Source organism: Aquarana catesbeiana, linkage group LG04 (genome assembly GCF_042186555.1).
Source record: "Aquarana catesbeiana isolate 2022-GZ linkage group LG04, ASM4218655v1, whole genome shotgun sequence".
In the NCBI taxonomy this organism is placed as follows: Eukaryota; Metazoa; Chordata; class Amphibia; order Anura; family Ranidae; genus Aquarana; species Aquarana catesbeiana.
Window position 1 is genome coordinate 287,931,773 of NC_133327.1, and position 288,358 is coordinate 288,220,130.

At 42.8% G+C, this 288,358-nt stretch overlaps 2 protein-coding genes across 3 annotated transcripts; both read right to left on the bottom strand.

Annotated features, from left to right (window-relative positions):
* Window positions 1-24,407: 24,407 nt before the first annotated feature.
* On the bottom strand, window positions 24,408-60,979 carry GCM1 (glial cells missing transcription factor 1). Of its 2 annotated transcripts, none has more exons than XM_073626671.1 (5): window positions 60,787-60,979; window positions 45,598-45,844; window positions 41,939-42,051; window positions 36,422-36,550; window positions 24,408-27,174 (listed from the first exon to the last, which is right to left on the bottom strand). In XM_073626671.1, the coding sequence occupies exons 1-5, from the start codon at window positions 60,856-60,858 to the stop codon at window positions 26,701-26,703; spliced, it is 1,035 nt and encodes a 344-aa protein (XP_073482772.1). In that variant the 5' UTR covers window positions 60,859-60,979; the 3' UTR covers window positions 24,408-26,700. The 2 variants fall into 2 exon arrangements, with proteins under 2 accessions (XP_073482772.1, XP_073482770.1); XM_073626669.1 differs by having other exon boundaries at window positions 41,939-42,054.
* Window positions 60,980-104,658: 43,679 nt separating this feature from the next.
* ELOVL5 (ELOVL fatty acid elongase 5) lies at window positions 104,659-226,563 on the bottom strand. Its single transcript, XM_073626672.1, is given in 9 exon segments — window positions 104,659-107,429; window positions 108,890-109,024; window positions 110,032-110,156; window positions 122,412-122,583; window positions 134,570-134,647; window positions 193,016-193,203; window positions 205,938-206,004; window positions 226,314-226,538; window positions 226,540-226,563. Coding segments are annotated over 9 exon segments (1,146 nt in total). The 3' UTR covers window positions 104,659-107,297.
* Window positions 226,564-288,358: the final 61,795 nt, after the last annotated feature.

A 288,358-nucleotide genomic window follows, 5' to 3' on the forward strand; every position in this document is an offset into this window, starting at 1 on the left:
CGGCGCAGTTACACATGGGCACTATTCGATAGCCGGGCACTTCTCGACAACACCAGGGCTTAGACACTCGGGACTATTGGCCCCACATTCGGGGCTCCAGCCTCAATAGCCCCACCTTAACGACGCCTATGCTAGCCACCATCCCCATATCTTATCAAACTGGGACGGGTTACCCCTATGTTGATATGTCAGACATTCATAGCGTAATGTTACGCCCATATGGGCTATCCACATCTCCAATGTAGGGGGGGACTGTGAAATCCATTACTGTGAGGTAAGCTTATGGGCTTGGAAGAGAGCTCTGAACACTGCCTCTCTGATGTAAGCATCCTGTATTATATAATACAGAATGCCTAATAGGCACGGTTAGGGTCTAAGAGTATAGACATTTTTACTTTACACGTCATGTACCTATGTAACTTCGGGCAACTCCACAATAGATGCTTTGATCAAAGATCATTTTGAACCTTTGGATTTGGCAGTTTAAAGGCTCCTCACGCTGAAGACTGCTCCTAGTGGAGGTGATTTTGGCTCACCTTATCTATCAGGGAGCCCTTCTTGTCAGTCTTTCCAGACCAAATTATACTAAAAACGGATCCAAGGTTTTTGCCAAGTGTTTCCTCCTATCATCACTCTCAAGACATTGCCCTTCCTACTTTCTAAATCCAAGGGGTGATAAGGCAGGGGCTTTTCACATCTTGCAAGCCCTGAGGTGTGTTTTGCATTATCTACAGATAACTGTGGACTTTAGGAAAACTGACTCTTTTCGTGTTGTTAGCAATTAGCATCGTGAAAGGCCAGGAAGCTTCAAAAAGTTTCATAGTCAGAAGGCTAAGAATGGCTATCAGAGAATCTTATGTTTGGATGGATCTGGAACCCCCAGCAGTGATTTATGCACACTCTACTAGAGCTTTGATGTTTACATGAGCATAAAGGGCTAATGCCACCCCGGAGCAGATTTGAAAGGCAGCTACTAGTTGATGCTAGACAAACTTCTTCTACCACTACAGATTGGACCTGTTGTCGACTAGAGACCAGTCTTTTGCAGAAAGTTTTTGCAGGTTGTGATCCCACCTAGATGGTAAATTCTGAACGGTAAATATCTTCTTAAGTGCTGGAAAATCTGAGTTAGACTTACCGGAAACTTATTTTCCAGTAGTCTTTCAGGACAGTAGCTATTGCCTGCCTGATTACTTTGGAGTGCCTTGTTGTTCTAGTATTTTTCAGCTTGGCCTGAGGTTCTCTTCTATAAGTGAGGATCTGTGTGGAGGAGCCTTCTTTTAAAGATTGAAGTTGTCAGTGTTTCCTGTAAAGAGTGGCTGGAGCTCCACTTGCCCAAATGCTGTCCTGAAAGATTTCTGGAAAACTAGATACCAGTAAGTCTAACTTGAATTTTTGTGCTTGAATTGTCAACAACAGGGATGTCTACCTGCTGGCCTGCATTGCGCATGCCAGAAAATTGGGTGAAATGTGCAGCGCTTATGTGATCATATAAACCATAACAAATAATATGAGTACAAAAAACGTGAATAATAAATAATGTGCTCAAAAATACTTAAAGCAGTCCTCTATTATGACATGTGATGTCTATAAACAGAGGAACTTGGACGTGTGATATCCAAAAAAGAAAAAAGTCAGTGACAAGCTTCAATCATGGGTGATGATAATCCTCAACCACATGTGGATATAATATAGTGACAGTCTTTAACTTCAAATATGTATGATGTAATAACAGTTAATAGTGGGTCCACCACCAAAGACACCAGAAGCTGCTTACCAGAGGGATTGAACTCAAATAGGTGTACACCTAGTGAGCCAATCAAGCTTTGTGGTATAATATACTAAGGGGATCAGATGCTCTATCCAGATATGACCTCCAGATGGACCTCCGAACAAGTGTAAGGTATGGATGGACTCAGTAGATATAGGCAGTCAGCCCCAAGAAAGAAAGAGGAAGGCATATAGTGTAACTCCGTATGGAAATTTTAATACATAAAAAGCAAAGGAAATACACTCATGTGTTTAGCAGTAAAATCAAGCGCTTGTATAAAAGAAGACAGTGGTCTCAGCATATCCTGCCGATGCGTTTCGACTTAGAAGTCACCATCTAAGTCGATGATGACTTCTAAGTTGAAACGCGCCGGTTTTTATTATTCACGTTTTTTGTACTCATATTATTTGTTATGGTTTATATGATCACATAAGCGCTGCACATTTCACCCAATTTGTCACTTTTGCAACTTTATCCACTGCTGTGCTGGCTGCTTTAGTTTTTTTTTTTTTTCTTTGAGACAGCACGGTATATATTTTTTTATAATTTACATGCCAGAAAATTGCCATTGAAATAATCTTTTAAAATTTCAGTTACTTAAAATCATTTTTTTATGTTTTTCATCTGTGTACTAATTTAAAAACAAATATATGTGTTTTAAAGGCTGGTAATATAATATATATATTTTTCCATTTACAGTGTATATTAGACCATACAAACTTCTCCCTGCTCATGAAGTAGTTTACAATCTAATGACCTCATCACACCCATATAATTATACACACACACTCAAGGCCAGTTTGACCAGATGTCAACTAGCCTACTTTAAGTTCTTGAAAACCAGAGCAACCCAGGTGGATTTTTCTTTTGAACTTTTTTGGACCTGTGTTTTTTTATGATGTACAGTACTGTGCAAAAGTATTAGGCAGGTGTGAAAAATGCTGTAATGTAAGAATGCTTTCAAAAATATATATTTTAATTGTTTATTTTTTTTATCAAGTTATAAAATGCAAATGAGAAAACAGAAGAAAAATCTAAATCAAATCAATATTTGGTGTGACTACTTTTTGGCTTCAAATCAGCATCAGTTCTTAGACTTGCACACTTTGTAAACTTGCATAAAGTCAGGGGTTTGTAGGATTAGAGTCAGGTATATGATTAACCAATTATACAAGCAGGTGCTAAAGATCAATGGAAACAGTTGTATGGGAAGCTTGTTTCATGTCTCAGGTCATACACCATGGCAAGACTGAACACAGTAACATAACACGGTAGTTAACCACTTCAGCCCTGGAAGATTTTACCCCCTTCCTGACCAAAGCACTTTTACAATTTGGCACTGCGTCAATTTAACTGACAATTGCATGGTCATGCAACGCTGTACACAAATAAAATTTGCATCCTTTTTTCCCACAAATAGAGCTATCTTTTGGTGGTATTTGATCACCTCTGCTTTTTTTATTTTTTGCGCTATAAACAAAAAAAGAGCGTCAATTTTGAAAGAAAAAACAATATGTTTTACTTTTTGCTATAATAAATATCCCTAAAAATGTTTTTAAAGAACAAATTTCTTCATTGGTTTAGGCCAATATATATTCTTCTACATATTTTTGGTAAAAAAATCGCAATAAGCTTATATTGATTGGTTTGAGCTAAAGTAATTTTTTTAATTTTTAATTTTTTTTACTAGTAATGGCAGTGATCTGCGATTTTTAGTGGTACTGCAACATTGCAGCGGACAGATCGGACACTTTTGACACATTTTTGGGACCATTGACATTTTTACAGCGATCAGTGCTATAAAAATGCACTGATTACTGTGTAAATGTCACTGGTAGAGAAGGGGTTGACACTAGGGGGCGATCAAGGGGTTAAATGTGTGTTCCCTGGGTGTGTTCTAATTGTATGGTGATAGGACTGACTGGGGGAGGAGACATATCGCTGTTCCTACTTACTAGGAACAAACAATATGTCTCCTCTCCCCTGACAGAACAGGGATTTGTGTGTTTACACACACAAATCCCCGTGCTGGCTCTCATTGCGGGTGGCCGGTGGCGATCGCGCCCTGCGGCCATGCACATCGGCTGCCCTGTCAAGCAGCAGGTGTGTGCGCGCACCTTCTGTGGCTCTTAAAGGGAACAATGTACCAATACACTGTTTCACCCAGGAGTTGCGGTTAAGCAACATTAGCAAGGATTCTCCCAGGCCAAGATTTCCAAGCAGACTGGGGTTCTTTTGAAGAAGCACAAAGAAACTGACAACTTTGAGGACACATCATGCTTACTTCCCTTTAACATTGGAAGATGTCCAGCAGTGCCATCAGCACAGGACTAGCTGAAACCAGTGGGAATCAGGTACACCCATCTACTAGAATATTCTGGCCAGAGGTTTTCATGGAATTATTGCAGTCAAAAAGCCATACTTTCAAAGTGGAAACAAGGCTAAGTAACTCAACTATGCATCAAAACATAGGAACTGGGGTGCAAAAAAATGGCAGCAGGTTCTCTGGACTGATTGTTTAAAATTAGTAGCAGCAGGCAGTTTATTGGAAGAAGGCTGGAGAGCTGTTCAATAATGAGTGGTCTGCAGGCAATAGTGAAGCACGTTGGAGGTTCCTGGCAAGTTTGGGGCTGCATTTCTACAAATGGAGTTGGAGATTTGGTCAAGATCAATGGTGTCCTCAGTGCTGAGAAATACAGGCAGATACTTATCCATCATGCCATACCATCAGGGAGGCACTTGATTGGCCCCAAATGTATTCTGCAGCAGGACAATGATCCCAAACACAGTCAAAATCATTAGGAACTATCTTCATTGTAAAGAAGAAAGGAGTCCTGTAAGTGATAGTTTGGGCCCCCACAGAGCCCCAATCTCAAATCATTGAGTCTGGGATTACATAAAGAGAAGGAAGTTTTGAGGCAGCCTTCGTCCACAGAAGATCTGTGGTTAGTTCTCCGAGATGTTTGGAACAACCTACCTGCATAGTTCCTTCAAGAACTGTGTGCAAGTGTACCTAGAATTTATGCTGTTTTGAAGGCAAAGCGTGGTCACACCAAATTCTGATCTTGATTTCTCCTATTCATTTACTTTTCATTATGTTAACTAATAAAAATAAACAATTAACACTTCCATTTCTGAAAGCATTCTTAATTTACAGCATTTTTTCACACCTACCTAAAACTTTTGCTCAGCAGTGTTACTCTACAGGCCAAAATTCTGACTCAGGGCCCATTCACACTGTTGTATTTCCATAATGCAGATTTCACCAAAATTCTGACTCAGGGCCCATTCACACTGTTGTATTTCCATAATGCAAATTACAGTAAATGTGTGTAAGAATAGTTAAACTGTGTATATAAATATGTATTTCATCTTGTATGCTTTTTCCACTGCAGCCCTTGGCCTTCTACTAAAGCCTAGTACACACGAGCTGAATGTCATCCGACATCGGCCGGTTCAATAAAATCCGGCCGACATTCGCCCCGTTTGTGTATGACAGCCAGTCTGACATAAACCAGGCACTCGGCCAGCTTCTGTCAGATGTGCATGCTGGAAAACCAGCAGCCAACTGGCTCCTGATCAGCGCTCTCAGCCAATGGCTGAGTGCACTGACCTGAGCGTTCTGGTGGGGGGTGGGGACAGTCCTTGTCACAGAACACAATAGCTCAGCAGGGGAGATCAGACCTAAGCTGTGAGGTTTTTTTTTACGTTCAGCTTTCTGGGTTGAACGAAAAAAAGCTAGTGGTATGTACTAGGCTTCATTCTTAAAACCCTGATAAGAAACAAAATACTACCAATTAATAAGAAAGGGTGCGGTCATACCATCTGCCTGCCAAACCCACACCATGTTTGCAGTCTCATGTAACAGAGATAAAAAACAAATTGTATGACCCCGAAAAGAACTGAGGTCAAAAGATAGCGGTTACTTAAAAAAAGACTGAGTATCACTCTTGATATGACTGATTTCTGATTGGGACTCTAAAACAAAGTTAATACTGCAGCTGCAGGAACAGATTCACAGGACTCAATCACTGTGTTTTAAAATGTCCGTTCAGTGAAAAATGTATTATTACATGTTATTTTATACATAGATAAGAAAGGGGTGGTGTGAGATGTTATTAAAAACTAACAAATAGCAATATGTTATTAAAAGCTAACAAATAGAAATATATTATTAAAAACTAGCGAATAGAACAATTGCAAAAGTAAAACCTTGAAAAGGGAGGGGGGAGTAGAGAGCGTTTAGTAGGAGAAGTGTCTGTGTGTTAGGTGAAGGTTACAGAACACATTTCAACAGTGAGAACAAAATGGATTCTCTTGTGCTTAAATGAACAGTACAATGAATGTCCATGTCATTTCCCCCCTTTTGTTTATTTGACACCATTCTTCTCCGCGTTACGTTCAGCCGATTGCTGGTAACTCCTGTTACATTGGCGCAGAGAGACGGCGTCCTGTTCAGCTCTCTCCTAGCTTTCTCACAATAATGGGTTCATCAGGGCTGGTGGTACATTTGTTGGTACAGCGGGTAGTCACACAGAGGCATAGCCTGATGAGGAAGTAAATAACAAACATGAGAAATAGGAACATCACAATGTAAGCGCCTAGTTTCTGTAACCATGTTGCTATGCCATATAAAAAATCACCAAAACCTCCTAAACCCTTAAAGGGGTTCCATCCATCTTTAGCAATATCTCTGGCCTTATTCTGTAGTTCTCTTATCTTAGCAAGATGCCCTTTAATAATGTCCTCATTATCAGAAATGTATATACAACAGTCAGTGTGAAATATCTTACACATCCCACCTTGAGCTGCAGTGAGATAATTTAGCGTTAATCTGTGCTCTAATACTACTTTTTTAAGCTGAGCCATTTCTTCATTTAATAAACCTATATCAGTGGTAGTAAGGTTAATAATCTCATCTACAATTCTAGTGTAATTATTTAGTCTTTTCATTGCTTCAATTCCCCATCCTGTCCAGGAAGGGAACCATGACCATGTCATGTCACCTTCAGTGAACAGCTCTCTTTTGAACACTAAAGGGTATTCTGGACTTTGATCTGGTCGCACTGTATCTTTGCGAACAGCCAAAGCAGGTACTAACTTCCCAATGTAACATGTACCTGTAACATTAGTAGGAAGCCAGGCGTAAGCTTTATTTCCACATATATAATATAACCCTCTACGTATGGACGGTATGCCTGCTCCTAAAAAACTGGAAGCAATAACATGGAATCTCAGGAAACCGATATTTTCACATATTGGAAACTGTAAGCAATTTGTACTATAAAGGGTTCTATTTAGTTCTGGATCTGGGATATAATAATATTGACCATAGTCTCCTCCATAAACTGTAATTTTTGCTCCGCTGCAATCTAATTTGCCCAACCGTGTACATTTAGTGTTAAACGGGCATGTAATGTTTAAACAAATCTGTGGAGTGTTTATCTGTTTCGAAACCATCAAAGTTACTGATCTGTGCTCATTAGCTGTGGAGACTATGTATGAGCCATTTATTCTGGTCCTGTTTAGATCAGTGAAATTGAGAGGCATTGCTATCATGGGTATTGTTCCTGTTTGGGGATGTAAGTGAGAACACACCCAGCAGTTACTAGCGTTGCTATGGGTTGCATACAATTTTAACATTTGGATGAAAGGGTTATTTTTCCATGTCTCAGTTCTCACAAACAACAAAAAGAAAAGAAACATTATCATCTTTTTTTCAAAGGATATCATCACTTCAGGATTTTCTTGCAGTGACTGGCGTGAATCCAGGTGGGCTTTCCTTCCAACTTGACAGCAGAACCGGTTGTCAAAAGCACCAAATGTGGTCCGTCAAATTTTGGTTCTAGTGGCTTTCTGACGTGTCGCTTGACCACCACCCAGTCACCTGGTTGGATTCTGTGAATACCTGAAACAGAATCTGGGTCGGGGATAGATTTATAAACACCTTCATGTATTTTATTCAATGTTCTTTGCAAAATCTGAACATATTCTAACAGATTAGAGTGAGAAGCCTGCAACTGTTGGGGAAAATATAGCCCTGTTTTGGGTGGCCCTCCAAATAAAATCTCATAGGGGGACAGCCCATGTGGTTGTTTAGGGGTAGTTCGTACAGAATATAGGGCTAATGGCAAAGCTTCCACCCATCCTTTTCCTGTATCTGCTTTAATTTTTGCACATCTGTTTTTCAAAATTCCATTAAGTCTCTCAACTTTACCACTACTTTGTGGATGATAAGGTGTATGGAAAGCTTGCTGTATGTGAAGTGCTTCCATTACCTCTTTCATTACTTCCCCAGTAAAATGGGTTCCTCTGTCACTCTCAATAGTTTCAGGAACTCCATATCTACAAACTATTTCATTCAAAATTTTCTTTGCTGTTGTTTTTGCATTTGCTTTGGCTACTGGCCAGCTCTCGGGCCAACCTGAAAACATGTCAACACACACTAAAGCAAACTCATAGGTGCCTATTCTGGGCATTTGAATGTAGTCTATTTGAATTCTTTGGAAAGGGAAATCTGGCTTTGGAGAATGCCTTTGGGGAACATGAACAGGCCTCCCTGCATTGTACAGAGCACAAGTGAGACATGAAGCACAAAACCTGGCTGCAAATGCACTAAATCCAGGTGCTATCCAATAGCAGTCAGTAAGTGCCACCATCGCGCCCTTAGCAAGATGACTGACGCCATGTGCCAGCTGTGCTAAAACTGGGTACAAACTCCTAGGTAGACACCACCTGTTGTCAGCGCTCCACAGGCCCTGCTGATTTTGGGTAGCATTACATTTGATCCACTTATCCTTCTCTTCATCAGGGGCCTGGTTCTGCAACTGAATTAGAGTTTCTACATCCCACTGCTCTTGATGAGGGGAATCTGTCCCCGCTACCTGGGCGACCCCTACAGTGGATGTGACTCCAAATGCCATAAGGGCAGCATGGGCGGCACAGTGGTGTAGTGGTAGCACTCTCACCTAGCAGTAAGAAGGGTCGCTGGTTCGAATCCCAACCACGACACTACCTGCCTGGAGTTTGCATGTTCTCCCTGTGCCTGCGTGGGTTTCCTCCGGGTACTCCGGTTTCCTCCCACACTCCAAAGACATGCTGGTAGGTTAATTGGATCCTGTCTAAATTGTCCCTAGTATGTATGAATGTCAGTTAGGGACCTTAGATTGTAAGCTCCTTGAGGGTAGGGACTGATGTGAATGTACAATGTATATGTAAAGCGCTGCGTAAATTGACGGCGCTATATAAGTACCTGAAATAAATAAATAAAAAAAAATCCTTTGCCGCTTGGTCCGCTAAAGCATTTCCTCTGGCTGTCATGTCACTTCCCCTTGCATGCCCTTTTACCTTCAAGATGGCAACTTCTGCTGGTTTCTGAAAGGCCTCAAATAGCCGCTCTATGAGTTTTGCATGTCTCACTGGCTTCCCTGCACTAGTCAGAAAGTGCCGTGCTTTCCAGATAGGCCCAAAATCGTGGGCTATTCCAAATGCATATCTGCTGTCAGTGTAAACATTTCCCCTTTTATTCTCTAGGAGATGACATGCTTTGACTACAGCATACAACTCCGCTTCCTGTGCTGACATCTGGGGTTTCAATGCTTCCTGATGTAAAATGGTGTCTGTAGTGGTTACAGCAAACCCTGTGTGTGGCTGACCATCGTCAGTGTAAAATCTGGAACCATCTCCAAATAAGTGTGTGTCACAATCTGATAAGGGCTCATCTTTTGCTGGTGTGACAGAGGCCCTTTATACCTCCATAAGAGCCATACAATCATGAGAAAAACTCTCAGGTTCTACATCAGTACCATTTGTTGCATCTTCCTCATCAATTATAGGAAGAAGAGTAGCCGGATTTAAAGTAACACATCGTTTGATTGTTAAATTCGATGGAGCAAAAAGAGCAGACTGGTACTTGTCAAATCTACTGGCAGACACATGTCTAGTATTTACTTGATTCATGATTTCCTGTACTGCATGTGGCACATACAGGATCAGAGCAGAATCTAGTACAAGCTCCGTTACTTTGTCTAGCAGCAAAATGCAGGCTGTTATGGCTCGCATACAACTGGGGGAGCCTTTGATGACAGGGTCTAATGAGGCTGATACATACATCACAGGCCTCTGTTTGTCTCCATGTAGCTGGATGAGTACACCTGCAGAAAATCCATTGACTTCATGACAGAACAACGAGAAAGTCTTAGTATAGTCAAAAAGTCCAATGGCGGGAGCTTCAGACAAAATTTTAATAAGCTCCTTCATCTGCAATTCATTGTCCCATGTGAGTTTGAAAGGGTTTCTAGTGGTAGCCTCATATAGAGGAGCCATAAGTTCTGATGCATTTGGAATCCAGTCCCTACAATATCCCACTAACCCCAGGAAGGCAGGTAGTTGCCGTACATTTCTTGGCTTTTCAAAGTTTTGTAGAGTTTTAACTCGATCTGGGGTTAGGTGACAGATTCCATGTGAAATGCAGTGACCCAGGAAGATCACTTTCTCTTGGCAGTATTGTAGCTTATCTTTGCTAACTTTGTTGTTACTGTTATAGAGAAACAGGAGAAGGCTTACTGTTTCTCTGCTACAAATGTCCTCTGTATCAGAACAAATAAGCAAATCGTCTATGTACTGAAGCAAAACTGTGTTTGGGTGTGAGGGGGACCATTGGTCCAATACTTGCTTTAACGCAGTATTATATTCAGAGGGGCTACTCACACAGCCTTGGGGCAATCTTGTCCATGCTAACTTTTGGGCATCATGGGTAAATGAAAAAAGGTGCCAGCAATCTGGGTGCAGGGGCACCGAAAAGAAAGCATTTGCAAGATCAATCACTGTAAAGCAGGTGCTGGAGGCAGGTATTCCACTTAGTAAAGTGCGGGGGTTGGGCACGATCGGGGTATCTGCCTCTATTATATTGTTAATGGCTCTCAAATCATGCACCATGCGATATGTCACCTGCCCACCCTTCTTGTCTGGCTTCTTTGCAATTGGGAACAGGGGTGTATTGACCTGGGACTTAATTGGTACAACAACCCCTGCTGCTTTCAGTTGAGTGATTTGATCCTTTATCCCCTCAGTCTGAGCAATACTCAGTGGGTACTGTTTAATCTGTGGGAGATGGGCTCCTGGTTTAATTTTTATCATGACTGGGGTGCAATCCAGCAGACCTACATCATATTTGCTGGTGGCCCATAATTCAGTGGGAATCACTTTCAATTCTGGTGGAAATGGCAGAGTGGAGTCTTGGATTAAAAATACTCCACAGGCAGAATTTAAAACTTCTCCTGATAGACTACTGACCACTTGGACTCCTGTAGGAGTGTAGTCTATGTTTGCTAAAATTTGGTTCAAAATGTCAGCTCCCAAAAGATTGGTAGGAACTGTGTCTGAAACTAACACTTTAGTGACAATTTCTGTTTGCTGTCCTAGCCTGAGTTTAAGTGGCTTGGACTCAACCAAATCAGTAGAGGTCCCGGTTAGGCCAACACCAGAGATAACATTTGTAGATAATAATCCTGGAGGTAAGTCCTCTATATTAAAAACACTTCGGCTTGCACCAGTATCAATTAAACAGGTTAATTCTGTTTCTCCTCCAGGATAGGGGAGTTCTTGTAAAAATACTTTTACTCTGGCCTCGGGACCATTGTCTCCCCTATTTAACATGATTGATACTGGCATGCCATTTTCCTATGCCTGATCCACTGCTTTTGGCAGAGAACTGGGATCAACATGAGGTGTCTCTAAGCTCTTTTCTAGTCTACGGTCAGGAAGATGGCAGAATTTGGCTATGTGTCCTTCCCCATCACAATTGTAGCATATAATTGGTCCCCGATTGCCATGATTTCTGAAATTGCCTTTGCCTCTTCCTTTTCCTCTCTGCTTCCCCATGTACATTACCTTGGGTTTGCTGTCTTTTTGGTTAATCCTGTTTTCTATGGACAACAGGATAGGCAGGACGTCTCGAATAGACATATTGCCTGCCTCAGGCCTTGCTGTGAACAACTTTTCTTTCAACTGGGGTATTAAACCATCAAGAAACCTTTGTTTCACCAGTTGTGTAGATGGACTTGCAGTTTCTCCCGCCTTCTCTTCCTCTATTTTAATGCCTGCTTCCTCAGCCATATCACTTAACCGCCTCCAATAAGCCCCTGCTGCTTCCTCTTTCCCTTGCTTAGCATTCATAAATTCAGCATGTCTGGTTTGTCCATATATTTGGGGCAATTTTTCCTTGAATTTCTCACAAACCTCCCGTCCACTAACCATCTTACCTAGATTTTTGACGTCTACACCACATTCTTTAAGTATATAGCCAGACATGTTGCTTCCCACTGCTTTAATAAGAAGCTGATGAATGTCAGTAGCAGAAGCCTCATACGCTTCCTGTGCAGCACTAAGTTTGTTTGCAAACCCTATTGGATTCTTTCTAGGATCTCCCAATCCCTCTAATATGGCTCTCATATCTTGGGGACTAAAAGGTACATGCCATTTAATTTGAGACTTACTGTCAACAGCATCACCTTCAAAAACTAATTGGGTTCTGACAGGATAAACTGCAACAGATTTCTCTATGCCAGGGGCAGAAGGGCTGGCATCTCCCTTCCTTCTCTCTTCATCTTGCTGCCACAATTTGGAAATTATGGTTTGCTCTGGAAGTTCAGACTCTATCTCTCTTTCTCTGGCCAAAGCCTTAAGTTCAGAAAGATCTAGGTTTGCATATGTGCCTTTTGATTTATGCCAATCATCTGTTTCTAGGATACGAGCCAAATCCCTCTTTGTAGGTTGATATGGGGCTGTTAAACCTCTGCTCTCTACTATATTGCATAGCTCATCTTTTGTGTGTTCCATGTAATCTAATTCTTTTGCTTTTGTGCGTGGACCCCTTAAAGCCAAACTGGCAGCCACATAAGGTGGGGGGTCCTCCTCTACAGAGTCTTCTGGCCAGACGTAGTAAATTTGGGCAGTACTTTTATTAAATATCTCCGTCAAGCCAGTTTGATTTGCTACTTTAGCTTCTGTCTCCCATGTGCAAGCTATTCTCCACGTTCCTTCACTGCACAGTAGTGGGCCATAATCGTGCAGAAAAGTTTGCCATACTTTTAAATCAAAAGTCCCTTCAGATTTTAAAGGTTTAGCTGTTCCCTTTGTCCATTCTACCCATTTATCTTGGGGCTCAGTATAGGCAGAACCGTACCTTCGGTTCATATATTCTCTAGCGCTCATCTTGCGCTGGGCATTTTCTGAAGGCCTCTCTCCCTTCATTCCCTTAATTAATTTAATGCCCATAATGACTGGCCAGTCTTCTGTCTTCTCTACTTTTGCCTATACCCTCTTGCCTCTAAAACAAATAGTAAAGCAAATCTGCAGATTTACAAGAATAGTCTCCACTTATCTATGTGGATAGAAGGGGTTTATGACAATAGACAAAACACTCATTAAGAGACCCTCCTCGTCTCTTCTCTTCTCTGTGAGTTTTATCTGACCCTACCATGCGCCTCTGACCCAGGTCGCCCACAAGGAGTCAACGCAGGGAACTGCAGAGGATTTTCCCTATCCACACACAGTCCAACCCGTGAAGGGGGACACAAACACATTCACACACACACACACGTTACCCAACCAGAAAGGTCCGAGAGTGGTCTGGTTTCCTTGAGAACCGACAGATAGGATACATAGGAAAAGGCAGAAATATAGCAAGCTTAAGGGCAGCTTACCTAGCCGGCATTTGAGGTCTGCGTTTCCCGATGATCCCAATCGAAGCGCGGTTCCTTCTGGAGACTCTGCCAAACTCCTGGCTGGCTCGCCAAGACTGATATGACTGATTTCTGATTGGGACTCTAAAACAAAGTTAATACTGCAGCTGCAGGAACAGATTCACAGGACTCAATCACTGTGTTTTAAAATGTCCGTTCCGTGAAAAATTTATTATTACATGTTATTTTATACATAGATAAGAAAGGGGTGGTGTGAGATGTTATTAAAAACTAACAAATAGCAATATGTTATTAAAAGCTAACAAATAGAAATATATTATTAAAAACTAGCGAATAGAACAATTGCAAAAGTAAAACCTTGAAAAGGGAGGGGGGAGTAGAGAGCGTTTAGTAGGAGAAGTGTCTGTGTGTTAGGTGAAGGTTACAGAACACATTTCAACAGTGAGAACAAAATGGATTCTCTTGTGCTTAAATGAACAGTACAATGAATGTCCATGTCACTCTCACAGACAAATTAGAAAAATGATGTGCAAATTTATTAAATATCATAGAGAAGTATACAAATATTAAACAGCCAAATAATGAAACCCTTCACCACATCATAATGTTAAGACAACGTTGTCTCGGTATAAACAGGCTAATAAGCATACATCAGTATAGCTCTCCTAGGGATAATTTCTCAGGGTAACATATCAATGTAAATTCTAAATAACGCAATAGGCTATATAAACAGCCAACCATCACTAAGGTACCCTTTGAAAATTAGCATATACCCAGATGAGCCTAGAATGGCTATACTCACTGGCATATATAGCGGAATAGCAAACATATAAAGCAAAAGTCCATGGCCAACATACAGTAAATTATTGCCACCTGAGCTGATAAAGTACATGATGTGAAAATAAATATACACTTAATTGCCATGGTGACAAATACTTTGATTGCCTCAATGGGACATATGAATAAGGCCGTTCCACATCAATAACCAGTTCATTGGCAAAATATAGTGGTAGAAATGGAAAATACTGAAGGCAAATCACACAGAGGCTGCAAAGAAACTGAAAGCTGTGGCTGCCAATTAGAAATCTTGGTATAACTCTATAGGAGAGGCTGGAAGAAGTGACCATCCGAGGTCTGTAGATATAATGTATAGCCACTTGGCATTTGCGATCCCAAATTCCTTGAGCTACATAACATCGGCAGTCCCACACTGTAGTTAGCAGCTTAATAGCAAGTAAAGCACCAATAGGTGTTGAAAGCTCATTACAATGCCATGGAAGTAGCTAAACAGATAATATAAGGAACTAGCCTGTCTAGTACTGCTTATAATTGTAATATTAATGTGATACCTACTTAAGCATGTTTATAAAAAAATACTCAAATGGTTATTTTGAAAGATATTGGGTGTATCTTTTGTGTCTGTTCTCTACTGCAGTATTTCTTATTAATTTGGAACCACTGATTAGTATTAGGATAGGAGTTACCTATCTATAAAATTTCCAAGACATGTACAGTGCCTTGAAAAAGTTTTCGTACCCTTTGAAATTTTCCACATTTTCTCGTGTTACAACCAAAAACGTAAATGTATTTTATTGGGATATTATGTGATAGACCAACACAAAGTGGCACATAATTGTGAAGTGGAAGGGAAATGATAAATGGTTATTAACATTTTTTACAAATAAATATCTGAAAAGTGTGGCACTTGTATTCAGCCCCCTTTACTCCGATACCCCTAACTAATATCTAATGGAACCAATTGCCTTCAGAAGTGACCTAGATAATAAACAGAGTCCACTTGTGTGTGATATAATCTCAGTATAAATACAGCTGTTCTATGAAGCCCTCAGAGGTTTGTTAGAGCACCTTAGTGAACAAACAGAATCATGAAGGCCAAGGAGCACACCAGACAGGTCAGGGATAAAGTTGTGGAGAAGTTTAAAGCAGGGCTAGGTTATAAAAAAATATCCCAAGCTTTGAACATTTCACGAAGCACTGTTCAATCCATCATCTGAGAATGGAAAGAGTATGACACAACTGCAAACCTACAAAGACATGGCTGTCCACCTAAACTGACAGGCCAGGCAAGGAGAGCATCATTCAGAGAAGCAGCCAAGAGGCCCATAGTAACGCTGGAGGAGCTGCAGAGAGTCACAGCTCAAGTGGGAGAATCTGTCCACAGGACAACTATTAGTTGTGCACTCCACAAACCTGGCCTTTATGGAAGAGTGGCAAGATGAAAGCCATTGTTGAAAGAAAGCCATAAGAAGTCCCCTTAGCAGTTTGCGAGAAGCCATGTGGGGGACACAGCAAACATGTGGAAGAAGGTGCTCTGGTCATATGAGACCAAAATTTAACTTTTTGGCCTAAAAGTAAAATGCTATGTGTGGTGGAAATATAGCACTGCACATCGCCCTGAACACACCATCCCCATCGTGAAACATGGTGGTGGCTGCATCATGTTGTGGGGATACTTTTCTTCAGCATGGACAGGGAAGCTGGTCAGAGTTGATGGGAAGATGAATGGCGCCAAATATAGGGCAATCTTACAAGAAAACCTGTTAGAGTCTCCAAAAGACTTGAGACTATGGCAGAGGTTCACCTTCCAGCAGGACAATGACCCTAAATATACAGTCAGAGCTACAATGGAATGGTTTAGATCAAAGCATGTTCGTGTGTTAGAATGGCCCAGTCAAAGTCCAGACCTAAATCCAGTTCAGAACCTGTGGCAAGACTTGAAAATTGCTGTTTACAGACATTCTTCATCCAATCTGACAGAGCTTGAGCTACTTTGCAAAGAAAAATGGGCAAAAATGTCACTCTCTAGATGTGCAAAGCTTGTAGAGACATCCCCAAAAAAGACTTGCAGCTGTAATTGCAGCAAAAGGTGGTTCTACAAAGTCTTGACTCAGGGGGGCTAAATACAAATGCACGCCACACTTTTCACATTTTTTTTTTTTAATTTGAAAACTATTTATCATTTACCTTACACTTCACAATTATGTGCCACTTTGTTTTGGTCTATCACATAAAATCCCAATAAAATACATTTACGTTTTTGGTTGTAACATGACAAAATGTGGGAAAAAAAGGGGTATGAAGACTTTTTCAAGGCACTGTACATTAGTGCATTGAAGCACCATTTACTTTCTTATTAATTTGGAACCACTAATGAGTATTAGGATAGGAGTTGCCTATCTTTAAAATTTCCAAGACACATACATTAGTGCATTGCAGCACCATTTACTTTCAATCAAACCTTAACACACTAAGGGAATTGCACATGTTGCAGCACATGGTAACGTATGGTGTGGTGCTCGGTTTTCCAAAAAATGCTACATGTCTATTTTTTGTGCATTTGGTGAATATCCAGCTCAAAAATATCATGTCTCATTTTTTGCCAGTGTCTTCAGCTCTGCTTAGAAATATTCTAACTATGTTTTTACATTCAAAAGAGTTTTATTGGTGGTAAACAAAGCCATATAACAAGCCAGACACCATACATGTAGTCATAGAAGGGTAGTACATTACAGGATACATAGAAAACAGTAGGACAAAGGAAACAACAGCTAATAATCTGAGTACAGTATATGAAAGTAAGTGAGCAAATCTATCTGGACCTGTACATCAACAGCTGCATCAAGTCAAAAAAAGTATCCAAAAAGATCAAAGCGCAGTAGTGAAGTATCTATTATAGTTACCAACAATTAAAATATGAGAGGGTACCCTGTATGCACAAAATGCTGGCAGGAGTATAAACATAAAATAAAATCCAAAAAAAAACAAGAAAAGAAACGAGAAATGAGCTTTAGAAAGAGTGCAAATGAGAAGTCAAAGAGAGGAAAAGAGAAGAAGAGATAAAAGGGAGACCCAGGAATCTCAGAAGACAGCACCATCTTGTATTTGTCATGGAGTGGAAAACAATAGGCTGCCCATGGTTCCCATGTTTGTTTAAATAAAGCTTGTTTATCACTTACCACACAGCAACCTTTTCATGAATCACGATCAAGGACATTTTATGCTTCCGACGATGAATGGATACAGAGGGTGTTTTCCATGACCCCGCAATGGGGATCTTGGCCGCCAGCTGTATAAAATAAACCAAACGCCACATAGGGCGCGGTAGTTCTACCGGGAGATCATAGAGTAAAGCTACATAAGTCTGCTGTGCGATTGCAAAAACTGCTATTTTACAAATCATGGAAAATACCCTAATCCAATAACTTCTGATCTGGGGACACTACCACCAGATGTGGAGCATGGTGCCCCATAAGGAACATGTCTAAAACAATCTGCTGATGTAGATGGGTACATCCTGGCTAGGCGAGTAGTGACCAAGTACCACCTCGTCAAAACTTTGATACCAAAGTGCATTTAGTGCATATAATACCACTATGAAGATTGGGATCTGGGCCTAAGGCTTCTTCATATATATCTATATGGACTACCTTTTATTTTATTTTAATTTATGCTGGTTTATTTAGTGTTGTTTTGATTTGCATATTTACGGTATACATTATTTATATGCTCTAATCACATATGTATGTATCAATCTTTTTTTTTTTGTTACTAGCGCTGCTACCTCTTTTATATTATATGGTTTTGTGTGTATCTCATATGTAGCGGCTGCTTTCTAATAGTTTTCTATTAATTGTTTGGAGGTTTTTTATGGAATTCTCCATTATTCATTTTTTGTGTCACGATTTGCACATTTTCATTTATTTACTATAGCGCGGTATTTTTCTATTTATTTACGATTGCAAAACCTGCTATTTTACAAATCATGGAAAATACCCTACTCCAATAACTTCGGATCTGGGGACACTACCACCAGATGTGGAGCATGGTGCCCCATAAGGAACATCTCTAAAACAATCTGCTGATGTAGATGGGTACATCCTGGCTAGGCGAGTAGTGACCAAGTACCACCTCGTCAAAACTTTGATACCAGCCTCTATCAAAGAGACGCTCAATATCCCCTTGTAAGAGACCTGAAGCCTGAAATACCATGTCTCTAGTTTCAGTGTAAAATCAAGATCCCTTTCCCAAGCCAGCATGTACGGATGTTTCAGAGGGGAGGTGAGCAAGGACGCATAGGCCATGGAGATACCACCCCTGGAGCCTTGATCTTTAGTACACCCCTGTTCATTAGCCATTAAGGATGGGGGCTTTGCTGAGGATGAGGGGGGCATCTGTAAATTGGCAGTACAATGAGACAAGGTGAGAGGGCCTCTATGCGTATAAAAGTGCCCTATACCGTATAGGCCCTTGTCCGTCCACCATTTAAAAGCTCCGATGTCCAGACCTAGAGGGAAAGCGGGATTATGAAACAGATGATCTAAGGGACTGAAGTCAGATACCAACCCAGGATTGTCACACACATGATCCAAAAGTGCAAATAAATGGGATACCGTAGGCGCCATAATGGAAAGTCTTTCTTTAGGAGGGCGCCACAATAAAAAGTCAATCTAACCATGTTTATGAAAGCCATTTTATTTTTTCCTTCAATCAAGATACTTGGTACAACGTAGGTATTTTCTTCTTCTTTAGTGTCTTTAATCAAGGCTTCCATTGTACTGCCTGAGCTAGTTTTACACAGCAGCTATCTGGATAAGCATATCTTCAGCAACAGGTTTGGAGGCCATACCTGGACCCCAATGAAGACTGAGGAGGTAACTTTGAGTGTTACCTTTGAGAACTGTGACCTTCACACTCTCTTCAGGTCCAGAGCTATTATTACTTTGTTTTTATATTAGTTTTAATCACAAAAGTGTCATTTTATAATGACATAGCTACTCTCAACTTTTAGCTTATCCCTAATGAAGTTTGCCTTCTAGGCTTGGACTAGTTATTCCTAGTCTACAGCCCGCTCAAGCCACAGATCCTGAAGCCAGAAGCCCCCTGTCATAGTTGCTCAACCTTCTCCATAAAGGTGTATCCCCACTTTTGCAAGTGGGGATGTATTTGTTCATTCTGCTGGGTTCCTTGGTAATTTACCTCCTCACACCTTGGAGCAGGCGCAGGTTTCCACCTGTAGCTTACACTCTGTACCGGTCAGTCAGGCATCTCCTTCAGCTGCCTTTCCTCACTCTTGTATTACCACTCCTACATTGGTAGGAGCCTGTTTTTGGGATATGTATTTCACTTAGATTTAAAGAATACTTGTACTTTCTCACAAAGTGCAATATCCTTTATGCCCCCCTCTGCTGATCTAATCGATCCCATCCTTCCTCTTTGCAGATGGATATTACTAAGATCTGATGCCTGCAATCTCCTGCGTTTATTGACATCCAGTGCTGTAAGTCCTTTCTCCCTTTCCCTGCCTACACAGTAGAGCCCATCCCATAGAAGTGTATGGAACTCGCCTTCTGGCAATAGTCTATGGGGCTGTACTGTACAGGGGCAACAAGGGAGAGAAGACTTGTGACAGGTGATGTCAACAGACACAGGGCACACAAGCATTGGATCTCAGTAAGTCTAGATCTGAGGAGGAACTGAAACTGACTCCTTGGCCGCTGGTACGCTGGGGTATCCCAATTATTGGCAAAGTTAAGTATTTGGAGTTCAGAAGGACTTTTTTTCCCCCCAACGCAGTCTCACATGAACCAGAAGACCTAACCCCTTCATGATAAATTCCATTCATCTTGTATATCCTGCACATTAAGTCCATATATTCTTAACTCAGTTTCATTACTGTTCTTCCACTGTATTACACTAGAATCTTATAGAGGAAGTTGAGTTCTATGCATGCACAGTAAAATAAATTTATGGATGATATGTTTGTTGAATATACACATATTGTTGAGGCAAGTCTGCTATATTCCAATATAGTCTGTTGTAATTTTGATTAGCCTTTTTTAAAGCGGGGGTTCACCCACACCGCCAAAAAAAAAAATATTAAAAGCCAGCAGCTACAAATACTGCAGCTGCTGACTTTTAATACATGGCCACTTACCTGTCCCAGGGTCCAGCGATGTCGGCAGGGGACGCCGAGAACCCGCTCGGTTCTCGGCAGCTGCCGCCGCCATCCTAGGTGAGGGAATCAGGAAGTGAAGCGTTGCGGCTTCACTTCCCGGTTCCCTACTGCGCATGCGCGAGTCGCGCTGCGCGTCCCAAATGGTCCCCGCTCTCTCCTGGGAGCTGTGTGTTCCCAGGAGACAGCGTGGTGGGGACGGGAAGAGGCGTAGACTCCCATGGGAGTCTATGCCGGAAGTGGGTGCAAATACCTGTCTTAGACAGGTATCTGCACCCCCCTCCCCCCTGAAAGGTGCCAAATGTGACACCGGAGGGGGGGAGGGTTCCGAAAAGCGGAAGTTTCATTTTTGTGTGTAACTCCGCTTTAAGCTGTGTAAGGGTTCCTGTGCACAGGCGTGTGTGCATTGTCCTTGTTCTCTCATTTGGGTGGTATTCCCCTTGGGGTACCGTGTAAGGTTTCCTTTGCACAGGCGTGTGTGCGTTGTCCTTGTTCTCCCATTCGGGTGATATTCCCCTTGGGGTACCACCTGGCAAACGTCGACTGCACACACATATGTGTATATATACGTTTTTTATATTTTCGCATACTTTTAATCGGTGCATTTATGTCCATGAGCAAATACATATATTTATGTATAATTTTCATTATTTGTTTTTAGTCAATGTTCACTTGGAAACTGGGCATATTATGTTATTTATTGCTAAACAAGTATTGGATGAAACATGCAGTTGGTTGGTGAGGCGATCATTTGCATGGACTCAGATTTATCAATAGTTTTCATTTCTCTTTTCCCGTCCCGGGGTTAATTTTAATTTGTTGATTACAACTGATCACCTCCACACCCATTCCTCCTTTCATGTGTGTGAAAGCCTTGATGGACCACACCTGAACACAATCTGTAAGGGATATGGTTGGTCAGGTGACCAGTAGATTATACGTATAAAAGACAGATTGGGGTCAGTGGTCCTATAGCTATGATTAAGCACCACTAACAGTGCGAAACGCGTCAGTTACCCACACTGTACCTGTGCCTCTGTTGGTGTATGGATCACGTTTTTAGAATAAAGGTGTTGTATTGGAGTGCGGTCGTCCATTTTCCTTTTTTCCACTAATTGCTTCTGCTGAGCCAGCACCCTTCATCTCCAAACTGCGAGGATGGTGTGTATGTGGGATCGTACCTCGAGCTGTAAATTCTTTGGATTTAATGTAAATGTTTGCTTTTATGTCCCTTTTAAGTGCAATTTTATTTTCTAGCAGGATATATGATGTCCTTAGTGGAACTAATGCAGTAGAGTCATCCTAGTAGGTTTATATGGCTTCTCTGCTAGAAAAATAATAATGTTGTGAAAATAATCCTACCCTTCCCTTCCCATCATAAAGTATGTGGTAGTTGTATGAAAATGAAACACATGTAGCACCCTCTACCTTAGGTAGGTAGGTGCTAGTATAGGTTTTTGTGTAAGCTGTCAGCGCAGGTAAATTTAAGCAGGCCTATTCTGTGAGCTAGGCCTGTTAGTTTTGATCTGGAGGCAGGGGAATCATTTAGTATAGCAGTAGGTGACGGACACAGACATCTCAAGTCTCCCGTGACTCACAGGATACTCACGCATTTGACGGCGGGCTCACGGACACCCTCAAATGCGGCACGATCTCCCGGCTGAGCTTGCGCTGCCACTCAGCCTGGAGCAGGGCCGGACTGGCCTATCGGGATACTGAGAAATTTCCCGGTAGGCCGCCTGCCCTGGGCCCGCTTTGAACTGTGGCTGCAGTGGCGCCCAGGGCCGATCCAAATGCAGAGTCCTCCTCTCCTCCCTCCATTTGTGTAATTACAAACAGCGGGTGTCTCCCACTGTCATGCAGCTGCAGTCTTAACTGCTTGGCGGCCGTCCACTGTAACAAAGCCCCGCCTCCTCATCCATGATAGACGGAACACTGATTCAATTTCCCAGAATTGTATCAGTGTTCAGTTGACAGTGTATCACGGATGAGGAGGCGGGGATTTGTTACAGTGGATGTCCACCAAACAGTTAAGACTGCAGCTGCATGACACAGCGGGAGACAACTGCTGTGTGTAATCAAGGTACTGGCGAGGCTGCAGATGGGCACTGATGAGGATACAGATGGGCACAGTGAGGCTGCATTGTTGGCACAGTGAGGCTGCAGATGGGCACTGAGGAGGATACAGATGGGCACAGTGAGGCTGCATTGTTGACACTAATGAGGCTGCAGATGGGCACAGTGAGGCTGCATTGATGGGCACTGACGAAGCTGCATTGTTGGCACAGTGAGGCTGCAGATGGGCACAGTGAGGCTGCAGTGTTCGCACTGATGAGGCTGCAAATGGGCACAGTAAGGCTGCATTGTTGGCACTGATGAGGCTGTAGATGGGCACAGTGAGGCTGCATTGTTGGCACTGATAAGGCTGCAGATGGGCACAGCGAGGCTGCATTGTTGCCACTGATGAGACTGCAGAAGGGCACAGTATTATTTTATTATAGTATTTTATTATGAATGGGGGGGGGTTGTCAGCACGGAGCGCGACCTCCCTGAAATGAGCTTGCCACCTCCCTGAAATTAGTTTTTGCAGGTTGGGATGTCTGCTAACATGTACTTCAGCTTTTGGGTGCCTCCTCTGTTTCCAGGGAGAATGTTCTGAAAAAGGGGCAGGGCAGAGAGCTGGAGTGACATGGGGTGCATGTGAGGAGCTCTGACCAATCCCCAACTAGGACTGGCAGGGGGCAGGCCTCCTACATATACCCATGGTCAGCCTGCTGGGGAGGAGACAGTTGGTCCGCACGTCCAGATTAAAGTCATTCAATAAGGATCTAGGGCAGGTGTCAGTGAGTGGAAAGCACAGTGGAAAGCTCTGGAAGAGACATGCCAGGGGAGCTAGATGTAGAGCCAGAGGGAGAGATAGTGGGAGTTTGTGTCAAATCGATGCAGCCATGAGGGCGGGCAGGATTTTCAAGTCGGACTTGCTGGGATCAGTAGTCCATCAAGTACATTTATTCTTCTCAAGTAAATTGGTTGCTACCACAAAGGGGTGCTGCAGGCCCCGGCCTACAAAGGGCCATCAAGTAAAGACACTGGGACTTATTCAGAGTGAGGCCTAGTCATGTTCTGATGGTGTAAAACTAATAATAACTTAAAGCGCATATACAGCATACAGTAATCAGAATTAATCAGGTTGGCCAGGCATATAGTCCATGGCTAAAGTGTTGGCAGCCCAGGGGTTAATAAGGGTCTGACAGTTCGGAGCGTGTAAAGTAGGTTACATGGCTAAAGTGTTGGCAGTCCAGGGGTTAATAAGGATCTGACAGTTCAGAGTATGTGGAGTGGGTTGGTGAAGCAGTGGATCTAGGAGGCGGCTGCTGTCCTCAGAGAGCTGGCTCTGTGGTATGCAAGAGAGGGTGAAGAAAGGAAGCGCCACCTGAGTGCAGCATTAGTAGGTACTTTTAATGACACAAAGTAAAAAAACACTTACAAGAAAGACATAATTAAAAAGGCTCATCTGTAGATAGGTAATCCTGGTGAGTTCCTCGGGCCCGAGAAGTACCTACTAATGCTGCACTCAGGTGGCTCTTCCTTTCTTCACCCTCTCATGTTCTGATGGTGTGACAGGATTACCAAAATTGGACAGTGAAGTAGTGTGCTGGAGGAAGTGAGCTGAAAGAAGTGTTCTGAGGTAAAAGCCTGTCAAATTTAGGGTTAGCCATCTTGTTCTTCTGAGAAGTGTGACGCAGTTACTTTTATTCTACAAAGTACAATTTATTCTCTGGGCATCCCATGTCCCTTTTCCCCAACCAAGTTGAATCCCCTAATAAAAACAGCAAAAACAAGCAGAAGACTGTTCATTGACTGAGAAGTGTATCTAATGGAGGTCTGGGAGCAGGGTGAAATGTGTGGATACTGTAACACGTAGCAACCCCACGGAGCCATCGCTACACACAGAAGGTGATTTTATATTTTTTTTATTTAAGATGTGCATTGTAAAGACACAAACAAAATTGCTTTTAGTCCATTACAGATGAAAAAAAAAACTGTACACAAAACTGATCACAATATATGGTAGCTTTTTACAAGATTACAGTACACAATCTAGCATTACTTGACTTTAGCAGTAGATGGAGCTATTATATTGTCTCCGGTTTCTCTAGACTGGATTAACTATGAAAAGAAAAGAACCACTGACAAAGTTGTGTTGCCTGTCCTCAGTGTGGTGGCAATATAGTGTTCAGAAAACATAGCCATTCCTTTCTTTTCATTTTACACATTTTTGGATATCACTTTAGGTAAATATTTTGAGCTTTTTTTCTTTAAATATATGTCCTGTGCAAAATGGCAATTATTGAAGGGTTAGTACAGTTGTTTAAATATCTTGTAAGGCATTGTCTCACCCGGACGATCCGTTTAGGTCCGCCTGTCAGTTTTTTTTACGCGGACCTGAATGGACGCTTCATAGACCTCTATGGAGCGTCAGATGTTAGTGGTGACATGTCCGTTGACATCCGACCCGCTCCGATCCGAAAAAGTGTGACAGAGGAAAAACCTACTTTTCCATCAGTCTGCGGATCGGGCCAGGTGTCTTCACCTGATCCCCCATAGGGGAGAGCGGCGCTCTGACAGGTCCGTCCCTGCACAGTGTGCAGAGATGGACCTGTCATCTGCCTGCTCAGCGGGGATCGACGGAGCGATCCCCCGCTGAGCAGAGCGGGCTCCGTACACGGACACGTCCGTGTGAAGGAGCCCTAAAGCTTATTTTATGAATCATGTGTTTTTCTATGTGATGGTCCATGACATTTCGCTTACAGTATTTTTTAAGCAGTATTAAACCCAAAAGCAAACATTTATTATATTGCAGCTTACCAATTGTTACATGTGATGGCTGCATTCATTTTCTTTTTTAGGCTTTCTTTCTTCCATATACTGTATATCTGGTGATCCAGCCAGTTAGTCTGTTGATTTTCACAAGCTCAAGCTCTCCAGTAGAATGTATCAGTTTACACGGATAAGACAAACCACTTAACACTGGCAGGGGTGATTAAAATTATCAGCTTTTATTTATTCATGCAAAACCTTTATCCCAAAAGGAAAAAAACCTGTTTGCTCTAATTGGTTATAAAGTGTGAGCTGGAGCTGGCGTTTGGCTTCAATTTGTTACTGACAATGCTCATACCTCCAGAGTTGTCTCTCGCTAATACAAGAGGTATGTTACTTACCAGATCAGCAGGTGAAAACAGAGGGAAAAAAGACAAAGAAAAGAAAACTGATACAGCCACCACATCTGTTGTGGAAATTTTTATTAATGTATGTTGTCAGATGTCCCCCAGTGTCTGTTTTGTAGTAATACTCTCATGCAAGGGTATTCGCACATACAGATGCTGGTGGAAGACCATTGGATGCGGAAACCTTCCCGTGGACACGGCAGATCTGTTTGCTCTTTTAAGGATGTTTATGCCTCACCAAGGGACTGGCCACTCCATGGCGATCGCATTTAAACTCCTAAGTAAGAAGATCTGCGTACTTGGGAACCATAGCATAACCATACAAAATTATCCCCCACTGAGCCATAATAGAGTATGGCTCGCATCATTGGTAGCAGTGGGAATGTGCACACGATCATGTTGGGAACCATGTGCTTGCTGCATGGTTTTGCATACGACCATTTGCACACGTCACTACTGCATTTCTATTTGAATATATACATGTGTGTGTGATTGGTTCTTTTGAATGAATACAAGTGTCTGATTGGTTGATTCTGAAGCCACCACACTCTTTTGTTATCCATGTGTTTAGTATAAATAAAGGCAGCCTGGCTATTTCTCTTCAGGATTATACTGAGCTCGAGGTGATACCAGCATCGGTGTTACTTGGAGAGATAAATGAGCTCGCTTTCCCGGCATTATATAAGAGGGCTGTTTTTGTGCTTTTAAGCGCAAAGAAATGATATGCTTATAGGGAGAAGCTTAGAATTTCCCTGACACATCTAATCACTAGTAAGCTGCGATATATTATTCAGATTCAGGATACTTTATTAATCCCAAAGGGAAATTATTAATTACATTTTAGTTTTGGGTTTAATACCATGTATCTATCACATCAAAGTGACAGAAAATAGTGTGTCTCACATTATGTCCTTTGTTAAAAGAATACCATTAATTTTACCATCTCCTAGTAGTTCAATGCTATAAAGGTGGAGACAGTTGATCTGTAAATCTGTGAAGGTAAGACTCTTCCTGAGATTGTTGCTATTCAGGTGATAGGTGATTATCTGCTATGGAATTTAAGGTGGCCACTCTGAGTTTGGATGGAAACTCCAAAACTTGCATTGGCTGGCTAGTGTGGGGATGATTTAAAGATGTCATATCCCAGCACAAATCATCAAGTGGTTGTTCCTTTTCAAAGAGAGAATTATTCCATGCTTGTTGGTCATCATCACTGTGTACATCAAAATCCATAGCAGAAGCAATCAGATCAGATTCATTGTAGTCCTCACTGTCATTGAGGCTGCCACTTCTAGTGTCTTTGCTCCAGCCCAGATTGTTTAATGTGTCAGTGAAATAGTTGTACGTGTTTGTTAGGGGCAAGCAGTTGTTCAGCATGTGCTCCGATAATGATTGGTCTATCTCCACATCCTTAAAGCCGTAGTAGGTTGGGCAAACCTCCTGATGAAAAGCTGCACTGGATAGGTTATCCTGGTTCTGTATTTTACCTGCAAGAGGCTAAGACAGAAGTGATGTTAAAAAATGTAAGAAAACCTTTTGGCTACATGTTACCTGTCTTGAATATACTGTATTTAGTAACTTAAGGCTGGGTTCACACTTATGTGAATTGGATGTGGCTTTCCTTGCATCCAATTTGCATAGCAGGAGATTGTGATCGGCTCTCTATGGAGCCGGTTCACACACCTCCACAGCTCTGGTGCGAATTGCACAGGAGTCCTGTGTGTCTTTTGGTCCATTTCAGGTTCGAATTCAGACCAAAATTCGGGCTGAAATCGGACCTGAAACGGTGAATGGAGATGCACCGGACTCCTGCTGTGAGCCGCTGCATGTTCTAGTGTGAACACAGCCTTACGTGTAACTAAAGGATTAACTTTTTTGTCATTTTGGCTAGATTAAGTGAGAGTTATAATTTTAGTCAGATTTTTTATTTTTTTGCCATCTGTGTCCTATAGGGAAGATTTCTTTTCACTTCCTGTCCCATTTCCAAAACAGGAAATGAGAGGGAATCCCAGAATGTCACCAAAGTCACCAGAATAAGTGTCCCCATTGGAAGATCTCCCTTTTACTGTTCTGGTGTCAACCCTAAATTTGGAATTTTCTTTTACGTTCACTTTTGATGATAATGGTACACCGGACAAATAGAGAGAGTGAATCTTCCTAATGGGGGCACAAACAGCAATAAAAACTGGCAAATGTTCTAATCCCTCTCCACTCCAAAGTTTTTAAAAAAGTTTTGCCTTTAGGTACATTTTAAGGAGGACAACCAAGGAGGAGTAGCATCAGATCTAATTTTATAACACTAGCATTGTAATAGCAATACAAACAATAGCTAATTTTGACAATCCAATAAAAGCTTGTTTGGAAAGTTTTCTTTTGTGTTGTGTTTCTTTTGTGTTGTGAGCAAATACAGTAGGAGCCCAGCAATGGTAGCTATCATTTCACTCCAGCAGAGAGACTCATACTTCTTAATGTAGCACAAGCGTGGTAAAGTCACCACCCTTGTAATCCATTGATAGTTCCTCCTGCTCCATAACTGGGGGACTGTACTTCTGTATGGACCTGAGCTGGGGGAAGAGTCTGTAAAAGACAGAACATTGCATCTGTGATCCACTTTCCCGGAGGGGCCACTGTAGATTACCCTTGCTAGTTTAGAGGTTGCCAGACACACACACAGTTTCATGTAAACCAACTACACAAGCTTAGTCTAGGGGCTGTCCCTTTATGGATTTACTGCAGAAAGCTTGAACAGGAGAGAAATTAAGGGTTCAGGATACTCAAAGACAATAGCAGAAATCAACAGGACAAATTTCCTACAGAATCCTTTTCAAACAGCCTTGACTGGAGGTAATAGGAAATGAACAGGTATTCTAGGTCTCTGTATGAAGCAGACCCAGTCCATCCAGTAATCCCTGACACTTAATTCCCTCTAGCACATGCACACCTGAAAGTTCAAAGCCAGGTCTTATTCACAATGTCCTGGGACAGCTGCTGTCACTGAGCTTTCACGTGACACTCTTCAGTGAGGGAGACAATTATCCTTCTCCAGACCAGACTTCAAAATGATGCCCTCCAGCAAAAATCCTTTTGGCATATCTTCTCCGCCGCCCTCAGCCTGCCTGCTGAGGCCCAGACAGCCACGCTAGTACACATGCTACATTCCTGGGGCAGCAGCCCCAGGATAAGAACAATCTGAGCACGTCTCCCAAACATTTACCACCTCCCCAGCCATCTTCTGGGTACACCCTTCCCAGGAATTGGCAGGGGTTTGATAAATATTCATATATCAGTGGTTGGCACAATTAATCTATTTTCTGGAAGCTTTTTCCAGAATCAGACAGGATCAACCACTGACCTTAAGGAAACCCAGACTAGACAAAAAAAAAGATAATTTCTTTACTGAGTACAGTGAAGCCAAACACTAACTTTAGCCTACCTTTTGGCAGGGTGTACTACACACTGAATGTGGTTTTAATGCTTTGCAGGCTCAAATTAAAAAAATAATATCAATGAAATTTTATCTACAGTATTTGCCTAACCATCCTTCATTTATTTCCAATACTTTGACACTATAATTCTGGTTCTAGAAAGAAATGCCCTTACCCATGTAAATGCCCTTACCTATTTTGGAGTAAGGGAGGGATATAATGTAACTCCTGTTATTTTTTTGCCATTCGTGTCCCATTTGGGGGATTTTCCTTCACTTCATGTCCCATAGCCCAACAGGAAATGATAGGAATCCCTCTAAAGTGAGGGAATCCCTAGTTGTCACCAGGGTCAGCAGAACTAGTATCCCCATTGGAAGACCCCCCCCTCTAACCCTATTATGGTGACAACCCGAAACTAGGGATTTCCTTTTATTCTCATTGATAATGGTACACAGAACAATAGTGATTCTGCATAACAGGGCCACAGACAGCAATAAATAAACTGACAGGTGTTCTAATCCTTCTCCACTCTATCCAAAAGCTAAAAAAAAAAGAACTTTTACCTTTAGTTATACTTTAAAAGAGATATTTTACACCCACTCCATTGAAGGTACAGGACACCTAGTCCTGTTGTGACAGAAAAGATCAGAGGAATCACTTTGTGAAATGCTGTAGAGCCAGTTGGCATGACTTCTTCATTAATTCAAGCACATTGTGATGAATGTGTTGCCGTGAATTGTAGGTAAAATGTGTTTTTGCCCAAGGCATGCAAGCTTGTGGAATGTTAAATGCGTAATATCCCACAAGAGGCGATTGCAAAATAATTAAGAGGCAACCTCACCACAGCTATAAATTCTGCTCGTGTCATTGAACAAAGATGTTACTTGTCATATCACGGTTCTTTATAATATGATGTACATGTGGTAACCCTGTAGAGCCCCAATATGTCATACACCCATAGTAGTGAAACATTTCTACAAGCACAAGTGTTGTGATTACCTTCTGAATATTTATCATCACTCTTTTCCTTTTTTTTGTGCTGTATGTGCAAAGTGTTAGGCTGCATTCACACTACAGCGTTTTTGAATCGCGGGCAGATCTGCCCGCGATTTCACAGTGCTGATGTGCAAATGACAAAACGCGGAACTCGCATTTGAGATGCCATTCATTTGAATGACACCTCAAATCGCGATGCGGGTCTGCCGCGATTGTCGCATGATAAAACATGCGGCAATCGCGGCACACATGTCGCCCAAAAATAGTTCAGGAGTAAACTTTGGTGCGACATGCGTCCCACCATGTGGGTTGCAGAGATTTCAGCACGCTTAATCGCGTGACAATTGCGGTAGACCGCACTGCGATTTGCGGGTGTGCCCTCAAAGTCTGTTGTTTGTATATTGTAAGGGTCCTCACCAGATCCCTTGGGCCAGAGCACCCCACCCCTCCGCCATTACCCCTTATTAGTGTCCACCTGTGTTATAGGAGGAGTCCTTCTAGTTCTCCCATAAAGAGGAGTTTGTCTTCCATGGTTGAGATGCAGGATCTTTCATTCTATGAATAGTGTGGGACCCACTGATAATGGGGTACTTTGACGCAGTAAGTGGGCTTAGCACTATATGGTCATATGGTGTGACCAAAATCCCCATATTTTTTAATATGTTCAGGTGTTTTAAATAGCCTTGCAGGATGTAATTGTAATTTTTGTATGTGTGCGCTGTAATCTATTTTATTCAAATCAATGGCATCTCAAATGCGAGTTCCGCGTTTTGTCATTCACACATCAGCGCTGTCAAATCGCGAGCAGATTTGCCTGCGATTCAAAACGCTGTAGTTAACTCCTTTCTAGAACATTACTCTGCAAACAAAATATTTTCTTCACCAGGAAAAGTGTCAAATCTTTATTTAAAGTGACACTAAAAAATATCCTTAGGCTGGTCATACATTTTGCAATTTTCTTGTACAACTTTCCTTTGGATTTACCAAAACCTTATAATAGGAGGTCAAACCTAAACACTTTAAACAGTCAAGCCCTTGTAAGACTACAAAGCTGAAGGTCAATCTAAATGAAATTAAACAAGAAAATTGTATAATTCATGGCCAATTATTTGTAATTCTCCAAAATATAATCCATGCACGTTCTCTACTTAAAGAGAAAGTAACCTCTGTGGGAAAAAAAATGTTTTCCCCTTCTCTGCAAGGTAAAGGCATAATGTGCTAGTATGCATTGCATATGTGACACGTCCCCGCTGCAGGCTGCATCCATCTTTGCCCATCTTCCTTCCAGGGCCACAGACTCTGGCTGTGTGACTGGCTGGAGCCGCGTGATGCCATTCCTGCGCATGTGTGAGGGAGCCGCCAGTCACAGCACTTGCTCCTGAAGAAACGGCACGGGCGGCCATTCTTTCAGAGCGCATGCGCCGATGACACCATTGGCACAGTCAGGGCCGTCTTTAACGCAGGGCAAAAGGGGCAGCTGCCCTGGGCCCAGTCATTGTTGTGGGGCCCAAAGAAGCTGCCCCAGAGCCCATGCTGCCATACTCGCCAACTCTCAGGAATTTTAGTAAATCCTCAAAAATCAGGGCAGCGGTTAGCACAGCACATCGCGAATTAACACTGTACCAGTGTTAGGCATTGCTGCCCACTCTCCGCATGGACTGCAATCTCCGCCCCTGTACCTCTCCCTACCTCGTTCCCCCGGATGTTTTGCAGGCACTCGGGAACCAAAGGAACATCTGTGAGGCGGAGCCTCCTGGCTATAGATGTTTGAGTGGGCGGAATAGACTAGAACCCGTCCTATGAGATCGCACCCGCCAGGATGTGGGTGGTGCAATAGCGAACTGAGAAGTGGGAACCGAGTCTCAAGCTAGTGTGTCCAGACTGAGGTAAACTAATCTAGCAGCATATCTTGGATTAGCTTGCAGGCACCTCTATGCTAAATCTGCCGATCCACTGCAGCTTAGCATAGAAGTGCTGCAGTGCTGACAAATGGGTAGATGGGTTTTTTTCATGTAGCACTGGGAGAAATTGGGCTCATTAATGATTGCCACTGCTTCAGGTTTTTACTGCCCCTGGTGTATGCCCTCCTGATCCCCCTGTCATGTGCCCTCCCCTCCCCAGTCTTCCCTCCTGACTCCCCTGGCATGTGCCCTCCCAGCCCATGTTCTGTGCCCTCCCACTCTTCCTTTCTGACTCCCCTGGTGTGTGCCCTTCAAGCCCCTGTACTGTGCCCTCCTGACCCCTGCACTGTGCCCTCCCACTCTTCCCTCCTGACCCCCCTGGCATGTGCCCTCCCAGCCTCTGTACCATGCTCTCCTGACCCCTGCACTGTGCTCTTCCAGCCCCTGTACTGTGCCCTCCTGACCCCTGCACTATGCCCTCCCACCCCCCACTCTTCCCTCCTGACCCCCCTGGTGTGTGCTCTCTCAGCCCCTGTACTGTGCCCTCCTGCCCCCATATTGTGCCCTTTTGACCCCTACATTGTGCCCTCCCACCACCCCATACACTTCCCTCCTGACTCCCCTGGTATGTGCTCTCCCAGCCCCAGTAATGTGCCCCCCCTCCATGGACTTCTGTGGACATGTTTCTGGTGTGTAAGTTTGGTACCTATTTTTGTTGTTTTTTTTTGTGTCTGCTGACATGTTTTTGGTGGGTATGTATGCTACTTATTGTTTCTGCAGGCATATGTTGTAAATACAGTAAATGGATGATAAAAAGATAAAAATGAATTGAAAGCTGTAACTTTCATCCACCAATCAGTGAGCGGTAATATTGTGTAGTAACCATTAGCAATCAATCAGTGAGCAATAATGATGATGCACAGTAACCTATAGCAACCAATCAGCAGTAATGATGTGCAGTTACCTCTAGCAACCAGTGAGCGGTAATGATGTGCTTTAATCTAGAGAAACCAATCAGTGAGCAGTAATAATGTTCAGAAACCTCTAGCAACCAAATCAGTGAGCAGTAAGGATGTGCAGTAACCTCTAGCAACCAATCAGTGAGCCTGGACCAGTTTTTGGGATGTAAGGGTGGGGAGTGAAATTGCATGAGGGGGTCCCAAGAAAATGTTTGCCCAGGGTCCAATCAATAATAAAGACAGTCCTGGGCACAGTATACAGTAAATAACTCCTAAACGACGAACGTTTAGGATATATTTACAGTACCTTTAGGTAAGCCTTATTTATAGGCTTACCAATAGGTACAAATACTGCAGGGAGGTTTACAACCTCTTTTATGGCCCTCTAATCTGTTTTTCATGAATTTTTTTTACTGTTTTTCTGCCTCCTTGTAATGTCCTCCTTACGCTCCAAACCTCTCCTCACCCTCTCACTAATGTTTTTTTAACCACTTCAATACCGGGCACTTATTCCCCCTTCCTACCCAGGCCTATATTCAGCTTTCAGCGCTGTCACACTTTGAACGACAATTGCGCGGTCATGGAACACTACTCAAACCAAATTTTCATAATTTTGTTCACACAAATAGAGCTTTCCTTCGGTGCTATTTGATCACCTCTGGGTTTTTTATTTTTTGCTAAATAAATGAAAAATAACTGAAAAATGTGAAAAAACAAGTTTTTCTTTGTTTCTGTTATAAAATGTAGCAAATTAAAAATGTTTCTTCATGAATTTAGGCCAAAATTATACTGCTACATTTCTTTGGTGAAAATAAAGTCAGTGTATATTATTTAGTCTGTAGGAAAGTTATACAGTCCACAAACTATGGTATATATCTAAAAATTGATCATTCCTGATGTACTGATGGCCTATCTTATTTCTTGAGGCCCAAAAAATGTCTGGACAGTACAAATATCCCCCTTATGACCCCTCTTTGGAAAGTAGGCAGTCCAAGGTATTTATTAAGAGGCATGGCAAGTTTTTTGAAGATGTCATTTTTTGTCATAAGTTTTTGGAAAAGTATAAAATTAAAAATTATTATTATTTTTTTTTTACTTACTGTCATCAGTGCAGTCATCATATAATGGGTGTGGCAGTGAAACAAAAAAAAAAAATTCCTACTTACACTGGGACCATGATGAATGAATTTAGCCATGCTTCTATAGGGAGTCAGATTACAGCAAAAAAGAAAAAAGGGATTCGGACAGTGGCGGCTGGTGTTCAATATTTAACCCCCCCCAGCGGGAGACGGAAATGAAGCCTTAGATCACCAGCACCGCCAACCACCCATTCCCAGCCCCCCCCCCCCCCCCAGCAGGAGACACGGGGGACCCCCCCCCCCCCCGTGGGAGACAGACATGAAGGCGGCACTCACCAGCACCACCAACACCCCCCCTTCCCTGGTGGGAGACGGATGGACAGACAGGAAGGCGGAGGGCCTCCTTACCTTAGGAGGCAGATGATGAGTCCACCAGATGACACTGTGATCTCCCCTCCTCCTCCCTCCACTGTCTGAGCCAGAGTGCTGGATGTGGCTGCCGCCCATGGAGACCTCACATTCCTTCCCCTCCCAGCCGACCAGGAAGTGGGTTCTGAGACTCCCTGGCCAATCGAGTCTCAGGACCCACGGCCGCTTCCTGATTGTTTGGGAGGAGAATCAGGAAAACAATAGCAAATATTAATTCACTATTGTCACACAAGTGGGTGGGCTCATCCTTTTTTTGAAGCCAATTAGAGCCTCGGGCTCTAATCATGTGCTTCAAAAAAAAAAAAACCACCGGAATCCATGCATCCCACGCCCTGCATGTAGATTAGGGGCCGGGCGCATGGATTAGGGGGGGGCCGCCACTGGATTTGGAGGAGACTGAGAGCAATAGAAGGGACTTTTTCGAGTTAAGAATACATACTTGAATAGAATTTTATTTTTTTAAACCTTTATAAAAAAAGTGTGCAAAAATATAGTGCAGGAAAGCTTTCTTTTATATGTGCCAGTTCTAAATGCATCAGGACAGGCGAATGGTGATCACAACACCTAAAATAATTCAACCAGCGAATCGCAATATACACACCCACTTCGGTAGTATGTTTGCACAATTAAACATGGGTAGCAAAAGGTGAATGCTCCACTGACCAAGGGTTTCAACAGGAAACCTTGCAGCATTTGTCTTTTGCTCTATGTTTTTTTTTTTTTTTTTAATAGAGTAATATAAGCTACATTTTACTGTATATTGTAGAATGAACCATTTGCAATCATGACAACTACACTAATGCCCTGTACACACGGTCGGACTTTCCGACGGAAAATGTGCGATGGAAGCTTGTTGTCGGAAATTCCGACCGTATGTAGGCTCCATCGGACTTTTTCCATCGGAATTTCCGACATACAAAGTTTGAGAGCTGGATCTAAAATTTTCCTACAACAAAATCCGTTTGCGTAAATTCCGATCGTGTGTACACAATTCCGACGCATAAAGTGCCATGCATGCTCAGAATCAAGCAGAAGAGCAGCACTGGCTGTTGAACTTAATTTTTCTTGGCTCATCGTACGTGTTGTACGTCACCGCGTTTTTGACGTTCGGAATTTCCAACCAACTTTATGTGACCATGTGTATGCGCGGCAAGTTTGAGCCAACATCCGTCGGAAAAAATCGGATGGATTTTGTTGTCGGAATGTCCGATCGTGTGTACAGAACATTACAGAAGCTGCCTGCATTTCCTACCTCCCTAGGTGTAAAGCAAGTATAGAGACCTTTAAAACCAGACACCAGTGGGTCCTCTTTTATTTTATTGAAAGCATTAAAGTGGTTGTAAACCTCAGAAATGAAATATGAACAAAGCATATCCTTCTATAGTGTTTACTTGTCTCAATTAAGAACACTAAGTGTCATTTCTGTCTGCTGCTTCATTCCTCTGCTATTAACATGAATCTCTTCTCACAAGTTTTCCTGACACCAAGAGAAAAAAGGTGACAGGAGGAATCTCCAGCTGATTGACAGCTTCAGCTCTCTTCCAGGAAGCTGTGTGAAGGGGGTGTGTCTCTTCCCTCCAACCAGGACTCAGAGCTCTCCTCACTAAGCTCTGCAGAGTGTTATATCAGCTCTTCACCCCATTTTTTTCTACTGCTCAGACAAGCTTTATAAATTCTAGACTTTGAACGGATGTAGAGAAGACTGTAAATAAACAGGTACAGCTTTTATAGGAGCATTTATTTTTATCTCTGTGTATCACCTGAGGCTAGTCACTTCACTGGGTATATGTAAGTGGAAAGATTATTTATGCAGTCACCTATAGCAGGCAATCAAATTTCAGCTTACTTCAGATAAGTCACTTAATAAATGATTGCTGATTGGTTTCAGTGGGTTACGGAACTTTACATATGTTGTGATTTGTACTTTTTTAAGCGACTTGTAATTCACACAGTACCTTAGAATTCTTGTTGCGTCTATATTTTGCAGAGGTGGATTTGATTGATATGCGCCTCTTATTCATTGACTTTCTGCTGTCTGATTCTAGCTTTGTTTCTGGTCTTGGGTGGTCATGCCCTCCCTTTGTCTTAAAAACAAAGAAAAATATGAGTGTAAAAATAAAGCAAAACATATAAAAACCATAATGATAAGCTTTATTACTAAGCTGGATCAGTTTTAAATGCTGGTATCTTAGACTGTGAGTATTCGGTGTCATTGCTCCCGGAGTGGGGTAGGTAAAGATGCTGCAGAACTGGTTCAGTTAGCCTTGGGGATCGATTTAAAAGAAATCTACAGTCACAAAATACACTTTTATTTTATAATGTCAGCATTATAATAGCAATACAAACAACATTTATATTCAACAATTTAATATTAGCTTACTTCCTGGATTCCTTGCACGCTTCTTCTCTGCTGTGTACTTTCCATTTCTAAAGACTACATACTTAAAGTATAAGTAAAGGTAAAAACGTTTTTTTTTTCAGTTTTGGATGGAGTGGAGAGGGATTAGAACCCCTGTCAGTTTTTATTGCTGTCTGTGCCCCTGTTAAGGAGATACGACCTCTCTGTTTGTCCTGCTTACCATTATCATTGAAGGTGAAAGTAAAAGAAAGTCCCAAATTTTGGGGTTGTCCCCAGAAAAGTAATAGAAACTAAATATTTTTCAATGGGGACACTAGTTCTGGTGAGCAAGGGGTCCCCAAGGAATTTTGCAGGGATTTTCTCTTACTTCCTGTTTGGATATGGTACAGGAAATCTCTGCAGTGGGACACATATGGCAAAAAATAAACTGACAGAGGTTATAACCCTCCATTACTTTATCCAAAATGAAAAAAAAAAAAAGGTTTTGCCCATAGTTCTACTTTAATTGCATGGTACCATGCTGCTTGCAAGCAGTGATTCCTGTGCCTCCTGGCACTCCTTCTCTCAGCACCTCTGAGAGTTCAGAAGGCAGACTCTGTGAAATGTGTGACACGGCACTTCCTACTCACAGGGCATTGTGAATATGTGACACAGAAATCAAGGAAGTAAATGTGTGGGGATCTTCACAAAGTTACAAACGTCAAGATCAATCAAATTATTAGGAGTAGGATGATTGCAATACGACATAGAAATGAATATGTGGTTCTACACTCTGAAGATAGGTACACTCTGATGTTTAGGTTAGGTTAGTTTAGCATTATGATTAGGGGATAGATATATTGTCTAACTGCCGGTGTTAATGTCAGGGTTAGAGTTTAGGAGTTTAAACGCTTGCCCTCCAGAAGGCTTTACCCCCTTCTTGACCAGACCATTTTTTTCTATTCAGTACTGTGCTACTTTAACTGGCAATTGCGCAGTCATGCAACACTACCCAAATTAAATTTATATATTTTTTCACATAAATAGAGCTTTCTTTTGGTAGTATTTGATCACCACTGGGTTTTTATTTTTTTTTATTATATAATTGAAAAAAGACCAGAAATTTTGAAGAAAAAACTTCTACTTTCTGTTATAAAAAAAAAAATCAAAGAAATCTAATTTCTTCATAAATTTAGACCAAAATGTATTCTGCTACATGTCTTTGGTAAAAAAAAAAAAAAATGGCAATAGATGTATAATAACTGGTTTATGCAAAAGTTGTAGCATCTAAAAACGATGGTATATACAGTACACTGGTATTTACGCAGCTATAGAGACTATACTGTAAGGGCGGTGATTAGCGACCTATAGTGCGACTGTGATAAGGTGGCAGGCAATATGGTGCTAACAGACACTATCTGGGAGGATCAATAACTGACAGTGACGTCGTTAGTGACACTAATACAGTGATCAGTGATAACTGTACACTGACACTATTAATGACACTGGCTGGGAAGGGGTTAACATCTAGGGGCAATCATGGGGTTAAAGGTGTGCCTAATAATGTGTAACGTGTGTATTATGTACTGCACTTACTTTCTGATCTGGCTGTTTTTTCTTCCTGCTTTGCAGGGAGAAGAAATAGCCGGATTGCTGTTCCTATGCACACAGAGTTCTGCGTTTTTGTAAACACAGAACTCTGTCTGTGATTGGACACAGTTGATTAGCTGATTTAAGCCCAAATCATTGGCTGAAATCTGCTGGCAAACTTGTGCTGTGTCCAATCTCGGAAACCCAGAAGACAAGCGGCGACATACAGGTACATTGTCCGGCTTGCCTGTGCCGCTAAAGTGTATGTATGTATAACCAAACATATTTAAAGTTTTGGTTACATCAGGGAAGGGTTTTATTTTTCGCTGTCTTTGTCCCAGAGTCACGAAGACAGGAAGTAAGAGGAATTCTTCTATTTCCCATTAGAAGATTTCTTTCGCACCTCTTGTTCTGGGGACAACTCTAAACTTTTGGATTTGCTCTCACTTTTTCTCTTGGTGACAATGGTAAACATGAGAAAAGGGTGACGAATCTTCCCAATGGGGACACAGACAGCAGTAGAAACATGACAGCTTGACTAACTCTTCCCCAATCTATCCAAAACTGAAAAGGTTTTTCCTAGAGATATGCCTTAAGTAGCAAGTTATATTCAAGAGGGGTGTTAAATGTTTAAAGCGTTTTAGGGGTACATTAACTATAATGGTCCAGGCTAGGTTTTATAGGGTGTTTGAGAATTAGAGCTTAACTTTGGGTAATGAAAATACAAAAACCACCAGATCTAAAAAATTGTAAAAATTGATAGATACATGAGGTGTTAGTATAACCTGGTTAAAAAATGTTTACCATTAGGCATACCTCCCAACTTTCTGAGATGGGAATGAGGGACACCTATTAGCAAAAGTATGCAGGCATAGGACACACCTCCTGCCACGCCCCCCATAAAAGGAGAATTGTACTAAAGAGAATGATTGGCTAAACCAAGGATCCCCAAACTACGGCCCTCCAGCTGTTGAGGAACTTCACATCCCATGAGGCATTGTAAAACTCTGACATTCACAGACATGACTAGGCATGATGGGAATTGTAGTTCCTGAACAACTGGAGGGCCATAGCTTGAAGACTCCTTGGCTAAACCCACAAGTGATTTTTTACCACTACTATTCCTTTATATTGGCTTTTGAAATTTACAAATGCAGCAATGTAAAACCCAAATGAAAAGTTTAGCACTCTGAAACACTTTTTGATAGATGAATAGTGCATTTTATATACAACTATATAGATCAGACCAGAATGAGGGACAAATGAGGAGGAATGAGGGACAGAGGGACATTCTTCAGAATGAGGGACAGTCCCTCCAAATCAGGGACAGTTGGCAGCTGAGGGAGGCAGTCCTGAAATACAGTAAATTATGTTTGTTTTCTTTACATTTTCTTCATTGTCTGGCCAGATTGGACACTTGATAAGAGGTAGGGTTAGAGGCTGTGTGGAGGATACTCCAAGCTCCTGGTAGACCAAGTAACATGTAACAGTTTTCCTTTTCTTTGCAGATTGTTGCAGAGAAAGTGGAAATAGTGGCATGTCAATGCAATCAAGTATTGTTAATGAGAAAAAGGGTGGATAAAATAACACATTATTCCTGTAAGTTTATACAGCCCAGGCTATTCCTGTAATGTAGGTCCATTACACTTAATAGACCTGTAAGATATTCTGCCCAAATCATTATATCAAAATATTGTAATTGCAATACATTTTAACAGTGTTTATTTGCATTGTTAATATCAGAATTATTAAAGTCATACTAAACTCTCTTTTTTTCAGCAGCTGATTTATTCACCAAGTATACTGCTTGTTTATCTTTTAGTTTTTGCCCATGTTCCAGTTTCAACTGGTGCCTTGATCTCTGCCCCAGGTTTCCTGTTTTAATGTGGCACCTTTCTCTTGTAGTTCCTATAGAGTAGGGATATGCAATTAGCGAACCTCCAGCTGTTGCAAAACTACAAGTCCCATCATGCCTCTGCCTCTGGGTGTCATGCTTGTGGCTGTCAGAGTCTTGCTGTGCCTCATGGGACTTGTAGTTCTGCAACAGCTGGAGGTCCGCTAATTCCATATCCCTGCTATAGAGTTACCCTTGCATGCAGGGTCTAGTGTTGTTTCTCCCTACACTGTGTGCATCAATAGAAACACGCAGCCCCATAGCCTAAGATGGCAAGGCACTCATCTGCTCCTCCCTCATCTCTTCCCCACATTAATGGCATAGCTCCCAACTTTCCCTGATTTTAAGTGACTGTCCCTTTTTTGGAACAAAGTCCCTCTGTCCCTCTTTCCTCCGCATTTGTCCTTCATTTTGGTCTGATCTGTTTAGTTGTATATAAAATGCACTATTTTTCTATCAAAAAGTGTTTCCCAGTGCTAAACCTTTCACCCAGTTTCTAAATTGCTGCATTTGTAAACTCCAAAACCAAATACAAAGGAATAGTAGTGCTAAAAAAAAACACTTGTGGATTTAACCAATCATTTTTTTTGTACAATTCTCCTTTAAGGGGGGCATGGCGGGGGGGTGTCCTATGCCTGCATACTTTTGCTAAGAGGTGTCTCTCATTCCCATCTATAAAAAGTTGGGAGGTATGTCTAAAGGACTGACCAGTGACTGCAGTATCCACTGTTAACTCTTTCCTGTGAAGACCAGAAGTTAAGGGAAGCAACACAGAGAGAGCAGGAGCAGCACTGAAAGTTGTATACTGCAAGTGCTCGTCACTTTACCCATTTAAAGTGACTCAGTCACCAATGGTCACTTGTATATAAATACATACCTGTAATAAAACATGCTCTATACTTACATTTCCAGCAGCCTGTCTCTGGAAATGTTGCTTCTTCAGTGAGTGATGGATGCTGCATGTATTTTACATTTTCAAGTATATGGAATACCTGCTCCCCCACCGCACATTATGGTTTCTCCCACTGACCTGTTATGTCACAACAACACTTATGAGCTGACAGGAGGAACCATTATGCGCAATGGGGGAACCAGGTATTGTGCTCATGCAGCCAGTCAAATACCTGTGGCGAATAGCAATCACCAAAGCAGCAGCATTTCAAAAAATGGGCTGCTGGAAAGTATAGTATAGAGCCTCTTTGCAGGTCACCAAAAAAGAGGCAGCATTTACTTCCTCTTTAAATAAGCCTTACACGAAACCTAGTTTTGAGGTGGTGTCTGAATTGATTATCATGCCCCGTACACACGGTCGGAATTTCCGTCAAAAAAAGTGTGATGGGAGCTTTTGGTCGGATATTCCGACTGTGTGTATGCTCCATCCAACTTTTTCTGTCCGAATTTCTGCCAGCAAAAGATTGAGAGCTGGTTCTCTATTTTTCCGACGGTGACCGTGTGTAGGCAGGCCAAGCTTGAGCGGAATTCCGTCGGAAAAACCATCCAAGATTTTTCCAACGTAAATTCCACTCGTGTGTACGGGGCATTATAGTTTTACCCTGCACAACACCCAATTTAAAATTAGCCGATATATATTTTCTAGCATGGGTTTGCCATTTCCAACACTTATGAATCTTATTTTCTGCTGTCACATACCTGAAAATATATAAATTGTCCTTCATGCCTCCAGAAGTTGGTCACAGGAAATCCACCATGGCCACGACAAGACACGTGTTTCAATGGCCCTTTGCAATTTGGACATGGTTTATCTACTGAAAAAAAGCACAGGTGACATTTTTCTGCATTCACTTATACAGTATTTTCAACCAGATACAGTGCCTTGAAAAAGTATTCATACCCCTTAAAATTTTCCATATTTTGTCATATTACAACCAAAAAGTTAAATGTATTTTATTGGGATTTTATGTGATAGACCAACACAAAGTGACACATAATTGTGAAGTGAAAGGAAAATGATAAATGGTTTTCAAAATGGTTTACAAATAAATATCTGAAAAGTGTATTTGTTTTCAGCTGCCTTTCGACCCCTTTCTCACTGGGGCGCTTTTCAGGCGTTTTTGGGGCTCTCAAGCCACCCCAGTGTGAAAGCCCGAGGGGCGGTGCGCTGGCAGGACAGGAAAAAAAATCCTGGAAGCAGCATCTTTGGGGCGGTGCGGGAGCGGTGTATACAGTGCTCCTCCACTGCCCCTGCCATTGAAATCAATGGGCAGCACTGCCCAAGCACCTGCAAATCAATTCGGCAGTGGCTTTTTGCGTGCGCTTTTAACCCTTTATTGGCCCTTTTGTTAAACGCGCCGCTATAACAGTGGTAATGCGCCGCTAAATCTAGCGGCGTTTTACCACTACCGCCTCCCCACCGGCCCAGTGTGAAAGTAGCCTTAGCCCTTTCACACTGGGGCGGTTTGCAGGCACTATTGCCCTAATAATAGCGCCTGCAAACCGACCCGAAAGTGCTGCTGCTTTGTCTCCAGTGTGAAAGCCCCGAGGGCTTTCACACTGGAGCGGTGCACTGGAAGGATGGGAAAAAAGTCCTGCCAGCAGCATCTTTTGGAGCGGGGAAGGAGCGGTGTATACACTGCTCCTTCCCCTCTCCTACCCATTGAAATCAATGGGACAGCGCGGCTATACCGCCGGCAAAGCGTCTCTGCTAACAATGGCGGCGCTTTACAGCCGACGCCACCCCCGCCCCAGTGTGAAAGGGGCCTTACTCTGATACCCCTAACTAAAATCTAGTGGAACCAATTGCTTTCAGAAGTCACCTAATTAGTAAATAGAGTCCACCTGTGTGTAATTTATTCTCAGTATAAATACAGCTGTTCTGTGAAGGCCTCAGAGGTTTGTTAGAGAACCTTAGTAAACAAACAGTATCATGGAGGCCAAGGAACACACCAGACAGGTCAGGGATAAAGTTGTGGAGAAGTTTAAAGCAGGGTTAGGTTATAAAAAAATATCCCAAGCTTTGAACATCTCACGGAGCACTGTTCAATCCATCATCTGAAAATGAGCAGTATGTATTTACTAACTAACAATACTAACTAGCATGACATCATCTTTCACATTAGTCAAAAAAATTGGGCTAAGTTTAGTGTTTTTTTTTTAATACAAAAAAGTGTATTTTTTTCCTAAAAAATTGCGTTTGAAAGACCGCTGCGCTGTGACATAAAATATTGCAACAATTGCCATTTTGTTCTCTGGGGTCCCTGCTAAACAATATATATAATGTTTGAGGGTTCTAAGTAATTTTCTAGCAAAAAATCCTGCTTTAAAAACTTGTAAACAAAGTTCCAGAAAAGGCCTGGTCAGCTAGTTTAACAACCAGCAGCTTTAAATTGATTGTAAACGGCCTTGTAGAACAACCCATTCAGTTTAAAATAGAAATGAAAGGTAAAACACACTTGTGTATAGATATAAAAAAAAAAAGTTTTATACCTTTTTTCCCTTTTTATGTAAGACCCCTTTCAAACTGAGGCGCTTTTCAGGCGTTTTAATGCTAAAAATAGTGCCTGTAAAGCTCCTGAGAAGCGCCTCTCATGCTTCCCCAGTGTGAAAGCCCGACTGCTTTCACACTAGACGGTACGCTTCCGAGACTGGAAAAAAAGTCCTGCAAGCAGCATCTTTGGGGCTGCCCATTTAAATGAATGGGCAGTGCTGCAGAGATACACTATATTACCAAAAGTTTTGGGACGCTCACCTTTACACGCACATGAACCTTAATGGCATCCCAGCTTTAACTTTTTTGGGAAAGCTGTCCACAAGGTTTAGGCGTATGTCTATGGGAATGTTTGACCATTCTTCCAGAAGAGCATTTGTGGGGTCAGGCACTGATGTGGACGAGAAGTCCTGGCTCGCTGTCTCCACTCTAAAAAATCCCATTCTATTGAGTTGAGGTCAGGACTCTGTGCAATCTAGTTTCTCCACCCCAAAATTGCACATCCATGTCTTTATGGACCTTGTTTGTGCACTGGTGCACAGTCATGTTGGAACAGAAAGGGGCCATCCCCAAACTGTTCCCACAAAGTTGGGGGCATTAAATTGTCCAAAATGTCTTGGTATGCTGATGCCTTAAGAATTTCCTTCACTGGAACTAAGGGGCCAAACCCAACCCCTAAAAAACAACCCCACACCATAATCCCCCCTCCACCAAATGATTTGGAGTGCACAGTGAACAAAGCAAGTTCCATAAAGACATGGATGAGTGAGTTTGGGGTGAAGGAACCTGACTGGCCTGCACAGAGTCCTGACCTCAACCCGATAGAACACCTTTGGGATGAATTAGAGCGGAGACTGCGAGCCAGGGCTTCTAGTCCAATATCAGTGCCTGACCTCACAAATGCGCTTCTGGAAGAATGGTCATACATTCCCATAGACACACTCCTAAACCTTGTGGACAGCCTTCCCAGAAGCGTTGAAGCTGTTATAGCTGCAAAGGGTGGGCCAACTCAATATTGAACCCTATGGACTAAGGCTGGGATGCCATTAAAGTTCATATGTGTGTAAAGGCAGGTGTCCCAATACTTTTGGTAATATAGTGTATCTTCACACCTGTCATTCTTATAGGGCGTACACACGGTCGGACTTTGTTCGGACATTCCGACAACAAAATCCTAGGAATTTTTCCGACGGATGTTGGCTCAAACTTGTCTTGCATACACACGGTCACACAAAGTTGTTGGAAAATCCGATCGTTTTAAACGCGGTGACGTAAAACATGTACGTCGGAACTATAAACGGGGCAGTGGCCAATAGCTTTCATCTCTTTATTTATTCTGAGCATGCGTGGCACTTTGTCCGTCGGATTTGTGTACACACGATCGGAATTTCCGACAACGGATTTTGTTGTCGGAAAATTTTATCTCCTGCTCCCCAACTTTGTGTGTCGGAAAATCCGATGGAAAATGTCCGATGGAGCCCACACACGGTCGGAATTTCCGACAACACGCTCCGATCGGACATTTTCCATCGGAAAATCCGACCGTGTGTACGGGGCATAAGAGAGACATATGGCTGACCAGCTCCAAATGGTTTACATGCTCAGTGTCAGTGCCCCTCATGTATAATAATTAAAGCAGGCAGTAGTAATAAATCATTCTTTTTATATCATTATGTTTAGTGTAGGCCAGAAAATGAAGCAAACAACTGAGCATTTAACTTAACATAATACCCAATGAACTGTGCTTAAATAAACCTATTATGTCAGCGCTCACTTTGCAAATCTGCATTTCTGTAATTCAAAAGAACTTTTCCCAACATAATGACATCATAAAACCATTAAAAGCGTAAACATATTCACCTACTTTGCTGTTTCTGCCGTGCTTTGTCACAAATGGCAGGTCTCAGGTGTACCTTTTTGCCTCCTGGAGTTGTGCAGTCTTTGCTGCAGACAAGGACACCAAGGCAAGACTTCTTCAAAATGCGAGAATTATGATTGTTGGTATTACGCATAGCCCAGCCACTCAGGTGTCTCTGTGCATGTTTATCCGAAGAGCTGTAGATGTGTCTTACATCAGGCCACTCCTGGAACCAGTCAGTTTTCTCCAAGTCCTGGAAAAGGGACAGTTATTACTGTCACTGTAACCTATAATTATATTTTTCCATAAGTCTTCAGTATGTCACTTAATATTGACTGTGGTGTAAATTGTATTAGTACAGTAATATATAACTATAACAGTTGGTAAAACCTCATACATACTGCCTGTGTTGGATGTGAACTCTTGTGCCTAGGCATGGTATGTTAAGTGCTGTTGCTGGTTGCATTTATAGGTTAAAGTGGAGTTCCACCCACTTTTACAACTCTTCAGCATCCCTCACTAAATTGTGCACTGCAAACGAATTGGATATTTTTTTTCCCAGCACCTACTGTATATCTGCTGTATTCATTTTTCACTTCCTCCTCCCTGGCCGTGGCCCATCGCATCATTTCCTGTTTGCAATGCCTTCTGGGAAGGGGCGGCAACTTCCTCTGACACTGCCGTTGCTATGGAAACCTGACCTGAAACCTATTACACTCCTTGTGCTGCACTGAGCATGTGCGAGATCTGCAAGGATAGGATCCAGGAAGAAATACAGTCTGGCTTCAGATGCCCACACTTAAGATGGCCACGGCCTGCTGTAAGTTTATAAAATAACAAACTACTGCTATAAACTAACAAAACAGACCTTAGTTTACAGACTAACTTTACTAGAATACATTAAGCTTGTGTATTATATGGGTATTTTTATTTAAAAAGTATAATTTCGGCCGGAACACCACTTTAATGTCAGCTGTCATTGCAGCTGTCAATACCCACTGCTGCAGGACATCTCTAAATGTGCATTATGTGTGCATGCTAATACTTCTGCAGACAATTCGAAAATTTCAGCATACAGCATCTGACACATTAAAAGCATATATTTGTGTTTATATGCATTTATAATTTTCGTGGCCGGAAATTTTTTTTTCTTTCCGGGAATTTTCTTTTCTTGTGCTCATGCGCATTTCTTTTTCGATCATATTTCTCACATGATTCTCCCATCATTAATTAGAAAATTGGTAGTTTTTCAAAATATGTCCAACATACCCAATCACTCCAAATTCAATGGCCACACGAAAATCGCCCGTTGCTGCGGCCCACTAATAATGTGAAATTCAAACGAAAATTCTTAGATAACATTTTCGAAAGAAATTTATTTTTGAAATTCGACCCATGTATGACCGGCCTTACACCTCTCCTTGTGCACATACTAATGTCATTTCAAAAGTTTTTAAAGCGGTTGTATACCCGCGGTGCATACTAGCTCATTATGTAATACTTACCTTAGAACGAGGTCCCCGTATCGCAGGCCAGTCCACACTCAGGGAGCTGACATTTTGCCCTTGGTGTATCTTCCGGGTTCGCGGCTCCGGCGCTGTGAGTGGCCGGAGCCGCGATGACGTCACTCCCACGCATGAGTGTGGGATACTTGTTCCCGGCAAGTATGGCAGCGTCTGCCGAACCTTCAGCCGGGTATTTACAGCGCATGCGCCGCTGATGTCAGCGGTTGCATGCAAAGTGAATATCTTCTAAACCGTACAGGTTTAGGAGATATTAATTTTACCTACAGGTAAGCCTTATTATAGGCTTACCTGTAGGTAAAAATTAAAAAAATGGGTATACAACTACTTTAAAGCAGAGTTCTGCTTAAAAAAAAAAAAATAAAAAAAGTCATCAGCTACAGATACTTCAGCTGCTGACTTTTAATAATTGGACACTTGCCTGTCCCAGGCTCCAGCGATGCGCGCGCACGAAGCCCCAATCGTCTCCCCCTCCTCTCTGTGGCGCCGGCATTGTAACTGTGGGCGCCCGACTGTGGCTTCACAGCCGGGCATCCACTGCGCATGTGTGAGCCGCTCTACAACTGGCTAGGCAATCATCTGGGACCTGTGACGTGTCCCAGATGATTGCCAATAGGGAGGCGGGAGAGGTGATCTCCATTCCGGTGCCGCTGTGCACAGGGAGGAAGTGGGAGCTGGGACCCTCTGAAAAGAGGGTCCCAGCTCCCCCCCCAAAAAAGTGACATGCCAAATGTAGCATGTCAGGGGGTCACCTCCCTTAAAGCGGAAGTTTCATTTTTGGGTGGAACTCCACTTTAACCTCCTTAGCGGTATTCCCGAGTGTGGCTTGGGGTGAATTTTCACTACCAAAATCAGTAACCCCAAGCTACACTCAGGTTCGCATGGCAGGATCCAGGCAAAGTTACTTACCTTGTCCCCTGGATCCTGCGATGTCTCCCCGCTGTGTGTGCGAGCTGTCCTCCGCCGGATCTATTACAGAGCCGAGCTCCGTTCTCTGCGAGCGTTGCGACGCATGGGGATGGAGAACGGCGCCAAATTCAAAAAGTTGAAAACACACAATACATACAGTACACTGTAATCCTACAGATTACATTACTGTATCACATTATTTCACATCCCTTTTGTCCCTAGTGGTCTGTCTAGTGTCCTGCATGCAGTTTTATATAATATATACTGTTCTTTCTGCCTGGAAACTGGAAATTGTCCATAGCAACCAAAACCGTCCATTTACATCAAAAGTGGTTTTAGACCAGCTAGAAAACAGCGATATTAAATTAGAATCACTCGCAGAATTGAGCGATAGTGATTTGTGGGGAGATCCGTCATCAAACACTGAAAAGTAATGACAGGCTTACAATATAAAACGCCAAATTTCCATGCAAGTCATTGTACTGCTTTGAGCATCAAAAATCTGACATAATTATACCGCCAGGGAGGTTAATATATTTTTAAATTTAATGCTCTTATTAATGTCTGGTGATCCTGCCACGAGGTAATAAATCTCTGTATTTGTATTCCAACTTTCTCTGGTGTTGTCACGCTGTCACACAGGCTTCTAATGGAGACTACAAGTGGCCATTTCAACACACATTAAACAGGCATAGTCCACTGTTGTCACTATTGGGAAAACCGTCTTGAGAAATGCCCTGCTGCCGATGCAATGCATGTAGACAGGAAGTGACTTTAACGAAGCTGCAAAAAATTAGCAATACTGAGATGCAACACAGGCAACATAGGCAAAAGGCATTAGTCTATAATACACAGTGGTTTCACAACCTAAATCACCATTCAGGTTTTACATCCACCTTAAAGCAGAATTAAACCCATCAATTTAACATTTTCAAAAAACAGTTACATTCCTGGCAGATGCCATGAATATAACTGTCACATTGGTTGTGCTCTCAACCAAACTGTCAAACCATCCAATGGCTGGTGTCATAACTGATCACATGTGCAGCATCATGGCAGTTGAAGATCAAACAGAGGCCAAGATGGCAGCTTCCTTGTCTGAAAACAAAGAAGGGTTTACTTCCACTTTAAGCATGGCCGGACCATACCAAAATCAGCACTAAAAAAAATGCACTGATCACTGTATAAATGGCACTGGCAGGGAAGGGGTTAACACTAGGGTTGATCAAAGGGTTAAGTGTTCCCTAGGAAGGTGCTTTCTAACTGTCAGGAGGAAGGACTGACTGGGAGTAGAGAGAGATCGTTGTTCCTGATCACTAGGAACAGTTGATCCCTCTCTCCTCCCCTGTCAGAACGGGCATCCACCTTGTTTATATGTGTGGTCTTAAATTGGTTAAAGTGGTTGTAAAGTCAGAAGGTTTTACATTAAGATAAAAAGCCCTCTGTGTGCAGCAGCCACCCCAGCACTCCCTAATACCTACCTGAGCCCTATCTCTCTCCAACTATGTCCATGAGTGCCTCAGATGTCTGGAACACTCCTCATGATTGGCTGGGACACAGCAGTGGTACCATTGGATCCCACTGCTGTCAATCAAAGTCAGTTAGCCAATCGAGAGAGAGAGAGGGGGTGGGCCGAACTAGGGCTCTGTGTCCGAATGGACACAGGGAGCTGTGACTCAGCTCGGTTGCCCCCATAACAAGCTGCTTGCTGTGGGGGCACTCAACAGGAGGGAGGGGCCAAGAGAGCTGAAGAGGGACCCGAGAAGAGGAGGATTTGTGCTGCTCTGTGCAAATCCACTACAACAGAGCAGGTAAGTATAACATGTTTGTTATTTTTAGAGAAAAAAAATAGACTTTACAATCACTTTAATGTTGATAGTCTGGGCACAGGTGCATTTAATACATTTTTTTATAGAAAATGTAGTAGCTAATTAATTGGAATTAATTGCTTCTGAAATGTTCACAATTGAGCTTTGAATGCAGCTATGATTTGCCATTTAGCTATGTACCAACCTGATTTCTTTTCACATTTACTGTTTTTTTAAAAAGATTAAAGAAAGAATGGCAGCTAATATAATTTCCTTACTATAGTAGTGCTGATGCCTTTTTTAAATGTTTTTCACTTCTCACGCCAATAAAGAGAATGGGTCAACATTTACAGCATTTCCAATCTTAGCAAATTCTAGGCTGAACTCACAAGAACAGGTTTTCCAGGTAAAGTGTCTTTTTCCCATGCATTACACTAGAATAGACTGTCTCTGTCTTTTTCTGCTGCAATTGTATATGTTCTTTCCACCATAAAATAATAACCCCTATCTAAGCAGCACAAGCTAAAAGTACCCGTCTCCCTATGAATATTCTCTTCTGATGAACATTATCTATAGAGTAATGAATTGCCTTTGTAGTATTCATTTAATACAGCAGTCCCTAAACTAGTTACCTGGCCAGTTACATAGTTACATAGTCAGGTTAAAAAAAAGACACAAGTCTATCTAGTTCAACCAAAAAGATAAATAAATAAAAAATAATATCAAACAATCCCATATACCCAATCCTATATCCACAGTTGATTCAGAGGAAGTAGAAAAACCCCAGCAAAGCATGATTCAATTTGCTACAGCAGGGGAAAAAATTTCTTCCTGACCCCGGAGAGGCAATCGGATTTTCCCTGGAGCAACTTTACCTATAAATGTTAGTACCCAGTTAGATTGTGTGCATTTAGGAAAGAATCCAAGCTTTTCTTAAAGCAATCTACTGAGCTGGCCAGAACCACCTCTGGAGGGAGTCTATTCCACATTTTCACAACTCTTACTGTGAAGAAACCTTTCCGTATTTGGAGATTAAATCCCTTTTCCTCTAGACGTAAAGAGTGCCCCCTTGTCCTCTGTGTTGACCGTAAAGTGAATAACTCAACACCAAGTTCACTATATGGACCCCTTATATATTTGTACATGGTGACCATATCCCCCTTAATCTCCTCTTCTCAAGAGAGAATAAATTCAGTTCCTTTAATCTTTCCTCATAGCTGAACTCCTCCATGCCTCTTATCAGTTTGGTTGCCCTTCTCTGCACTTTCTCTAGTCTCCCGATATCCTTTTTGAGAACTGGTGCCCAAAACTGAACTGCATATTCCAGATGAGGTCTTGCTAATGATTTATTAACTACTACTAACAGTAGTAGTTAGCAGCAGTTAGTGCCGGTTCACACTAGGACGACTTGTCAGGTGACTTAGCCGCCTGACAAGTAGCATCCCGTTCTGTACAATGGAACCGTTCTAATCGGAACGACGCAAGTCGCTCCGACTTAGAAAAAGGTTCCTGTACTACTTTGGGGGCGACTTGAGGCGACTTGCATTGACTTCTATATAGAAGTCGTTTTGCAAGTCGCCGCTGCAGTCGTGTTCAAGTCGTCTGAGGCAGTCGCGCTGCAAGTCGTGCTGCCTCAGTGTGAACCGACTCTTACGGTCTACTGATTCCTGTAAACCCCCCCCTACAATGAGAAGGTCCTGCATGCAGAACTTTGCCACTGCACACCAGAGGGAGTCACTATGCAGACTGGCAGCAGGTGTCTGGAGCTGGAACACAAAGCATTCCAGCACCCAACTTTTATAGGCACTTTTAGGTGGAGTAATCTTCTACCCAATGATGTCTGTAAAGTTCTGGTCTTGATATCACAATAAAGATCAATGTGAGACTTGGAGCCTGCAGAGAGGCAAGAGACCAATAAACACCAATGCTGGGGGGCGGCGGGTTGCTGGGATCCTTTATTACTCCCACTGACAGCAAGTGTCTGAAGCTCGAACACAAAGCATTCTAGCACCCAACTTTTAGAGGCACTTTTAGGTGGAGTAATTTTCTGCCCAATGATGTCTGTAAAGTTCTGGTCTTGATATCACAATAAAGATTGATGTGGGACTTGGAGCCTGCACAGAGGTAAGAGACCAATAAACACCAATGCTGGGGGGGCTGGGATCTTTTATTATTCCCACTGACACCAAAGTTGGGGACCTTTTTGTACTCTGACCTGACACCAATGCCAGGGGTGCTTTTACTACTCCCACTGATACAAATGCTGGGAAACTTTTACTACTCCGACTTTACACCAATCCTATGGGTTTTTTTATTACTCCTACTGATACTGGTGCTAGAAGGTTTTTTAACAGATAAAGAAGGGTTTTTAAAACTCTGACCTGACACCAATGCTAGGGTGGGGCTTTACTACTTTACTACTATATTACTACTCCCACTTATACCTGTAACTAATGCTGTGGGTGAATTCTACTCCTCTCAATGACACCAAGGTGGGGGTGGAGCTTTTACTACTCCCACTAAGACCTGGGAGACTTTTTGCTACAGACACTGACACTAACCTTGGGGGGGAGCTTAACTACTCCCACACCAAAAGTGGGGGAGGAGCTTTTACTACTTCACCAATGCTAGGGGGCTTTTAATAATTCCACTGACACCATTAGAGGAAGGAGGGGGGTTTACTACTCCCACCAATGCTGATGGGGTTTTTATTACCCACTGTCACCAATGCTTGAGGGATTTTTACTGCTTCCACTGACAACAAAGCTGGAGAGGGGGAGCTTTACTACTCCCACTGAAAATTCTGGGAGTGCTTTTATTACACTTTTAGTATTCAGACGCAGTACATTTTACTTCCACCAAAACCTGGGCATTAACCACTTCCGGACTGCCGCACACCGATATACATCCCTAATTTGGGGACGGATATCGTTGTTATGGCAGCAGCTAGCTGCCATAACCCCGGTATCCCCGTGTTCGGCCGGCAGTCCGGTACAAGATAAAAGTGGTCTCTGCGGCGGATTCGCCGCGATATCACTTTTATCGGAAGTGGGAGAGGGGCCCCGATCCGGTGCCCTCCGCTGCTTACTGGAGCCGTCGTTACATTTTTTTTTTTAAAGTGTAAAAATAAAAAGTAAAAGGTAAAATAAATAATAAAAAAAAAAATTAAAGCGCGCCTGTCCCACGGAGCTCGCGTGCAGGAGCGAACGCATACATGAGTAGCGCCCGTATATGAAAACGGTGTTCAAACCACACATGTGAGGTATCGCCACGATCGGTAGAGCGAGAGCAATAATTCTAGCCCTAGACCTTCTCTGTAACATAAAACATGCAACACAGTAAAATTTTTTATAAGTCGCCTATGGAGATTTTTAAGGGTAAAAGATTGTCGCCATTCCACGAGCGGGCGCAATTTTGAAGCGTGACATGTTGGGTATTAATTTACTCGGTGTAACATTATCTTTGACAATATAAAAAAAATTGGGCTAACTTCGCTGTTGTCTTATTTTTTAATTCAAAAAAGTGTATTTTTTCAAGAAAAATGCGCTTGTAAGACCGCTGCGCAAATACGGTGTGACAGAAAGTATTGCAACCATTTTATTCTCTAGGATGTTAGAAAAAAATGTATAATGTTTGGGGGTTCTAAGTAATTTTCTAGCAAAAAAAAATGTTTTTAATTTGTAAACACCACATCTAAAAAAGAGGCCTGGTCTTATATTGGTTAATCATACTAACCACCCTGATTTCACTCATTTCACTCAATAGCTGCCGAAAGCTTAGGATGTCAAAATGACCTCATTTTTATATCTCTAAACAGTTTGAGGTTCAGTTAAGACAATTCAAAATGTATTTGCTCTCCAAATATCATTAAGCTTTAACATTCCTGCATAAATTATGGAATTTGCTTTTTTAAAAGATACAGAGGGAAATTGATCAAAACTGGAATAGCCAGAATCTGGAGCATATGTGCATATCAGCCAATTAGCTTCTATCTTAGATTGAAGGATGAAGATAGAAGCTGACTGATTGCAGTGCCCAGTTGCTCCAGATTCTGCTCCAGCTTTGGTATACAGTTGACAATTTCAACATTCCAGATTTTTTTTTATTGGAGTCAGGGCTAAAAAAATAATACTTAAAGCGGGATTCCGGCGGTAAAAAAAAATTTTTTTGAGCCCTCGGCTCTCGGGTCCTGGCACCGCCATCCTAGGTAAGGGAAACAGGCAGTTTCCCTCACTGCCAGTTTCCTACTGCGCACGCGTGAGCGGCGTGGCGCTCTGTGAATGGCCCCGTGGTGTTCTGGGAACACACACAGTTTAGGTTTTTTTTCACATTTTTTTTTTTTTTTTAGGATTTTTGGTGAATTTTTTTTTTCAGGGTGGCCCTCCACTTTAAAAAATATTTTTCAGTCAGATACATCTGAATCATTGCAAAGTATTATTTTGTTAGCAGGTAGAGCTTCAAGCCCATTTTCATGTTTTACAGGGACACCTTTGTTCCTCTGTAAAATGCCTGATATTTACTAAGCTCAATAGCTCAAGCTGGAACTTATATTATTAAATAAGTCAGAGCAGTGATTCCTTCTGCTCTTTTCACACTTCTTTGTCCAAGGTTGCAGTGAAAGACTGATAAGTCCTCAAGGACATTACTTATAGCAGAGGTATAACAAAGTTGTAAAGAGTAATAATAAAGAATGAAACATAAACTATTCCTGCTTCTGTCTGGCTTATTGTTGATGTGCTGTGATGGACGTGAGGTGGCCTCCTAATAAAGAGGTAAGACAATAATCATTAAAATGTGTGGGGCTGGATTTAGGGTGGATAAAGGAAAAATTGAAGAGAGAGTAGGAAAAGGGTGGAAAGGATACGGGAGAGATTCAGGCAGAAAGGGAAAGGTAAGAAAAGGTAGGGATGGCAGGGTAGGGCATTTCTGATAAGAATGGATAACATAAATTAATCTGCAGGTAGTTTAGATTTGAATGGTTAAAAGGAAATATGGCCAAACCTCTTTTGATCATACTTCTCATGTGGGTCACAGGAGTGCACTTACTTTTGCACTCCCGTGAACCAGAATTAGGGATGAGCCAAACACCCCCCCGTTCGGTTCGCAACATGCGAACAGGCAAAAAATTTGTACGAACACCGTTAAAGTCTATGGGACACGAACATGAAAAATCAAAAGTGCTAATTTTAAAGGCTTATATGCATGGTATTATCTTAAAAAGTGTTTGGGGACCCGGGTCCTGCCCCAGGGGACATGTATCAATGCAAAAGAAAGTTTTAAAAACGGCCGTTTTTTCGGGAGCAGTGTTTTGATGATGCTTAAAGTGAAAAAAAAGGTGAAATATTCTTTTAAATATCTTACCTGGGGGGTGTCTATAGTACGCCTGTAAAGTGGCGCGTGTTTCCCGTGCTTAGAACAGTCCCTGCACAAAATGTAAAGGGGCGCATGTGTTTAGAACAGTCTGACAGCAAAATGACATTTCTAAAGGGAAAAAAAGTCATTTAAAAGTGCTAGAGCTAGTGCCGGCTATAATGGATTGTCGGGGAAAAAAGTCATTTAAAAGTGCTAGAGCTAGTGCCGGCTATAATGAATTGTCGGGGGGAAAAAGTAATTTAAAAGTGCTAGAGCTAGTGCCAGCTATAATGAATTGTCGAGAAAAAAAAGTAATTTAAAAGTGCGAGTGACCCCGCCCCCCTCTGACGCTATGGGAAAGCCATAGGGATATCCCCTTACGTCAGAGGGGGCAGGGTCACCCGGCGATGACATTGTATGGCTCCGCCCTCACTTATAAAACAACTGTCACCTGAGAGGCCCGTCATTGTGACGGGTGCCTCCCATGGAGGCAGATCGTAGGCGGCTTGCGCTTTTTTTTTCTTTTTTGGTCCGTCGGAGCGCAAGAAGAAGAAGAAGACTCCGCAGGACAGTTTTATTTGTAATTTTTTTAATAAAGGACTTGTCCCAAGGTGTGTAGTGTCTTTTTTTTATAATTTTCACACATTTTTTGTGAAATGGTAGGGGTACATTTGCGACCTGCCAGGTTGCGTGCTCGGATAAGGGTCTGGTATGGATTTTTGGGGGGACCCCACGCCATTTTTTTTTAAATTTTGGCGCGGGGTTCCCCTTAAAATCCATACCAGACCTGAAGGGTCTGGTATGGATTTTTAGGGGGACCCCCACACCATTTTTTTTTAATCTTGGTACAAGGTTCCCCTTAATATCCATACCAGGCCTGAAGGGCCTGGTATGGAATTTAGGGGGCCCCCCACGCATTTTTGTTTAAAATTTTGGTTCGGGGTTCCCCTGTGGGGAAATTCCATGGCGTTTTTATCAATGAACTTTTATGTGTATTGCCGGACCAACAATTCATTATAGCCGGCACTAGCCCTAGCACTTTTAAATGAATTTTTTCCCCCGACAATTCATTATAGCCGGCACTAGCTCTAGCACTTTTAAATGACTTTTTTTTCCCGACAATTCATTATAGCCGGCACTAGCTCTAACACTGTTAAATTACTTTTTTTCCCTTTTAGAAATGTAATTTTGCTGTCAGACTGTTCTAAACATGGGAAACATGTGCCCCTTTACAGGCATACTATAGACACCCCCCAGGTACGAAATTTAAAGGAATATTACACTTTTATTGTTTCACTATAAGCATTATTAAAATCACTGCTCCAGAAAAAACAACTGGTTTTAAAACTTCTTTTTGTATTGATACATGTCCCCTGGGGCAGGACCCGGGTCCCCATACACTTTTTATGACAATACCATGCATATAAGCCTTTAAAATTAGCACTTTTGATTTCTCCCATAGACTTTTAAAAGGTGTTCCGCGGCTTTCGAATTTGCTGCGAACACCCCAAATTGTTCGCTGTTCGTCGAACGGGCAAACAGCCAATGTTCGAGTCAAACTCATGTTCGACCCGAACATAAAGCCCATCCCTAACCAGAATCAGCCAACAGTGGTCTAAAATCCGCTGTTGGATGACGTCACAGAGTTGGTCTGGCCTCTGAGGATATCCCAGCAAAAATGTGTGGGTAAAGCATATTGTAGCCAAGGCTCCCAGATTTTCACATATTTGAATTGGGTTTCATTCAATACTTTGGAAAGTTTTTGTGCATTTCATATGACTCCTTACTTCCTGTTAACCCTACTTTTTTTTCCAAGCCTTTGCCAAGTTTTATTTTGATTCTAAGAAAATGAAGGTTGCTAGTTAGTACACTACAAGAGCATTTTAATATTCTGGACCAGGATTTATTCCAGTCTCTTGGAGGTTGATAAATTGTGTGATAAATTGTGAGGTCTTGTTCCCAACTGTTGATATAAGAGGGGCTAACATTAGTGGGATATGAGATTAGTGCAGAGAACAGCGTAGATATTAGCTTCATGGAGTTGGGATAACACAGGCAGGTATGTTCAGATGAGTTTAAGCTTGCAGGATTAGTATGAAGGGGGTTATGTCATCACTCGGAGCTCTGACTAAGCTGGAATTTTTCTTGTAGAGGTGAAGTGGTGTTCCAGCCTAAAGCAGTGCAAAATTCATCAATTAAATGGGTGGCTTTCACACTCATGGATGTTCTTTTGGACCTTTTTTTTTCTAGTTTATATGGCAATTCTGCAAGGGGGAGGAGAGCACACTTAAAAAGAAGCTTCCCCAGCGATTTGGGGGCGATCCAGTCCAATGCAGAGGGTTTCTCAACCAGGTTGAGATATACTTTGAGATGCTGCCCCACGCGTTTCCCACAGACAGAAGCAAAGTAGGTTTCCTGATATCTTTGCTTTCTGAGAGAGCCTTGGCCTGAGCAAACCCTCTATGGAAGACGCAAAAACCTGTTGTCTTGAGCTACCCTGAGTTTGTGGCTTCGTTTAAAAGGATATTTGACGTTCCCGCAGGCTCCGCTTCTGCAGCCAAGGGCCTCATGTCCATAGAACAGAGTATGAGAACTGTTGCCGAATTCGAGTTCCCTCACTGAGGTTCGCACCTTGGTTTATTGGGCCTTTCCGTATTCTTCGCGGGATTAACCCAGTGGCTAACGCATTAGACCTTCCTTCTAATATGCATATTTCAAATGTATTTCATGTCTCCTTATTAAAACCTTTGGTCTGAAACCGCTTTACCACCTTGGTGCCATGTCCTCACCCTGTACAGGTTGAGAACCATGAGGAGTATGAACTACAGTCAATTGTAGTAGGTTCCGTGGGTGCATACAGTACCTGGTGCATTGGAAAGGGTATGGTCCAGAGGAACGCTCTTGGGTCTCATCCTCGGACGTACATGCCCCTGTCCTCCTCCATGATTTCTATGGATGTTTTCCCCTCAAGCCTGGTGTTCCTCCGAGGGGTCGGTGAGGAGGGGGTACTGTCAGAGCTGGGCTCAGCCCTTCCTTCTCTGAGCTGGCCACTCAGCTGTCGGCTAATTGCCAGCTCCTATCTCTCCACAGTTACTCAGCTGTTGATGATATCCTGCTCGTCAGTCCTACCTACTTAAGCCGTCCAGTCCAGAAGAGCTCTGCCTTTGCCTTGGTCAACATCACAGAAACTATCTCCTCCGATCCTGTTCAAGACTTGCTTTGCTGACATCTCTTCTGGCTCCAGATCCTGCTTGCTGTTCCACTACATTGATCCCTGACTTCTGGCTTGGCTGACTATCTGTTTCAGTTACTGAACTTTGGCTATCTTTTGACTACGTTTGTTCTTTTTACTTTTATTATTAGACAAGTGTGATTTAACTTTACATTTGTCTTGGTCTGATTTCATGCTTTCTGACAATCACTTAATAAAAGTTTAGTTTAAACTTAAACCTAACATATCACTGAAAGCTACCACTTGCCCCATCCTCCCTCAACCTTAACCTTAACCTCAACCTTAATTAACACTCAGTTAACCTCTTAAGACTTCACCTCCTCCCAACCCCAAAGGATAACCATGCCTCCCACCCCTGTAATCTTCTGCTGTGGCAGGGATTAAAGAAATAATAAAGGTTACTTTTATTGATTAACGTAAAAAAGATGGCATATTTACCCACTCTGTGCAATGATATTGCCCAAAGCAGTTGCATACCTCCTCTTTCGCAGTCCCCCGCCAGCAATGTCTGCTCCTTTTTCTTCCAAGTGCTCAGCATGCCGGTTGCTAAGGGGGTACCTGTGGGTTGGCCACAACATCCTCTTCTCCTCTGCTTCTTCCTTACAGGATCTGACTGACAACAGCCACCCATCATCCACTAAGAGATCGCTTTTCATTCATAGAAGCTGTAGTATGACTTCTGTGAATAGAGCGGCTGGGTAGAAAGGGTGGGCATAGTTGAGCACTTTGAATGACAGCCGCTTATTTTTATCAACCCCTGTCTCACCGGAAGATTATGGTGGCAGGGTGAGGGGCATGGACGGAGGAGGATTTAATCTAACAGAAGAGGCATCAGCACAAAGGACATATCCTGTAAGTTAAACTTAGTATATGAACTTTCAAACATCTGATTATAGATACTTGTTTATACCATGAAAAACCTTCCAGGCTGTGCCCTTCTTGAGATTTTGCTGTATATTGTTGCTTCTGTTGCCATATGCAAATGCTCACTTTATCACCTATTCACCTGCCTATGGTGATGTAATGCTCTATCTCCAGCAAAATCGTTGGATGGTGAGAGGCTCTTCAAACCTACCGACTTTCTGAAACCCCCTTTAGTCTGCACACACGAAGGATTTATGGCTTACGTGAATTGAGGACAGAAGCAAAGTTAGAGAAAAGAAATGAAAGAACTTCCATAATGGTTCTGGCTTTAGTGATAGTGGGGGACAAAATGGCAACACACAAAAATGTAATAAGCTTTATATAAGGGGTTTATTTAGTGATTAGATATGGTATGTGCCATATTAGCTTTTACAAACCTAAAATCTCCTGGAACAAATTTTAAGGAAACTGACTAGTTCAGGGACCAAATGATACCAGCAAAGTGTATTTTATAAGATGTGGTGGTCCATGTCGAGAATGTGTTGTAGTCTTTTTTGGCTTTTGGTTCAGTTTTTTTTTTTTTTTGCTTGAACAGACTAAATATATGGCAAACATTGATTGCAACCTTAATGTACCTACAAATAGGCACATTATAATTAATGTACAGTAAAAATTGGCTTAACTAAATACAAAACAATTACATTGTATATTAAAGGATTCCTCATTGCTTAGCTTTGTTTTAAGAAAAATCTAATTTTCTGGCTGCCATGCTGATCTTCTTGTTTCAGTATATTGAATCACTAATCTGCAAGAAATAAGTATTAAGGCCAAAGCATCAGCCTTGAATTTCTTTTATAATAGGTCTACTCTAAAACCAGCCTAGGCTTTAGTAAAATACAGAGTCTATTCGAAATTCCTGAATAATAAGTGAAATAATTTATTCAGATTCAGAAGTCAAGTGCAGCATGCTCTCTAGGAACAATGGTATTTACCATGTGTTCACAGGAATGAGTAGAAAAAAAAGGGAGCTACCTACAATGGGTTTTTCTTACAGATACATGCTATTGGGTTGTCATTCTGATCCTGGCCTCACTACCCAGTAGCTCAGTGATCTGAACAATCATGCAAGATGGATTTGAAAAAATTTCAGACTTCTCAGTCTGCATACTTGTTCCAGATCAGTAATTCACAAAGTTGTGAATGTACAATAGGTAAAAACTCCACAGTCTGCACCTTTAAAAAGCAAGTCCATAGATAACCTTTTAACTTTTTGCCTGATGACCAGACTAGGAAACTACTATTTCAAAGGCATATATGTAAATTTTAAATATATAACCCTAAATTGTATATGTACACATTTAAGAAGATGGTTCAGGACCTTACTGTTGGTTATACGCTAAATTAGGAAGCAAAATATAGCCATTGGTACAAGTCTGATAGCTTGACATCTCCTAACATATTCATATAAGGTAACAAGAAAGCAATTCAGTTTGATAACATACTGTACCTTTGGCAGTTTCATATCATTGATATCCCAGTTAAAAGATTTGGTTTGAGACAGAAAGTGTTCTTGTTCCATTTTAGAATCCTTTGTATATTCAAGTGTTATTGCAGGTGATCTGGACAAGAGCAGCTTGCTTTAAGCTAGATCTGACCACATTCAAGCAGTTGTGACAAGGAAGTCACTTCCTAAAGCTACTGTATTAAATGACACAAACAGCACAGTATAAGGGGAAAAAAACATCTTGCCTTGCCAGAAAAACTTGTTTTAGAAGCTGTTTCACGAAGCGTATGATGAACCTGTAGGGATACAAATATGGGTGCTGCAGCTGCTCATTAACCTTTTAAAGGGGCAGACTGTGGGGCTTCCATTTTTATCTTATCTTTATGAGTCCCTGGCTTGGAGCGAGTATGCAGACACTGAAGTCCTGCATGCTTTTTCCGGATCAGTGACATACTAGGTAGCAAAGCCAGAACATGGTTGATAGCTTGCACCTTTAAATACTAGTTAGCAATGACAGTTTTCCACATTTCTATCTTCACAGGGTATTGGGCCAAGCAGTGTATATACTCAAATATGATGAATGCCAAAAGTAATGTTGTATTGAATCAGATATAAAAGGAAACAGTACTTTGATTAAAAACACACTTTTGAGTGTCAACCATACTGATAAAAATATACTGAAAAAAATAAATATCTGAAAAGTGTGGCGTGCATTTGTATTTAGCCCCCCTGAGTCAATACTTTTTAGAACCGCCTTTCTCTGCAATTACAGTTGCAAGTCTTTTTGGGTATGTCTCTACGAGCTTTGCACATCCAGAGAATGAATTTTTTGGCCATTCTTCTTTGCAGAAAAGCTAAAACTTTGTCAGATTGGATGGAGAGCGTCTGTGAACAGCAATTTTCAAGTCTTGCCACAGATTCTCAATTGGATTTAGGTCTGCACTTTTACTGGGCCATTCTAACACATGAATATGATTTGATGTAAACAATTCCATTGTAGCTCTGGCTGTATGTTTAGGGTCGTTGTCCTGCTGGAAAGTGAACCTCAGAGTCTGCAAAAGACATGATACTGGCGCAAACAGGTTTTCTTCTAAGATTTCCCTGCATTTGACTCCATTCATCTTCTCCTCAACTCTGAACAGCTTCTCTCTCCCTGCTGAAGATAAGCATCCCCACAACATGATGCTGCCACCCCCATGTTTCATGGTGGGGATGGTGTGTTCAGGGTGATGTGTAGTGTTCGTTTTCCACCACACATAGCTTTTTGCTTTTAGGCCAAAAAGTTCAATTTTGGTCTCATCTGACCAGAGCACCTTCTTCCACATGTTTGCTGTGTCCCCCACATGGCTTCTGGCAAACTGAAAACTGGACTTCTTATGGCTTTCTTCTTGGCTCTCTTCCATAAAGGCCAGATTTGTGAAGTGCACGACTAATAGTTGTCCTGTGGACAGATTCTCCCACCTGAGTTGTGGATCTTTGCGGCTCCTCCTGAGTTATCATGGGCCTCTTGGCTGCTTCTCTGATTAATGGTCTCCTTGCCTAGCCTGTCAGTTTAGTTGGAGGGCCATGTCTTGGTAGGTTTGCAGTTGTGTCATACTTTTTCCATTTTAGGATAATAGATTGAACAGTGCTCTGTGAGATGTTCAAAGTTTGGGATATTTTTTTATACCCTGCTTTAATCTTCTCCAGAACTTTATCCCTGACCTCGCTAGTGTGTTCCTTGGCCTTCATGATGCTGTTTGTTAACTAAGGTTCTCTAACAAACTTCTGAGGGCTTCACAGAACAGCTGTATTTATACTGAGATTAAATTACACACATGTGGAATCTATTTACCAATTAGGTGACCTCTGAAGGCAATTGGTTCTACTAGATTTTAGTTAGGGGTATCAGAGTAAAGATGCTGAATACAAATGCACACCACACTTTTCACATATTTATTTGTAAAAAAATGTTAAAAACCATTTATCATTTTCCTTCCACTTCACAATTATGTGCCACTTTGTGTTGGTCTATCACATAAAATCCCAATAAAATACATTTATATTTTTGGTTCTAACATGACAAAATATGGAAAATTTCAAGGAGTATGAATACTTTTTCAAGGCACTGAATATAGGAATGGGTTTTGAAGGCACTGATGTTGCAATGCTGTAGACAGTGTATATATGTGAACCAAGTTGAGTAAAATGTGAGGTTTTAGGGCTAACACTAGGAATATGGTTTAATATTGTCTTTGAGGGTAAACTTGGCTTGTAGTTGTTAGTAGCTGTGCAGCTTTTTAGTATCGGAATAGGGAAAGAGCCTATCTCATGCTTATATACAGTGCCTTAGAAAAGTATTCACCCCCTTGGCTGTTTACCTATTTTGTTACATTACAGCCTTTAGTTCAATGTTTTTTTAATCTGAATTATATGTGATGGATCAGAACACAATAGTCTAAGTTGGTGAAGTAAAATTAGAAAAATAGATACATAAAACTATTTTTCGGAAATAAAAAACTGATAATTGGCATGTGCGTATGTATTCACCCCCTTTGTTATGAAGCCCATAAAAAGCGTTGGTACAACCAATTACCTTCAGAAGTCACATAATTAGTGAAATGATGTCCATCTGTGTGCAATCTAAGTGTCACATGATCTGTCATTACATCTACACACCTTTTTGAAAGGCCCCAGCGGCTGCAACACCTAAGCAAGAGGCACCACTAACCAAACACTGCCATGAAGATCAAACAAGTAAGGCACAATGTTGTTGAGAATTACAAGTCAGGGTTAGGTTATAAAAAAAATATCCAAATCTTTGATGATCCCTAGGAGCCCCATCAAATCTATCATAACCAAATGCAAAGAACATGGCACAACAACAAACCTGCCAAGAGACGGCCGCACACCAAAACTCACAGACCGGGCATGGAGGGCATTAATCAGAGAGGCAGCACAGAGACCTAAGCTAACCCTGGAGGAGCTGCAGAGTTCCACAGCAGAGACTGGAGTATCTGTACTTAGGACGACAATATGCCGTACTTTCCATAGAGTTGGGGTTTATGGCAGAGTGGCCAGAAGAAAGCCATTACTTTCAGCAAAAAACAAAATGGCACGTTTTGAGTTTGCGAAAAGGCATGTGGGAGACTCCAAAAATGTATGGAGGAAGGTGCTCTGGTCTGATGAGACTAAAATGGAACTTTATGGCCATCAAAGAAAGTGCTATGTCTGGCACAAACCCAACACATCACATCACCCAAAGAACACCATCCCCACAGTGAAACATGGTGGTGGCAGCATCATGCTGTGGGGATGTTTTTCAGCAGTCAGGACTGGGAAACTGGTCAGAGTTGAGGGAAAGATGGATGGTGCTTAATACAAGGATATTCTTGAGCAAAACTTGTACCACTCTGTGTGTGATTTGAGGCTAGGACGGAGGTTCACCTTCCAGCAGGACAATGACCCCAAACACACTGCTAAAGCAACACTTGAGTGGTTTAAGGGGAAACATGTAAATGTGTTGGAATGGCCTAGTCAAAGCCCAGACCTCAATCCAATAGAAAATCTGTGGTCAGACTTAAAGATTGCTGTTCACAAGCGCAAACCATCCAACTTGAAGGAGCTGGAGCAGTTTTGCAAGGAGGAATGGGCAAAAATCCAAGTGGTAAGATGTGGCAAGCTCATAGAGACTTATCCAAAGTGACTTGGAGCTGTGATAGCTGCAAAAGGTGGCTCTACAAAGTATTGACTTAAGGGGGTGAATAGTTATGCACATTGACTTTTTCTGTTATTTTGTCCAAATTGTTGTTTGCTTCACAATAAGAAAAAACAAAAAACATCTTAAAAGTAGTGGGCATATTCTGTAAATTAAATGATGCAAATCCTCAAACAATCCATGTTAATTCTAAGTTGTGAGTCAACAAAACACGAAAATGCCAAGGGGGTAAATACTTTTGCAAGGCACTGTAGCTGTCATTATCTTTGTTGGGGAGATTTGCCCTAATTTCCTATTTTATGACTACACAAGGAAATAAAGTGTGTGTGTGTGTGTGTCCTCAAAATAGACACAGATAGCAATGAAGCCTGACAGATGATTTAAGCCTTCCCCATTCTACCAAAAAGAGTGCTTCTATTGCTGCCGGCTGTATAAAAAGTGCGTTCACTGCTGTCTGTATACAATTCTATACAATTTTTTCAGTGGCGTAGGGAAAGGGTTAACCCTGTCGCTCTATTTTTTCCTGTCTGTATACCATTGGGGGGATTTCTGTTCACTTTGAGTGTAGGGTGAATCTACCTAGTGGAGACACAGATGACAATTAAATCTTGACAGGAGTTATACCACCTCATCACTCATTTTTGAGCTATACATACACCTAAAACAAAACTGTACCTTTGTACAATTGTCCTTTAATAAATCCCGCTCCTGAGTGCATCCTACTAGGACAAATACTTACCTCCAGCCCCAATCCAACAATCTTCACTGTGCTGTCCTGCTCAGAGCCACATAGCCTTTCTCCTGAAAATGGCCACTCTGTACTGCGTATGCATGCTACAGCCCATTCTTTCCTATCAGAAGACCCTACTCATGGGGGCCTCTAAGGGCTGTTTGATATATGGCTTTCCCAAAAAAAGCAATGGGGTCGATACATGCCTGCACAGTATGAAGTGGCCGTTTTTGGAAGAAAGGCTTCCAGGTTCTGAGGGAGATTACACGGTGAAGATTACTGAAATGGGGCTGAAGGGAAGAATTTGTGTAAGTTGGATGCACTCACAGGGGTGGAGGGGATTTATTTAAGGACAATAGTACAAAAGGTACAGTTTAAAGGACTCTATACCAATATATACTTATCTACAAAATGTGGTCAAAGAATACAAATGGAACAGAAAATCATGTAATGCATCCAGATTATAATAGAGTACACAATCAGGTGAAAACAGTCTCTCTTTTGCCTTCTTGAGCACCCAAGCGCAGGAGAGCTTAGTTTACAAATAGCAACATCTAACTTTGAAGTCAGAGCTCTGCTATACCATCCCCTGACCTTTCATGTAATGCTCCAAGCCTCTGAAACCAATAGAGCGGCTTGTATTGCAAGGGCTGAAAGTTGAGGTTTACTTAAGTGGGGTTCCACCCAAAAAAAAAACTACATGAAAAGTCCTAAAAAAAAATACAAAAAAAATTTGGATTTTTTTTTTTTTTTACTCACCTTTAAATGCCTGTTGCTAGGGGGTCCCTCGTAGTCTGCCTCTTTCAGTGCCTGGGCTGGTGACATCACTTCCGTCTCGGCACAGGAAGGGCTCAGCTCTGCTCCCTCCCTCCTGTCAATCATCTGGGACCCATTACAGGTCCCAGGTGACTGAGCGGCCAATCATGGCGCGCGGCGCTGCTCGCGCATGCGCAGTGGGTGCCAGGCTGTGAAGCCACAGCCCGGCGCCCACAGTTGCAATGCCGGCGCCGCTGAACGGAGGGGGAGACGAGCGGGGCTTCGATCCCCCGCATCGCTGGACCCTGGGACAGGTAAGTGTCCAATTAAAAGTCAGCAGCTGCAGTATTTGTAGCTGCTGACTTTTAATTTTTTTTTCACTGGCCCTCCTCTTTACTGACTGCCATGGGTTCACCAAAGATAAAAGGTTTGTTATTCCCTAAAGTGTCAAAAGAAATGCCATTCAATGAAACTTTTCAGAACTATGCAGTGCGGATTGAAAAAATGAGGCATGTCATTTTTTTGTGCATTTTCATGCACTGTGATTCCAATTAGAATAATGAAAATGCTTGAAAACACGCTACAACACGTTAAAAAAATGAATGAAAAAAAACTGACTAAAGCGGACACAGATTTTTTAAATAAACAGTAATTAGCCTTTCTTTATGGGTACATGAATAGAAAATGTATCATTATCATCAGTAATTGTCATCACACGGACTCTTAGGCCCCCTTCACGCGATAAGCCCACTCGGATCTGCCTGTCTGTTTTTCAGGCTGATCCGAGCGGGCCACCCATTGACTCCTATGGGCAGACAGGTGTCAGCGAAGATGTGTACGCGGACACCCGCCTGTCATCTGATCCGCTTAAGACTGACGTATGGCGATACATTCGCCATCCGTCTGGCGGATCGGATGGGATATGATGAAAACGGACATGCTGTCCGTTTTTGTCCGATCTCCCCATAGAAATCAGCGGGGCTCTGACAGGTCCCTCCCCGCTCAGTGAGCAGAGACCGACCTGTCATCCGCCGGCTCAGAGGGGATCAACGGAGCGTTCTCCGGTTGAGCTAGCGGAGCCCGCTGAGCGAATCCGCCCCGTGTGAAAGGGGTCTTACTATTATTGTATTTAGTTACATGCATAGAAGCATGTTCTTGAAAAAAATACAATACCAGTATAAAACTTGTTCCCAATTAACATAATGTAGTGGTACCCCCGTTGGGGTTGCTGAGTTTTGTAGTCTGTCTGTCACCCTGCCCAGCCAGGCACACAGTTCTCATTCACCCTCAGGCAGAAAACCAGTCCTTGAACTTTGTTTTGTATTTTTATTGAGGGGAATAAACTTGGATAGGGATGGGATATTCATGAGATGCCCAAACTGATTGCAGAAAAATATACATGGGACTGACTTTATACACCTCTGGTGTATACAACTCCAATCTTAAACTCCAACACATCACTTGCTTGTAGACTATCTCTCCTCAACACCTCCAGCACATCACTTACTTGCACTTCCCGGACCAGCTAGCACTGATTTGTAGGCCGGACACTGACTTAGCCAGGCCTAAGGTGAATGCCCTTTGCAGGCAGGGAACGCGGGCCCCTTTAGTGTAACAAAAAATATGGTAGTGCTTAGTGCTAGCTGTCCACATGGCTACTGAGCCCAGTACCACATCATCAGGCCCTGCCAGCCCTCATGGCTGCAGCTGCTTCTCTCCACTGCCCATGACACCCCAGTCCACTCCTCTGGCTCTGCACCCGTCTCAGACTGCAATCTCCCAGTCATCTCAGGCGTGCCTCCCCAGTCCTCTCCTGACTGTGTGTCACTCACCAGCCCTCTTGACTGAGACCTGTTGTCAGGGATACCCTGTGGCAAGACAGACACTCAGGCATGTGCACATATGTTCCTACGAGAACGTGCTGTATCAGGCAGCAGCGCGTGAATGTGTGCAGAGACGTGCGGCAGGCATGCGTGTGCGGGAGCATGTGGCAGGCGCGCGTGCTGGCGTGCTAACTCGGCTTGGCACCAGTTCCCCTTTAAAAATTCAGCAGCTGCTCTGGTACAGTGCTGTCTGATATGCAGCTTTTCCTGAGTCTGATCCTGTACCTGCTGTATTACCTGACCTTGCTTCGTTTGACTACTGCTGCCTTCTCCTCTCCTGACCCGGCCTGCCTTGACCCTGTGTAATGTTTGGGGGACCAGCTAGATCGCAGGACACAGGCTTTTCACTCAAAAGGAGGTTTATTGAACTTAAATAGCTTTACAGCAGCAAAACAAAAGAAAAAGGTTTTAGTCTCACCGACTTGCAAAGTCCAGAACTGCTATCGCAGTTAAACAGTCCTTAATTTCTGTTGCAGCTAGCTTCCCCTGGCAGGAGACTTCCAGGCAGGACACTGCTATTCACTTTTTTTTTGCTGCACAACAAACACCATCCACCATCCACATTCTCCTTTACACTCCTCCACACCCTCTCCAACTTCCTGTCTTGTTTTAAACCCACTTCCTCTGACAGGTGAGCTTTGGACCTTTTTGTTCCCTTAAAGGGACCACAGTCCAAACAGAGGGGAAACATAGCGTCCTTCCAGGACCCAGCCACGGCGTCCTGTACATATCCCCCCCCTGTGCCCCAACGCCATGGAGGTGGAGGCAACAGTGGAGCTCAAACAATGGACTCGGGAGAGGGCATCTGCATTTTGATGCAGTCTCCCGGGCCTATGCTCCACTACAAATTTAAATTCCTGGAGTGCCAGGAACCACCGAGTAACCCTGGCATTATTCCCTTTACCCTGTCTCAACCATGTTAAAGGGGCATGGTCAGAAATCAGCCTAAACTTCCTCCCCAAAAGGTAATATCTGAGGGATTCCAGAGCCCACTTAATGGCCAGACACTCTCGTTCAATTATAGCGTAGTTTTTTTCCGCTGGTGTTAACTTCCTACTGAGGAAGACTACCGGGTGCTCCTCTCCATTAATAACCTGTGACAACACCGCTCCCAATCCTACATCAGAAGCATCAGTTTGGACAACAAACTCTTTTGAAAAATTGGGTGCTACCAGGACAGGGTGTTGGCACAGTGCCGACTTGAGCTCCAAAAAGGCCTTCTCAGCGTCTGCATTCCACTCCACCATGACCGATTTCCGACCCTTAGTCAGATCGGTCAATGGAGCCGCCAACGTGGCAAAGTTGGGTACAAACCTCCTGTAGTATCCCACCATGCCCAAGAATGCACGTACCTGCTTTTTTGTGAGGGGACGGGGCCAACTCTGTATAGCCTCTACCTTGCTGACCTGAGGTTTCACCACCCCTCTACCCACGATATAGCCCAGGTATTTCACCTCCTCCATTCCCAAAGCACATTTTTCAGGGTTTATTGTAAACCCCTCCTTCCAAAGAGAGTCCAGCACTGCCTGGACTTTGGGCAAGTGTGATTCCCAGTCTCTGCTAAAAATGACTATGTCGTCCAAGTACACTGAGGCATATTTCTGGTGAGGTCGTAAAATCCTATCCATTGCTCGCTGGAATGTGGCTGGAGCAGTTTGCAATCCAAAAGGCATCCTTTTGTACTGAAAACTCCCCTCTGGGGTAGAAAAAGCAGTTTTCTCTCTAGCAGCCTTAGTCAACGGGATTTGCCAATATCCCTTGGTAAGGTCTAATGTAGTGATATACCTGGCTGGACCTAGTCTCTCAATAAGCTCATCTACCCGGGGCATGGGGTAGGCATCAAACCGTGAAACTTCATTAAGTTTCCGAAAATCATTGCAGAATCGCAGAGTCCCGTTGGGCTTCGGTACCAACACAATCGGGCTCGACCACTCACTCTGCGATTCCTCAATAATCTCCAGGTCTAACATCTTCTTCACTTCCTCTGAAACAGCCTTCCTTTGGGCCTCTGGGATGCGGTAGGGCCGGACAAAAACTTTGACTCCTGGTTCCGTGATGATATCATGCTCTATGGTACTCGTGAGCCCTGGCAAGTCTGAAAATTTTTCTTTATTTCTCTGCAAGAACTCCTTTGCCTGCTGGCTTTGGGTTTTAGACAGGGTATTTGCTACTTGGACACTCTCCACCCCAACCCGAGGCTCCAATCTTGCACTAGCCAGGGAGGTCACTGGTTCCCTCTCTGTCCAGGGCTTTAACAAGTTTACATGATATATTTGATAGGGTTTCCTCTTACCCGGTTGGTGGATTTTATAATTCACCTCTCCCACTTTTTCTACAACTTCAAAGGGGCCTTGCCACCTGGCTAAGAATTTACTTTCCACAGTGGGAATCAACACCGCTACTCGATCCCCCACTTGGAAATTCCTTATTTTAGCAGCCCTATTATAGACTCGTCGTTGAGCCTCCTGAGCTTTTTGTAAATGTTCCTTGACTAGTGGCAACACAGTTCGGATCCTCTCCTGCATTTGGGAAACATATTCAAGAACACTCTTATGCTGACTAGGTTCACTTTCCCATTCCTCCTTAACAAAATCCAGTAGTCCGCGAGGTCTCCGCCCATATACCAACTCGAAGGGCGAAAACCCAGTGGAGGCCTGGGGCACTTCCCGGATAGCAAACAGGAGAGCTGGTAACAGACAGTCCCAGTCTTTCCCATCCCTTTGTACAACTCTCTTAAGCATAGATTTAAGGGTCTTATTAAAGCGTTCCACTAACCCATCCGTTTGGGGATGGTAGACCGATGTGCGCAGCTGTTTAATCCGGAAGAGCTTACACACGTCGGCCATAACTCTCGACATAAACGGGGTGCCCTGGTCCGTTAGTATTTCCTTGGGAAAACCAGTCCGTGTAAACAACTGGAATAATTCCCGGGCAATAGCCTTAGAGGAGGTATTTCGCAGGGGTAGCGCCTCAGGATATCGGGTGGCATAGTCGAGAATCACCAGTATGTAGGAGTGACCTCGAGCCGACTTCACCAAGGGACCTACTATATCCATGGCTATCCTTTCAAATGGGACCTCAATTATGGGCAGAGGGACCAAAGGATTCCGGAAGTGGGTCACCGGAGCGGTCAACTGACAGGTGGGACAAGAGGTACAGTATCTCCTTACCTCTGCTTTCAGACCTGGCCAGTAAAACCGGTCGGTGATCCGTGCCTCCGTCTTTTCAACTCCCAGGTGTCCCCCTAAAACATCATCATGGGCCAGGTCCAGGACCTTGCGTCTATACTGTTGGGGTACCAATAATTGCTCTACCACATTTTCTCTCACATTGGTAACCCGATAAAGCAATTCATTACATATTGCAAAGTGTGGCCACCGCTCATTCGCACCTGGCTCTTGGGGAACCCCATTTAATACTACCACCTGTTCCCGTGCATGGGCCAAAGTGGGGTCCTGCATCTGTGCAGTACCAAATGCCCCCTGCGGAACACCCAAATCCGGCAGGGCAGGGGTAACGGCCACTTCCTCATCCTCTTCCCCCAGCATTACCTGAAGTGGGAAAGGTTCCCCCCCCTCTTCAGTGTTCAGGTAGGTCTGTGAACCACACATCTTGACACCCTTAATAACATCAGCACTACTTTCATCACCATTAACCAAATCATTAGCATTTTCAAGAACATTCGGCATTTCAGGGTTATTTCTCTCAACCGCAGGAACAGAGGGACTAGTTTCTCCCCAGTCTCTGGACCGTTCAGGTAGTTCTCCTTGTCCCCACAGTTTTGCAAATAACGGACAGTCTCGTCCTATGATCACATCATGTACCAAGTTTTTTACCACCCCCACCTCTTGAGTACCAGTGCCACATGCTGCGGAGATGGTCACCGAGATGAGAGGGTACTCTCTAGTGTCCCCGTGAATGCACACCACCCGTAAAGTTTTTCTTACCGGACCGATCTTCCCAATCACTCTAGGATGGATCAGGGTTACCATGCTTCCGGAGTCCAGCAAAGCCCGGGCAGGGAGGTGGTTCACTTGGACTTCACACTCGAATTTCTCTTCTCCAAGATCGATATGTGTTGTACATGCTTTATGGGCATAAAAAGACCCCCTCCGAAGAACCCCGCATTCCATGGGCTCCTCTTGCAGTGGGCAGTGGGCCCGGGTATGGCCCCAGGAATGACATCGCCAACATTGTACATCCCCTCCTCTCCGAACAGGAACAGGTCGCTGAGAAGGTATCGGGAGTGACTCTTGACCTTCTGGGGTGTTGGTTCCAGGGCTCCGGGGAACGTCCTTTCGAAGGGCAGCAGTCGAACGAATAGGCCGTGGCAGACTGGGTCCTTGGCGCTTGGTAGGGCCAAGCAGATCCTCCACCACTGTGTATCGTTCTACCATCTCGACAAGGAGGTTCACTGTTTTGGGGTCTCCATGGCTGACCCACCGTTGAAGGTCGTCTGGCAGTGACCTTAGGTATCGGTCCAGCACGACCCGCTCCACGATTTGGAGGCCAGACAACATTTCGGGCTGCAGCCATTTTTTTACCAGTTGCACCAGGTCATGCATTTGAGACCGTGGTGGACGATCTGGACGATACTTCCATTGGTGCACTCGTTGGGCCCGAACAGCTGTAGTTACCCCCAAACGAGCCAATATTTCTGCCTTTAATTTTTGATAGTCTTTAGCGTGATCTGGTGGCAGGTCGAAGTAGGCTTTTTGCGGATCTCCGGTTAGGAAAGGAGCAATTAGGCCGGCCCACTGGTCCTGGGGCCACCCTTCTCTCTCTGCCGTCCTCTCAAATGTAGCAAGAAATGCCTCTACATCATCACTCAGGGACAATTTCTGCAAAAAATGGCTTGCCCTCACGGTCACCTGGTTGCCAGGGGCAACAGCCGCTTGCTCACGGCCCTGAGAAAGCTGCTGCACTACTTCTTTTAAGGCAGTCACTTGAGCCTGCATAACCTCTTGCTGGGTCGCTTGCTGGGCTGCCAACTGGGCCACCAACAGGCGAGTGTTTTCTTGCTGTACCTCATGGCGAGTCTGCGCTTGTATATTAGCCAAGGACAGCTGTTTAATTAGCTCCTCCATTGCTTCAGCTTTCAGGGTTTGTGCGGCTTTAACCCAGGACATAAATCCACTGTACTGTCCCTTTAAATGTCAGTTTTAAGTCCAATACACAAAAAAAAAAAAAAAAAACAGCAAGAAAAATGCCTGTTACTCTGTCCTGCCCGCATTTGAGCACCACTTGTAATGTTTGGGGGACCAGCTAGATCGCAGGACACAGGCTTTTCACTCAAAAGGAGATTTATTGAACTTAAATAGCTTTACAGCAGCAAAACAAAAGAAAAAGGTTTTAGTCTCACCGACTTGCAAAGTCCAGAACTGCTATCGCAGTTAAACAGTCCTTAATTTCTGTTGCAGCTAGCTTCCCCTGGCAGGAGACTTCCAGGCAGGACACTGCTATTCACTTTTGTTGCTGCACAACAAACACCATCCACCATCCACATTCTCCTTTACACTCCTCCACACCCTCTCCAACTTCCTGTCTTGTTTTAAACCCACTTCCTCTGACAGGTGAGCTTTGGACCTTTTTGTTCCCTTAAAGGGACCACAGTCCAAACAGAGGGGAAACATAGCGTCCTTCCAGGACCCAGCCACGGCGTCCTGTACACCTGCTACTCCTGAACCTGTTGATCTTCTGTTGCCAAACCACTGCTTGCCTGCTGACTACTCTTTGCCTGCTGATTGAACTACACGTTGCCCGTGTTGACCCGGCTTGTCTCACTCTGCTTCAGTCCATTCCTGATCCAGTTCCGCCTAGATCCAGGGGTCGCTTACCCACACCTGTATACCACCGCTTCCAACTGCTTCTGCAAACCAGTCCATCCGGTGGATCACCTCTACTCATCTGTATCAGCTACCACGGATCATACAGGCGCTCCTACCTCACTGCGCTCTTGTACCACTGTTGCAACCCCAGTGGTCCTCGAGCCAGGGCTGTAAGAGAGGTCTCTTTCTAGAGTTGGGCTCTGATACCAGGTACGTGACAGCATCAGACAGCCATGACTGAGCCTATAGATGGAGCCTCACAGATGGAGGAGGTGGGCCGCCACCTCACAGCCCTCACGCAAGCTGTACAGTCCCTACATGAGGGGTATCTTAAGTTGGAAGGACACATTTAGACACTCCCTGTCAGCTCCGTTCCAGTATCTTTCGCTGCACCTCCACCTGAGCCCAGAGTTCCTGTTCCTGAGAAATTCTTTGGGGAGAGCATCAAGTTTCGGGCCTTCCGCAATGCATGTCAACTGTATTTTGCTTTGCAACCCTGGACTTTTATGCTGGAACCCACCAAAGTGGGGTTTATAATTTCACTACTACAAGGGGATCCCCAAGCCTGGGCTCACCGGTTGCTGGAAGGAGACGACATACAGACGCATACCATGTCATCTTTTCTCAATGCTATGTTACAACTGTATGACGATCCATTACGTACTTCCACGGCAGAAGCTGCTCTCCATGCGCTCCAGCAAGGCCGCAGAACAGTTGAGGACTACATTTCGGACTTCAGATGCTGGAGCGCAGACACAAAATGACTCCCTCGTTAAGTACCTCTCATTAGTGTCTACATGTGTCATAGGCGGAGACCTCAAGATTCTCCCATTTAGAAGAGTGTAGCTCTCATGGTTCAGAGAAGCAGGATCTCCCAATTCTATGGATAGTGTAGGACCCACTAATCATGAGGTACTTTGTCGCAGTAAGTGGGCTTAGCACCATATAGCAATATGGTGTGACCAAATCCCCATATTTTTGAAAATGTTTTTTTGAAAATGTTTAGGTGTTTTTAAACTAGCCTTGCTGGAGGTGAATGTTTTCTTGCATGTGTGCGCTGTAAAATTTTTCTTCTATTGTATGGTCTTATGGCTGCACCAGCTTTAATGAGAAGGTGTGCCCCCCAAATATCTTGTTTGTGTATTGTATGGATTCTGACCAAATCCTTTTGGGATAGGAGCACCCTACTCCTTTGTTAAGTACCTCTCATTAGTGTCCACTTGTGTCATAGGTGGAGACCTCAAGATTCTCCCATTTAGAAGAGTGTAGCTCTCATGGTTCAGAGAAGCAAGATCTCCCAAATCTATGGATAGCGTAGGACCCACTAATCATGGGGTACTTTGTCGCAGTAAGTGGGCTTAGCACCATATAGCAATATGGTGTGACCAAATCCCCATATTTTTGAAAATGTTTTTTTGAGAATGTTTAGGTGTTTTTAAACTAGCCTTGCTGGAAGTGAATGTTTTCTTGCATGTGTGCGCTGTAAAATTTTTCTTCTATTGTATGGTCTTATGGCTGCACCAGCTTTATTGAGAAGGTGTGCCCCCCAAATATCTTGTTTGTTTGTTTTTTTAGCAAACAAGGAGCTGATACCTTGCCGTTCCACCGCCGGTATGACTGTCCCATTGATCTCTTGACCGGAGCTGCGATGCCATTTGGATATGTGTTCCCATTGTCAGAACGAGAACAAGAGGCATTGAAAGAATATGTCGATGAGAACCTCAAGAAGGGATTTATCCGCCCATCCACCTCCCCGGCAGGAGCAGGGATATTCTTCGTAACCAAAAATGACCACTCTCTCCGCCCTTGTGTGGATTATCGGGAGCTAAAAAAAGTTACAGTTAACCAGTTGCCGACCGCCGCACGACGATGTACGTCGACAGAGCGGCACGGGCAGGCAAAAGGACTTACAGGTACGTCCTTGCCTGCCCGCGGGTGGGGGGTCCGATCGGACCCCCCCCCCGGTGCCTGCGGCGGTCAGCAAATCTCCCCCGGCGATCGGTGGTGAGGGGGAGGCCATCCATTCGTGGCCCCCCCCTCGCGATCGCTCCCAGCCAATGGGATCATTTCCCTGCCTCTGTATTGTACACAGAGGCAGAGGAAATGATGTCATCTCTCCTCGGCTCGGTATTTTCCGTTCCGGGCCGAGGAGAGAAGACTGTAATGTGAGTGCACCAACACACACACACACAGTAGAACATGCCAGGCACACAAAACACCCCGATCGCCCCCCGATCCCCCCCCAATCACCCCCCCCCGTCACAAACTGACACCAAGCAGGGTTTTTTTTTTTTTTTTCTGATTACTGTATTGGTGTCAGTTTGTGACAGTTACAGTGTTAGGGCAGTGAGTGTTAGGCCCCCTTTAGGTCTAGGATACCCCCCTAACCCCCCCTAATAAAGTTTTTTAACCCCTTGATCACCCCCCGTCACCAGTGTCGCTAAGCGATCATTTTTCTGATCGCTGTATTAGTGTCGCTGGTGACGCTAGTTAGGGACGTAAATATTTAGGTTCGCCGTCAGCATTTTATAGCGACAGGGACCCCCATATACTATCTAATAAATGTTTTAACCCCTTGATTGCCCCCTAGTTAACCCTTTCACCACTGATCACCGTATAACCGTTACGGGTGACGCTGGTTAGTTCGTTTATTTTTTATAGTGTCAGGGCACCCGCCGTTTATTACCGAATAAAGGTTTAGCCCCCTGATCGCCCGGCGGTGATATGCGTCGCCCCAGGCAGCGTCAGATTAGCGCCAGTACTGCTAACACCCACGCACGCAGCATACGCCTCCCTTAGTGGTATAGTATCTGATCGGATCAATATCTGATCTGTTCAGATCTATACTAGCGTCCCCAGCAGTTTAGGGTTCCCAAAAATGCAGTGTTAGCGGGATCAGCCCAGATACCTGCTAGCACCAGCGTTTTGCCCCTCCGCCCGGCCCAGCCCAGCCCACCCAAGTGCAGTATCGATCGATCACTGTCACTTACAAAACACTAAACGCATAACTGCAGCGTTCGCAGAGTCAGGCCTGATCCCTGCGATCGCTAACAGTTTTTTTGGTAGCGTTTTGGTGAACTGGCAAGCACCAGCCCCAGGCAGCGTCAGGTTAGCGCCGGTCGCGCTAACACCCACGCACGCACCATATCCTCCCTTAGTGGTATAGTATCTGATCGGATCAATATCTGATCCGTTCAGATCTATACTAGCGTCCCCAGCAGTTTAGGGTTCCCAAAAACGCAGTGTTAGCGGGATCAGCCCAGATACCTGCTAGCACCAGTGTTTTGCCCCTCCGCCCGGCCCAGCCCAGCCCACCCAAGTGCAGTATCGATCGATCACTGTCACTTACAAAACACTAAACGCATAACTGCAGCGTTCGCAGAGTCAGGCCTGATCCCTGCGATTGCTAACAGTTTTTTTGGTAGCGTTTTGGTGAACTGGCAAGCACCAGCCCCAGGCAGCGTCAGGTTAGCGCCGGTCGCGCTAACACCCACGCACCGTACACCTCCCTTAGTGGTATAGTATCTGAACTGATCAATATCTGATCTGATCCGATCAGATCTATACTGGCGTCCCCAGCAGTTTAGGGTTCCCAAAAACGCAGTGTTAGTGGGATCAGCCCAGATACCTGCTAGCACCTGCGTTTTGCCCCTCCGCCCGGCCCAGCCCAGCCCAGCCCACCCAAGTGCAGTATCGATCGATCACTGTCACTTACAAAACACTAAACACATAACTGCAGCATTCGCAGAGTCAGGCCTGATCCCTGCGATCGTTAACAGTTTTTTTGGTAGCGTTTTGGTGAACTGGCAAGCGCCAGCGGCCTAGTACACCCCGGTCGTAATCAAACCAGCACTGCAGTAACACTTGGTGACGTGGCGAGTCCCATAAGTGCAGTTCAAGCTGGTGAGGTGGCAAGCACAAATAGTGTCCCGCTGCCACCAAAAAGACAAACACAGGCCCGTCGTGCCCATAATGCCCTTCCTGCTGCATTCGCCAATCCTAATTGGGAACCCACCACTTCTGCAGCGCCCGTACTTCCCCCATTCACATCCCCAACCAAATGCAGTCGGCTGCATGAGAGGCATTTTTATGTCCTCCCGAGTACCCCTACCCAAAGAACCCCCCCAAAAAAGATGTTGTGTCTGCAGCAAACGCGGATATAGGCGTGACACCCGCTATTATTGTCCCTCCTGTCAATCCTGGTCTTTGCATTGGTGAATGTTTTGAACGCTACCATTCACTAGTTGAGTATTAGCGTAGGGTACAGCATTGCACAGACTAGGACACACTTTCACAGGGTCTCCCAAGATGCCATCGCATTTTGAGAGACCCGAACCTGGAACCGGTTACAGTTATAAAAGTTACAGTTACAAAAAAAGTGTAAAAAAAAAAAAAAAAACACAGACAAAAATATAAAATAAAAAATAATAGTTGTCGTTTTATTGTTCTCTCTCTCTCTATTCTCTCTCTCTATTGTTCTGCTCTTTTTTACTGTATTCTATTCTGCAATGTTTTATTGTTATTATGTTTTATCATGTTTGCTTTTCAGGTATGCAATTTTTTATACTTTACCGTTTACTGTGCTTTATTGTTAACCATTTTTTTGTCTTCAGGTACACCTGATGCTTGCAGGTTTAGGTATCATCTTGGTATCATTCTTTTCAGCCAGCGGTCGGCTTTCATGTAAAAGCAATCCTAGCGGCTAATTAGCCTCTGGACTGCTTTTACAAGCAGTGGGAGAGAATGCCCCCCCCCCACCGTCTTCCGTGTTTTTCTCTGGCTCTCCTGTCTCAACAGGGAACCTGAGAATGCAGCCGGTGATTCAGCCAGCTGACCATAGAGCTGATCAGAGACCAGAGTGGCTCCAAACATCTCTATGGCCTAAGAAACCGGAAGCTACGAGCATTTTATGACTTAGATTTCGCCGGATGTAAATAGCGCCATTGGGAAATTGGGGAAGCATTTTATCACACCGATCTTGGTGTGGTCAGATGCTTTGAGGGCAGAGGAGAAATCTAGGGTCTAGGGGATATTTACATTCCCTGAGATAACAATAAAAATGATTAAAAAAAAAAATGAAAGGAACAGTTTTAAAATAAGATAAAAAAGCAAAAAAATAATAAAGGAAAAAAAAAAAAAAAAAAAAAAAAAAAGCACCCCCTGTCCCCCCTGCTCTCGCGCTAAGGCGAACGCAAGCGTCGGTCTGGCGTCAAATGTAAACAGCAATTGCAGCCTGCATGTGAGGTATCACCGCGACGGTCAGATCGAGGGCAGTAATTTTAGCAGTAGACCTCCTCTGTAAATCTAAAGTGGTAACCTGTAAAGGCTTTTAAAGGCTTTTAAAAATGTATTTATTTTGTTGCCACTGCACGTTTGTGCGCAATTGTAAAACATGTCATGTTTGGTATCCATGCACTCGGCCTAAGATCATCTTTTTTATTTCATCAAACATTTGGGCAATATAGTGTGTTTTAGTGCATTAAAATGTAAAAAAGTGTGTTTTTTCCCCAAAAAATGCGTTTGAAAAATCGCTGCGCAAATACTGTGTGAAAAAAAAAAATGAAACACCCACCATTTTAATCTGTAGGGCATTTGCTTTAAAAAAATATATAATGTGTGGGGGTTCAAAGTAATTTTCTTGCAAAAAAAAATATTTTTTTCATGTAATCAAAAAGTGTCAGAAAGGGCTTTGTCTTCAAGTGGTTAGAAGAGTGGGTGATGTGTGACATAAGCTTCTAAATGTTGTGCATAAAATGCCAGGACAGTTCAAACCCCCCCCAAATGACCCCATTTTGGAAAGTAGACACCCCAAGCTATTTGCTGTGAGGCATGTCGAGTCCATGGAATATATTGTGTATATTGCGGGAAAGAGACAAATTTTTTTTTTTTTTGCACAAAGTTGTCACTAAATGATATATTGCTCAAACATGCCATGGGAATATGTGAAATTACACCCCAAAATACATTCTGTTGCTTCTCCTGAGTACGGGGATACCACATGTGTGAGACTTTTTGGGAGCCTAGCCGCGTATGGGACCCCGAAAACCAAGCACCGCCTTCAGGCTTTCTAAGGGCGTAAATTTTTGATTTCACTCTTCACTGCCTATCACAGTCTCGGAGGCCATGGAATGCCCAGGTGGCACAAAACCCCCCCAAATGACCCCATTTTGGAAAGTAGATACCCAAAGCTATTTGCTGAGCGGTATAGTGAGTATTTTGCAGACCTCACTTTTTGTCACAAAGTTTTGAAAATTAAAAAAAAAAAAAAAAATTTTTTTTTTTTGTCTTTCTTCATTTTCAAAAACAAATGAGAGCTGCAAAATACTCACCATGCCTCTCAGCAAATAGCTTGGGGTGTCTACTTTCCAAAATGGGGTCATTTGGGGGGGGGGTTTGTGCCACCTGGGCATTCCATGACCTCTGAAACTGTGATAGGCAGTGAAGAGTGAAATCAAAAATGTACACCCTTAGAAATCCTGAAGGCGGTGATTGGTTTTCGGGGTCCCGTACGCGGCTAGGCTCCTAAAAAGTCCCACACATGTGGTATCCCCGTACTCAAGAGAAGCAGCAGAATGTATTTTGGGGTGCAATTCCACATATGCCCATGACCTGTGTGAGCAATATATCATTTAGTGACAACTTTGTGCAAAAAATAAATAAATAAATAAATAAATTGTCACTTTCCCGCAACTTGTGTCAAAATATAAAATATTCCATGGACTCAACATGCCTCTCAGCAAATAGCTTGGGGTGTCTACTTTCCAAAATGGGGTCATTTGGGGGGGGTTTGTGCCATCTGGGCATTTTATGGCCTTCAAAACTGTGATAGGTAGTGAGGAGTAAAATCAAAAATGTACGCCCTTAGAAATCCTGAAGGCAGTGATTGGTTTTCGGGGCCCCGTATGCGGCTAGGCTCCCAAAAAGTCACACACATGTGGTATCCCCATACTCAGGAGAAGCAGCTAAATGTATTTTGGGGTGCAATTCCACATATGCCCATGGCCTGTGTGAGCAATATATCATTTAGTGACAACTTTTTGTAATTTTTTTTTTTTTTTTGTCATTATTCAATCACTTGGGACAAAAAAAATGAATATTCAATGGGCTCAACATGCCTCTCAGCAATTTCCTTGGGGTGTCTACTTTCCAAAATGGGGTCATTTGGGGGGGTTTTGTACTGCCCTGCCATTTTAGCACCTCAAGAAACGACATAGGCAGTCATAAATTAAAGGCTGTGTAAATTCCAGAAAATGTACCCTAGTTTGTAGGCGCTATAACTTTTGCGCAAACCAATAAATATACACTTATTGACATTTTTTTTACCAAAGACATGTGGCCAAATACATTTTGGCCTAAATGTATGACTAAAATTGAGTTTATTGGATTTTTTTTGGAACAAAAAGTAGAAAATATAATTTTTTTTCAAAATTTTCGGTCTTTTTCCGTGTATAGCGCAAAAAATAAAAACGGCAGAGGTGATCAAATACCATCAAAAGAAAGCTCTATTTGTGGGAAGAAAAGGACGCAAATTTCGTTTGGGTACAGCATTGCATGACCGCGCAATTAGCAGTTAAAGCGACGCAGTGCCAAATTGGAAAAAGTGCTCTGGTCAGGAAGGGGGTAAATCCTTCCGGGGCTGAAGTGGTTAAGAACCGCTATCCCCTGCCCCTAATGACTGAGTTATTCCAGAAACTGAGATCTGCACTCATTTTTACTAAACTGGACTTAAGAGGTGCCTATAACCTGATACGCATTCGAAAAGGGGATGAGTGGAAGACGGCCTTTCGCACCAGATTCGGGCACTTCGAGTATCTGGTCATGCCCTTTTGGCTCTGCAACGCCCCTGCCATCTTCCAACATTTTATTAATGACGTGTTCCGAGACCTATTGGATATCTTCGTAATTGTCTACTTGGACGATATCTTCATCTTCTCTGATTCCCTTGATCAACACCGAGAGCACGTCAGTATTGTGTTAGGCCGACTCCGTCAACACAAGCTGTATGCAAAACCGGAGAAGTGTGAATTTGAGCGGCAGAGCATTCAGTTTTTGGGACTAGTAATTTCTACAGCAGGAGTTGAAATGGATCCCCAAAAGGTATCCGCCATACTGGAATGGCCTGTACCCACAGACAAGAGGGTTCTCTGCCATCATCACCCCAATAACACAATTAACTAAACAAAACCTGCAATTCTGCTGGGACTCCGAGGCACAGAGCGCTTTCGAAACGCTAAGAAACTCTTCACCTCGGCTCCTATCCTCAGCCACCCTGACCTGTCCTTACCCTATATCCTCGAAGTGGACACTTCCGAAACAGCAGTGGGGGCAGTTGTCTCCCAACGTCAAGGGGTTAAAGCCTTGATGCACCCTGTGGCCTTCTTCTCACCGAAACTTTCTCCAGCAGAAAGAAATTACGACGTAGGAGATCGTGAGCTATTAGCCATCAAAGCAGCACTGGAGGAGTGGAGATATTTGTTGGAAGGTGCTAACCATCCCATACTAATATATACTGACCATAAAAATTTGGAGTATTTAAGATCTACCAAAAGACTGAAGCCACAACAAGCTCGATGGGCCCTGTTTTTCACTCATTTATCCTTTCACATAACATGCCGACCTGGATCGAAAAATACAAAACGGTACGCACTATCCCGTATGTACGATGACCCCAAGGACTTGTCAGCACCAGATGCCATCCTGCCTACAGGGAACTTCCTACTTTTGCAGACGGATCTTTTGTCACAAATCAAACAGGCTTCCATGAACATCCTCAGCCCCCCTGGATTGATACTAATACCTAAAGATGGCCTGCTTTGGAAAGGAAGCAAAATTTTTGTTCCTGAGAGTGTGCGAGTAGGGGTCTTAAAAATGTTCCATGATCATCCGCTGGCAGGCCATTTTTGCATACATATGACTCTTGAACTCGTACGACGTACATTTTGGTGGCCTGACCTAGAAGTATTCTGTAAGAAATATGTGAACACATGCTCTGTTTGTATTCAGAACAAGACAGTGATCAGTAAGTCCTGGGGCCTGCTGAAACCTCTACCCATTCCTGATAAACCATGGCGGATGATCTCCATGGATTTTATAGTGGAACTTCCACCTGCCAAGGGATGCACAGCAATCTTTGTAGCAGTGGACCGATTAACCAAGATGGCCCATTTTTTGCCCTTAAAGAGTATCCCATCTGCTATGGAGACAGCCCGAGTGTTCATTAAGGAGATTGTTAGGTTGCATGGGGTCCCTGCAAACATCACGTCTGATCGCGGTGTACAATTCACCTCACGTTTCTGGAGAGCCTTATGTAAAGTGTTGAAAATTGAGTTGGCATTGTCCTCAGCATACCATTCCCAAACTAATGGGCAAACAGAGGACAAATCAAACGCTCGAACAGTACATCCGGTTTTTCACATCCTTTGCTCAGGACGATTGGGTTTCTTTACTGCCACTAGCAGAATTTGCCTACAACAATGCCAATCACTCAGCTACAGGTCAATCCCCTTTCTTTTCTAATTATGGTTTCCATTTATCGTTTTTGCCTGATTTCATTTCAGTCTACAGTTCCAGCAATGCAAAATACCATGGATTTCCTCAACCGCAATAATAAGATCTTGCAGGAAGCAATGGCCAAAGCGCAAGCTGACAACAAGAAGGCTTTTGATAGGAAAAGGAGAGGAGAACTGAACCTACAGCCAGGTGATCAGTTATGGCTTTCTACAACCAATCTTAAGTTAAAATATCCATCAAAAAAGTTGGCACCCAAATTTACTGGTCCCTTCCCGGTGAAGAGGAGGTTAAATGAAGTATCATATGAACTGTTTTTACCTGACTCATTTAAAATACATCCTATATTTCATGCTTCGCTACTAAAACCTGCAGTACCTGATCCCTTCCCTGACAGAGGACCTAAACCACCGGAACCTGTTTTGATTGATGGAAATGAGGAATATGAAGTTGAGGCTATCTTAGATTGCAGGAGAAGGCCAAATCAGGTACAATTTCTGGTTAAATGGAGGGGATACGGCCTGGAGGATAATTCCTGGGAACCCGCATGCAATATACATGCAAGAAGGTTAGTTTGTGCCTTTTTTCTTGCTCAGAATGATAAGAAGAACCTGTTGGGCATCCGGAGGCTGCCCCTTGGGGGGGCAATGTCAGGGATACCCTGTGGCAAGACAGACACTCAGGCGTGCGCGCGTGCACACATATGTTCCTACGAGAACGCGCTGTATCAGGCAGCGGCGCGTGAATGTGCACAGAGACACACGGCGTGTGCACGGTAGCACGTGGCAGACGTGCTTGCGTGAGCTAACTCGGCTTGGGGCCAGTTCCCCTTTAAAAAGCCAGCAGCTGCTCTGGTACAGTGCTGTCTGATATGCAGCTTTTCATGAGTCAGTTCTGTACCTGCTGTATTAACTGACCTTGCTTTGTTTGACTACTGCTGCCTTCTCCTCTCCTGACCTGGCCTGCCTTGACCCTGCTAGTTCTGAACCTGTTGATCTTCTGTTGCCAGACCACTGCTTGCCTGCTGAATACTCTTTGCCTGCTGATTGAACTATCCATTGCCCGTGTTGACCCAGCTTATCTCACACTGCTTCAGTCCATTCCTGATCCAGTTCCGCCTAGATCCAGGGGTCGCTGACCCACACCTGTATACCACCGCTTCCAACTGCTTCTGCAAACCAGTCCGTCCGGTGGATCACCTCTACTCATCTGTATCAGCTACCACGGATCATACAGGCGCTCCTACCTCACTGCGCTCTTGTACCACTGTTGCAACCCCAGTGGTCCTCGAGCCAGGGCTGTAAGAAAGGTCTCATTCTACAGTTGGGCTCTGATACCAGGTACGTGACACCTGTTATTCCTCTCCTGGAGACTTTGCCTGGCAGTGCTCTCCTACTGTCCTCTCTTGCTCCCATGCCACCTGTCCAGGACACCTCTGTGTGTTGTGACAAGGGTCCTGTCCACACCCAAGCCCCAGGCCCAAGGTCACCCCCTCAGACTGGGGAGCTCCCTCAAAGGCCCCGACAGCCTAGCACTCCATCTCCAGCTTCCACTGAGCGACTGCTCCCCAGCTGGGCTGACCCTGGGTATTTAAGGAGGCCTGCCCCCTGCCAATCCAGATTGGGGATTGGTCAGAGCTCCTCAGAATACACCAAGTGGCTCCACCTCCCCTCCCTACCTCTCTTTCCAGAAAGCACTAGAAGATTCTGGAAAGAAGCGGAAGACCCCAGTGAAACTACCTGTGAGTCACCCAGCTCTATTGTAGGTTACTCTTAGCCCGGATCACAAAGACACACCAGGCTTGGCTGCCAGCTAAGCCTGGAAATGTACCTGTTCTCAAAAAAAAAAACATACTACTCTTCTAGCACACTAGAGGGTGCTACAGTAATAATTTAAAAAAGTAGTAAGGAAGGGTAGAAATTAAAAAATATGAATTAAAGAGTGGGGACCTATTTCATTTTAATAAATCAAATAACCAATAAAGAGCAGTAATTTTCTGCATTCATATTCTGTAATACTAAAAATGTTTACTGAAATGTAAAAGTCATCTAAGCCACTGACAGCCATACACAGGCTTGATGCAGCACAGTACAGAAGAGTAATTTTTTAAAAAGCTCTTTTTTTCCTGCTCAGAATATTTTAGGCAGGAAATACTTGTCCTCTAAAAAGCCATACCAGACCCTTAATCAAAGCATGCTGTCTGGCTGGCATCCACCCCCTCCTGAACGATATCAAGCCACATGGCCATTACCATTAGTGTGGGGGTTGCCTAGCAAAGCACTTTGTCCCCCTGTTGATAAGGTCAAAGGCCTCTTCCCCACAACCCTAGTTTGATGGTTGTAGAGGTCTGCGGGAAGGGTAGCTTATCAGAATCTCAAAGTCACCTTTAAACATAGGGGGGCTCCCAGATACCGTTACTCCCTATGTGAATGATTAAGGGGTATATACAGGCAGTCCCCGAGTTACGAACGGGTTAGGGACTGACTGTTTGTTCTTAAGTCGATTATGTTCGTAAGTCGGAAGCGCATGCACAGAATGGTAGAGACGTTGTTTTCCGATGTTCTGTCAAGTAGCCGCGCATGCGCAGACATTGTTTTCTGATGTTTTTCGATGTGCCCGCTGTCGAAAAGTGGGCGCGCATACGCAGACGTCACGCCGCCTGCCGTTCGTAAGTAGGAATCATTTTCAAGTCGGATGTTCGTAACTCGGGGACTGCCTGTAGTACACTTGCTTATTCACCAAGAAAATGTAAAGACACTCAAACATTTGACAAATCTTTTATTTAAAAAAATAAAATCCCCTTAAAATGTTTCTCGTTGTAAATCCATCACGATGCCCAGTGCTTGTTAACTTGCTGAAATTAAGAACCCAACAGACCCGGTGCAGGGACAGGGAATGGCCATGTAAGCCATTCTACCTGTGATGGCTGAGGTTGCTAGGGACATAGCAGTTGTCAGCACCTACTGCTTCCTTCACTTTGACAGTGGCTTTTCTAAGCCCTATCTCTATGGCATAAAAATAACCTGGCAAGGATTTTAACCCTCCCCTACAGCCCAAAGCTAACAAAAGGTTTTGGCTTTACATACACTTTATATTTAACTATTAATGACAGTGGACATTGGATATATTATTAAGAAATCCAACTGATTATATGTTAGCCTATTCCAGACACCTTCCAGACATCTTGAATGTTAGATTGTATATGATAGCTAATGTGATAGCAATACCCTACATCCAATATAAAGAAGATGAGAGAACGGAAGGTGAAGAAGTCTGCCAGCAGAATTATTGCTTCTCTGCTTTCATGTCAAACATGGCTCAATTCATGAAGAAGTGTAAAACAAACTAATCTTCAACGTAGCATAACAGCTTTTTAGAAGAAAAGCTTCTGGTTAATCTGCAATATAAGACGGTAACTGCAATACTTGACAATACAAATGGTACAAGATGTGCGGTATTAAAATAGCAGAGGAATAGAACTGCTGAGAAGAGGCTACATTCCAAGTGTGAAGTCAAGGATGCTCCTATCACCTGCAATCAATGTGATATTTCTGCACGATGGAAGAAATCATTTGATAAACCCCTGAATAGAAGCAAATGTCAGGACAGACTGGAACAGACACCTGTTCTGAATAGTCAAAAAAAGGAGTCAGAATGCAGCTATCATAAAAATAAAACACTGCCAGGTATAGATATTATTACTAAAGAACTATTGGTGGTTGATCACATCTTAAGAGCGGATACCATCAGATAATTCACAACATCAGGATCAACGAGTGAAACTATGCAATCATTTTTCCACATACAAAGGAAAGCCAATGGTATGTGGAAATTATAGAGGTATATATGCTTTTTATATGCTTTCAAAACCCTCTCCAATGTTCTTTAACCCCACCTCTTAGAATGCTTTAATAAAAATCTTAATTACCAGTGTGAATACCACCCTGGAAGATCAACGCTGAATCTAAACTGTACTTTTAACCAAATCAGGGAGAAACATAGCAACCAATTGGTACAAGACCAAAACCAAGTGATCCATCAAGTCTGACCCTTTTTTCATTTTTTTATTCTTTTTTTTAACCTTTGAATATATATTTCTGTTACACAAAACAAAAATACTAAAAGTGTACCACAAAGTCACCTGATCTCCCAATGTGACCGACATATAACCTTAAACAGAGAGGAGCCGCCAGTATAACTCACTTTGGAAATCCAAAAAACAAAAAAAAAATCCTGGCTAAGGCTCCACTCCCCTGTTGTACTACAAAAATTACTATATAAAATGAACATCCAATAAACAGTTAGGTATATATAAATGAATAATTAGCACACATATCTTCATTGTTCCATAACCTAACAATACAACATAGCAAAAGATTTTACCACACAAGGAATGCACCTTTTATTAAAACCATAAGTGGCCAATTATTAAAACAAAAAGCATCTGCAACTGGTTCCCTCTTTACCACTCTTATGTATCATGAAAAAAGAAGAATAATGAAGTGAGACCCAGAAATCTACACTTATACAGGTAATGATCTTGGAAAACTTAAGCAACAATGTCCAGATCCTCCATATTGGGTTGCTGCATCCAGGATGTTCACGGTTACCTACAATTAGGGTCCTCTGTGTTCATCATAGTAGAAAAATGAACATTGCTATGTTCTCCAGAGTAATAACCCAATAGGAGTTGAAAAAAATGATAACAACAGTCCCACCAATTTGAGCATAAATAAAAGAAAATCATTTTAAACATAGGACTTTGTAAAAGGGCTGGTCACCACCTTAAACAACAGATCCAAAGGAAAGGCCATGAGGAGCATTATGGTGGAAGACTCTGATACAGGGATAAGGGAAACGTTTTTGGTATCGCCAGAGTCCATACAATAATATGGTGCAACCATTCTCTCCTACTCAAGGGCACTCCACCACTACTCATATCATAATGTCCATCTCCAATCAGCTCAAAGGATGGTGCAAATAACTTAACATGAATATACCACAAAAAACAGAGACACTAGCTCCAGCCCAACTCCATAATACCTCTGTTAGAGGGATGTTACCAGACCCTCTGTCTTCTCCTGATCAATTCTCGGTCCTGTGGATTCATTCCAGGTGGAGAGAGGGTGGTCCAGATGGTAAAGGGTCATAGCCTGAGGGCCAGAAAAGCAGCACTGCAAGAGAGAGAGAGAGCTGGGAGAGCTGAAAAGGGTACAGTTGTTAGACGAGAGCACCAGGGTGCTGTTTGTTGGTCTGCAGGACCAAGATAAAAGGCCAACTCTTAATTTTGTTTTTTTCCTTTTTTCGAAGCAATGATGGAAACCACTGCGATGGCAACTGTTTAGTTTGAACTTTTTTTTTTTGGTAATAAAACTGGGCCACTCAGCCCTGAAACTGCATTTCCTGGTTGGCACTCACTGGAAAGCTCCACACCATTGAGTTAACCTCCCTAAACATCACAGTATGAACATAAGTCAAATGAGTTAAATGTGTCAGTTGGTGACCAAGTCTTCTCTAAACCTGAAGGTAAAAGGTATCTTAGAACCTAAACTATTGTGTACAATTTTATTTAAAGCTGACAGTGCTGTGCTGGAGGGCACATTATCACATGTCAGTCTATCATAATGTACTAATACATGGTGCATACTAGCAATTTATGGCATAACCCACCTGCGGGTCCATGTAGTGAAAAAAAATACTTTCAACTAGCCATACACTGATCAAATTCTGATTAGTGTGTAGCTGTCCCTGCTTGACAGCAGTTGATTGTTTGATTTAATTCTGTTGAAGAGTCAGGCTGGAAGATTTTTCTCAGTCAGCGGCTACAGCTGCTGAGTGCTGACCAGTGTACTCTGACAGTGCCGGATGAAACTGTCAGAATACAATATCCTACTATCAACTATCATTATCCTCTATCAACCTTGTTTCTGTGGATGGAGGAATCTGTTAGCTCTTTATTCTTTTATCAGCCCTGTACTGTTCTATGCACTACAGAACACCTCCCCCTATGTTATGGTGATAATAAGTGAGGGAAGTGTTCTGCAGTCCTAATACATTTCCTGTGCGAGGGTGACAACAGTGCCCCCCCCCCCATAAATACAGTCCAGCGAATGAGTGTTGTCACCCAATGACAGGAAGCATGTAATTGGTAGGATCCCCCAAAAAAAACAACGTTGAAAAAAGAAAACTAATATGACAATCACATCTCAGGGCTGCTAAGCTGCATTATATAACATTTTCAGTCTTGGGTTTAACCACTTGCCGGCCAGCTCACGCAGATATACTGCGGCAGGTTGGCTCTCCCGCGTGAAGCGACGTACCTGTATGTCGGTCCATGCAAGGAGGATATCGGACGCGCGGTAAAGAGAGGCAGAATGGGGAACTGCCTATGTAAACAAGGTGATTCCCCGTTCTGCCAAATGACATGGCAGAGATCTACTGTTCCCACTGATCGGGAACAGTGATCTCTGTCATGTTCCAGTAAGCTCTTCCCTCCTACAGTTAGAATACACCTAGGGAACACACTTAACCCCTTGATCGCCCCCTAGTCTTAACCCCTTCCCTGCCAGTGACATTTTTACATTGATCAGTGCATTTTTATAGCACTGATCAATGTAATAATGTCACTGGTCCCCTAAAAGTGTCATTTGGGGTCAGAGTTGGGTGGCACAGTGGTGTAGTGGATAGCACTTTCGCCTAGCAGTAAGAAGGGTCGCTGGTTCAAATCCCAACCACGACACTACCTGCCTGGAGTTTGCATGTTCTCCCTGTGCCTGCGTGGGTTTCCTCCAGGTACTCCGGTTTCCTCCCACACGCCAAAGACATGCTGGTAGGTTAATTGGATCCTGTCTAAATTGTCCCTAGTATGTATGAATGTGCGTTAGGGACCTTAGATTGTAAACTCGTTGAGGGTAGGGACTGATGTGAATGTACAATGTATATGTAAAGTGCTGCGTAAATTGATGGCGCTATATAAGTACCTGAAATAAATAAAATAAATAAATTTGTCCACCGCAATGTCACAGTCCCACTAAAAATCCCACCATTACCAGTAAAAACAATAAAAAAAGTAAAAGTCCCTAATCTATCCCATAGTTTGTAGACGTGATAAGTTTTGCACAAACCAATCAATATACCCCTATTGCGATTTTTTTTAACCAACAAATATATAGAATATATATCCTAAACTGGTGAATACATTTTTTTTTTTTGATATGTATTATAGCAGAAAGTAAAATTTATATATATTTTTTTTAATTATTGGTCTTTTTTTGTGTATAGCGCAAAAAATAAAAATCGTAGAGGTGATCAAATACCACCAAAAGAAAGCTCTATTTGTGTGTAAAGATGGGCGTCAATTTTGTTTGGGTACAGCATCGCACGATCGTGCAATTGTCAGTTAAAGTGAGGCAGTGCTGTATCGCAAAAAAATGGCCTGGTCATTAAGGGGGAATATCCTTCCGGGGCTGAAGTGGTTAAGCTTCAAGTCAGATTTTGCCTTTACTAACCGTATATGAAATGTATAAGGAAGATACATTTGTTTTATGTGAAGACATACAGCAGAGAAAAAAAAGTGTTCAAAATAAGTCAACATGACATCAAATTCTGCTTGTTGCATTCACATATAGCATAAAAGAATGTTTCACCATACAGGATGTTGTTATTTCTGATCTCTATCTGTTCTTATCTTTAATCTTAAGAGAATTCTAACATGTACTAAACTCTAAAACAACATTTTTATTGTTATTGCAATACTAGCGTCTAACCTTAATACTTTCACCTACTTTAAAATTCAGAGTAATATTTTCCTTGATTTCAGTTTGTCACACTTTGAAAGGATCATATGAATAACATCATCCACAATCATCATCCAGGAGACAGGTCTTCTATATATTGGTGAGCAACCTTCTAGAGCAGTGTTTCACAACTCCAGTCTTCAAGGCGCCCCAACCAGTTATGTTTGCAGGATTTCCCTCAGATGAAACAACTGTGGTAATTACTAAGGCAGTGAAACTGATCAAATCACCTGTGCAAAATAATGGACAGCCTGAAAACATGACCTGTTGGGGCACCTTGAGGACTGTCTTTGAGAAACACTGTTCTAGAGGTAGGATCTAAGTAAATACCCAGGATTTCCTGAATAAACGCTGAGAGAAATATGTTCTGGTTGAACTGATGTTCTAATATCTGTACACAAATGGTCTTTCACAACACATGATACAGGCAAAGTAAACTCTTTACTGCTGTCCCGTCTGGTGTATGCATGTAAAGCAAGAAATCAGATATACAGGTGCATCTCAAAAAATCTGAATATCATCAAAAAGTTCATTTGTTTTAGTAATTAAATTCAAAAAGTGAAACTCATATATTTTATATAGATTCATTACACACAGAGTGATATATTTCAAGCATTTCTTTTCATTTTGATGATTATGGCTTACATCTAGTGAAAACCCAAAAATCATTATCTCAGAAAATTAGAATATTGTGAAATTCAATATTGTAGACTCATGGTGTCACAATCTAATCAGATAATTAACTCAAAACACCTGTAAAGGTTTCCTGAGCCTTTAAATGGTCTCTCGTTCTGGTTCAGTAGGTTACACAATCATGGGGAAGACTGCTGACTTAACAGTTGTCCAGAAGACAGTCATTGACACCCGCCACAAGAAGGGTAAGTCACAAAAAGTCATTGCTAAAGAGGCTGGCTATTCACAGAGTGCTGTATCCAAGCATATTATTGGAAAGTTGAGTTGAAGGAACAAGTGTGATAGAAAAAGGTGCACAAGCAACAGGGATAACCACAGCATTGAGAGGATTGTGCAGCAAAGGCCATTCAAGAATTTGGGGGAGATTCACAAGGAGTGGACTACGGTTGGTGCTTCAAGAGCCACTACACACAGATGTATCCAGGACATGGGCTACAACTGTCGCATTCCTTGTGTCAAGCCACTCCTGAACCAGGGACAATGTCAGAAGCGTCTTACCTGGGCTAAGGAGAAAAAGGACTGGACTGTTGCTCACTGGTCCAAAGTCCTCTTTTCGGATGAACGTAAATTTTGAACTTAGTTTGGAAATCAAGGTCCCAGAGTCTGGAGGAAGAGTGGAGAGGCACAGAATCCACTTTTTGAATTAAATTACTGAAATAAATTAACTTTTCGATGATATTCTAATTTTTTGAGATGCACCTGTAGTCCTTTATGGAGGACAGACAGCAGTACTTGGTCACTTGGAGTCTAGAGGTTAGGATGCATACTATCTATCCTGTTAGATGCGTCCTCTGAGGGTGCCTCTTTCTGGATGCAAAGTGTTGCCAATTTTATCATCTGTTGACAAGAGTCCTAAAGAAGGTATTGCCCTCTAGCAAACGAAAACCAATCTTCACTTTCCTCTTCAAGGAAGCAATACGCCACATGTTTTATCACTGTGTACAGTTTTCACTTAGATATTAAAGTGTATGTATAGCCAAAACATTTTTGTTTCAGTTTTAGATAAAGAAGGGAAGGGTTAAAAACCCTATCAAGATACTTTTTGCTGCCTGTAAACATTGGAATTTCCCTTCAATTCCTGTCTTTGAGATGCAACAAAAAGTGAAATAAAATCTCAAGAGAATTCTTGAATCTCTACAATGGGGGCACAGACAGCACTAAAGACTTGGTAGAGGATCTTAGGATTCCCCACTCTATTGAAAACTAGGAAAACAAGTTTTGCCTCTACATAAACCAAAACGGGTTGGTAGAGGAAATCCACCTAGGTGATCTGAGAAGAAGTTCGCCCCCCCCTTCCTTGCCTGCACCTTCTGGGACATGTCCTACAAGGTGGCTCATGCAAGTGTAGCGTGAAGCTGCAAGGAGTAACAATCAGCTTCCCACAGTTAACATACCGGAGACCTGAATACCGGCGAAGACCAGCAAAGAACCAGCCCAGGTGAGGATAGTGCTGGATTCCTGGAACGGTGGATGTCTGTTATTTAAAGCCAGCAGCTAGATTTTTTAGACAACACACAATTAAATTAACCTGGGTTAAATGCTCTATGGCAAAAAAAACATTAAAACTTTCAAGGTGGTGAATTCTTTTAATTTTTACTTCATTATTGGGACTTGACTTTGCTTTACTTCATGGATAAATCCTGCCAACAGGCATTCAATTGTCCAATGAGACTACCTCAGTAGCCTGGTGGATCTTAATAGCAAAGTCAGGGTAAGTTATTGTCTACAGGCCTTGTCTACAATTGCGATCAAAAAAAGGGGGGGGGGGGGGGCGGGCACATTTTTACATCACTCACCTTTAAAGTGGTTGTAAACCTCAGACATAAATTTGAACACAGCATATCCCTCTATAGCAGGGGTCTTCAAACTACGGCCCTCCAGTGGTTCAGGAACTACAATTCCCATCATGCCTAGTCATGTCTGTGAATGTCAGAGTTTTACAATGCCTCATGGGATATGTAGTTCCGCAACAGCTGGAGGGCCGTAGTTTGAGGATCCTTGCTCTATAGTGTGTACTTGTCTCAACTTAAGTTAACACTCAACTAAGTGTTATTTCTGTCTGCTGCTTCCTTCCTCTGCTATCAGCATGAGTCATTTCTGACAAGTTTTCCTGACACCAAAAAAAAAGGTGACAGGTGAGGGACTTCTAGTTAATTGACAGCCTTAGCTCTGTTCCTGTGTGAGAGGGGTGTGTCCCTTCCCTCCAATCAGCTATCAGAGCTCTCCTCACTGAGTGTATTTTCAGCTCTCTGCCCCCTTTTTCTGACAGCTCAAACAAGCTTTATAAATTCTGGACTTTGAACAGATGTACAGTAGAGAAGAGAAGACTGCAGATAAACAGATACAACGAGGAGCCCTTACAACAAAAAAATGAATTAGTGAACAGAACAGAGAAAGCCTTTTTCACTAATAAAGGTAATACGCAAGTATATTTTAGTTTCTGTTCTTTCTCAGGACTTCCTTTTAAAAATATAAGCATGGAATAATGGTTTACTTTATTGAGGCAACCACAGTACCTCTGTTGCAGCATTGCAATATGGCTCTTGTACTGGAAGGCAGACCCCGAAACATTAGGTATGCTTTTGATGGCCTTCCAACAACAAATCAAGCCTGCGATGAGTCTCTATGCAAGCTGTAGTGAGTAGATGGTTCAAGTCACATTTGTATGGCTTGTTATTCTGCCTTAAATTTAAACTCCAATCAAAATACTTTTTATTTTGTTAGAGTGGGGAGAGGTCAGATCCTCCATCAGCTTTTGCTGTTAGGGAGATTCCAGCTGCCTTTCTGTTTTATCCTAGCGGGTCAATCACAGGACATGAACACAAGGCCGGAGGGAAGGGTTTTTCTGGAGACTATTATCAAATGAGAACAAAAATGGGGTGGGACTTTACATGTACCTTGCAGGGTCTAATAAATACACATACCAAAAAGGCTTAAAAAATAAACAAATCTTTAATAACCATATACAAATGGTTAGATTTAAAAAAAGGTGAATACAACTGGTTAAAACCACATTTACTGTAAGTCTATCTAGGATGTGCTGGTCTTGGCAGAAGAATCGAGAAAACGTTTTATTTTACTGTCCCCCTCTTCCCTGTAACAGACCCTCTAGCCAGAAACGTAATTGTTAATAAGAAATTACACATTAATACGCTGTATATTTTGTTACACTGTTTGTATTAAAGCTTGTACTGCAAAATGCACTTTGGCAGATTATGGGCTATATGAAAGATGGGCAGGTAGGCCGCAATGGCATTGTCATTACATACTTCTTGTAACTTAGGACACTCTTTTGACCCTGTTCTGGCCCTTTTTGAGTGTTTAAGGTAAGATTTTCTTGCTCCCCCACCTCCCCCCCTCCTCTTTCCCTCAACCCCCACTTTCCCCTTTCTCCCTCCCTCCCCCCTCTTTCCTTCTCCCCCTTTTTCCTTCCCATCCTTACTTCCTATTTGGCCTTCTCGTTTCCCTCTCCTCTCTTCCTCCCTTTCCCTCTTCCCTCACCTTCCTTTCTTTCCACTAGCCTTTGCTATTCCCCTCCCCCCCCCCCATTCATTTCTCTCTCCCGTCTTCTTTACCTCCCCTCCCTTTTATTTTTCTTCCCCTTCCCCATTTTCCCTTCTTTCCCTCCCCCCTCTTCCCCTCCCCTTCTCTCTCCCATCTTTCCTTTTCCCTTTCCTCCCCCCCATCCCTTCCTCTTTCCTTCCTTAACCCCATTTCTCTGATATCACCACTAAGTTTATTTTATCACCATCATCACATTGGAGTCTGTTATCTCTTGGGGGGACACGGAGTTAATCCCCACGGGCTCCCCAGGCTTCTCCTCCACCGGACCGGTGTTCTGTCGAGAAGTGCCCCCCATTGGATAGTGCCCGGGCTGAAGGACACATGCGCCCTACGTAACAGCACAACAGCTGATTTTAACATCAGCTGACGTGATGGCACACGCACACAATAGCCAACAGTGTTTCTTTTCTGTCAGATTGTGCCCCGTGCTCCAGTGGCAAGTGCATGTTCATGAGGGGCGGATTTCTACACATTGTGGGCGGATTGTGGGCCGGTGCTGCAAAATATTTTTTTGCAGCACTGGCCATCTAATTCCGCTCACAATGTGTAGAAATCTGCCCATCATGGACATGAACTTGCCATGGGAGCGCGGGGCACAATCTGACAGAAAATAGAAAATTCTGGCAGCTATGGTGCACCGTCTCGCTGTCACAACAGCTGATGTTAAAATCAGCTGTTGTGCTGTTACGCACGGCGCATTGCGTTGCGCATGCGCCCTTCCGCTTGGGCACTATCCGATGGGGGGCACTTCTCGACAGAACACCGGCTGACAAAAACTACACAGTTGATTCAGCAGTTTCTTGGTAGTTTTTTAGGTATGACTGTAGATGTTAGAATACAGTTTATGTTTATACTTATATTTTATTTGAGAAAATGTTTCCTCCCTGCCCACTCTCTTTGCCCATGACATGCTGTGGTGTATGTAACAAGCTCTATTAGGATACCATTACAAAAATTTAAAGCAACATGACTCAGCATATTGAAAGTTTGTAATGTTTATTATTTCTTATTAATATAATTATTTGTTAATGTTTATACACGTTATTTGTTAATAATATGTTAGTATATCCTTTCAGTATTTGTACAAATTTGTGCTCCAATCTAAGACCCTGATGAAGCGGGACACCCCGCGAAAGGCTAATTTGCTTGATTCTTCATCCAGGAACAATGGGGGAAGGGAAAGGGATTACCGTTCCAGGTTGAAATGTGGATATAGAACTCTCCTCATAACTGGAACACCAGTTGCCAGCTAAGCATATAGCAACATGAGGCAAAAAGGAAGTTCTGGACAGCCGCACTCTGGAATATAGCCTTTATTAGTAAAAAGTCCAACAGATACAAGCCACAGCAAAAAATGGGACAAACGAGCTGACGCGTTTCACACTTAACAGTGCTTAGTCATAGCTGCCCTACCACCAAAACCAGTGCAATATATATACTAAAATGTTTCAAATATGTGACTCCATGTGTAGTTAATTGAGTCTAATTACTCAATTAGATCTTCAATTGAAAGAAACCCTTGATTAACAAGCGTGTTCAATGTGTGTGAGTTGGGGGAATACACATGAATATGTGAATTCAGTGCAAAGATGAAGAAAATGCTTTTGTAATGAATTAAATTAAATTTAAACCAAAGAAAATAAAGTGTCTAAATAACTTATTTTGTTTTAATGAATTGTTCAAATGAACTGTGAGTTGTAAATATTTCCAATAAATATGCGAACACCTGAATAGTTGGTGAAAAAATGGAATGAAATGAAATAAAAATAAAATGTGATAAGTATTAAACATTTAAATAAAATAAAATGAGTGACTATATGATAATAATAAATCTCTGTTAATGATAATAGTGAAAAATGTATATATATATAGGTGTGCCAAAACTTACATAGCCTCCCTGGCGGTTTTCCCGAGTGTGGCTCGGGGTTAAAATTCAGCACCATTAGCGGTAACCCCGAGCCACACTCGGGATTACATTGCAGGATCCTGGTGCCTCCTTACTTACCTTGTCCCCGGGATCCTCCGATGTCCCCCGCAGTGTCCGAGGGCTGTTTCCTCCTCCGAAGTCTCTCTGTGCCAGGCTCCGTTCCCTGCGAGCGTCGCGACGCACGGGGGCGGAGCCTGGCGGCAAATTCAAAATAATGTAAAAACCATAACACATACAGTACTGAAATCTTACAGATTACAGTACTGTATGAAATGATTTCACATCCCTTTTGTCCCCAGTGCTCTGGCCCATGCCCTGCACGCAGTTTTACATGATATACACTGTTCTTTCTGCCTGGAAACTGGAGATTGTCCATAGCAACCAAAAAGTGTCCCTTTACGTCAAAAGTGGCTTTAGACCAGCTAGAAAACAGCGATAGTAAATTAGAACACTTGCAGAATTGAGCGATAGTGAATCGTGGGGAAATTTATTTTATTACTATTTATTTTTATTTTTTTTAATTATTTATTTTTATTTATTATATTATAATTTATGTTTTTGTGTTTCAAACTTTATCATACCCGGGATATCTACTAGACTCTGGTTTGGACAGATTTAAGTGCGTTATTGTTAAGATTTACAGACCTACAATATAAAACGCCAAATTTCCATGCAAAATAATTGTACCGCTTTCAGCACCTAAAATCCGAAAGAATCATACCGCCAGGGAGGTTAATCACAGAGGTATATGTAAATAAATGAATGAATAAGTGCTGTCTAACACCAACTGTGTGTAAGGAACGTGTACTCATATATATATATATATATATATATATATATATATATATATCTCGTGTGTATACTTTTATATGGGATCCACCAGATCTCTGTTGTATATGCAATAGGTATATCATGAAGTCACATACAGGCATACCCCACTTTTAAGTACACAATGGGGTTTATTTACTAAAGCTGGAAAGTGCAAAATCAGGCTCACTTCTGTATAGAAACCAATGGGTTTCCAGGTTTTATTTCCAAAGCTTAATTGAACAAGCTGGGGTTAGAAGCTCATTGGTTTCTATGCAAAAATGAGCCTGATTTTGCACTTTCCAGCTTTAGTAAATAAACCCCATTGTGTACTTAAAAGTGGGGTATGCCTGTAGTGCATCCTAGTGACATCTCTTCTCCAGGTAAGCGATGCACATGCACCCGGCCATCCACGCAATGAAAAAAAAAATGTGCATGATCTGACCAGGCCACCTTCCCTTGATCCAAGGTTTAGTTCTCATGCTCATGTGTCTACGTGCCCACTGTCGGCGCTTTTGCCCGTGGACACGGGTCAGCATGGGCACCCTGACCGGTCTGCAGCTACGCAGCCCCATACATAACAAACTGCAATGCCCATTTTTTCTGCTCATCAACTTCAGGGATAACATGTGGCCTAATCAATCCCACTGACTTCCAGATGGTGTTGTAACAAGATGATTTACTTAAAGTATAACTAAAGGCAAAACTTACTTTTTTAAATTTTGGATAGCGTGGAGGGGGATCAGAATTCCTGTCAGGCTTTTCTTGGTGTCAATACTCCCATTAGGGAGGTTCAACCTCTCTATCAGTCCTGATTACCATTATCAACAAATACCAAAGTAAAAGAAAATTGTCCCCAGAACAACTATAGTGGGGATATCTTCCAATGGGGATACTAGTTCAGGTGACAACAAAGGATTCCCTCACTTTGGAAGGATTTTCTTTCTCTTCCTGTTTTAGCTATGGGACAGGAAGTAAAAGTAAATCTCCCCAATGGGACACATAGGAAAAAAAAAAAAAAAAGACCCGCCCCCTCTATCTTCCAAAATGAAAAAAAAAGTTTTGCCTATTCTACTTCAAGGTTCTTATTGCTGTCTGTGACTACATTTAGGAGACTAACTCCTGACTGTATAAAAAAACTGACTTTACACTTGTATCGACAGGACACAAGTTTTACCAGTAAAGACAATTGTTACACTGCAATTACAGGTGACCTGGTGACTTTACTAGTTCATATGTTTGTAGGCTGAAACTCTGGTATAGCTGGATCTGCACAAAAAATGTTAATTTTCTCTAATTAACAAGCGTTAGAACCTTTTAGCGAAGCCTGAGACGATACAATGACCTAAAACTTCCTAAAAGGTCAAACATTTACATGTTGTAGCAATTAAAAGGCCTCATTCACATGGGGGTTACACAGAGTGCATTCGTGCGAAGGCTGTGTTTGCCTGCACGGGGATGCACAGGTGTTCCAAGCATCCTAGTGCAGGCACAATGTCAATTGGGATGCATGCAGTTGCACGGACACAGCTGCTGCTTCCAATTTAACAGCTGTGTGGTACATGGCCCTGAACCCACACTGTTTGCGTTTGGGGCTGTGTACCTGCATGGCTGTCAAGCTGTTTGTCCAGTCGCTGAATCCCAATTGACACGAATAGGACTGCCTGCACAGGGATGCACAGAACACCTATGCCCCCTATGCAGGCAAAAATGGCTCTTGCATGAGTGTACACTGTTGTAGGCCTGTGTGAATGAGGTTAAATGTGGTTAAAGTGGCTTTGGTTAAAGTTGGGTTGGTCTTCTTTTTACATGATGGGTTTAACCCTTTCACTGCCAGGTATGGCTGGTCCAGCTGGTCAGATCCGTACACCGTACAGACCTGCATTCCTCCACTGCTATAAGCTCGTGGTCAGTGACTATGAACTTATAGCAGAATTGTTCAGCAGACGCTGCTGAACAAACTAATAAGCCACCGATCAGAGCTATTTACCTGAAATGTCACCCCCCCCTTCAGTGCCGCTTCACTGTTGTGTCTAAATTGCCCTTCAACCCCCTCTAACTCTCCCATTTCCTGCCGCTTCACTCCCCCACCTACTCCGATTGCCCCCCCAGGACCGATGCCCCCCCTCGTAAACCCGATCCCCCTGTGACTGCCCTACAGCTGTCAGTTTCCCTCCTCTGCCCTCCCACCGACTTTGGATACTGCAGGGCAGCCCTATTTTGTTTGTCAAAATAGATTCCTACCTTCTGCTGCTCCAAACCCCCCTTCAGTGCCCCCTTCCTTCCCTGATCCTGCTGGCTCTCCCTTCTCCCCCTCCCACTGGATGCAGCCACTGACAGATCTGTCAGCATGATGCAGCCGTTGACAGATCTGTCAGGCTAGAGAGCAGGGTACGGGAAGCTGGTAAACATGCGTTTACCAGCCCCCTTGCTTTCCTGAAGGAATATAGTCAGCGATCAGTACAAATTGCTCCTGTATTCTTTCATCACTGACATTTAGTAAACTGTGTTTACTATGGGGCTGATTTACGAAGCATTTGCACCATGAGTTGCGGTGCACGCCGATGAGCAAATGACATCTTTGTATTTACAAAACAATTGCGCCGGTAACACAGCGCAATTCCCCATTTACTATCCTCTTCCCGGCGCACGGGAGGAGGCGATTGGTACGCCACTATAGACATGGCACACGGCATCTTTAACTTAAAATTTAAACAAGCTGGAAGTGCCAATATTATGGGGATGATGTGAGGAAGTATAGTAATAACTGCCCTAGTAACATATATGCCCAAATCAGAATGAGAAAGTAACTTTTTCTGAATAAGCCTGCAGCGCTGCCAAGTACATTTAGAACTGCGGGAGGTCAATTTATGCACCACGCATGCTCAAACGGCATTTGCGCTTGTTCAAATGTGTTGGTTCACTGCGCCGGCAAAATATTAGTAAATGTCAAGCAACGTAAATGCATTTGCATAGGTTGAACAGGCACACCTCTAAACTTTTTTTTTTTTTTTTTTTTTAATGCTGGTTCACTTTGCGGCTATAATGAAATGTCGGTCCGGCGATACACATAAAAGTTCATTGATAAAAACAGCATTAGGAAAAAAAACAAAATTAAGAAAAAAAATGCACGCCAAAAAACCCACGCCAAAAAAAAATTTTAAAATGGCATGGGGTCCCCCTCAAAATCCATACCAGGCCCTTCAGGTCTGGTATGGATTTTAAGGGGAACCCTGCACCAAATTTTTTAAAAAAATGACGTGGGGGTCCCCCTAAAAATCCATACCAGATCCTTATCCGAGCACGCAACCTGGCAGGCTACAGGAAAAGAGGGGGGACGAGAGAGCGCCCCCCCTTCTGAACTGTACCAGGCCACATGCCCTCAACATAGGGGATGGGGGGCGCGCTGTGGCCCCCCTACCCCAAAGCACCTTGTCCCCATGTTGATGAGAACAAGGGCCTCTTCCCGACAACCCTGGCTGTTGGTTGTCGAGGTTTGCGGGCGGGGGGCTTATCAGAATCTGGGAGCCCCCTTTAATAAGAGGGCCCCCAGATCCCCCACCCCTTTTCCTGATCGGCCAGGCTGCGTGCTCGGATAAGGGTCTGGTATGGATTTCGGGGGGACCCCCCACGCCGTTTTTTCAGCGTAGGGGGTTCCCCTTAAAATCCATACCAGACCAAAGGGCCTGGTGTGCCCCTGGAGGGGGAACCCACGCCATTTTTTCTAGCGCTGCTTTAATAGGAAGATGGGATTGCGCTGAAAATATTCTCGCGTGTAGGTACTGCTGTGCGTGCGCCGGTTCACAAGCTCAATTAAGGATTTATCCGGCGCACCAATTAAGATCTGAACCAGCGCAGTGCATTCATCTTAGTAAATGACCCCCTATGTGTCAGTTTGTGAATGAAACTATGTTTCATTTTATGAATGAATATGAGTCTATATGGACTCTTATCCATTCACCTACAATGCAGCTCAGGCTGCAGAGAAAGGGACTGTCTTCAGTCCTTTTCTCGGTTTAAAAAAAAGAGACATTTGAGGTATGTTTACCTCCTTGATGTCTCGCCAAAGCCCCCCTCCCCCCCCCCCCAAAAAAAAAAAATTAAAAAAAATAAAATGCACCAGCAAAAGTGCCACAACCACATGCATTGCACAAGGTTGTGGGGCGTTTGCAGGGCTTCACTACAAGTTGGGTCAACTTTGCCGGGGCGTGAAGCATCACGGCATTAGCACCCTGTCCACTGCCTATTGTAGCTTGGGGGGGCGTTTGGCAGGCGGCAAGAACGCAGCTCAACTGTGCATTTTTGCCACCCCCAACTGCAATTCAAATCAAGGCCTAAGGGCCCATGCAGGCAATCCCATTTATGTCATTTGGGACACAGTGGCTGCGCGGGATTGCACAGGTGTTCCTTGCATTCCTGTGCAGGCAGTCCCATCCATATCAATTGGGACGCAGCCACTGCTCCCAACTTAAAATCCATGTGGGTGTATGTCCCTGAACTCACACTGTCTGCATTTGGGTCCATGCACCTACACCTGCATGGATGTCAGATCTGTCCTTGCAGCTGCTGCGTCCCAGTTGACATGAATCAGACTGCTTGCACAGGGAAGCACAGAACACCTGTGCATCCCCATATGGGTAAACACAGTCCTCCATGGGCGTACGCTTTAGCATACCCCATTGAACGAGGCCTTAGAAGGAATTTAGCAGGAATTTTGTAAGTTATGTTGTAGTTTTGTCTGCAAATAAGGATTTTAGTGTTTTTTTTTGTGAAAATAGCGATTTGATAAATATTTGCGCAACTATTTTGGGGCCTAAAATCAATAGCACCATCTTTTTATTCTACTGGTCATGTGGTTTCAAAAAATGTATGATTTTAAAGGGGGCTGTCTGTGAAAAATTAAAACCTTCAGATTTTTAGAGAAATGTATGCGTATGTTTGATTTTCACCATTTCGCAAAAGGGCGGAATTTAAAATTGACAAATTTGTGTTATCTATTAACTACATGCAAGTTAAGCTTTTATATTTAGTAAGAATTAAGCAGGAATTTTGTAAAATTTTCTGTGTTGGTATCTGCTATTTTTAGCGAAAATATCGCTTTGATAAACATTTGAGAAAATATCACGGGGCCTTAATCAGTAGCACCTTCTTTTTATTCTACTGGTCACGTGCTTTCAGAAAATATATGGTTTGGGGGGTCTTTTACAAACTCTGAAAGCTGTAAGTGAAAAATGAAAACCTCCAGATGTTTAGAGAAATTTGTTTATTTAAAGGTTTGCGTTCATTAAATTTTCACCATTTCTCAAAAAGGCGCAATTTAAAATTTACAAATATTTGTTATTTATTAACTCAATACAGGTCAAGCTTTTATATTTCAGAAAATATATGATTGGTCGGTCTTTTACAAACTGTTAAAGCTGTAATGGAAAAATAATAAAACAATTGAAAAATTGCCTAAATGGTCTGGCCACCTGGGTTTAAAAGTGGAGCACAGGGCCTGGCAGCGAAAGAGTTTAAGCCATTCTTCACCCTATTATTATTTAACATTAAATGTGATAATGAACACCATAATAGTAGCATAAAAACCTCCATCCGTTGCTTATGTACCTTTTGGACAGAGTGTATAAAAGGTTTGGTTCTCCACAAGATGTTTAAAGGATCACTAAAGTTAATTAAAAAAAAAAAAATAACAAACATGTTACCTCCACTGTGCAGCTCGTTTTGCACAGAATGGCCCCGAACCTGGTCTTCTGGGGTCCCTCGGCGGCTGTCTCGGCCCCCCCACACAAGGACTCAACACTTTCATGCAAGCTCCCTCGCATGGTGTTGAGTGCTTGCGGGCGCGCTCCCGTGATACAGCTGGCAGCCATAGCCGCTCACTGTATCACTCAGCCCCGCCCCCCACTTCATTGGATGTGATTGACAGCAGCACGAGCCAATGGCTGCGCTGCTTTCAATCCATCCACTCTAGCCAATCAACGGCCAGGCTGAGCGGCGAAGAGAATGTCGGGAGCAAGCGCGGGATTTTCGAGGGGTCAGGTAAGTAAAACGGGGGCGGGGGGGCGGGGGGGGCGGTATTGTTAGATGTTTTTTCACCTTAATGCATAGAACGCATTAAGGTGAAAAAAAAATTTACCTTTACAACCCCTTTAAGGCCTGACAGGTAGATATCCCCTTAGCCTCCAGCCCTGCCTGTGGCAACAATGGCTTTGCTTAAAACTGAACTTTTTGGATCCCTTTCTCTGTAACAACTCTTTATTCCTATACTGGGCTTAGACACCAGACATACTGAGTAATACAAGGACTGGATAAGAAAAATGAAATGATTGCTCCAATGTGGTCAAAGGCAGCAGGAAAGAACTGGTAGGGTAGTAGATCTATTTCCTACTCTTGAGTAGAGGGATACTTTAAAATTGAGTTGAAGGATGTGTTATTTGTAGTATTCAGCACTAATTATTTTTTCAATTACTTTGTTGCAAGATATTGAACAGTTTTGGAGCATAAACTGCTGATCCCTGATTTTCATGTTATATTTATATTTAGGGCATATAGCTAGAATGAATATGTATACTGCCAGCATTTGGATGTGCTTTTTAGCCATTCCAGTATGAAATAAACTCTGCAGAATACCACCTGATTTGGTTCAATATACTGAAACTTTTGAATAAAAGGACCAATACCATGACATTAGCATTTTATGTTTTTAATATATTAACAGACATTACTGTATAAATGACTTTGCCAGTGGTGGACATTAGGCAACTAAAGGAAATAAAACATACAAACATGTTCATACAACTTCCTTGGCATCATTATTACTAACTTGCTCACTGCAGGGAATATCACAACAAATGTGTTGGCATCCCTTATTGCATTGAATTAAAAGAGAAACAATAAAACAGGATTTAAAGACACTGCCACTATAAAAAGACAAACCATCAATGGTAATTCAGCAGCAGACCACATGGGAATTACAAGTGCGCCTGTCACGTACACAGGGGAGGTGCAGCCATTTTGGAGTGGAACCAGAATTTGTAAGGACATAAAGTAAGCATTTGCAGCACTGCAAAAGAATGTTATGTGCTGGTGTTTATCATGTCCGTTTAATGTAGTTCTCTCATGGTAGAGTTCCACAAAATGTCTACCACTTGTATGTGCAGGACACAAGTACTCTACAAGCAAACTGAGCAGAACATAGGATATTATGCAGTGCCTTCAAAAGCCTACAGGAGGCAGCAGTGCTATGGATTTAATTGCTTTACATTAGGCCTAAATCAGGCCTAAGTCAGGCCTGTATTTTATTTTTAAACGAGTCCGTCCATGTACATGTCAATTTTAACAACTCTAGTTTAGGTACCTATTTCACTGTGGCCCAAATTATTCGAGCACCTCAGTTATACCTGTATGCTTTAGGCCCTAAGCTTCCCTTAAGTGCAATATCGTTACACGAGTTACAAACAAGTAACTTGAAAACAAATTAAACACCACACAACCATGTGATAGAATAAAAAAAAAATAGGCAGAAAGCTTTTCATCAGGGACGTCGACACACTCCACAGATGGATTTAAATAACAGAAAACTAAAGTTTACTTTACTTTGCAGTCATCTTTCATTTATTAAAGTGCACCTGTCACTAACTAATGTGGAGGCAGCCATTTTGATGGTCAAACCAATTTTAAAAGGAACTTGCTGTGTTTTAGACCACATTTGTTCACACTACAAAATGGCTGCTTCCAATGTGCGTGTGAGGTGAGGTTACATTTTAAATAATTGTAAAATACACTGTCTAAAAAAACAAACAAAAAAAACCTGCTAAAATGATGCATATGTATACCTAAACTGTAGGAAGCTATAGGCCCTGTTAACTAAATGCTGTTTTGTTAAGGCATGTTTATTCAAACTACACAATACAAATTACACCTACAAATACAAGGGTATCCTGTCATAGAAAATGAATTAGAATTCTTGGTAACTGAATATTGCTAGTCAGCACCTATTATATGAAACTAGTAAGGCAACAGCAGTGGTATATACTACAGTAATACTTTGTGTAGCCATGGTCTATAACAAGGTCACATGAGCACACAATAACTGAATCTCTGCCCTCCTTCGCTTACAGAGCACTGAAGAGGCACTAAGCAGCAGTTACTGTTCAGGGCTCTCTCTGCAAACAACATATATAATGATCTAGACAATTTTCAATGTATTTCTCTATGAACAGGGTGTCAGTGTGATCATAGATGGCAATTATCTTTATGGTAAACATGTGGGTATAGGAGCTGGGAAATTCAGCCACATTCAGATGAAGGAGGATGCATCATAAGAGTTATGAGTAGGAGCCCTTACTGCTGCCTTTTTCCATTACATAAAATGCTTTTTCATACATATTCATGTATCTGTAATATTCTACCTATAGAATGGGAGTCACAATATCATCTATGGATTGAAAAATGTACTAAAATAGTGAAATAACTACAAACAGCTCTGATATATAAGGCAAAGTAGCCAATATTTGTGAGTGCCCCAACGCATTAGAGAAACAAACCCTTTGGGTAATCGAATGTAGACTGAGCAGTGGATGCAGCTTACAGGTCTGTGATTAAGATAAAGCTGGGGCTTTGGATACGTGTGGTACATTTGCAGAGGAGCCTATTCCAGCACACTGTTACACTTAGGCCCACTAGCGATTCTAGAAAAATATAGCTGCCAGATTTCTAATCAGGGTCAGGCTCTATTGCTATTGGTAAAGCTACCTATCTAAACTGGAAGAACATTGTTCATGTAAAAGCCATATAGTCTAGAATGAACAGAATGTGCCTATAGTTCTCCAGCAGCCCATTCTCACTATCAAAGTTGTTTGAAGTTAAAACTGTTCTCATTAACTAAAGCTGCCAATCAAGGACTATGTCCAATGTCCCCAAATGCTCTATATAGGGAAAGAATCTGGTTGCTATAGGCAACAAGATTTCTTTTTTCAGATATTTCAGATAAGAATACCCGGTATTACCTACCAGAGGTTTGCAGAAACAGCTGGGAAGTCAATGCTCACAGAGGAACATCTACAACATAAACAGCTGGTCGGGTGTGAATGAAAGCTAAGAGGGCAGGACTAAACATTAACTGCTGCTAGTTTTGTGAGCAATTTCCATGTCTTCTACAGCATAGTTAGGATGGCTGAAATTTGTTAAGACCTACGTTAATCACATTATATTGACTAGGAATCGTTACAGTAGCTGTAAGGGTGTCACTGCACAGAATCTGCTGTGCTATCAATCTGATGTTGTATCTTCTGGCATAGTGGCAAAATGGCCGTTGGGTTTACTGTTCAATCCCTTCTTTGTTTACGCTGCTTGACATTGTCCTCCAGCGATGAAAAGCCATTTGTGTGACCGTTTACTGCACTCACAGAGCCGTTCTGGTAATCTTTCCTCCTAGAAGAGGCTTTCTTGCTGTAAGTCTGGGAAGAAAACAACAACTTAATGTCACTTCTCTGGTTTTTGGGTCTGTTAATAAATAGACCATGTTATTCGAAAAAATACAAAATAATTAAACACATTTATCCAAGCACTTTAAAGGATGTACATTTATTTGGTGAGGCCTGTTTGTATCTATTTCTTTTACAAAAGTATATCTTGAATTGCAATAAAACTGTATTCTTTGAATACTGTATTTAGAATGTGGGACAAATGATAAAATCCCCAGCCAGAAGGATACAGGAACATGTATATAATATTTCTTTACGTTTCAGGAAACATAATCTCTCAAAGCACTGGGGAACTGAAAAATTCAAAAAACACTGGAGGGGGAATAATAGAGTCAGGACGCTCAGTCAGAAGGACTCTAAATACTGTATATATAATTTGAAAACATGGGTACCGAAAGGGTTGAACATTGATTTTGATATTGACTCTTTTATTGAAGATTTCTGATTAATATATTTTAGGTGCTTACAGTTGGGATTTTTAACCTATTGTGACAAGTTGGGGATTTTGTAGCTCATTGGTAGTTCCAGGGATTTTCCTGCCCGTGTTTTTAAACACTAGCCGACCTGCTCACGCAGATATACTACAGCAGGTCTGCTCTCCTGCGTGAATCGCCATACCTGTACGGCAGCTCGCACAGGAGCAGTGGCTGCAGTTGTGTGCCCGCGGGTCAGGCGGACTCAATGTCTATCGGTGGCCCACAATCGCCTATTACAGAGGCAGAACGGGGAACTGCCTTTGTAAACAAGGCGATTCCCCGTTCTGACAGCGGACATATCAGAGATCTACTGTTCCCGGTGATCGGGTACAGTGATCTCTGTCATGTCCCTGGCAGTCCACCCCCCCTACAGTTAAAACACACATGAGGGAACACAGTTAACCCCTTTATTGCCCCTAGTGTTAACCCCTTCCCTGCCAGTGACATTTATACAGTAATCAGTGGCTATTTTCAGCTCTGATCGCTGTATAAATGTCAGTGGTCCCAAAAAAGTGTCAAAGGTGTCCGATCTGTCCGCCGCAATGCTGCAGTCCTGCTAAAAATCGCAGATCACCGCCATTACTAGTAAAAAAAAACAATCCCAAGTGGCATAACATTGATCTGTGCACATGAACTAGCACTGATTTATTGTATGAATATTGACATAGCGCGGCACCTTGCAACACTATTGTAACCAATTTGCACATGATTATGGGTATGTAATTAGTGCTAGCAGCTGGTCTGTAATACTTTTGATTAATTTTACTAATTGGTGAACACACTTAGTAGCTCGCAAGATTTCTCTTAGGAATACCTTAATATATTTTTGTTTGCAAACTGACCATTTTAAAAATAAAATTGTACTAAAGTAAAATACATAACAGAGTTAGAAATGGCTTAACAGTGAATTGACCTTACTGTCATATAATAGCTACATAATTTCAGCACTAGGTTTACCTGAATGTAGAAGTTGCCGAAGAGGATGATCAGAGAGATCATATAGCAGTTCTGGAAATATAGCCAACCCATTGGGAAATCACAGCGCCAAATCATCGCACAGCTGGTCTGAGTCATTGTCAGGACAAATTGAGTCTGCAAAAAAATAACAAAATTGCAGGGGGTCACATGCAAAATACTGATCTTTCACTGGACTGTGGGCAAAGAAGAACTACAAATAAAAATAATATCAAAGGTGTATGCAACCTATATTTCCAAACCGGAACTCTGTACCTTATTGCAAAGTGAATGCTGGTGAATACGGTAAAACTGTGTTCACAATAAATACCCAATCATGAGAAAGGGATTAACAAAATACATATTTTTGCTAGCACATGTTTGGGTATGGAAACACAGTTTTATCTTATTTACCAAAATCAACTTTGCCAATTGGACAGCCTACCATAGTAAATCAATCCTACAATGTAAACTTATTAGTGATTTGTATATTATCTCTGATACTCCTTTAAAGCGAAATTAAAAGCAAAACTTTTTTTTTTCATTTTAGATACAGTAAGGGAGGGTTATAACACCTGCCAATATTTTTTTTTCCATCTGTGCCCCATATAGGAGATTTTCCTTCATTTCCTGTCCCATAGCCAAAACAGGAAGTCAGAAGAAATCCCTCCAAAGTGAGGGAATCTTGGTGTGTCACCAAGAACTAGTGTTCCCATTGGAAGAATCCCCCTGTATTACTGTTCTGGTATCAACCCAAAATTTAGGATTTCCTTTTACTTTCACTTTTACTTTCAATGATAATGGCAAACAAGGCAAAGACAGCAATAAAAACTGACAGATGTTCTAACCCCTCTCCATTCTAGCCAAAACTAAAAGAAAAAAAAAAGTTTTACCTTTAGTTGCACTTTAAGTTATATAAATTATTGCCAACGCGGAACAATTAAATGCTGTGAGAATTACTAAGAGCTCATCTTTCAAAATGTCAACTGATGATAATTCTATGTAGGGGTAGAATTTGTGATGTTAATAAGAAAATATAGGACTATAAAAATGTAATTTGGCTGTGGAGAGACACGGGTAGGCGGTGTTTTCCCAGGCAGCCAGGACACAGGAAAAAAAACCACAGAAGACAAGTAACAGCTTACCAACTGGCACTGAGTGATGTACTTCTTCCACCACAGATATGGGCGCATGGCTGGAATAGCGGACAGTCCATAGTAGGAATACATGAGAACATGAATAAAGCTGTTAAGCGTAGCACCAAAGTAAGCTGGAAAAGAGAAATATAGCTGTGAGTGATATAAATGGATGACAGCCTATCCACAGCACAAGCCTTTCATGTTTACCCAAAAATTCTGAATTTTGACATTGCTCGCAACTCAAATTGCATATGGTTGGGTATTATTCTCAAGTTTGAATTTTAAAAAGCTAAGTGAAAACTCATTTTTTAAAGTGAACATACGTGACACCTTTAGTAAATAAACTGCACGGTCTCATTCAGAAAAGAAATCTATGCAGAAGGGAGGCTGCATGACAATGAATAGCAAGCCCTGCCCTGCTCTGAAAGAACTGTTCAATGAGGGTGGTATAGCCATAGGAAATTCAAACAAAGGTAAATTCACAGGACTTTCTAACTTTAGCACAAATACTATAAGCAAGCTACCAAATATTAATAAAAAGTATGGACTACAGCTGCTTTTTATCCAATCACGCATTCTCTCTCTTTCGCAAAGTATTTTTTATTTTGTTGATTATTGTATTACTAATACAACCCTAATTCCAAAAGAGTTGGGACGCCATGTAAAATCTACATAAAAACTGAATGCAATGATTTGCAAATCTCATGAACCCATATTTATTCACAATAGAAAATAAAAGACATATCACATGTTTAAACTGAGAAAATGTACTATTTTGTGAAAAAATATAAGGTAATTTTGATATTAATGGCAGTAACACGTCTCAAAAAAAGAGGTGACAGGGCAACAAAAAGCTAGCAAAGTAAGTTGTACTAACAAGGAAGAGCTGGAAGAACATTTTGCAACTAATCAGGTTAAAGGCAACAGGTCAGTAACATGATTGGGTATAAAAAAGAGCATCTTAAAGAGTCAGAGGGGTAGATTTACTAATGCTGGAGCACTCAGAATCTGATGCAGCTGTGCAGGGTAGCCAATCACCTTCTAACCTCAGCTTGTTCAATTAAACTTTGGTAATAAAACCTGGAAGCCGATTGGTTTCTCTGCAGAAGTGAGACTGAATTTGCACTCTCCAGCTTTAGGCCGGGTTCACACTGGTGCGACACGACAGCCGTCCTACTTTGGATCCGACTTTGCCCCACGACTTAAAGCCGACATACGTCCGACTTTCAATGAACGGGGATCCGACTTGGATCCCTGCCAATACCAGGCACTGTGTTTGGTATGAATCTTGAGGGGGACGCCGCGCCAAATTTTAAATAAAAAAACGGCATAGGTTCCCCCTCCAAGAGCATACCAGGCCCTTGGGTCTGGTATGGATCTTAAAGGGAACCCCCTACGCAGAAAAAACGGTGTGGGGGTCCCCCCCAAATCCATACCAGATCCTTATCCGAGCCCGCAGCCCGGCCGGTCAGGAAAGGGGGTGGGGACGAGCGAGCACCCCCCCTCCTAAACCGTACCAGGCCGCATGCCCTCAACATAGGGGGGTGGGTGCTTTGGGGCAGGGGGGCGCCCTGCGCCCCCCCACCCCAAAGCACCTTGTCCCCATGTTGATGAGGACAAGGGCCTCTTCCCGACAACCCTGGCCGTTGGTTGTCTGGGTCTGCGGGCGGGGGGGGGGGCCCCAGATCCCGGCCCCCCACCCTATGTGAATGAGTATGGGGTACATCGTACCCCTACCCATTCACCTAGGAAAAAAAGTGTCAATAAAAAAAACACACAACAAGTTTTTAAAGTAATTTATTAGGCAGCTCCGAGGGTCTTCTTCCGACTTCAGGGGGTCTCTTCCTTCTTCTCCGCACTCTCCGGTTATTCTCCCGCTCTCAGGTATCTTCTGCCGGGCTCCTCCGCTATCTTGTGCTCTTTTGCTGGCTCTTTTGCTAGCGGTGGCCCGGTCTTCTTTCCTCTTCTCTTCTTCCGATGTGAACACGATGCTCTCTCCTGCTGTAATGCCGTATGCGTGGTCCGCAATGAGTTATATAGGGATGGGGTGTGGTCACTGGGTGATGTCACCCAGTGACCCCGCCCCTTATTACGTCACAGTCCCGGGGCATGATGGGACTGTGACGTAATAAGGGGCGGGGTCACTGGTTGACATCACCTAGTGACCACGCCCCATCCCTATATAAGTTATTGCGGACCGCGCATACGGCATTACAGTGGGAGAGAGCGGCGTGTCAACATCGGAAGAAGAGAAGAGGGAAGAAGACAACGGAGGAGACCGGGCCACCGCTAGAAAAAGAGCCGGCAAAAGAGCAGAAGATAGCAGAGGAGCCCGGCAGAAGATACTGAGAGCGGGAGAAGAACCGGAGAGCGCGGAGAAGAAGGAAGAGACCGTGGAGAAGGAAGAGGCCCCCGAAGTCAGAAGAAGACCCCCGGAGCTGCCTAATAAATTACTTTAAAATCCTGTCGTGTGTTTTTTTTACTGACACTTTTTTTCCTAGGTGAATGGGTAGGGGTACGATGTACCCCATACTCATTCACATAGGGTGGGGGGCCTGGATCTGGGGGCCCCCTTATTAAAGGGGGCTCCCAGATTCCGATAAGCCACCCGCCCGCAGACCCCGACAACCAACGGCCAGGGTTGTCAGGAAGAGGCCCTTGTCCTCATCAACATGGGGACATGTTGGGGGGTGCCCCCCTGCCCCAAAGCACCCACCCCCCCATGTTGAGGGCATGCGGCCTGGTACGGTTCAGGAGGGGGTGGCGCTCGCTCGTCCCCACCCCCTTTCCTGATCGGCCGGGCTGCATGCTCCGATAAGGGTCTGGTATGGATTTGGGGGGGATCCCCACGCCGTTTTTTCGGCGTAGGGGTTCCCCTTAAAATCAATACCAGACCGAAGGGCCTGGTATGCTCTTGGAGGGGGAATCCATGCCGGTTTTTATTTTAAAATTTGGCGCGGAGTTCCCCCTCAAGATCATCTGAGCACAAGTCACATGCCAAAGTCGGATCATGCGAGACGGCAACCCGACTTTGATCCGACATCAATGATAGTCAATGGGCTGAAGTAGGATCAAAGTCGGACCAAAGTAGTACAGGGAGCATTTCTAAAGTCGGAACGAATTGTGTCGGACCAGTTAGGACGGCTCCCATAGGGAAACATTGAATTTCACACATCATGCGACATGAGCTCCCAATGTCGGAGCGTTTGTCGGACCAGTGTGAACCCAGCCTTAGTAAATCAACCCCAGAGTGTCTCAGAAATAAGATGGGCAGAGGTTCACCAATCTGTGAAAAACTGCATCTAAAAATTGCCCAAAATTTCAGAATAATGTCCCGCAATGTAAACTTGAAAAACTGTATCATCTACAGAGCAATATATCATAAGAATCTGGAGATTCTCAGCTTGCTGCGGGTGCACTCTGAGAACAGGAGGAGCCAAGATCGCCAGCAGGGGACCCCATAAGAGGAGGTTCAGCATCATTCTGTGCAAAACCATTGCACAGAGCGGGTAGGTATAACATGTTCATTATTTTCAGGAAAAAAAAGCTTTACAACTGCTTTAAAGAGTTAGTTCACCTTTACTTACTTTTACCAGAAACCTTGCTATGCATTAAAGGGTCCTTAATACATTAACATGCTGTGCTCTGTTTTACAAATAAATGCTTAATTGCTCATATAATTGTCCTCTCCTCTCCCTCCTGCAGGTGGCAGGAAGCATCCAGTGTAGAGTGTGCGGTCCTGGAAACTCATGAACAAGAACTTTTGGCACTCCCAAACAAATGCCTTAAGGCTAATGACTATTTGTAATGATTGAGTCCATTTAATATCTTAAGTGAAGCGGTTAGAGAAGTATTTCTCAACCAGTGCTCTGTGGAACTCTAGGGCTCCTCCTGAGGTTGCTAGGGGTTTCTTGAGTTTTGCTGGACTGATCTCCCACCTTCACTGATCACCAATGCAAGGAGGTAATTTTCCACTACTTCTAAATTGACTACTAATGTTAGAGTGGACACTAAGTACACCACATTACTTATTCTTATATTTAAAGTGGTAGTAAATTTGTTTCTGGTATTTTTACCTACAGGTAAGCTTTATTATAAGCTTAAAATGAATAACCCCTAAAATATGCACAGTTTAAGAGATATTCCAGTGAGCAGCAGCCACTGACGTCACCGGCACATGCACTCTGAAGGAATTACATACTCGAGCCGTTCGCTTAGTGCCGTGGCCGTGACGCAATGCATGCGCAAGAGTGATGTCAGCCAGCCAGAGTCTGCGAACCTGCAAGGAAGACCATGTGAAGATGGAAGCCCTGTCAGTGGTGACAGCGCACTTCATTTTAAAGTAAATTTCTCATTCGGTGCTAGCATGCGATGCATACAAGCGCATTATAACATTGCCTTGCAGGGGGAAATCTTTTTTTTTTTTACCAACTTTACTACTTAAACTTTCTTCATATTAATCATGTTAATATATCATGAGCTGAAGGCATAATTCTTTTTTTAGCATGGGTTCCCCAAGAACCTGAAAATTATTTCAAGGGTTCCTCGGGGGTAAAAAGGTTGAGGAAGGCTGGATTAGAGTGATGTTCTTCTAAGGGACTCAAATGGAACTGCAGCTCCCTGCAGGGACACAATATTAAGGTTTAGGAGATTAAGGTTTGATCTGGGTCAGTGACATGGTTAGTGTTAGGATCAAAGGTCAAAATCCGTATATACTGGGTAGGATTTTTTTTTAAAAAAAAGCAATATTTACCTTAGTATCAGTGTCGGTGTGTTTTAGGTAGGATTAAAAAAGCAAAATGTGCACTGTTGTTTTTGAGCCCTACTACTATGTGGTATCACTGTGATCCACAGGAGTAGGAGACTTCATTTTGGGTTGTTCCTTGGTGTAAGGTATAGTATTAGCAAGAAATATACAGCTAAATAACTTTTTTTATTTTATTTTTTTATTATTTTTGGGCCAGTTTTCTTTTGATGATAATAATAAAAAAAACAGGAGATGTCCATTACCATTTACCAACAAAAGAAAGCTCAATTTGTCCTGAAAAAAAAACAAGGTATAATCCACCTGGATACAAAAAACATGTACAGTTTTACTAACATGTGTCAAAGTTGCAAAAATTCATATAGGTGTGATGGTTCGGTGTCTACAAATTAGGGGACACTGTCATTAGGAAACGTGTATCCTAACAACAGTGACTTTTAAAAGATAAAATCTAGGTAATAATACAATTGAATCCATATTCATGTTAGTTTGATTACAGAAGAACCTGGCATACTGATATCCTCATTAGTGTGCTGATGTCTCTTTACCATGTAACAAGCTGAGTAGGGGAGTGGAGAAAAGTGAGGTCACCAACCTGTCCATGTTGTCCGACAGGGGTAGCCAAATCACAAACCTGGCTCAGCAATATTACAAACCTTTTTCTAGGAAAATCAGTTTGCATGTACAGTGCTTTGAAAAAGTATTCATATTCCTTGAAATTTTCCACATTTTGTCATGTTTCAATCAAGAATGTAAATGTATATTATTGGGATTTTATGTGATAGACCAACACAAAGTGGCACATAATTGTGAAGTGGAAGGAAAATGATAAATGGTTTTCAAAATTTTTTGCATATAAATATGTGAAAAATGTGGAGTACATTTGTATTCAGCCCCCTGAGTCAATACTTTGTAGGACCACCTTTCACTGCAATTACAGCTGCAAGTCTTTTTAGGGATGTCTCTACCAGCTTTGCACATCTAGAAAGTGACATTTTTGCCCATTCTGCTTTGCAAAATAGCTCAAGCTCTGTCAGATTGGATGGAGAGCATCTGAACAGCAATTTTCAATATATGGAGAAAGATGGATGGAGGGCGCGTGATCAATTGCTCACATCAAAAGGAGCAATTGATCACACGCCCTCCATCCATCTTTCTCCATATATTCCTACCCTGACCACCCCGAGGTCAGTTTTTTGGGCAGCGGGACACGCAACACCATCCTTTTCAGTTCTTCTACAGCTCACAATACTACCATTTTAAACCTAATACACCCTCACAAGCGCAGGAGTAATCTTTCATTGTCCACAATTTGCAACAGCAATTTTCAAGTCTTGCCACAGATTATCAATTGGATTTAGGTCTGGACTTTGACTGGGCCATTCTAACACATAAATATACTTTGATCTAAACCATCCCATTGTAGCTCTGATTGTATGTTTAGGGTCGTTGTCCTGCTGGAAAGTGAACCTCCACCCCAATCTCAAGTCTTTTGCAGACTGTAACAGGTTTTATTTCTAAGATTGCCCTGTATTTGGCTCCATCTATCTTCGCATAAACTCTGACCAGCTCCCCTGTCCCTGCTGAAGGAAAGCATCCCCACAACATGATGCTGTCACCACCATGTTTCACGGTGGGGATGGTGCGTTCAGTTACATTTTGGTGTCATCTGACCAGAGCACCTTCTTCCATATGTTTGCTGTGTCCCCCACATGGCTTATTGCAAACTGCAAACAGGACTTCTTATGGTTTTCTTTTAACAACGGCTTTCTTCTTGCCACTCTTCCATAAAGGCCAGATTTGTGGAGTGCACAACTAATAGTTGTCCTGTGGACAGATTCTCCCACCTGAGCTGTGGATCTCTGCAGCTCCTCCAGAGTTACCATGGGCCTCTTGGCTGCTTCTCTGGTTAATGCCCTCCTTGCCCGGCCTGTCAGTTTAGGTGCACAGCCATGTCTTGGATAATTTTCAATTGTGCCATTCTCTTTCCATTTTCGGATGATGGATTGAACAGTGCTCTGTGAGATGTTCAAAGCTTAGGATATTTTTTTAGAACCTAACCCTGCTTTAAACTTGTGCACAACTTTATCCCTGACCTGTCTGGTGTTTCCTTGGCCTTCATAATGCTGTTTGTTCAATAAGGTATTCTAACAAACCTCTGAGGGCTTCACAGAACAGCTGTATTTATACTGAAATTAAATTACACACAGGTGGACTCTTTTTACTAATTAGGTGACTTCTGAATGCAATTTGTTCTACTAGATGTTATTTAGGGGTATCAGAGTAAAGGGGGCTGAATAACAAATGCACGCCACACTTTTCAGATATTTATTTGGAAAAAAAAACTGAAAACCATTTATCATTTTCCTTCCACTTCACAATGTCATAACATGATAAAAGGTTGAAAATTTCAAGGGGTATGAATATTTTTTTCAAGGCACTGTATTTTAGCTGTGTATTTAGTGATTTGTCTAAAGCTCAGCTTTACATGTCTATAGCTTTCTAGTGTGATCTAAACAAGTCTGGAAAAGACCAGAATCATATCAGGTTATCAAGGCATATTTTAGCTAATCTTGTATTGTAAGAAGCTAGATGATAATGTAGAATGATTGGTTTTAGAAATGTTTTTAAAAGAAAATGAGATGGCTTCATGATGTAGGTGGTGTTTCCAGTTTAGCCAGTGGTCAAAGAACTATGTTCTTCCTACAAGAGATTCTTTTTAAGATAAGGGAAATTGCTTGTAAATGTGTAGAAAATCAAGACCAGGTACTTTTGTAAAAGTAAAGCATACACTATAACATTGCACATTAGCTTTATAATCCTGTAAAAAAGAGAAATAGTAGAGGGTCACAAAGATAGACTATAGCAGGGATATGCAATTAGCGGACCTCCAGCTGTTGCAAAACTACAAGTCCCATCATGCCTCTGCCTCTGGGTGTCATGCTTATGGCTGTCAGAGTCTTGCTATGCCTCGTGGGACTTGTAGTTCTGTAACAGCTGGAGGTCCGCTAATTGCATATCCCTGGACTATACTATTCAGCAGATAAAACCTCTTAAAGTGGAGCTATACTTTAATATTAAAATACTGCGAGCAGGCAGACACTTTGTTGCAAAAGAGACATGCTATGTCTTCTCTGCAATACAATAAAACTACCTGCCTACTCATAGTCTTCTGTAGAATGTACACTGAGCTGTGCGTGTGCAGTTCAGTGAACACTCCAGCATAGTGCCCCTGTGCACCGGGATGACTACACTCCTGTGTATGTGTGAGAGTGATGTCATCCTGCACGGCCAGCCATTATGGCTGAAGACCGGCAACCGGAAGAAGATGCTGACGTGGGACCTGGTGGATGTCGGATCGTTGAACAAATCATAAGTATCACTGAGTTTAGTTCTGCTTTAATGCTATTGTGCAGCATGTGCAGTTTATCTCAGAGAAATGCACAGAGGGAAACCTACTGGATTTTCCGTTTAATGAACAGTAGGTGGTATAATGACATGTCGGTTGGCATAGAGTTAGCTTCAGTAACATATCATTACTGTGTATTTATGTTTAGGCAAACCTTTTTTATTTTTGGATAGAGCAGGGCAGGGTTAAAACCCCAAATTTTTATTCTCTACTGTGTACAGTAGGGGAGATTTTTTTCCACTTCCTGTTCCAGAGATGCAAATGGAAGTGAAAGGAAATCTCTACAAAATTAGGAGAATTTCCCTCCTAAACAGTTGTCACCGGAACATGTCAACTTTGGAGGATTTCACCGTGCCTCTCGTTTGCGTAACAACTCTAAAATGTTCGATTTTCTACCACCTGTCCTGTTAACAATGGACCCTAGGACAAATAGAGGGGTGAATGGTCCACAGCAGTGACACAGCCATCAATCAAAATCTAACAGACATTCTAATTCTTTCCCATGCTATCCAAAAGGAGAAAATAAATAAGGCTGCTTTCACACTGGAGCGGGCGGGCGTTGACGGTAAAACGCTGCTATTTTTAGCGGAGCTTTACCGTTGCTTTTGCGGAGGTTTTCGTCCGCTAACGGGGCGCGTTTAACCCCTGCTAACGGTCGAAAAAGGGTTAATATGAAATACAAAAAGCCGCTGCAGCGGCAATTTGCCGGTGGTTCGGCGGCGCCTCCTATTCATTTCAATGGGCAGGAGCGGTGGAGGAGTGGTGTTTACACTGCTCCAAAGATGCTGCTTGCAGGAGTTTTTTTAACGTCCTGCCAGCGCATCGCCCCAGTGTGAAAGCACTCTGAGCCTTCACACTGGGATTTCAGGGGAGGTGTTTTTCAGGCGCTTTACAGGCGCTATTTTTAGCCCAAAAGCGCCTGCAAAACGCCTTAGTGTGAAAGGGGTCTAAATATAAAAAGCTTTGGCTATACATACACTTTCATTTTACAGTCTTTATAAGGCCATATAAGAAGGCCTATCTATAAGATGTGTTACTGTATACAGGCATGGCCGAAATTGTTGGCACCCCAGAAATTTTTCCAGAAAATCAAATATTTCTCACAGAAAAGTATTGCAGTAACACATGTTTATTCCCTTTGTGTGTATTGGAACAAAACAAAAAAAAGGGAGGAAAAAAAGCTAATTGGATATGATGTCACACAAAATTCCAGAAATGGGCTGGTCAAAATTCTTGGCACCCTTTCAAAATTGTGGATAAATAAGGTTGTTTCAAGCATGTGATGCTCCTTTAAACTCACCTGGGGCAAGTAACAGGTGTGGGCAATATAAAAATCACACCTGAAAGCAGATAAAAAGGAGAGAAGTTCCCTTATGCCATGAACACACGAGTGGACTTTTCGACCGGACCTGCAGCAGACCTTTTCTGTCGAAAATCAGATGGACTTTAGATTTGGAACATGTTTCAAATCTTTCCGACAGACTCGAGTCCGGTCGAAAAATCTGTTCGTCTGTATGCTAGTCTGACAGACAAAAAAGGACGCAAGGGCAGCTATTGGCTACTGGCTATGAACTTGATTATTCTAGTCATCACGTTCAAACAAACGGACTTTTGAGCGTACTTTAGTCCGTTCGTGTGGGGGCAAGTCCGGTCGTTCAAAAGTCCGTCGTAACTCCGTCGAAAGTCCGTCGGACCTTTGATGCTGAAAAGTCTGCTCGTGTGTACGCTGCATTAGTCTTTGCATTGTGTGTCTGTGTGTGCCACACTAAGCATGGACAACAGAAAGAGGAGAAGAGAACTGTCTGAGGACTTGAGAACCAAAATTGTGGAAAAATATCAACAATCTCAAAGTTACAAGTCCATCTCCAGAGATCTAGATTTGCCTTTACCCATGGCACTGTAGCTAATCTCTCTGGGTGTGGACGGAAGAGAGAAATTCATGAAAGGTTGCAACGCAGGATAGTCCAGATGGTGGATAAGCAGCCCCAAACAAGTTCTAAAGAAATTCAAGCTGTCCTGCAGGCTCAGGAAGCTTAGTGTCAGCGCAAACTATCCGTCGACATTTAAATGAAATGAAACGCTATGGCAAGAGACCCAGGAGAACCCCACTGCTGACACAGAGACATAAAAAAGCAAGACTACAGTTTGCCAAAATGTACTTGAGTAACTCAAAATCCTTCTGGGAAAACATCTTGTGGACAGATGAGACCAAGATAGAGCTTTTTGGTAAAGCACATCATTCTACTGTTTACCGAAAACTGAATGAGGCCTACAAAGAAAAGAACACAGTACCTACAATGAAATATGGTGGAGGTTCAATGATGTTTTGGGGTTGTTTTGCTGCCTGTGGCACTGGGTCCCCTGAATGTGTGCAAGGCATCATGAAATCTGAGGATTACCAAAGGATTTTGGGTCGCATTGTAGAGCCCAGTGTCAGAAAGCTGGGTTTGCGTCCGAGATCTTGGGTCTTCCAGCAGGACAATGACCCCAAACATACGTCAAAAAGCACCCAGAAATGGATGGCAACAAAGCGCTGGAGAGTTCTAAAGTGGCCAGCAATGAGTCCAGATCTAAATCCCATTGAACACCTGTGGAGAGATCTTAAAATTGCTGTTGGGAAAAGGCGCCAATAAGAGAGACCTGGAGCAGTTTGCAAAGGACGAGTGGTCCAAAATTCCGGGGGAGAGGTGTAAGAAGCTTATTGATGGTTATAGGAAGCGACTGATTTCAATTATTTTTTCCAAAGGGTGTGCAACCAAATATTAAGTTAAGGGTGCCAAGAATTTTGACCAGCCCATTTTTTGAGTTTTGTGTGACATTATGTCCAATTTGCTTTTTTTCCTCCCTTTTTTTGTTTTGTTCCAATACACACAAAGGGAATAAACATGGGTATAGCAAAATGTGTTACTGCAATACTTTTCTGTCAGAAATACTTGATTTTCTGGAAAAATTTCTGGGGTGCCAACAATTTCGGCCATGACTGTATATTGATTTTGTAATGTTCTGCCAACACTTTTTACTGACACAGACAACATATAATTTTATTAAAACTATTGTCCGTGCAGCTTACTTTACAGCAAGAAGCTTTTATCAATCACCCAATAACAGATATGCAGAAGTTAATGGAAAAAGCAAGGCAATTACTTTATTGTTTAATCATTATTTCAAGATGTGACTAACATCAGCCACTGCCGTCCAAAAAAGCAGTTTCAATATTTCAGAGGCAGGAGATCCATCTCAGATGCCATGGGAGAGGGGGTTGGGCTGGGACAAAGCTTGGTTAAAATGGTTGTAAACCTCAGACATGAAATATGAACAAAGCATCTTTTTCTATAATGTGCACTTGTCTGCTGCTTCCTTCCTCCACTATCAACATGAATCACTTCTGACAACTTTTTCTGACACCAAGAAAAAAAAGGTGACAGGGGAGGGACATCCATCAGATTGACAGCCTCAGCTCTGTTCTTGTGTGAAGGGGGTGTGTCCCTTCCCTCCAATCAGCTGTCAGGCCTTTGCTTACTGAGCTCTGCAGAGTGTAAGTGTCAGCTCCCTTTTTTTAATGAACTTTCAGTTAAGCATTACAATTCAGCACTTTAAATGGTTGTAGAGAAGAGAAGACTGCGGATAAACACTAGGTACACTTATGTAGGAGGATTTGTTTAATCTCTGTGTATCACCTGAGGCCAGTCACTTCACTGGGTATATGTAAGGGTTTACAACCACTTTAAACTCTTTAGTCATAAAAAAGACATACACCAAGGGCTTGTGCTCACTGATATTTTAGAAGATAGTTTTTGCCATCTCAATGACAATGCCTGAAGCTGAAAACTGAAGCAAAGAAAACTACGACAAACCTGTGGCTACTTAGCCTTTACTGCCACCTCCTGTCAATTTTGCTTCCTTTTCTCACTTAGTTATAAAAACAAAAATACCTAACCAAGTTTCTTACCAGAAAACAAGCACATTTAGGTTGAAAACATTTTTATATAGCACAGCACTGATCTTGTACTGTCATATTTTGTGGGGAAAGTACCACAATCACCATGGGCCAACACTGGGTGTACATAAATTGATACCACAAAGCTTTTAGTACATGTCAATTATGAGAAATAATCAATAACATATCAATAATAACAAATAATTGTGACAAATAGTTGGAAGACAAAACCCAAGTAGTGTTCAGTACTGCAACACTAATCTCAAGGTACTTACAGTGTCCGCAAGGTACCCAGTTCATGACAAACCACCAAATGCTCAGCATAGAGGCGTGATGGTAAACATGCAGGACGGTAATTTGGTGGTTATTTTTGCGGAGGATAAAGAAAAAAGTATCCATAAATTCAATGAGTTTGGAGAAGTAGTACCACCACAGGACTCGGATTATCTGTGAAACAAACAAGTGTATTGGTGTTTATATAATAATTAAATACCAGTAGAATGTGACAACAGCAAAAAATACATGAAACCTACAGAGAGCAAGAGCAAAAAAAAAGTGCTTTAAGAGTGCTTAAAGAGGAACTGCAGTCTGCTCACATCATTTGTAATAAAAACATCTTTGCCATTCTGAAGCTTCCCTCCAACCACTTTGCATATTATTTTATATATACTGTGATTCTGTACTTGCCAAATATGCTGCAGAAATCTCCCTCCACTGAGTCTGGCTGCAACCATTTTAACTGTGGGCAGCTGAAGCTGCTGCCTGTTCACTTCCTGGATTTACACAGAGGCACACCTCCAGCTCTGCAGCTCTTATTGGCCCTCTTATGACTCATCCCCCATCCTTTCCTTGCAAACTCTCACGAGATCGAGAAAGAGAGCTGTGCATGATGTCATAAGCCTAGGCTTTTACAAAACAAAAAAAACAGGAAGTGGGCTGTATAAGGTATTTACTGGCAGAAAAAAAATGTTTTACTAACCAAAGTTCAAACAAGGGCAGAAGATTAAATAGATGGAAAGATGAAAAATTAAGTTCCGCTTTATTTTTTCATTCTGAGATTGACAATACAGCTTTAGGGCTTATTTTTACCTACATTGCTGTTTGAAGAGTGATTTTAGGTGGATCGTTTTTCACAGAGCCATGCAGGCGTGGTGGACAGGCGATACTACCTATTCTTTTTTTGATAGCTGAAGGCCTTTTTAAATGGGAATATTGTGTCACAAGTGCCAGCCTAGCATTTGGCTCGAGGCTGGGGCATGGCACTATTCACTTGAATGGGTTGCATTTGGTGGCTGTACAGCTTGTTGAATGTGATGGGGGGGTATCATTTTTGCTGCGACGTGAAACAAAGCATCGTGACCATGGCATGTGTGCAACCCATTTGGCTGTCTCTGCAGCTTAAGGGGGTAGTAAAAACACAGCTCAACCACCTATTTTGAACCACAAATGTAGAATCAAATTCACACATATATAACCACAATTACTACATAGGATCTCATGGGCCTGTACATATCTGTACACAGTAGAGGGTGGATCCAGGTTAAACCTGTCATTTTGACATGTGGTTTTCATGCATGCATTTTTCATCATATGCTCAGTTTAAACTACCCAGGTTTGTGATGGCTTACAAAGCATTGCTCAACTAAGGCCCTAAAATCAAGGGTACTTTAAACCTTAGCTTGTAAATGATAGAGGAACTTCAGAATTAGTAAGCATTTACCAAAGTAAAACTCAATGCAAACCTTGTTTTCATTTTGAATAGAGTAAGGGAGGGAGGGTTAAAACCCCTTTAAGTTTTTTTTTTGCCATCTGTGTCCCATTGGGGGGGATTTCCCTTCACTTCCTGTCTCATAGCCAAACAGGAAGTGAGAGGAAATCCCTGTAAATGAAGGGAATCCCTTGAGGCCCCCTGGTCACCAGAACTAGTGTCACAATTGGAAGATTTCCCTTATATTACTGCTCTGGGGGCACAGACAGTAATAAAAACCTACAGGGGTTCTAATCCCTCTCCACTCAATCCAAAAGTAAAAAAAACTATTTTACCTTTAGTTATACTTACACTTGAAAGAAACTCTGTCACTATAAAGAAAATAAAGCTGAGAGAAAGTATAACATGAAGGCACATAGAGGCAGATACTTGCAGCAGCTTCACTGTCTTCTCTACACCACCCGAATGCCAGGACACTCTCAATGAGCAAGCATTACCCATTCACAATTGCCTGCTATTCTGGTCTGATGTAAGCTGCAACAGGTATTTGCCTGTAGGTGTCTGCACTTTATACCTTCCAGCAGCTCTTTTTATAGTAATTAATCAGCTTATAACTTCAGCTTGATCAATTAAGCTCTGCCAATAAAGACTGGTTACTATGCACAGATGTACCAGATTCTGTGTGCACCAGTTTTAGTAAATCTCCCCAAATGCAAATTAGCTGTTTTAAGGCAACATCCGACCGTGTGTATGCTCCATCGGACAAACTTTTTCGTTTTTCATCGGCCAAATGTTGGCTGTGCGAACAGACAAATTTGGTGGCAACAAAAATCCGACGTTGACAAGTCTGATCATGTGTACACAAAACCATTGGACTTTAGTACAAAGTACAAACACGCATGCTCAGAACCAATGTAAAAGATCAGACAACAATACAGAAGTTGACCAAAGGGTGGCGCCGGAGAATTGAAGTGTCGTCAGTACGTTGAAACCTCATTACGTTCGTGTTTGTTGCCTAAAAAGTCCTGCCGTGTGTATGCGTAACAAGTTCACGGCCAACGCCCTTTGTACAGAAATCCACGGGAAAGTTTGTAAAAAGTCCAATCGTGTGTATAAGGCTTTAGTGTCCTTTCTTTGTAGACTTTTTAGGCCTCATGCACACTGGACGTTTAAATAACATTATAAAAACGCCAGTAGCTTTGCAGTGAGTTTTTCAACGTTTTTGCAATATCGATTTTTAGCGTTTATTAGCTTTTTTTTAGCGTTTTTCTGTGTTTTTTTTTTCTTTAGAATTTTTTTTTTTGCAGTGGGTCAAAAAAACGCTGGCGATACACATTTTTGAGTGTTTATCAGTGTTTTTTGACGTTAGAGCGTTTTTACAGCTGAAAAACTCTCAGAACCCACTAGTTTTGGGGTTTGTTTTAAAGCCAAAAAACGCCCCAGCCAAAAACTGCTGATAACAGCCTATGTGTGCATGAACACATAGGATAATATAATAGGGAGTTTATTGACTGTAGAAAAAATGTCTGAAGCCAAAAACAGCTGCTGTAAAAACATCCAAATACGTCCAGTGTGCATGAGGCCTTAACGTAATTATTCAGCATGTGGTGCTTGACATACTGATTTCTCTGTTTGATAGATATTTTAAAAAATAATGGATTACAGCTTAAACCCTTCCCTACTCTATCCAAAGTGGAAAAAAATGCTTTATGAAATCCTGTCAGTCACTCGTCATCAACAGGAGTCTGGATAAATCTTCAAGCAAATATTCAGTAGATTAACAGTTTCTGGATAACCTAATGTGTGAAAGGAATCACTTGTCACCATTTGAAAATCTTTGAGCACCTTTCCAATACACAGATATTAGCTGGAGAGCAGATTGGAGCATTAAGGACCACTGAGAGTTCATGCACACTAGGCGTTAGAAAAAATGCCAGAACCTTTGGCAGAAAAAAAGCGGCATAAAGATCACTTAAAGGCTTGTACCACACACGCATTTATGTGCATTTGCTTTTATAAGCCTTTCTTTCCCGTGATTTTTGGCTTACCTGAAAAATCCATTTCTTGGAGTACATCAGGGACACTGAGCAGTTTCATTAAAACTTATGAATAGGCTTATAAGCCACCTACAGGTGATTGGACACTGGCTAAAAAAAGACAGGAAGTCCTTTCTCAGGCATAACCCCTCCCCTGTGGGAATGGCTTCAGTTTTGTAGCAAACCATATGTAGCACTAACTCTCGGTGGAGCTGCTGGTTTAAGCGGGCTTGTTACCTTCACTCTCCTTCCCTGTTTCACCAGCACCGGGTCTAGGGTTCCGTTGAGTTTACCTCTGGACGATACACGCACCAACACTTGAGTACGTTTTCAATGCTTTATTAAACAATTTAATAAGGAAGTAGCAGGAAAGAGGCAGAAAGGAAACTGCAGAAGAAACTCAAATATCTTCTTGTAGGATTCTTGACAAATGTCCTGGTAGAATTTGGATATTACAATAGAATGCGCTCCCCTCGTGGGGCACACTCTTTGCTCGCCTGGATAGGCCTCTCTCACTTGCCTAGCAGCCAGTACGTAGCATGAACAAAAGTCTCTGCCACAGACTTGTTTGGGATAAACCCGTACAATCCTCTGCCACAGGATGTATGGGTTTTGTGGTGAATGTCAGTCACAGTGCTTGAACCTTTAAGCCAAACCCGGCAACACTATGCTGTAAAGTTACTTTAGGATACGTCCTCCAACCGAGTCACCAGGCCCCTCTCCAGACCAGCACGCCGTGTGATCCTTCCATGACGCGTCCTCCCCTGGGATCTTCTCGGTTGTCCAGCTTCTTCACTCGGGATAGACAGCTCAGGACCATTCCTCGGCTGCTGTGGTAGGCCCCAGACAAGCTTCTGGGCCCACCCCTGCGTCGCAGCGATGTGGGCCTCCGGAACGGAGGACCACAAGATTGCTCTCTAACGCATACCTGTCGGCCAGGAGGGCCAGCAGGTGGCTGTAAAACGAACCCCACAATATGGCGTCTGTCCCATAAATACCCTCACCCAGAATGCAACTCGGAGGACCACCTCCACCGAGTTGTCTCCGGGACAGAAGAGCATCCATACACTTCGACACGTTGCCCTTCCAACACTGACTAGTGATAACAGCGACACCCACCGGTCAGTATGGAAACACACACAACGTCAGCCAAGCTGGAACAGAGACAAACTTAACCTTCCTAACGAACAAGTTACTAAATTTACCTAACATATGGTAGATTGCAAATCTACCAGCGCTACACATACATGACAATACGAGGGGGGGGGGAATCTCTGTGTCCTGTGATGTGCTCCAAGAAACGGATTTTACAGGAAAGCCAAGTCCAGTTTTTTATTGTACAGAGCAACTTTATTAGTCCTTTAGAACAGGGATGTCCTAAATCACTGTTGGCTTGGGGGTCCAGGACTTCTTATGGACCTGGGACTGTGGTTTTGGCCTAGTAGTTGAGGCCTGAGAGCAACGAAAGAAATGTCTCGAGGAAGAAGTGGCGGAATAAACACCTTGTCAGGTCCGCATACCAATCATCCTAAGCTGAGGATGTATAGGAAACAATTGAGGATCTTGTGGTGAACGACAACAATCTCCCTGGGAGGAAAGACCTGCTGGCCGTAGGAGCCCAGCAATAGAGTGAGGCAGCCTTAGACCCCATACACACTATTAGATTTTCTGCAGATTTTTGTCTTCAGATTTACCAAAACCATATAATATGAGATCAAACCTCAATGCCCCGTACACACGATTGGAATTTCCCTCAGAAAAATCTTGGATGGTTTTTCCGACGGAATTCCGCTCAAGCTTGGCCTGCATACACACGGTCACACTCTCTGAACTTTTGACCGTCCAGAACACAGTGACGTACAACACTACGACGAGCCGAGAAAATGAAGTTCAATGCTTCCGAGCATGCGTGGAATTGTTTCCGAGCATGCGTGATTTTTTGCGTGTCCGAATTGCATACAAACGCATTTTCAGATAGGAACTTTTCCCGACCGAAAAATAGAGAACATGCTCCCAATCTTTTGCTGGCTGGAATTCCACCAGCAAAAGACCGATCAAGCATACATACGGTCGCATTTTCCGACAAAAAGCTCTCATCAGAGTTTTGCTGGCGGCATTTCCGATCGTGTGTATGCACCATTAGAGTTTCAATTTGTATGCAATCAGGCAGGCCCTTGCAGTACATGGTTTTGGTAAATCTGAAGACAGAAATCTTCAGAAAATCTAATATTGTGTATGGGGCCTAAAGCCTTGTACACACGGTCAGATTATTGGACAAATTTTGTCAGTTTTTTGTTGGATGCTAGTCTCAAATTGAAAGTAAAGAGGGGGACTCACCATCAGAAAAAGTTCGGACGACAGAATTCAACGCCAGAAGTAAAGTAATGTGTTGAATTGTTTTCTATGTGTTCTTTCATTTCTGAGCATGCCTAGTCTTGCTCTTCAGATTTTATTGGGGCAGAAAACTGTACTAATGAAAATAAGACGTTGTGGTCACATCAGACACAAATTTTGGAGCCTGCACATCTAGGTTTTTGTCTGATGAAAATTCGTAATTGGCTGTCAAAACCAGCATACTAACAACCAGAAAGATGACAGATCAGTCATCGGACAAAATTTTACTTCATATACAGTGAACACAAAGTAAACACATCAGAACCCACAGTATAAACTGCTACAGTACAGCTGTTCCCAACTATAAAGTAAACAACTCTAACCGGGTCATTTTCCCTAATTAAACTGCCCAAGCGAAGGGTGGGGGAAGGAGGTTGGGGGCAAGAGGCGAGGAGGGCAACTAGCTAGCCTGGTACTCTGTCCGGTGTGGGGTCTGAATACCATTCTTATCAGCGATGACAGCTGAAGGATTGGATCCAGATAGAACCGGTTTCCTGAAACCTGATGGAACCGTTGAGAATCTGGTAAAGTTGATCATCACTTTCAAACGCTACAAGAAAATTGAAGCCCTTCAGCCTTTATGGGGGAGGGGTTTTGCCTGGACGGAGACTTCCTGTCTTGTTTTGCTATTGTCCAATCAATTGTAAGTGTTTGCAAGGGTTATTGAAGCTGCCCTGCGTCCCATGATGTAGGATAAAGAAAAAGACATGTTGTGTTAATAAAGGCTTTAAAGGTGACATAAAGTAAAATAGTAAGAACATATGCCTGGAACTCATCAAGCAAAATGTTGAGACTATGCAAGTAAGGTGCTGATGGAGGTGCAGCCCATTTCCCCCAGGTCAATCTTTCTAAAGATATCAGGTGGAGAAGGCATGCTTTGTTAAGATTCGACTACTTTATTGGAACTCAAAACCAAAAGTATTTTGCCAGTAAAGTCGTTTTTCATATAAAGCCAACGTCTTTATAGCCCCCGGCTTTTTATTGCCCATTGTGCCAACATGCAATCTGGCAGAAAATCTTTTCTTATACTCACCTGGCTCTTTGCCGAACCAACCTACGCAACGACACTTACTGCCTGGAATTGTGACAGCAGACACATGAACCTCATAGACCTGATACCTGCAGCTTCAGGGAGTTATGAGATTAGGTCTGCTTTAATAGATTTCATTTCATTATTCTCAACCTAAGCAGTGAATAGCATGTCTCTGCCTGAGCTGAAACATGCAGAAGGAAGGAGCCTTGAGCAGTTGTTAGGTGAGGATACAAAATGTTTTATTGCAAAAATACAGATTAACACGGCAAGGTGGATGCAAAACATCAAAGCTGGTTTTACTTATGCTTTGTTTTAACAGATCTATCAATTTCATCTCCTACTTTTGCCGTTTCTTTCTTGTTCACTGCATATATTTTTCTTGCAATATTATCTGATGATTAAAGGAATGGCAGTTGCTAAACAACAAGGTAATTTGCTTTTGGCAGGGTTTCTGCTTTATCTGTCCTGAAGGAAGCTGCATGCTGACAGATGATTAATTGAATTCAGTTGGCTCAATTTGCCTTTTACCGTAATATGCGGTCAGTAATTATATACAGGCAGTCCCCTAATTACAAAGGACTCCTACTTACAAATGGAGGGAAACAGGAAGTGAGAGGAAATCTACCCCTAGGAAGGGAAATTCACTCTTGTTATGCCATGTACACATGATCGGACTTCTCGTCGGAAAAAGATATAATGGCTTTTCCGACGGGATTGCGCTCAAGTTTGCCTTGCATACACACGGTCACGCAAAAGTTCGCTGAAATTATGACCGTCAAGAATGCGGTGACGAACAATAATACGATGAGCTGAGAAAATGAAGTTTAATGCTTCCAAGCATGCGTCAAATTGTTTCAGAGCATGTGTAGGGATTTTGCGTCGGGACTGCCACAGATGATCGCATTTTCGGATAGGAACTTTTCCCGACCGAAAAATTGAGAGCATGCTCTCGATCTTTTGCTGGCTGGAATTCTGCCAGCAAAAGACCGAAGGAGCATACACATGGTCGCATTTTCTGACAAAAAACTCTGGTCGGCCTTTTGCGGGCCAAAATTCAGAGCGTGTGTACGCGGCATAAGAGTTATCATGGGAAAAAGGTGTCTCCACTGATGCTTTATCACCAAACCTTGTTTCCACGACAACCCAAAATTTTCAAAATCCAATTGTCATTGGGACAGAAAGTGAGGTGAAATCTTCTGAACAGGGACACAGACAGCAAAACAAATGTTACAGGGGTGATAACCCTTCACAATGCTATCCAAAAAACATAAGAATGATTTTTATGGCTGGAGTTACACTAAAAAAATGTATCTGTTCCAACTTACAAACAAATTCAACTTAAAGTGGAGGGCCACCCTAAAATAAAAAATTGCATTAAAAAAAAAAAAAAAAAAAAAAAAAATTGAAAAAAAAGGAACTTAACTGAAACCCTTGTTGCTAGGCGGTCTTCCTAATCTGCCTCTTCCTATTCCGCGGCGCTTCCTCCTCTTCGGCGAGTGGCCCTGTTGCCTTCTGGGAACTGTGTATGTCCCAGGAAACAACGGGGCCATTCACAAAGCGCCGCGAGACTTGCGCATGCGCAGTAGGAAACGGGCAGTGATGCCGCAGGGCTCCACTGCCTGTTTCCCTTAGTTGGGATGGAGGCGCCGGCGGCCGATCCAATGGACGGATTGGCCTGGGGGGGGGGCGACATCGCGGGCTCACTGGTAAGTGTCCTTATTAAAAGTCAGCAGCTACAGTGTTTGTAGCTGCTGACTTAAAAAAAAAAAAAAAAAAAAAAAAAATTGCGACCGGAACCCCCCTTTAAAGTGGAGCTCCATCCAAAGGGGAAGCTCTGCTTATCTGTCTCCTCCCACATTTGGCACCTTTCACGGGGGAGGGCGGAGCGCGTACCTGGTTTTGACCCCCTCCTCCTTTCCCCTGCCCCATTTTGAGTGCTTGCAGTATTTGTAGCTGCTGACTTAATTTTTCTGAAGGAGCCTGGACCTCTTTAAAAACAAACCTACAGAACCTTATTTTGTTTGTAACCTGGGGACTGCCTGTCTTCCTGCATGACTCCATGGCAGCATACATTTGGGTAGACTCTTGTCTCGCTCCTACCCTATAGCACCTCATTCCCATACATTTTGAGGCTGATCCAGTACATTTTTGTCCTCCTCATGAGCCTATCAGATGTATTCTGTGAGATGATTTCCCTTACATGCATTGGTTTACTGATGAAGTGGAGACAGGTTACTCCCACCTATCAGTGGCACTATTCCCAGAGGCCTATTACAATATTTCCAGCTATTTCCCTTTAACACATGAGCTCTGAATCTACTTTTCTCTGGCTAATACTTCTATGGGTCTTTTGTGGTAATTAACCCTTTAGGTTTCTCAAGGGTTTAGTAACCCTTTAATAAATGGGTTCTTGGGCAGCTGGCAGTCTAATCCCTCTATGCTATAGCTGCTCTAAAGCAGGTTAGTAGCTGGGTGGTTCCAGTGTCTTTCTTACTGATACTTTTACCTAGATTTTCAGTCCTTATATTTCTTACTGCCAGTTTTCTGCAAAAAATGTTTGCTTACTGTCCTAAGCCATGAGTTTGTCAACCAATTCTTGTGGCCAGCTATTGGCAAATAAAAAAAAAGGAGATTTCTTTCAGACGTATTGGAAGCTGTCTAATGGGCTTTTTGCCAATAAACCCCTCCAGATCTGCATGCATCATGCGCTCCCTAAACTGGGCCTGTGATACTCGTGCGTTTGGCAGACAAAACCCTGCATGAATCCTGCTTTATTCAAGCAGCCAGGGATAAAGATGATATTGCTGACCAACAGGTTGTCATACCCATCACGCAAGTGATCAAGACACTCTAAAGTCACCTGGTGACGCACAGCCCTAAAATACTTAGGGGTTCACCTCCCAGCCCACTGCAACCAACTATATACTTGCCATTATGCCCCGCTGCTCTCAACTATTAAAACTGACCAAGCCGGTTGGGACCGTACAACCTTCTCTTGGATGGGCTGAGTCAGTGTTTTGAAAATGAATGCGTTATACCGTATTCTTTTTTACTTGCAAATAGTGCCCATTTCACTACCCAGGTCTTTCTTCTCGACCCTCAACAGCTAGTAGCTAGTGCAGCGCCCTAAACAGATGGGAGGCCTGGGTGTACCCAATCTTCGTAAATACTACGAAGCAGTTGCCCTTTAATGGATATTGGACTGGTACCAGAGTGTATCTACTAAATTATGGGTCCCCACTGAAACGTTTTTAGCTGGCCGTAACCTTTCCCATGCCCCATGGCTCCCTAGGGAAAGCCGAGGCTCCTAACAGTCAGGGACAGCTCACCCCCCCCCCCCCCAATTCTCCCCTTTTCTGCCAGCTGCTCCAATCATAGAAGCCACACTACAGCTTCTATAAAAGAAACAGGATCCAAGAATGAAAGATAGGCAGCCGATTGATAGGTCTGCCCCCTCCATTCATAGGGAGGGGGTGACGAAGGGATAGACAGAAGAGGATTTTACCTAACAGAAGAGATATCCTACTGACTGTAAGCTATATCCCTTGTACTGACTGTGTTTATTGTTACTATGTTTCTACAGTAAATGAATATTAGAAACTTATTTGAATAAAGTGTTGTCATTAGTTAAAGCGGAACTTCAATCATTTTTTATCTTTCCATCTATTAAATCTTCTGCCCTTGCTGTTTTAACTGTGGATAGTAAAACATTTTTCTTCTGCCAGTAAATACCTTATACAGCCCACTTCCTGTTCCTTGTCTGATAAAAAGCCTAGGCTTAGGACATGATGCACAGCTCTCTCTCTCACTCTCGTGAGTTTGCCAGGAAGGGGGGGGGGGGGGGGGGAGTCATAAGAGGGCCAATGAGAGCTACAGAGCAGTGTACCTCTGTGTTTTCTGTGTAAATCCAGGAAGTAAACAAGCAGCAGCTTCAGCTGCCCACATTTAACATAGCTGCAGCCAGACTCAGTGGAGGGAGATTTCTGCAGCATATTTGGCAAGTACAGAATCAAAGTATATATAAGATAATATGTAAAGTGGTTGGAGGGAAGCTTCAGAATGGCAAAGATGTTCTTATTACAAATTATGTGAGCAGACTGCAGTTCCTCTTTAAAGTAATTAATCATCCAACATATGCTAACTGGAAATTGTGACTTTTCTAAAATCTCCTGCATCGGTATCTATAATAAACCTGAGTGAAACCTAGTAGAACAAGTGAGCATGCATGCAAACCGCACATGTATGTCAGGTAAGTGGCTCCAAATGAACTGTTCTGTGAAATGGGATACAGTTGCTAAAGCCCACCTCCAGGATTTTAACCACCCCCTCCTGCATCCTTCTAACTAACCACAAGTATGGAGAGAAAAAAAAAAACCTCTCCAAATACCCATTTTATGTAACTGAAGCCACCATCATACGATGACCTATGAAGATCTTTCTTTCTTCCTCGGTTTACTTCTGGGGCTCCTTCTTTGGGTATTCACATCACTGCCTGTATGATTCGACTCCTCTTATTGGTGGAGGTGACACTTCTGTGGCCAGGCCTTCTCTCATAGGCTCCATAGGCAGGAGAACTCACAGGGGCAGTGAGGGGACCAGTAGCAAACAAAATAACCCGCTAGGGAAAATGTCTGGTTATCAGGGAAGGACAATAGCTTTGCTCATACAGGAAACTATGAATTTGAGCCATTACACTGCAGGATGGCTTAAAGTACATCTTTCTTAGGCTTCATGTACACTAGCCTACACTGGCAGCTCCTAAACTTGAGTTTAGAGGCTTTTGTCATTTTTTTTCCAAAGCTATTAAACTCAACTCCATAAAAGCCTATGTTTTAATGTACACATATGATTTTAGCAAAGTTTAGGAGCTACTGCGTTTAGGTGAGCTTCAACCTCCCTCTTCTGAGCACGGAAGAATCGCCATGCCGCGATTTTACTGCGCTATGCGTTTTCCTGGGGCCGTGGTAAATGTAGGCCAGTGTACATGAAGCCTTACACATGGTAGTCAGCATAGATGTCAGGAGAAGGAGGGGAGAATTTTTAAGACTAGTTAGGTTTGGCCTGGAATTCTTTAGGAAAAGGTGCTTTGGAATCAAGACTGAGGTGCACGGTAATTGATGCACAATGCATTTCAATTTCATTTTTTCCTTGAATTGGGTTTTAATGGATTGCTTTTAGTGATTTTAACTGCTCCTCATTTTAATATACTTAATCAGCTCGGCTTCCTTTTAGTCTTCTAAAAAATTATAAACCTGATCCTACCTTCATGTCTGCTTCTCCTCCACTCCGAGTGTCTTGACAGAAGAAGTTGTATCCTCCTTGCCATACTCCCGTTACAAGCTACAAAAGATAAGCACATTTTAATTAGAAGAATACAGACATACATATACTGTATATAGTGCCCTTAGGCAACACTGTATATCTTCTACATAAAGATTCAGAAAGTGTCCCATTTATTGCATCGATAGAAGATAATAGTATGTATCTAATATAAGAAAGGTATATTAAAGCAGTATCAGTCCCAGCAACCAATTAATATCAACTTCACTATACTGAATTATGGAAATGAGTATGTGATTGCTAGCAACTTTATAGGCAACACATATTGTATAATTGACTGTTACAAGGAAGTTTCAAAAGCAGCCACGATTTCACAATATGCATGTGGCCTAATACAATAATGTCTATATATGTGCAACAGAGATGTATGTAATGGCATATGCCCTGGAATTATGCAATATGTACATTATGGTGGCTAGTATGTTAAAAAATTAAATAAAAATTTACAAGCCTGGTTTGGATTTGATTGGTGGCTGTTAGAAACATCTTAGTAATACATTTTTTTACATCAGAAAAGGAACCTCCAGCGTTTGTTCCCGCACCACTTGCAAGCAAGAAAACCTAAAAAATGGTGAGTGAGGTGGATTTCTGCAATACCACAAAGCCTGAATAGATAAGCTAGGCCGTGCCCTGACATCCTTACTACATATAAGTGCTAAATAGCAGACCTTAGTTTTTAACTATTAGGTCCCGCATAAGACCCCCTGTACTAAGCCATGCAACATTTACTTTTCTTTCAGCATATGAAAAGTTATACTGCCAGCCTTCTTCTGCACACAAATTTACTTCCACCGACAAACTGCTATACCACACTTAATGGCTGGGTGCTTCTGCTAACTCGGCACAATGAGATTAAGAGGTCAGCTAGCTGTTGTGCCAAGTAGGCTAAAGTACTACATTAGTGTAAGGTCAACTTCACCTGTTTTCTTTACACTTGTAGGGTCAGCTTTGCTAATAAAATCCTTAACTGACCTGCAAAGTATGAATGTTCTCTTGATAATGAGGAGAATACCAATCACATCCAAATCCCAAACCTTACCACATCATTGCAAGAGACTTGCTTAGTCATCATAAAAGCAATTCCAGTATTAAAAACTAAGTGTACTGGCCCTGTCAGTTTGGATTCCGATCTCAAGTACAACTTTAATGTTGATGCTGGAAGCTATTAGTATTACATCTTTTGGATGCATTTTCTTTAATTACAAATTCAAAGGGGAGATTTACTAAAACTAATGCATTCCGAATCTGGTGCAGCTCTGCATGGTGACCAATCAGCTTCTAACCTCAGCTTCCTCAATTAAGCTTTTACAATAAAACCTGGAAGCTGATTGGTTGCTATGCAGAGCTGAGCCAAATTCTGTGTGCACCAGTTTTACCAAATCCCACTTTAGGGGTTTATTTACTAAAGGCAAATCCACTTTGCACTACAAGTTCATTGCAAGTGCTCTTGGAAGTGCAGTCGCTGTAGATCTGAGGGGGACATGCAAGGAAAATAACAGCATTTTTGCTTGTACATGATTGGATGATAACATCAGCAGAGCTTCCCCTCATTTCAGATCTTCCTCTCAGATCTAAAGCGACTGCACTGCCAAGTGCACTTGTAGTGCAAAGTGGATTTGCCTTTAGTAAATCAACCCCATAGTGTGCTAATCTCAAACCACAAAAGAAAGATCGGACACCTAACTAACATTTTTGACACTTTTTTGGGAACCAGCAACATTATTACAGTGATCAGTGCTAAAAAATATGCACTGACATTGTACTAATGGCACTGGCAGGGAAGGGGTTAACATCAGGGGCAATCAAGGGGTTAACTCTGTTCCCTTTCAGTGTGTTTCTAAGCCTCGGTTCACACTGGGACAACTTGACAGATGACCTAGCTGCCTGACAAGTAGCGTCCCGTTCTGTACAATGGAACCGTTCTACTTGCGTCGCTCCGACTTAGTAAAAGGTTCCTGTACAACTTTGGGGGTGACTTGCATTGACTTCTATACAGAAGTCATTTTGCAAGTCGCCGCTGAGTCGTGTCCTGGGTCGCCTGAGGCAGTCGCGCTGTGTGAACCGACCCTAACTGTTTGGGGGGATGGGCTGCCTGGGACAACACACAGATCCGTCTTCCTGTATAACAGAAAGACAGGATCTCTGTGTGATCCCCTGTCAGAACAGAGATCTGCCTTGTTTACTATGGCAGATCCCTGCCTTGTTACTGTGGGGAACGATCGCGGGCAGCTGGTGGACATCGAGTCCACCCGACCCGCTGATTGGCACCCCCCACTGGCCAGGCGGCGTGCGCACCCACAGATCGCTGTGTACGAGACAGCATATACCTACGGCAATTTGTGCAGCCGAGCCAAGCCGCCACAATATAACTGCGGCGGCTGGTCGGCAAGCGGTTAAAGAGTTTGTAAAAGGCTTAGTTTTTTGTTTAATAACAAAAAGGTATATACACTGCCTTGAAAAAGTATTCATACCCCTTGAAGTTTTCCACATTTTGTCATGTTACAAGCAAAAACGAAAATGTATTTTATTGGGATTTTATGTGATAGACCAACACATAAGTGTCACATAATTGTGAATTGGAAGGAAAATGATAAATGGTTTTGAATTTTTTAACAAATAAATATCTGAAAAGTGTGGCATCTAGAAAGTGACATTTTTGACCATTCTTCTTTGCAAAATAGCTCAAGCTCTGTCAGATTGGATGGAGAGCATCTGTGAACAGCAATTTTCAAGTCTTGTCACAGATTCTCAATTGTATTTAAGTCTGGACTGTGACTGGGCCATTCTAACACATGAATATGCTTTGATCTAAACCATTCCATTGTAGCTCTGGCTGTATGTCTAGGGTAGTTGCCCTGCTGGAAGGTGAACCTCCACCCCAGTCTTAAAGTGGTTGTAAACACTTACAGACCACTTTGACCTACTGGTAAGCCTAGATTAAGGCTTACCTGTAGGTCCAAGAAATATCTCCTAAACCTACACGGTTTAAAAGATATTTGCAAAAAGAAAGGCGCCGTTGTCTATGGCGATGCGCCGTGAACAGTGGCGCTCTGGCGCACTGAGCGCGCCGCTGCTAACGGCAATATGCGGGAGTGTGCGGGAGTGACGTCATCGTGGCTCTGGCCAATCACAGCGCCGGAGCCATGATACCCGGAAGAAGATGGACGCGCCATACCAGAGGGGACAGCAATGACATCGCAGGCTCCTGTGTCAGGTAAGTTACACATAATGGGCTACTATGCGATGCATAGTAGCCCATTATGCTTTACCTTTGCAGGGAAACAAAGAGGAAGTAAACCCATCTTCTAAGATTGCCCTGTATTTGGCTCAATCCATCTTCCCATCAACTCTGACCAGCTTCCCTGTTGAATAAAAGCATCCAAACAACATGTTGCTGCCACCGCCATGTTCCACGGTGGGGATGGTGTGTTCAGGGTGATGTGCAGTGGTTGTTTTCCACCACACATAGTTTCGCTTTTAGGCCAAAAAGTTAAATTTTGGTCTCATCTGACCAGAGCACCTTCCTCCTGTTTGCTTTGGCTTCTTGCAAACTGCAAACAGGACTTCTTATGGTCTTTCAACAATGGCTTTCTTCTTGCCACTCTTCCATAAAGGCCAGATTTGTGGAGTGCTTGACTAATAGTTGTCCTGTGGACAGATTCTCCCACCTGAACTGTAGATCTCTGCAGCTCCTCCACAGTTACCATGGGCCTCTTGGCTTCTTCTCTGATTAATGTTCTCCTTGCCTGGCCTGTCAGTTTAGGTGGACAGCCATGTCTTAGTAGGTTTGCAGTTGTGTCATACACTTCTCATTTGTAGATGATGGATTGAACAGTGCTTTGTGAGATGTTCAAAGCTTGGGATATATTTTTTATAACCTAACCCTGCTTTAAACTTCTCCACAACTTTATCCCTGACCTGTCTGGTGTGTTCCTTGGCCTTCATGATGCTATTTGTTCACTAAGGTTCTCTAACAAACTTCTGAGGGCTTCACAGAACAGCTGTATTTATACTGAGATTAAATTACACACATGTGGAATCTATTTACCAATTAGGTGACTTCTGAAGGCAATTGGTTCTACTAGATTTTAGTTAGGGGTATCAGAGTAAAGGGGGCTGAATACAAATGCACACCACACTTTTCAGATATTTATTTGTAAAGGATTTTGAAAACCATTTATCTTTTTCCTTCCACTTCACAATTATGTGCCACTTTGTGTTGTTTATCACATAAAATCCCAATAAAATTAATTTTTGTTTTTGGTTGTAACATGTCAAAATGTGGAAAATTTCAAGGGGTATGAATATTTTTTCAAGGCACTGTAGTTACCTGCTCTGTGCAATGGAGTTGCAGAAAATGAACCTGAACCTATTCTTCTCGGGTCCGTCACCAATGCTCCTGGCACCTCCCCTCCTTCCAAGTGCCCCCATAGAAAGCCACTTTCTACAGGGGCACTCATGTAGGCTCGCTCCTGAGCCTCCATGTTTGCGTCTATTGACACAGACAGCATGACTTAGCCCTGCTCCCCACTCCTTTGTCAGAGGCTTTGATTGACAGCAGTGGGAACCTCCATAAAGCTAGTGAGACCAGGAAGTGAGGGGAGGGATCTGCTGCATACGGACACAGTGCTTGAACGAATAAGTGCTCAGATAAGTGAAAGAAAGGGGAGGGGGGATACTGATGCCTCAACATTTTTACCTTAATGGAAGGAATGCAATAAAGTAAAAAAAAAAACATGTTTAGGCTTTATGACCACTTTACAGTTTTGTACAAATGTCAGTGCAGGCAGTTTCCCTATACTGACCCAGATTTAATAAAGGAGTAGAGAATTTTCACTTTACAAAATGAATTTTGACTTAATGAATGAGATGAAGCTCTGATTACATCAATCATCTAATCATGTGCAAGCAATAATGTATGTTATGGTATTCTATGCAAACTGAATTTTCACCATATTCACAAAGTCAAATTTCTCTTGGGAGGAGAAAATTCCCTTTACAGTGTAAATATATGCAAATCCTTTATTAAATCAGGGTCACTGCCACTACATGTGGTACAAAGCATTAAAGGGTCCATTACTATTTAAAGTGGTTGTAAACCTCTGAAATGAAGCACGAACAATGCACATTAATCTATACCGTGCACTAGCCTCAATCCAAAGTACCTAGTGTGATTTCTGTCTTCTCTGTCATTCCTCTGCTATCTGCAAGAGTCACTTCAGACAGTCTATGTGGACACCAGAGGATCTGGGGAGACGGCCCCACCATATAAAAATGCTCTTATTCGGAGATGCTGCCTTGCAGCCAGTCTAGCAGTGCTATAAATAGGAGATATTCATTTTAATAAAAAGGGCATAAGTGTCAGCATGACCCCACAAAATATCAAATAGAAAAACTGCCATTACAGATAACTGACATATCACAAGCTAAACACCTCTGCTCTAGTCTGTTCTATTTCATATGACTGCAACTAAATACACTGTCCAACTATTCTTGGAACCAAATGTAAAGTTTGTATAAGCTGCACTTATCTTACCTATTCTATATGTGGTACTGCTGAAAACACACAAGTATAACTAAAAGACTTATCGAAATAAACTGAAAACCCAAATCATCAGAACTCTATTTCAAAGAAAGGTAGAAAACCCTCATAAATAATGGTCCAGATTGCTTCAACAAGGACAAAAATTGTTCCTTATCCCCTAAAGCAGTGGTCTCCAAATGTAGCCCTTTGCTTGCCTTTATCCAGCCCTCGGATCACTATTCCTCCCAGTGACACCAACATGGGGGCACCATTCCCTCAACTGACACCAACAGTGGGGAACTATTCCTCTTACTTGCACCAACAATTAATTTTTCCTTCCACTGACGCCAATGATGAGACACCATTTCTCTTACTGACACCAACAATGGGACATTTTTCCTACCACTGACTCCAATGATGGGACACTATTCCTCCTACAGACACCAGCAATGGGGCATACAGTATCTCACAAAAGTGAATACACCCCTCAAATTTTTGTAAATATTTTCTATATTTTCATGTGAAAACACGGAAGAAATGACACTTTGTTACAAAGTAAAGTAATGAGTGTACAGCTTGTATAACAGTGTAAATTTGCTGTCCCCTCAAAATAACTCAACACACAGCCTTTATGTCTAAACCACTGGCAACAAAAGTAAGTACACCCCTAAGTGAAAATGTCCAAATTGGGCACAAAGTGTCAATATTTTGTGTGGCCACCATTGTTTTCCAGCACTGCCTTAACCCTCTTGGGCATGGAGTTCACCCGAGCTTCACAGGTTGCCAGTGGAGTCCACTTCCACTCCTCCAAGATGACACCACGGAGCTGGTGGATGTTAGAGACCTTGCGCTCCTCCACTTTCAGTTTGAAGATGCCCCACAGATGCTCAATAGGGTTTAGGTCTGGAAACATGCTTGGCCAGTCCATCACCTTTACCCTTAGCTTATTTAGGAAGGCAGTGGTCGTCTTGGAGGTGTGTTTGGGGTCGTTATCATGTTGGAATACTGCCCTGCAGCCCAGTCTCTGAATGGAGGGGATTATCCTCTGCTTCAGTATGTCACAGTACATGTTGGCATTCATGGTTCCCTCAATGAAATGTAGCTCCCCAGTGCCAGCAGCACTCATGCAGCCCCAGACCATGACACTCCCACCACCATGCTTGACTGTAGGCAAGACATACTTGTCTTTGTACTTTTCACATGGTTGCCACCACACACGCTTGACACTATCTGAACTAAATAAGTTTATCTTGGTCTCTTCAGACCACAGGACATGGTTCCAGTAATCCATGTCCTTAGTCTGCTTGTCTTCAGCAAACTGTTTGCGGGCTTTCTTGTGCATCATCTTTAGAAGAGGCTTTCTTCTGGGATGAAAGCCATGCAGACCAATTTGATGCAGTGTGATCTGAGCGCTGACAGGCTGACCCCCGACCCCTTAAACCTCTGCAGCAATGCTGGCAGCACTCATACGTCTATTTCCCAAAGACAACCTTAGGTTATGACCCTGAGCACATGCACTCAACTTCTTTGGTCGACCATGGTGAGGCCTGTTCTGAGGGGAACCTGTCCTGTTAAACCGCTGAATGGTCTTGGTCACCGTGCTGCAGCTCAGTTTCAGGGTCTTGACAATCTTCTTATAGCCTTGGCCATTGTTATGTAGAGCAACAATTCTTTTTTTCAGATCCTCAGAGAGTCCTTTGCCATGAGGTGCCATGCCAGTAAACTGGCCCTTTGTTTAGAAAGTTTGGATACCCCTGCCCTAATTAGATACTCTCTGGATCATCATTCAACAATTACTTAGAACTATTAATAGCTTGTTATGGTTTTACACAGACCAGCCCTGAACCACCTCTTCCGGGGTCCCCTGTCAGCACTCCTGGCTCCTCCTCCCTTCTGAGTGCCCCCCTAGCAAGCAGCCTGCTAGAAGGGCACTTGTGCAAGCTCACTCCTGAGCTGAGCTATGTGTGTCAATTGGAAACACACATCATGGCTCGAACCTGCCCCCCCCCCCCAGTTCTTTCTTAAGGGATTTGATTGACAACAGCAGGAGCCAATGGCCCCCATTGCTGCCTCCATCTCCAGTGAGGAGACAGAGAGAGTTTCTTTGTAAAAACTGGTATGATTTTTTTCTCCAAAAAAGTTACTGAGGTATGTAAGTATAGGTGGGTTGGCGAATGGGCTAGTACCATGGTCACTGTGCCCTGAATAGAGTCTAAACAAAAAGCAGTGAGTGGCTTATGTGGAATGAGTTTAAGGTTTATTATATATATAGAAGAGTTCTTTTCTGGACAAAGCAACTAAAGAGATGAAAGTGTTATGAGCTTAATCTAATGCCAAATCTACTCTGAAAGCATTGAGTTCACAAAAACCCTGTACAACCGATTCATCCTAACAAGTACAATTTGCATCAGTTCTATTTCTACAGGGAAATCTGTTCTGTCAAAGTCCCTAAAGATGAAAATGACTTGACTCCTAGGGGCAAAGCCACACAGCATACAAAATTCACAGAACAGTATGATCTGAGCAAAACAAATAATATTATTTTATTCTGCACCGTAGGAGGATAGGTACAAGAAACTTTAGAAACTTTACATTATACATTAGTCTTGGAATGCATATCTTATATTTGCTAAAGGCGTTGGCAGCATGAATTAATACCTTAATGCCTTTGGATATAGGCATACTATACTGTATGTAGCTCAAGCATATTAACATTTCACATTAGCGTCAAGGCAGTATTTGAAAACCAGGACCAGATAACACAGCTTCCATCATTCTTGTCCAAATAATAAAACTAAAAAATAAAATTTATAATAAAAAGCGATGTTTTAAAGTAACTCTGAATGTTTATCCTTCTAGTATAATTTTATTTTTCAGTACCAGTAGTTGTACATGTTTATGTCAATAATTATACAGAAATCATTGCTGACTCATCGGTGTGCTGCTGCTCTTGCATTGCCCAACGAACAGGCTTCAGGTGTGTTCTTTAACGCGGTTCTTTAGACAGCAGCTATAAATACTCCCGGCCAGGAGTAGACAGATGCTCGGCAGGAGGGATTCCGCTGTCAGTATTGTCTGTGTTGATGGGGGAATCATACGTATTTCTTTCCTGCAACCTGTTACAGTAAAGAAATTCACACCGCCTATGGCTCGCCTCTAAACAAACCACACTGGCCTCTGTAGCTGCAGGCTGCATGGAGCAAAAAGTTATTTCAGTTTCCCTTTAGTAACTTGGCTCCTTCTGCTACCCTCCCCTCCAGTAGTGACATGTCAGCCTGCCAGGCTTTTAATCTCACATGTAAACACAGCAGGTACAACAGAAGAAAGGAGAAAACGGAATGTCAAGAACTGACATGAACAAACTAAGGCCTTATTTACATGGTGTAGCAGAGCGTCCCAGAGAGAGCCAGGAAAAGTCCTGTTTGGGGTTTATACATCTCTCAGGCTCCTCTCGTACACATTCAGGAATCTCTGATCCATGAACCAGTTCGGGTCTTGGTCCTCTTCCCCAGGCTAATTTAAGCTCACCTGAGCAGACAGCCTTTACTCTTTGCCTGGGAAACACAGACAACACTGGTCTGTGAGAGCAAAAAGGTTGGTAAAAAGTTGTTAAGCAGTTTATGTGGAAACTGACAAGCGGTAGGCTTGCTCAGCCTGGTAGTTAGGGTCTGCATAATATATAAATATCACCATTAAACACTTCACTGTTTGTCACTACTTCACTTGTTCTAGTATCTGTGCCTGAAAGCCTGCTTATCCCAGGAAGCTTTTGTACCTGTTACTTGTCCCCCAGGTTACATATGGTGGAGGTTGCGACCAGCTGTAGTAAGTTACTACTTAAAAGGCCAGTACCTATAGTGACTAAACATGGAGGAAATCCTAAAACAATTGGTGTTATCCAACGCTGCACAGCAGCAAGCAAACGCTATTGCACAGGAGCAAACCAAGGCGCTGTGCCAACAGATTCGTGCTGTACAGGAGCAATTGCAGAGGCTGTTTGAACAGCTAGCCACTGATGCAAAAATGGATAGGAAAACCTTGACTGAGGTTGTGGAGACGCTAGCACAGTGGTCACCTGCTAAAGTTGATGATGTTGGAGACAAGCCTTCAGCCATCCATATGGGTCGCTTTCTTTCTAAGATGACTGCAGATGATGATCCAGAGGCTTTCTGCTAACGTTTGAACAGACCGCTGAGAGGGAAAGTTGGCCTAAAACCCAGTGGGCAGGATTGGTCGCCCCCTTGCTTTCTGGAGAATCGCAGAAGGCCTGCTATGATTTGGAGTCAGCAGAAGCGGTAGACTATGAAAAGGTCAAGCGGGAAATCCTGGCACAACTTGGTGTCACTTTGGCAGTTCGAGCACAGCGGGTTCACAGCTGGTTCTTCCAAGACGAGAGGCCCCCAAGATCGCAGATGTTCGACCTAATTCACCTGGTGAGGAAATGGCTACAGCCGGAGTCTCTGTCTGGGCCACAAATAGTGGAGCATGTGGTCATGGACCGGTTCCTGCGGTCACTACCAGTTCACCTGCAGAAGTGGGTGAGTCGAGGAGATCCCAACTCGGCGGACAACCTGGTGGAACTCGTTGAAAGGTACTTTGCTGCAGAGAGCCTGGTCACCACCCCTACAGCCACACGGACTTTCCACCCAAAGCCACGGTTTCCCCAGGCAACCGGTAAAACTGTTCCAGGGTAGACTGTGAACTGTGCTAAAGTTCAATAAAGCATATACCTGCACATACATTCAGACCTCTATACATACCTGCATATATCTGCATATAAATCAGCATAAGGTTATAAACACCAACAGACATTTAAATTTACCTATGGATACCACTGTATGCCAGCGAAGTCTGGAGCACATTTGTATGTTCCAGCATACCCTTTGCATAGAACCAGGACTTGTTACAGTTTTTATCTGCATACACGTGTGAAACTCTGTACACGTTAGTATTTATCTGCAAATACTTGTTTATTTTTGTTTTATTTTTTGATTAGTACTGGATTCTGCGGATGTATTTTGTTTGTTAAAGTACCAATATCCACAATATTCAGACTTAACCGAATGCAAACGTACACTCCAGCACAAAATTGTAAGGACTGGTATTTTTTTTGGTAAATCCCTGCAAATAATTAGCTCAATCCTTCAATAGACGGTATATGGTTGTGTATTTTTGGACATATTGGTGGAAACCAGCATATACCGGTTTCACAGTATCCCCTTGGGCTGTACACAGGTGCACCGGCCATTAACATCTGGGACTTCAATGATAGGTACTCTTACAACCAGATGGCCTAATTATTCGTATTTGTGCATATCTGCTAGCCGGTTTGCAGGTTTGACCAGCTATACCCAATTACAAGTCCTCAGCTATACAGAGGGATTTAACTCCAACCTGTTTGATGCGCAATAATACTTTAAATCTTGCAGTAACTTTTATGGGCAGTTTCAGCTCTCCTGCAGACCTGTGGACCTAGCTTCTCGCCTAATAAACTCGTATAACATACTGCCTGGAGCAGACGATCAGAAGGAAGGTAGAGAACAATAACAGTTCGAACCACCGGAACGTCTCTCGTAAAGAAGAATTAAAATACATAAAACTGGGGAAACTTAAAACCACGACCAAAAAAATCAGTATGAAAGGCAGGACCTTTAAAGGGAAGTGATCTTAAAACCCCTAAGGGTAAAGTAAACACCGGTATGATCAAACAATACCTGACAAAGGAGACAAGCCCTGAGAACTTAGGATCTTGCTGGCAACAACAGCAGGTAAAACAAGATAAGAAAGGAGAACTTGAAAAAAAGAAAAGAGAGACCCCTGACCTCTCCAGAGATAATATAAGTACAGAGAGTGAACCAGAGACAAGCAGGATGGATGTTCAGAATGAAGGAGCCCAAATTCCAACAAAACTAGAAATGTCAGAGATGCTTCTGAGATTAGAAAATTCAATTAAAGGTGAAATCACTGCACTAAGAACAGACCTGGGAATGCTGCTGACTAGAGTGGAAGAGATGGAAGAGCAAACAGACAAACAAGCTCAGGAACTCAAAAAGCTCAAAGAGCAAGAACAACACAAATAAACCAAAGAAATTTTTTCTATAAATTGGAAGACTAGGAAAATCAAAGTAGAAGACAAAACCTGAGAATCCAAGCTCTTCCTGAGGAAAATGGTGAAGATCTAAGGAAAATTATGAAATTAATATTTAACCCCTTAGACTAGACTATAGACTAAAGATCGGTAGAATTTACCGGGTGAGAAAACCCAAAAATATAGCAGCAGACCGCCCTAACGACATCTTAGTCAGATTCCAGAAGTATGAGGATAAAGCAGAAATTTATGAGGGGAAGACCACCTATAAAGTATGAAGGGGTTGAGCTTCAAATTTTTGAAGACCTTGCACCAGAAACACTTGCCAGGCAATGACTCCTCAAACCTTTGCTAGAGCAAATGCGAACATCAAACATTAAGTATAATTGGGGATTTCCGGCATGCCTGATAGGCTACAAAGATGGTAGATCTTCAAGACTGAGGTTTCCGGAAGATTTACAGGATTACAAGTTCCAGAGATACCAGCCTGGCCAGAGGGAGAAAGTTTTTTTTTTGGGACGATGGACAATTGAAAGGGTTTTTTTTTCCTCAGAAAATGTTCCAAAACTCCTAAAAAACAGGGAAGGGTCTATGGTGTGTGGGGGTGGGGTGGGAGGGGAGGATGGGGGTGGAGTAAAGGGGGTCTGAGTATGGCTACTTCGTGATCTCTGGTGCGTTTCTTGCCCGTCCCCCCCTATATTCGGGGGAAGTTGGGGGGGGGGGGACTGGGGACAGGGTCAGAGCCTCACCTCAAGAGAGGAGAACCATTGGTGGAAATGGAGTACAGTTCCACTTTTGGTTCAGAGGCCAGAAGAGGCCAAAAAGGGGGGGGGGGGTAGGGAGAAGGGAGTTGGAGGAGATGGGAGGAGGGAGGTGAGGGAAAGGGGAAGCGGGGGGGAAGAGGTAACTCTCAACTTAATATGGTATTTACTAGTAGAAGATAACAATTAAATTCCTGACATACAACGTCCGCGGACTGAACACTCCCACTAAGAGACATAAAATTTTGAAAGAATTAAAATCCTATGGCGCAGAAGTAGTTTTCTTACAGGAGACCCATCTATCACAGGATACAAACGTTAAACTATTTTCTAAAGACTTCCCGACACGGTACTATGCCGACTCGACAACAAAGAGAGCTAAAGGGGCGTCAATTGGATTCGCCGCTGGGGTTCGGTTCAAATTGGGGGATAGGATGACTGACCCCGAAGGCAGGTACCTCTTTTTGAGGGGCTGCCTGGGGGAAATGGAATGTACATTGGCAGACATATATGCCCCCAATTTGAACCAAATAAAATACCTGAAAGAGGTTATGGAGAAACTGATGGATTTTAAAGTGGAGTTCCACCCACTTTTACAACTCTTCAGCATCCCTCACTAAACTGTGCACTGTAAACGAATTGGATATTTTTGTATTTTTTTTCTCAGCACCTACTGTATATCTGCTGTATTCATTTTTCACTTCCTCCTTTCTGGCCGTGGCTCAACGCATCATTTCCTGTTTGCAATGCCTTCTGGGAAGGGGCAGCAACTTCCTCTGACACTGCCCTTGCTATGGAAACCTGACCTGAAACCTATTACACTGCTTGTGCTGCACTGAGCATGTGCGAGATCTGCAAGGATGAGATCCAGGAAGAAATACAGTCTGGCTTCAGATGCCCACACTTAAGATGGCCACGGCCTGCTGTAAGTTTATAAAATAACAAACTACTGCTATAAACTAACAAAACAGACCTTAGTTTACAGACTAACTTTACTAGAATACATTAGGCTTGTGTATTATAGGGGTATTTTTATCTAAAAAGTATAATTTCGTCCGGAACACCACTTTAAGAAAGGAACTGTGATAATGACGGGAGATCTGAACTTTTGCATGGAACCCGGACTGGATAGCACGTCTCGTGTGCAGGGGATTAGAAACGTACCACTAAAAATGATTAAGCAGAAAATGTATCAACATCAATTATCAGATGTATGGAGGATCATGCACCCTAAAGCGCAAGATTACACGTTTTACTCCCCTGTACACGGGACGTACACTAGAATCGATTACATAATGGTAGATCATAAAGCATTGGATTTGGTAACTGAAACAAATATAGAAATATCCATGTTACCTGACCACTCCCCAGTAACTATGAAAATGAGAGTAACAGGAATACAAAGACCATCTTACACCTGGCGATTAAATTAATCACTAATACAAAACAATAAAGAAGTAGAAATAGTCCAAAAGGAGTTGGAGAGCTATTTTCGGTCCAATGATACAAAAGATATCTCTTATGCTACCCTCTGGGAGGCCCACAAGGCCTACATTAGGGGCATCCTCATCTCCATAGGGGCAGGAAAAAAAAAAAAAGGAAAAAAAATATGAAATTAGCAATAGATGAAATATATAGATTAGAACAAGTACATAAACACATAAGGGTAAGCACCGGGATACATTTCATCAATTGGTAGCAAAGAGAGACGAATTAAAGGATCTTATGGTACAGGACACAAAATGGACATTTAATAGAATATTAAAAGACAGATATCAATGGGTAAATCAAACGAGCAAACATCTGGCCAAGATGCTAAAAAAGAAAAAATCAATAAATTACATAGAAAAGATCCAAAATAAACATGGGGAAATGGTACATAAGACAAAGGAGATAGCGAATGTGTTCAAATGTTACTACGGAGCATTGTATTCAGCAAACCATACGGAGCAACAAGATAAAGATAAAGCAAGGAAAATAGAAGAATTTTTAGCAGGAGCGGGGCTTTCCCAAATATCTGAGAGTGACAGGGGAATGCTAGATAAACCTATAACTGAAGAAGAAATTAATAAAGCACTACAAGATTCTGCCCCGGGAAAAAGCCCTGGACCAGACGGGTTTAAGACCTACTATCTAAAAAAGTTTAAGGGTATTTTAATACCAAGGCTTTGTCAATATATGAACGGACTGGGTGTAGAGTATGACATGAGTAGAGAGGCCCTGTTGGCTTCAATAACAGTCATTCTGAAGGAGGGGAAAGATGGAGCACTCTGCTCCAATTACAGGCCAATATCCCCTTAAATGCTGACACGAAACTATATGCAAAAGTTTTAGCTACAAGGATAAAAGCTCCGACAAATGAACTTATTCACCCGGATCAGGTTGGATGTATCCCGGGGAGGGAGGAGAGAGACAATGGAGTGAGAACTTTGCTCCTCCTCCAAGAAATAAAGAATAGCAGGTCCCCAGGTCTATTCCTGTCGATAGATGCTGAAAAAGCCTTCGACCGGGTAGACTGGGGACTCATGATAAAAACACTGGAATTCATGGGACTGGGCCCTAGAATGATCCAGTGGATCCAAGTTTTATATAAAAATCCGACCGTGGCTATAAAAATTAATGGGGAGTCGTCTCTCCCCTTTGAAATGAAAAATGGGATGAGACAGGGGTGTCCCCTGATAGGGTTGAAATAATGACTTAGAGTTCCACTTTAATTGTTTCTGTTTTTTTCTTACCTATGTACGTATCAATTGTTCTATTTAAATTGTTTGTGCTCCTTTCTTACCTGTGTACGTATCAATTGTTCTATTTAAGTTGTTTGTGCTCCTTTCTTACCTGTGTACGTATCAATTGTTCTATCAATCTGTATCTAGATGGAATTTGGAACTGCTGAATAATCATTACATGTTCGCTGATGAGAAACTCTTTGTACCTTAACCTCATTTGGTAATGCCGATAAGATTACTGCTTTTGTAACTGCCTATAAAAGAAGTAAAGGGAGCAGTCCTTTTTGTGGGGATGCTCAGAACTTTGATACAGACATACCTGACTCTGTGTCTTAATTCCTATATGAAGCAATAATTTGGCAAAGCAATATAAACTATAAGCAACTTATTTAAAAGTTGAACCTAACATTTTGGCGCCCGAAGAACAGGGACTCACCGATGATACTACAAGAGGTGGACGAACGCGGCTGACGGAACAAAAAGGAATAGGCATTCCGGGAATCACAGATCAAAAAACCTGCGCAGGTAAGAAAAAGCTTTATTTTTCTTATATTCTGTGCTCCCCTGATTTGTGCCTATCCGTTCTGTCAGTTACGGTTCTCCTGGTTTTAAAACACCAGCCTCTGTAGTGGTGAGTCTAGAATTACTGCATATTTTAGTTTATATTGCTGGAATTATTTGTTTGTTTTGTTATCTGTGTTTGTCTTGTCTGTCTTGTTGAGAAAGTGAATGAGCCTTGTCAAGGATGGTATGAGTTAGAAGGGGATTGCCGAACTAAGCACGGAATGCGCCTTACCTCACACGATTGGGAACCTGAGGGCTTGTGAGCTTGGGGGTCTGACGCTTATGCTTAACCTCACATCTAACTCATAAACCATAGACGGGTTGAGAGTATAAGCCCTGTCTGCTCCATAAAGCAGGGATAAGAGTGTATGAGAGGGATTCCCAGATACGGGGAGGGAATAAGGTCTCAACAAAGTCCCGAGATCTAGTCGGATACCTGGCCACTTAAAGGAATGCTTGTATATGTTGTAGCCGCATTTTTGTATATGTTGTAGCCGCATTCTGGTTTGTTATTGGGCTAGCATATAAAGTAATTATTTATTATTGGGCTAGCATATAAAGTAATTCGGTTTCAGAAATCTCATTCCGGAGAGGTTTCTAGAATTCTAGCACCCTAGGAGGAAGGCAACGAGGAACTAGTGTAACTTAGCTGGTTTGCTATTGGGCTAGCATATAAAGTAATTATTCATTCTTGTATATGTTGTAGCCGCATTATATTGTACACTAAGTGTCCCACACGCTACCTAGGCAGGACTGTTAGAATGGGCCAGAGGAACACAAAACCCCGTCAGGGAATTGTGGCGCACTATACGGTGCCACAGATAATTAAGAACATTTATGGGAAAACCGAAGCACAGGACTTAAAGGATGTCCTTCGTAAATTTAAGGTGAAAGGAGCAGCGGGCTTAGACCCGGATGTATGGAGTGAAATAAAAAGGGACAGACAAGGAGAGGTGTTAGAGAAGCAATGGATGCGTCAGGTTCAATGCTTAATTAAGGTCTCAAATAGAGCGAAAGAAGAGGGGTGGAAGTATAATCCAGATTGTGATGGTTGGGATATGAAAGATAGAAGAACAAAAAATGTCGAGGCTCCCAGCTCAGCCATCCCACCCCCATACACTGACGTAGAACGCAAACCACACAAGATATATCCGGTACTTGAGGGGAGAGGATGGGTTTGTCAGGATTGTGGAGCACAAAACCCAGAATGGGCAGTAGAATGTGTGCATTGTGGGGCACAAAAACCTCATCCAGAAACTGTAGCTCCCGTACGCACTGATACACGCATTGTTCAGGTAAACAATCCAGAATTTGGACAAGCAGCCCATCCAAATGCCCCGCCTACTGTCACTCGTAGAATGCAAATAAGGACTTGGGCACCATGGTCGGCAGACACCCTTATGGCATTAATACAGAGCGCCCCAGACCCGGAAGCAAAGCCAGCTGCTTTTTGTAGATTTGTGACACAGTTAATGAATACACATGAAGCGACCTGGCAGGATGGGGAGGATCTATGCAGACACAAAATGACTCTGACCCTGTTTAACCAGTTTATGACAGAAATAGGTCCACACAGACCTGCAGGACAAGTTGATGGGGATGGCAATTTAGAGACAGGACATGTCAGACATATAGACTCAAGGGCCCCTTTTATTGCTAGATTAGAAGCTTTTTGTCAGGCAAAACAACAGGAGAGGGGGTCCATATCACCCATGAAGCAAATGCCAGGACAGACTGTATCGGAATTTTACTTATCTATGGAAAGTATGATGGCAGATGAGGGATTGGACTTGGCCCTGCCAGTCACAATCCGAGCCCTTCAATAGACAATTTATGGAAGGATTAATTCCACAGATAAGTGAAAGACTGAAAGCTTGCACACCACCCTTAATTTGTTGCGATTTTTGGCAGAAAAAGGTTGCAAGGTTAATAAGAAAAAGTTACAAGTGTGTCAGGAAAAAGTTATCTTTTTGGGACATTGTATATCACAGGGTACGAGACATCTCACTGAGGAGAGGGTTCAAGTGATAAAGGGAATGTTACCCCCACGGAATTTCAAACAATTGCGTATGTTTTTAGGTATCGTGTCATATTGTAGACAGTGGATACCACATGCTAGCGCTTTGATGCAGCCATTATACGATTGTTTGAAAATTGTACCGTATGTGCTTACAGAAGTAGCTTATGAGTCGTTTATCACTTTGAAAAAGTTGTTGATTTCTGCCCCGGCTATTGGTATACCAGATTACACCAAGATATTTAATCTGTACATTGCTGAGATCACTGGACACGCCACAGGTGTTCTGACACAGGCACATGTAAAACAAAGACCAGTCGCTTACTTTTCAGCAGCATTAGATCCAGTATCTAGAGGTTCACCGTCTTGTGTACGGGCGGTAGCTGCAGTGTCAATTATCATAGATAAGTCATCAGAGATTGTTCTAGACAATCCAGTCGTAGTGCATACCACACATGACATACATGCAATCTTGTCTCAGGTACAGCCCAAACACATTTCAATGGCTAGGCAATTAAGATTACAGTGTACTTTACTCTTACCTCCAAATGTTACTTTTCAGCGCTGTACAACCTTAAATTTGGCCACCTTTTTGCCTCTTCAGTCACCAGATTTGGCAAGGGGGAATGATAGTACTAATAGTACTAGTGAGAAAAGAAATAAGGACACTGACACTCTTTTTTGTTTAAAGAAGTAGATGAACACGATTGTTTTCAGCTCATGGAACAGGAGACAATGGGATTTCCACATGTTACAGATACACCAATTTTAAATGCTGAGCACACCTTGTATATAGATGGTAGTAGGTTTGCTGATGACAAGGGTAAATATCACACAGGGTATGCTGTAGTGACTGATACGCAGGTAATTGAAGCACAGGCCTTACCAGCCCACATGTCAGCACAGGAAGCAGAATTAAAAGCTTTAGAACAAGCCCTAGAATACTTAAAAGAACGAGAAGGGAATATTTACACTGACTCTGCCTACGCTTATGGTGTAGCGCACGATTATGGCCACATATGGAGGGCTAGAGGTTATCTGACAGCAGCAGGTACACCTGTAAAACATGGAGAAGGGATTAAGAGAGTCCTGAACAATCTTCAAAAGGTTAAATGAGTAGCCATTATGAAGATAGCGGCACACACGAGCGCAAAAACAATTGAGGCAAAAGGAAATGCATTTGCAGATTTGACTGCAAAACAGGCAGCTCTAGGGGAAGGAAGCCCTGAGACCTTAGCAGCGGTAGAGGTGAGTATCCCAGAACCAACATGGCAGCAGCTGAGTAAATTACAGGAGCAAGCAGGGGAGAGCGAGAAAGATAAGTGGGTCAGGATGGGAGCAGCACCAGACCTTGACAATGTATGGAGGGAAGGAGGCAAAATATGCCTGCCTGCCTCTCTGTACCCAGAAATGGCAGCGGCAGTTCACCTACCCACACACGTCAGTTCCAATTCCATGTATAGGATTGTGAACCAAGGATGGCTCGCCCCTGGATTCAGTAGCACTGCAAGAAACTACTGTGCAGCCTGCCAAATCTGTCTCCTGAATAACCCAGGACAGAGAGTAAAAACCCCACGTAAACACCAGGTCCGGGCCCAATACCCCTTCCAGAGACTGCAAATTGATTACATACAAATGCCTAAGAGTGGCCCCTTTGAATTCGTCCTCGTGTGTATCGATTTATTCTCAGGTTGGCCCGAAAGTTATCCAGTAAAATCAGCTACAGCTAAAGCCACAGCTAAGAAACTGATCACTGAGTTAATACCTAGGTTTGGTCTTCCTGAAACCATAGAATCAGATAGGGGGACACACTTTACAGGAGAAATCATGCAGAATGTGATGACCATGTTAGGGGTTCAACAAAGTTTTCACACCCCTTACCACCCACAGAGTTCAGGATCAGTGGAGAGAGTAAATGGGACAATAAAGTTAAAAATACAAAAAGCCATGCAAGAGTTAAACAAGCCTTGGCCAGAATGCCTGCCTTTGGCTTTGTTCTCTATAAGGTACACTCCAACAGGAAAGACAGGATTATCCCCATATGAGATACTTTTTGGGAATGCACCTAGATTGGGTTTATACTTTCCACAGAGTATGCAATTGCAATGTGATAGTTTGACTGCATATGTGATACAATTACAACAACGTCTAACTAAGATCCACAAAAGTGTGTATTCTTCTCTTCCAGACCCTAATTCAATAACAGGTACACATACTCTGCTACCAGGGGATTATGTATATGTGAAGAAACACACTAGAAAGACATTGGAACCCAGGTTTGAAGGCCCTTACCAAGTACTCTTGACCACAGCCACCTCAGTAAAGCTGGAAGGAAAACCTACCTGGATACACGCATCACATTGCAAGAAACAACCCGAGAAAACAACATGATGAAATATCTACTTACAGATTTTTTGTTGAAGATTGTTGTTTTACAAATATATGCATGGACTCCTGGTATTAATGTACTTGAAGTAGAGGAAACAACAACTTTCGAATGGGCTATAGATGATCCTAAAGTAGCAAATTATTATTGACAAAGGTAGACTAGTACATCTTTCCTCACAGATACAACAGGATACTGCACCACATTGGTGGGATATATTTAGTGGAATGTCTTCTACAGCAACCAATACCTTTCACTGGTTGTTAAGTCCAATGGTAATTATTATTCTAATATTAATATCACTTACAATCACGAATATATGTGTATACAGGAAAATAAATAGGAAAATTAGGAGAATAGACAGGGTATACTGATAAGTGTGTATTGACATCACCCTACTCCTATAAAACTCCTCTTCTTGAATTTTAAGATGTTGGTAATACCTAGGGGGATGGGTTCTACCCCTCTGACAACTCGCGGTCAGGGAAAGGACTCTGGGGAAAAACTGACTAGAACTTATTCATGAGGACCCAGGGGGAAGGAGAGGATGATGTCAAAGGGGGAAATTGATAGGGTTGAAATAATGACTTAGAGTTCCACTTTAATTGTTTCTGTTTTTTTCTTACCTATGTACGTATCAATTGTTCTATTTAAATTGTTTGTGCTCCTTTCTTACCTGTGTACGTATCAATTGTTCTATTTAAGTTGTTTGTGCTCCTTTCTTACCTGTGTACGTATCAATTGTTCTATCAATCTGTATCTAGATGGAATTTGGAACTGCTGAATAATCATTACATGTTCGCTGATGAGAAACTCTTTGTACCTTAACCTCATTTGGTAATGCCGATAAGATTACTGCTTTTGTAACTGCCTATAAAAGAAGTAAAGGGAGCAGTCCTTTTTGTGGGGATGCTCAGAACTTTGATACAGACATACCTGACTCTGTGTCTTAATTCCTATATGAAGCAATAATTTGGCAAAGCAATATAAACTATAAGCAACTTATTTAAAAGTTGAACCTAACACCCCTCTCCCTGTTACTTTTTGTATTATCCTTGGAACCCCTTCTCGCTAACTTAGACATAGGAGGTATTAAGATTGGGGATGAAGACCACAAATTGGCAGCATTTGCCGATGATGTATTATTCTACATTTCTAACCCTAGGATTACATTACCAAACTTACTTAAAACTCTAAAACAATATGGAGAACTTTCAAATTTAAAAATAAACCTTAATAAATCCGAGATCTTAAATATAAATATAAGTAAACAGGAAGAATAGAGCCTACAAAAGGACTTTCAGTTCCCATGGAACAAGGTGGGTTTAAAATATCTAGGGGTAAAGTTGGCGACTTCTCTTAAAAAAATATATAAAGTAAATTATATCCCTCTATTAGATGTAATTAAAAACGAAATTAAAAAAATGTCATGAAGACCCCTTTCTTGGATAGGGCGGATCAACACGGTCAAGATGGTTTTACTTCCGAAGATCACATATAAGTTTCAAATGTTGCCCATAGCACTACTGCACTATTATTTCAAAACATTAAAATCTATACTAACGAAATTTATTTGGCAAAATAAAAATCCTAGAATTTCTTTGTAGTTCTAAAACAGGGGAAAAAACAAGGTGGTTTAGTGGTCCCCGACGTTAAAAAATATTACTATGCAGTGGTTCTATCACAAGTGGTGGAGTGAGTTAGGGAGAAAAGTGAAAAACGATGGGTTAAAATAGAAAATAATTTGTGTGACGCACGGTTAAATAGTTTAATATGGAATCCCTCACAACACAGGGTACTGGGAGCCAAAACGCACGAGATTACACGCAATGCATTTAAAATACGGGATTTGACCCATAAACAAAGCAAATGGAAATATAACTCACCTCTAATTTGTTTTAAAGATAATGATTACTTTGCACCAGGGAAAATGGGTTTAAATGTATTGTGAAGAGAAAAACTGTGTTGTGCAGTTTGTGTTATTCTTTTGTATATTGAAATGTGATTTGATAAAATAAAATAAAGAAATAATAATTAAAAAAAAGACTGTTCCAGGGGAAGTGGGTGGTAAGCATGGCAAGGAAATAGGGGGGAGGATTTTTGGTGCCAGGGCTGAAGTTTGGAGTCCCAAACAAGGGAAGCCACGGCCTGTCAGCAAACCAAACTGGGGAAACATCAGGTGTTTTCATTGCCAAGAACTGGGACACGTTGCAGCAAACTGTCCATTGACAGATGAACCAATGCAGTGTGATCTATCTATTAGAAGGCAGTCTATGTTTGCGGCTGTTGCAGAACTCCTGGCCACTACTGACAATGTGGGTTCAGGGGACTCCTCTCAGGGCTCCTCGGGTTTTCCTTTCTCAGGTATGGCAGGAGACCTGGAGGAGCTCTAGGGGGCCACAACCAGTAGAGCTGGACATCCGTCTGCTGAATCTGAGCCTACGTTGGAGTTTGCTGACCTTAACGTGCACAAGGAAAATTTTGGTACCGAGCAGAGAAAAGACCCTACCCTTGCCAGGGCCTGGGAAAATGTAATAGTGATTAATGATGTACCTGTCGAACCAGGGGACAGGCCCTGTTTTCCTTATTTCAGCAGCAATGAGGATTTACTGTGCCGTGTATGTAAAAAGAATGATGAAGTGGTTGAACAGTTGGTGGTCCCTAAGCCATACAGATGGGTGGTGTTGGAACTTGCCCATGGGCACTTGCTAGGAGGCCATTTAGGGGTTGAGAAAACTACTGAAAGGGTGTTGCACAGGTTTTACTGGCCCAGGATACAGAAAGATATTAAGAATTATTGTCGATCCTGTCCTGTGTGTCAAATGTCAGGCCCACTTCAGGGTCACTTCCGAAGTACTTCAGTGCCCTTGCCCATTATTGAAGTGCCCTTTGAGAGGATTGCCATGGACCTTGTGGGTCCACCCCCCAAGTCTGCCTGGGGTCATCAGCATATCCTTGTAATCATAGATTATGCTATGCTTCACCCCGAGGCAGTTCCCTTACGCACCGCGTCTGCTAAAAACATTGCCAAAGAGCTGTTTATGGTGTTCAGTCGTGTTGTCAACCCTAAAGAAGTCCTTACAGACCAGGGCACCCCATATGTCACGAATAACTAGGGAGCTGTGCAAGTTATTTAAGTTGACGCAGTTTCGAACCTCGGTGTACCATCCTCAAACGGATGGCTTAGTGGAACGCTTCAATAGAAACATTAAAGAGCATGTTAAAAAAGGCTGTTGACAAGGATGGGAAAAACTGGGACTTTCTGATACCATACTTGATGTTTGCCATAAGGGAGGTTCCCCAGTCTTCTACGGGTACTCTCCATTTGAGTTGCTTTATGAGAGACACCCTTGGGGACTCTTATGCCCTGTTCACACGGTCGGATTTTCCGACGGAAAATATGTGATAGGACCTTGTTGTCGGAAATTCCAACCCTGTGTGGGCTCCATTACACATTTTCCATCAGAATTTCCGACACACAAAGTTTGAGAGCTTGCTATAAAATTTTCCGACAACAAAATCCGTTGTCGGAAATTTCGATCGTGTTTACACGAATCTGACGCAAAAAGTGCCACGCATGCTCAGAATAAATTAAGAGACAAAAGCTATTGGCTACTACCCCGTTTATAGTCCCGACCTACGTGATTTACGTCACCGCGTTTAGAACGATTGGATTTTCCGACAACTTTGTGTGACCGTGTGTATGCAAGACAAGTTTGAGCCAACCTCCGTTGGAAAAAATCCATGGATTTTGTTGTCGGAATGTCCGATCAATGTCTGACTGTGTACAGGGCATAAGACATAGCCAAAGAAACTTGGGAGGGGGAGCAGACACCCCATAAAAAAGTGTAATTGAGCATATCTCTCAAATGCAGGAGAGAATTGCAGCAATCATGGCGATGGTAAAAGAACACTTACTGCAGACCCAAGCAGCCCAACAGAGTATATATAATAGGGAGGCCCAACTCCGTGTTTTCTCACCTGGTGACAGGGTCCTGGTGTTAGTTCCCACTGTTGGGAGCAAGTTCCTGGCTAAGTGGCAGGGTCCCTTTGAAGTAATTGAAAAAGTTAGGGAGGTCAATTACAAGGTATATCAACCAGTAAAAAGGAAGCCTGAACAGATTTACCACATAAACCTGTTAAAGCCCTGGAAGGATAGACTGGCGTTAACTGCGAGGTCCCTCCCGGTAACGCCTAAGGGTACTGAGTCCCCTTTGATCCCTGAGATCACAATTCCTGCCATAGTCCCAAAAACAGGAAGCTAGAGAGTTCCTGATAAGGAATAGAGAGAAATGTTCAGAGTTACCTGGCACGACTTCAGCAGTTCAGCATGATATTGTTACTGAACCTGGGGTCCGTGTCAAGCTCCAACCGTACCGAATTCCTGAAGCGAGGAGAAAGGACATCAGCGATGAAGTTAAAAGAATGTTGGAGCTAGATGTCATTGAGGAATCCAATAGTGACTGATCTAGCCCCATCGTGTTAGTCCCAAAACCGGATGGCACTTGGAGGTTCTGTAACGACTTCAGGAAGCTTAATGCAATGACAAAGTTTGACAAGTACCCAATGCCCAGAGTAGACGAACTTATAGACCGACTTGGCAAGGCTCGCTATCTGACCACTCTGGACTTGACAAAAGGTTATTGGCAAATACCCCTGACTGGTAGTGCCAAAGAGAAGACTGCATTTGTGACCCCGGAGGGTTCCTTTCAATATAAAAAAATGCCTTTTGGGTTGCAAAATGCCCCTGAAACATTTCAGAGGGCCATGGACGGGACAATAAGACCCCACCAACGATATGCAGTAGCCTATCTAGATGACATAGTGGTACATAGCACTGACTGGGAGTCTCACTTGCCCCGTGTACAGGCTGTCCTTGATTCCCTCTTCAAAGAAGGTTTTACGGCAAATCCAAAAAAATGTGCCATTTGTCTAGAGGAAGCCAAGAATTTGGGCTACACTATTGGCCGTGGTGTCATAAAACCTCAAGTGAGTAAAATAGAAGCCATCCAGGAGTGGCCATGTCCTGCAAACAAGAAGCAGGTCAGGGCCTTTCTTGGCATTGAGGGGTATTATAGAAGATTTATCCCAAATTCTGCAACTATAGCTGCCCCACTGACAGACCTTACAAAAGGGAAAGGCTCTGTAATGGTGAAATGGACCTCAGTAGCAGTGGAATCTTTCCAAGTCCTGAAGAAAGTTCTTTGTGCACAGCCAGTACTGTACTCCCCCGATTTCTCCAAAGATTTTTTGGTTCAGACGGATGCGTCTAATGTTGGTATCGGGGCAGTACTATCACAGGTACACAGTGGGGAAGAACACCCTGTGGTGTACCTAAGCAGAAAGCTCAATGACCATGAGAAAAAGTATGCAGTCATTGCAAAGGAATGTTTAGCCATAAAGTGGGCCGTCAATGCACTATTAGGTATTATTTGTTAAGGCGCCAGATTGAGTCAATAACTGACCATGCTCCCCTGAAATGGATGGCCCAAACGAAGGAGACTACTCCTTCACTGTAAAACACAGGCCAGGTGTTGCGATGGGGAATGTAGATGCCCTGTCCCGTGTTCACTCCTGTTGGGCCACAGGTGTTCCAACCCTGGGGCTGAAACAAGGGGGGGGGATATGTAGCAGAGCGTCCCAGAGAGAGCCAGGAAAAGTCCTGTTCGGGGTTTATACATCTCCCAGGCTCCTCTCGTACACATTCAGGAATCTCTGATCCATGATCCAGTTCGGGTCTTGGTCCTCTTCCCCAGACTAATTTAAGCTCACCTGAGCAGACAGCCTTTGGTCTGCCTGGGAAACACAGACAACGCTGGTCTGTGAGAGCAAAAAGGTTGGGAAGAAGCTGTTAAGCAGTTTATGTAGAAACTGACAAGTGGTAGGCTTGCTCAGCCTGGTAGTTAGGGCCTGCATAGTGTATAGTTAGAGCCGAGACATGGCTAGGTTTTTGTTTGGCTATTTTGTTCTGTTTGTTTTGTTTGGAACACTGTACAGCACCTCTGAAGAGTTGTAAATATCACCATTAAACACTTCACTGTTTGTCACTACTTCATTTGTTCTGGTATCTGTGCCTGAAAGCCTGCTTGTCCCAGGAAGCTTTTGTACCTGCTACCTGTTCCCCCCAGGTTACAACGGGTACTGAGGTGTTTGTTTACATGTTTGGAGATGCCTAGAACTGAGTGTAGGCATTCTATGTCATTGAATAGAGATGCAGTGGCTGTACGGACACATCCAATTTAGTGCAGGGATGGGTACGGTGTCCAGAACACAGACAGTGTGTGTGTGTGTGTGTGTGTGTGTGTTCAGGACCGGGCACCCTCCCTTACATGCATGTCAAACTCAGATGTTCGGCTGCGTCCGTCCATACAGCTAAGGCCGGCCATAGACTGAGTGATTGATTCCCCCAATAGCACAGTCAGTGTTGATTGGGGAATGCATCCCACGGAGCTATTGTGTCCTCCCAGCAGAGGCGGGAAAGCCGTCCCCGCCAGGAGAACACAGTGATTATTGATAGCGGCTATAAAAAAAAAATCGCATGCAAAATCCAACAGGCTGGTTGAGCCCAAGTTGATCTCAGTTTGGGTACAATCAGCCTGTCCATACATGGTTTGAATCTCGGCCAATTCCTGCTGAACTGGCTGAGATTCTAACCGTCTATTGTCGACTTAACATGGGCTGTTTGTAAGTTTTGACATGTTGTGTTTAAAGATTTATTTAGCCCCGATTCACATCAATGCAATTTGTCATGTGATTTGATAGTTCAAAACCACATGACAAGTTGCAGCCTATTGTTGGCAATGAAACCGTTCAAATTGTTGCGACTCAAGTTGCTATGAAATTGAAAAAGGTCCCTGCACTACTTTTTTGCTATGTCATTGCGACTTGCATTGACTTCTGTTAAATCAAGTCGCAATGAAATCAGAGATCCAAATCGGACTGATCGGGCGGCTTTGAAATCATGCTGAAGTAGCATGATTTTAAAGCCGCACTGGTTGTGAACCAAAGCTTAGTGCTTGCTAAGAATATATAAATATTTATTTATTTAACGAACATAGCAGCCATCAGCACTCTTTCGATTCATTGTAAATACCATCCTAGTGATGATGTAAAAGAAAAATCACTAAAAACGTAACCGCTTCAGCCCCGGAAGATTTTACCCCCTTCCTGACCAGAGCGTTTTTTGCGATTCGGCACTGCGTCGCTTTAACTGACAATTGCACGGTCGTGCGACGTGTCTCCCAAACAAAATTGACGTACTTTTTTCCCCACAAATAGAGCTTTCTTTTGGTGGTATTTGATCGCCTCTGCGATTTTTGTTTTTTGCGCTATAAACAAAATAAGAGCGACAATTTTGAAAAAAAAACGCCTTATTTTTTACATTTTGCTATAATAAATATCCCCCAAAAATATTAAAAAAACATTTTTTTTCCTCAGTTTAGGCCGATCATATTCTTCTACATATTTTTGGTAAAAAAAAAAAATCGCAATAAGCGTTTATTGATTGGTTTGCGCAAAAGTTATAGCATTTACAAAATAGGGGATAATTTTATGACATTTTTATTAATAATTTTTTTTTTTTACTAGTAAAGGCGGCAATCAGCGATTTTTATTGTGACTGTGACGTTATGGCGGACATTTTTGGGACCATTGTCATACAGCGATCAGTGCGATTAAAAATGCACTGATTACTGTGTAAATGACACTGGCAGTGAAGGGGTTAACCACTAGGGGGCGGGGAGGGGTTAAGTATGTCCTAGGGGAGTGATTACTAACTGTAGGGGGATGGGCTAGCAGTGTCATTACTCTGATCACTGCTCCCGATGACAGGGAGCTGTGATCAATGACACTTGTCACTTCTCCGTGAGGCGATCGTGGGTATCCCCGCGGCGATCGAGTCCGCGGGGACCCGCGACGCGACTCACGGAGCTCCCAGCCGGCGCACGCCGCCGGCGGCATGCACGCAATGGCACGGCGGGGAATTCAAATGGACTTACCTGTAAGTCCATTTGCCCAGCTGTGCCATTCTGCCGATGTACATCGGCGTGCGCCGGTCGGGAAGGGGTTAAAGTGGTTGTTAAAAAATAGTAAAATTATGTACAATCTGGTAAAATGTAATATAAATTTCATTATGCATTTTCTTTTGCTTCTTTGATGTATGTAGGATTGCTTCCACTGCTTATTCCCTGACGAAGACTTTATGTAAGTTGAAATGCGTTGGATATGCAATTTATTTTAATAATTTCATGTATCCCTGCAGTATATGTATATTGTAGGAATGGTAAAAGATCAAGACGTGAAGTGTCTAGACCAGCCAATTTTAAATCTGTTGTTCAATAAAAGTTTTTTTTTTTACTTTCTATACACCAATTTGTAATTGTGTAATTTCTGTTGCTGCAACAAAGTCCCATGGGAGATATCTTTTTTCTAGTGTATTAGGGATGGTGCAGCCTTCTTCCCATGATATAATTGCTACTCTCTGCTTTTAAAGTGGTTGTTAAGCCACTTTCACATCTTTATACTATCAGCGTTGTGTCCTAATCCTGTATACCCCTGTGTGAGTGATTTATAAAGAAAAAAAAATTATACCTCATTTCAGAGTGCCTCTTAGTGAACACGTGACCGGCTGGCTCTCTCCTTTCCCCGTCTGACAGCTGCAGCGGGCAGGGCCAAGATTCCCCACTGACGCCACCCGGGAGGGGAAAAGGAGAGGAGAGAGAGAGCCGGCCGGTCACATGATCGCTGAGAGGTGCTGTGAAATGAGGTATAATCAGCTTTTTTTTTTTAATAAATAACTCACACAGGATTAGGACACAGCGCTGATAGTCAGACAATATAAATGTTATTTGAGCAGCAGGAGTTGTGGGGGCGAGCACTGTCACAAGCTGGGCAGGGAGGGAGGGGGGACAGAGGAGGACGGGGGAGAGCAAAGAGCAGGGCTGCAGATGATGGAGGCATGTAAACTGACCACGGTGTCGGGGCTCAGCATTCATGATGAACTGTGGTCAGTTTACAAAGGGGAGGGCAGAAACTGGCAGGATCAGCCAGGTATTTCAGGTGTTACAGGAGGCCAAATGACACAGCACAAGCACTGTACAACATGCTTTAAAGGAACAAGATTTTTTTTTTTTTTTTTAGGGTTAACAAACGCTTTAAGCTTTAACCAATTGCTGACCAGCCACAGTACATATACTGTGGCAGATTGGCTCTATTGCGCAAAACGACGTACCTGTATGTCCTTTCATGTAATAGATACTGTGGGCGCACCACCCGTGATCACTCCACAGAGAGGCAAAAAGGGGATCTGCCTATGTAAACGAGGCGGATCCCCGTTCTGACAGGGGACAACATGGAGATCTGCTGTTCCTAGTGATCAGGAACAATGATCTCTGTTGTCCCAGTGAGCCCATCCCACACAGTTAGAACACAACCAGGGAACACAGTTAACACCTTGATCGCCCCCTAGTGTTAATACCTTCCCTGCCAGTGTCATTTATACATTGTTCAGTGCATTTTTTTTTTTTTTTTTTTTAGCACTGATTACTGTAATAATGTCACTGGTCCCCAAAAAAGTGTCACCTGGGGGGCAGATTTGTCCGCCGCAATCCTGCTAAAAAACGCAGATTGCTGCTATTACCAGTAAAAACATAAAAAACGAAATAAAAGTCCATAAATCTATCCCCTATTTTGTAGACACTATAACGTTTGTGCAAGCCAATCAACATACGTTTAAATATGTAGAAGAGTACATATTGGCCTAAACTGATGAAACCATTTGTTTTTCTATATATATTTTTTTTGGATATGTATTATAGCAGAATTTTGTTTGTGTACAGCGTTGCGCGACCGTGCAATTGTCAGTTAAAGCGACGCAGTGCCGTATTGCAAAAAATGGCCTGCTCATTAAGGGGGTAAATCCTTCCAGGGGTAAAGTGGTTAAAGTCTATTTTCAGCCAGTTTAAAAATGAAATCTCGTGATTTTAATCAATAAGAGGATAATTAGATCATTTCCTGGCTTAAGTGTTACGTGTTCAACTACTTGAACTTGTAGCATTCTTCCAGAGTTCTAGAAAAGTAAATGCCAGAGCCAGATAAAAATGTATAAAGATATTCCGCTGTGCAATGTGCTAGATGGAGGAGGCTGGTTAGACAGCAGCTAGAATACAACATAAATAGGACCACCCTAGCAATAAAAAACAATTTAAAGGTATATACGTCTGCATCCAGGGCCTAACATCCACAGATAATTGCTGCATGCTGGACTAAATACAAACAGTTGCAAATGGCTGTCTGCTCCCTGTAAATGGGATAATGAGGGAATAACACACACCTGGCCATGGAACAGCTGAGCAGCCAATTGTCCCATTACTTTTGGTCCTTTAAAAAGTGGGAGGCACATATACAAACTGCTGTAATTCCTACACCGTTCACCTGATTTGGATGTAAATACCCTCAAACTAAAGCTAAAAGTCTGCAGTTAAAGCAGATCTTGTTTGTTTTATTTCAAATCCATTGTGGTGGTGTATAGAGCCAAAAAGATTAGAATTGTGTCGATGTCCAATATTTATGGACCTGACTGTATATGTATGTATGTGTGTGTGTGCACAGTATCTCAGTAAATATTTTATTATACCTTTTCATGTGACAGCACTGAAGAAATGATACTTTGCTACACTGTAAAGTAGTGAGTGGACAGCTTGTATAACAGTGTAAATTTGCTGTCCCCTCAAAATAACTCAACACACAGCCATTAATGTCTAAACCGCTGGCAACAAAAGTGAGTACACCCCTAAGTGAAAATGTCCAAATTGGGCCCAAAGTGTCAATATTTTGTGTGGCCACCATTATTTTCCAGCACTGCCTTAACCCTCTTGGGCATGGAGTTCACCAGAGCTTCACAGGTTGCCATTGGAGTCCTCTTCCACTCCACCTTCCGTTTGAGGATGCCCCACAGATGCTCAATAGGGTTTAGGTCTGGAGACATGCTTGGCCAGTCCATCACCTTTACCCTCAGTTTCTTTAGCAAAGCAGTGGTCATCTTGGAGGTGTGTTTGGGGTCGTTATCATGTTGGAATACTGCTCTGCGGCCCAGTCTCTGAGGGAGGGAATCGACCTCTGCTTCAGTATGTTACAGTACATTTGGCATTCATGGTTCCCTCAATGAACTGTAGCTCCCCAGTGCTGGCAGCACTCATGCAGCCCCAGACTATGACACTCCCACCACCATGCTTGACTGTAGGCAAGACACACTTGTCTTTGTACTCCTCACCTGGTTGCCGCCACACAGGCTTGACACCATCTGAACCAAAAAAGTTTATCTTGGTCTCATCAGACCACAGGACATGGTTCCAGTAATCTATTTCCTTAGTCTGCTTGTCTTCAGCAAACTGTTTGTGGACTTTCTTGTTTATCATCTTTAGAAGAGGCTTCCTTCTGGGACGACAGCCATGCAGATCAATTTGATACTGTGTGTGGCGTATGGTCTGAGCACTGACAGGCTAACCCCCTCCAACCCTTCAACCTTTGCAGCAATGCTGGCAGCACTCATATGTCTATTTCCCAAAGACAACCTCTGCATATGACGCTGAGCACGTGCTCTCAACTTCTTTGGTTGACCATGGCGAGGCCTGTTCTGAGTGGAACCTGGCCTGTTAAAATGCTGTATGGTCTTGGACACAGTGCTGCAGCTCAGTTTCAGGGTCCTGGCAATCTTCTTATAGTCTAGGCCATCAACATAGAGCAACAATTCATTTTTTCAGATCCTCAGAGAGCTCTTTGCCATGAGGTGCCATGTTAAACTTCCAGTGACCATTATGAGAGAGTGAGAGCGATAACACCAAATTTAACACACCTTGTAAAACTAACGAGTCACTTGACATTGGGGAGAGAAAATGGCTAATTGTGCCCAATTTGGACATTTTTACTTAGGGGTGTACTCACTTTTGTTGTAAGCTGATGATGTAAAATATGTGGGGGCACCAGCCGACACTACTGACCCTGGCTCCTGAAGGTGCGTAGGCAATATAAATCGGTCCTATTATGTAAAAGACCCCTTTCACACTGAGGTGCTTTTCAAGCGCTTTCACACTAAAAAAAGTGCCTGAAAAGCTCACGAAAACCTATTTCATTAAAATCAATTAACGCTTTCACACTGGGGCAGTGCGCTTCAAAAGCGCCTGAAAAGCTCTTCAAAAGTGCACAGTGTTTTACTGGCAGTTTACAAGCGCCTCAGTGTGAAAGGGGCCTAAACTGCTCCTATGAAGTACTACTTTGATAACAGAATAAGCATCACAATAATCTAAGCTGACCGTGCTTTGGAATCACTGGGGGTCTGTGTCGTAAACTAAGCTAGGTGTGCATATACCTACGGGAAAGCATTACCTGCTTCCACATGCATTTAGGAAACAGCTCCGAATGCCGCCTGAATGCATGAGGCCTAGATGTGTTAGATATGAACAAGGCTGAATAAAGCGGTTATAAACCGCTGGACTTTTTTTTTTTTTTTTTTTGTGCTCTGCAAGTTAAAGTTATAATTACTGTATATACTCGAGTATAGGCCGACCCGAATAAAAGCCGAGGCACCTAATTTTACCACAAAAACCTGGGAAAACGTATTGACTCGAGTATAAGCCTAGGGTGGGAAAATGCAGTAGCTACTGGGTAAACAATGCTCATCTGCAGCCTCACTGTGCCCATTTGCAGCCTCACTGTGCCCACTTGCAGCCTCATTGTGCCCATCTGCAGCTGTACCTTTGATTACTAAACAGCGGGTGTCTCTCGCTGTGTTATGCAGTCTGTTCGGCCGTCCATTGTAACAAAGCCCCGCCTCCTCCTCGTCCGTGATAGACAAAACACTGATATAGTTTCCCAGCATTGTTTTAAGAGTTCCTCTATCATGGACGAGGAGGAGGCGGGGCTTTGTTACAATGGACTGCCGAACAGACTGCACAACACAGCGGGAGATACCCGCTGTTTTAGTAATCAAAAGGTACGGCTGCTGTACGGCTTACTCGTGTATAAGCTGAGGGTGGGGTGGGGTGGGGGTGGGTCGGGGTTTTCAGCCTAAAAAATGGGCTGAAAAACTCGGCTTGTACCGTATATACTCGAGTATATTAACCTTATCTTAAAACGAAGCCCTCCCAGTGCCGAGATGTCAAGAGCTGCAGGCGCTCCCATCCTCAGCGGTCTTGCTTCCGGGTTTGCGGACTCTCTGGCTCTGTGACTGGCCGGAACCTTGATGACGTCACTTCCCTGCATGTGCGCATGCACCAGTGATGTCACTGGCTGCATGTACAGTATATATCTCCTAAACAATGCACGTTTAGGAGATATTTACACTACCTATAGTTAAGCCCTATTACAGGCTTGCCTATAGGTAAAATTTAGTGATGGAAGTTTACTTCCACTTTAACTTGTATTACATGTACACAAACATTTGTAAGTTAGCACATTTAGGAACATAAATGAATGAAGACAACTTAAACAGAATTACTGGTTTACAACCTTTCTACAGATATGAAATACTATGTTAGCTGAAATAGGGGATGATGAATGCCTTCATAAGCAAGTCAAATAACAAACGTAATGTTATGGTAACAAGCTTTAATTGCTGATTGCAACAGAAAACACTGCATGGCTTTCAAGGCACAACAAGGCCTCCTTATAACCTGACAGGCATTAGTGCTTCAAAAGAGAACCTGCAAGGATAAAAACATGGCAGTCTCCACTGTAGACCTGTCTTTAATAGTACTAGCTTCAGGGCTGTTCCTGATCTTGTTTTCATTATCTAGCAAGTCACTGGCCAAAACATGTATGCAGGACTGGGATCAGATGTTCAGTATTTCCTGGTTTTGTTCAGTGACTCACTGGGTGGTGAAGACAGGAACAGAATTACAGTGTATGTCCAAAGATTTTTTTTGTTTCGTTTAGGATTCCATTAGAGAGTTCTTCCTTCATTTCTCATTCCACTGACAATGATTGCACCAGACAGAAAGTGAAGGAAAATCTGTAACAGCGACACAGACAGCAAAAAAAAAAAAGGCTCATGGGTTCTGGCCATCCCCTACAACATAAAAAAATCTATTTTATTTACGCTTGTGTTGCCATTGATGCATTTGCCTTCATTTCATGTCTGGTGGAACCAATGTCAGCAAATAGGAAATGAGGGGCAATCTCTCGAATGGAGTCCCAAATAGCAGTAAATCCCCCAACCCTTTTCCACTATTGTAAAAAAAAAGCTTTGACTGGACGTACACTGTAATGTGCCTAGTTTACCCTATGAATAAAGCTATATACCTCAGTGCACCTGAAAAGAATCAAGCTACAGTGGACTTCCCAGCTTTTCATCTGTTTTCAAATTGATCTCTTTCTGCCAAGTCCCTACTTTACCAGCCAAATGGAAAAATACTTACTAGTGCACAGAGCATTTAAGGGGTCGTTTATATGGGAGTACTATAGCGTACACCCTGCCAGGGCTGTTCTTGTCCACACAGTGATGCACAGGTGTTCCATTGCACAGGCAGTCCTATTCATGTCAATTGGGACATGGTGGCTGCACATAGATGGCTGCTGCTCCCAATCTGACAGCCGTGCAGGTGAATGGCCCTGAAAGCACACTGTCTGTAGGCAGGGCAATGCACTCGCAACCCAAACAAATGACCAATAGGGAGCACCAGCTCTGTCCATGCAGCTGCTGCGTTCCAATTGACATGAATGGGACTGCATGGAACACCTGTGCATCCCCATATGGGAAAACATGGCCCTCGCGCGGTCATACGATGCACTACGCCCAACTGAATGAGGCCTAATGCCAATGCAATATGCTTTGTGTTGAATGTCAATGCATGCCATTGAGCACACCAACGTCAAAGCTTTATATGGTGCATTCTTAAAGAGTAACTCCATTTTTGTTGAGAAAAAAAATCCCCTCTGGGTAATCTATGTATATTGCAAGGATTTTAACCAAGTTTGTTGCAGAGTCCTACCTTTTTTTTATTCTGAAAAAATCCCTTTGTGTTTGTGTCCATGTGGGAAAGTGAATCTACTGGGAGTGGTTTCATAATTATCACTCAACTGCAGCACCTGCAGGGCACTAATGAGGAAAGCTGCTGGGCCTGCATCTCTTTAGTGATTTCCTATTGGGAGTATCTCACCAAAAATGACATTTTTGTTGCAGGGGATGCCAAAAATCTGACTTGTATCTAATGCCACGTACACATGAGCGGACTTTACGGCAGACTTTGCCCGGCGGACGGGATTTCGTCGGACAATTCGATCGTGTGTGGGCTCCAGCGGACTTTGTTTTCTCAAAAGTTGGACGGACTTAGATTTGAAACATGTTTCAAATCTATTCGACGGACTCGAGTCCTGGTCGAAAAGTCCGCTCGTCTGTATGCTAGTTCAACGGACAAAAAGCCACGCTAGGGCAGCTATTGGCTACTGGCTATGAACTTCCTTGTTTTAGTCCGGTCGTACGTCATCACGTACGAATTCGACGGACTTTGGTTGATTGTGTGTAGGCAAGTCCGTTCATTCAGAAAGTCCGTCGAAAAGTCCACCGGGCAAAGTCTGCCGTAAAGTCCGCTCGTGTGTACGCGGCATAAGTGTAGGCTTCTGGGAAAATCAGTGAGCTAATCACAGAAGCAGGAAATGATGTTTCATTTGGGTGGTATTCTGTACACAACACCTCCAGGTAGCCATATTGCATTGCATTTTCAGAAAATTACAGAGCTGCAGACCGAAAAGGAAAGGTAATTTTTAAGAACATTTAATTGCAATATGACTTGTGCTGCAATTGTATACGCTATTTTTTTTCCCCACAAAAGTGGAGTTACCCTTTAACCACTTGCCAGCCAGAAGTTTAACATATGGATGGATGAGTGAGTTTGGGTTGGAGGAACTTGACTGGCCTGAGTTTTGACCTCAACCTGGTAGAACACCTTTGGGGGGACTTAGATCCCTTTCACACTGGGCCGCACGTGCGTTCATGGTTAAGCGCTGCTCGTTATAGCGGCGCTTTACCGCTGTTCAAGCGGCGCTTTTCGGCCGCTTTTAACCCCAAAAAAGGGGTAAAAATGCCTGTGTTGTGGCACTTCTGAATCGCTTTTTAGGCACTTCGGAAGCGCTGCCCATTCAATGCAATGGGCAAGGGCTGCCCAAAGATGCTGTTTGCAGGACTTTTGCTAACATCCCACAAGCACACCGCACGGGCGTGAAAGCACCCTTTGCAATAAATGGGAGGAAGTTTTCAGGCGCTTTACAGGTGCTATTTCTAGCTCTAAAATGCCTGAAAACTGCCTTAGTGTGAAAAGGGTCTAAGAGCGGAGGCTGCGAGCCAGGCCTTCTTGTCCACATCAGTGCCTGACCTCACAAATGCACTTCTGGAAGAATGATCAAACATTCCCATAGACACACTCCTAAACCTTCTGGACAGCCTTCCCAGAAGAGTTGAAGCTGTTATAACTGCAAGGGGTGGGCCAACTCAATATTGAACCCTACGGACTAAGACTGGGATGCCATTATAGTTAATGTATGTGTAAAGGCAGGTGTTCCAATACTTTTGGTAATTTAGTGTATGTCTGGTGAGTGCAACCCCTGAGTATGCTGGAGGGAGCACTTGGGTGTAATTCTAGGAGTGCTTTTTGAAGAGGCTTCTGGAGGAGGAAAATTTTGGATCACATTGATTTATATTGGAGTGGTAGAGAAACATTTTAGACTATACACCATTGAACGTCTTTACATTGATCTGTATTGAACTGGGTATGGTCTGGTGGAGGAAAATTTTTGACCACACACCATTGAACTTTGTCACGTTTTCACATTGATCTGTATTGAACTGAGTGTGGTCTTATATTGATTTACATTGTATTTTTTTGTGTGATTTGGACATTATTATCCTATTGATATTTGGGGGTTTAAAGGTTTATTTGGGTAAATGTATAATTCTTCAGCGCTGTACAAAATTATTTTTATCTTTATTTTTGTAGGGTTATTACAGTTATTAACAGCCGCAGTTGAAAGAAGCACTTTGTGTTTGGGATTTTTATTTAGGGTTTCTTTGTAACCATAGCGTGAAAGGGTATAATCGTGAGTTTGATTATGTACGACAGTTAGCTGTGATTAGGTCTGTTCATGGCTGAAGCTTCATAGTGTACTGTTTCTATTGGGATGTATCTCTTTCGATTAATAAAAGGTTGAGGACTCGGGGCCTTGTCCAGCACTTTCTTTACTAATTGCACTGTGTATGGGTTGACAGGAACTTTAACTGGGCACTGGCATTTCCATATGGCTGAAGTGGATTGAGGAGGTAGAGCAGCTATACTTAGGTATATTTAGAATGAAAGGCATGGCATTGCACCAATGTGTGTTACTGTGCATTGCGGTAATGCCCACGTTATCTCACTGCAACATTGTGAATAAGCCCTCAATACTGTAATGTTAGCGAAGAATTTAGTGGTGCAAATCAGATACTACCTATGCAGCCCTGGCCTAAAGCTATATATAGTTAAATCAACTTCAACTGAGCCACTCCTGCAGTGTGCAAGAGTAAACATGTAGCTTCTCTGCCTGAAGCAGTAAAAAAAAATCAAAATCTAAATAAAGATAGTTTAGGAGTCAGGAATGACTGATAATAAATTAGTGGGGGCCGGTTCACCCCGGGGTCCCGTGTGTTCCTGTGCGATGCATTTTGACAGCCCATTAATTTGTACTAGACATTGAAAAAAGTATTGCTTGCACTACAACAAACTGCATGGCACTGCGCTACCATGCTACTTAATTCCCGTAAATACACTGCAAGTGCAATGCAGATCACAAGGGAAGCTCCTTCGCCTGCATTCTGGTGTGAACTGACCCTCAGTGTAATGATTTCACAGCCTTGCAATATTCACGTAAAAAGGCAAGATAGCATTTTAAAATTTGACTATGGAAATTGTTCTACATTTACATTTTTTAAAAACCATAAAAAATTATCTTTTATGTTTGTATGACATTCCTGACAACTATATCAAACTAAAACGACCTATTTTCCACACAGTTAACTTTCTCCCTTTTTCTGTAGCCACCAGCTTATGGACAAAGCATGTAACTTACCTAAATATACCTTTTCTTCATTAGCATGCTGAAGCTATATATTCTTTTTTTTTTTTTTTTTACTCACCAACCATTCTGTTAATTTGCAAAGCTGTATTTATCTGAACATAAGGTACTACATGCTGCACCTTTAATTACAGTGTCTTTATGTCATAATTACAGTCTACTCATACAAAGCAAATCATAGTAATTTCACAATACTTGCAATTTGATGCAAGAATAGAGTATAAGATGCAAATATTCCTGATCCCATCACACATACTGCCACATGGCAAAAGGAGCCAGGGAAAGTACATTAAATTTATATTAAATGTAGATTTTTTTTTAAAATGACAAACATGTTATACTTAGCTGCTCTGTGTAATGGTTTTGTATAGAGCAGCCCCAATCCTCCTATTCTCGGTTCCCCCTCTGGTACTCCTGGCATCTCCTCTTCTCTGTGTGCCCCCATAGCAAGGAATCCAGGACAATATCGGCAGTGCTGGGTGACATCACTTCCGATGTGGGTACTAACCCACAAGTGGGGTAAAAAAAACAGAGTCGCAGTTCCTAGTGATGTTTTATTATGACATACATCTGCATTTATGCAATATATTTTTATAATTTAATAATAGATTGCTTCTAATGGTATCACACTATTGGCGTTAATTTTCTTCCTATGAGCGAAAGACAGCTGAGCTGCCTATTGAGGAGATGCACACCATACCCTCACAAAAAATATCATACTTGCCATGTTTAGAGCAGTGCACTGACACACCTATATATTGTGAGTACCCCTTTTGGGAAGAGTATTTATATCTTTTAATAAAATTTAAAACGGTATTATACTATGTAGTTTTTTCTTCCCCTCTGTATACTCTTTACTGCATTGGAGCCTAGAATCCTGTGATCTACTTAGAACCCGGGGTGGTTCACAAGCGTGGTTTGACTTTGTCTAGCGACTTGGTCACACGCTCTGAGGTGAGCGCATTACCTTTGGTGTCACCGAATCGCACCATTGCATGGTCTGTGGCACTAGCAAGTTGATTGTATCACCAGTGGACATCACGTTTAGGCACCTTTATACCTTTTGTGGGACTTTATAGTGAACTATATTTTTTGGTTCCAATGAGGACTTTTTTACACATGAACTGTGTGACACCAAATTACTTTTTGTTGTGTGTTTTTTGCACTTAGCACTTTTTACATGCTCATATATATATTTATATTGTAATAAGTATGTTTATTTGCACATTTGCACTTTATGCGTTTATGTTTTGCACATTTGAGCAATATTGTCATTTAGTTATGCATATTGGCACATTTGCACTTTGAAGCGTTTATATTCATTTATTCATTGCACTAGTAATCTAGTAATGCTGTGATTCGGTTATGCTTATTGGTACCTGTGCACTTTGATGCGTTAATCTGTTTTATTTCACATTTGAATTTGCATTTATACTTTGATGCGTTTATATGCATTTGTCAATTTTCACATTTGTATTCAGAGTATATATCTATTATTAGGTCTGCTTACCTTGTAGAGGTATTGTGTTTCCCACATCCACATGCGTTTATTTAGACGCAGTTGTTCATCATGCTATAATTTAGTAGCATGTCTAACACACTCTATTGCAGCTTAATCCTTTTTACATTTGTCATTTTGCACGCGTATGAGACGTGTTTAACGCACGCAGCTGAGTAGTGCTTTACTAAGTTTTGTGTGGCTCGCAGGATCTTTCCCATCGTAGAGAAACTAGTAGAGCTAAAATGAGAATCACGATTTTTTTGCTTAGAAGATAGATCACGATTCTCTCACGATTCTCACGGCGTAACATCTTTCACATTGAAACAAAAAAAAAATTGGGCTAACTACTGTTTTGTTTTTTTGTTTTATTCATTGAAGTGTATTTTTCCCCAAAAAATTGCATTTGAAAGACCGCTGGGCAAATACAGTGTGACATAAAATATTGCAGCAATTGCCATTTTATTCCCTAGGGTCTCTGCTAAATATATATATATAATGTTTGGGGGTTCCAAGTAATTTTCTAGAAAAAAATATTGATTTTAATTTAAGAAACAAGTGTCAGAAAAAGATTTGGACTTTAAGTGGTTAAACTTCCTGCATTTACACACAGAAGTTTGATCTAAGAAGGAAGTTAGTTACAATGTTTCATGTTGTTAAAAACTTGGCAGACTGCCCCGATTTTTTTCTTTACACACACAGAAGTTTATCCCTTTGATCTAAGAAGGAAGCATTACTTACAATGTTTCCTGTTACCGTGGCAGACTGCCCAGATATTTTCTTTTGGCAGCTGAGAAAGCAGATAAAGTCTCTCCACTTGTTATATGAAAGAATCGACAAACTCTGCATTGGAGATCGTCAGGGAGGTTCAATCGAGATCATGATTTTTTTAAGGATTAAAGCGGGGGTCCACCTATCTATCGTTTTTTTTTTTTTTAGTTCATTCACAAACTTTTCTTCTCAGCATTACATACTCACATATTGTGTGTAATATGTCCGCCTGTGTCAGATTTCGTCGGAAAGAATATATTATTCACTGCAGGCGGTTTCCATCTTCATTGTGGGCATTTGAAGCCCACAAGCATTTATTTCCTGGATGTGGTGAATGCTGTGCTCCCAGCATTCACCGCTCGCTCCCGCACGTGCTCAGTGGCATCCTGGGAAGCCTGAGACTAGCTCCCAGGAGTCTGGGAGAGGCTAGAAACACGCCTACTCCCACGGGAGGAGAACCTGGAAGTGCAAAGAAGAATAGAATCTAGCATCTAGGCAAGGAAGAGAATACATACAGATATTGTTCAAAATTTGGGTGGAACCCCGCTTTAATTATGCAGCTCTAGAAACTAGCACATGTGACCTGTATATGATATAGTATATGTGTCCAAATCCTGAGGCGAGCGCAATAATCACACAGCACTGGGAATTAAGCAGTTGGAGGTGTAGTGGCAAGGTGGATCAAGAAAGAACAGCATATTCACGTGGTTGTGTTCACAAACTCATTATATTGGACTTGCAGCATTGGGGTTATTTATGTTCATAGTCATTTCTTTCTTTTTAGGTAGCTTCCAAATATATACAGTATCCCACAAAAGTGAGTACACCCCTCACATTTTTGTAAATATTTTATTATATTATCTCCCTCCTAAACTGCAAGCTCTAATGAGCAGGGCTCTCTGATTTTTCCTGTATTGAATTTTATTGTAATTGTACTGTCTGCCCTACTGTTGTAAAGCACTGCGCAAACTGTCGGCGCTATACAAATCCTGTATTATAATAATAATAATAATAATTATTATATCTTTTCATGTGACAACACTGAAGAAATGACACTTTGCTACAATGTAAAGTAGTGAGTGTAAAGCTTGTATAACAGTGTAAATTTGCTGTCCCCTCAAAATAACACAACACACAGCCATTAATGTCTAAACCGCTGGCAACAAAAGTGAGTATACCCCTAAGTGAAAATGTCCAAATTGGGCCCAAAGTGTCAACATTTTGTGTGGCCATTATTATTTTACAGCACTGCCCTAACCCCGCCATTATTATTTTCCAGCACTGCCCTAACCCTCTTGGGCATGGAGTTCACCAGAGCTTCACAGGTTGCCACTGGAGTCCTCTTCCACTTCTCCATGATGACATCACAGAGCTGGTGGATGTTAGAGACCTTACGCTCCTCCACCTTCCATTTGAGGATGTCCCACAGATGCTCAATAGAGTTTAGGTCTGGAGACATGCTTGGCCAGTCCATCACCTTTACCCTCAGCTTCTTTAGCAAGGCAGTAGTAGTCTTGGAGTTGTGTTTGGGGTCGTTATGTTGGAATACTGTCCTGCGGCCCAGTCTTTGAAGGGAGGAGATCATGCTCCGCTTCAGTATGTCACAGTACATGTTGACATTCATGGTTCCCTCAATGAACTGTAGCTCCCCAGTGCCGGCAGCACTCATGCAGCCCAGACCATGATACTCCCACCACCATGCATGACTGTAGGCAAGACACACTTGTCTTTGTACTCCTCACCTGGTTGCTGCCACTCACGCTTGACACCATCTGAACCAAATAAGTTTATCTTGATCTCATCAGACCACAGGACATGGTTCCAGTAATCCATGTCCTTAGTCTGCTTTTCTTGTGCATCATCTTTAAAAGAGGCTTCCTTCTGGGACAACAGCCATGCAGACCAATTTGATGCAGTGTGCGCCGTATGGTCTGAGCCCTGACAGGCTGACCCCCCCACCCCTTCAACCTCTGCAGCAATACTGCCAGCACTCATATGTCTATTTCCCAAAGACAACCTCTGGATAGGACGCTGAGCACATGCACTCAACTTCTTTGGTCGACTATGGCAAGGCCTGTTCTGAGTGGAACCTGTCCTGTTAAACCGCTGTATGGTCTTGGTCACCATGCTGCAGCTCAGTTTCAGGGTCTTGGCAATCTTCTTGTAGCTTAGGCCATCTTTATGTAGAGCAACAATTCTTTTTTTCAGATCCTCAAGAGAGTTCTTTACCATGAGGTGCCATGTTGAACTTCAAGTGACCAGTATGAGAGAGTGAGAGAGATCACACCAAATTTAACACACCTGCTTCTCATTCACACCTGAGACCTTGTAACACTAATGAGTCACATGACACCGGGGAGGGAAAATGGCTAATTAGTCCCACTTTTGTTGCCAGCGGTTTAGACATTAATGGCTGTGTGTTGAGTTATTTTGAGGGGACAGCAAATTCACACTGTTATACAAGCTCTACACCCACAGTTTTTTCACATGAAAAGCTATAATAAAATATTTACAAAAATGTGAGGGGTGTACTGACTTTTGTGAGATACTGTGTGTTATAATATATATATATATATATATATATATATATATATATATATATATATATATATATATATATATATATATATAAAAAATTTCTATCTTGTTTTGTCTGCGTGAAGGAGATATATTTCTAGAGTTCATATTTAGTTATATGCTTGGAAGCTACAATGTGCACACTAGTTCTCTGTGATGTAGGCTATGTGACACTGTAGGGCCCTGCTATTGTATAAACGGTTGTAAAAAGGACACAGTGTTTGCATGGAGGCAGAGTGCGGGACTTCGGAGTATTATGAGCAGACAAAACAGTTTTTACAACTTTCTCCAAATTTTGGTATTCCCTTTTGGAAGGGAAGAAATCTCCAACTCAGTGTCCAGGTCTTCTTGAAAACCAGCAGGGTGTATGTCCAGGTGTACAATGCCTTTATAATGAAGGTTTGGGCATAGCTCAGGGCTCCAGCCAGGGGGGAGAGAGGTGCTCTACTCAAGAGACAGCACTGCATGTTGCAGAAATTCCACGTCTATCGGGCTGAGAGAGTTGGGACAGCTGGGAGACTGGGAGAGTTGAGGCAACTAGCAGAGTCCAGGGGCCTGAAGAAATCAGTAAATCTCTGAGGAGTAAGAGGCCAGGAGTGGGCCCCTACAGCAGTGAGCTGTAACTAAAGGGCTGGGTGTGTCAGGAGAGTTGAGATGGCCTGGGAAACCAGTGCAAGATCAGAAGTGCTGCTAAAGATGGAGCCAGGTAGCACTGCATTTTTTGTTACCCGTTTTCCTGTGTGAAACTGAAGCCCCTGTGTGGGAAAACCTGATGATTTACCCTACTTGATTTTACTTTCCCTCATTCCAATAAATTTGGCCTGGCAAGCCCTAAAACCACAATTTGGACTGGCGTCCGAACTTAAAAAAGCATCTACACACATGAGCTATACATCCCCCATATCAAAGCTAATAGATGAAAGCTACCAGTGATGGACTCCCATGTCTAAATGTATCGTCGATTCACTGTAGATTTCATACTAAATAAAGCAAAAGTTATGTGCACTATATATATTTAGTCTCATCACATGTACTTTTTAAATAACACAATGCACTGTCACCTTTCAGTAATGCTTGTATGGCTGTCGAGAAATGTGCTCAAAATATCCTTTTGCCCATTTCCTATTTTGTGCATTATTGCAGTTTACTATTATTATATTATTACTATTATTATACAGGATTTATATAGAGCCAGTTTGTGCAATTCTTTACTTATAATATATAATATAATAATATAATATAAAGAGCAAAAGTAAAGTTACACTACAATTCAAGACAAGAGGATTAGGAGGGCCCTGCCCATGTGACCTTACAATCGAAAAAAGGAGGGGCAAGAAGGAAATAACTGTGGGAACAAGTTGATGGAAAAGGTAAAAGTTTGGTTGTTGGATAGAGGCAGGATAGGCATCCCTGAAGAGATAGATTGTCAGAGATCTCCTAAATGCAGACACTGCATGAGACAGACAGAGGGATTGGGGCAGGAAGCTACATAGGAAGGAATAGGCCTGGAAAGAGTGAAAAACTTGGCATGGGTGGTGTTTTGAGATGAGGTTGGTAATATAGCTGTAGCTGAGGGCAGTTGTGGATGGCTTTCTATGATGTATTTAGAATTGTGAATTGTATTCACTGTGCGAGCAGAAGCCAGTGGAGGAATTGGCAAAGAGGTAGCAATGATAAACACTGCGCTCAGTTATAATGTATCATTTTTATTGTAAGCTTGATGTATACTTGTGTATTTGTTGACAAATTTGGATTTTTAGACTGATCCTGTTCATATTTGCTCAGACTGATCAAGTGTACGTTAGTCAGTAGTCACATCATGATGACAATAGCTCAGCCAAGTGCACTTTTGTCCTCATCCAAAGACCTGCTTCCAGAATTACAGCAGCAAAGAGCAACTTCCACAGTGCACTCTGCAAGGATACATATATGGCTCAAAGACAATGTCCGTTTTGTAATAATTTATCTCCAATTTGGAGCTGTATCCAATCAACTGATTATTGTGAAATATTAGAACTAATGTATGAGGTGAGGAGGCCATAGGGTTGTCCACCTCTATTGGTATGCGGTCATCATATGACTGCTTCTTTGGTCTTTTGCAAAGCTTGAAATCTTTCAGATTTAGCCCGGGTTCACACTCATGAGGTGCGGGACACTGCATGTAATTTGCACAGGAATCACAGCACATTCCTGTGCAAAATTACAGGTGGTGTCTCTGGGGTGCAATATGAGCCATGGATTTGTATGGCTCAAATTGTACCAAACACGTGCAGGACCCTTTTTTTTTTTTTTTTTAATTAAATAATCTTTATTCAAATCTTCAAAACATATAAAATAGATTCTCATTACAAAAATTCTTAGATACATCATATACAAAACATTTTATATATATATATTAGCAAAGAAGAAAAATGTTACTATCTGATTTTCTCCCTTTAACCCTTCCCACCCACCCCTATATCCCATATTCACCCTCCCCCCTATCTTATTCGCAATTTACAATATACCTTTATAAATGCACTCAATACCATACCTTCATTACCTTATCTATTTCCTACACACATCTTACGTAGGATAACCCAGTTCCTCTAACCAAGGCTTCCAGATTTTTTTAAATTCCTTTAAGTTTCCTCTCCTTGCATATACTACCCTTTCTTTCCATACTGTTTCAGTTACTGTTTTAAACCAGTCATCTTTTGAAGGGGGTTTCTCTGCCTGCCATCTCTGTACTATTAGTTTTCTCGCCTGGAAAAGGCACCTTAGCACCGTTTTAGTTTTAATATTCCCCAGACTCTCCCCTACTCCCAAGATACATAGTTTGGGGTCCATTCTGAGAGTCAGCTTAAAGATCTTATTTATGGTATCTAATATTTCCGTCCAATAGCGGAATAATTTTGGACATTTCCAGATCATATGCATCAGGTCTCCCACATTCTGGCACCTAGGGCATTTGGAGTCCCCCCTCCGCCCCCATTTAAACAGTTTTTTAGGGGTATAATAGGTTCTATGTAAGAGCATTAAATATGACATCTTCTGGGCCGGCGATACTGTAGCTTGATTCCCTCCTGCCAGTATCTTCTTCCATTGTCCATCCGAAATTCTACCCAGGTCCCTTTCCCACTTACTCCTACACTTCAGCTTCCCTGAACCCATAATGATGTTGCTACATATATATGGATAAAGTTCCGCTATGGATCCACTGGATCCACCAGGACTATTTATTCTTTCAAAAATGGGAGAGCTATTCCACCGCGGGCCTTGTTCCCCAAACTGAGCTTTTAAAGCATGTCTAATTTGTAAATAATTATAATGTGAGTAGTTAGGTATCTCAAACTCTTCTTTTAACCGCTTGGCATCCGCGCTATAGCCGAATGACGGCTACAGCGCGGACCTACATTCCCGGGAGGACGTCATATGACGTCCTCCCCTGTGCACGCTCCCTGCGCGCGCCCTGCAGGGCGCGCGCCGGGCGCGTTGTGATCACCGAGTCACTGAGACTCGGCTGATCACCGATCTATGTAAGGGGCTGGTCCCGGCCCCTTACCATGTGATCAGCTGTCAGCCAATGACAGCTGATCACATGATGTAAACAAAAGATCGGTAATCGGTTTTTTTTTTTACTCACGCTGACAGCGCGAGTAGAAAAAAAAGCCGATCACCGGATCGGATGTGAGGGACATCGGTCCCCAAGTGGAAGAGGCACATCTGCCTCATCAGTGCCCAATAAAAGTGCCACCTAATAGTGCCCACAGTGCCACCTAATAGTGCCCACAGTGCCACCTAACAGTGCCCACAGTGCCACCTAACAGTGCCCACAGTGCCACCTAACAGTGCCCACAAGTACCACCTATCAGTGCCCACAAGTACCACCTATCAATGCCCACCTGTAGTGCCAATCAGTGCCACCTGCCAGTGCTGCCCATCACTGCCACCCATCAGTGCCCATCACTGCCACCCATCAGTGCCCATCACTGCCGCCTATCAGTGCCCATCACTGCCGCCTCATCAGCGTACATCAATGAAGGAAAAAAATTACCCGTTTAAAATTTTTTAAAACAAAATATAAAAAAATAAACTTTTTTTTAAAAAAAAATTCAGTTTTTTACATTTTTTTAATAAAAAGTAAAAACCGCAGAGGTGATCAAATACCACCAAAAGAAAGCTCTATTTGTGGTGAAAAAATGATAAAAATTTCATTTGGGTACAGTGTTGTATGACCGCGCAATTGTCATTCAAAGTGCGTCAGCGCCCAAAGCTGAAAATTGGTCTGGATAGGAGGGGGGTTTAAGTGCCCGGTAAGCAAGTGGTTAATGAGGCAAACGTTTTAAGGGAGCTGCCATTATATAGTTGGTCCAAGCTAACTATGCCCTTTGTTTCCCATATCTTAATTTTCCCTATTGGCCTTAACTCTTGTAAGTTCTTATTGTCCCATAACGGGACACCTTTAACCATACCCCCCATTCCCCTCAGATCCTTTATGGTTTTCCAAACTTTTATTATTAACTTAACTGTAGGGGGTCTGTAGACAAATGAGTTTGCCTCCAAAACCTTCACTAGTGTCTTATGTGGTGCCCCTATAGTCATCAGTCCCCCATTATTTTCTCCTTCAGGGTCAGTTACTGATATCAAATGTTGTAGTTGGGCTGCTAAGAAGTAACCCCGCGGGTGTGGTACTGCCAGGCCCCCCTCTAAAGTTGATAATTGTAGGGTTTGTAAGCTTATCCTAGATTGTCTACCTTTCCATATTAGAGCTCTTAGCAATGTATCTATTTTTTTAAACCATTTCCTATGAATCCATATTGGCGAGTTATGCATTATATATAATAACTGAGGTAACCACAGCATTTTAATCAAGTTACATCTTCCAGCAACTGAAAGAGGAAGTCCTCTCCATATATCGATCTTATTTTTAAATTTGGATAACAGAGGGGTTAAATTGTTTTTAATAAAGTCATTGGGGTCTTTAGTTATATATATGCCTAAGTATTTTGTTATCTCTACTATTTCTATTTGGATCTTTTCCAAACAGGAGCTCTTCCTAATTGGGTCTAATGGCAACAATGCTGATTTCTCCCAGTTTATGGTGAGACCAGAGAGTGCTCCGAATCTTGAGAAGATGTCTATCACCTGTCTAAGTGATCTCTCCGTATCTCCTAAAAATATAAGAACATCATCCGCATACAGCGCAATCCGCTCTTCTCTGTCCCTTCTCCTAAACCCTTCCATAGTTCTATCCTGCCTTATTGCAATGGCTACTGGTTCCATTGCCAGAGCAAAGATCAAAGGTGACAGGGGGCACCCCTGCCTTGAGCCTCTTCCAAGTCTGAACCCCTCCGAAGAGACATTATTAACTCTGACCTTTGCACTGGGGTTATTATAGAGAATTTTAACCCAATTAATATAAGAGGGACCAAATCCAAACTCCTTCAATACACGCCAAATATACCCCCATTCAAGACAGTCAAATGCTTTAACAACATCTAGCATCATCACCGCCCTTGAGCCTACATTTTCAGTTGGAATCTGCAGGTTCAAAAACAGCCTTCTAATATTCTTGCTAGTTGATCTATGGGGTATAAATCCCGTTTGGTCAGAGTGAACCAATTTATGGATTACTTTCTTTAGTCTGGCAGCCAGAATCTTTGCTAGGATCTTTACATCCGAGCATAGCAGAGAGATAGGCCTGTAAGACCCAGGCTCTAGAGGGTCTTTCCCTTCCTTATGTAACACTATGATCGTGGCTTCGGTCATTGATACGGGAAGCTTCCCCTCTTTCTTTGCCCACTCAAACACTCTAAGTAGTTCCGGCAGTAATACCGTCCCATAGTTTTTATATGTCTCAGCTGGGAGACCATCAGGGCCAGGGGATTTCTGATTTTTCAATTCTGTTACCGCTAGTTTAATTTCCTCCAGAGTTAACGGGGCCTCCAATTCCTCGTTGTCAAGCTCTGTAAGGGAGGGCATTCCAATATTCCCAAAAAATTTATCTAGCTCCCCTCCTCCCATGGTTCCCCGAGATGTATACAGTTCTTCATAAAAGTTCTTGAATGTGTCTGTAATCTCTCCCACCTGAGAAGAGATCTCACCCCTCCTAGTCCTAATAGCAGGTACCATGGAAGGGGAGGAGCCAGACCTGACCAAATGGGCCAGCATCTTCCCGACTCTTTCCCCCTCCCCATATACAATTTGGTTCTGAAATAATCTCTTATTTTCAGATTTCCTAATCATTACGTCCTTGTAGATTTGTTGCTTGCAGGACCCTTTTTAGTCCGCACCAGAATCGGATCGCTTGGGTGGATTGGGACCAATTGCGGGGTGTCGTTAGCTTAAAGCAGAGTTTCACCCAAAAGTGGAAGCTCCGCTTACCTGCCCCCTCTGATGCCACATTTGGGGGTTGGCTGGGGGGGGTTGGGGAAGCAGGCGAGATCCCTCTCTCCAGGCCATTCAGAAGGCGCAGCGTGCTTCGTGCATGCACAGTAGGGAAGCGGCTGTGATGCCGCAAGGCCAGATTCCCTTACAGGCGATGGCGACAGCAGCACCCGAGAGCCGATGGAAACATCGGCTGGGGTGCCGACGCCACTGGATTCCAGGATAGGTAAGTGTCCTATTATTAAGTCAGCAGCTATAGTATGTGTAGCTGCTGACTTTTAATTTTTTGCTGTGGGGGCGGAACACCGCTTTAACATACACTCCGCAATTGGTTCGCATGGATGGGTTGCAATTCTGAATCCGCAGCAAATTCACTGTGAATTTGCACCGCATCTAGTGTGAACCAGGGCTGAGGCATAAACATGTTTCATACAAAATTCCAGCACTGCTCACCAAAAGTTGTGCAGGCATTGTGAAATAATTTATGAATGGACATGCAAAACAAACTAACAAACTAAGCAGCATACGATCATGCAAAATCAACTTGGAAATAAATGATCAGACCCTTGGAGGATCATCTTTCCAGCTGTGGTCTCGCTATTACTTACTTTCCTGGGTTGTCTCTGGTCACATTTGCTTAAGCAGGACAGATTGTCAGGCAAAAAAAAAATCCAACAAACCTGAATGCGTGTGACCAAGTCTTCCCTGTGTGTGCCAATAAAACCACAGGGAATTAGAGGTGCAGCAAAATGAAAATTCTGCATGCACTTGACCGAAAACCAAAACTTAAATGGACAGTTTTTTTGTTTTTGTTTTTTTTTTTAATTTCAATGTAATCAATGTGGCTGGCATTTTTGCACTGATGTCAATGGGACGCGATTTTGCATTGAAGTCAATGGGACGCACTTTTTCTATCGGCAATACATCGATAACCCTACTTTTGGATGATAATTTTCAGCAGCTGATAATGGTGCATCCCTGCTATTATTAGCGAGCTCTCTTTTTTAAGAAAGGTTTTCAAAGGAAATCTTTACTGAAAGAAAGCTATCATTGCTAAAATGTGCAGGTGCAAGCTGTCATCAATACCTAGCAAATCACTGACCTGAAATAGGCGTGGAAACTGGCAGTTAAAAATTGTCAGGCTTCACTTGTCTCATTCTTGGCCAGAGACAGACAGACAGGATCAGGAAGAAAGCCCAACCCTCTGCCCTTCTTAAAGTGCCACTTTAGTCAGAAAATTAAGTCCTGCTAGATCCCTTCAGGCTGGCCCCTTCTGCAGGTATAGCATGTAAATCATTGAAAATAAGTGTCTATACTGTTGAAAAAAAAACAGTAATACACTGTTTCACCCTGCTCTGCACATGCTTAGTTGCTCTCTATTTTTAGGTATTGTGCTGAATTTGTAGAGGCCGACCTGCTGACAGCCTAAAGATTTATTGCTGTTCATAAGCTCTGGGCTTCATCAAAATGGCAGCCTTTAAGCAAGAAGAAACAGCATACACTCATTTTGGTAGCATAAATATGTGGAATGTATGCTCCTTGCTAAAGAACATTATTTTTATCAAGTTGTTATGGGTAAAGTTCCACTTTAAAGTGGTTGTAAAGGCAGAAAGATTTTTTACTTTAATGCGTTCTATGCATTAAGATAAAAAGCCTTCTGTGTGCAGCCCCCCCCCCCCCCACTTACCTGAGGTCCTGTCCAGCGATGTCCACGAATGTCTCAGCTGTCCGAGATTCTCCTTCCTGGTTGGCTGAGGCAAAGTCAGCTAGCCAATCAGGGGAGAGAGGGGAGGAGCCGGGCCAGGGTTCCATGTCTGAATGGACACAGGGAGCTGTGACTCAGCTCGGGTGCCCCCATAGCAAGCTGCTTGCTGTAGGGCACTGAACAGGAGGGAGGGGCCAGGATCAGAGAAGAGGGACCTGAGAAGAGGAGGATCCAGACTGCTCTGTGCAAATCCACTGCAACAGAGCAGGTAAGTATAACATGTTTGTTATTTTTATAGAGGAAAAAAATGGGATTTTACAATCACTTTAAGGCAAGTTCCATATACTTGTCTCACAAGTTCTCTTTAAAGGAATAGAGATAAGATAAAAACACACAGGCTGTCTCTACACACTTCCTTCTGGAAATGCAGATGGCCTGGCTATCATGCTGGATCTCTGTCTTCAATACGTTTTGGTAATTTTGCACTTGGTGCATGTTTGCAGAAAGACTAGAGATAGCATTATTTTTATTAGCAGAGAAAAAGCAAACACAGCTTGTAAAATTCTCATGTTTCAGTTTTTTAACCCATTTACTAGACTTAGACATAACACTTACCAGGCGTAAGTGTTATGTTGGTGACTTTTTTTTTTTTTTTTTTTACCAATAACAACATTTTTTGATTTAATAAAAAAAAAATTGCCACACATTAAAAATGTGCTCACTATTGTTCCCCAACAACACATTACATATTCCAACTCATGTTAGAGGTTCATTAAATATTTTAGGGTAGATTCACACTTTTGCACTGGGTTGTCTTGATTACACAGCCAATGTACCCCAATGCAGTAAAAGACATTAATGATCCTGTTTTGTTTTTCACCATATACCACATGGTATGTGCAGTGTGGTGCACTGCAATATAAATACTTTGCTCGCTACTGTATTAGTGCATTGGGATGCACCACACCACGGTATGTGCACTGCGGTAACACGCATGTTTTACCGCATGATACTGCAGGGCACAAGTGTGACGGGGCTTTACATTAGTGTAATGCTAAATAGAAGTGTCCAGTCCATTACTGCATGCGTGTTAGAAACACTGGGGGAGATTTACTAAAACTGGAGCACTCAGAATCTGGTACATTTGTGCGTAGTAGCCAGTCGGCTTCTAACTTAAGCTTTGGCATCAAAAACCTGGAAGCTGATTGGTTTCTATGTAGAGCTGCACCAGATTGTGCAATGATAAAATCAGCAGAGCTTCCCCTCATTTCAGATCTTCCCCTCAGATCTACAGCGACTGCACTTCCAAGTGCACTTGTAGAGCAGAGTGGATTTGCATTTAGTAAATCAACCCCACAGTGTATCTATCTATGCTCCATGGTGCTAGTAAACATGAAACGTGTGAGCTGTCCATGTTCCACTGCTTCAGCTTGTTTCATTTTATTATATTGTATAACAAAGGCAGCTTGCATCCAAGTGAGGTCATACACATCTTTTGTTACACTAGGACCAAGCACTGTCACATGATAGAGGGGGTGGCATAACCACTTTCGCTAGGCCCTGACAATAACCAACACTAGGGTATATTGGTTGCAGTTGTATTCAGTTGGTGAATGAGAACACACATTATGAAACAGGTTAATGTCAGTTAAAAAGGACTGTATAGAGCTCTTGTACATAATGTATTTATTATGCTAATATATATATATATATATATATATATATATATATATATATATATATATATATATATATATATATATATATATATTTTTAGTCATGTAAAGATGAAAAACTTTATATTCATATTTTTGCATTCTCCTTGTAAGCCAGTAGGTGGCCCTTCAGGATCCTTTTCTTTCTTTTTTTTTTTTCTTCTTTGATGTACAACCTTTTACTTAGAAGACTCAATATCTAAAGTGCAGATTCACTCACACAGTAAATTTAGCCAGAGCAGTAACTTATCACAGCAATGTGCAGGAGTGCATTCTCATGGGATCTTGAGCACCTAGGAGCACTGAGGCACCATGCCATCATCAGTGCCACTAGGAAGTGAGGTCCAAGGTGATTACAGTAAAACCTTGGATTGTGAGTAACTTGGTCTGCGAGTGTTTTACAAGACAAGCAAAATTTTTTCATAAATATTAACTTGATAAACGAGCAATGTCTTGCAATACGAGTAGCGTCACAACTGAGTATAAGACTCGGTTCATACTGCTGCGACTTGGGATCCAACTTGTGAGACTCCAAGTCGTGTGAAGTGAAATCCCATTTTAGTCAATGAGAGATGTCTTAATTAGCACTATTAGTACTACTTCAAGGCGACTTCTATCCGACTTGTGCCCATAGACTTTAATGGAAGTTGCCTCCAAGTTGGATCCTTATCTTAATTGATGTGATTTGGTTTCGACATTACCTGAAGATTACCAAGGCATTCCCTGAAGTTGCCTCGAAGTTGTCTTACAAAGTCGGGCCAACTTTCAGGTCACGGCAGTGTGAACCGCCTCTCTTCTCTTTTATACGCTGTAGCTCCTGAGGTGCAGGTTAATTTGTTTTATTTTTACAGTACACTTTATACTGTATTTTGTATTGCTGTAATCATTTTTACATTAATTGGTTGTGGAACAAATCATCCGTGTTTCCATTATTTTAATGGGGAAATTTGCTTTAATATACAAGTGCTTTGGATTACAAGCACGTTTCCGGAAAGAATAATGCTTGTAATCCAAGGTTTTACTGTATTTTTAACTATATATATATTAGGATAGGGGGGTTTGTTAAGTGGTCCTTGCATTTTTATGCAAGATCTGCTTAAAAGGGGTTGTAAAGGCAGTTTTTTTTTATCTTAATGCATTCTAAGCATAAAGATAAAAAACCATCTTTGTGCAGCAGCCACCCTAATACTTACCTGAACCCCATCTCTGTCCAGCGGTGTCCACGAGTGTCTCGGCCGTTCGGGACACTCCCTCCTGATTGGCTGAGACACAGCAGTGGCACCACTGGCTCCTGCTGCTGTCAAAGTCAGTTAGCCAATCAGGAGAGGGGGGCAGGGCCAAACCACAGCTCCCTGTCTGAATGGACACACGGAGCTGCAGCTCAGCTTGAGTGCCCCCATAGCAAGCTGCTTGCTGTGGGGGCACTCAGCAGGAGGGAGGGGCTAGGAGCCCTGAGGAGGGACCCGAGAAGAGAAGGATCTAGTCTGCTCTGTGCAAATCCACTGCACAGAGCAGGTAAGTATAACATGTTTGTTATTTTTATAGAAAATAAAACGAGACTTTAAGTTTAAAACATCAGGAAAGCCAGCAAAATGATGCTTGTATAAAATCAGATATGAAAAGATGACATTATACATTGGATTCAACTATTGAAATAGATTGTTATATGTTTAAGAGCTAGGAGTGCAGTCCCCAGTGCAATAACACCAACTACCAACCAGAAATCATCTCCCAACATATACCAATAGTAAAGTAACATTTATAAACAGCTATTTTTTGTACTGCTTTATTAAAAGCAGTATGGCAGGATAGCAGGATTGAAGGTTCAAGCTACATGGCTGTTATCCTTTTTATTCCCTCACTACTGGATAACGTACTTGATTGAAACAAGTGCATGCAATTTAAATGTTAAACACCAGACATACAAACGCTTGTTCCAGGTAAGTGACCAAGCAGCAAAGAATGAACAAACATGACAACCAAGGCTCATGCACATTTTAAAAGAAGACCACATCAGCAGTTTCCATATAATTCCTGTCTTGATGGATTCAATGTAAACAAACCTACTAGCGTTATGCCAGTTATCTGGCACTGGAAAAATGACATAATCCAGACTAGCTCATCACAATACAAGGACTCCTACACAAATGTAATGACAGCCTATGTTTCAGATCTGTTGTACTCTGCAAGCACAGAGCTTTTTCTACTGCTAAATGTAAAACAGTGTGATATCTTTTTGACGTAGATTAGAGAGCACACACTGTACAGCTAAACAGATTAAGTAATGTGGTCCTCAGTATTCTGGCAACAAAGAACACTGTGTTTCCAAATCACAAATTCCACATATATTTGTTTGTCTGGAGTGCATGCATTCCGCTGGCACCTGGAGGTATGGTTTAATTTCAACAAGTGTCCCTATGATAAAGTAAAATGGCGTGAAAAGCTTCACTAAAGCACAAAGGAAAAAAAATGTATGATAACCACTTGCTAAGGCAATAAAGTTCAATCTATACATAACACATGTGTGTACTGTTTAGCCACCTCAATCAATAAATGCACACACAACTGTCTTTTATATACATCTAAAACACTGTCCATTCACCCCAACGCAGTCGTTTTAGTCTAGGGTCACACTGGATGCGGATTTAAAATCACGTGACTTCACTTGAAATCGCACGATTTCAAAGCTGCATGTCAGTGTGACTTCAGGTGCAAGATGACAAGTGAATGGGGGCTAAGGCCACGTACACACGAACGGACTTTTCGGCAACAAAAGTCCGACGCCCATTCCAGCAGACTTTCGTCAGACTTTTGACGGACTTCCGACAGACTTTTGAATGAACGGACTTGCCTACACACGATCCCACCAAAGTCCGACGGATTCGTATGTGATGACGTACGACCGGACTAAAATAAGGAAGTTGATAGCCAGTAGCCAATAGCTGCCCTAGCGTGGGTTTTCGTCCGTCAGATTAGCATACAGACGAGCGGATTTTTCGACCGGACTCGAGTCCGTCGGAAAGATTTGAAGCATGTTTCAAATCTAAAGTCCACCAGATTTTCGATTGGAAAAGTCCGCTGAAGGTCCGATGAAGCCCACACACGATCGGCTTGTCCGCCGGACTCGGTGCGTCGGACCAGTCCGGTCGAAAAGTCTGCTCGTGTGTACGCTGCATAAGTGTGCTGAGCATAGAGGACAATTGTAGGGATTTTATGTAGTGTAATATAGAATGTAATTGCCCTGACACACAGGCCAGAGGTTATGACCTAGGCTGTGCATTACAAAAAAATGGATGAGGTGCTTCTAATTAGCAACGCTTGCAGTTTATGGAGATATGGATTAAAGCAAAGATAGACCAGAACAGGAACTCAGCAGCCATCTTCAGACTGCAATTACGTTATTAAGTTTATCTCATTATTACAGCTGCCATGAGATACACTCAAATAGCTGGCAATATTCAGGCTACACCCCCTTTTAAAAAGATACTATGAGCGCTGAAGAATGCCAGACAAGGTGGGTCCAAAGTATGGAATGCAACTTTAAACAAGAGCCACAGAACCCTTAAGCAGAGGTGTGGGACACATTAAAGGACTACTGTCCACAGAGGAAGAACAGCCACAGGGCAAAATGTCAATTAACATGATGAATGATGCCTAATCTGGAAAATGACTGTTGCATTTGGAAACAATAGTACTGTATGTCTATGGGCAGTAAGCAATCTTGGCAGAACTCACAGGTCATTCCATCTTAATGAAGAGGACTGTCCAAAATGCATTCTCCTCAATCACATTGATCCCCTGAGCTAGGACCATTAGTGCAGAAACCTGGCCGAAACCAACTTCCATGTTTATGCTGCAGTCATTGCAAATAATATAACCTAGTGTCTATGGACTATGTTAGCTTTGACTGCAGAAAAAAGCTCTGAGTTATGTACGCAAAGGTTTTCTAAAAAGACTACATATTGGGATTGATTTACTAAAACTGGAGAGTGCAAAATCTGGTACAGCTGTACATAGTAACTAATCAGTTTCTAACTTCAACGTGTTCATTTAAGCTTTGATAAAAACCTGGAAGCTGATTGGTTACTATGCATAACTGCACCAGATTTTGTACACTCCAGTTTCAGTGAATCAACACCATAGTCTCTCTCAAATTAGTAAACAAGGCAATAAAGCCCCTTTCAGACAGACGGACTCCACCTGTTCTGCGGGAATTCTGTCTGCTGATCCCCGCTGAACAGGAGGATGACAGATCCGTGTCCGCCCTGCTTATGCAGAGCGGACACGGACATAGCCCACTGTCCTTTACAGGTGATTGGACGGAAACAGACCGCCAGTCCATTTCCATTCAACTGTCATCCAATCCGATACATCAGATGGATGAGGAACAGATTCCCCATCCGTTTGCTTATTGCGTTTGTCAACAGACACTGTTGACTCTGGCCATTCTATAGAGGACAAAAAAGGTCCAATCGGGTCCCACTTAAACAACTGACTGGAGGACCTGATCGGTCCGCCTGTGTGAGTCTCGGTTCACACTGGTGCGATATGCGATTCCTGTGCGGATTCCCACATTGCATCTGACTCGCAGGAATTTCAAACTGTTCTCTGCAAACTGCTGTGGATGTCAAACGCAAGTTAAATCTGTTCGCAGAACGCAGTGCAAACTGTGGAATCTGATCGCATGGGACCAAATCGGACGGATTTCAGTGCGGACCAAAAAAAAGGGTCCTGTGCCATTTTGGTGCGAATGTGATGCGATTTCAGCCATACAAACTGTATGTAAATACAAAAGAGTGCAGAGCTAATTAATGGGAGGTGTTTAAAAGAAAGTTCATATAGAAAGTTCATATTAAGAGGAATCCAGATGATGTGATATCCAAGTGGTGAAAAAGAAATCTTGTGCTCCTCCACCAACAGGTACACACACTGCCTCTTACCGTAGGATGTGGACATCCTAATATAGCGGTCACTTGCGCTTTTTACAAATCGAATCAATCAGATGCCAAACATCAAGCGCTCCTTCCACCTAAGATGGGCTCCATATGACAGGGATTCTGCCAGATATAAAATGCCTGATCGTCCCTTCACACTGATGTCACCACTAAGATTTCTATTCCGGATCTTGAGAGAACCTCACAGCTGGACAGCCAATAAGAAGCGTCTACGTCATGCAGGCAATGATGTGGACACCCAAAGAAAGACCTGGCTTCCTTCATCAGAGAATATAAACATATTCCAGCAGATCCAAGTGTTGGAGTAGAGCTCATACAATCTGTATGGCTGAATTTGCATCACACATACATCACATGTGATGTGCACAGCAATGCAGTGCGAATCACATGCGATGTCTGGCATCGCATTAATGTGAACCCAGCCAGAAAGGGACCTACTTGTGTTGGTATTGATAATGCGTATATGCACGAAGGATCCCCTTTTCAGCCCTTTTATTACTCTTTATTCCATCTTTGTAAGACTGATATTTGAGTAAAGGTCCACTTCAATAACATTAATTAGCATACAATTCACAGTAATGGTTGTCCAGTAGTTATACATGTTTAAAAATCTTACCTCATAAAACATATACAGGGAGAGCAGAGTCAGTCCAAGGTTATAAACCAGTAAAATTCCTCTACATGAAATGGGCTGCCTGTTTTGCATGTACTTTGGTCCTATCCATACTATAAATAAATACAGGACAGTGCATATAAAGGTGGGAACATAGTTATCCAACATGAACCATCCTTTCACCCGCGGGTCTGAAACATAATCAGAAACACCAAATTAAAAAAAGCACCATAAAATAGGATTTTCAAGCATGGTAATATATATATAATAATATATATAATTTAAGTATTCCAAATCAAACAAACCAAGTATGGAAAAAATATCAAGGTTCCAGTTAGCCAACAAACAAAATAATGTTAACTTTTCAATAACTGATCTTGTCAGTTGATAGACTATAGGCCTCTGATATAATATACTGATACTCTCTTCTAGCTGCCATTCTTGCAATTTATGCATATACGCATTATGCATATACGCTCATATATACTTGTGTATACACAAATGCGTGAAAATTACTGCACTTAAGCATTAAATGGTTTTTTTTTTACAGCCCTGAACTCATACTGCATTACTGATCACTGTATGTATTACCCCATAGACAACAATGAACTTGTGGTTAGATCTGTAAAAAAACAAAAACAAAAAAAACAACATGGCTAGAAACATGGTGTTTTTTCGTGCATGTGCATTTTATTTTTAATTTTAGTAGCCATGCTCCAGTGAAAATAAACAATAAAGTTACAAAATACCATTTCTCTGGCACTGTTCCTCACATACTCACTGCCTCGGTTGCTATTGGCACTCTGGGTTAAATGACATACAGCATCATTCAACCCATTTCCTGTGAGTGCCAAGTGTCATGGACCTGCCCCCCCTTAGGGGTGGAACCACCATGACATCTCACAGTACAATGATGCAGAGAATGACAACATTTTCTGCATCACTGAGGACTGCCCAATGCTGCAGAAAAGGAAGATGATCCTGCATGTCACGTGACCTGCCAGAAAATATCTGGAAAAACAATATATAAAAGAAAAGAAAAAAAATAGTACTGTGCAAAATTGTAGTACAATGGAAAAAATGATGTAAAGTGGGGAATAGTTTCTAGTTATCAATTAACAACCCTCAAAATGCATAAACAGAAAAAATCCTAAATAAAATCAATATTTGGTTTGGCTACCTTTTGCCTTTAAAACTGCATTAATTCTCCAAGGTACCTATGCACACCATTTTTTAGTGAACTCAGCAGTAGGTTGACTAACTAACGTTCTTGTGTGGACTTCGGCTGTCTCAGTTACTTCTATCTTTTTAGGTAATCCCAGACAGACTCATTGATGTTGAGATCAGTGCTTTGTCGGTCCATACTATCACTTTCAGGACTCTGTGTTCTTCGTTTTGCATTTTTTACCCTCAAAGTTGCCTGCTTCTCTTGCTTCTGCAGGAGTACTAGGGCAGTACACCAGAAAACACCCAAGTTCCTTGGAATTCCAATTCCTTAGTGAGACCTTTTTTTTGATGCAGAAAAACTACCCTGTGTCATGTTGGTCTGCACAGTCTTGTAATTCTGTAAGATTCTTTTACACCAAACTGTCTTGAGAGACTTAAATTTGTTAGTTACCCAATGGGAAAATGAAGATGAAGAGGGGTTAAAGTGGTTCTAAAGGAAGAAGGCTTTTTTACCCTAATGCATTCTATGCATTAAGATAAATAAATCTTCTGGATGCAGCTCTCCCCCCAGCTCACCTTATACATACTTGAGCCCCATCTCTATCCAGCAATGTGCATAAGATCAGCGGCTCTCCTGGGTTTCTCTCTCTCTCCTAATTGGTTCACACAGTTGAGGGACCCAAAAAGAAGAGGACAGGAGCTGCTTTGTGCAAAAACATTGCACAGAGCAGTAAACATGACATGTATGTTTTTTTGTAATTAATACCTTTAAAATCACTTAAATATACAAGTCAGATCTGAGACAGTATGGGGGCTGACAAATGGAGGAGTGGGGTGAATGACAGTGGGGGGTGGATTTTATTATTATTGGTGCACTACTGGATTGAACTGGTACTGGCTGGTGGTCAAGGGGCATTCTTATCTCTCTTATCTGTGTGTGACAGCAAACTGTGCTTTCTGATCATTGGCCAGAAAGTGACACATGCCTGCTAGCTACCTTCTTGTTGGCCACAGTGATCATGTGGTACAGAGCCACTTCCATTGGCTCTGTACCTTTTGCCTGTGATCCACTGTATCCAATCACAGTACAATCACAGGAGCTTAGCTCCCGGAAAACGTACCAGTACATCCTCCCGGAATAATAGGGGAACGACCCAGCAATATATGTATAGTAGCCGGTCCACAAGAGGTTAAAGCATCCTACAGCTCCAGCCTGGAAATAAACAGAGGTTAACAGAATCTTAACTTGATAGGACTGCTAGTTGTTTCTTTTAAGAAGCACCTTGCAGGCTCTAGCTGGCTTTCCACAATATGTAAGAAGTGATGAAACCTACCAAAGCTTGGTAACAGCTTGGGTAAAGGGACAGCCAGCAATCCAATTAAGATCTCTGTATATTATTCCTAAACTGGAGATGAAGATTGCCTTGGGAGTACATGGGCTGGCATTGCTGACCCACTCCTGAACATGCTAGTTGTATGGCAGTCTCTGATGTCCAGAGGATCACCACAACAGCAAGGCAACTAGCTGTAGGAGATCAGAAATGGAAGCCTACATATCATTTCACAACAGATTTCAAGTCCAATTCTGGGAAGAAAAATTAAAAATACCCTTCAATTGAGCAGTGAAAACTACACATACAAGTTGCTCACCCATTGTCCAGGACCCAAGAATCCCAAAGCTAAACGTACTACAGCAGCACAAAAACATTAAAAAAAAAAAAGTTCACTTAGGAATAGGTATAAAAATCTAATGTAAGACAAAATTATGTATACACATATATATGTATTCACAAACTGGAATGATGTGACAAAAGTGAGGCACTCTTTACCCACATCTTTTGTAATTATTATTTTTTTTAATTAAATGATTTTATGACTTGAGGAAAGTTCAAGAGACATCCTAATGTCACCCGGGTCCAGACATTAGCTCAGCTCTTGGCAGCGCATACATGCAAATCTTTGTTTGGGTTTCCGGTGTACAAAAAAAAAAAAATAATAATAATTAAATAATAAAACATACCTATTTGACTATGTATCATGCGTTTGTCTAAATCATTTGCAGAATTCTGCCATTTATCAATCTCAGCCCAATCCTCTGTGAACACATTCAAACACAATAATCCTATAAAAGAAACCTGGGCTGAGAGAAATACAGAGGACACCAATACTGGCTATTTCTCTTGCTACGTGCTTGGAAAGAGTCAGAAATCAGCATGTGCTTCCGGAAATTAGCATTTCCAGAAGGAGGTCATCAATGACAGCCTCTGTATTTCTTTCAAGGTAGGTTTCCTTTAACATGTGTGTATCTTTACCAAAAGCACCCCATATAGGTATAGCAGCATAATATGCTAAACCTGTTTTCCAGCCAGGACTGCCTTTTTGTTCAATGAATATAACGTAGGCCAAAATTGTTTTAAAAGAGAAGTTCGGGAATTGAAAAAAAAAAAAAAAAAACAATTATACTTACCTAGGTGAATGCAGCATCGGTTAGATGCTGCATCTGTCCCCCACCACCTCTATGACTGAGAACCAAGTGATCAAACATCACTGATCGCTCAATAGGAAGTAGCAATATGGGTAGGTGACAATGATAAGGAAATGGCACCAACATCCTTATCGATGTAAGTAAGCCACGTTCTCCCCCGGCATATACTATCACTTTATATTAGCACATTTTTAGTAATCACTTTTGCCCATGGTTTCCATCCGTTTCCCAGATGCTAACCATCTTATCTATCACTATCCACACTATTTTATCACTATCCACACTATTTTATTACTCACAACCCCTCCAGTTCATCTCTCCACCCAGCACACTCACCTTTTCAACCCCCCCCCCCTTTCCAATCTTACCCCCCCCCATCCTTTCTTTCCCCCTCCCTTTTCCCCTACCTTCCCTAATTGTCATTTCCTATCCCTTCCTTTTTTTCCCTTTTCCTAGTCCTCTCTCCGCCCCCTTCCCCCACTCCCTTTCACTTAAACTATTTTTTATAGTAGATTTATTTAAAACATTTTTTCCACTTAGGATATTCTAATTTATTAATTCCTGCACTATTCTGTTGGCTAGATTCCAGACGAACAAATTTTTCGGGCCCTATTTGGCATCTTCTTATGTGCACTACCCAGTGATGGTTTTTCTTGACTTGACATTGAGTCACAGGCAAAAGATATTCATATGGGTGAGAGATTGGTGATGCACATGGTATTCGACAGCCTACACTACCGTACCATTATTATTTTTATTTCCTATTATATTTTTTGTATTGTATTCAAAGTCAATGTAATGTTTTTAATTTTGTTTTGTTCTATGCAGTGTTAAATCTAATTGTCTTTAAAACATCCCCTGATGAGCTCAGAGTGGCGAAACATGTCCGGACAATCACTCCAATGCTATTGCAGATTGATTAAATTTTGTCATCTGCTTTGAATTCTAGATGTTTCTTTGGACATGTGCATATAACTTATACCCAAAAACTTTTTAACTATATCTTGTATGTAGCAATAAAAACCTTGTTATTTTTTTATACATATTGTGGAGTATTGAAATTACTTCTGCTTTTTTGCCGGCACCCTCAAAAATCCCGCCAAAATTTTCCCTTGTCATTACTGATCGCTTAGTTCTCCCCCTCCGCTTTTAGCAGAGAGCCATGACTGTCAGTCAACCGCTTTCTCTTCTCCCCCCAAGCGGTCACTGGAGGTCTGGGCTGTGCAGTGGGTGGGAGCGGCCGGCTCCGACTCTCAGCAGCATGCTGCTAGCCCAGGGATCTGGGTGGATCCCCACATTAAAGTTGGGACTAATCCAGAGTCTGGACTGGCTGAGTGACGTCAGCTGACAGCGGACTTTAGCCGCTGTCGGCTGAAAACAGGTTACAGGAGAGCAGAACTAAGTGCACAACTGTAACCCACAGAAGAACTAGGGCCAAAAGAGCTTTGAAGCCTTACTTCTCCTTTAAAAGAAGCCTTTATGTCACAGCCACTGTCATCTTCGGCATCAGGAGAGGTGATACACTGCAGCCTGAAAGAACAGGACAACACTCCCTCCCATGGCACTAATGGTCCCAACAGCTGCTCTGTTACTCCAATAACATAGGACAGAGCCATCACAGGCTGTAGAAGATTTTAATAAGGCTGTTTTAATGCAGTTTTGGTATACATTGTTTTAATTAAAAGGGAGCCCTGACTGGTAGGCAAGTTTAGCACACTATGCTGCTATACCCATATGGGACAGCATAGTGTGTTTTTTAGTTAAGGGGAACTTATACATTGAAGAGGCTCCTAATGGCAGATACAAAGGGGCTGAATATCGGGCGGTTTAACAGAAACTGGCTGACATTCGGCCCGTTTGTACAGCAGCCTGTTCGGCCTCTGTCGAATGGGTATACTGGAAAAACAGCTACCGATTGGGACCCAATCAGCACTCGCAGCCAATGGCTGTGAGCGTTGACTGGTGTGTTCTGGAGGGGGGGGCAGCTCCCTTGTCAAAACACACTAGCTCAGTGGGGAGATCACTGTTCTAACATTGCATAGTTTGCAAGTTGTTTTTTTTCGTTCAGCCTGCTGGGTTGAACGGAAAAAAAAACTGCCTATGTGTACCAGGCTTAAGCCTCAATAACTGTATCTGCTTCTGATCAAATCTAATTAGCAAATTTACAGATTATTGGAAGTCCCAATTTCACAAATCACCTGTAAATCTGAATGCAGGTATCTTGGCTCATTGAATAAGATACTGAATGCCATTATATCACCAAGGACGGCCTTTATTTTACCAAGTAATATGCGCAACAACACAATAGAGAGACCAAAAGAACACAGAAAAGTGGGCACCCCTGTGTTTCCTAACATAATGTAAGACAGCAGGCTTCTCTGGGTGCTTTTTTTTGTCAATGTATACCAAATTGTCACTACATATTGTCTATATTATAAGACCTAACTTATCAATAATCTTACTAGACACAAGAACAAACAGTCCCTCCCGTTGGATCATTATCTGCTTTGAAAAATGTGGGATGGAAAACCTGGTTGTAAAAGACTACATTTGTAGGGTCATTCTGGAATAGTTCCTGTGAGATCTGAAAGTATACAAGTGGTGCTGAACCTCTTGGGCTGTGAGATCCGGTCATATACTTGAAAATAAAAGGAACACCCAAAAGACATTTTGGATGCCCTGGTCACAGCTGAATAGCTTTGATAAGAACTTCATGAAGAATTCTGAGGCACAGGGTGCATTGGCTAACTGGTAATTTCAGCAAATCATCAGACTGGAGACCTATTTTTTACTTTCAGCATTGGTAGGTACTGGTGTATGATGAAACCTACTTTTAATATCATTATATTCAAGACAAACACAAATTTCTACTTATAGGACTAAGGATGCATTTACATCTGAGCAGAACAATTTTCAAGTGCTTTTACTTGAGCATTTTGTGCATGTATATGAGCATTTTAGAAGTGTATTTCAAATGTTTTGTATTCAAGCTTCAGATATTTTTGTTTTAGCCCATTTCCAATTTAAAGCACTAGGAGAAGTCCACTTACAGGTCTGAAAAGAGCCTGAATACGACTGAAGAAAATTATTGATTTGAGTCTTTACAGGCATTCTCACTGAAGTCTATGGGGGCAAAAAAGCTCAAATATGTCTCAAAAGTAGTTCTTGTAACTTAGAGAGCCAGGCATCAAGTTACAGGTACCTGGGCGCTCATATGTGAATGGCCACCATTTAATTACGCAGGATTTTGTTTGTTGAATCTTTTAACTCTCAAGTGTGAATGGAGCCTCAGGGGTTTTATTTGGATGCATCTAACATAACCCACCACTCTAAGCCAGTGTTTCTCAACCAGGGTGTCCTGAGGAGTAATCAGGGGTGCCGTGGCAACAGCCCGATCTGAGCGATCCTGTTAGCTCCAGTGCTACAGGAGTGAGAGAGTACTTTTAACTCTTGTATACAGGAGGCAGAGATCTGTGCCCACACCTCCCCCCACGCTCTGCCCCTCCTCTGTACTCACGCTGGCAAAACAGGGAGCTAAGCTGGCTGCCCGACCGCATCCTACCAATCGATTACATCATCCGTTGCTATGGACTTGCCGGCAAGAATACAGAGAGGAGCAGAATGTGGGGAAGGTACGGGCTGAGCGTCTGCCTCCTCTGTACACAAGAGTTAAGAGTGCTCTCTTCCTCCTGTAGCACAGGGGTTACCAGAGGATCGCTCAGACGTGAATGTACAGGAAGGTGAGGAGCTAGGGGGAGGTTGGGGGTTATAGAAAGCACAACCCACACCCCCTCCTGGCTTTGGGGGGGGGGGGTGTTGGTAAGATTTGGGGGGGGATATGCTCAGAGGGGGGATTTTTCCCATACTGCACAAATATATGCTGCCTTTTGCAGATGCGCATGGGTGCCATTAAATTTAATGACCCCCTACGCATCTAGCAAATGCATGAATGCTTATGCCTAATAAAACGCATGGTACTGTAGTACCATGTGTTTTGGTGCTGCGCAATTTTAAAAATCATGTTGGCACCCTTTTGCGTGTTCCACACACATAGAGCAGCTCATTAAAAAATGCAACGTGCGGGAACGCGCAAAAAAAGCACGTGCGCTCAGATGCAACTCCTGGTGTGAAGACACCCTCAGACTGGCATGCCCCAGGATTGTGTGCAATTCTAAAGGGTCCCTTGACTGAAAGAGGTTGAAAAACACTGCTCTAGGCTTGCTGATACTTATATAAACAGATTGCCCTGTCAAGTAAAGAAAATGATCAAATGTTGGGACAGCATCCCACATACTATGCACTGCTGCTGCTAAGCCACTCGTGCTTGGTCTTTGCTTGTGGATCTTCATTTTCCCAGCAGCCAGCAGAACAGAACAAAGCACACTGGTCTGACAAAGTTCAAGCAGATGTTTCTATGTGGAAAGCATGATCATCTCTTCAACTCCTGGGGACATACTTGTTATCAGCACACTATGAGAACTCTTCCTATCATTTAGCAGTTTGTGTGATTATGCAGGGAAGGCACATAAACTGTGTGACCAAAAATAAACGTTAAAAGACATTTTGTTTATATCTACAGATGCCCCTTATCTGCATAGGCAGTTTTGTGGTTAAGGTGAACGATCACTTTAAATATGAATACCAAGTGAACGAGATTTTAAATGTCACATTATTTCCTAAAACAAAATGCAATAAACAATCCCATAAATCAACACTGCAGATGATAGGCTTTACAATAGCCAACATAAACGAATCTAAAGCTAAAGAGTACTTTGTATTAAAGCAGTATTAAACCCAAAGGCAAACATGTATTCTATGGCAGCTTACCAATACTTAGATGTGATAGCTGCATTCGTTTTGTTTTTTTCTATTTTCCTTTGATGATCCAGCTAGTAAGTATGTTGTTTTTCAACAGAATAAGCTCTTCAGCGGAATGTATCAGTTACAGAGATGAGACAAATTATTTAACACTAGCAGGAGGAGGTTACAATGAACAATTTGGATTCAATTTGTTAGTGTATTTAACACTGCTAGTACATCTAGTACACTAGTTATACTAGCCGATACAACACTCCCCCTCCCACCCAAGATTGACAAAGCTACTGTGCCTCCCGGGCTCATTTCTCCAGAGTTGTGTCTCTCTAATACAGGTGGTGTGTTACTGGCCAGATCACTAGGTAACAACACAGGGTAAAAAGACTAAAAAAGAAAACGAATGCATCCACCACATCTAATAATTAGTAAGCTGCAAAATATTACATTTTTGTTTTGGGTTTAATGTTGCTTTAGGCCTCGTTCACACCTATGCATTTTTTAGTGCATTTTCAGTTTTGCAGAAACACACCACAGTCCATTTAACATGGTTTCCTATGGGTCACGTTCACATCTGTGCATTTTATGGAAAGGGCCAGGGACTTTTTTTCCGGTTTTTGGTTCCATAGATTTCAATGGATCAAAAACGTGTATTAAAAAATGCACCTGGAATATGCAAACTGCAACTTGCAAAGGTGTGAACCAGGCCTTAATCCACTGTATTAAAAAATACAAAACTAAAAAGTACTTCTTCCTGAAGAATAAGTCAGCAAAGGGTCCTGTCTGTAAAATATCTACCTTTGCATCAGCAACATAAAGCTCTAGCCCAGCATTGCTATCATAAGACTACTCACTGGGGTTGAGTTACTAAAGGCACATACTGTAGGTTGTGCAAATTGCAATGGAATTGAATATGGTGAAGTTTTACTGTGCAAAGAATACCCAATCATGTGCAAGGTAAATAAAAACAGCATTTGTACTTGCACATGATTGGATGATGGAAGTTAGTGGAGCTTTACCTCATTCGCTAAATTCTGGGGCAAATCCCCCTGCAAAGAGTAACTTCCTTTGCAAAGTGATAAAGAAAAACAACAGTGCGCTAAACTCAACCTCCTATTTGTGATACAGTGGTAATAATACACAAAATATACAACCCCTGGCAAAAATTGTGGAATCACCAGTCCCTGAGGATGTTCTTGCAGTTGTTTATTGTTGTGGAAAAAAAGCAGATCACAGACATGGCCAAAAACTAAAGGCATTTCAAATAGCAACTTTCTGGCTTTAAGAAACACTAAAAGAAATCAAGAAAATAATTGTGGTGGCCAGTAACAGTTAGATTTATAGAACAAGCACAAGGGAATAAATTATGGAATCACTCAATTCTGAGGAAAAAATTATGGAATCATCCTGTAAATTTTCATTACAAACACTAACACCTGCATCAGATTAAATCTGCTTGTTAGTATGTAGGTAAAGAGGGTAAATCATCACGCAGTGTTGCACAAGATGTTGGTTGTTCACAGTCGGCTGTGTCTAAAACATAGACCAAATACAAACAACATGGGAAGGTGGTTAAAGACAAGCATACTGGTAGACCAAGGAAGACATCAAAGCGTCAAGACACAAAACTTAAAACAATATGCCTTGAAAACAGAAAATGTACAACAAAACAAATGAGGAACAAATGGGAGGAAACTGGAGTCAACATCTGTGACCGAACTGTAAGAAACCGCCTAAAGGAAATGGGATTTACATACAGAAAAGCTAAAAGAAAGCCATCTCTTAACACCTAAACACAAAAAAACAAGGTTACAATGGGCTAAGGAAAGACAATGATGGACTGTGGATAATTGGATGAAAGTCATATTCAGTGGTGAATCTCGAATCTGCATTGGGCAAGGTGATGATGCTGGAACTTTTGTTTGGTGCCGTTCCAATGAGATTTATGCAGACGACTGTCTGAAGAAAACATGCAAATTTCCACAGTCAATTCTGATATGGGGCTGCATGTCAGGTAAAGGCACTGGGGAGATGGCTGTCATTAAATCTTCAATAAATGCACAGGTTTACATTGAAATGTTGGACACTTTTCTTATCCCATCTATTGAAAGGATGTTTGGGGATGATGAAATCATTTATCAAGATGATAATGCATCCTGCCATAGAGCAAAAACTGAAAAAATTCCTTGAGGAAAGACACATAAGGTCAATGTCATGGCCTGCAAACAGTCCGGATCTCAATCCAATTGAAAATCTGTGGTGGAAGTTAAAGAAAATGGTCCATGACAAGGCTCCAACCTGCAAAGATGATTTGGCAACAGCAATCAGAGAAGGCTGGAGCCAGATTGATGAAGAGTACTGATTATCACTCATTAAGTCAATGCCTCAGAGACTGCAAGTAGTTATAAAAGCCAGAGGTGGTACAACAAAGTACTAGTGATGTGTTGGAGTGTTATTTTGTGTGTTTGTTTTTCATGATTCCATCATTTTTTCCTCAGAATTAAGTGATTCCATAATTTATTCCCTGTGCTTGTTCTATAAATCTAACTGTTACTGGCCACCACAATTATTTTTCTTGATTTCTTTTAGTGTTTCTTAAAGCCAGAAAGTTGCCATTTGAAATGCCTTTAGTTTTTGGCTGTGATCTGTTTTTTTTCTACAACAATAAACAACTGAAGGAACATCCTCAGGGACTGGTGATTCCATCATTTTTGCCAGGGGTTGAATATACTTATGTACACTTGCTGAAATCCTCCGTGACAAAATAATAATCAAATTATTAAACTGAAAAAGTTTACTGATAAAGTAATCAAATTAATTCCTCCGTGTAAAAGCAATAATCAAAGGAAGCCACTGGATAGTCTGTTCACAGCGGTCTTACTATCAATCAATCCCTCACTCAGAGTCCTGCCGACTCCTTTCATTTTTCAGTGTTCTTTCAGGGTTTCAGTGTGTAATGGTTCTCACATGAAAAACAAGAGAAAAGCACATCATTGCGCAATGCTATTTGTGATAAATTCTCCAAAGGGTAAGTGATTGCACTCACATTTATTGATAAACAACCAGCACATATACAACCATCAGACGCTTATATCGAGTATCTCCTCACTCCGCACCTAGTATGCACAAGCACCATAGATGTCGTCACTAGGCTCCTCCCGACACGTTGCGTCACATGACTTTTTCACTTTTTTGACCCTTGAAAAAGTCACGTGACATGTGACGCAAAGCGTCAGGAGGAGCCTAGCGATGACATCTATGGTGCTTGTGCATACTAGATGCGGAGTGAGGAGATACTCGATATAAGCGTCTGATCGTTGTATATGTGCTGGTTGTTTATCAATAAATGTGAGTGCAATCACCTACCCTTTGGAGAATTCATTACAAATAGCATTGCGCAGTGATGTGCTTTTCTCTTGTTTTTATGTGGGAACCATTACACACTGAAACCCTGAAAGAACACTGAAAATTGAAAGACGCCAGCAGGACTCCGAGTGAGGAATTGATTGATAGTAGGACTGCTGTGAACAGACTATCCACACACAGGCTATCCACACTCAGGTGGCTTCCTTTGATTATTGCCTTTACACGGAGGAATTCATTTAATTACTTTATCACTAAACTCTTTCAGTTTATTAATTTGATTATTATTTTGTCACAGAGGATTGCAGTACTCTAAGTGTATATAAGTATATATATTTTGTGTATTATTATCACAAATAGGAGATTGAGTTTAGCGCACTGTTGTTTTTCTTTATCACTTCTCATATGGTGTCAGAACACTATTTTTAATGGTTGCAGCTTGATTCATTTATTTATCTGCTATTTTTTGCCAATTTTAGATATTCAGTCTTTTATCTTACCCTTGCAAAGTAAACAGTCTATTAGTCTTTATTAAGTCAACCCCACTGCCTTCACTGGGACTGACAGTTTTGACAGGAAGCAGTAGTGCAAGCAGTAAGAGAAGGTGGCAATAAGTAGTTCACGGAGCAGCAATATTTATTTGGGAGCTGCAAAGATAACTACAATTACCCAGACTTACAGCTGAAGTTTAATTTGCTCATATTTTGCATTCCCTGTTCCCCCTCAACAAGCTAACAGCATTTTTAATAAACCCTGTTTTCATTAAATACCTTAATTTTCACCATGTGATGTCATCACTGGGTATCTGTGAATCTCTATGCTGAACCTCCATGATTGGCAGAACTGAGATACAATCCATATAAGGGGTGGGTCAGGAACAGTAAGGCTGGAGAGGAAAGCGCTGGATGTCCTCCAGGTAGGAGATGAGATGGGCTCTATCTAAATTACTGCAGCACCTAAGCACACCACATCTAAGGAGTGGTAAGCTGAATTAATGACATTCTTGTTCTTGGTTTCAGCTAATCTGTAAAGCTTTAGTGGAAAACACACATCTAATGTGATTACACATGAAATATTTAAATACTGTACACTTCTCACCTCTTGGTCCCAGTAAATTATCTATATATCCATTTACAGCTTTGTCCAAGGTCTCCATGATTGCAATCTAAAAATTAAAAGAAAAAAAGAAATGTTGAAATCAGCGCAAATAAATGAATATACCTGCAGACTCAACTTCGAAGATAAAGATATACTTGAATAGCTGATTTCATCAATTTATTTACTAAATTGGGGGTATTTATCAATAAATGATGTATCGAGAACACCACGCTATCAAACAAATGCTGTTTTAAGCAATTCTGTTCACACAAGCATAGCTGGAGGAAGACAGCTCACACATGAAGTCAGTTGAAACCTTTGCTAATACCAGTGTACACTTTAGTAGCTTGTGAAATCGATGGCACAACCTTACAAAACTAGGAGTCTACTGTAAGCAGAAGTGTAGACCGATATAAAATACTCCCATTACACCTAGTTATGTATTCATTAAGGCCCCTTTCACAATTGTGAGACTTGAAAGCCACGCAATTTTGTGACCGCGATTTTGACAAGACAGTCGTACGACTGTGGATCTGACTTTGCCCTGTGATTTGAAGTCCGACATGCGTCCGACTTCAGTAAACAGGGATCTGACTTTGATCCCCAATACCAGGCACTGTCTGGTATGAATCTTTAGGGGGAACTCCACGCACAATGTAAAAAACAAAAAGGCATGGATTCCCCCTCCAAGAGCATTCCAGGCCCTTCGGTCTGGCATGGATTTTAAGGGGAACCCCCATGCCAAAAAAACTGTGTGGGGGCCCCCCCCACAATCCGTACCGGACCCTTATCCGAGGCAGGTCAGGAAAGGGGGTGGGGACGAGTGAGCGCCCCCCCCCCCTCCTGAACAGTATTAGGCCACATGCCCTCAACATGGAGGGGTGAGTGCTTTGGGGCAGGGGAGCCCTGCGCCCCCCCACACCCACCCCAACGCACCTTGTCCCCATGTTGATGAGGACAAGGGCCTCTTCCCGACAACCCTGGCCATTGGTTGTTTGGGTTTGCGGGCTGGGAGTTTATCGGAATCTGGAAGCCTCCTTCAACAAGGGAGCTCCCAGATCCCAGCCCCCCGCCTTATGTGAATGAGTATGGGGTACATTGTACCCCTACCCATTCACCTAAAAAAAAACTGTCAAAAATAGAACACAGTTCACAGGTTTTTAAAGTAATTTATTAGGCAGCTCCAGGGTCTCTTCTGACTTCTTCTCCCCTCTCCGGCTCTTCTCCCTCTTCCAGCGACGTCTTCGAGCTGCTGACTGATAATCAGCAGCTCTCTGCTAGGGAACCAGTGAGAACCGAGCGATCAGCAGTGATCGCTCGGTTTTCAGTCTTAGAGCCGGTGGGGGACCAATGCTTCATCCACCTAGGCAAAGGCATACTTCTCTTTTAACCACTTTCCGCCCGGCCTATAGCAGATTGACGGCCGGGCGGTGGTTCCGTTATCCTGACTGGGCGTCATATGACGTCCAGCAGGATAACATGCCGCCGCACGCCCGTGGATCGCGGCGATCGGTGTGGAGTGGTCTGTCAGCTTTTTACCATGTGATCAGCCGTGTCCAATTACGGCTGATCACGATGTCAATAGGAAGAGCCGTTGATCGGCTTTTCCTCACTCGCGTCTGACAGACGCGAGTAGAGGAGAGCCGATTGGCGGCTCTTCTGGCAGGGGGGGTCTTCGCTGATTGTTTATCAGCGCAGCCCCCCCTCAGATGACCACACTGGACCACCAGGGATCGCCACTAGGACCACCAGGGAAGGGGGCAACATGTGGATTGCCAGGTATGTACCCTATGGCCATCCACATGTGCCCAATCTGTGCCAATCAGTGCCCACAAATGGGCACTGATTGGCACTATTACATTGCAGTGATGCCCAGCAATGCCACCCTTAGGGGCATCAGTGCCACCAATCAGTGTCATCAGTGCCACACATCAGTGTCCATCAGTGCCACCTATAAGTACCCATCAGTGCCACCCATAAGTACCCATCAATGCCACCTACGATTGCACATCAGTGCCACCTATGAGTGCCCATTGGTGCCACCTATGAGTGCCCATTGGTGCCACCTATGAGTGCCCATCGGTGCCGCATACCAGTGCCACCTATCAGTGCCACCTATCAGTGCCCATCAGTGCCGCCTATCAGTGCCCATCATCAGTGCCTGTCCGTGCCACCTCATCGGTGCCCATCAGTGCCGCCGTAACAGTGCTCATCATTGCAGCCATATCAGTGCCCGTCATTGAAGAAGAAAACGTACTTATTTACAAAAATTTTTAACAGAAACAAAGAAAAACTTGTTTTTTTTCAAAATTTTCTTTTTTTATTTGTTGCGCAAAAAATAAAAACCGCAGAGGTGATCAAATACCACCAAAAGAAAGCTCTATTTGTGGGAACAAAATGATAAAAAAATAGTTTGAGTACAGTGTAGCATGACCGCGCAATTGTCATTCAAATTGCGACAGCGCTGAAAGCTGAAAATTGGCTTGGGCGGGAAGGTGTCTAAGTGCCTGGTATTGAAGTGGTTAACTAAATCAGCTCCAGAAGATTTCACCCCCTTCTTGACCAGGCCATTTTATGCTATTCAGCATTGTGCTCCTTTAACTGGCAATTGCTCAGTCATGCAACACTATACCCAAATGTAATCTATATCATTTTTTCACACAAACAGAGCTTTCTTTTGGTGGTATTTGATCACCACTGGGTTTTTACTTTTTTTGCAATATAAATAATAAAAAAAAATTTCTTCATAAATTTAGGCCAAAATGTATTCTGCTACAGGTCTTTGGTAAAAAAAATAAATCCCAATAAGTGTATATTATTTAGTCTGTATGAAAGTTATCGTCTCTACAAACTATAGTATATATTTAAAAATTGATCAATTCTGATGTGCTGATGGCTTATCTAATTTCTTGAGGCCCTTAAAATGCCAGAACAGTACAAATACCCACAAACAACCTTTTTTTTTGGAAAGTAGACAATCTGAGGTATTTAGTAAGGCATGACAAGTTTTTTGAAGATGTCCGTTTTTTTTACAATTTTTTTGAAAATAAAGAAATTGGATAAAAAAAAAAGTATCATTTTTTAAATTTTATTTTTACATACTGTCACCAGTGCAGTATAGTGTCATCATATGACTGGTGTGGTGGTGATCCGGGGTACTGACTAGTCAGGCGCTTAAAAAATAATAAAAAAAAACAAAAACATTTTAATTTAATATTTTATACATATTTTTTACATCCTTTCATCGAAGTAGTTTAGTGTCACCATGGTAACACTGTACTACTCTGGGGGAGGGGGTTATTGGGATTTTGTTTACACTTTGCTGTTACAATGAAGATCATTGTAACAGCAAACTTTTCAACTGTCATAATTGGGTTACATTCATGACAGCAGTGATCACTAGCTACAGCTAATCACATGGTGCAAGGTACTGTGATTGGCCCAGGTATCATGTGATAGCTGTGGGCCAATCACAGCATAGGAAATACAGCAGTTATGAATGAATTTATTCATAACAGCTTTGTTAACATTGTGATCACTGGGCCTGAGTACCGGGATCCGCAATCTTCTGTATCTGGTGGACACAACGTTTGTGGGGGGGTGCCCATCATAGGTACTATTTTTAAATAGTACCTCAGTGAGCCTTTATATCAGTATCCTATAATACCCTGTACAGTAAGGAGAGGAGTAGCAGTGCTGTATACAAAGCAGGGTTAACTACATTGCATAATGCATAAAGATCTGGCTGACCAAGCTGTATGGCTTTAACCACTTAAGCCCCGGACCATTTTGCTGGCCAAAGACCAGAGCACTTTTTGCGGTTCGGCACTGCGTCGCTTTAACTGACAATTGCACGGTCTTGCGACGTGGCTCCCAAACAAAATTGATGTCCTTTTTTTCCCACAAATAGAGCTTTCTTTTGGTGGTATTTGATCAGCTCTGCGGTTTTTATTTTTTGCGCTATAAACAAAAATAGAGCGACAATTTTGAAAAAAAAAAAAAAAACGTATTATTTTTTACTTTTTGCTGTAATAAATATCCCCAAAAAATCTATAAAAAAAACATTTTTTTTCCTCAGTTTAGGCCGATACGTATTCTTCTACATATTTTTGGTAAAAAAAAATTGCAATAAGTGTTTATTGATTGGTTTGCGCAAAAGCTATAGCGTCTACAAAATAGGGGTTAGTTTCATGGCATTTTTATTAATAATTTTTTTTTTTACTAGTAATGGCGGTGATCTGCGATTTTTATTGTGACTGCGACATTATGGCGGACACATCAGACAATTTTGACACATTTTTGGGACCATTGTCATTTTTACAGTGATCAGTGCTATAAAATTTCACTGATTACTGTAAAAATGACACTGGCAGTGAAGGGGTTAACCACTAGCTGACTGGGAAGGGGTTAAGTGTGTCCTAGGGAGTGATTCTAACTGATCACCGTCCCCGATTACAGGGAGCTATGATCAGTGACAGTGTCACTAGGCAGAACAGGGAGATGCTTGTTTGCATTAGCATCTCCCCGTTCTTCAGCTCCGTGAGATGATAGCAGGTATCCCCGCAGACATCAAGTCCGCAGGACCCGCGACCCTACTCACGGAGCTTACAGCAGGGTCACGCTCCATGGCGGCAAATTCAAAGGGACGTACAGGTACGCCCATTTGCGCAGCCGCGCCATTCTGCCAACGTATATGTACATGTGGCGGTCTGCAAGTGGTTAAAGCTGAAGTTTAGCTAAAAATGATTTTACACCCTACAGCTTTAGTGTTGTGCTGCAGGCCTGCAGACAGCTGGATCCTGGAGAAATCTTCACTGCGGGGCTGCTGGTCCTCTTCCTGGCTCTGAGTGTCTGGTGTGCAGGGGCCTAATATCTGTAGACCCCTTTCACACTGAGGCGCTTGTAAACTGCCAGTAAAACACTGAGCGCTTTGTAAGAGCTTTTCAGGCGCTTTTCAATAGCTTTCCATTCATTTCAATGGAGAGGGCCGTTTTTTTCACCACCCTGCCAGCACACTGCTCCAGTGTGAAAGCATTCATTGATTTTAATGGAAATAGGTTTTCGTAAGCTTTTCAGGCGTTTTCTTTTAGCGTGAAAGCGCCTGAAAAGCATCTCAGGGTGAAAGGGGTCTTAGGTCCCTGGGCAAAATTTTACAGAAAAAGTTTCTAACAGGTACCCCCTCCCTTCTCATCCGCTCAAAAAACTTTTCATTGCTTTCACTGCATGTAACACAATCTGTAAATGGGGGAGAACATTCTATTACTCTTAAGACTGTCCACCATTCATACATCATGTCATAGGCAGTGAAAGCAATGAAAGAAATTTACTTAATGGGCGGTACTGCAGCCGAACATGACCCATTCGATTGAATGGGGCTATGCAGCAACTGCATGCAGGGTGGTGGTGCAGGCCTTTCATGGTTAAAACAGGTGCTGAGAAAGCAACATATCCTCCCCCAGCTGCCTGTCAACTGCCTTCTGAAAAGCAGTCCACTGCCGATTCCTTTTCAGAGTGGCAGCAAGGGCTGCCGCAAATGTGAACAAGCCCTAAGGATCACACAAGCATTTCCTGTACACTGTGATTTTCTTAAAGCTAAACTCTGGGCAAAAATAAAAGTTACCCTTGCAGTGGGGCTGTGCCTGCACTGTAAGGTTTAAGGGCCAGTTTTTGTCTAGGGGAGAGCTGAAGGCAAGATATACTTACCTGATCCTCCCCACAGAAGATCGGTCCCTGTGGCTCCTGCACAACCCCCCCCCCCCCGCTCTAGCAGTCTGGGGTCCTGACGTCATTAAGCCCACAGCAGGCTCCATAGACCTGCTATGGATGTGAGGATTCCAGGAACAGTCCACCACTGGATTGTGGGGAGCGCCGTTTGCCAGTGGAGCAGAGGATCAAGTGAGTATAAGGCTTTCTCCAACTTTCTGCCCTCTAGACCAGTGGTCTCCACACTGTGGCCCTTTGTTTGCCTTTATCTGGCCCTTGGGGCACCATGCTATTCAATGACACCGATGAAGGGGCACCATTGTACCTTGAATACCAACCATGGGGCACCGTTCCTCCCTCTGATGCTAACAACAGGGCACTATTCCCTCCACTAAAACAAATAATAGAGCACTGTTTATTCTCAGTGCATTTTCTAATCCCACTGGCCACAGGCTGGCCCACCTAAAACCTCAAGGAGAGTAAACTGGCCCTTTGTTCAGAAAGTTTGGAGACCCCTGCTCTAGACAAAAGGAGCACTTAACCCTTGCAGTGTGGGCACAGCCACACTGCAAGGAAAAACGTTTTTTTTTTTTTTTTGCCCGCTGTTGGGCTTTAATTGAAATCCTGTAGAACAGATTTCCTTTGTCAAGCTGATTAAGTCAATACCAGCTCCAGCATAGCCTTCTGTGTAAATGACTCTCCTGTGACATGAGCTGGAAAGGGAGCAGTTCAAAGAGTGCTTTCAGAGCTGGAATCAAAGGGAGAGCACTTACCCACTTCATCACAATGATTCAGAAGACCTCACTGATTGTCGGCAAATGGTTTACATTTGCTACTTATTATCTACCAGCCCAACAGAAAGTTATATTGAGGACATTTTAGGTCATAATGTTTAAAATATTCAATACTTTCTCTGTATCGAGTCAAAAACAGATAATCTGTTATCCAAAGCTTAAGTCAATATTAGTTGCCTGATCATTACTAACAACATATACAAATGGACTTATTTGCCAAAATTCTTCTAGTTGCTCTTGTGCTAAATACACTGCTGAATACGTTCAGTATATGTGAGCTGCTTGTCTTCAAAAAGGATTTGCCGTTCTGTTCAGCCAATCTTCAGATTCACACACCACTGTCACTGTCTCACTGTCCAGCAAGGCAAACGGCTAAAGTTTTAGAATGCCAGCCAAGGGTTCAGATTTGTCCCTCAATACACTCTGGTCTCCAATGAAGACATTTTCTATAATATAGAAGTCTCTTAGAAAGTTATAAAAGACAAACCTTAACCCTGGCTGCATTTAAACCTCTACCTGTTTGCTAAGAGTTCAGCTTTAAATATAGTTCTATAACATCGTATGGGGAAGACATAGACAACGAATGTGCAAAGTGTAAAAGTACCATTAAAGCAGTATTAAGTTCTTTTCACACTTGTGGGACAACAAAGTCATGCAACTTGCATTGCGACTTTACAGTGCAGCTTTGATCTGACTTTACATTCTCTGGATCAAAGTAGCATCACAAGTCAGACCAAAGTAGTGCAGGAATCGTTTCTGAAGTCACGGCGACTTCTGTAGTGTCAGTAGGAACGGCACTCATAGAAATACATTGAATTTCACATGTCATGTGAATTGGAGTCTAACATGTTGGATACCAAGTCGCACAAGTGTGAAAGGAGTCTCAAACTCAAAAGCAAACATTTGTTATAGTGCAGCTTACCAGTCCTCTGCTTTAGTTTTCTTTTTTAGACTTTGCTTCCCTTATTTTACCCAGTAAGTCTGTTGTTTTCCAACAGAATAAGCTCTCCTGTAGATATAGCAGTTAGAGGCATGAGACAAACCATTACCACTGACAGGGGAGCTTATAATGATTATTATTTTTAAACAGGATTTATATAGTGCCAACAGTTTGCGCATCACTTTACAACATGAGGGCAGACAGTACAGTTACAATACAAATCATCTTTAATTTACTCATGTAAAACCTTTATCCCAAAAGGAACAAAAACTGTTTGCTACCTATAAATTGTTAAGCTAGGTTCACATATATGTGGGTGCGGGAATGCGTGTAAATCATATACAGTCCCACACCCGTAGACAAAATGCGCTGTTATTTAGCAGATGTGTGGAGATGTTATTCGTTCCTAATGGCACGCCCACGCAACTGATTTAATCACCATGGTTTTTTTAAATTTTTTTGCTAAATTAATGAAAAAAAGATCGAAAATTTTGAAAAAAAATAAAAGTTTTTCATTGTTATAACATTTTGCAAACAGGTAATTTTTCTCTTTCACTGATGTGCACTGATGGACACTGATGAGGAAGCACAGATTGGCAGCACTGGTGGGCAATGATAGGCAGCACTGGTGGGACTGCACTGATAATCAGGACACTGATCATCGATGCCCTGAATATCAGTATCGATGCCCTTCTCAAACAAGCTGGTTATCGACTCTCCTCATGCTGTCAGCGTGAGGAAAGGAATGCCAATAACCAGCTTGTGTTTACATCATGATCGGCTGTGATTGGACACAGCTGATCACATGGTAAATGGGCGCTGTGATTGGCCCTTTACTCCGATCTGTGATCAGCTGTGTCCTAGAGACACAGAGATCACAGAGCACGCCGCAGTGGGCACGATCACGGGAGGAAGTCCTATGACGCCCTCCCAGAACTGGACGACCGCACTGTAGGTATCATCCGACTATAGTGCGGTTGACAAGTGGTTAAACCCAAAGCCAAAAATGTAATATATTGCAGATTACCAATCATTAGATGTGATGGCTGCATCCGTTTTCTTTTTTTTATGTTTTTTTTCTTTCCGTTTTCACACAGTGATATAGCCAGTAACACACCTCCTGTATTAGAGTGCCTCCACTCTGGATGAAGGAGCACAGAGGGCACATTTGGACAGCAGCATTGTCAGTCTGGGGGGAGGGGAGTGATTTAGATACACTAACAAACTAAAGCCAAACTCCAGCTCACAATGCAGTTAAACAAGCAGTTATAGCAAACAGTTTTTTTCCTTTTGGTATAAAGGTTTTACATAAAAGCTGATCATTGTAAGCACCCATCAGTGGTAAATGGTTTGTCTCAACACTGACTGCAACATTTGCAGGAGAGCTTGTTCTTTTGAAAAACAACAGACTTACTGGCTGGATCACCAGGTGAAAATAACACAAAAAAGCCTAAAAAAAAAAATGAATGCAGCCATCACATCTTAAAATTGGTACAGGGGGTCCCCGGGTTACAAACAAGTTAGGGACTGTAGGTTTGTTCTTAAGTTGAATCTGTTTGTAAGTCGGAACGGGTAAATTTTTTAAGTGTAGCTCCAGCCAAAAAAACTATTTTTGAGCTTTTTGGATAGCATAGGGAAGGGTTAACACCCCTGTAACATTTGTTTTGCTGTGTGTGCCCCTGTTCAGAAGATTTCACCTCACTTTCTGTCCCAATGACAATTGGATTTTGAAAATTTTGGGTTGTTGTGGAATAAAGCTTTGGTGATAAAGCATCAGTGGAGGTACCTTTTTCCCCATAATAGCTCTTACAGGAGTGAATTTCCCTTCCTAGGGGTCGATTTCCTCTCACTTCCTGTTGTTTCCCTCCGTTTGTAAGTAGGAGTTGTTTGTAAGTCGGATGTTTGTAACTAGGGGACCCCCTGTATTCTGAAAAATAATAAATGTTTGTTTTGGGGTTTAATACTGCTTTCAGGCTTAGTTCACACCCATGCAGTTTGATTTGATCCGTTCTGCAGTGCTTTTGCATTTTTGCACACGCTTTTTACATGTTTTTTAATGCGTTTTACATCTTTTATGCCAGGGGTCCTCAAACTTTTTAAACAGGGGGCCAGTTCACTATCGGTCAGACTGTTAGAGGGCCGGACTATAGTTCGGACGCGTTGTGATAAAAGTCCCGCCCTCCTCCTACCTAGACCAGCTTGTGGCTCATTCTATCTCAACACTCCAAATCAGTCCATCATATCTAAGGCACCCCAAAGTGGACCACCCTAACCACAGCACCCCAAAGAACCCCACACTAGCGGGATGCACAGGGGGGGGGGGGCAGTGGGGTGGAGGGGGGACTGCAGAGTGGTCAGAAGGACAGTGGGATGGACAGGGGGACAGTGGGATGGAGAGGGGGACAGTGGGATGGAGAGGGGGACAGTGGGATGGACAGGGGGACAGTGGGATGGAGAGGGGGACAGTGGGATGGACAGGGGGACAGTGGGATGGACAGGGGGACAGTGGGATGGACAGGGGGGACAGTGGGATGGACAGGGGGGACAGTGGGATGGACAGGGGGGACAGTGGGATGGACAGGGGGATGGAGAGGGGGACTGTGGGATGGACAGGGGGCAGTGAGATGGAGAGGGGGACAGTGGGATGGACAGGGGGAAAGTAGGATGGAGAAGGGGACTGTGGGATGGAGAGGGGGACTGTGGGATGGAGAGGGGGACTGTGGGATAGAGAGGGGGACTGTGGGATAGAGAGGGGGACTGTGGGATAGAGAGGGGGACTGTGGGATAGAGAGGGGGACTGTGGGGTGGACAGGGGGACTGTGGGATGGACAGGGGGACAGAGGGATGGACAGGGGGACAGAGGGATGGACAGGGGGACTGTGGGATGGACAGGGGGACAGAGAGGGGGACTGTGAGATGGACAGAGGGATGGACAGGGGGACTCTGGGATGGACAGGGGGACTCTGGAATGGACAGGGGGACAGAGGGACTGTGGGATGGACAGGGGGGCTGTGGGATGGACAGGGGGACAGAGGGATGGACAGGAGGATTGTGGGATGGACAGAGGGATGGACAGGGGGACTGTGGGATGGACAGGGGGACAGAGGGATGGACAGGGGGACTGTGGGATGGACAGGGGGACAGAGGGATGGACAGGGGGACTGTGGGATGGACAGGGGGACAGAGGGGTGGACAGGGGGACAGAGGGATGGACAGGGGGACAGAGGGATGGACAGGGGGACAGAGGGATGGACAGGGGGACAGAGGGATGGACAGGGGTCCTCACTTGTTAGTAGGCTGTTGCCTGAAGCCTCCGCTCTCGCTGTCACTCTTCGCGCCTCCTGTCTCACTGTCACCCTCCGAGCCTCCTGTCTGCCACGTGAGGAAGACGTTAATCCGCGCGGGACTGTGTTGGAAACTACACTTCCCAGCATGCAGCGCAGCACACGGAGCCCTCCATCAATGACTGGGGTGGGGGAGGCGGCTTGAGCGGAGCGGATATGCTCCCTGCCGAAGCAGAGTGGACCTGCCCAAGCCGAGCCGACCTGGCCCCGGCCCGAGCCTGGCCTGTCGGGAATCCGGCCCTAGGTGGGGCGGGCCGGATAAATGTCCTCGGCGGGCCGCATGTGGCCCGCGGCCATAGTTTGAGGACCCCTGTTTTATGCCTTTGGGGGGGGGGGTTTGGCCAATTTGTTATTGGGCAGATTAAAAAACGCAAATCGCTTTTCTGCAGCTTCTCCATTGAGGTCTGTTGAACCAAAAAAGCACTGTTTTGCATTTTAAAAAGTCCCTGACCTTTCCAAAAACACAGCAGCAGAAAAAAGCATAGATGTGAATGTGTCCCATAGGAAACCCATAGGAGATGCAAGTTTGCATGGAGGAGACTTGTTACAATTATGGGAATAATTCAGCTTTAACCACTAAGCTACTGCCCACCGTCATATGACGGCAGGACGAGGCAACTCTTGTTCTGGGCGGACATCATATGATGTGATCCCGAGCCACTACGGGGGTGCGCGCACGTGTCCGCTGCGTCGCTGGGGACCCGGTGCGTGTGCCTGGTGGCCGCGATGTCCGCCGGGCACCCGCGATTGCCGGGTAACAGAGTAGGACCGTAGATCTGTGTATGTAAACACAAAGATCCACGTCCTGTCAGAGGAGAGGAGACCGATGGTGTGTCCCTTGTACATAGGGACACCGATTGGTCTCCTCCCTAGTGAGTCCCCTCCCCCCACAGTTAGAATCACCTCCCTAGGACACACATTAACCCCTCGATCGCCCCCTAGTGTTAACCCCTTCCCTGCCAGTCACATTTACACAGTAATCAATGCATTTTTATAGCATGGATCGCTGTATAAATGTGAATGGTCCCAAAAATGTGTCAAAAGTGTCCGCTGCAATATCGCAGTCACTATAAAAATCGCAGATCGCCCCCATAACTAGTAAAAAAATAAATAAATAAATTAAAATGCTATAAATCTATCCCCTATTTTGTAGACACTATAACTTTTGCGCAAACCAATCAATATACGCTTATCGCAATTATTTTTAACCAAAAATATGTAGGAGAATACATATCGGCCTAAACTGAGGAAAAAAAAAAAAAAATTGGATATTTATTATAGCAAAAAGTAAAAAATATTGTGTTTTTTCAAAATTGTCCCTCTTCTTTTGTTTATAGCGCAATAAATAAAAACCACAGAGGTGATCAAATACCACCAAAAGAAAGCTCTATTTGTGGGGAAAAATTATAAAAATGTCATTAAGGTGCAGTGTTGTATGACCGTGCAATTGTCATTCAAAGTGCAACAGCGCTGAAAACTGAAAAATGGCTTGGGCAGGAAGGGGGTGAAAGTGCCCAGTATTGAGGTGGTTAAGGCCCCGTTCACACCCGAGTATAACAGGAACACACGTTTCCATGTGCTGCCCTAAGCGCAACAAGTGCCCATCTGCTACCCGCGCTCAGCGTGCCATTAACAGCGCATTTGCAGTGCGTTTCCAACACGTGGCAAAATGCACAATTCCCACGTTTAGGAAACACGTAGGTGTGAATGCAGCCTAACACCTGCCAAAGCTTCCTGTGATGGGTATCCTGGGACGCATTCACACCATATGCATTGGGCTGTACTAGGAAGCTTTGCTCAACAGTCTGAACGCATAGACAAGGCAATTCTGTTTGTTCCCATGTCCCATGCTATCCTATTAAAAAAAAAAAAAAAAAAAAGTAGGACAGGCTGCATTTTTACACGACACAGCCTGCTGTGATGTACTATGCTGCACTATCATGTGCTGCAGAGCATACAGATGAAGAAAATGTCTTTTTGTGACATTTCAATAAAGTTACATTAAAAAATGTAAGCAGTACAATGTGTTCTAACCAACGCATGGCACCTTCACAGAGCACACCAGCAGCTGGCGGTAATTTTTGCTTCTGGTGTGAATGGGCATTATACAGTAATAATACACAGTATAATAATGTGCATTATACAGTAATAATATACAGTATAATAATGTGCATTATACAGTAATAATATACAGTATAATAATGTGCATTATACAGTAATAATATACAGTATAATAATGTGCATTATACAGTAATACTAGAAACACTATGAAGAAAAAAAAATTTGAAAAGAAAAAGAAGAATGCTTTCATTGAACTAAATAGAGGAAGTAAACCTTACCCTTTTCAGAAAGCAGGCAGCAAATTACGGTTACGCTGACAATACACATGGCAATGGTTAGGAAATGTAAGCCACAATGACCATTCAAAAATGATTCCACCTGTCACCAACAGCTTTAATGTTCTAGTGAAAAGTGTTGGGTTGGTGGAGGGCTGCCTGAAAATTGCCATACAAATGGAAGAAAGGACACCATACCAGCACTACTTGTATGGAGAGCAGTCATTCCTCCATAGCCATGGAGCAGTAGAAATGTAGGCTTTACACTCCTGTTTATCCATGCCCTGCAGGGATGACACACGACCCATCTTATAGAGAATGGCTGCTCGCTATGCATTCTGATGGAGATCTCATATGACACTATGGGACTGATTTACTAAAACCGGTAAGTGCAAAATCTGTTGCAGCTGTGCATGGTAGCCAATCCTTTTTCAACTGCAGCTTGTTGAATTAAGCTTTGACAATAAAACCTGGAAGCTGATTGGTCTCTATGCAGAGCTGTATCAGATTTTGCACTCTCCAGTTTTAGTAAATCAACCCCAATGTGCACACGTATTAGACCCCATACAGATTACATATCCTACTGGACGCATTGTTTAATGGTATAGCAGCTTAAAGACAACTCCAAACTTTACAGTTTCCAATTTAGATGGAGCTGGGAAAGGGTACAGTGGCTGTCCCTGCTTGGGAGGCTGGACTTCTCCAATAGAGATACATACAGTAACAGATTTACTAGGTAAGTGTTAGGCTCTCAGTTAATTTCTGAAGGTAAAAAGGAAAGCTGGAGGTAAGTGTGATGATGTGTTACCACTTACCTCCACTGTCACAGGAGCACAGTGTTAGGTCAATGCTTCTGCTCCTTTGCCAAGACTAAATCCATTCATATAACAGGGACTAGATGTAGGAAGCACATGGACCGCAAGCACTGAGCTAACAGGACCACCACACTTCTGTGACAGTTTTCAGAGAGCTGGATCCCAGAAAGATCAGCATGGAGGGAAAGTGTCATAACGCACTACGCTGACCCCCTGCTTACCTTTCTAGTCATATTTCCTGGACACCTTCTTTAACCACTTCACTACTGCACTACATTTGAAAACAGCGGAGTATTGGATGCAGTGTTCTGAAGCGCAGTTTTAAAACAATGTTCTGTTTACATCTTGTGCATGAACAATGCCAATACACAGCTATAGACAGTACACACGATCCGAAAATCGGACGAAAAAATACAGATTTCAATGTGATCGTACGATAATCGGATCGTTAGTACAGAGCTTTCAAGAGTCAATCACGACAGTTCATCCAATATTATTCGATCAGACAAGTGCAAAAATTTTCCTCGTACGATTCCAGATCGTACGATTTTCCTTTAGTCAGTACAGTTGTCATCCGAAAATACAATAAAAATACACTACAACACATGATATTACTTCCGATTTTTTTTTTCTGTCGTACGATAATTTTCGTGACTTTAGTAACCTATTGAATTTCTACTTGCGACTAGTAAGCGAAAAAAGTCGGACAATCTGTCGTCCGATTTTCAGATGGTGAGTACGGGGCATAAGTCAGATTGAAAAAAAGACACAAGTCCATCTAGTTCTACCAAAAAAAAAATCATACAATCCCATATACATAAGCCTTCACCCAGTGGATTCAGAGGAAGGCAAAAAAACTCCAGCAAAGCATGATCCAATTTGCTACAGCAGGGGAAAGAAATGTCTTCCTAATCCCCCGAGAGGCAACCGGATTTTCCCTGGATCAAGTTTACCTATAAATGTCAGTACCCAGTTATTTTATGTACGTTTAGGAAACAATCCAGGCATTTTTTAAAGCAATCTACTGAGCTATGAAAGAGCTGCTATTAAAAAGTGTAGACCGCAGGCAAAATGCACAGAGCCCATCAGACTGGTTCTGTGCCTTGTGATCACCAATCACAGTGATCACAAATGAAAACACTGTAATCTGTTTACACTCTTCTCACAATGAAGGAGTGTTTGTGAATGAAGAGGTAATGCATGAAGGGCTTAAATTCATTCTTAAGATTGTCTCCTGTATATCTCATTTCTTGGAGTTAGCCACCCATTCAGAGTGCAGTGTGCACGCTGGAGTCATAGTACTGGCACAGCACCCTCAATGGACAGCACGCTGGAGTTAGCCACCCATTCAGAGCACAGTGTGCACGCTGAAGTCATAGTACTGGCACAGCACCCTCAATGGACAGCACGCTTGAGTTAACCACCCATTCAGAGCGCAGTGTGCACGCTGAAGTCATAGTAGTGGCACAGCACCCTCAATGGACAGCACGCTGGAGTTAGCCACCCATTCAGAGTGCAGTGTGCACGCTGAAGTCATAGTACTGGCACAGCACCCTCAATGGACAGCACGCTTGAGTTAACCACCCATTCAGAGTGCAGTGTGCACGCTGAAGTCATAGTACTGGCACAGCACCCTCAATGGACAGCACGCTTGAGTTAACCACCCATTCAGAGTGCAGTGTTCACGCTGGAGTCATAGTAGTGGCACAGCACCCTCAATGGACAGCACGCTGGAGTTAACCACCCATTCAGAGTGCAGTGTGCATGCTGAAGTCATAGTACTGGCACAGCACCCTAAATGGACAGCACGCTGGAGTTAGCCACCCATTCAGAGCGCAGTGTTCACGCTGGAGTCATAGTAGTAGCACAGCACCCTCAATGGACAGCACGCTGGAGTTAGCCACCCATTCAGAGCGCAGTGTGCATGCTGAAGTCATAGTACTGGCACAGCACCCTCAATGGACAGCACGCTTGAGTTAACCACCCATTCAGAGTGCAGTGCATGCGCTGGTGACATCACCGGCTGCTACACATCTGAATATCTCCTAAACAGTGCACATTTAGGAGATATTCACTGTGCCTACAGGTAAGCCTTATTATTGGCTTACCTGTAGGTACAAGTTCAAAAGTGGAGTTTACTACCGCTTTAATGATGTTCTGTATTTAGTGCACAATTACACTCCATGTTTTAACCCCCTCTGTACTAAAATGAGATCACTTTAATGGTATCTGTTTTCTAAAGAGGGAAACGCATAGTGTTTTTATTATTCCAGCATTTCTATGTGATATGTTTTATAACAGGATGCAAGCGAAACAGGTTGTTTTTTTTTAATTTTCAATCTTTTTTAAGAAAACGCTGCATTTTTATTTGTTTACTGTTTTTTCTTTATTGATCAGAAACGCAGCTGTGTAGCTTTTATCACTATAAGATTTGACTGAAAACCAGACAAAAGCTTACAGCATGAGCCTGAGAGCTCTGGATGGAGTCATATTGCATTAAACCAGACTACATATACTGTATACTGTAAGCTTGTAAAGGCAAATGAAATGTCACGAGGAGGAATGTGTAATCATTGAACACAATGCCCTGAGACATAAGAGGTGCGATGCTGTCATTAGAGTAGTCACATGAACATACCACACCAATGAGCTCTGGATGAAGTTTCAACATACATGTCACAAAATAGTTGTAGCTGTCTAATATTCTATGTGCCCAATTACACAGCTTTATCAACTTGTGCTGAGCTCAGATCTATGAGAACCCCCCCCCCCCCCAGAATGTTTTAAAGCAGAAAGTAAAAAAATATATTTTTTTCAAAATTGTCGGGTTTTTTGTTTATAGCTCAAAAAATAGAAACCGCAGTGGTGATCAAGTAGCACCAAAAAGCTCTATTTGTGGAAAAAAAAGGGTATTGAAGGGGGGTAAATCTTCCTGAGGTCAAGGGGATATTTTAGGCTGCACACATGTAATCATCTGTAATGAGGTGCACATGCACTTTATTGAGGTCGCCTGCGTTCTAGCATCAAAAGGCCACTAAATCTGTACACATGTAAACATTGCATGTAAACATGTGTAGAGTGTACAGAGCACTTTTTATGCCAGGTGCTTGCTACCAACCAGATCTTGTATGAACCCATATAAAAATAGATTTAAAAAATGTTATTTGGGTACAGTGTTGTATGACAAAGTAATGGTCAATCAAACTATCATAGCGCTTCCCCTGCCCCTCCCCCCAAGGAGAACATTTGCTGGGAAACACCTTAAACCCTCCTATCCTGTACATCAATGGAAGACGCCATCTTTTATTTTTGATCTGCAGTTGCTATGCTGCTGCACATGTGATCAGTTATGATACCAACCATTTGATGGCTTGACAGTTTGGTTGAGAGCACAAGCAACTGTGACAGATATTCATAGCATGCCTTGAATATACCCGGTTTGGGAAACAGTAAGCCCCCTTTCACACAAAGGGTCCAATCAGGTCTGCCCATCGGTTTTTCAGGCAGATCTGACTGGATGGTCTATTCCCCCCTATGGACCTAGTGGGAGTAAATAGACTTGTGTCTATTTACACCCGCCTACCTCCAATCTGGTCTGGAAGGGGATCCATCCTCCTCCATCTAAGCAGATCGGATCAGAGGGTAGTTGGGTGTAAAAAAAAACAGCAGAGCTTGTCTACTTATGCCACCCATAAAGCAGAGTAGGAAGAAACAGAGCAAACTTGGACCTGTCATGCGCCACGCTCTGATCAGTGGACAGATCCCCTGCTGACCAAAACTAAGTCCACCCCTTGTGAAAGGGGCCTTAGAGTGGAGCTAACCCCTCCAATTCTTTATAGCCAAGGAAGCTGCTATTTTAGCCTCCGATCTGTGGTTGCCATGGTGCTGCCCATATGATCAGTTATCAGATCAAACACTTTATAGCTGGACAGTTTGGTTAAAATCACAAGCAACTGTGACACTCATCATAGCTTTACTAAAACAGTTTTGTGAAACAGTTATAGTGGAACTAAACCCAGGGGCGTATCTACAGAAAGGCCAATAAGGCATTTACCTTGGGCGGTATAGCCCCCCCCCCCAAGCAAAAGGGACACTAGCGAGGACTGCAAAGAACAGGGGAGGATTGGCCTGTCAAGTTGATGCCCCTGAAAAGGCTGCCGCAGACAGTGCCGCTTTACTAACAGTATTAATACCAGCCGGCCGGCTGAGACCCGTAGCTTGTTCCACCTCCATCGCTGGCTCTACTGCCCACTGGTTGCTAGGGCCTGGCATCAAGCAACCAGTGATGTCACGTCCCCGCCCTAATGCAGAGCGAAACAAGGGGAGGAGGATTTAACTTCCCCCCTCTTCCACTGTGCCTAGTGCTTTAGCTCCACCCACCTCCTCCATCTTCTCTGGCGCCACGACATGCTCAGAGGGAAGGGAAACTACCAGGACTCAGTTGGGAGCAACTGTCAAAACTCTGATGTGAGGCCGGGCGCCAGGGATGGATTGGAACCGTGTGTGTCATAAGGGGGCTGGGTACTGCAGAGATTCATACAAATAGGAGGCATCCATGTAGTCCTTCACTTTTTGACCCCCCAAAAGTGAAGGACTACAGGTGCTAGCATGAGCCCCTCAGATCTGAGGATGTCACACCCCCTCAATTAGTGAAGGACTACAGGTCCCAGCATGCACCTGTAAGATCAAAAGGGTCACATCCTTAGATCTCAGGGGTTCATGCTGGGACGAGACTTGTAGTCCTTCCGTTTTGGAGGGAGTCACATTCTTAGATCTAAGGGGGATCATGCTGGGACTTCTAGTCCTTCAATTTTGGGAGGGGGGTGTAACATCCGTAGATTTTAGGGGTTCATGCTGGGACCCTCCCAAAAGTGAAGAACTGCAAGTCCCAGCATGAACCACTCAGAGCTGAGGACATGACATGCCCCCCAACTAGTGAAGGACTACAGGTCTCAGTATAAACCCCTCAGAGCTGAGGAAGTGACATCCCCCCAACTAGTGAAGAACTACAGGTCTCAGCACAAACCCCTCAGAGCTGAGGATGTGACATCCCCCCCCCCCCCAACTAGTAAAGGACTACAGGTTCCAGCATGAGCACCTCAGAGCTGAGGATGTGACATGTAACCCCAACCAGTGAAGGATTACAGGTCCCAGCATGCACCTGTGAGATCTAAGGGGTCATATCCTTAGATTTCAGGGGCTCATGCTGGAACTTGTAGTCCTTCAATTTTGGAGGGAGTCACATCCTTAGATCTAAGGGGTTGATACTGGGACTTGTTGTCCTTCAATTTGGGGGGAGGTGACATCCTTAGATCTCAGGGGTTCATGATAGGACCTTCCCAAAAGTGAAGGACTGCAGCTCCCAGCATGAGCCCCTCAGAGCTGAGAATGTGACACCCCCCAACTAGTAAAGGACTACAGGTCCCAGCATGCACCCATGAGATCTAAGGGGTCACATCCTTAGATCTCAGGGGTTCATGCTGGGACTTATAGTCCTTTAATTTAGGGGGAGTGACATCCTTAAATCTCAGGGGTTCATGATAGGACCCGCCCAAAAGTGAAGGACTGCAAGTCCCAGCATGAGCCCCTCAGAGCTGAGAATGTGACACCCCCCCAACTAGTGAAGGACTACAAGTCCTAGCATGCCCCCATGAGATCTAAGGGGTCACATCCTTAAATCTCACAGGTTCATGCTGGGACTTGTAGCCCTTCAATTTAGGGGGGGGCGAAATCCTTAGATCTCAGGGGTTCAAGATGGGACCCTCCTAAATGTGAAGGACTACAAGTCTCAGCATGAACCCCCTAGAGCTGAGGACATGACAACCCCCCTCCCTCCCAACTAGTGAATAACTACAAGTCCAAGCATGGACTCCTGAGCTCTCAGGATGTCACCAGAGACCCCGCACAGCACAGTTAGCAGAGGAAGGTGTGGATCCTACACAGGAAGGGGTGGGGCACATTTAGAATTTTAGTTTTGCTTGGGGCAGCACAAACCCCAAATCCCCCACTGACTAACCCCTCCTGCCCTGTACAGCCAAGGAAGGCTGATGGTTTGGTTCTGCAGTTACCATGGTGCTGCACATGTGCTCAGTAATGACACCAGGCACATGATGGATCAGGTGAAAGCACAAGGAACTGTGAGCGATCTCATAGTGAGCATCCATTGGATGGAAGTGTTTAGTTGGGTGTGTGAGTGGTGGGGTGATGGCTGTGTATGGTCATACTGTATGGTCATAGTAGGGGTGTACAGACACATGTAGAATGTTCCAGAAGTCAGTGTCCCCTGAAGAGGAAGAAGGGCTGTGCCCCAGGAAATGGGTGGAGGGAGGACCCCTAAAAGGCTCAGTTCTCTGAGCCGGCCATATATAGTCTCCATGTGACATCCCCCCTCACTTCCTACAACTTGCCCCTCACCCCGCAGTCCCCATAGAGTAGTACGGGTACCGTTATGTGTGGCCCGATGTCAGCTCCCCTGTCCGATGTGTGAGCTCCGCTCCGTCCTCTTCTCCTCCCCGGCCCAGCCTGGCAGTGTGTTCCCCGCCAGCCCCGCCCCTGGGTGGAGCCCAGCCTCTCCCAGCCACACACAGCCGGGGACAGGGGACGCGTGAGGAGGCTCGCCTGATGAGGAGGAGGATGCAGGATGGTGGGGGACCACGAGAGGAGGGAGGGGCACCGCCACCACCATCATCATCATCATCATCATCACTCCGACCTTGGGAAGTCACTTGTCACCAAACTCACCTCTAATACACCTATTCGTACAGGTCACAGCACGGACCGGCCCTGGTCCCCCACACACAGTACTGCTGGTTACCATGGAGAGGGGAATGCTGCTCACGATATTCAGGGCACACAGTGATTGGTCAGGCTAGTTACCCCCCCACCAATCAGCTGCTCTGTTTGCCCTCTCCCCCCTCAGGACTATCATGAAAGGGGCTCAGAAAGTCACACTACATAATGATCTTACCGTCCAAGTCCACACACATCCACTACACTGCATCTGAGCACCACAAACCAACAGGCCATTCATGTCTAATATTCAAAGCAACCCCCCCCCCTCCTAGCATTACTGACCATGGCCATCTCGAATAATGGAGCATTTACTTCCTGGAATCCACCTGCCCCTTAGCTCAGGCAGGAGGGTGTGTCTAGCTAAGAAAACCCCTCTTCCCCTCCTGAAGACTCCTGGGATGTATGACATCATTTGCCTAGGCCCAGTGGTGCCCATCCATAAGGGGTGCTGCCCCCCTAATCCATGCACCTGGCCCCTAATCTCCATGCAGTGTGCCGGACGCATGGATTCCAATGGGGTTTTTTTTTTTAGAAGCACATGATTAGAGCCAGAGGCTCTAATTGGCTTAAAAAAAGGGTGGTCTCGGGGGGGAAAGAGCATTGCACCCCGAGCACACCCACTTGTGTGACAATAGCAAACTAATATTCGCTATGGTCTTCCTGATTCTCCTCCCGGGCCAATCAGGAAGCAGGTCCTGAGACGTGATTGGCCAGGGAGTCCTAAGACTCCCTGGCACACATGATGGATCAGGTGAAAGCAGAAGAAACTGTGAAATTGGGTCTCCGGACACACTTCCTGTTCAGCTGGGAAGAGAAGCAACAGCCCGGCTCTTCCTTCCCCCTGCCTCCTAAGGTAAGGTCCGTCTCCCATGGGGGGTGGTGGCAGTGGATCGGTGCTGCCTTCTCGACCATCTGACACCAGGGGGGAGGGGGTGCTTGTGACAATCACCTCTTTCCCATCCGCTGTCCTTCTCCTGCTGTGCCTTCTGTCTCCCCCCGCGGGGGGAAGGGGGTGGTGTTAGTTTGCCTCTCCCCCCCACAAATATTTAGCACCAGCCACCACTGCCTAGGCCAGAAACCAGGAAGTGACTGAAGAAATGTAAAAAAATAGTTTAAAACAAATACATTTAGTATACTTTTCTATGTACAGCCGTGGCCAAAAGTTTTGAAGACGTTTTGAGAATTTTGTTCGGACACTGGCCTCCTGGGACTCCAGCCCTGAACTGTGTGGCACCGGGATTTACTTGAAATCCCAGGAAAGTCATGCAAAATTCAGGACAGTTGGGAGTAAGGATGAGCTCCGGCGCGTTCGCATGCTGAACGTGCCGAGCCCGCCAGGAAGTCGGCACGGCGCAGCGCTAATCACAAGCAGTGAGACATTTCCCGATGTGCGGCTACAGAGATCAGGAAAAGTCTCCCTACCTGTGATTAGCGCAGCGCCGTGCCGACTTCCTGGCGGGCTCGGCACGTGCAGCATGCGAACACGCCTGAGCTCATCCTTAGTTGGGAGGTATGTCATTTCTTCAGGAAAGCCTATCCCACCTCAACCTAAAAACTGTCCTTCTCCATCAACTCATCACCTTTTGTACTGCTTTCCCCTCCCTTTTAGGAGCACATCTTTTTTGGTGCTGCACAGAATCTCATCTTTTTTTAATAGGAGGCAATGTCAGAAGCAAAAAGTAGGCGTATTTCAGACAGAAAGACAAATACACTGGAATGGTCGCAGCTGTAAAGCCAGCAATTTTACTAAGCTGGGTATGGGGGTGGCCAGGGGCAAAATGTATGGCTCAAAACACACCACACAGACATGGCATGTGATCTGCACAGGAATTCCTGTACAAAACACATACGGTGTCTGTAATGCACAAGTGTGAACCCAGGTGTAAATCCAATCCTCTAATAAAGTACAAAATAAAGTCAATCACATACTAATAAAGTAGTAACGTAACGTTAGACTACTCAGGACGGACGTGGGATGTTGGGAAAGATTAGAACGCCACCCCATACCGGCCGCTGTTGCCCGTTCGTCTCTGCTGTTTTAGTGTGGCGCCCTTAAGCGCCTTGTTACTGTGAGTACCCATTGTGGGATTTGTTTATGATTTTGTGTTGATATATTGAGGTGCAAACGGGACTGCTGTGAGGAACAGAGGCACCAGTGCAAATCTATCCAGGACCCTGCATATAACATCGAACCCAGAGAGGTTCTAAGGCGCATTCGGACCAAGCTTAATTGCAAGGTCACACGCCCTAAGGTGAGGGGCTAACACCTGGGGGAGCACCTGTATGAGTACACAGCACTTTAGTTTGTGTTCACCATAACACATGAATGGATTGTGGAAGATCTGTGGACTGTTAATTTGATCATTGCACAGCAACACAGCACTGAATCGTATAGAATCATATGGATGAAGCACCAAATCGCATGGATGCGTTTTTTTTGTATTTTTGTATTTTTTATTGTTTGAACATTGCACTAACACCATATTGCATAGATGCAGCACTGAAATGCATGGATGCAACACTAAATCGGACTTTTAATTTGATTATTGCACAGCAACACAGCACTGAATTGCATAGAATCACATGGATGTAGCACCAAATCGCATGGATGCGTTCTTTTGTATTTTTGTACTTTTTATTGTTTGAACATTTCACTAACACCATATTGCATAGATGCAGCACTAAATCAGACTGTTAATTTGATTATTGCACAGCAACACAGCACTGAATTGCATAGAATCACATGGATGTAGCACCAAATCGCATGGATGCGTTCTTTTGTATTTTTGTACTTTTTATTGTTTGAACATTGCACTAACACCGTATTGCATAGATGCAGCACTAAAATGCATGGATGCAAAACTAAATCGCATGGATGTTTGTTTTGAATTATCTATTAATGTTTGAAAATTGCACAAGCTTTGTGGAATATTTGCAATACACAGACTGATTGGAGCTCTTTTACCTATTTATTCATTTATTGAAGTTTATTGCACATTAATGTATAGTATTAATAGATTTTGTATATTTTGTATGTTAAGCACAATATCTCTTTATTAATATTTTAGTAGAAATTTCTTACATTTTTATTTTGATAAGCGCAGCGCGTGTACTATTTATTTTCCTTACTCCAATCTGTCCAGCTATCTCCTACTCTGTTCACCTTTAGGCAATCGCTGAAAATGAATTTCATACCTCCCAACTTTTGAACTTGACAATGAGGGCCACCCAAGGGGCAAAGCGTGCCATGGCAAAAAAATGGGCATAGCTAAGCTGTTACCACTGGGATGAGCTTCCTTGTGCATATAAAATATGCTTTGATTCCCATGCCACAAGCAAGAGTCTCACAAATACATATAAACCTCAGCATAATTTTTTAAAGCAAAAAAAAAACAACTTCCATTAGCATAGCAACCAGCATTAAATACTTTGGGGAGAAGAATGTAATGTACAGTATAGCGTATACATACCTCCCAGCTTTTGAACTTATGAATGAGAGACATCTACAGAATACAGGAAACAGAGGTGGCTGGTGCACAAACCATGCCGGTATTCCCTCCACTGTACAGCAGCTGTAGAGCAGTGCTGCAGACATGATTTCCTCCTACTGTGCAGCACTTCAAAGCCCATCATTGGTTGCTGGGGCACCGGCGGTCCTAGCAAGCATTGACTGCAGTGGGGAGATGATTGGGGATGAGAAACTAGAGGCAGGACCAGCTGACAATAATCCTCACTGGATGCAGTGTGTGACACACATTTCACCCATTGAGTATACACTACTGAGTGGAGCCCAGTGCCCAAACTTGTTGCAACACTGGCCCCGGGACTCCAGCCATGACCTGCGGGGCAACGGGATTTACTTGAAATCTCCGGAAGGTCGGGACAGTTAGGAGGTATGTAATTTCTTCAGGAAGGTCTATCCCACCTCCACCTAAAAACTGTCCATCTCCATCAGCTCATCCCCCACAGTCATCCCCCTTTGTTCTACTTTCCCCTCACTTTTAGAAGCACATTTTTTTTGGTACTGCTTTGCTGCACAGAATCTCATCTTTTTTTAATAGGAGGCAATTTCAGAAGCAGAAAGTAGGCACATTTCAGACAGAAAGACAATTACACTGAAATTGGTTGCAGCTGTAAAGCCAGCAATTTTACTATTGTGACAACCTGTGTGTCCCCCTTATACTGTACATGTGGTACCCAAATGACTTATGTTATTGCTACACTTGAGATGCTGCTGACAGAGACTGCCAACAACTATGATGCTGTCTGCAGCACGTGTTTAAAAAGTCCCATACAATAGCTAGTGCCTGGAAAAAATCTTCTGTTCCTTTCCAGGCAATCAAGGATTGTATGATCATAATGCTGATCAACGAAAAAGATGATCAGTATTTTTTAAAGATACCCAACCCAAATTTATTAAAACACGGGAAACGTGGCTTTATTATCACCTTACCAACCTTAAAACCCTCAAGTCTGACCTATCTTTAGATCTTCTATCTGATCTGTAATATGAGCCTGTGGGGATCATACCCCATGTCCCTCTCCTCTCCCTCTCTTCACTCTCTCTCTCCCCCCCCCCCTTACTTTGCCGATATTAGGGTTATTTGTGTAGTGCACCACCCTAAGGAGCTGCAGGTAAAATGGGATCCCCCCACCCTGCACAGCTAGTAGGCACACTACATTCTCACAGTCTCCCAGAGTCAGAAAACAATCCAGGACTTTGTATTTTTATTTTATTGAGGAAATAAGACTTGGGTGGGGAGGAGGGGTACTATGGGATGCCCATTTGACTTAGATAACTTCAGGGACAACTTTTCCTATATACAATCTATATACACTCCTCTGCTTCCTCCAGCACACTTGCTTGCAGAACTCTGCTGGCACGCTGATAAAAAATGATCTGACACAGCACCCAGTCAGATTTTTGAGCAAAAGTCTGTTATAGGAACCCAAGGCCCCTTTTGGTGTGTAGTAAAAGTCAGTGTCCAGTTTACATCCCTCTGGCTACTGATCCCAGCACCACCTTTTCAGGCTGCTGCCCCTTTCACTAGTCCACCTGGCTAATTATTCACAGTCCTCCCAGACTGACACTCTCTCTCTCCACAGCTCTCCCAGACTGCTTACTCACCAGCCCACCCATTTGATTCTCAGGCGTGCTGACCTGCTCCTGCAGTTCTCTCCTTGCTCCCATGCCTCCAGGAAGGATTCCTCCGTGTGTTGTTGAGGGTCCCTCTAGCACCCGTGCCCCAGGTCTGAGGTCACCACCCCCCCAGACTAGGGGGCACCCTCAAGGGCTACCGACCACCTCCTGAGTACTCCTTCTCCATCTTCCACCTGATTGCCCCTGCTGGCATGACCCATGAGTATTTATGAGGTGGCTTGCCCCCTGCCAGCCCATTTTGCTGGGGATTGGCTGAGGCCCTCATGAATACTCCTAGCAACTCCTCCTAGACTCCACCCTCTACTTCTGGAAGCTTCTCCAAGGTTCCAGAAAGAAGGGGGAGTCACCAGAGTTGCTGCTTGCTGAGTCATTCAGGTTCCCTGAGTCACTCAACCCTGACCCAGATTCAACCTATGTCTGGCTCTCAGCCAGGCCAAATTTTCCTACACTACAACTATATACACTAGCACACTAGAGGGTGCTACACTTGCTTGTAAACTTGCTAGTTTCACAACTGAAAATCTACATATGCTGTTTCTGATGTTATTGCCCCCTGTGTGGGTTTATATCTTTCTTAAAACTAATAAAAGAATTGAAATGAAAAAGGCCAACACAGCTTTGGGGAGTGGACTGGGGATAATAGTGGTCTGCGCATGTGGAAATCTGCCATCCAGTGGAATAAGGCGGCTGCTTCCTCCACCCATCTGTGAGCTGCTGCTGGTTGACATCCTGTAAACGGCAGCAAGAAAGACAAAAGCAAGATACTGGCTGGAGAGAGCACAATAATCCTGCAAACAGGAAGTGCAGAGACATGACTTAAATCAGGAAGTTCATGGGAGGAGCAAAGAGTTCAAAGTTCAGGACAAATAAGGTTCAAGACAGCATCATTCAAGATATTGTTCAGCTTTCCAGGTGGCTCAGCAAGAAGAGACATTGCCTGACACAGCATAGGTTCTGGGTTCAAACCCAGGCCCTGACACAGTGCCCCTTTGCATTACAGTGCAGAGGACCAACTACATGAATATCCTGTCACCAACCGCCCCCACCCCCTATTTTTTGTCCAAGTCCAGACCTGAGGGGTAACACGTGCAGCATAGTGAATGCAGTCCAGGGGTAAATACAATGTAAGATACAGCACTGTATACACAGTGTTTACAGTGCAGGAGTCAAGCGTATAATATATTTTGATGGGTAACGCCAGGCACATGTGCTGCCCTACAAACGTCAAATAGGGCACATAATCACCAGAGCACGAATGGAAAAATGAAACATAGAACTGGTGAATAAAAGTCACAATACCAGCAGAAAGGTTGTATAAAATATCTAAATAGGTGCTCAGCTGTTAGCCATCAAGGCCGGTGCTCCCGCTGGAAGAACTAGGGTGCACTGCTGCCTAGCCTAGCCAGGAGGGTGCAGGCCGGCCCTGTTGGATCAGTTCGCCGGGCGTGGCTCCACCAGAATAGTGCTGCCTGTGACTGTGCTGATTCTGACTGAGTGTCACTCACTGTGTGCATTTCTACTGTGCAGTGTGCAGGCTTCATGGTCCATCTGGGCAGCACTGTCTGTGTGCACAAATTGGATTGGTGAGTCGCTGCCCCCCGCCAGACCCCGCCAATCCCTGCAGTCTGGCTGGCACAGGCAATGAGGTGCTGAGCGTGAGTGTGCGGCGCCCCGCCCGCCTCAACGGATAAGGAAATTTTGATGTATCTGAAATTGAACTGACGGTAAGAGAAATCTTTTTTTTTTTGGGGGGGGGGGCGCTAGTAGCTGGTCTTGCCTAGGGTGCAAAATAGTCTAGCATCGGCCCTAGTAGCCATGAGATATAGTAAGATATACTAGCAAATATCTTGAGTCCCAGGTTGAATCCTGGCAGTTCCATGGTGATTATAGTACAAGTGAACTGCTGCAGCCATCCTTATTCATCCATGTGCGGTCATAGTACAGATTCCCTTTTAAAAGATGATCATAACCATGAAATGAGATGAGACCTGATCTGCATACCTCCCAACTTTTTGAGATGGGAATGAGGGACACCTATCAGCAAAAAGTATGCACCCTTGCCACACCCCCTTAAAGGAGAATTGTATAAAAAAACAAGATTGGTTAAACACACAAGTGCTTTTTTTTTACCACTACTATTGCTTTATATTGGCTTTTGGAATTTACAAATGCAGCAATTTAGAAATCAGATAAAAGTTTTATCACTGGGAAACACTTTTTGAAAAGTACATTTTATATACATCTATATAGATCAGACAAAAATGAGGGACAAATGAGGAGGAATGAGGGACAGAGGGACATTGCTCCAAATCAGGGACAGTCCCTCGAAATCAGGGACAGTTGGGAGGTATGTGATCTGGCATTTGAAATAATAATTTAAGACTGGATATGTTATCCTTAAATAAAGCCAACTGTGACTGGTTCTCTTGAAGCCCAGTTAGTAAATACTACTTGCTGGGAAATGAGGATTTAAAGGTTTGGTTCAAACACTGAGGAATGAGGAAGAAGAAATGTCCTTGTCGCTTTGCAAATGGTAAAAACAAAACACGCTATTGGTATAGCTGCTCTCCAAAACTCAAGAACTTTATTCTTTATGGCTTTATTCAATATATATATAAGACAATATGCCAGCGCTAATGTTGGGTATCACAAACAAAAGGTAACCTATTTTGCTTGAACACACAATTGAGGTTTAACTTAAAAAAAAAACACAACAGGCACTTGTCCAATTAGTGAGCATGAAAATGAAAATGAGAACTGCACACCCACGTAGGTATTATTAGTTGCTATCTGTTTGCAGATCTACAGTGAATGAGGAAGCCGTTAAAACTGAATTGAATGTGATTGCAATATACAATGATATAAATACATAACAGAGATCAGATTTAAGTAGATACATCTTTATGCAATAGCAAACACCTCCAAGTGACTGCACCTCTATTTACCCTTCTCAGTGAGCACACCTGGAGCCCTTAGGCCCAATACACACCTGAGCATTTTATAGCTCGTAGCTCCATTCACACTTGTACGACTTGTCATGCGACTTTGGACATGACAAGTCACAGCCCATTGTTTGCAATGGCACCTGTTCAGATCATTGTGACTTTTAAAAGGTGCCTGCACTACTTTGGTGCGACTTTTGATGCAGCTTTGGCCCAAATAATGTAAATGATTGGATTGGCTGTCACATGATCAGAAAGCAAGTAGCGATCAGGAGCTTTCCGTTAGGAGCTGGTAACTGTGCCGGGAGCACACAAGGTGCATGCTCTTGGCATAGGTTTGTTTACATTTTGGTACGCAAATATGCGGACGCTTGGCATCAAGGCCCACCCACCGAGAGGTGGCATATTTGCGTTCTGTCGGCGTGAAGAGGTTAACATCCAAAATCCTATGTTTTTAAATAGGGATTGTTCACATATGAGTGCTCATATAGCTTGACTCCTGATGCTCCAAAACCCACATGAGCTGTTTTAGAGGTAGAATTGGACATTTTTGGTTCCATAGAGTGTGTCATTATCATGCCAGTTGAGTGTTTTTTAGCGTGTAAGAATTAGTCTCCTCTCCCTGGTGCTTTCCGTTGGCTGAAACAAAATTGCTTAAATACACATGTAAAAGGCTTAAATTACCCTTCTAAAATTCTTGTATATGGGTGTTAAAAAAAAAAGTATACTATGCATTATGCACTATGTATTAGTGGATATTTGTCAATTTGATTTACAATTTTATATATTTGTATTTGTCTTGTAGTTGGGCTTTAACAATTTTCACATTACAAATAAATACCTAATATAAAGGTAAGCAACTGAATTAACACATTCTACCAATTACAATATTCAAAGCTGAACTCTGGGAAAACTAAAATTCCTTTATTGTTGTGGGGCTGCACTACAAGGTTTAAGTGCTTATGTCTAGAGGGATCGGGAAAAGCAGTTTTACTTACCTGATCCTCCATTCCCGCAGGCTCCTCCATGCTGCTAGATTAGTCCCCACAGCCTCTTCTTCCCTGCACCCTGGTGGCCTAGGGTCCTCTTGCATCATCGAGACTGATGCCAGGACCGTAGCCTTGCATCGTACATAAGGACACCAAAGGGCAGTCCACTACCAGAGTGTGGGGTAGAGCCATTTGCTGGGGAAGCTGAGAATCAGGTATATAATAGTGATTTTCCTATTCCTTAGACTAAACAATCCATTAACACTTGTAATGCGAGCTCAGCCCCATTGCAAGGAAAGACTTCTAGTTTTTTAGTAATTACTGAAGTCCAAAAGTAACTGACTTCATAAACAGGCACACATTTGCCAGTTATAAATTAAAAAATGTTAAATAAATCAGCTCTTGTGAAATGCTTGTTATATATGAAAATGGAAATAAGACAATGCGCTTTAAACCTAGTAAGCACAAGCCCAGAGCTTCAGGACTGGCTTAATTCCACAGGTAGAAGGAGAAAAAGAAGTGGGACTTTATATGAAATACGTGGTTGCAAATGGACAGGTTGAATATAAAATGATATTTATTAATGCATATAATTGTATATATAGTCTTTGTATTTGTCTGTATCAAAGTACAAAATAATTATACATAATAGTAATACATATTTAATAAAAATTCATACACATGCTGCAACAGGTAACCGGTAATCTCTCTAATCCCTGTCATTGCTGATGTATATACATTATTATAAAAAATAAATTGCATAATAGTGAGAAAATCATGTAAAATTCCTGGAATACATAGTACATATGAAAGGGTTCCATATAAAATATTCTGTAACCGCATGATAAAAATAGAACACAGCATCAGATAGCTTGACGAGTTCCATGGCTTAAAGCCACTCCTTAGGACAAAGCACGTGGTATAATCTGCAATAAAACACATGAATTTCTGAATAATTTTATATTCATCAACTTATCCATTTGCAACTGCGTACTTCATATAAAGTCCCACTTCTTTTTTCTCCTTCTTGTTCATATGATAGGGATAGAGGCATATGACTAGGTCATTGCTTCAGATAAAGTCCCACTTCTTTTTCTTCTTCTTGTTCATATGCTAGGGATGGAGGCATATGACTAGGTCATTGCTTCATATAAAGTCCTAAACCCCTTCTTTTTCATAATTCCACATGTAGTCTACAAATAAGAAGGGAAGGCCAGTCTTCCTAAATTTACACACAGCTGGATTGTTATACAACTGCAATACAATGTTCATATAGCAGCCTCCTTGTTCAGTTAGATGTTAAAGTAAAGCAAATTATTTTGCCATATATATCAAGAACAAAAGAGATATCTTTTACAAACAAAACAAAATCAATCCTTTAAGGATTGTGTAAATTTTTTAAAAGATATCCAACCAAAGAGAGTTATTCTATTTTTATAACTTATCTACTATTGCACTGCCTAATCAATACCTTTTTTTTAAATACAATATTACCCTTATTAAATGACTGTAGTTGTATATATTCATTATTTATTATAGTTATTATTGCTATTTTAATTAATAATAATAAATGTGTTATACACTCCTTTTTGCACATTGCCAATGACACTTTATGTATGTCATGGTTTATGCAATAGAGTTTTGTCTATCAGCTTACCTGTCTCCATGTGTTCATCTCTAAAGACCAGCTGACTCTCACCTGACTGCTTTTATTAACTCTCCTCTAGCATGTCTCCACCCCAGCTCCTATCAGAGAACTCTATATTAACCTCTGCACTGCAGGCCAGCCCTGCTGATCAACCTTTGTGTGTTTGGCTTTCTGTTCCTGCCTGCCATGTGCTCTATGTTTGTTTCTGTTACCGACCTTGGCGTGTTCTCTACTATTCCTGTCTGCTCGTGACCCTGACCTCTGGCGTGTCCCCGACTATCCGACTATCCCTATACCATTCATTTTGAGCTCCAGCCTCAAAACTTTCTGTCTGATCGGGCTAAGGTAGCCTATATAATTTCCCTCCTCTCTGGGGAAGCTTTAGCTTGGGCTGCCCCCCTGCGGGAGAAGAATGACCCGGTGGTTTCCAGCCTGTCCGACTTCTTGAAGCTTTTTCATAATATCTTCTAGGAGCTAGCTCGGGGTTCTTCAGCGGCTAGTGCCCTTTTACGCCTTCGCCAAGAATCTTGTTCAGTGGGACAATATGCGCTTCAGTTCCGTATCCTCATAGCTGAATTGAGCTGGAACAATGAGGCCCTGGTCGCAACCTTTTTACATGGCCTCTCTGACCGAGTGAAGGACGAATTAGCAGGAAGAGCCATCCCCGCCGGTCTGGACGATGTAATTTCCTTGTGCAATGAGACTGACATTCATTTCCAGGAGAGGTCCCTAGAAAAAAAACGCCAGCACACCCTAGGTCCTAGTCAGCCAGAACTCTTCTCCCGTCACCCTGTGGAGCGTCCTCTGCCTGCTGAGGAACCTATGCAGCTGGGCTAGACCAGAATAACCCCCGAAGAACGTGCTAGACGCAGAACTCTGGGCTTGTGTCTTAATTGTGGGGGCAAGGGTCATTTTCGTGACTCCTGCTCGCTTCGTCCGGGAAACGCTCGGGTCTAATACATTTAGTAGGTGGAGTATTGGACCCAGAAACATCACCTTCTCGTCTTCTTCTTCCGGTGTTCCTCCATGTAGGCCCTTCTCCCCAATCGGTCCTAGCATATCTGGACTCTGGGGCTGCCGGCAATTTTATGGACTGGCTTCTTCTATGAAGCTTACCCTTTCTCCCCTCGCTATACCACTGGTAGTCTCGGCAGTTGATGGCACTGTGCTCCCAGGGGGCCATATCCATTTCCAGACGCTACCTATTAGGATGTCGGTAGGGATACTCCACCAGGAGTGGATTTCCTTCCTCATTCTACCCAAGGCCTCTACCCCCATTGTATTGGGCCTTCCTTGCCTACAGCTCCACTCTCCACATGTGGACTGGGTCTCTGGGCAGATCCAGGCTTGGGGTCCTTCATGTTTCTCGTCCTGTCTTCTCAAGGTGGTCCCCAAGGAGAGACTTCCCATTGCTACCACATCCGTATCTTCTGATCTTCCCGCGGCATACAGCTATTACCGGGATGTGTTCTGTAAGAAGTCTGCTGAAGTTCTTCCTCCCCACAGATCTTTTGACTGTGCCATTGACCTTGTCCCTGGAGCAACTCTACCCAGGGGTCGTACCTACCCTCTGTCCATTCCAGAGACCCAGGCCATGTCTGAGTATGTCGCAGAGAATCTGGAGAGAGGTTTCATCTGGAAATCCTCATCGCCTGCAGGAGCAGGGTTCTTTTTCATTGCTAAAAAGGATGGTACCCTCAGACCCTGCATCGACTATCGAGGGTTAAATGCAGTGACTGTCAAAAACCGATACCCCTTACCTTTAATATCTGAGCTATTTGACAGGTTGAAGGGGGCTTCCATTTTCACCAAGTTGGATCTCAGAGGTGCATACAATCTCATTAGAATACGGGAAGGTGACGAATGGAAGACTGCGTTTAACACTAGGGACGGGCATTACGAGTACCTAGTTATGCCTTTTGGTTTGTGTAATGCTCCAGCTATGTTCCAGAACGTTGTCAATGAAATATTCAGGGATCTACTATACCAGTTTGTTGTCATCTATCTAGATGACATTCTCGTCTTTTCTTAAAATCTGCTTGTTTACAGAAACCATGTCCGCACCGTACTTCAGCGCCTTAGAGAGAATAATCTCTATGCCAAGCTGGAGAAGTGTTCCTTTGAATGTCCTGAGGTCCTGTTTCTGGGATGTTTTGTTTCTAGTTTGGGTCTTCGCATGGATCCTGGAAAGGTCTCGGCCATTACCAACTGGCCCCTTCCGCTAGCCTCAAGGCTCACAGCGCTTTCTTGGCTTCACAAATTATTATAGGCAGTTCATAAGGAATTACTCTTCCATTGCCGTGCCTATTTTCGCTTTAACCAAGAAGGGTGCGAATGCCAAAGACTGGCCTCCCGAGGCTGTCTCTGCGTTTCTGGACCTCTCTTGAGGGGACCAAATCCTGAGGACCCATTTTTTATTGAAGTAGACGCTTCTTCGATGGGGGTGGGAGCTGTGCTTCTTCAGTTCTTTGAGAAGAGACGTCAACCATGTGCGTTCTTCTCCAAAAAATTTTCTCAGGCAGAGAGAAATTATGGCATTGGTGATCGGGAACTTCTCGCAATGAAATTGGCGTTAGAAGAGTGGCGTCATCTCTTGGAGGGTTCCCCTCACCACATTACGATCTTTACTGATCACAAGAATCTATAATACCTACAGAATGCTAAACGTCTGAACCCCAGACAGGCCAGGTGGAGTTTCTTCTTTTCTCGTTTTAAATTCATGATTAAGTACAAACCTGGTTCCTGCAACGGTCGGGCTGATGCGCTCTCTAGGTCATTTGACACTTTGGACGAGGAGTCCACCCCTGATCCTGAGCCGATCATTCCAACCTCATGCATTGTTGCCCATTCTACCACCCTGGGATCAAAAATTCCTCCTGGCAAGACCTTTGTTCCCACGGAGCTAAGAGCTAAGATCCTTCGTTGGGGACATGATTCCAAGGTGGCAGGTCATGCTGGGTTCCTCCGATCCTTCCTGCTCATCAGTTGTCTCTACTGGTGGCCTAACCTCCGCTCAGATATTAAAGATTACGTTAGGGCTTGTCATGTCTGTACTCAGTCTAAATCTTCCACACAAGCCCCTGCTGGTCTTCTCATGCCCTTGCCCATTCCTAAGGAGCCCTGGTCTCACATTGCCATGGATTTTATCACCAATCTTCCACTGTCGGAGAATAACACAGCCATTTGGGTGGTAATCAATCGGTTCTCCAATATGGCTCATTTTGTTCCTCTTCCTGGTCTCCCTTCTGCCTCTGACTTGGTTCCCATTTTTGTACGAGAGATTTTCCGCCTTCATGGTGTTCCTTCCCATGTCGTTTCAGACAGGGGTGTTCAGTTTACGTCCCGTTTTTGGAGAGCCTTTTGCAAATCCCTCAACATTACCTTGGATTTTACCTCTTCTTACCATCCCCAATCCAATGGCCAGACTGAGAGGGTTAATCAGGAGTTGGAGGTCTTTCTCCGTACCTTGGTCTCGGCTCATCACGATGATTGGGCATCACTACTCCCGTGGGCAGAGTTCTCCCACAATAATCATGTCAACGTCAGTTCTCAGAAAACACCCTTTATCACTGTTTATGGAAAACATTCTCAACTCCCTCTTCCTATGACCTGTTCTTCCGACATTCCAGCCTTGGCTACTGTTCAGGAATCATTCAATTCCATGTGGGCTGACGTTCATGATTCCCTCCAGAAAGCTGCCAACAAATTCAAGAATTTTGCTGACCATCGCAGGCGTAAGCCGCCTTCTCTTCAGCCAGGAGACAAAGTCTGGCTCTCCACCAGGAACATCAAACTCTGGGTTCCTTCTCTCAAATTTGCCCCAAGATTCATTGGTCCGTACACCATAACTTCTAAACTGAATCCGGTTTGTTTCAAGCTCCAGATTCCCAAAAGCCTCAAAATCTCTAACTCCTTCCATGTTGCCCTTCTGAAGCCTTTAGTCCTCAATAAGTTCTCTCGTCCTCTCTCTACCGCAGCGCCAGTCTCTGAGGATAATCAGGAGTACGAGGTTAGCCAAATTTTGGATTCCCGACTCTGTAGAGGCATTCTCCAGTACCTTGTGCATTGGAAGGGGTTTGGTCCTGAGGAGAGGTCGTGGATCAAGGCTTCTGAGGTCTTTGCACCTCGTCTGTTGAGGAAGTTTCATTTGAAGTTCCCCTCTAAACCTGGTCCCAGGCGGGGAAGGGGGAGGCCTCGTAAGGGGGGGTACTTTCATGGTTATGCAATAGAGTTTTGTCTATCAGATTACCTGTCTCCATGTGTTCATCTCTAAAGACCAGCTGACTCTCACCTGACTGCTTTTATTAACTCTCCTCTAGCATGTCTCCACCCCAGCTCCTATCAGAGAACTCTATATTAACCTCTGCACTGCAGGCCAGCCCTGCTGATCAACCTTTGTGTGTTTGGCTTCCTGTTCCTGCCTGCCGTGTGCTCTACATTTGTTTCTGTTACCGACCTTGGCGTGTTCTCTACTATTCCTGTCTGCTCGTGACCCTGACCCGCTTACGTATCCCCGACTATCCCTGTTTGCCTGTGACCCTGAACCTTGGCGTGAACTCTGTTGTCCTTGTCTGCTTGTGGCCCTGACCTTGGCTTATTCCTTTACTTTCCCTATCCTCCTGTTGCCTACTGTGGGTGTGAGCTGGGGGACCCTGGGGGTCGCGACCTGGAGCCAGTTGCAGCCCAGTCCATCCTCACCACTAGAGGCTCTGGTGAACACCTGCTGGCTCTTATGCCCTGTACACACGGTCGGAAAATGTGTGATAGGACCTTGTTGTCGGAAATTCCAACCGTGTGTAGGCTCCATCACACATTTTCCATCGGAATTTCCGACACACAAAGTTTGAGTGCTTTCTATAAAATTTTCCGACAACAAAATCCGTTGTCGGAAATTCCGATCGTGTGTACACAAATCCGACGCACAAAGTGCCACGCATGCTCAGAATAAATTAAGAAACGAAAGCTATTGGCTACTGCCCCGTTTATAGTCCCGACATACGTGTTTTACGCCACCTCGTTTAGAACGATCGGATTTTCCGACAACTTTGTGTGACCGTGTGTATGCAAGACAAGTTTGAGCCAACATCCGTCGGAAAAAATCCTAGGATTTTGTTGTCGGAATGTCCGATCAATGTCCGACCGTGTGTACAGGGCATTAGACTCCGCGCCCCAGGAAATCCTACGCTCTAACCCCGGTGGGATCCGTGTTGGTGTTCCAGCGGCCTTGCCCTCATTACACCCAGACTCCCATCCGCAGCAGTCAGCCGTAGGGTCCACTGCCTTGTGGTACACTCCTGATCCCAACGGTGTGCATCTGTCACCCAGCCTCAAGGTGACCTGACAGTGTAATTTTTTTCCTGTATAAACAGCACAATCTGACATCAGCTCTGAAAGTATAATTGCACTTATGCCTCTTAGCTTATGTAAGTTGGATTTCTAGTTTATTATAAGTAATAGTGTACACCTTTAAATTATTACACATAATGGGATTTATCCCAGAGTTATGCTGGGTTCATGCTAGTTCATACAAATGTGATCTGTAGTGGATCGCTTTTCAGAGTATGGCTAAGCAGCCACTGTCAGGCATGCAGGAGGTAGTGTTGCCACAACCTGAATGAAAGTTTCCTTTTGCTAAATGGCGGTTTGCAATTGGATTACTATATGGCAACTGTGAGCCTAGCATTTCACCCCATTGGTTTGAATTGGCCGTGACCTTCCACATTATAGCCTACATGAAGACAAAAAGAAGGACACAAAAATCAGCACTAGGGACTTAGATTGTAAAGTCTTGTTTTGTTTTTTTAGTTAAAAATAACAAACATGCTATACTTACCTGCCCTCTGCAGTGGTTTTGCACAGAGCAGCCCATATCCTTCTCTTCTCGGATCCCTCTTTGGTGCTCCTGGCCCCTCCCTCCTGTTGCGTGCCCCCACAGCAAGCAGCTTGCTATGGGGGCACCCAAGACAAGCTGCAGCTCCCTGTGTCTATTCAGACACAGAGCCATGGCCCGCCCCCACCCCCTTTCTCTCCTCATTGGCTGACTGACTTTGATTGACAGCAGATGGAGCCGCGCTGCTGTCTCAGCCAATAGGGAGGGGAGTCCTGGGCACTCCTACAACATCGCTGGATCTATATGTACCTCAGGTAAGTATTAGAAGGGCTGCTGCACACATAAGACATTATCTTATTGAATAGAGTGCATTAAGATATAAAACCTTCTGCCTTTACAATCACTTTAACTTACAGTCAGTAGGATGTGTCTCTTGTACTGATGCCTCTTCTATTAGGTGAAATCCTCCCCCCATCTATGCTCCCCCCACCCCGCCACAGTAATCTTCCAGTGTGGCTGGGGTTGATAGAACTAAGAGGCTGTTAAAGGCTCTCATCAAGACTATGTCCTCTTTTTCCACCCAGCTCCCCCATTCATAGAAGCCCCCTACCCTGTGTTAGGCTCCCTGTTGTGCCTACACTTAAAGAGGTTGTAAACCTCTCTGTGGAAGTTGTACCTATAGGTAAGCATAAAATAAGGCTTACCTATAGGTACTGTAAATATCTCCTAAACGTGCGCTGATGAGGCGATATTTACTGTGTTTTGCGCCGATGATGTCATCGGTGCATGTGCTGTGAGGAAACCCCCCCATGCCGTTTCTTCACGAGCGAATGCCTTGACTAGCGGCTCCCGCGGCTCCAGCCAATCACAAAGCCGAAGTCCACGGCCCCAGAAGGAAGAGGGGCGAACATGGATGCGACCTGCAGCGGGGATGGCGCAGGCTTCATTTGCAGGCAAATGTCACATAATTTGCTAGTATGCGATGCACACTAGCACATTATGCTTTTAGTTTGCAGGGGCAAAGGTAAAACCCATCAAGGTTTACTTCCTCTTTAACTGTGTATGGGAGTTTCTTATTTTAACAGGTTTACCATACCTCCCAACTTTCTGAGATGGAAATGAGGAATACCTATTAGGAAAAGTATGTAGGGATAGGACACACCCCATGCCACACCCCCTTAAAGGGGAGTTGTTAAAAAAAATGATTGGTTAAACCCACAAGTGCTTTTTTACCACTACTATTGCTTTATATTGGCTGTTGGAATTTACGAATGCAGCAATTTAGAAATTGTATGAAAAATTTAGCACTGGGAAACACTTTTTGATAGATAAGTAGTGCATTTTTTTTACAACTATATAGATCAGATCACAATGAGGGACAAATGAGTAGGAAAAAGGGACTTTGTTTAGAATGAGGGACAGTCCCTCGAAATTAGGGACAGTTGGGAGCTATGGCGTTTACTGGCCAGCATTTATGTTGACAGTGAACTCCTCAGTAAACCCTGAAATCCCTACAATTTACAGAAGGGAGTGCATTATTTCATGTATTAATCATCATTATGTGAGTAATATGGATTTAAATTGTGTTTATACAATGCAGTCATTATTTCTGGTGACTGCAAAGGTAGGACAAGGCCAGCACTGTTTTGGAAGATTAAACAGCAATAATAACTGTCAGATAAATGTTTGGGAAGACTTACTCACCAAGGTCACGTTATGATTTTTATTATAATGTTGCAGTGAGTTACAACCGCATAAATCTTTTGTGCAACATATACTAGGGGAAAAAAATACTTTAGGTTTTAAAGAAGAATTCCAGTAACATGCCAAAGCAAGATCTAAGTTGAACAGAAATGAGCACACTTAGAAAGTTCCAGTTTACTTGAGTTTTTTTTCCCATTGTATAATCATTTAAAAAAAATGTTCAGATAGAGCCTGCTAATTACTTTCATATGCCCTGGGTCCTGCCCCCACCTTCAAACTTTTTGCACACTGGTCCTTCAGTTTATCACCTGTTTGACCACCATCCATATCCCACAGCAGGCAGACATCCGTGTCCTTGGGTTGAGGCTTTGGCCCCTACTAGTGTCGGCAGGACCTTGCTGGGTCTACTACTTTTTTATGCCAGGAAATCAATTATACTGAGATGGAAATCAGCTACTGCTCCTACTTTGGGTTTATGGAAATCATTGATGAATTATGTCACCCCCTATACAAGGAGACATATCACTCTTGCGGTTTCCCCAATAAATTCAACAAGGTTTGGGACATCTGGCTCAAATTAGTTGCCACTACAGTGGATCAATCTGACTCCGTGGCCACTACAGCTCATTATTAATCTTAGTTAACTTGTGTTTGGGTACCGGATTCTCCAATATTGGCCCCCCTGATATGGTTTACCTACCTTCTGTTATATTATCCAATATCTTTTAAGTCGAGTATGATTTAATGTGGTGGAGTTGGAGAGAGGGAACGAATGTGGAGGTTTAACGCCTTCTACCTCAGCCTTGGTGGTTTTGGGTTACATCCTATATTGTATGTGAGCAAGTAAGGAATTGACTGATTGCTGATTTTTATTTTTTTTTGTATATTCTATATGTTTTGATATACCTTGTTGTTGTACTACCTTGAGCTGGAGCATGTCCAAAGGTTCTGTTTTGTATGTCTATCTTTTTATTGAAATAATAAAAAGAAGTAAAAAGAAAAAAAAAGTTTAGATGAAAATATTACAAAAATGTGTTTTTATTTGTCAACTGTGACCTGAGGGTTTTTTTTTTGGGGGGGGGGGGGGCAGCTTTTCATACATCATAATTGGTGCCAATCATATTTCCTTTTCGAAGAAGTATTTCCTGTATGTCATTGTCCGGTCAAAAAAAAAAGTCCAGAACAGCTAGAAGTGAAAAATCTAAAGTAATGTCACAGCAGGTCACTGTCATAAATAAAGCAAGGTCAAACAAGAAATCTATAGACAAAACACATCCACTGACATGTCTACTCTGTCTGGTTTAATAAGCTTGAGCTGTCTGGTTTTAACATATATTTACTGAAAACAAGAACATGCATAAAGCCCCTGTGACATTTCTGCAATAGGTAAATAATATCTCTTTTCTGTAAAGCCTATTTTATGTGCCAGTAAAATGAACCTGCTACTATTAATTCATATTAATTCAAATCAACAGCGCATGGTAGTAAGTAGCTTGTTACATAGAACATTTTAACCAAACACCCCCTGATTTCTATCTGCTCATCTCAGATATCCTTTTAATATGTACATATGTACATATCTACCTTGGCCTTTCTCAGCCTTTTTAACACAGAGAAACCTTTGAAATAATTTTCAGGTCTCAGGACCCCCTGCCAGGATTAGTCCATTAGGAGGTCATTGGGAAAATACCCCTTACACTGGTAATGGTGAGAGGAAAGAATGCCTTCTCCTTACAGTGATGGTCAGAATGCCTCCCTTACAGTCATGCCACCAGCTCTGCAAAGTGGTATTGGACTTAAAACATTGCAGGCACCATCAGATCAAAGGTCAGTTAGCCGCAGTACAAGGAACCCCTAGGCACCTCTGGAGGAATAGTAGAGTTCCATGGAACCCTGGTTGAGAATGGCTGATCTACCTAAAGGGGATCGAAAGCCAAAACTTAAAATGGAACTTTGGAAGTCCTGCTAGATCACTTGAGCCTGGACCCTGGACCCTTCTGCAGGTATAGCTATGTAAAACATTAAAAACAAGTGCCTATACTGTTCTAAATCAAGTAATACACTTTATCACCATGCTCTGCACATGCTCAGTTGCTCTCTATTGTTCAGCACTGTGCTAAAAATGTAGAGGCTAATCTACTGACAGCCTAAAGATTTACGGCTGCTCAGGGACTCTGGGCTTCAGCAAAATGGCAGCCTCCAGCAAGAAGAAGCAGGAACAATGCTGGAGGCAATTTACATCATACACTCATTTTGGTAGCATAATTATTAAAGGGGTTGTAAACCCTCGAGATTTTTCACCTTGATGCATTCTATGCATTAAGGTGAAAAATCTCCTGTGTGATGCAGCAGCCTTCCAGAGCCTCCATTTTACTTACCTGAACCCGGTCTTTCCAGCAACGGGGACGAGCACACCAGCTCCAGACATTGTCTCGGTCCTGATTTAATAGATTGATAGCAGCGCAGTCATTGGCTCCCGCTGCTGTCAATCAAATCTGATGATGCCAGGGGCGGGGCCGAATCCTGCTGTCTGTGTCAATGGACGCAGCATCAGGACATGGGAGCGTGCCCGCACAAGTGCCCCGAGGCACTCCAACAGGGTACTCTAGAAGAGGAGGAGCCAGGAGCACCGCTGAGGGACCCCAGAAGAGGAGGATCGGGGCCACTCTGTGCAAAACCAACTGCACAGAGGAGATAAGTATGACATGTTTGTTTTTGTTTTTTTAAACAAACCTTTACATACCCTTTAATATGGAATGTATGTTCCTTGCTAAAGAACATTATTTCTTATCAGGCTGTTATGGGTAAAGTTCCACCATAATTTTAGTTTTGGATAGAGTGGTGAGTTGTTAAGACCTTTCACAGGTTTTTATTACTGTCTATGTCCCCATTGGAGAGATATACTCTTGACTTGTCCTGGCGAACACTGTCACTGGGACTGAAAATGGGAGAGGAATCAAATTTTGTGTTGCCACCAGAACAGCTGAGGTCCTGTACTAACGATGCAATGTTAGTACAGGAATCTTCCCACTGAGCTATTGTGTTCTGACAGGGGACCCCCCCCGCCAGGACACACCATTTGCTGATCAGATGCTGATTGGCTGCTGGTTTTCCAGAAAGCTTGATCAACAGAAGCTGGCCATGAGATCAGCTTCTGTTAAATATGACCTTTACATACCGGCTGAATGTTGTCGGCATCTACTGAACCAGCTGATTTTGGCCGATATTTAGCCCATGTGTACAGGGCTTATATCTTCCAATGGGGACACTTGTTCTGGTGACAACTGTCCAAAAGTGCATGTCCCTCATTTTGGCAAGGAGGGAAAATCTCCCTAATAGGGCACAGATTAAAAAAAAAAAAAAAAAACAGAGGGGTTTTTGTAATTCTCAGTGGCTGCAATGTCGATCTATGTATGCCTCAGGCAAGTGCTGTGAGTCGGGGACAGGCACTACAAAGCAAAGCAGCTGTCTCCTTACTAGCTGCGTTGTTGGGCAGCCATGCGCTGAGAGGGGTTGCTCTGTCTGACATTGCAGTTAGCATTAGAGGGCACCTAGGAAGATGGGACAAACTACTATATGTACTTTGTCCTATTGGGAACTACTGTGAAAAATATGTGTCAGTCCTAAAGTTCCCCATAGAGGGCTTGAATTTCAGCTGATTCCTAAAAATACAGCTCAGGGGAGTCAGGTGGAAAATTATCAACCAGATGCAGTCACTGTTTGGCAGCACCAATGTGTTCAGACAGTCGTGGGGGCCTTACCTTGTGTTGCAGAGTGCTATCATACGGCTGCATTGTAAAGCTGCATTGGGGTACAATTCAGTGAATGACACTGCAGCACACTGACACACAGAAAGTTTGTGTTACCACAGTACAGTGGTGTAAATGGGTCCTAAGGGAAAATATAAGTGTTAGCTTGAGGTGAGCCTAAAGCGGATCTAATATCACAATATTTATCTCCTCTGAAACAGTCCAACATATGCAAGGTGTCCCTCACTGGTGCCAACATCTTCTCTCTGGCTTCTTCCAGATGGTAGCCTTTGGCCATGGGCTGAGGTTAGCACAGATTGTGAATGGTGGTGGAACTCACTTGGCTTTCATCTGTAACGAGAAGTGTGGGAATACACAATATTATTTACTGTATAGAGCAAGAAATTACCTTGGGAGTCATTACCAACTTCAATTGCGGCATGTTAGTGGTGGTGGAACTCACTTATTGATATATGGAATAACATATACACACACAATTTCACAGGACTTGGCAGCATATTGAACTATCTTCATTAGTTTTTACATATGTATTATGGTTTTCATTCTTATTGGTCTTATTGTATTGGTTTGATTACACAATATTTTTCATATTTTTGAGGGTATTTTTGAACATTTCACAGATTACTATTGGGTTTGTTTTTTTATTGTTACATAAGGTTGATGTGGGAGCACACAGGGCCGCTGTTAGAAATCATGGGACCCCCAAACAGCCATCCTGATGACCCCCCCCCCCAGTGCAGCAGGAATTCAACACTGACTTTATCTGCCTACACCCTGAAAATGGAAAAAAAAAAGTCCCTCCTCTGCTCCCACCTCCTGGGCCCCTCTGTTAACCTGATGGGGCCCAGAGAAATGTAATTTAAGCTCTGGTAAGCAAGTATCAGTGAGGGTGTGGTCTGGTAAAATCCATTTCTTTATTTGGGCAGAAATGAACAATAAAGCTGCCCTTGTCCCCCCCTGTTTAGCTGATGGGGCCTGGGCCCAGTACAACAGGACCAGTTGTACTGCCTTATCAGAAGCCTTGGGAACACAGCACAGTGTGAGCAGACACTTTTAACACATTGGGGTTGATTTACTAAAGCTGGAGAGTGCAAAATCTGGTGCAGCTCTGCATAAAAACCGCTTCTAGGTTTTTTGTCGAAGCTTAACTGAACAAGCTGAAGTTAGAAGCTGATTGGCTACCATGAACAGCCGCACCAGATTTTGCTTTCTCCAGTTTTAGTAAATAAACCCCACAGTGTTACTTTTGGTTCTATTTTTTAGTGGTTTTAGCGCATATTGTGTTGCGCAGATATTATTACTGGTAGATTTTGTAACAGGGGAAGAAGCGAGTGAAGCTGAGTATTATTTCTGGGTGAAGGACCTTTTATATTTAGTCTACATTTTGTACTGTTTATTAAATCCACTTATTGTTTTTAGTGCCAGCCACCTGTGCTATGATTCTATTTCATGTATTATCTAGCATTTTCCAGACCTTGCACCTGTTAACCTAAAATATAATCTCTTGTTCAGCAACTTCTCTTTGTTTTTAAATTCACCTTTCCGCTCAGCAACAAAGGCAATTTGTAGGAAGACCTGTTATTATTTCCAACATTTTATTAACTTTTTATTTAGTGACACTATTTCAGCTTGGCACAGTTGAACTTTTAAGAAAAAGTAAATTGAACTTGAGCTGGTCTAAAATGTTTTCAAGATAACACGGGTGCTGAAGTCCACTTACCACATAACTGTGTTCAGCTTCAGACCCGGGATTCCTAGGCCCAGGTTGTACAAGGGACCTTATCTCCTGACAAAGCTAAGATTAAAGCAGTGTTAACCTCTCAGCGCTGGCTTAGGATGCCGGGAGGCAGGGCAGCGTTTATGATCATGTGACCACTGTGATTGGTTTTCCGTTAGGCCTCATATAATCTGCTGCTGGTAAACGGACGTTTAGGAGCAGCTGAGCATTTTTTTCAGCTGCCCCTGAACTCCCCTCTGTTTTCTTATCAGTACATGTATACAGGGTCGTTTATAGTCGTTTCTAGGCAGTTGAGTTTAGAAGCAATTTTTGGAACGGAAAAAAATGCTTTCAGGGTGGATGTTCAGAGGCATTTGAAACGCCAAATGCCTGTAACAGCCTGTAAACGCCGCTAGATGCGGTAACTCATGTTTAGCAGCGTTTCGGTTACAGACGTTTTTCATTTTAAGGCTTCATGCAAACGCCAGTGCAAACTCTGCTGAACACATGTTTTTAAAAGCTGAAACCGGTGTTTAGAAACGCCTGTTTTGCTGCGTTTGCATGCCGCGGTTAGCGGCATTTTACCGCGTTTGCGTCTAGAAGCATCTGCAGAGCAGAGAATGACATTTTGCGACCCAATTTGCACACCAAAGCTGGGGTTCCTAGCACCAAGTGGACCCGAGATATGGGGCCCCAAAGTCGGGTCGCAAAATGTCATTCTCTGCTGCAGAAAAGTGCTTGACATTTTGTGACCCAACTTTGGGGCCCCATATCTCGGGTCCACTTGGTGCTAGGAACCCAAAATTTGGATATGTTGTAGTGCTAGTTCCACTGTGTTTGCACACCAAATTTGTTCCTAGCACCAAGTGGTACCGAGATATGGGGCCCCAAAGTCGGGTCACAAAATGTCATTCTCTGCTGCAGTTTACCATCATATTTCTGTGTTTTCTGGTCCAAAAAATAGGGTTCCTTTAAAAACACTTATAAACGCAAATGCGGCTAAACGTCGTACCGGTGTTCAGCCGCGTTTGGCATCTGAAACATGGAAAACGTTTGCGTCTGAACCCATTTTTTTGCTTCTGGGAAAAACGAGGTCAAATACAACTGCCTAAAAACGCCAAAAAAGGAGACTGTACATGGACACATAGGATAACATTGAATGAGTTCAGGGGCAGTTGAAAAAACTGTCCAACTGCCTCTGAACACGCGTTTAACAGCGTCTCGTGTGCATGAGGCCTAACAAAAAAAAAAAATAATGCTTTTAGACGCAAACGCGGCTAAATGCTGCATGTTAACGCAGCTAAACGGACGTTTTTAGATGTCGGTTTCTAGCTGTCAAGGTGAGTCATTCAGGAGAGGTTAAACAACGTCCCGTGTACATGAAGCCTTAGTCATCGGTAACTGTGCCGGGAGCGCACAGGGCTGTATTTACACTAATTCATGCAAATATGCGGCCTCTCGGCGCCAAGGCTCGACCACAAAGAGATCCCATATTTGTGTGCAGCTGGCGCCAAGGGGTTAAACTGAAAAGCAAAAATTTGTTCAATTGCAACTCACAAGTCCATATATGTGATTTTCTTTGTTTTTTCAATTTTTTTTTTTTTTATTAGGATGTTTTTCCTTATTTTCACCTAGTGATCCAACCAGTAACACACCTCCTGTCTTAGGGTGACTCCACTTTGGCTGGAAGATTATCCAGATCCACCTTTGGACAGCAGAGCATTATCAGTCTGGGGAGAGGGTAGTGTTAGATGCACTAGCAGATCAATGTGTATTTAAAGTGGTTGTAAACCCTTACATATACCCAGTGAAGTGACTGGCTTCAAGTGATACCCAGAGATGAAACATATCCTCCTACAAAAGTTGTACCTGTTTATCTGCCAGCTGTATGCATATATATATGGTCTCTGGGTGGACACTGAGCGGCTGTATGTATGAATCCAAATTGATCATATTTTCTGTACTGAATACACGCTCCTTGTGTGCTCCCATCACAGTAACTAAAGTGTCACAGAAATCTCCTGATGCATACTTGTGATCAAGAGCTTCTGATCATGTGATCACCGTCACATGGTCACCTCCTGGCACACATGAATCACATGGTCGTCTCCATGTCCTGGAATTTAGATTCTCTTAGAGAAGCAGGGGGCAGCAGTGGGAAGGGGTTAAAGAGTTTGTTACCCCAACACTTCATGTTCCTGATATGTGCCTGCTGTACAATGTACTTGGATAAGAAAGTATCCTGTTCACTTTGTATTCCTTCCTTTATGTGATATCCCTGGTGTTCCTGCCAGTCCCTCTTTTCTATTAAAAACTGACCACACTAAGCAGGAGAACACATCATGGTCAGTTCTCTAGCTGTGCTGGGGAACTCAGTGTGCACCCCTCCAAATGGTCAGACTTGTCCTGACACCCCCCCCCACTGCACAGCCATTAACTGGGAAGCTCAGTGTTCTGCTGCTTCTCCTCCCCCCAGTTCTTATGCAGCTGAGAACAGAGGGAATGTGATCACGTACAAAAAAGAAAAAACAGCAACAGGTATTTATAATGTTTTTTTATAGCTATAAAAAATGTTTTGCCTTTCATTTATATTTTAAGCTGAATAGGTTGTTTTACAAGGTGATCCTTTACAATCACTTTGAGCCTCACCTCCTGTGAATGGTAAACTCTACCTGTTTGGAATAATCTGTCAAATGCTGCAATTTCAGTGGCTAGAAGACTTTGGCATTTGATAATAGAATTACAGGCATAAGGCTTAAAGTATGAGTAAACACAATCACTAAAATTTCATATAATATGTTACTGTCATTTCAAAATAATTTTCAATATTTATAAATCTGCAGTTTTTAGTAAAATATTACCTTGTGATCACGCCATGAAAGTCCTTGTTCAGGGGCTGAAACAGGGTCTCCTGTTATAGGGTGATAAAGCTCAGCCCCTGATTCCCAAATGTACTACTGCACGCAAGTAGACAAGAAATGGCTGCAAAGAGACAGCAGGAGATCAGCAACAGTGAGATGCAACAAATGATAAAAATGATGATGAAAATGATGAAACAAAAATCATAAAATAAATAAGGCATAGTGCTTTAGTATCATTTTAGTGAGTTGCGTTACTATACATCACTGTAGAAGGTGTGTTTTGATGGAAACTGCACCAAAAATACAGCAAGCTGATTTTTTTTAATACACAGCATTTACAACACATACACCTAAAAGTTTTTTTTTTTAAATTTGCCTTGAGTTATGTTTTAACCTGTTTTCTGTGTCTGGTTACTACTGAAGCAAATACCTTTGTTAATATGTCACTATCTGCTTATGGCAGGATAAATAATCATGTGCCTGGGCTCTATAAGAAAAGTAGCTTAACTTTACTTAATATCCTTAGTGTCCTACGTGGTAGGTTTTTGCTGTTTAACTGGGTGACAAACAGTAGAACAGTTACTCCGTCCTTTCAATGCCCCCCAGAACATTTATGAAGTGGGTTGTATATGATAGATTAATTTTTACTCTCAATAACCCCAAACTACTGAAATACAATTCTCTCTAATATGCTAAATATAAGAGCTTGGTTACTGTTCTTGCTCTGGGTGCTCATTTATCTGTTTAATGTGAACCTGTCAGCTGATTGGAGGGAAGAGAAACACCCCATTTCACACAGCACACAGGAACAGAGATGAGGCTGTAAATCACTGGAGATCCCCCCCCCCCCCGTCACCTTTTTTCTATTGGTGTCAGGAAAACTTTTCAGAAGTGACTCATGCTTATAGCAGAGGAATGAAACAGCAAACAGAAATGACACACACTAGTATAGAGGGATATGCTTTGTTCATTTTTCATGTCTGAGGTTTACAACCACTTTAATGAATGTCATTTGAAAGTACTTGCTTTTAACAATCAATTTTGGGATGAATGTCATTCAGGAGATTTGGTAATGTCAGTACTGGCTGCTCATTGGTTGCTTCCTCCTGGAGGCCCTGAGAAGAGGAAGAAAAGTCCTGCCCCCACCAAGATGACTACCTCCATAAAGGGACACAGTACAGAACAAGATATAGTACACGTGTAATGGGGAGAGATCAGATCCACAGGTGACTAGTTCTTTGTACTCTGCCTGCTATTTATTGGGCATAGCATGCAGAGTTTAGTTCCTTTTAAGTGTATAACACTAGCCATATGGTTAAGAGCAGGAGTCAAAAACAAAGCCGAAATCATGCAAAATTGTTTTTGGTGCACCAATAGAGCCCCAATCCTAGATATACTTTCCACATAGGCCTCCATATCTTATCCAACAAGATTTAAAGCCTCTATTCAACCATGATTCTGGTGCTGGATTGCTACAAATTTGGGGCTAAGCTTGAAGAAAAAAACGTAGGTCTCTTTGGCCATTGTCTTGGGTCAGAGGGTGCACTGAACAGAACTTGTAGGAACCTTTTGGTGCCTGCTCTTTGCTCTTTTTGTTACTTTTATACAATTTGACAGAAAAACACAGAGTTATTGACATTTTTGCAGATTTATTAAAAAAGAAAAACTGAAATATCACATGGTCCTAAGTATTCAGACCCTTTGCTCAGTATTTAGTAGAAGCACCCTTTTGATCTAATACAGCCATGAGTCTTTTTGGGAAAGATGCAAAAAGTTTTTTCACACCTGGATTTGGGGATCCTCTGCCATTCCTCCTTACAGATCCTCTCCAGTTCTGTCAGGTTGGATGGTAAACGTGGGTGGACAGCCATTTTTGGGTCTCTCCAGAGATGCTCAATTGGGTTTAAGTCAGGACTCTGGCTGAGCCATTTAAGAACAGTCATGGAGTTGTTATGAAGCCACTCCTTTGTTATTTTAGCTGTGTGCTTAGGGTCATTGTCTTGTTGGAAGGTAAACCTTCGGCCCAGTCTGAGGTCCTGAGCACTCTGGAGAAGGTTTTCGTCCAGGATATCCCTGTACTTGGCCACATTCATCTTTCCCTCGATTGCAACCAGTCATCCTGTCCCTGCAGCTGAAAAACACCCCCACAGCATGATGCTGCCACCACCATGCTTCACTGTTGGGACTGTATTGGACAGGTGATGAGCAGTGCCTGGTTTTCTTCACACGTACCGCTTAGAATTAAGGCCAAAAAGTTCTATCTTGGTCTCATCAGACCAGAGAATCTTATTTCTCACCATCTTGGAGTCCTTCGGGTGTTTTTTAGCAAACTCCATGCGGGCTTCCATGTGTCTTGCACTGAGGAGAGGCTTCCGTCGGGCCACTCTGCCATAAAGCCCCTACTGGAGGAGGGCTGCAGTGATGGTTGACTTTCTACAACTTTCTCCCATCTCCCAACTTCATCTGTGGAGCTCAGCCACAGTGATCTTTGGATTCTTCTTTACCTCTTTCACCAAGGCTCTTCTCCCCCGATAGCTCAGTTTGGCCGGACAGCCAGCTCTAGGTAGGGTTCTGGTTGTCCCAAACGTCTTCCATTTAAGGATTATGGAGGCCACTGTGCTCTTAGGAACCTTAAGTGCAGCAGAAATATTTTTGTAACCTTGGCCAGATCTGTGCCTTGCCACAATTCTGTCTCTGAGCTCTTCAGGCAGTTCCTTTGACCTCATGATTCTCATTTGCTCTGACATGCACTGTGAGCTGTAAGGTCTTATATAGACAGGTGTGTGGCTTTCCTAATCAAGTCCAATCAGTATAATCAAACACAGCTGGACTCAAATGAAGGTGTAGAACCATCTCAAGGATGATCAGAAGAAATGGACAGCACCTGAGTTAAATATATGAGTGTAACAGCAAAGGGTCTGAATACTTAGAACCATGTGATATTTCAGTTTTTCTTTTTTTAATAAATCTGCAAAAATGTCAATAATTCTGTGTTTTTCTGTCAATATGGGGTGCTGTGTGTACATTAATGAGGAAAAAAAATGAACTTAAAATGATTTTAGCAAATGGCTGCAATATAACAAAGAGTGAAACATTTAAGGGGGTCTGAATACTTTCTGTCCCCACTGTATATGGTCCAAGCTTGCAAGGGTACAGGCTAGATGTACACTGAATTACCAGTTTCCAGCTATGCTCTTGACTGCACAATATCTATTGCACCATACCATCATCCTAGACAACGATTGTGTCCAGCTAGTTGGCACAGCTATTCATAGGTTTTTGGAAGCTCAGTACATTTGGTCAAACAACCCATTTGCGGAAAATCTAATTTATTAAAGTCATTACATTGACAATATTAGAGCAATTTGGTATGGGTCCCTTCAAAGTATTCTGACCCTTCCCCCCCCCCTTTTTATCTTCCTGTTGTTTGTACAATGTGCATTAATTACTGTAAAACCAGTATGCAGCTTGCCATACTCATTGACCCTTATTTAAACCACCTTTATTGGAGAGCCAAAAATGTCAAAAGTATTATTGCCCCTTGCAAATTAAGAACATCCGAACACAGTATTAGATATATGCCAACATAATAATATTATGCCAATAAAATAATATTCAGGGTACCTACTGGTGTAAGAAGTGTAGGGCATGCAATTATATCTCACATGGTCAAAAGATTTTCCAAAACACTAATGGTCAACAAGTACCCTAGGCCCACACATGAAGCACCACCACTGCGCCTACGTGACGAAAAAAAAAAAAAAATGATTGTGTACCTTATACGGTGTAGCTGCCACTTTAAAAGTACAATATAGTGAATAATATTTAAACCTCTAACCATAAATGAGATAAAAATAGTGGCGCTGAAAATAATAAAGTGAAAATATCAATTGCTAAATATGCAACAGAAGATGTAAATCACCCTGTGATGAAAGTGAACAAATAAAAAGACAAATGATCTAAAAATAAAACGTTCAAAGTTTTCAATTCATAAAACTCTATATGATGTCTTCTTAAAACTTCCACCACACCACTTTGTGACAGTGATTCCGCTCCCTTCAAATAGCGCACTCACCAGCTGCAAATGCCTTACACTGTCGTGTTTGGCAATAGCACATTTACTCACATACACACAAGGGGTCAAGTGAACTTCAGACTCCAGCCATGAGCATCAATCGGATTCTCTCCACATGAAAATAATAATAAAGTGCTCCAGATAGTGTGATAACATAAAACCAGTTTTAATTTAAAACATCTTCACTCATTAAACTCATATTAAAGTGGTTGTAAACCCTTATAGACCACTTTGACCTACAGGTAAGCCTAGAGTAAGGCTTACCTGTAGGTCCAACAAATATCTCCTAAACCTGCACGGTTTAGGAGATATTTGCAAAAAGACAGGCACCTCTGTCTACGGCGCATGCGATATGCCGTTAGTGGCGGCTCCTGTGCGCATGTGCGGGAGTGACGTCATCGCAGCACCGGCCAATCACAGCACCGGAGCCACGATACCCGGAAAGAAGATGGACGCTCCGTAGCAGAGGGGACAGCGGTGACATCGCAGGCTCCTGTGTCAGGTAAGTGACACATAATGGGCTATTATGCGATGCATAGTAGCCCATTATGCTTTACCTTTGCAGGGAAACAAAGAGGAAGTAAACCCATCAGGTTTACTTCCTCTTTAAGCAAAAGTATAAAAAGCCAAAAGTGGAAACACAGCATTCCTTCAAACTTGTGATAACAGCGATATACAGTGGTCACGGCGGACCCGAGGTATGCAGATACAGATCAACTCTCACGTTTGACACTGCACACTGCACTAGGAAGTGGATGCTCGTATTGAGCCTGAGGAGTGGGTGAAAGTTGATCTGTATCTGCATACCTCGGGTCCGCCGTGACCACCATTTATCGCTGTTATCACAAGTTTGAAGGGATGCTGTGTTTCCACTTTTGGCTTTTTATACTTTTGCTTAATGTGAGTTTAATGAGTGAAGATGTTGTAGTGTTTTAAATTAAAACTAGTTTTACGTTATCACACTATCTGGAGCAATTTATTATTATTTTCATGTAGGGAGAATCCGATTGATGCTCATGGCTGGAGTCTGAAGTTCACTTGACTACTTGTGTGTGTGGGTAAATGCGCTATTGCCAAACACGAGAGTGTAAGGCATTTGGAGCTGGTGAGTGCGCTATTGGAAGGGAGCAGAATCATTGTCACATAATGGTGTGGTGGAAGTTTTAAGAAGACATCATACGGTATTTTATGAATTGAAAACTTTGGACGTTTTATTTTTAGATCATTTGTCTTTTTATTTGTTCACATTCATCACAGGGTGATTTACATGATTTGCATATTTAGCAATTGATATTTTCACTTTATTATTTTCAGCGCCACTATTTTTATCTCACTTATGGTTAGAGGTTTAAATATTATTCAAAGGACATTCCAAGTTTCCAGTGGTAAAACATATGATATAAAACAGTTCCTGATCTGTTCTACACATTTTGTAGTCTATGGGCTAAGCTGCCCATGTGGCTTAATATATGTTGGTAGGACAATCAGAGCCATAAGATTTTGTGAACATAGATGCCTAACTGAGGAAGGAAATCTAGACTAGGCATTTCGCCTTTACATCATGAGGCTTCCTGCACACTAGCATTTTTTTAAGGTAAAAAATGCTGGAAATAGCATTTTTTAGTAGCATTTAGTTGAGTTTAGAAGCTTTGCTTTTTATTAGTGTATTTTGCGTTTTCGCTAATAGTCTAAAGTAGTGTGCATGGACACATAAGTTAACACTATTTAGCTTCTAGGTGTAGGAAAAAATGCTAATAACAGCTTCTAGGAGCTTTAAAAAAACACTAGTGTGCATGGAGCCTAAAAGTGATACCAGTACCCTAAAATTGTTTGGCATAGAGGCCATACCTACCAACCCTAATGAAAGAGTAATTTTCCAAACTGTCAAAAAGTACTATTGTACTATTGTTAGCTGCTAGTATTACACTGTTGTCAAAGCTGGGTTCTGCCCTGCCTTCTCTGAGCTGGCCGCTCAGCTATCGGTTAATTGCCAGCTCCCATCTCTCTCCACAGTTACCCAGCTGTTGTTGATTCTGCTCGTCAGTCCTGCCTACCTAAAGTCGTCCAGCTCACTTGATCTCTGCCTTCGCCTTTGCCAACATCACAGAGACTTTCTCCTGCGTTCCTGTTGAAGACTTGCTCGGCTGACGTTCCTTCTGGCTCCTGATCCTGCTTGCTGTACTACTACGTTTATCTCTAGCTCTCTGACATTTGCTTGGCTGACTACCCAATCCGGTTACTGAACTCTGGCTTGTTTTGACTACGCTTACTCTGTGTACCTTATTTTTATTATTATTATTATTATTAATAATAACCAAGTGTGATTTAACTATACTTCTGTCTCCGTCTGATACATGGTTCCTGATAGTAGGCGAAGGCCATGAAGTCAATCCACTTATTGGTAATATTTTTTCCAGATTGGATGAGCAAGATCACCGCATGGATCAGTTTGCCATAGCGTTACAAATGCTCCTGAGTCACACGGCTCACCTGGAAACTCCCACTGTGGCTGCTCCGGTACAACCTGAGTTGCAGGCCGTCCCTGCTGCTGTGCCTGTCTCTGTGCAGGCACATGCCTCAAGTATTACCTCTATAAGAGGTATGTCTGGTTCCGCTCCGCTTCCCCAGCGAGTTGGGGGCGATCCAGGTCAATGCAGAGGGTTTCTCAACCAGGTTGAGATTTACTTTGAGATGCTGCCCCAGGCGTTTCCCACGGACAAAAGCAAAGTAGGTTTTGTGATATCTTTGCTTTCTGAGAGAGCCTTGGCAAACTCTCTATGGGAGACGCAAAAACCTGTTGTCTTGAGTTACCCTGACTTTGTGGCCTCCTTTAAAAGGGTATTTGACATTCCCGCATGCTCCGCTTCTGCTGCCAAGTGCCTCATGACCATCAAACAGAGTATGACAACTGTTGTCGACTACGCCATTGAATTCCGTAGTCTGGCAGCAGAGGTTGCTTGGAACAATGAGGCGCTCGTGGCTGCTTTTTCTCATGGTCTCTCGGATTCCATCAAGGATGAGATAGCAGCCCGAGATATACCCACTGAGCTGGAGAGGTTGATCACTTTTGCCATCCTCATTGACTTCAGACTCAGAGAAAGACTCTTTTTTAAGGAGCGCTTGCGGAAGCCTCCTGTACGTTTGCCTCCGAGCTTTGCAGTCCCACCCATGCCTCCCTCACGTCCCATGCCTCCTGGTACCGAGTCGGTCAGTGAAGATGAACCCATGCACTTGGGCTTCACGCGTGTCTCTGCGGATGAGAGAGCCTTAGATTGTGCCTTTATTGTGGCCAGGCAGGCCACTTTTTGAAGTCTTGTCCTACCCGTCCAAGGAACCACCGAACCTTGAGGTCCTGTCATGGACAGACCTTAGGTGGCGTTGTTTCGTCCCCAGTTATCCAGAAGAATAAGCCCCTGGACCCTTTCTTGGGCTGAGTCGTCCATCGAGATACAGGCTCTAATCGACTCTGGGGCTGCAGGCCTGTTCATTGATGCTGCCTTTGTATCGCAGCACTCAATACCGCTGCAGCTGCGTGACACTCCACTTGCCATTGAGGCTCTTGACGGGAGACCTCTACAGCCTGCCCATGTGACTCATGAGACGGTTCCGCTGTCCATGGCCGTAGGAGGTCTTCACCATGAGATAATCCAATTCCAAGTTATTTCCTCACCTAGGTTTCCGCTGGTTATTGGTTATCCTTGGTTACAGAGGCACAACCCATCTTTTGATTGGCTCCATGCTGAGGTTCTCTCCTGGTCACCACAATGCAGTGAGACCTGCTTCCAGAAGGTAGCCAAGGTCCTGTGCACCTCTTCACTCTTCTCCCTGCTGGAGGAGTACCGCAATTTTAGCGATGTCTTTGACAAAGGTCAAGCCGGTAGTTTGCCTCCACACCGGCCTTATGATTGTACAATTGATAAATATATATGTGATGGCTGCGCTTAGGACAATAATTAGGTGTGCAGCCCTCCTGAAAGAAGCTTCCCTAGGGATCCTCCAACTGGTTACAAATATATCTACAAGGTTGTGTGGCGCTCCCTAATGGATTATATGGGATAAGCAGCTATATGGGGGAGGGGGTTAACTGCTGACTGAATTGGTGAATGTGTCCCTCCTATATCCAAATTGAGTGATAGTTGCAAGCTAAATAATACCCTAGTGGAGGTTTGCAAATAACAACATTTAGTTATGCCAAAATATAAGCTTCTCTATATGATAAGAGAAATCATAATAAAATAACGTGCATGTTACCATATAGTTGCTACTATTATTAGAAAAAGTGAAAACTAGAAACCTCTATTGGTCCCCTATAATTAAGTGGCGTGCCTTCAAAAAGAAAATAACATATAACATTGTGGATTTGCACTAAACGAGACCATAAACTGCACCTCTACATATCAATTCAAACATATAAACATAACGTCAAACAGGATTATATAGTGTTCATAGTCCATAAAGTGATACATTTCTACAAAAATCGTGTTCCAATTTCTTCAAACAAAACCGTGACTGGGGTGCCTTCAAACGTTCTTAGTGACTTTTGTGCTCCCCCTCAAGGGTCCCCACTCACCAAATCCAATCACCCCAAAGGGGCAAAAAGCGTATCAGTATATCCTCCACGATCTCCTCACCACCGTAGTTGTTTAAGGCACCCAAGGTAGTCTCCGGTCTCCGTGTAGATGGTTAGGTTGTATTCATGGTGACTCCCTCATGAAAAAGGAATATAAGGCTCCCGTAGTGTAGTGGGTATAATTTATTGACAGGATTCCAAAATATAAATGTCAAAAATAAAATAAAAAACATTAAAAATAAAATTAAAACAAAGTCCAGCAACAATGTACCAAATAAACCACAAGTCCAGGTACAGCTACCGTATAGTGGAACGTATCCACAAATTTATGGCAGGTGTATCCCAGCAGCGTGACGCTAGATGGAGACAGTGCTGAGTATTTGCACTCCACCTGCGTTCCAACAGTCCGTACCCGGAAGTGACGTAGCGTGCGTGGCGCCGTCGTACGCGTTTCCTCATAGACGTCCACAGCGACGGTGCCAGCACGCCACGCGCTACGTCCACTTGTAGGGAGCCGCCATACTCGTCATATCCCTCTGTGTGGAGGGCACCAATCGGACTATGGTAGGTAGAGTGACCCCTCCCACCCTTCCCAGAGTGTCCGCAATGGTGAATCAGTATGCGATCCTCCTTTGAGACACCATAAATTATATCATAGTTCCCGGCATGAAGTTAATTTTAATACAAAAAATACAACACATACAATATATGTTTAAAATAGATACAATGCCCATAGCAACATAAATAAAAATAAAACATACCATAATTCTTTAACCTATATTCCCCTGGTATGCTAGCAATATATTACATCTGGTATATACATTTCCCCTTATGTTTCCTATAGGCTAAACATCTAAGTGCCTAATCTCCATTGTATGGGGATGAGGGGACTCATGGTTAGATGTACCTCTTACCTATTGTAATACCAGGAATATTTTGGCGTTAGCCCATATGCAGTAAAAAAGGAGAATGCACACCTGCATACTACAAATTTTTTTTTTTTTTGGGGGGGTTGCATTATGTGGTCGGCCGATCATATTTATGGTGAGTGGTACCATGAGGGAAAATTATAGTAAATGTAGTGTATGTAGTAGGTCCGGGTTATATGGAACACAGTAGTGGGAAATTATATAGATTGAAAGCTCCAGTGGAATGACGGACCCACATAGTACCTTGAGATGCATATATCCATACCCAGAAAGATGCATACATCAAGGGAAATCACCTTAAATTATGGCCACATAGTTGGCGTCAGTGAGGGAACGGTACTACCCATACGGTCAGGAGGAATATAGTTGTAAATCCATGAGGCATGGAAAACACAATATGGAAAGTATGATATGGAAAGTGTGTGAGTCACTAAGTGAGGAAGAATGGATGGAAGTGCCATGCTCATATCCTTATGCTGTACATTTTCATTCCTGGAGGGGGAACCCATTATAGGAATAGGGATACTTATAACAGTACGTGTCTGGTAAGGCTATGATTTTAGTTTTACCATGATTACATAACGAACCTTATTTTATCTTCTAAGCCAAATAAAGGGTATGTAAATGAGCCCCCACATGCATCAAGTGTGCGTGAGACCATCTACACACCTTGTGAGCCTACATGTGTGCACTTCTTGCATGACTACAAGGACAATATACAACTCCCGGTAGGAGCCCCTTGATAATGCCTGGTTATACATATTCCCCTCAGGGGTTAGCTATAAAGCAATTTAGATCAATATCTAGATTGAGGCCCCTGGGGGCAAGGGACCCCAACCGGTATATCCAGGCGGTTTCATTCTGTGAGACAAGTGTAGTTTTATTGCCTCCTCGCCAATGGTCCCTAATGCAGTCAATACCATAAAAAATCAACCACGAGGGGTCACGGTTATGTACTGCGTCAAAGTGGCGGGAGAGATGATGTTTTGGAAACCCTTTTCTTAGGTTCTTAATATGTTCACGTATTCTCACATATAGAGGTCGGGTAGTTCTGCCCACATATTGTAATTGACATGGACACTCGATGACATAGGTCACATGTGTACTCTGGCAAGTTATAAGTTCCCTGATACGATATTGTTTGTGATCTGTTCTTGATTTGAAAGTTTCCCTTTTTCGGGGCTGTTTTTTACTAACCCTACATGGTAGGCATTTTTAGCATTTGTAGAAGCCTTTCATGTCTGGAAAAATTTGGGTCACCTTGGGAGGATTTATGACATTATGCACCAAATAATGTCTTAGGGTGGGGGCTCTTTGGTATACAATCCTGGGTTTGTTGGGTAGTACATTTACTAACGCTCTATCCTCTTTTAGGATAGGCCAGTACTTTTTCAAAATCTGTTCGAATTCCTTGTATTGGGAATTGAAACCTGTGATAAACACCAATTCTGTATTCTTTTTCTTTCTTTTAGATTTTGTTAACAGGCTTTTCCGATCTAGGTGTGCTATATCCCTCTTCATCTTATGTAGCATGTCTAGATTATATCCTTTTTCATGGAACCGCTCTATCAGGATGTCAGCTTGTTCTAGATAATCTTCGGTATTGGCACAGTTTCTCCGCAGTCTAGTGAACTGGCCTTTAGGGATATTCCCTTTCCACTGAGGGTGATGGCAGCTGTTAATCGGGATATACCCGTTTCTATCTGTTGCCTTGAAAAAGGTTTTTGTATGTAAGCCATCACCGCTCTTGAAAATTTCAAGGTCAAGATATTCAATCTTGTGGGAATCCCATTTTCCAGTGAAGGTAAGCCCGTATCTGTTGGTGTTTAAATCCTGCAGAAAGCTTTCAAAGGTCTCAGATGTTCCTTCCCAGAATATAATCAGATTGTCTATGTACCTGTCGTACAGTTTCACTTGTGGGATATTCTTGGTGTAGATATACTCTTCTTCCCACATATTCATGAGTAAGTTGGCCACGCTTGGTGCGTACCGTGCGCCCATAGCAACTCCTTTAGTTTGGACGTAATAGTTTTGATCATACCAAAAGTAGTTGCATGACATAGCTAACTGTAAACTTTCAAGTATAAAGTCGATCTGTTCTTGTCTCATACAGAGCCTTTTCCACACCCAGCAGTCCGTCTTGCTGCACGATACTAGTATACAACAAATTCACATCAATGGTGGCTAGTAGATAATCTTGTGCTCCATCTATTTGTTGTAATTCTTCTAGAAGTTGGGCACTATCTCGTAAGTAAGATTTTCCCATTTTAACCAGTGGCTTAAGAAATGTATCAAGATATTCGCCCAGCCTGGAGAACACTGAGTTGATGCCACTAATGATGGGTCTCCCAGGTGGCATGTGTAATCTCTTGTGAATTTTAGGTGTATTATAGATCACCGACATGCTTCCAGAAGGTAGCCAAGGTCCTGTGCACCTCTTCACTCTTCTCCCTGCCGGAGGAGTACCGCAATTTTAGCGATGTCTTTGACAAAGGTCAAGCCGGTAGTTTGCCTCCACACCGGCCTTATGATTGCGCAATTGACCTTCAACCTGGTGCCATACCCACTCGTGGCTGGGTTTACCCTTTGTCGGTCTTGGAGGATAAGGCCATAGAAGAGTATGTTGCAGATGTACTCTCGAGGTTTCATCTGCAAATCCTCGTCTCCTGCTGGTGCTGGTTTCTTCTTTGTGAAGAAGAAGAGCGGTGAACTGAGACCTTGTATTGATTATAGGGGTCTCAATCGTTTCATGATTAAGAATGCCTACCTGATTCCATTGATTACAGAGTTATTTGACCGCCTCAAGGGAGCAACGTTTCTCACGAAGCTTGATTTGAGAGGGGCATACAATCTCGTGCGGATTAAGGAGGGAGATGAGTGAAAAACTGTGTTTAATACCAGAACAGGCCACTATGAGTACCTCGTAATGCCTTTTGGCCTTTGTAACGCCCCGGCAGTTTTCCAGGAATGTATTAACGATGTCCTCCGAGATTTGTTGCAGTTATGTGTGGTGGTTTATCTTGATGATATCCTCATATTTTCCAAGTCCCTGGAGAGCCATCACACAGATGTCTGTCATGTGCTTCAGAAACTAAGAGAAAACAATCTCTATTGTAAACTGGAGAAGTGCAAGTTCCATCATGAACAGATTAAATTCCTGGGCTATGTCATTTCCACTGCTGGTTTTTCGATGGACCCAGAGAAACTTTCAGCAGTCCTACAGTGGCCCCGAACCGTAGGTTTACATCCTCTGCAGCATTTCCTGGGCTTTGCCAACTATTATCGGAAGTTTATTCGTAACTTCTCGTCTCTGGTCATGCCCCTGACTGATTTGACCAGAAAGGACGGTAACCCACAGAGTTGGTGTCCGGAGTCCATTAAGGCCTTTGAGAGTCTCAAGGCTGCCTTTGTTTCTGCTCCTGTGTTGGCACATCTTGATCCTACGTTGCCTTTTATCCTAGAAGTTGATGCTTCTGAGACTGGAGTTGGCGCCCTTCTGTCTCAATGTCCTACCTCTGAGAGTGCATTGCATCCTTGTGACTACTTTTCCAAGAAATTGTCACCTGCCAAGTGCAATTACGAGATTGGTGACAGAGAGCTGTTGGCGATCATTTCAGCCCTGAAAGAATGGAGACCTCTCCTCGAGGGTACCACTGTGCCGTTTCTCATTCTTACTGACCATAAGAATCTCACATTCTTGTCTGAGGCTAAGCGCCTCTCTCCCAGAAGGGCGCGATGGGCTCTTTTCTTGTCGAGTTTTAATTACATTGTCTCATTCTTACCTGGTACTAAGATCTTAAAGGCTGACGCCTTGTCACGACAATTTGCCTCCACTTCCAAGTTGGAATCGGTTTCGGTTCCTGTGATTCCTCCTGGTCGTATTCTGGCTATGGTTTGCACCAGTCTTACTTCTCCTTTGGGTGACAAAATTCTTGCTGCTCAGGTCCATGCTTCTCCTGAGAAACCTTGTGAGCGCTACTTTGTCCCAGAGAGTCTCTGTACTGCCGTGCTCCAGACTTACCATTCTCCCAAGGCAGCTGGCCACCCTGGGAAGAATCAACTCGTTTGGGCCATTTCCCAACAATTCTGGTGGCCTAGTCTATGGGCTGATGTAACTGCCTTCGTAGCTGCCTGTTCCGTGTGTGCTCATAGTAAGACTTCACGACACCTTCCAGTGGGCCTCCGACAACCCATACCCAATGGAGAGAGGCCCTCCCACCTGTCTATGGATTTCATTGTGGAGTTACCCAACTCAACACTGTTATCCTTATGGTGGTTGACCGGTTCTCAAAGATGTGTCGTATTCCACTTAAGAAGTTGCCCACTTTTAAGGAACTGGCTTCCATTTTTGCTCGGGAGATCTTTCGCTTACATGGGCTACCCAGGGTGATTGTCTCGGACAGGGGTAGTCAGTTTGTCTCCTGGTTCTGGCAAGCCTTTTGTGCTCAGTTGGGAATTCAGCTTGCTTTCTCCTCTGCGTATCACCCGCAGTCTAATGGGGGCGCAAAACGAGCCAGTCAGTCCTTGGAGCAATTCTTATGTTGCTATATTTCTGACCATAACAACCGGTCAGACCTATTACCGGGGGCAAAGTTTGCTCACAACAGTGCCTTGAATTCTGCCTCCCGATTGTCCCCGTTTATGGCGAATTATGGTTTCCAACCTTCCATGTTGCCTGACTTGGTTGTTCCGCAGAGTATTCCTGCGTTAGAGGAGCATCTCCGTGGTCTTCGTTCCACTTGGGCACAAGTTCAGGAGGCTTTGCAACATGCTAACGATAGGTACAGACTCCATGCTAACCGCAAACGCCTGCCTGCACCTTCCTACCAGGTTGGGGACAGAGTCTGGCTGTCGTCTCGCAACCTCCGACTTTGTGTTCCTTCTTTTGAAGTTCGCACCTCGGTTTATTGGGCCTTTTTGTATCCTTCGCAGGATTAACTCAGTGGCTTACGCCTTGGACCTTCCTCCTAGTATGCGCATCTCAAATGTGTTTCATGTCTCCTTATTAAAACCTTTGGTATGCAATCGCTTTACCACCTCGGTGCCACGTCCTCACCCTATACAGGTTGAGAACCATGAGGAGTATGAAGTACAATCCATTGTTGACTCCCGTAGGTTCCATGGGTGCATACAGTACCTGGTGCATTTGAAGGGGTACGGTCCGGAGGAACGCTCTTGGGTCTCATCCTTGGACGTACATGTCCCTATCCTCCTCCGTGATTTCCATAGAGGTTTTCCCTTCAAGCCCAGTGGTCCTCCGAAGGGGAGGGGTCGTTGAGGAGGGGGTACTCTCAGGACTGGGCTCAGCCCTTCCTTCTCTGAGCTGGCCGTTCAGCTGTCGGCTAATTGCCAGCTCCCATCTCTCTCCACAGCAGGGCAGTTTTTTCCACTGGCCACTTGCCTGGAGGGCCCCATCCAGGGCCGATCCTCAGCGCTGCAATCTGCTGCTTAAGTTGACTGACTGCACTGGTTGCTCACTTGCTAGAATCGCCGGCTGCCCGGCAACCAGTGACATCAGTCAGAGGCCGTAGCCGCCCCGGCATTTATAGCGTGCTGTGGCCGCCCTTAGAGGCTAATGAACAAGCTCCACCCACCTCTGCCAGACTGCCTCTCAGACAGCGTGGAGAGGGAGCAGAGTGGAAAGACGGCCCTGATTGATAGCTGGCACTGCCTTGCTGCTGTGAGTGACACACTGTACAACACCAGGCTGGCGGCCTCAAGTAAGTCTAACACTGTCTACTTAAGTAAGTTCAAGTTGTGCATCAAACACAGCCACTGTCTGTGCCCCTCAAAAGCTGAGAGAAAGAATGTCCATGCTACTAATATCAGATCAGAAGAAATGACTATTGCCAAATAACTAGGACTGCATCCCAGGCTGGTTAGGTAACTGCTGGAAGGTATCCTCATCACTGCAGATCTTGTCTTCAGCTCTCCAACACAAAGACAGATGCTGCATCATCCTCAAACCCCCTGCAATGGGACTTTGCCGCAACATTCATCTGGAGGGTTCTCTATTAATAACTATATATACCTGGGTATATATGCATAATTCCATCGGGACTCCTATCGGGCCCTTTGCTGATAATATCTGTTTGTATATTGAATGTATGTACTGTTAGTTGTTAAAACAAGTTTAGCCCAATATCCTATTTGGGGAGGGCCATTTTTCATATCCCCCAAAAGAGGGTTACACTATCCTCATCCCTAACTTACCTTTCTATTGGAGTGGGCTCTACTGAAGTAAACAATTCACTTTAAGGGCAGCTGTAAGGAGGTCTAGTGATCCTAGAGTAACTTTTCTATTTCCCAAACGTAAATGTAGCCATGGCCCTGACTTTACGGGAGCCTGTTGGTGACTACCGGGGATAGGGATGGCTGACATACACTCTCAGGTTGCAGGTTTGTGGGCATGGTGGGTGATGAACAAGAAAGAAGTTGGGCGCCAATCACTTTTATGCTTAAACAAAAAAGAGAAGTTTATTTCTCAGAACAGGAAAATGTGGGAGAGAGGGGAATAGGGCACAGGACACCCTTGGTAGTGATCAGCAACAGGCAGTTTGGCAGGCTCCTTAGACAAAAATAGGTGAGATAAGGCAGACAGCGGTACAGGAATACGAGCCTTCAAGCTGAACCAGCACATCTGTACTTTGTAGGCCAAGCTGTCTCCTCTAATAACTGAGCTTTGCTCACTGCTTCATGCACGGATTCCCTTGGATGAGTTCTCTCTGAAGTCCTTCCAGCCAGTTCATAGCCTCCAGCTCATAAAAAGTCCCCTCTGGTGCTTCCTTAGAACTCCATCCCTCCAGAATAATTTCCCGATCTTTGGCAGGCTTTCCTCTGCATAAACTTGAACACCCGGATAGGCCTTGGTTAGGCCTAGCAGCCGAGAGCCACCTGGATAGGCTCCAGGTGTCGGGCCTAGCAGCCAGGAACTCTATATACATCATCTACCCAGGCTGTAGCCTGGTGGGAACACACTGCCTGATCACCTCATTCCATTAAATAACCTCTTCCAGCATGCTTAGCCACAAATATGATTGGCTGAGAAATGTATGTTTATCATAACCTGAACTTCACTGTAATTCATCACTCTAATGTCAAAAGCAACAGCACCACCTACTGACAGAAGGGAGAAGCCACAACTTAGAATGGAATTAACAGAAGTCATGTAATCACTGAATACTACAAATTGGCCAGGCTGACTACCACCTGGCACACTAAATTTACCTGTAGCCCTGTTCTAGGGACAAGGGTGCTACATAAACATAGCGGTGCCTTCAGAATTTGGTTTCAAACTCACTCTTTTCTCCAAAATGTGCAGCCTAAGCAGACCAGTGTTGTTGCTATTATAAAAATTCTGATTTTTTTGAGCAGGCAATTAGAGCCACTGCCTTACACAAAACCCACCTTCAGCTGTCAGATGGAAGTAGAAGTGAGGATTTGGCTATGTGAACCCTGCTGGATCCTGCACTAGCAGAGAGGTAAGCATTTGACTGACTTGAAAAATAAGAAAAGTGACCCAAAATTGGTTTTGATGTTAGTATTGCTTAAAGCGATCCTTCTAAAGCTCATGTTGTGCTGCCCTGCATCCTCCTCCCTTCCTCCCTTACAAATAGACATTTTAAAAAAAAATAAAGTTATTTATGCTGCAAAGCAGCACTTCCACATTTCTCGCCTAGGCTACAATTTCTTCCCACCCCCTTTGGTGTGCACAGATGTGGGGATCCCAAGAGAGCCCTGCAGCACATGTGTGTGTGCACCATATTTCACGACCATCTGCATACACATGCAGAGTTTCCCAGGCATATGTAAAGACTACTACCAGAAAAGTCCAAAGTCTTTGCACATGCATTGGGAATCACCTACAGGTGCGAAGATGTGCCGATGAGCTCTGTCATGACCTGAAGGCCAGGAAAAGTCAGTGGCCACATCTACACATAATGGATTGTTTTGGAGGGGCGGAGTCACTTGGGAGGCAGACTGAAGTTTTGCTTAAAGCTATATATTAAAGATGCAAGTTAGTTTAACAAATAAAGTGAACAAACCAATCATGTAATCTCTATACAGTAAGTGTTTCTGTAAGCCAGCCAATGTACAGGACAGGAACAAGACAGATAAGAGTAGACCATGGTTCATTTTGAATAACGTGTAAGCAATTATCACCCTAATGTCATACCATATTTGACCCCAACTGAGAGCTGTCAGGACATGAATAATTCAGATAAGCAAGAACTTGTTGTTTTCCAACAATACAAAGTACACTGGGGTGATTTCCAGCAGCTTAATCCAGCAGATGACTGAAGATTGCATGCATAATAGAATTCAGGAAGCACATTTAGCTGTAAAAAAGATATACTGGCCAATCCCGAGCACTATATGGCTGGATGAAATTAATAAATGTAAGGAAGGTATGATTTAGGACGTGGTGGTTAGCCAATGGTAGAGAAACATTGAAGACACTCATGCTGCAGCTATAATCAAGTTAGGAGACAGTGGGGTTGATTTACTAAAGGATTTTCACTTTGCATGAAAAGTTGCACTTGCATGGGAATTTGCCCCAGATCGTGGTAGATTAAGGTGAAGCTCTGCTGAATTCTATTATCCAACCACGTGGAAGCAAAATAGGCTGCTTTTATTGTTTTCCTTGCTAGTGACTGGGTGGAAGGCAAACTTTAGCACATTCACTAAGCTGTGTGGCTAATTCCTTTGCAAATTAAACAGACTGTTTGCCTTTAATAAATAAACCTCAGTGCTTTAGAAAATGCCAGCATGCTTATTTAGCACAGAGCCAAATGAAGTATCTCAATCAGCCATCATTTATAGTTTTGACCGTTTATAACCAGTGACATTGAAATTTGATTATTTACTATGGGTTACAGCTCTATTTCTCTTTCAAGTACCTTATTAAAGCAGTTTTAAACCCAAAAGCAAACATTTATTATATTGCAGCTTACTAGTTCCTGGATGTGATGGCTGCATTTTTTTTCTTTTTCAGGCTTTTTTAACTTCTATTTTCGTCTGGTGATCCAGCTGGTAAGTCTGTTATTTTTCCAAATGAATAAGCTCTCTTGCAGTTACAGGGATAAGACAGCTTGAGGACTGAACAAAATAAATCTAATACAAATTTCTCCATCTATGCTGAACAACGTCGATGAGTGCTTCTTCCACTGAGGTTACTGGCTATCAGAATACCTGAACAGTGACTGCATCTGATTGAATGCAGGCGCTGCTGGGACTACAATTGTATGGCTGGCTCCTTTGAAGTTCTTCAAATAAAAAAAATCAGGCAGAGTGGTCCCGAGAGGGTCACCCACTGGGTGAATTTAGGAATTAGGAACCTGGGGGGAATTTGCTCAGTGTATGGTCAGCCTTACTTTTGTGGAATATCTGAAATCATGCATGTTAACATAGAAAATTGACAGTAAATTTAGAACTTGAGATGAGCGGAACAAGGTGAGTTTGTAGAATATGACTAAAGTTCAGGTGCCAAATCTGAACTCCATTGAAGTCAATAGGGGCCAGTGTTTGAAAACAGTAATGGCAATTTTCCAGGCTAATAAGCAATAGATTGTCAAACAAATGGCAAATGGGAAGGCTTGGCAGTAGGCGTCTGCCCTGGGGAACATACGAGGTGTGTCTAAAAAAATTTGGTGAATGTTATCAGAAAACTAACAAAAGAAAAGATACAAACAAATTACCTTTATTGGCCTTCAAAATAATCACCATCCTTCACAACACACTTTTGGCATTTTCATAAAACTTCTGGAAACTGTCAGCAAAGGCCTCTTTAAGAATCGCAGAACCGCTGTCACACATCCTTGGATTGCTGCAATGTCCACAAAACGCACGCTTTTTATGATGCTCCTCAAGCGGGGAAACAGAGAGAAGTCCACAGGCATCAGATCAGGGGAGTGCGGTGGATGATCGAGAACAGGTATGCTGCACTGAGCCACTAATTGGCAACTCTGACCGTACATGCCAGATGCGTCGTATCAACCCTTTCAAAACTTCCTCGTAGAATGCGGCGTTCATGGTTTGACCCACAGGAACGAATTCCTTATGGATGATGCCATTGTTGTCGAAGAAGGCGATCAACATTGTCTTGACCTTGGACTTTGCAAGCAACTCTTTTTGGGTCACAGGGAAGAAAGTGAACGCTGTTCCATCGATTGCGGCTTGGATACCGGATCAAACTGGTAGCACCAGGTCTTATCCCCTGTGACGATTCGCAGAAAGGATGAATTCTGGACACACATGCTAATGAAATCTCCAGAGGTTTCTATCCATTTTTCTTTCTGTATGTCTGTCAGCTTGTGCTGCACAAACCGGGAACAGATCTTCCACTTTCCTCAGTCGTTTCCTTCCCTTGATGTTAATTAGTTGCTCCATTGCACTGTGGCCCTACCTCTCACAATGACTACGTTCGACTACCCGCAGCGGGTTTACTCTGACAGTCACGTGTACTCTGCGCTAGGTGTCTCTGGATAGCCATGTGCATGTATGTGCGCGCACCTGGCCCATGTTGCCGTTGAGCTATCGGACCATTGACCGACTATTGACCAAACTTTTTAGACACACCTTGTATACCAAAAAAAAGTTTAAAAGAATTCAGTTAGGGCACAGCAATTTTAATAATGCTTTAGGGACATAAGTGTAAAATTCCTTTAAATAACATGCTTGGGGATGCCCTTAACCCGCCTATGAAGTGGAGCATCTGTACAATGTATACAACCTATTACACCAAAACTGACATTTACAAAGAAAAATAAATGTCTGATATAGATATTAATAGTGAAAATCCACATTAAAAAAAAAAAGGATGTGGAGTTTCCCCCAAAATAATATACCAGACTTATTCTTGATGAGGGTCTGGTATGGATGTCAAGGGGGGGCCACAAAAAAAAAAAAAAAAAGGCCACATACAAAAAACAAAATTGGTAACATGCCCTCAATATTGGGGGTACCTTGCCAGGAGGGTTGTAGACAAGGGCCTCTTTCCCACGTATACTAAGTCTACAGCATTAAGCTTCCATCACCAAATCACAGGACCTGCAGCTGAGGGTCAGGAGGATCAAGGTGCTCTCATTAGTATAACAGTCTCTTCCCAATGTCCCTTCCATAGCTTTGCCCTGCCGGAAAAGCTCCCAGATGGCACACTCATTGCCAGGCTTCCACAATTACTCACACAGATGACTCTGTACAGGCTTCCCAGGCCATATGCACCCTGCTATAGGACCTGCAGATGAAGGTCTGAGAGGGACAGGGTGACTTCACAAATCCTTCTATGTTCTGTACCACTTTACCTGGGACTCCAGCCCTGCAAATGGCCTTTTAGATCAGCTATGCAGGAGACTACTTCTTAGCAGCTCTGGGGGTATCTCACTCCCATGCCTGGTCTACCCTGGACACAGGGAGCCCATTATATCACTAGAGGAGGGATTTCTCTAAGGCTGGGTTCACACTAGTGTGAATTGGATGTGGATTTCTCTGCATCCAATTCGCAGAGCAGGACACTGTGACTGGCTTTCTATGGAATCGGTTCACATATCTCCACAGAGACTCCAGTGCGATTTGCACAGGAGCACTGTTCATCGTTTGGTCCATTTCAGGTCCGAATACAGCCAAAAATTTGGGCTGAAATTGACCTGAAACGGTGAACGAGGACGCACCGGACTCCTGCTGTGAGCCGCTGTGTGTTCATATGTGAACCCAGCCTAAAAGAGGCGCAACACCTAATTACCCCACCATACTATAATAGAAACAGAGCCATCTAGTGGCAGGTGAGCTAACTGCACCTGCCAACAACTAAGCTAGGGTTGCAGGGAAGAGACCCTTGTTCTCATCAACATAGTACCCCGATGTTAAAGACATGTGGCCTGGCATGGTTCAGTATGGAGGGGAGGGGGTGCGCACCACTACCCCACACCACCTGCTGGGCTGCAGGCTGCATTCTTAAGTCAGTATCTGGTGTTAATTTTTGGAGGCGATCTCACACTGTTTTTTTATTGTGTGGGTACCCCTATAATGCATACTAGACCTGAGAGGTTTGGTATGAATATGAGGAGCGACGTCAGCTTCCTAATCACCAATCTGAGGGAAAGCTGTTACATTTAGCAGTGTTAGCCATACTGATATAAAACCAATTTAATTCTGCCATTTGCTGAACCCTCAAACAAGCAACCAGCAGCTCATCCCTAATTAAAATTACAAAAGAGGGAGACAGAGCTGAGTCTAGCTTACAAGTATAGAGCATATAATGGAGTAGTCCCTGATTTTGTTACAAGATACACATTTTTGCACATTTTATTTAAGGATATTTGAACATGCAGGTTTTATTGACAGTTGTACAATGCTGCACCCTTTTTGCATATAACATTTATTATTGTGGTTTGTCATTTGTAAAACAGGTATTGTTGTTACACTGAGTGCAGGTCAGAGGACTGTCATTTATTTACTAGCATTGGGTCATTTTTTGCTAGCACAGGAAGAGCTAAGTAATGTAGAGAATGGTATGTGGGCTAAAAATTGCCCTGCAAAGCTTTCCATAGACTCCCAAGGAAAAAAGAAAGCTTAACACTCAAAAAAACATAACTTTTATTATATACAACAAATAAATGTGGCGCTACCTCTAAATCAACAAAACATCAAAAGGAGTAAAATTCCACTAGTATTGCACAACAGACCCCAAATTACCAGTGCTGCAAAATAAATTCAAAGAATGTGCAAATAACAAATATATAAAGCATCAGTTTCATGAATATATTTTAGGATACCCTACTGGGTAATAAACCCAAATCACTGGTGCTGCAAAGATTCAAAAATTGTGCAAAAAGGCAAATTAATAAATAAAACAGCATGAATACATTTAATCAATAAAGTCCAATGATGGTAAAGGTGCATATAAAGTAAACTCCTTGTATAGTGTAATCACGCTCACATGCACCATCCACAATTCACACTGTGTGCTCTATCAGCTCACCTCACAAGAAGACCATAAAGGTCTAACAGCGCTTGGTAGCCAGTAATTCCTCACAATGGATCGCTATATACTGTCCTCTCCTCCGATCAGCAATAACCATATGCAATAGAAATAATCCTCATATTGTAGTAATTCCAAATAATAATTTTAATAAAAAAAATAGTAACTCGCATATAAACAGACGATATGCGGCATAGGAAGATCTCCAGAAAACATCAATACACAACCTTCCGGTCTCGGCCATGACTGGAAGTGACGTCACCTGGCTCCTCCCATTGCGTTCTGTCACAGATCATGTGACTTCCTCAGGGCCGTACTGTTTTTATTCTGATATTAAAGCACATCTGTCATGAGAGAAATATGGGAGCTGACATTGCAGGTTTCTGAAAACACCAGTTGCTTAGCTGTGTCTTGCCCTCATTCGTCTCACAGACCTAGAGCATGCACACAACAAAAGTCAGAGGAAAGCTGAAACACTGTGCCCATATTTCATACGTGTCTAAAATGGGAATACGCCCTGCCCTGCTTTCTCAATAATACACAGACAAAAAACAAATAAAATATTGGCAGGAGTTTTAACCCTTCCCTACTCTGTACAAAAATGTTGGCTTTACATATTAATGAATACTATAAATGGGCTAATAGGTATTTTATTTTTAACCACTTGCCGACCGCAATACGCATACAGTATATATGTTTCGATTTGCAAGTGATTTACTGGGATTATGGCTGACGATATCAGCCATAACCCCGTTATAGTTTTTTTAAGCCGGTGGCCGGCTTTTTCTTGAAACCACTCAGAGCGTGTCATGAGCCTCTGGAACGCTATTAAAGGTGGTGAGAAGGGATGTTGCCCACCCTCCCGCCACTCACTGGTCTTTCTCAAGCTTACCATTTCCACTAACTTGCCCAAGAAATGATCCAGTGGTGCCGCCAGCTGGTTGCACAGGCAATCAAAGATTGGATCCGCTTTGATGGCCTATATGGCCTTGGAGGACCGGAGTGACTTCAAGACATCACTTCCAGTCCAGGGTGGAAGTAAACAAGATTTTTTTTTTAAAGCAAAAGATCAAAACATTGTTTTTTTGATCTTTTGCTTTTAACGTTAACGAAGAGATTTGGGGTCTTTTTGACCCCAGATCTCTTCATAAAGAGGACCTGTCATCCTTATTTCTATTACAAGGGATGTTTACATTCCTTGTAATAAGAATAAAAGTGATAAAAAAATAAATAAAAGGAACAGTGTAAAAATAGAAAAACAATAAGTAAAATAAATAAATAAATTAAAGCACCCCCCTCCATGCTTGCGTGCAGAAGTGAATGCATTCATTCATCAAGTCACGCACGCATATGTAATCGGTGTTCGCACCACACATGTGAGGTATCGCCATGAATGTTAGAGCAAGAGCAATAATCCTAGCACTAGACCTCCTCTGTAACTCTAAACAGGTAACCTGTAAAGGCGTTTAAAGTGTCGCCGTTAGAGATTTTTAAGTACTGTAGTTTGCCGCCATTCCATGAGTGTGTGCAATTTTAAACCATGACATGTTAGGTATATATTAATTCAGCGTAACATCATCTTTCATATTATGCAAAAAATTGGGATAGAGATAGAGATATATATAATTTTTTTTATATATATTTTAACTCATTCTACTGTATTCTTTCCAAAAAAATTGCATTTGAAATACAACTGCGCAACTACTGTGTAACATAAAATATTGCAACAATCGCCATTTTATTCCCTAGGGTCTCTGCTAAAAAAAAAAAAAAAAAAAAGTTTAATGTTTGGGGGTTATAAGTAATTTTCTAGCAAAAAATAGAGATTTAAACTTGTAAACAAAAAGTGCCATAAAAAGCCTGGACTTCAAGTGGGTAAATATTTGCCTCAAACATACAGATAGTTAATTAGGAAGTGTGGTCCTTTACATGGTCAACACGGCTCTAAAGGTAAAAGTCTTTAAAAAACGTTATAAATCAATACTTCTCATCTATACATGTTAAAGGCACAACTGTGTAAATGGTTGTCCCATGCCATTGCATCAACCCATGGAATCCTTGATGGAAGTAAAAAAACTTGTTTCCAAACCCAGCCAGGCACTGACCTACTTTTTGATCAATCAGAATGTGTTTTTCACATTTTAATATCCATTAGATGGAACCTGCAACCTGACAGGCTGAATGGAGAATCACTCCATATAACGTGTTTGAAGCTTGCTATATGACTAAAAAAAGAAAAGCTGATAAAAATGTGACATGGCAAAGTTCACTGAGATAAACAGTCACTTCATATAGTATTAGCAATAACGCCTCTTAAAATCATTCTCTCATCTTCTCAATGCTCATCTTTCTTTTGATGTATCTTTTTTTTAAATCAGCTACAGTTATTACATTTCAAAGTCATTGATAAACTATCAAGAACAGTGAGCTTGGTGGATGTTCTTTTCAAATCTGTTATTGAGAATTATTTTTAATCTTCACCTGAAAGTGGGAACAGTCCAAATCTCAAAAGATCTTTGCTTTTGTGAAATGTATATACCTACAGTATATAAATAATTTGTATTACAGCTTGGGCACCAAAAAAATCTTTTGGAAAACATTTATGCATTGTTGAATATGCAACTTTAATGGAAAATGTCTGTTTTAATATTTATATTTTGGATTCATGCTGGTAAAATCCCACTATCTGGGTATGTATTTTGACCCTTTTAGAATACGTACAGTATATACCCAATACTCTCCTTCATTATCATATGGAGGCAGTGGGGTTGATTTACTAAAGACAAAAAGACTGTGCACTTTTCAAAGTACAGTTGCACTTTGCAAGAGCAGTTGCTCAAGAGCTTAGTAAATAAGCAGAAGCTCTGCTGACTTCCATCATCCAATCATGTGCACTCAAAAATGCTGTTTTTTAAACTTTCCTTGAACGTGATTGGGTATTCTTTGCAAAGTTAAGGTTTACCTCATTTTACCTCATTTACTAAGCTGTGGAGCAACTGCACTTGCAGAGTGCAATTGCACTTTGCGAAGTGCACAGCCTATTTGACTTTTGTAAATCAACCCCATAGTTGTTTATATAGTCCAGTAATAGATTTTTTTTGCATCAACCCAGCCTTTCTCAACTATTTTACGCCCGAGGAAATCATTTTTAGTTCTTCCTGCTAAAAAAAAATATTTTTACAGCTCATGATACACTGGCAAGTTGTAGAAAGTGTAAAGTGTTAAATAAAAGAATGGAAAATATAGCTTATCAAGGGTATTTGACACCCAGAGAAGATCATTTTATAATGGACCCCCTCCCCCCGCTTTTTTTACGGCAATAATTATTTTTATATAAAACGATTAATAGAAATGGCCACAGAAGAGACACAGACTGTAAAATGTGTAGTGTCCCTTTACACTAGTGATCATTGGAGAAGTGCCCCTTTAAATTGGTGGTGAGTAAAGAAATTCCCACTTATATTGTTGGTCAATGAAGAAATGTGAAAGGGAACTACAGTGAACATCAATATAAGGGGGTCCCTGGTGGTCACTGTAGTGCCATTTTACATTGGCAGTGAGTGATAAAAGCCCCTTTACATTGGCAGTCAATGTAGAAGTGACATTGGATGTCAATGAAAAAAATGTGCCCTTGCATTGATGGTCATTGTAGGTAGAAGATTAATCAACTACTACTCAAGGAACCTGTTTCAATCTCTGGAGAAACCCTAAGGTTCCACAGAACCCCAGATGTGAAAAGCCTGTATTAAAGTATAACTAAAGGCATTTTGGATAGATGTTTCTTCTGCTGGCTATCATTGGGGCACTTTATATTTGTCCCAACTAATTCTTTGTATAAAGAAGATGCAGTAGTAGCTATGAAGAGGCCTTTCAGCTAGCTGGAGAGTATTATATGGCTCAACAGAAATATTATTATTATTATGATTATAATTATACCAGTTTTATATAGCGCCAATAGTTTGTGTATCGCTTTACAACATGAGAGCAGAGATTACAGTTACATTACAATTTGATACAAGAGGAATCAGAGGCCCCTGCTCGTTAGAGCTTACAATCTAAAAAGGAAGGGTCAATTGATAAAAAAGGTAATAACTGTGGGGGGATGAGCTGATGGAGGAAGTAAAACAGAGTTAGTTAGAAGCAGGATAGGCTTCTTTGAAAAGAAGGGTTTTCAGGGATCGCCTAAAGATGGATAGATTAGGGGACAGTCGGACAGATTGGGGTAGAGAGTTCCAAAGGATGGGAGAAGCTCTGGAGAAATCCTGCAGGCGAGCATGGGAGGAGGTGACAAGGGAGCTAGAGAGTAGGAGGTCTTGGGATGACCGAAGAGAGTGGCTTGGTTGGTATTTTGGGACTAGTTTAGTGATGTAGCTGGGGGCAGAGTTGTGGATGGCTTTGTAAATTATTGTTAGTACTTTGAATTTTATTTGTTGGGTGAGTGGAAGCCAGTGGAGGGATTGGCAGAGAGGGGTGGAGGACACTGAATGGTTGGTAAGGTGGACGAGTCTTGCAGCGGCATTCATTATGGACTGAAGGGGGGATAGTCTATGTAAAGGTAATCCAATGAGGAGGGAGTTGCAGTAATCGAGGCAAGAGATGACCAGGGAGTGAATTAGAAGCTTGGTGGTGTCATTAGTTAAAAAGGGGCGTATTCTGGAAATGTTGCAGAGGCTAAGGCGGCATGATTTGGACAGGGATTGTATGTGGGCCTGAAAGGACAGTTCGGAGTCTAAGGTTACCCCTAGCACCCTGGCATGTGGGGATGGACTGATAGATGTGCCATTGATCTTGACAGATAAGTCAGGGGAGGGGGCACATGGGGGAGGAAATATTAAGAGCTCAGTTTTAGATAGATTCAGTTTGAGGAAGTGGTTTGACATCCAGGTTGATATGTCTGTTAGTAGATCAGTGATGCGTGAGGAGATTGATGGTGAGAGCTGAGGGGCAGAGAGATAGATTTGGGTATCATCAGCATATAAATGGTAGTGAAAGCCATCTGATGCTATGAGCTGACCCAGGGAGGACGTGTAGATCGAGAAAATAGTAGAGGTCCAAGGGCAGAATCTTGGGGGACCCCAACGGTAAGAGGAGTTGGAGAAGAGGAGGTGGAGTTGTAAGTGACACTGAAGGTGAAATGAGAAAGGTAAGATTCGAACCAACAGAGAGTGCAGCCATGGAGACCAAGCAAATTTAGTTTTTTGAGGAGGAGGGGGTGGTCAACTGTATAAAAGGCAGCAGAAAGGTCCAAGAGTAAGAGTATGGAATAATGACCGTTGGTTTTGGCTGTTAGTAAGTAGTTTATCAGTTTTAGGAGGGCAGTTTCTGTGGAGTGCTGTAGGTGAAATCCAGACTGAAGGGGATCGAGAAGGTTATTCATAATGAGGTGGTTGTAGACTAAACATTCAAGGAGTTTGGAGGCAAAAGGGAGTAAAGAGATGGGTCTTAGGTTGTTAAGATTGGGGGGGTCTGAGGCCTTTTTTGGTATGGGAGTGACTAACGCATGTTTTAGAGGGTTGGGGAAGATGCCAGTAGTGAGTGAGAGGTTGAAGATATGAGTTAAGGAATGTAGGATTGAGTCAGATGGTGACCGCAGTATTTGAGAAGGAACAGGGTCCAGGAGGCAGGAGGTTAGGTGGGCATTAGAAAGAAGTTTAGTGACTTCCTCTACAGTAGCTGAGTTAAAAGAGGGAAGTATTGATTGTGCAGGAGGACAAGGAGTGTAAAGCGAGGGAGATATCTGTAGAGTGGAGAGCTCAAGACGAATTGTCTCAATCTTATTTTTGAAGTGATTAGCAATCTCCTGGGCAGTGAGTAAGTTAGTGGGTGGGGGTAATGGAGGACGAAGTAGAGTGGGAAAGGTAGAAAAGAGTTGACGGGGACTTTGTGAGAGGGTGTTAATGAGATTGATAAAGTAGGTCTGTTTGGCAGTGTGCAGGCAGGAATGGTATTTTTGGAGGGCAGATTTATATTGGCTGAAATCCTGCTGTGACTTCGTTTTACGCCACAGACGCTCAAGAGCGCGACTACGTTTTTTGAGGCTTCTGGTATTGTCTGTCTGCCAGGGTTGTAGCGGTCGGGGTCTGATTCTGTGTGTGGTGAGGGAGGCCAAGGTATCCAGGGTGGATGACAGTGAACTGTTGTAGATAGAAGTGGCCAAGTTGGGGCAGGACAAGCATGAAATTTTGTCGTAGAGAAAATCTGTAGCAGAAAAAAGAAGAGAAGGGTTAAGATGGCGAAGGTTTCTACGGGTAATAGTTTGGTAGTTGGAAGGCAAGGAGGAGGCAGACAAGGAAAGAGTGAAACTAATAAGGTGGTGATCAGAGAGAGGAAAAGGAATGTTGGAGAGGTTGTGCGGAGTGCATAGGTAGGAGAATATGAGGTCAAGGCAGTTGCCAACAGAGTGAGTAGAAGCGCTTGTCCATTGTTTTAGGTCAAAAGAGGAAGTTAGGCTCAGCAGCTTAGAAATAGCAGAAGTGTTAAGATTACCAGGGATGTTGAAGTCACCAAGAATGATTGTTGGAATTTCAGAAGAGAGAAAGTAGGGTAGCCAGGCAGAGAAGTTGTCAAGGAAGTTTGATACCGGTCCAGGGGGCCGATAGATCACAGCAATTCTCAATGAAACTGGAGAAAATAGACGAGTACAGTGAGCTTCAAATGAGGAGAGGGACAGAGAGAAATAGTTCAGCACATCGAGGGTTTAAGCTAGTATGGATGCAGTGTTAGTTTAGAGGTGTGAGAACAGCCTAAGGTAAGGCAATGCTAAGTGTAATTCTCATCCTGCCTTCAGTAACACAGTTCTGCAATTAGTAACACTAGTAACCCAATAGGCGTCTCACCATCAGAGGATACAGCTGACGATGTGTTCAGTGGAAGGGGCCCTTTCAGTCTCTCCCCCTGCATGTCTGGCAAACATCGGTGTGTGTGACGGTGAACGATATCCCCAGCACTCCAGTGGCGACTGCATAGGTGCTGATAGTGGTACCTGAAACTGAGCTTCCGTGACTTTGGATGCAGGCTTCCCCATGACCAAGTCCCAGGTGGGCCAAAAGTTATGCCGCAGAGGTCCTCTCTCACTGCCCAGTGCCAAACTTTCCTTGGCAACATGATAAAATGGTCCATCTCCCCTCCTCGTCAGTCTCAGCCGCTCCCCCTGCTCTTTAGAACTACATCTCCGCCCTTCCCCCAGCTGATTGGCTATGAAGTGCTGTCAAGGGTTGGGAAGGAAAAAAGGGGGAAGGAGAGTGTCTACTGTTATGACCATCCCAAATGCAGTGGGGAAACCAAGAACTGTAGCCATTGACACCCCGCTACATGTACTTTAAGTTTAAAAGAGATTTCCACTTTTACTTTTTTTTCATATTCCACCCCCTACCATTTTAAAGACATTTATTGGTAAGACTATGGTTATTTGGAAAGGTCCTTCTGCCGCATGTCAGTATAATAAGCTATAGCACTGCAGAAATAATAAATTGAAGGAAGTCTGGTCTCACCTAACTATAAGGGAGTCAAATATGTGTGTAACCACACCTGAATTTAGCAACCTGCTAAAAGACACTCACCGGCCCTATGTCTGTGTGCTAATTGAGAAAAAACTTAGCAAATAACAAACAAAAAATTGCAATGAGACATGTCTTGGGTGATGGTACCAGTATCTGGCCCGTAAATTAACCATGAAGGAGCTCTCATAGAGAAGCACAGAGTCCAGGTTGTAGAGACACCACAAAAAACGTCTGTGAAACAAGAGTTGGTTCTATGCTTATTGTCGCTAGTATGGATAAACTGGAGTGAATGAGGAGTGTGTAGATGGTGTGTCTGTATTTGGCATTTATTTATTTATACTATGGTGAAAGAAAATGTACTTTTACTTGCAATTTTTTGTTTGTTATTTGTAGCATTTAATAAAGCATACCAATCTGTATTTTTCTAAGACCCGTGTGTTCCTCGTTGAAGAATCTCTTTTTGACCTTTAGTCTTTTTTTTTAGGAAGCTATAGCACTGCAGCAATCAGCACTCAACATTGCAACACTTTATTCATTAACATTTTGTAGAGGAAAATTTGCAAGTGGCGCTGAAAAGATTACAAGTGTTATGAATCATGTAATTGTAATATTCATTTAAACTAAGGACCTAAAATTAATGATAAGCATCATAAAGTAGTTGTTGAGTGCTGGTCATGTCTATTTTTTTTTATGGAGTTCTCCCCCCCAACGTACTTCACGGCTTTCTAGAAGAGATAGAGTTACTAGCCTGGGGACCCAGTGGTCTTTTAACATCCTGCATGCCTGTCATTGAGCTGGTGTTTAAAGACAAAGTGGGGTCCTATCCTTAAAACACCAATTTAGTGCTAAATGTGATTTGAGTTGCTCCATGTTTGGGCCTAGGTGAGGTTAGGGAAAGCCAGAAATAAAAGTTGCATTTTAAATTTACATTGCCTAATGGGAGGATGAACATTTTAACCTATTAAGAGGCTCTGTTACTGAAGGGCACATATCTGCATCAGCATCCCAAACCTTCCTCAGATAGTTAAATACTGGGCTGTTTTGGCAGTCAAAGCTCTGCCACATCCGGGTATTGTCTGATCTAAGCCCGCTACACATTTCTATAGGCCCATATAACTAGGGATGAGTCAAACTTACCTGGGTTCGAGGCAAGTGCGGTGAAGTCTTTGGCAGCCGAATGGAAAAAAAAATCAGTTCTGGCCATTTTCTAGGCAAATAGGCAATTAATTGTCAAACAAATGGCATGCGCACTGCTTTGGGGGAACATCTACCAATGCAAAAAAAAAAAAGTTAAACAAATTCAGGTGGGGAGCAGTGTTTTTAATAATGCTTAAAGTGAAACATTAAAAAATTCTAAATTCCTTTAAATAACATGCCTAGGGGAAGCCCTTAACCTGCCTGTGAAGTGCTGCATATGTATTATGTATACAGCCTACTACAGCAAAACTGACATTTACAAAGAAAAGATGTTTAAATTGCTTTGGCTCTTTACTTCTCTTTGTAAATAAACAGTTGGGGATTTCCTTTATCATAGATAAGCGTATGGTATAGATGTTAATTGGGGACACCACAAAAAAAAACAAAAAAAAACCTGTGTGGGGTTCCTCCCATAATTCACACCAGGGCTTTCAGATTTGTATGAGTTTTAAGGGGGACTGCACACAGAAAAAAAACAAAAATAAAACTGGTGTAGGTTTCCTCCAAATTCCATTGGTTCTGGTATGGATTTTAACGGGGAACTCCATGTAAAAAAAACAAAGAAAAAAAAAGTGTAGGGTCCCCCCAAAAATCCATACCAGAACTCTGTCCGAGCATCAGCCTGGCTGGCCAGGAAAGGGAGGGCGAGTACATGGCTACATAGTCTCAACATCTTTTTTGAGCTTCAGGCGTTTTGCTTCAGGCTACAAAAGACCCAGATGTGAACAGGGGCCATTTATATGAATGGGATTTTGCTTGTTGGGCATTTTTCGGGTGTTTTTTCTGGTATTATACGAGCTGAAAATGCTCAGGTGTGAATGCAGCCTATTGAAATAGCCTATTCTCCCCTAGGCATAAAGAGCAATCAAACCTTGCAGGGGGAGGGGGAGGAGGCTACTTCAAAAGGTGGATATTTTAAAATTCCCGATGCTTTTACTTAAAAAAAAAAATTTAATTGTATTATATGGATAAAGCGCTACTTTTACAATTCTTATAAAACAAATGTATTTTAATGTGATAGTACTGCTGGACCATGCAATAACTACTGTAGATTTTCATTTGTCAAAACCAAAGCACTTTGTAAATTATTTTTTTTTACCCCTTGAAAATGTATTATTCAGGCATTTAAAATGCAGTAAAAAAAATTTAGTTGTTAAGAGTGACTGAACTGTTTCTCCACAGTGAGGAATCACAGTTAACATATCATGGCTTGATATTCCATTTTTAGCATGCTTGAGTCAGACTCTGTCACTTACTCACTGTGTACAGTATGCATACAGTACTAATGTATATTGTATCAAACCCATAATGTGTCACAATCCATGCTGCCCTGTAGTGTTTTAATTATTATTTATATACTATTTTGCAATTTATTATGTTCATGGGTTAAAAATGTAAGATATTTTTAAATGTATATATATTTTTTTAAATACAATGAGAAGGCTGAGGTACTTTTTTTGCTAGTGTTGTGCTGGCACACAGAGCTACAGAAGTGGCTGGCTGCCCCCCTCCCCTGGCTAAAAATAGGCCAATGCCACTGTACCACTGTACCACCTTTGCCTATCTAATAAACTCAATGATTAAAATAAAAATCTGTGCCCTGCAAACAGCACATTTCATTGCATTTAGAGGTTCTATTTTAAACTCCTGTGCTGCTCTGTGCCCAAAGTTCCAAGCAAGGATTCCTTTCCAGGGCATGTGACTACCAATGTCACCAACTAATGGCACCTCAAAATGAAAGAAAACCTACAGATCTTTCTTGGAAGAAACTTGCTTTTTATATGCTGTCACTTTGCTTTTAATTGCAAGAGTCCATGTGCAAAACTGTATCTTACATTTTTATGAAAACTCTCCTTCGGCTTGGCTTGTCCATTTGGATCTCAAGAAAAAGAAAAGTCACATGACACAGTGTAAGCTTTCAATACTTAAGCTGGCCATATATTATACAATTTTCTTGTTCAATTTCCTTTAGATTTACCTTCAACTATGTAGTTCAAGGGCCTGCCTGATTGCATACAAATAGAAAGTGTTTAGGTTTGACCTCATATTATATGGTTTTGGTAAAGCTGAAGGAAAATTGTACAAGAATATTGTATAATGTATGGCCAGCCTTACCATCAATCAACAGGGAAGATTTGGGCAAGGAAACATAATTATTCTTGGTATTTAAAGCAATGTCCTTTCTTTTACTTCGACCAAAGTTTTCATTTCCTATAATGCATTGCTTCAGTAACTGTCAAGTAGTCACAGAACGGTGGCAAGAAAACAAGCAAAGACCTGGAGGAAAAGGGTAAACCTATGGTTTGTAGAGACCTAAAAAAAACTTTTTTTGAACAACCTGTGTGCAGTTTATTTACCAAAGACCATTTCCTAACTGAAAATTAAGACTGCGAAGCATAAGAAGCAGCAGGGGAATAACTAAGGAAATCTATCAAAGGAATGAGATAAATATATGTAAAATAATTATATTGTTGCACTCTGCCACTTGCAAGTTGAGAAGAGATCTTCTCAAAAATCATAAGTTGTGAGACCCGATGCTTGACTTTCATGATGAGATAGGTTATTTTATTACTCCTTCTTTCTAAAACCCAAGCGTGCTGATAACAGGTGGAAGTGTTGGAGTTGTGGGTGAGAGCTAAATAGTAATTAGATCTGACACAGACACAAACAGGAAGAGCAATTAACAGATATATCACCATGCAGTCTTATCCCATTAGCACTCTCACATTGTCATGCAACATAGAGGAAATGGTGAGGTTTGGATTGTGACTCAGTACAAGAAGTTGCCTGTCCCTTTAGCAAGTAGGGGCAAGCGAGGTGAATGAATATACAGGAAGTCCCTGAGTTACGAACACAATAGGGACTGTAGGTTTGTTCGTAAGTCGAAGTTGTTCATAAGTCGCAACACTGCATTTGTAAGTGTAACTTCCGGTCGGAACACTGCCTTCGTAAGTGTATGGATGTGGGATGTTCCGGGCGCTTGTTATGTTATATGGGGCTCTTCTGGCCATGCAGTACATGTACTGCAGTATGGGATGTGTCGGGAGGTATCCAGGACCAGCGTGGAGCACAAGTGGCCGGCATTTGAGGCTGTTCGTAAGTAGAAGTAGTTCGTAACTCAGGTGTTCGTATCTCGGGGACTGCCTTATGGGCATAGGGGGCTGAATCAGCCAGTACACTACAAACTGCAGCCACAACATGTGTGCCCATCATTGCAAGCTAAGGCAAACGAACACAGTGAATATAACTACACTAATACCTAGTTACACCGTTAAGTTGAAAAAAGACAGGAGTCCACCTAGTTCAACCAATGTACAAAAACATTTGAAAGTGTATAATGCTTTTACGTACAATATTTTTATTTTTTTTGAGGAGATGTCTCTCTCTGTTCACCTGAAAGGACAGTCTGTACTTTTGATTCCATGCTTTCTGGTAACACGATTAAAGTGACACTAAACAATATCCTTATTTTCTGAAAAATAGCCCATGCACATCCACTACTTAAACCGGGCATTTACCCTCTTCCTCTACTTCCCTCAACTCTACCCCTCCTTTCATCCTCTATAGGTATCGCGCTGTTTTTGTTTTTACCTTTCTTAGGCAAAAATGTCTTGCCCCACCTCCCCGTACATATCAGTCGCCTTAGGCGAAGGTGAATGACATACACACTACCCGCTGTCCCTCCCAGGATATGCACGTCACATATCCCAGGAGGCATAGCCTTCCATTCAGAAAAGGAGGAGGGGTGGACCTATGGGCACATCATCAGGAAACCTGCCCACTGAACAACGAGGAGCCGGAGGGCCTCTCGATGATTTCAGAAAGA

What these genes read in the sequence shown, in the direction of transcription:
- GCM1 (XM_073626669.1), bottom strand. Translation starts at nt 60,858, where the DNA reads ATGGAACAAGAACACTTTCTGTCTCAAACCAAATCTTTTAACTGGGAT. An exon ending in ATGATATGAAACTGCCAAAG is followed by an intron (nt 45,845 to 60,786) that starts GTACAGTATGTT and finishes TCCCTTTTCCAG; the next exon opens with GACTTGGAGAAAACTGACTG. An exon ending in AGCACGGCAGAAACAGCAAA is followed by an intron (nt 42,055 to 45,597) that starts GTAGGTGAATAT and finishes GCTTTTTTTCAG; the next exon opens with TAGATAAACCATGTCCAAAT.